The sequence below is a fragment of the Marmota flaviventris genome, chromosome 19, assembly GCF_047511675.1.
Source record: "Marmota flaviventris isolate mMarFla1 chromosome 19, mMarFla1.hap1, whole genome shotgun sequence".
Classification (NCBI taxonomy): Eukaryota; Metazoa; Chordata; class Mammalia; order Rodentia; family Sciuridae; genus Marmota; species Marmota flaviventris.
Window position 1 is genome coordinate 1,638,973 of NC_092516.1, and position 257,504 is coordinate 1,896,476.

At 50.6% G+C, this 257,504-nt stretch overlaps 2 protein-coding genes across 2 annotated transcripts; both read left to right on the top strand.

The window, feature by feature from the left end:
• The first annotated feature begins 31,653 nt into the window (after window positions 1-31,653).
• Hapstr1 (HUWE1 associated protein modifying stress responses) lies at window positions 31,654-57,036 on the top strand. Its single transcript, XM_071605335.1, has 4 exons — window positions 31,654-32,045; window positions 32,638-32,718; window positions 42,148-42,423; window positions 54,635-57,036. Exons 1-4 carry the CDS (start codon window positions 31,820-31,822, stop codon window positions 54,877-54,879), a joined length of 828 nt encoding a protein of 275 aa, XP_071461436.1. The 5' UTR covers window positions 31,654-31,819; the 3' UTR covers window positions 54,880-57,036.
• Window positions 57,037-88,222: 31,186 nt separating this feature from the next.
• On the top strand, window positions 88,223-232,401 carry LOC114096994 (uncharacterized). The gene is made up of 7 exons (XM_071605747.1): window positions 88,223-88,226; window positions 91,913-92,776; window positions 92,876-93,046; window positions 102,602-102,882; window positions 105,462-105,517; window positions 230,829-231,091; window positions 232,253-232,401. The coding sequence occupies exons 1-7, from the start codon at window positions 88,223-88,225 to the stop codon at window positions 232,399-232,401; spliced, it is 1,788 nt and encodes a 595-aa protein (XP_071461848.1).
• Window positions 232,402-257,504: the final 25,103 nt, after the last annotated feature.

A 257,504-nucleotide genomic window follows, 5' to 3' on the forward strand; every position in this document is an offset into this window, starting at 1 on the left:
CAGGCACTGTGGTGCACGCCTGTAGTCCCAGAAGCTTGGGAGGCTGAGGCAGGAGGATCTCAAATTCAAGATCTCAACTTATTGAGGCCCTAAGCAACTTAGCGACATCCTGTCTCAAAATAAAAAGGGGTGCTGGGGCTGTAGCTTAGTGGTGGAGCGCTTGCCTAGCACATGTGAGGCACTAAGATTCGATCCTCCCCATAAAAGTAGATAGATAAAATAAAGGTATTGTGTCCATCTACATCTAACAATATTTTTTAAGTAAAAATAAAAAAGTTTAAAAAGGGCTGGGGATATGGATCCGTGGTAAAGTCCCTCTGGGTTAAATCCCCAGTACCTCCCCCACCAAAAAAAGAAAAAAAAGTCTCCAAGGATCTGCGGGCTTGGCAATGTCTTCTCTGTACCTGACGAGTCCCCTCCAAAATAACAGAGCTCACTCCTTCCGCTTAGTTCAGCCTGTTTAAAAACCACCCTGGAGTTTCCGGGTGCAGCAGAGGCACAGCCATCTCTTCACCTTCAGGGCCAAGTTCAGCTGCGTGTGAACTTGTCTCCTCTCTTCTGGGCGAGTGGACCACTAGGTCTCATTGCACGGTGGAAGAGCAACAAGAAACAACACACACACACATACACACACACACACCACACACACAACACACATACACAAACACACACAGCACACACAAACACACACACAACACAACACACACACAAAACACACACATACACAAAAATACACACAACACACACACAAACACACATACACAAACACACATACACAAACACACACAAAACACACACAAACACACAAAACACACACAAACACACAACACACACAAACTCACAAAAACACACAAACACACACACAACACAACACACATACACAACAACACACACAAAAAACACACAACACACAAACACAAAAAAACCACACACAACACACACAAACACACACACAACACACAGACAAACACACATACACAACACACACACAAACACACACACAAACACACACAACACACAAAACACACACAAACAAAAAACACACAAACACACAACACACACAAACACACAAAAAAACCACACACAAACACACAACATACACAACACACAAACACAAGAAATGCATTCCTTTCCACACTGGGGCGACCAGAGGCATTTGGCTCCAGGGGCTCCCAGTGACAGATGTCCTTGAGACTCCCTGTGTCCCTCCACCTCGCCCTCTGTGAGGTCTCGGGCCAGCCCTCCTGGGGTTCCTCATGTCACCAAACAAGTACCAAAGAAGATGGAGCCTCTTTGTGTAAGAGCTCCAAGGGGAGCCCAGGAGCCAAGGCTCTCTCCCTGTGGGCCTCACGTGGTCCTGAGCTCTGCCTCAACCATGGCTGCGCCTCCTGTCGGGTCTGAGGCCACGCGCTCGGCTGCACAAGAAAATGGTGCAAAAGTGGGCAGTGGGGACCTGGTGCCACCCAGAAGGCGGGAGAACGTGGGCAGACGGAGCCGCCCCTGCAGGGTAGGACTGGGGGGCCCTGAGAGAGACTCGTCAATAGCCACAGCCCTGTGGGCTCTGACCGCAGGCACAGGAGAAGATGCACCGCGGTCACTGTGACCCCCTGAGGGCGCTGGAGATGGAGCTCCGCGTACAGCCCTTGCCTCGAATGCACAAGGACCTGGGCTGGATCCCTGCACTGGAAAAACAAATAAATAAAAATAAGCAGTTGCCAAGGTGCTGGAACTCAGTGGTCGTCAGGGAAACACAACTAATGCCCTTTCTACCTTCCCCCTCCGAGTGGCAATAAGTGACAGCCATATGTTGGCAGGAGGGTGGGGATCAGGGACAGACCCAGATGATAGAGCATATTTAAACTGCAGCACCCTTTTTGGAAAGATTATCTAACAGTGTGTCTCAAAGATTTAAAGCCTTACTACTAGAAGTCCCTAGAAATCCATGTGCGAGTGCCCAAGAACGTGGGTACAAGGGCTGATTGACAAAGCAGTGTTGGAAGAAGTGAAAAAGTAGATGCATGGTCCACTAGCCGTGGAGTGGAGAGATAAGTGACAGCATCTGTGTATTGTGAAATGTCACGAGGTGCTACGTCTCAGTGAAAAGCAAGAGAAATAGACCTGCACGAGCTGTCACAGAATGCTCATGTGTAAGGTGCAACTGGTGCTGAAGTAGATCCCACTAATGGGGAAAAGAAAATAGGAGAGAATTGGATGGTTATGGATATAGACTCTGGATCTAGGCTGCCTGCATTTGAATCCCAGCTCCTCTTTTCTTAAGCTGTGTGGATTTGGGGAAGTTACTTTACCTCTCTGGGCCTGAGTTTCCCCCTCTGTAAAACAGAGACAATAATAGAATTTGTTTTGTGGGGTTTTGGGGAGATGAAACAAATCAATCCTTGTAAAGGGCTTAGAATAGTATCTGACATGTAGTAAGCATGAAGTGTTGGCTGTAGGTCCCAGGTACACACATATGTAAATGCAAAGAAAAGAGACTGTAAGGGTGTGCTCCAGAGTGTGGAGAATAGAAGCCAATAAAGGGTGGGGGTGCTAACACTTTGCTCTATATAGATCTGGATTGTGCAAATATTTTGCAATGAGGAGAAATTGATGCTTGGCATGGTGGCCAATGCCTGTAATCCCAGCAACTTGGGAGTCTGAGGCAAGAGGATCACAAGTTGGAGTACAAATTCGTGTATGACGTGGGCGATATTTTTAATGTCTTCCACTACCGAATTCTCATGTCAATTAACATTTTTCCTGTTGCGGAATATTCTCAGTTTCGGGAGACATCATATTCTAATTCCGTGTGGAGGGTCTAGCATGACCTTGTACAGTGTGGAAAAGGGTAGGTGCCAAGGCCTAAGCCCTTTCTCCATTCTCAGCCTCTGACTCATGGTGGGCCAGCCTGGAGCCCCACGTTCAGGATCTTGTCTTCCTGCAACCACTGGCTGGTATGGTGTTCAGGCCGCAGCACTCCACTGCCATTAAGACCTTAGAGCATCTTTTCTTCTTTCTTTAGGCGACGCAAAGGGCTCTTACTCAAAAGGCCTTGTTCCTGCCGGGGCATGGTGGTGCACACTGGTAATCCCAGGGACTCAGGAGGGCCACAAGTCCAAGGCCAGCCTCAGCAAATTAGTGAGGCCCTATGCACCCCTGGGTTCAAACCCCAGTATCCCTCCCCTTAGAAGCCCCATTCCTTCCTCTTGTCAGCCCTCAGAAGCCAACAATACAATCATCTCATCTTCCAGAGGAGGATTCTGAGGCAGAGTGGTGAGCTGGTGGCCCAGGGGTCACACATTTAATAAGGGCAGAGTTAGGCTTCACCCACCTTTCTGATGTCAGGGCTTGTGTTCCTTCTTAAACTTCAAATTTAATCTGTGTTTTATTTTTTATTTTATTTTATTTTACTTATTTTTTAGTTTTCGGAGGACACAACATCTTTGTTTGTATGTGGTGCTGAGGATCGAACCCGGGCCGCACGCATGCCAGGCGAGCGCGCTACCGCTTGAGCCACATCCCCAGCCCTTCATCTGAGTTTTAAATAACTTGGGCGCTCACCGGTTCCTGCTGGCACCTGACGTCGGGGAACCAGCTCATTGCGGGAGGCCTTGGCAAGGACTGCCCTCTGCCCGGGCTCAGGCCTTGCAGCAGACTCCGATTCTTGCATCTCGGTTTGCAGGGCTCCCTGGGAACTGCTGGCCCGGACCCCACCCGTGGTTGCGTCTGGGTCAGACTGTCCCAGCCAACAGGGCAGCCTGAAGGGTCAGGAGAGGAAGGAGCCAGGGATATGTGGAGTCCCTGGCCTCAGTCCCGCACCAGGCTCGGGAAGCCAAGAACGGGAGAACAGGCCGAGTCAGCAGGGAGGCAAGAGGAAAGGGTGACTCAGCCCCGATGTGATTCGCCTCATCTTTGCTAAGAGGTGGGTCGCTGCCCTTTGGCCCTTGGAGACTTCTGTCGTGCCAGCAGGTCCAGGAGGGTGAGGAAGGGAAGCTCCTGTGGCTGGGCCTTAGCCCTCGGAAGGCCCCGGGTTCGAATTCAGCCTCTGTGCGGGCTGGGGGTGTAGCTCAGTGGTGCCTGGCATGTGCAGGGCCCTGGGTTCCACCCCCAAAGTAAATAAACAAATAAGTCAACCAGCCTCGTGGGACACAGGCTGCTCACTGAGCCACGTTCCCCAATCAGATCACTGAGCGCTGTCGGTGGCTCTGCAAGGTGCCCTCCCAAGGCGGGGGAGATGGCAGGTGACACATGCCAGATTCCTGCCCCCGGAAGCTCGTGTCCTACAGAGGGAAACTGTAACATAGACACACACACACGTTATGTGACGCAGCCGTAAGGAGCACAGTGGACAACAAGGAACTGCTCCCAGAACCAAAGGAAAGACAAGAAATGGGAGCCATAGAGACAAGAAAGGGTCGAGGTTGGTGAAGAGAGTCCGGGTCATGGTGTCCAGCCAGGTCCGACACATAGTAGGGCTGCAGTAAAGAAACACGAACGCCTTTCCCTGCAGTTTAGGAAGCTGGACTGCACAGACCTCGCTCCCTGTAGGAGATGCAGGTAGACGGCGCCCACCTGGGTTCAGGACTGGGCAGGGATTCCCAGCCTCCGGGCAGTGGAGAGGACGGCCACTTGGAGAGAGACACACACACATATTTTGCAGTGCTGGGGTTGGAACCCAGGACCTTGAGCAGGCTAGGCAGTCACTCAACCACTGAGCTACATCCCAACCCCAAATATACCTTTATCATATTGAGATAAAAGTCACCTATCATAAAATTAACCATTAACCATTAAATTTGATTGATCTATGTATTTTTTGTGGTACCGAGGATTGAACCCAGGGGAGCTTCACCACTGAACCACACCCCCAGTTCTTATGCTTTATTTTGGGACAGGGTTTCACTAAGTTGCTTGGGACCTCGCTAAATTGCTGAGAGTGGCTTTGAACTTGCGATCCTCCTGCCTCGGCTTCACGAGTGGCTGGGGTTACAGGCTTCCTAGCATCTAAATGTTACACTCTTGATGCTTTGTTAGCCTTGTCCTGGGCCCAGTGATCCTAGGAATCACTGCAAGGGAGTGGAGGGAGACAGGTGAGGTAGGTGAATGAGTACAGGGCTCCTTAGGAGCAGGTGGTTGTCATGGGCACCCGGGGCTCCTCTGAAAGAGGAGTACATGAGTTTGAGGACCCGGAGCCTGGGGCATTTATCCAAAAAACCTCGAACCTGTACCCGGTGGGTTGAGAACGGCCCCTGGGACCCTAATTCCACCTCCGCCCGCATTCCCGGGGTAAGCCTGCATGGGATTGGACCAGAGAGCACCCCCAGGCTGAGCTGAGGAGTGCTGCAGGCCACAGAGGAGGACAAGTCCAGAGACCTGCAACACTGGAGCCCAGGGGAGCCCAGGGGAGGGAGGGGTGCAGGCCACACCAGCAGCCTTGGGACACTTGCTGGATACTTGTGTGACTCCAACGTCAACTCTCTGATTTCTTGGGACAGTCCTACAAAGTAGGAGTCATTCTCAACCCCATTTTAAAGTTGGAGAAACTTATGCAAATAGTTTGTCCAAGATCACGAAGACTCGTCAGAGGCGGCCCAAGACTCAGGTCCCGGAAGCTGGGCTCCTCTTGCCCAGTGTTTTGCTGCCACGGCACCAGCTGTGTCTGGGCTTTCCTCCTGTACAGAGGCGGGTCCTGGCCCCCAGAAAGGGGGCGCAGATTGAGCCAAGAGAAATACAGGAAGCTCAACTAAGTTTGAATTTCAGATAAACAACACTTAAAAAAAACAAAGTATGAGTACGGTTTGTTTTTTTAAGAGGCAAACTATTGGGTGGGATAGACTTATACAGTATAAAATAATTACTGCTCATCTGAAATTCCAATGTGACTGGTGTCTGGAGTTTATCTGGCAACCACAGTCCCCTGCTCACTGTTTTCCTAGGATGGGTCTGAAGCTGGTGGGAGGGGGCGGGAGAAGCGTCTGCTCACCCTTTTCAGAGCTGGGTCTGTCAGGGTGGGTTACTTAGAGGAATACTAGTTTCTGTGACAAGAAACTGTCAAATCTCAGTGGATTAAGAGGATACTAATGTGTTTCTCTTTCGGGTAAAGTCCCAAATGAATATTCCCCACCAGCAGGTGGCGCTCCTCCAAGCGCTCACTCAGGGGCCCAGGCACCTGCCCTCTTGTGGCTCCGCCTTCCCGCTCAGGTTCTATCAGAGGAGCCGGGAGAAAAGTCCAGGAGGTTGTCATTGGCTGGGTCTGAAAGAGGCGGTCCTTGCATCTCCTTCCAGTCTATTGGTCAGAACTCCATCACGTGACCACCTTGCTAGCAAGAGGCCTTGGGAAATGTAGTCCAGCCCTGTGCCCAGGAATAGGTGCGGATAGCCTTGGGATAACTCTCAAACACCTGGGAGGCCCGCTGGGACCTGAGTCTGACCTGGGCGACGTCCTCACTCCCTGTGCTCCAGGTGCACTGGCCCCATAGCTCCTCAAAAGACAAGCTCTTCCCCTCTGACTACCCTATCTGCCTAAATGGCCCTTCCCCTCTGTCTCCTGGGCTGGCTCCTTCCCTTCCTTCAGACATTGGGTTCAGCCTTCCGCGACCCCCCAAGCAGGAGTAGACCCCTCCCGCCGGTAGCTATCTTAAGACTGTTTTCCTTAAGGCACTTGTCAGTTTGTTTTAAATGTTCTATCATTTTAACCCTTCTCCTCCACTAGGCCACAAACTGCATTAAGGCAAGGGCCCATCTGCCCTGTTCACTACTGAAGTCCAGTTCCCGTCTTGGGACCTGGCTCAAGGTAGGAGTTTAATAACCATGAAGTGCACCTCATGACGGGGCGGTGCATGCCTGATTCCCAGCTACCCAGGAGGCTCCGGCAGGAGGATCCCAAGCTGGAGGCCAGCCTCAGTACTTAGTAAGACTCTGATCCAAACTAAAAATAAAAACCGTGTGTGGTGGCACACACCTATAATCCCAGAATCTGGGGTAGGCTTAGGCAGGAGGATCCAGGGTTCAAAGCCAGCCTCAGCAACTTAGTGAGGCCCTAAGCAACTCAGTGAGATGCTGTCTCTCAAAATAAAATATAAGAAGTGCTTGGGTGTGGCTCAGTGGTTAAGTGCCCTGGGTTCAATCCCTGGTACAAAAAGAAGAAGAAGAAGGGAAGGAAGGATTGGGAGTGTAGCTCAGTGGTAGTTTCCCAAACAAACACACACACTAGTGCACCTGGAGTCTACTTGAATAATTAAATAAATGAACCCAAGTACAAAACATACCAACGCCCTGTCTCTCCAGGCCTGACATACACACATTCTACTGTTTTCCAAATATTAATTAATGAAGCCTTTGAAATTTCCCTGAGGGGTTGGCTGAGGGTGCTTTCATATGGAGGATCCGAGACACAAATAGAGCGAAATGATTTATTCTGGGTCACTGGTGACTCAAGAGTCTGGGAATAGAAACATACTCCAAAACTTTGCTCTAATTAGTCAAGGTAATTATTAAGCACAGTAATGAGGCACGGATGACCTCAGCCAGTCTGTTTTGTAACCTCTGGAATTTAAGACCTGGACTAATTTTGCTTTAATGGCTGTATTTGTTGTGGCTTGCCACCTCCCCCCCCCCAATCTCTTTTGCCTTTTCTGAATGATCAAACGTTTGTCTGAAAATACGATCTTTTCAATAAATGGAGGCGTTGACTCCTTCACCGTCCTCCTCTGGAGTTATCCCTCTCACTGTTTTGGTGGAGGTTTGGGGGGTTGTTTTCATAGGTCAACTCTCGCCCATTAGAAACCCCTCCATTGATGTGTTTCTTTGCGGTGCTGGGGATCAAAGCCAGGGCTCACACACACGTGCAGGCACTCTAGCTCTGAGCCGCACTGCCAGCCCTACTGTGTGTAGTTCTCCCTTTCTCTTCCTCTTACCCCTGCGCGCAGCCAGCCTCTCCTGACGTCTCAGTCGATATGAAGCACAGCATTCACGAGGTTACTCATTTAGCCCTCAAAGTAGACCTGTGAGTCATGAACTATTACTATCAGTACCAGGATCATCCCCATCCTGCAGATGAGCAAACTGGCACGCGGGTTTGACTAACTAGGGGATGGTGGCGGGATTGGAACTCAGGAGGCCCAGGCTCCCACCCCCATGCTACTCAGTACACTAGCTTATTGACTATCCAGAAAGGTCCCCAAGTTCTCCGACATGGCTCATCTTGTTGACATGCACTGGCTGGGGCCTTGCTTTCTGCCTACAGGGCCCCAGTGAGCCCTGAAGATGTACCAGAGGAAACCCTCCCTGAGTCAGAGCAGCAGTTTTGTCGGGGAAGAATTGGGATTTTTGTTGTTAATGCAGATGGAACCCAGGGTGCTTCACCACTGAGCCACATCCCCAGCCCTTCTTTTTTTTTTTTTTTAATTTTGAGACAGAGTCTCACTAAGTTGCTTAGGTCCTTGCTAAATTGCTGAGGCTGGCCTTGAACTTTCGATTCTTCTGTTTCAGCCTCCCAAGTGGCTGGGACTTCAGGAGTGAGCCACCACACCCAGCAAGACTAGGACTTTGGAGCAAGACCCTAGACTTGAATCCTGGCGTGGCCAGTCATGATTGCAGATTTAGCTAGTGAAAATACAGGTCACCAGGGCCAGCGTGTAGCTCATTGGTAGAGTATATGCTAAGCATGCTCGAGGCCCTGAGTTCGATCCCTAGTGCTGTAAACAAAGACAATCAAAAAATCCACATCAAACCACCCAGTTTCATTTGAATTTCAGACACAATGAGTAATTTTTTTTTAGTACAAGTACATTCCATGTCATATTTTATTACATTTTATCTGCAATCACCAATAATTACCTGCATGTAATTGCTGTGTGGCTTGGATACATCTCTTAACCTCGGTGATCTCAGTCTCCCTGTACTCAAAATGAGAATGATAATCCCCATTTCATGGGATTGCTCTGAGAAGGAAATAAGAATGCTGATGAAGTACTTGGAAAGCTGTAGACCCCCCTTCCCCCGGACTAAACTATTTTTTCCTAGGCAGCCCACTCTAACCTTGCTGGCTGGGCAAGAATTCACTTTTTAAATTTGTTCAGGGCTGGGAGTGTAGCTCAGAGGTAGAGCACTTGTTTAGCATGTGCAAGGCCCTGGGGTGGAGGTGGGGAATTAGTTCAGGTCACTACCTATTAAAAACCCTCGGAACTGGATGTGTTAAGGCACCTCTGTATTCCCAGTGACTCTGGAGGCTGAGGCAGGGGGCTTGTGAGTTCAAAGGCAGCCTCAGCAACTTAGCGAGGCCCTAAACAACTCAGTGAGTCCCTGTCTCTAAATAAAATATAAAGGAGGATTGGGGATGTGGCTCAGTGATTAAGTGCCCCTGGGTTTAATCCCCAGTACAAAAAAAAAAATTAAATTTAAACAAATTTATTAAAAAAAAAAAAACTTTATAAATATTTTAAGCTCAGGGCTAAAGTGACCCTGGGTTCAATCCCCAGTATCCAAGAATGAGGAAAAAAAAAAGGAAAGTGAAAGCTTGGAAGTCCTCGTGCTGCGGAGACACCTAGACTGAAGCCCAGCGCAGGTGCGGGACCCATCGGAAGTCGGGGAGGAGGGAAGAAGACGACGACCGAGACGGGAGGGTGAGACGCGAGGTGCCAGGTACCTGGGTCCCTTCCTCCCTCCCGGGACCCTCCCTCCCTCCCTCCCCGCAGCAGCCCGCTTCCACGGGAAAGAGAACAGTGACACTTGTCGCAGAAGAGAAGGACCCGCGCGATGACCCACAGTGGCCAGCGCTCAGCGCCCATCCCCCTTCACCCCCTCCCCCCGGCCTGGAATTTAAAAATTCCTCCTCGGGGATTTTTCTCTTTTATTCTTTTATTTTGAAAGAGAATTCGGTCTGGAGGACGGGGTAATGGGACTCCCCCCCCCTCCCCCCCGTTGTGGCTTCAACTCTGCTCCAAGATTCCTTCGGAGCTCGGCTTCCAATCCAGGATTCTGGTTCTCAAAACCGAGTTCAGAGGAGGATCACACACCCACCCACACACACACACACACACAGTCTCTCTTTTGCAAATCTTGCAAATCAAAAAAATCTTGGCTTTCAAAGGCATTATTTCTGCCATGAATTTCAAAAGCCTGCTTGGGAACTTGCAAAAGCCCAGAGTTTGGCTCTTGTTTTTTTTTTTTTTTTTTAATTGGTCTGGGTCCAGCCTTCAGCCCCAGCCTCAATGCACAGTTTTAGGGGGAGGGGGGGTGTCACAGGGCTCTTTGGGGGAAAGGAACAAACATGGCATTGCAACATGTACAAAAAATAGCACCCATTGTTATTTTTATTTATTTTTATTTTTGCAGTTCTGGGGAGGTAAGGCTGGGCCTAAGCCCATGCTAGGCAAGTCCTCCACCACCACTGAGCCACACCCTGTGTGCTTAGCACGTGTGAGGCCTTGAGTTTCATGTCAAGTACCCAATAAATAAATACATCTAAAATATATATATATCTTTTTAAAAATTAAAAAAAAAAATAGCCTGGTGCAGTGGCCCATGCCTGTAATCCATGCAGCTTGGGAGGCTGAGTCAGGAGGATTGCAAGTTCAAAGCCAGTCTCAGCAATTTAGCAAGGCCCTAAGCAAGTAGCAAGACCCCAACTCTTAGTAAAATACAAAAAAGAAAAAAGAAGGGGCTGGGAATGTGGCTCAATCGATAGCGCACTCGCCTGGCATGCGTGCGGCCCGGGTTCGATCCTCAGCACCACATACAAACAAAGATGTTGTGTCCGCCGAAAACTAAAAAATAAATATTAAAAAAAAATGTTCTCTGTCTCTCTCTCTTTAAAAAAAAAAAAAAAAAAGAAAATGGCTGGGGTTGTGGCTCAGTGGCAGAGCGCCTGCCTAGCATGTGTGAGGTACTGGCTTCTATTCTCAGCACCATATATCAATAAATAAAATAAAGGTCCATTTACAACTAAAAAAATATTTTTAAAAAATGCAAAAAAAATACTCACACATTAAAAAAGGCGGGGGGGGGGGGGGGCTGGGCATGTGGCTCAGTGGTTATGTGCCCCTGAGTTTAATCTTCAGTACTAATAAAAAAAATAATCTTAGCAAATTTAAATTATTTCTCAGAATTCTCAGTTTGTATTCTGTTTCCCCCTTGGGGCCTTCACCTCTTTAACTACAATTTCTCCTGACATAGTTTTTAAGACACTAAGTCTTAAGTTTGGAGTGATCATCTTCTTTGTCTTTTTTCTTTCTTTTCTTTTCTTTTTTTTTGGGGGGGGGGGTCACTGGGGATTGAGTCCAGGGGTGCTCTATCACTGAGTTACATCAATAGCCCTTTTTTTAAAAAAAAAAAATTGAAGCTGGATGCAGTTGTGCACACCTGTAACCCCAGCAGCTTGGGAGGCTAAAGGCAGGAGGATCACAAGTTCAAAGCCAGCCTCAGCAACTTCGTGATGCCCTAAGCAACTCAGCGAGACCCTGTCTCTAAACAAAATGCAAAAATAGGGCTGGGGATGTGGCTCAGTGGTTATGTGCCCCTGAGTTTAATCTTCAGTACTAATAAAAAAAATAATCTTAGCAAATTTAAATTATTTCTCAGAATTCTCAGTTTGTATTCTGTTTCCCCCTTGGGGCCTTCACCTCTTTAACTACAATTTCTCCTGACATAGTTTTTAAGACACTAAGTCTTAAGTTTGGAGTGATCATCTTCTTTGTCTTTTTTCTTTCTTTTCTTTTCTTTTTTTTTTGGGGGGGGTCACTGGGGATTGAGTCCAGGGGTGCTCTATCACTGAGTTACATCAATAGCCCTTTTTTTAAAAAAAAAAAATTGAAGCTGGATGCAGTTGTGCACACCTGTAACCCCAGCAGCTTGGGAGGCTAAAGGCAGGAGGATCACAAGTTCAAAGCCAGCCTCAGCAACTTCGTGATGCCCTAAGCAACTCAGCGAGACCCTGTCTCTAAACAAAATGCAAAAATAGGGCTGGGGATGTGGCTCAGTGGTTGAGTGCTCTTGAGTTCAATCCCCAGTGCCCAAAACAAAACAAAACAAAAGTAAGACAACTGTCTAAGCTGGCCTTGAACCTACGATCCTCCTGCCTTAGCCTCCTGAGTAGCTGGGATGGCAGGCATACACCCCTGAGCCAGGCTGGTTTTTTTTTTTTTTTTTTGGCATGGGCTTGGCCTCTTGCATGCTAGACCAAATTCTCCCTGACATGTCCATGTTCCAAGTGTTTGTGCCAGAGTACATCCTCAGGTTCTGCACTGCTGCATGCTTGCAAACCAGTGTCCTCGATGTCACCTGAAGTCCCATGTTGCTTGGCAGCCTGACGCTCCTGCTTAGCCTTGCATCATCTGATCCCCTTAGTCATAGGCACTGGCATTAAGGTGGAGGCTAGTCACCTGTTAAAACAGAGTCAGACACTTCCTTTTAAGCCAATCCACCAAAATCTGCCAGTACTTATCAAAACCAGAGGTCTCCTAGAATCAGCAGTCACACAGAAGGTCTGATTCAGGTCCAAACATGATCCCGACTAACTGAAGGGGAAGGAAGGCTGGTGGGTGGTTAGAGCCACTTGCTGAGAATAGAATTGTTGTGTTTATCTTCAGCCCAGCCAATGACTTCCCAACATGCCACAGCGGGGCTGGGTTTCCTCATGGGCAGTTTTCCTAGTGAGAAAATCAGAAGAGCCAGTGTCCTTACCGCCCGAGGCAAGAACTCTTGTGTTCCTTATTGTTATTTTATTTACTCATTATTACTTACTTGCTTCTGGCACCGGGGATCAAACTCAGGGTGCAAAATCTCCAGCAATTTCTGGTTTTTATTTTGAGGCAGGGTCTCCCTATATTGCCCAGGCTGGCCTCCAACCTGTGGTCCTCCTGTCTCAGCTTCCTGAGTTGCTGGGATCACAGGCCTGCGCCATCATGCCCAGCATTTCCTGAGCTTTGACCTAATGTGCTTTCCCTAGGCCGCAGCCCACACAGGGAATCCCCATCACATTCAGGGGTCGGATCTCCTTAGCCTTCTCTTGGCTGTGACTGTTTCTCGGACTTTATTTGTGTTCTTTTGTTTTGGGGGCGCTGGAGATTGAACCTGCTTTACGCCTGCTAAGCTCTCAGCACCCATTTTGTTTTAAGAGAGATAGAATTCACATGCTAAAGTATCAACGCCCCCCCCCCTTTTTTTTGGTAGTTGGATTGAACCCAGGGGTGCTTAACCACTGAGCCACATCCTCAGTTCTTTTTGAGACAGGGTCTTGCTAAATTGCTTAGGGCCTCCGTAAATTGCTGAGGCTGGCCTTGAACTTTTGATCCTCCTGCCTCAGCCTTCCAGCCGCTGGGATCACCTGGTGAATATCCACCCTTCTAAACTGTACAGTTCAGTGGTTTTTAGTATTATCACCAAATTGTACAGCCATCACTACTATCTAATCCAGAACATTCTCATCACCCCTGTAAGAAGAAAGTGGTTTTATCATGCCAGCTAAAACTAGCTTGTTTGGAGATTTAGCTAATCTCTCTCCCTCCAGATTACTGGGAAGATCAGATGAGCAACCAACTTTTGGTGTGGTAGGGTGGAACTTCAATATGGGAATTCCACTTGGTCTGATCTGCGGGGCCTGGTGAGGGCTCAGCCTGAACCACTGCGGTTCTATCAATTTTATTCAACTCCCATTAGCAGGCCCCCAACTCACAGCCCCTGCAACCACAATCTACTCCCCAGCATGGATCTGCCAATTCTGGATATTTCGTATAAATAGAAGCATGTAATTTGTGGCCTTTTGTGTCTGGCTTCTGTCAGTTACTGGAACGTTTTTGAGGCTCCTCCATCTCTCAGCACGGATCAGTGCTTCGTTCCTTTCTACGGCTGATAATACATGCATAGGCCATATTTGATTTACCCATTCACCAAAGTGGACGCGTGGCCACTTTTTGGCAATTTTGACTTTCTACTTTTTATTTTTTAGTTGTTGATGGAGCTTTATTTTATTTATTTGTCTGTGGGGCTGAGAATCGAACCCAGTGCCTCACGAAGGCTAGACCCCGCCCCAGCCCCTCCTTTCGACGACTTTTGATTAATATTGTTCTTGGGCATTTGGAGAATGTCCTGCAGTTAGAATGTCTCAGATCTTTTTCTCATGGTTAGACTGGACTTATATTTATTTTTCTTTGGGGAGACTCAGGGAGAGTTGCCGGGAGCTTGGTCCTTGTCCCCCCATGCCAATCCAATAACAGGGACATGGTTTTGAGAAAAAGGAAAAAGATGGCTTATTGCTTTGCTAGCCAAGGAGAAACTCAGGGGACCTGTCCCAAAGGCTGTGATTCTGCCCATCAGCAGGAACAGGTTTTTTTTTTTTTTTTTTAAGGGGTGATTCAGAGAAAAAGAATTTAGAGAGGAGAGATCAGGAAGGAGAAGATCAGGGAAAAGAAGATTAGAGAAAAGGAAAAAAAATTGAAGTTTCAAAATGACAAGGGATATAGTCAAAGCATCAAGGAACCCCTGAAACAGACTCGTCTTAGAGTTGTTTTCCTTTGGGGGGTCAAAGGGAGGAGTTGCTGGGGAGGAACCCAGGGCCTCACAGGTGCCAGGTGAGCACTCCAGCACTGAGCCACACCCCCAGACCTTTTTTGCAGTTTTATTTTGAGACAGGGTCTTGCAAACTGTCCAGGCTGACCTTGAACTTGTGATCCTGGTATCTCAGTTTCTAGCCTCTGGAGTCCCTGAGATTACTAGCGTGCCCCACCATGGTCAGCGGTTATGGGTTTTTGAGAGGGAAGCCACAGGGTAAAGTTCTGTTCTCCTCACTGTGTTTTTGGGGTGTCTACCAGCACTGTGACTTATCAATGTTGTTGTGAACCTTGACACCGGCAGTGTCTCTCAGTTTTCTCTACTGGAACTTTCCCTAATTTTAACAGTTTCATCAATTACCTCTTTACTCTGGCTGGCTGGTTATAATTTTAGTATTAATTTTTGCTGCATAGTTAGTTATTCAAAGGAAAGTTAATTTTAAGTTATTTGATTTGCATTTGTACTTTAAATAAAGACTTTTTTCAGACAATAGTTTTATATGTTTGTAATCCTGGTCCACTTTATGCTTTGAATATAACCCTTGCTGTCCTGCTACTGCAAATTAATTTTTTTTTTTTAATAGCCAGGGTTGCTGAAGATGTGGGGAAACATTCATTGTATAGGCTGTCTGGGGTCAGGGTGGGAATGAAGGGGAAATTTGGCTATTCACATCCAAAGCCTTAAAAAGTGTCACCAGAGAGGCTGGGTTTGTGGCTCAATGGTAGAGCACTCACCTAGTGCTTGTGAGGCCCTGGGTTCAATCTTCAGCACCACATAGAAATAAATAAATAAAACAAAGTTATAAAAAAAAGTGCCACCAGAATCCATCAATTCCTCATTTAGAAATTTCTCTGAAGAAAGTGAATATCTATTCAAAGATCAGGCCAAAATCATCTTTACATTATTATTTGTAGAAACCAAAAATTAAAAATGACTTAAGTGCCCTCAAATAGGAAATTAATTTTTATATTGATTATCGGTGATGCAAAAGCTCCATAATCTAATTCCACACGACAATTTGAAGAGATGTAAAGACGCAGAATGATGGTCACCACTTATTAAGTGGCAAGAAGAAGAGAGGAGGAAGATGATTAAGAACGGTGTGTATATAGCTTAGTCGTGGAGCATACATAGGCTTAGCACGATGAGGCCCTGGACTCAGTCCCCAGCACCAAAAACAAAACGAAAACAATAACAGTGTGTGTAGGAGAATACATATGTGCATAGAAAAAATAATAGGAGGATATATATGATATATATTTATGTAATATATATTATATTATACTATAATAATATAATATATATTATATAATAAATAAATAATATATTATTATATATAGTAACATAAATAATATATGTGATATCTGGTTTTCTTTGGAGGGACAATAATTTGATTATTTCTTCCCACTAATCTGTATTTTTATATTTTCCTACAAATAATATGGTTTGATTCTTCAATAGGACAAAACTGGTTTTAATTTTTTATACCCTTATTTTTATTTATTTATTTTTATATGGTGCTAAAGATCAAACCCAGGGCCTTGCATGTGCTAGGAGAGCACTCTACTACTGAACCACAACCCCAGCCCCAAAACTGGTTTTAATTTTTAAAATAGACCATGCGTGGTGACACATGCCTGTAATCTCAGTGGCTCAGGAGGCTAAAGCAGGAGGACTGCAAGTTCAAAGCCAGCCTCAGCAGCTAAGCAGGGCCCTAAGCAATTTAGTGAGACTCTGTCTTAAAATAAAAAATAAAAAAAGGGCTGGGGATGTAACAATCGTCCACTTTATGCTTTGAATATAGCCTTTGCTGCTCTGCTACTGCAAATTATTATTATTGTTATTATTATTATTTTGGGAGGTACCAGGAATTGAACTCAGGGGTACTCAACCACTGAGCCATATCCCCAGCCCTATTTTGTATCTTATTTGAGACACAGTCTCACTGAGCTGCTTAGCGCCTTGCTAAATCGCTGAGGCTGGCTTTGAACTCGAGATTGTCTTTCCGGAGCTGCTGGGATTACAGGCGTGCACCACTGCACCCGGCCACAAATTGTTTTTTAAATGGCCATGTATCTTTCTCTTCCTGTCTCCCTGCTCCTCCCTAATCTCTCCTCCTCCCCAATCTCAGGGGAAATGGGAACCACCTTTCTTCCCCATCCTAGGCAGAAAGTGCACCCACCACAGGAAGGAAGTAATCCAGACTTTGGGGTTGGTACCAGAAGATATCAGAAATGACTACCTCCCAAATTAACAAGGGAATTACACCTCCAACAGAGAACACTTGGAATGTAGCCTTTGAGTCACCTCTTTAAAAGCCCCCTGCTCCTGCTGATGGGCAGAATCACAGCCTCTGGGACAGGAGTCCACTGGGTATGGTAGCACATACCTGTAAACTCAGTGGCTCAGGAGGCTGAGGCAGGAGGATCAAAAGTTCAAGACCAGCCTGGGCAATTTAGCAAGGCCCTAAGCAACTCAGTGAGACCCTGACTTAAAGTAAAAATGGGCTGGGAATGTAGCTCAGTGGTAAAGTGCCCCTAGGTTCTATTTGAAAAAAAAAAGGAGGAGGAGAAGGAGGAGAAGAAGAAGTCTGTGGCACTGGGCCCTCAGCCTAGGGTCTGTTGTTAATCGGCTAGGCAAGGTCAGGACTGAATTGAATTAGGAGACCCAGTTGTTGTCCAGAGAATTGAAGAATTGACTGTTGGTGTGACCGCCCCAAGCCACATTTGTGGTCTGTGGGTAGAAACAGATCTTAGGCCTCTCTTCATATCCCATATTGTCATGTGTAAAAGGGGAAAGAAAATATGGACCTCACTGGACATTTGTGAGATTCAAATGGGACTTAGCGTGAATACAGCCACAGGGGGACTTGTGTAAGAGGCACTTTCTGTTGCTGATTTCCACGTTGTTTGCTGCGCCCTAGCTTTAACATGCCGATGGGATTTGTACCTATTGTACTGTTATTGGTACTGCTATTGGGGTCTGTCCTGAATCTCCTTCCTGCCATATGTCATTGATATTTACACTCTCTCCAATATCACCTTCCCCATTCCATTTAGGGTATCTGGAAATCCCTCACCCAGTTCGCTCGAGGTAGGCAGGGCTATATGACTCATTGTGGCCAATGGAAGAAGATCAGAACTGACGTGTCATTTCCTTTGCCACCTGCAAGAAGCCCTGCAAGACTCTCCCGCCTTTGTCCTCCCCACTGTGAAGGAAGCTGTGTGTTGGAAGGGTGGGGTCACAAGCTGGAAGCTGCCTGGATCCTTGAGTCACTCCATGTTATCACGCAGAGGAGGCGGATAACCTGGAGAGTCGCCTGGACCCAGAGGAGGCTTTGCCTGAGAAAGACATAAACTTCTGCAGCATTTAGCCAATTAAATCCCTGTTATCCTCTCTTGTTTGTTTCCTTACAGCAGCAGAATGTATCCTGAGTAGTGCAACACAGATGTTTCCAGAAAACAACCTGGAGCATTTGAAGGGTCCAGGGCATGTCCTCTCCCATCCACCACCCACCACATGTCTGTGACTCTCCTGTCCTCCTCACAGGCTCTCGCTTTAGTGGCAAGGGAGAGCACCCAGACACCCGGTGCCAACTCTGCTGGCATCCTCAGCTCTTGTGACCACTGGGGTAGGAGGAATGATGAACTTTTTTTTTTTTTTTTTAAAGAAGGAAAGGATGTCTTTGTGAGGTGGTTCTGACCCGCCAGGCCACAGGTACCGTGACCTCATTTGGCCAGGTCTGCAGAACATGCCTGTGTTGGCCTCTGCCACTTGCAGCAGGGAGCACCTAAGAGAACCCCAAAGATCCACCCTCTGTGGAATGGCTCCCTCGTAGGTTGCCTGTCCCTTGAGTGTGGGTTGGGTGTGACTTGCCTCAGATGCCTGGGACACAGTGGCAGTAATGGAGGTGGCTTTTTCCCCCTTGTGGTAAGGGGGATCCAAAACGTAAACCATTTGCATGCCAGACAGGTGCTCTACCACCGAGCTACAGCCCCAGCCCTTTCTATTTTATTTTGTAACAGGGTCTTGCTAAATTGCCCAGGCTGGCCTGGAACTTTCCATCCTCCTGCCTCAGCCTCCCGAGTCCCTGGGATTCACATCTGAGAGTAGGTCACCAAGAAAACCCCATGGCTTCCGTCTTGGGCCCCTTTCACTCTCTCCTCCTGAGCTGCCCTGGGGAGCACTGAGAACACCGCCCAACTGTTGGCTTTCCCAGAGGGGATTAGAATGTAATCTCCTTTGTAATCTCTCCCCCTCTTTTCTCCCAGCCCTTCCCCGCGTCTGTCAGCAAACGTCCATCTGCTTTCTGAGATGATCAGTTAGTTTCTATAATTTCTATAATTTTCTATAACTTCATGCGAAGAGCACAGATCATAAAGCATAGGATTCATGCTTCTTCTACCCAGCATCATTATTTATGTTGTATTGGGTCCCAATACTTCATTCCTTCCCACTGCCTCTGCGTTCCAGCCCCTTTATTTGCTCTTGTGTTGATGGTCATTTGGTTGCTTGCAGGTTTTGCGATTTCAGATGAGGCTGGTGTGAATTTTCATGTATGAGTCTGGCATAGGCTTCTCTTTTTCTTTCGTGAATCCTCTAATGGTGTGACCGCACTGTAGGAGAGGTGTACATTGAATATTTTTTTGGCGTGTGTGTGTGTGTGTGTGTGTGTGTGTGTGGTTCTGGGATGGAACCCAAGGTCACACTCATGCTAGGCCAGCGCTCTACCACTGAGCCACACCCCAACCCCTGTACCCACCCCATTTGGTGGGGTGGGTACTAAAGATTACATCTTTAATAAAGATTTTCACCACATCCCCAGCCCTCTTTATATTTTTTATGTGGAGACAGAGTCTGCCTAAGTCCCTCCCAGGCTGGCCTTGAACTTGCGATCCTCTTGCCTCCGCCTACTGAGTCCCTGGGATCACAGGTGTGAGCTATGGCACCCAGCTTGAAATTTTAAAGTCACTCTTGAATTATTTTTCAAAGGGATCATACCATTTGAGGTTCCCACCAGCACCTTCCGGGGTGTTTGACAGTGTTGGTGCTCTACACCAGAGGTCCTCAGAGATGGGGGTGACCCGCTGCCCTGCTCTGTCACAGTAAAGACCCACAGGCCCAGGGTTTCTTTTGCTCCTGCGGCAGGCGAGGACACCCCCCCCCCATTTGAGAACCACAGAAGAGATTGGGGAGGAGTGATCTTCTCTCACTCATCGCCAGGTCCACGGCTGAGGCCCCTGTAACGGAAACAGATCAACTCACTTAGGAGTGAAAGTTCTGTGGGACACGGAGACCTTGGAAATGCAGACCTGAAGATCTGGGTGTGTTTCTGCTCAGGTGGGAGGAGGGCGGACAGTCATGCAGAAGGACAGAGCGCGTCTGCCCTGGTGTGACCTGCCAGGGGACTCGCCAGCACCTCACAGAGACTCTTCCCTCCAGAGGTAAGGGCTTATCTTCCTCTGGCCGCGTGTAGTCACCCTTTTTCTGGCGTGTTTAGAGGACCGTCCAGGGACTCTTTCTGTGTCCATGTCTTGCTTTGCAGGACACGGCCAGGGGAAGGCAGGGTGACCTTCCTCCCCTGGCCTCTCAAATGCCAGGCTGCCACACTTGGGGGCTTTAAGTGGAGAACGCATTCGGAGCTGAATCCCTCGTGGCCCATTTCACAAGATGGTAACCGGAGCAAGGGGCAGCTGCCCGGGGTCCGCCCTGCCCTGGCCTCGCCTTGTAGTTCTTCCGTTTCTCAGACGACCAAAGGACCAGCGCACTCTTTATTTAAGGAACCACGGTTTACACTCCTTGCTGAATCACAGGGCCGTGGTTTGAGAGGAGTCAGATGACCCGAGAGCTTTCTATTCTTAACTTTCTCTCTGGCCCGGAGCCGCCCGCAGCCTCCCGGAGCCTCTCTGGGGTAAAAATAAGCAGTGTTTGGTAATCCTGAGCTGTAAGGTGCTACTTAAGTCAAAAGTACACCTGAACACAGCTAATTTGCCCTAATCACTGGCACCCACTGAGGATTAGCCAGTGGGGAAAACATTGTGTCGCAACCACAGCCGCGCACTGCAGGACTGCGGCAGACCCAGACGCAGTCTTGAATTCTGAAATCTTATTATTATGATTTTTTAATTTTGCAGTTGTAGATGGACAGAATGCCTTTATTTTATTTGATTATCTTTATGTGGTGCTGAGGTTCAAACCCAGTGGCTCACCATTGCTAGGCAAGCACTCTGTCACTGAGCTACAGCCCCAGCCCTTGAACTCTGAAATCTTCCTGGGCCCCTGATACTGTGGTTTTCTTTTTTTTTTTTTAATATTTATTTTTTAGTTCTCGGCGGACACAACATCTTTGCTTGTATGTGGTGCTGAGGATTGAACCCGGGCCGCACGCATGCCAGGCGAGCGCGCTACCGCTTGAGCCACATCCCCAGCCCCATACTGTGGTTTTCAAAGGAGAATCCTCTGAAGGGCTTGTTAAAACAGACTGCATCAGACATGGTGCAGCTGCACAACTGTAGTCCCGGTGGCTCGGGAGGCTGAGGCAGGAGGATCACAAATTTGAGGCCAGCCTCAGCAATTTAGCCAGACCCTGTCTCAAAATAAATAATAAAAAGGGCTGGGGATGTAGTTCAATGATAAAGCACCCCTGAGTTCAATCCCTAGTACACAAACAAACAAAAACTAAAAAACAAACAAACAAACAAAAAACCAAAATTCCGATTTCCTGGTCTGTCCCTGGAGATCCTGGTTCCATTACCTGGGGAAGTGCCTGAGACTGTTCATTTCTAACAAGTTCTCAGATGGTGCTGATGCTGATGGTCCAGGGGCTGCATTCAGAGACCGTCTTCCCTGTTGCAACCTTACACAGTTGTCCCTTGATATCTGCAGGGGAGGACTTTCAGGAACCCTGGAGGAAATCAAGATCTTAGAATGCTCAAATGCCTTCTATAAAATGGCATAGTGTTTGTATATGATCTACATACATCTTCTCCTCCCTATGGGTTACATATAATGCCATAGAACAATGAAAACGCTGTGTGAATAGTTGTTTTGCTGGATTGTTCAAAGCATAATGGTCAGGAAAGAAGATTGGGTTGGGTGTGGTGGTGCACACCCTTAATCCCAGAGACTCTACAGGCTGAGGCAGGAGGATGCAAATTTGAGGCCAGCCTCAGCAACTGAGTGAGGCCCTATCTCAAAATAAAAAATAGAAGGGGCTAGCATATAGCTCAGAGGTAGAGTGCCCCTGGATTCAATCCCTAGGACCACACACAAAGCCAAACAAACAAAGAAACAAAACACTTCACCCCCTCCAAAAAAAAAAAAAAAAAAACCACACCTCTACATGTTCAGTACAGATGTAATTGTTTTTTTTCAAACATTTCTCATTCTTACTTGAGGAACCTGTCACCGTGAAACTGTGGGTACGCAGGGCTGACTGTGTTTGCCAATTTAAAGTCATGTAAAGCAGGTGCGGTGGTGCACGCCTGTAATCCCTGTGTCTGGGGAGGCTGAGGCAGGAGGATCTCAGTTCAAAGCCAGCCTAGTGGTTAAGAGCCCTTGGGTTCAAGCTCCAGGACCAAAAAAATAAAGTAAAATAAAGTCATGTGTGTCCCACTATAGCAAAGACCCTTACTGGAGGTGATTTTGCCCCCCAGGGACATTTTTGGTCATCACAGGAGGAGAGGGTACTGGGGGAGGCAGTGCTACTGCCTCCAGTGGACAGAAGCCCGGGATACTATCCAGCAAACCCAGCATGCCGGGCCACGGCGGCCCCCACGGCCCCAATGTCAATAGTGCCGAACTTGAGAGGTCTTGAACCACAGGGAACTGCTTCCACAAGTTGGAATAATAAATATGTGTGTTCATGAAGAAGGCTGCCTTCTTCTCAGAGGAGAAGTCTATTTGGGCCTCATGGTTTCAGAGTCTCAGTCCATAGACGGCCGACTCCATTGCTCTGAGTCTGAGTGGAGGACATCATGGGGGAAGCGGGTGGTGGAGGAAGGCAGCCAAGGGTATGATGATCAGGAAGCAGAGACACCTGTGAAGAAATTCTTGAATCTGGAGCCATGTTCCTGCTATGGCCGGGAGGACAGAAATCACTGGGTGCACATCATTTCCTCTGTCCTCTCTCACTACCTGTGACGGCCGTGTTTGTGTGGGGGTTTACTGAGCTGTCAGCTGTCTCCCTTTCCCGGGGAAAGTTCCCGGGACACCCTAGGTCAGTGTTGAGTTGTCGGCAGACACAGGAATGGGTGAACCACTGTCTTGTAAGTTAGTCCATGCTGGGCTGGTAAATGTCTGACGACTGGTCTCAGATTTGTAGCACCCGCCAATTTCCTTGGTGTCAATACTCCTCTGATGGTGGCTGACTTCAAGCCACCTCAAGATGTCCATGGGGCAGAGATGTGCACAACTCACAGTCCACACCCATAGCAGCTGGTTCCTATCACCACAGGCAATAACTATGTAAATATAAAAGACTGGAAAGAACACCGCTGAAATGCTAATGGTAGAGCAGAGGACGGCACATAGATTAGGCAGCATCAAACTCTGGCTTAGTATGAAATGAAGCCAGGTGCAGGTCGAAATCCCAGTCACTGGGGAGGCTGAGGCAGGAGGATTACAAGTTTGAAGCCAGCCTCAGAAACTTAGTGAGGCCCTGTTTTAAAATTAGAAAGGGGGGTGGGGCTGGAGATGTGGCTCAGTGGTAGAGCACCTTGGGGTTCAGTCCCCAGTGCTGCAAAGAAAGAAAAAAAGAAGACAGAAAGGAATTGGGGGAGAAAGCCATTGGGCTAGTTTACGTTTTCCAAGGAAAGGTAGAATGACTTAGCCATAATACAACACTATTCCCAACTTCTGGTCTCACGCCAAATTCCTGACCAAGAGAATCAGCTCCAGGATTTCTGGTCCATTGAGGCGGGGAGAGGAATGATGCACACAAACAGTCTTGTGTAAACATCGTGATGGGGGGGCTGAGGGTGTGGGTGTTCAGGCTGTGGACCGCAGGCAGAGCCATGTGGAGTGTGCCCTGGACATCCTGCACATGTGTGACAGCGAATGAATGCACGTGGGCGGCACGAATTCTGGGCTCTTCCACCCTGAGTCCTCAGGCAGCGGGAGAGCACCTTCCGCTACAAACCCTGCAGCCACCCAGTCCTGTCCACACCTCCGAGGGCCCAGGACACAGGACCGCGGCACCTGCACCTGGTGGCTAGGCGTCTCCTGAGCCCCTGGCTTCTCAGAGCCTCCTCTCCCCCTCCCTCTTGCTGACCCCAGGGCTGGACTTGGCTTGGCTGCTTCACTTGGGGCAAAAACTGGTGACATATGGGAACCCTGGGCGGCCTCTGGAGGGTCAAAAGTAGCGGTGTGTCTGAGCCAGGGCTGCTGCCCGCCCCCCACCAGGATGGAGCCGCATGAAACCGAGGTAAGAGATCCCGTGAGACAGGCAAGGGATCGCAAACGCGTTGGCACAAAAACTTGCACATGAGGCTCATAGCTCAATGATAGAGCATTCACTATCACACTCAGGACCCTGGCCTTCATCCTAGCACCCTAACAAACAAGAAAAAAGTGTTAAAAACTTGCACAAAAATACTCATAGCACCCTCACAGATAATAGCCAGAGAGCGGACTGAACTCAAAAGTCCATTGACAGATGAATGGATGAACAAAGATGGTCTAACACACGATGCAGTGTTAGTCACAAAGGAACATGACTTGCCGGGTTGTGGGTGTGACCGAAGGGAATAGCACTCGTCTGGGAGGCCCCGGGGTTGATCCCCAGTACCTTGCTGATGTGTGTTTTTTTTTTTTTGGTGGTACTGGGATTGAACCCAGGGGCACTTAATCACTGAGCCACACCCTCAGTCCTTTCTATTTTTCATTTTGAGACAGGGACACGCTAAGTTGCTCAGGGCCTTGCTAAGTTGCTGAGTCCAGCCTCCAACTTGTGGTCCTCCTGCCTCAGCCTCCTGAGTCATGATGTGTGCTCCAAGGTGGTGGAAGCGCAAAACCATTACCATAAGGAAAAGAAGCCAGACTCAAAAGGCCACATATCGCATGCTTCCAACTATGGGAAATATCCAGAATAGGCAAATCCACAGAGAGGAAGTAGAATCCTGGTTGCCAGAGGGGCTGGGGGGCTGGGGAGTGACTGCTGCTGGGTGTGTGGTTTCTTGTAAGGGTCATCAAAATGTTCTGGAATTAGATAATGGTGATGGTTGTACGATGTAATGGATTTATTATTAAAATCACTGAGCTACACACTCCAAAATGGCGAATTATATGAAAGAAACTGAAATTGAGAAATGGAGAGAAATTGAGTTATATCTCAAAAAAATGATCTCAGCAGATTGCACTTTGTCCTCGTTGTACACAGGCTTGAAACTTATGGCCTGCTGTTTGTCCCCAAAACATGGTGTCCAGAGGTGACCCTGGGGATGGGGTGATGAACAGACAGGCTGTTGCTAGAAAAGGGGTAAGGCTTGGTCTTACATCTATTTTTTGTTTGTTTGTTTGTTTATTTTTGGTGGTGTAACTGTATACTGTAGACTGGGTAATTAATAATTTTAAAAAAAGTTTAGCTGGGCATGGTGGCACATGCCTGTATTCCCAGGGATTCAGGCAGCTGAGTCAGGAGGACTGTAAGTTTGGGGCCAACTTTAGGAATTTAGTGAGGCTCTAGATACCTTCGCAAGACCCTGTTTCAGCATGAAAAATAAAAAGGGACTGAGATGCAACTCAGCTGTAAAACTCTGGATTCCATCCCTGGTACCAAATAAATAGATAGACAAATAAATAAACAGATAAATAAGTAAAGTGAAGGTTTACTTGGCTTACAGTTCCAGAACCTGACAAGTCTAAGAACAAGGCCCCAGAGTATGCTCAGCTGCTGGAGAGGAGTCCTGTGGGCCAGGGCAGGTTGAGGCACCACATGGTGAGACAGTGCAAGCCCAATTTTATAAACAGCTACTCCTTCAACGACCCCTGAATCTATGAATTCATGGATGGATTAATCCTTTGGTGATGGCGAAGTCTTCAGGATGCAATCATCTCCCAGAACCATCACTTTCAAATAACACTAACATATGAATTTGGAGATTAAGTTTCCAATCTAAGAATGTGAGGGACACATGCAAGACCTAGCAGGTTCCGTCCTGGATGGACTCTTCCTGTGGCAGACCCCTACTCCTCAGGATTCACTCTGCCCTCCACCCCATGGCATCTCCCTTAGCACTTGAGATTGACAGCTGCAGCCTTGCTCTGGTCATAAGAAGAGCTCTACCTACTCAAGAGGTGGCCCAAAATGCTGGGAAATCACCATCACCCCTAACCTGGACCAGTAAGGGACAGGACCCCAGTTCCCTAGCTCCTTGTATGGGGTGACACTGAGGTCCTCACTGGGACTGAGCTCCAGAGGCCCAACTGTCACCTGCTCATCAACACGGCCTGTGTTGGGCCCTGTCCCTTCCTGCTGACGTTCCCACTGCAGGGTCACCTCCCAAACAAACTGCTTGCCTTCACATCCTTGTCCCAGGTCTTGCTTCAGGGGAACCCAACCTGGCAACTGTTCTGCTCTCCATATTATTTGAAATTACTTTTTCCTAGTAGATGAATTGTGCCTTCCTTATCAGAAATAGACACCTAAAGTCTTGAGAACAGCAACGAGTCTAATCCATCTCTGGAAGCACTTTGCACTGAGGGAGAAGTGGAAGATGTGTATCAAGTTCCTGCTGGTGGGGCGCTGTTAAGGGACATGTGACCAGAGCATGAAGCCACAGTGAAACAGAGGCTTGCAGGCACTTAAGCGAGTGATGATGTCTCATTCAGCCTGTGACAGTGCTGCAGAGAGAAATCAAGGTGAAGTAAGAGCATGTGACAAGAGCTGGGAGATGTTTTTGGATATCTTTGGGGGTATTTGAACCGAGACCTGAACAGTAAGAATGAGCCCTCGGACACTTGGACCCGTGTTGTTAGCTTGGCTGGGAAGTGCTGTCCTGCTCCAGCCTGGGCATCCCTGGGGCTGCTGAGAAATGCAGACCTGAGTGGAGCCTGCACTTGAACCCAAGGGCTCGCGTTACTGCTATTCCAGCAGGCAGGCCCTGGTCAGACAGTGTGGCTGTTGTGTGCATTCTGGTCTCCTTGCTAAGCTGATACTCCTGAGATGTCCGAGTTGACCAGAGGAATTGAGCCTTTACGTTTTGTTTTCAGAACTGGGCCACTTTTAGAACAAACTGCTTTCGGGAAAATCAAGAAATCATTTAAATGTTAGGAGTTGGGACCCTGGAGAGAAAAAAAAGTTAATTGTGAGGTTTTGGAGGAATACTCCGATCCACGCTCCAGGGAGTCACCCACACTGTGACTACAAGTCTTTCAGAAAATGCACTTAATTGCCTGCGATGCAGCCCCAGATAGCCCTCGGGGTGAGTGATCCCATTGTTATCTGGTCTCAGAACTGGCAGTAACTTGCAGGCACAGTTCAAGTAACTAGGACTGGCCAGGGACGGAACACACTGTTATCATGGATAGAAGTTGAGTAAGCATAGTGGGCAAAGCAAAAGCAAAACAAACAACCTCAAATCCCTCCAAATTACGAAACATCACATTCATTTAGCAATCTGTAAATCACCCTGAGCTTTATGTACTGGAAAGAACCATGGATCGTGTTGAGTTTGTACAGAGACCTGACCGCAGTTCCTTATGTAATGTAGAGGTTTATTTTTGCCTACTTAAAAAAAGAAGGAAAAAAAAAAAAGTCTAGAGGTAGGTAGCCCAGGGATGGCCACAGATTGGTTCATCAAGAACATCCTATTTCCCACTCCACTGGGTTAGCCCATGTTTCCTTCCTTAAGGTTACTTCATGGTCAAACATGGCTGCTGCAGCCTGGGATATCTTGTTTGTGTTCCAGGGAGCAGGAAGGAGGAAGTAGCAAGAGCAAGAGGGCAAGCTAAGTCAGTTCCTTTTCAATACCTTTCCTGGAAGCTCCACCCAATGACTTCCTCTTATTATTTCATCATCCTCTTTTAGCTGCAAGGGATGCTGGGAAATGTAGTCATTAGGCTGAGCACATGGCCCACTTAAAATCAGGTCCTGTTAGCAAAGAATAATGGTGGAATGGAAATTGAGAAGGCAGCTGGCAGACTCCATTCTGTGCATATTATCCCACAAAGTGCTCAGTTTTTAGACGCCTTTGTGAAAATCTACTATTTCTCACATAAGATCGGAGATTCTTTGACACTTTTGGGTCAAAGGTTTTCTGCTCAGGGGTCGAGGGTGTAACTCACTGGTAGAGAGTGTGCGTAGCTCAAGGTCCTATGTTCTCATAGTCTCTTATCAATGAAAAAGAAAAAAAAATTTTTTTCAGTGCTGGAACCCAGGGTTTTGTGCTTGCTAGGCTAGTACTCTACCCCGGAGCCACTCCACTCGTCCAAGAGTGTTCTAGAAGAAAACATCCTCTGTGCTCAGCTTCAGACTGACTAGCTCCGATTTTCCTCACTGTCCTGGCTCACTGAAAGATCAGACTTGACGGGAAATATGAGACTTCTCAGTGACCATTTTCATGCTTGCTCTTCTCCCCCAGGGCGCTGCACACAGCTGCCCCTTCCTGCTCTTTGCCTCTGGCCTTCCATCCCGGCCTCTACTCACTGCCTGGCCTTCCATCCTGGCTGTCCCACCTGTAAACTGTGTGGCTTCCTATGAGTTATTTAACCGATCAGTTTTCTCACTTGTGAAAGGAGGCAGTTGGTGGGAACTGTGTGTTTGTAAACTTTGTTTTCACTTTTTAAAAACATGTCGCTGCAACTTTCATAATTGAACAAATTGTGAAAGAAGAAAATACATAAAAAGGGGATGAAACAAATTTTTGTGGTTATTCTTGTGATCATATAGAAATCTGGTGTTTTAAGTGTGAATTGTCTTTTTGCACGTGCGTATGGTACTGGGGTATGGAACCCAGTGCTTCAAGTTTGCGAGACAAGCGCTGTGCCACTGAGCTATACCCCCAGCCTGAAATATGGATCATTCTAAGATCAATAGGGGCTGGAGAGATCAGTTGATTCAGAATCTCATGAAGTTAGATCTTTAAGTTGAAGAGTAGGCAGCGTTTGATTGGAGCCAGTAGATTGAAATTGCCTTCTCTTTGTTGACTGCTGGCCATGCACTATTATTTTTTTTAAATATTTTTTTAGTTGTCAATGGACCCTTATTTATATGCAGTGCTGAGAATCAAACCTGGCAAGGGTTCTACCACTGAGCTACAAACCGGGCCCATGCATTGTCATTTTAACATTCCAAGTGCCATTGATAATAAGCTATTGTGCAATAGCTTATGGACTCTCTAAGACCATCAAACCAGAATTAAATGGTCTGAGAGGTCAAAATAGAGACCTGCAGAGCTTAGGGGCGTGGCAAGCAAGTGGACAGGTGCTTTTTTTCAATTTTTATTAGAGACCCTCTCAGGTTTTTTGCAATTCAATTTCACTGGTTCCTGGGTTGACCTAGGGCTGAAAATAGATGTCTTTACAAGGAAAGGTCAGGGTCAGAAGCTTCTCACATTGTGTCTGAATTAGATGAAGAAGAAGAGCAGCCTTCATTCCTTAGAAAGTACAAACTTAGGGGGCTGGCGTTGCGGCTCAGTGGTAGAGTGCTGGTCTAGCAAGCTCTGGGTTCGATTCTCAGCACACATAAAAACAAATAAAGGTATTGTGTCCAACTACAACTAAAAAATAAATATCAAAAAAAATTTAATAAAAAGAAAGTAAAAAATTAAGCAGGGCTGTCAAAGATGAAGTTGTGTGTGACTTGGTTTTCTACAGGACATCAAATCTGGAGTATGATTAGTTCTGAATTTCTTGTTGTTGGTACTGGGGATTGAACCCAGGACAGGAGCACCACTGAGCTACATCACTAGTTTTCTATATTTTATAAATTTTGACCCAAGTTCTTGCTAATTTTCCTGGGCTGGCCTGCAGCTTGCTATCCTCCTTCCTCACCTTCCTGAGTGATGGAATCACAGATGTGCACTACTGAGACCTGTTAAACTTATTCTGTAAAAATAACTGAAGATTAGCCTGGCACGGTGGTCCACACCTGTAATTCCAGAGGCTCAGGGGGCTGAGGCAGGAGGATCTCAAGTTCAAAGCCAGCCTCAGCACAAGGGAGGCGCTGAGCAACTCAGTGAAACCCTGTCTCTAAATAAAATACAAAATAGGGCTGGGGATGTGGCTCTGCCGTTGAGTGCCCCTGAATTTAATCCCCGCCCCCTCGCACCTCCCCGCTACAAAAGAATCGAAAATTAATTGTTTTTGTATTGTAATCGTTATTGAAAAGTATTATTATTATTATTTTTTAATATTATAAACACAACACAACTCGTGTTTTCGCAGGGCCCACAAAAAATAGGCTGGTAACTAATGCTGAATGAAGCAACCTGCCTGCCTCCTGTCTCCCACTCTTTTCGGCCTAAAGGACTTGACCTTCCCCTGGTAATCCCTCTTCCTTGTCTTTGCTTTCTTGAAGCTTTTGCTTGGCTTGTCCTTCATACCATGGCCGGTCCTCCTCCCCTTTTTTCTAAACCTTGTCTTTTAGGGTCCAGCTAGGAACAAGCCTGACACAGACACCTGCGTTTTGGAACCTGTGTTTTGGTGAGATGACATACAGTATCAATCAGCAGCGGATCATTTCACATAGTGCAGACGCGGGGAGGGAGCAGGCCGCCTTAGGCTGGTCTCACGGGGGGGGGGGGGTCCTCGCACACGAGCCCCTGGGGCCAAGCCTGGACCCAGGAGTAAGAGCTCCCAGACAGGGACCGAGACAGAAGGGAGCCGAGGTTCTGGAGAGTGGGCAGGGCAGTGGGGCGTGCGCACGGGCTACGAGGCGGACTGCGCGACGTGGAATCAGGGCCACGGGGGCGGCGAGGTTCGGGGCTCGGTACGGGCGCACTCCCGCAGGAGGCGCCCCGGCGGCCAGCGCGGAACGAGGGGGTCTGCGATCTCTGTGCGGTGACTGCCGGCGCGGGCCGCCCCCTGGCCAGGGAGCCCCGAGGCCGCCCCGGCGCCGCGCCCGGGCTCCGGCCCGCAGAGGCGCGCGTGGCCCGCGGCCGCACATGGCCCGGGGGCGTGCTTCCCCGGACGGGTGCGGGCGCCGGCTCCCGGAGCGCAGGCGCGGCCCGCTCCCTCGCGCCTCGGCGGCCGCTGGGGCCGTGCGTCCCGAGGGCGCCCCCGACGCGCTGCAGGCCGAAGGCCCGCCCGGCCCGGCGCTCGGGTTTTTCTTGGGACGCTCGGTTTGCCCGAGTAAGAAATGAGACGGTGGAAAAAGATGGGGAATCCTTCGGCAAACTTGGGCACAAACTGCGCGTTTAATTCCCTTTCTCCCTCTGGGAGCCCGAGGGCTGGAGCAGGCACTCTGCCACCCGTCACGCCCCTTCGTGCGAGCGGTGTGCTACACTGGACTTGGCGTCCTCAGCGGCCTGGCCGCGCCGGAAAAGCCCCCGCCGGGTGCGGTCGCAGGGCTGGATCACGTGGCTCGCGCTCTGCGCCCCGCCGCTCAGGGGCAGCAAGCCTTGCGCATGCGCTTCTACGAATCCTCCCCCCCCCCCGCATTTGGCTGGCTCGGACGCAACCACTGACAACTCCTCCCCCTCCTTTCCGTCTTCATCCTTCCTGACATTTCCTCCTTTTCCCCCGCCCATTGATGACGTCAGGGAGACAGGCTGATGAGCCAATCCCGACGCTGTGTTCAGGGGCCGGCACGCGGAACCGGTCGGCTCGGACCAATGGGGGCCCTCGCAGCGGGCGCGCCCCAACCGCTCGGGGGAGCCGTGCCGAGGGGGCGGTGCTTCCCAGTCAGCATGTGGGCGGGGGAGGGCGGGGACCAGCAGCCGCAGAGGCGTAGACGGCGGCGGCGGCGACGACGTTGCTCAGTCTTTGGGGTGGGCTCGGCGGCGCAGTCCGGGTTACGCGGAGGGCTCGGAGGGCAGTAGCGGCTTCCTTAAGGAGGCCGCGGCGCCATGGGGGGGCGGTAGGCGAGTGCGGCAGGCGAAGCGGGGGCCGTCAGCGGGCCCGGGGGCGGGGAGGCCCGGGGCGGGGGTCGTCCGGGCTGCGCGGGGCCGCGGGGCGGGGTCGCCGGCCGTCGGGTTGCAGGAGGCCTGGGCCGCCGCGAGGAGCCGCCGCCGGCCGCCGGGCCCCGCCGCCGGGCCGCTCGACGACGACGCTCCCGCGGGGGCCCCCCCTGAGGAGGACGCGGCGGCCGCGGCGAGGCCGCGGGAGGCCGCGGAGGATGGAGGAGCGGAAGGAGGAGGGCGAGGCGGAGATCCAGGAGCACGGGCCCGAGCACTGGTTCTCCAAGTGGGAGCGGCAGTGCCTGGCCGAGGCCGAGCAAGACGAGCAGCTGTCCCCTGAGCTGCAGGAGGAGGCGGCGGCCGCCGCGCAGCCCGAGCACAAGCAGCAGAAGCTGTGGCACCTCTTCCAGAACTCGGCCACCGCCGTGGCCCAGCTCTACAAAGGTGAGGCCGCGCCGCCATCTTGGCGCCGCCCGCCCGCCCGCCGCCCGGCCCGGTCCCGCCCGGTCCCGCCCGGCCCGCACCTCCCGCGCCCTGGGAGGCGGCGGGGCCGGGCGGGGCGGCCGCGGGGCTGGGGGTCGCGCTGCGGCCCTCCCTCCCGAGACGGCGTCGCGGGGGGCGGCCGGCGCCGGGGGACCTCCCCGCCCGCCCCCGGGCCCGCCGCGGCCCGGAGCCCCGGGTTTGGCCCGGCCCGGCCCGGCCCGACCCGGCCGGCGGGCAGGGAGGAGCCCCGCCACAAGATGGCGAAGGCGGCGACGGGGCCATTGTGCCCGCGTCCCGGGCTGCGGGCCGCCTCCCTGCGCCGGCGCCCGGGCTGCGCCGCCGTCCCCCGCCCGCCGCGACCCCCGGTCCCCCGCGCCGCCCGGGATCCCGAAACCCCGGACAAAATGGCGAAGCCTAATATGGCCGTTCGGAGTGATTGACGCCCAAATAACATTCTCTCTCCCTGTCTCTGTCTGTCTCTGTGTCCTTGTGCGTGCGTTTCTTTTCGTTTTCTTTCGTCCTTTTTGTTTTTGTTTTGGTTTATCGTTTCCAGACCGAGTGTGTCAGCAGCCAGGACTTTCTCTCTGGGTCCCCTTCCAAAACGCAGCCACCGCCGTCACCAACCTCTACAAAGGTAAAGATAACCTTGCTGCATTGCCGGTTGAGGGGAAGGGCGGCCCGCAGCGGGCGTGTGTCCCGCGTTCCCAGGGAGGTTCCGCAGCCGCGAGCACCTTGCAACTTGAGAATCTCGGTGGTGTCCTAGAGCGACTGCCGGCGGTTTTGATACCCCCCCCCCGACGCCTTCCCCGTCCCCTGGGGACATATGGCAACACCTGGGGACGTTTTTGATTGTGAGAGGGTGCTGCAGGGTTTCCGCGCAGTGCCCAAGGCAACCCCTCGCCGTGCAGCTAGGACTGTCTAGCTCCCAGACTCAGTCGTGAGTCTGTGAAGCCCTGAGCTGGAACACAGATTAAGACAAAATTCAACAAGGGAAGAAAAGATTTTTTTTTTTGTTTGTTTTTTAAACAGAGAAGTGGGACCACCCCGGGAAAGATTCTTGAGCAATTTAGAACAAGGTAGTTTGGCATTTAAGTGCTATGAAAACGTGCTAATTGGACTCTGCCTGTGCTTATTTACATGCTAGCAATTTATCAGGTATTTTTCTTTAAAACTACCTTGTGTCTGTGAATTGTTGGCAGGAAATCTGTGATCAGTTTTTAATAGCTTTGTGTTTTATGGTGCTGCTTTTCTGAAGTACATTTTCCCCCTTTGAAGAAATGAAGGTATGTAAGTGAATGTTTCTGCCCATTGTGCTCTCCTGACAACAATGGCTTTAGATGTTGTGCATTAAAGATACAGAAGATTTGGAAATTCGGGTTTGATTTTTGGCATATTTTCTGTGGAAAAAGGATTTGGCATTAACAGTTAATCTTAATGAAAATGTAATGAAATTGCATGTTTTCAAACAGTAATGGAATTTAGTGCATTTAAAAAGATAATAGGCTGAAACAAGCTGTGGACTACCTCCTTATTCTCAGATTCTTATTTTTGTGTTAGAAGGCTCAAGTGGCAGCATTTTGTAGGATGAAATCCCTTATTGTGAGATTTCTTTAGTAGACATTGCAGTTCTGGGGGACAGTAATTTTGAGAGCTCTTAACTGAAACTGGTCAGTAAGAATGTTAATTTTAGGGAATGAGGAACTAATAGTCTAGCCTTATACAGAAAAAGGAAACAGTTTAAATGGTGCCTTGGTAGTCAACTTTGGTTTTTAGGTAGCTGAGTTTCATCAATTTTGATTACTGAATAAATTGCTTTTTAACATCCATCAATGCTTCAGGATCTTTGGTGTTCTTTTTGAAATGGCTGTTGGTTTGATTTGGAAAGGGAATTTGAAAAATATACACTAAAACTCAATTTTTTAAAAACTTGAGTTTCTTGGAGTACAGTTTACATATAGTAAAATCATTTGTTTAGGTGTATAGTTTCACTTGGGCAAATATGGATTACTAACAAATAGAAAGAATTTTCCCCACCCCAGATCCAGGCACCCACTGATGTGATTGCTGTGTAGATTTGTGTAGTTTCCCCTTAACAGCCGTATAATTTATTATTTTGTGTCTGGTTTCTTCCACTTAACCTAATGTTTTTGAGCTGTATCAAATGAGTGCACATTGCAAGTACTTTTTAATGGCTGAATAGTGTGTTGTATTGGGGGTACCTTACATGGTCTAGCTTTTTGTTTCAGTTAACATTTTGCTTGAAGAGGAAGGCAAGGCTCTTAGATAAGACCTATAAATACAAATATTCTCTGGTTTTGGTGGTGTTGTATACTGATAGGATGTATACCTCTAGGACTATAGCAGTTTTCTTTAAAGCTTATTATTCACTTTTTTTTTTTTTTAATTTGTTGGTACTTATTTTGGTTTAGTCTGAGAAAGGATTTCACTAAGCTGCCCAGACTAATTTTGAGTTTTGAATCCTCCTGCCTCAGCCTCTGGAGTTGCTGGGATTATAGGATGTGCCACCATGCTCCCTGCTAGTGCTAACTATAAAGAAGAGGGGCTCAGAGGTTGGACTCTGAAATAATTCTTAATTTGATTACTTCATTTGAAAGAGCTTCTAATTTACTAGTTTTTTGTTCAGAAATTTTAAGGGACATTAATTTTATTTTAAATAACCCACGTGGTTCCTGGATTGTATCCTGTTCCATAAAACGAAACATCCCTTTTTTACCTAACAGGAATAGATATATTGTATTTAGTGGAATTTGGAAGTGTAGCAGCATCTTTTTTCCTGTTTGTTGCCAGAAGAGTGGATGAGACTCTGCAGATGCTTACACCTTTTCTTCTACAGGGTGTGGTCTTAGAGAACAGGCATACAGCTTTGGGGATAATCAGGTACCTTATATAGAACCAATAAAATTAGCAGGGTAGTGTTACAAGTGCATGCAGCATTAAATAGTGGTAATTTAAATGAAATATTTAACTTGGGGATTTTAGGAAATCCTTTAAGTGGGCAGGACTCCTAAATTTTGTATAATTAAATATTTATCTGGCAAACTAAAACTGGCTCATTTTGCAGTGTGAGGAGTTTGACACTTGGACCAGCTTCTTCCAGTTTCTTGATAACTCCTACAATGAGCATGTAGGAGTGTCATAATTGAGGTTAAAAACCTAGCAGAGGGTCTCTTTTAATTGCCAGTAGGATTTTGAAAAGTTAAACTTTTGTTGCTTGATTTGATTGGAATGTGGCTGCAAGGATTTGGAAAAAGAAGTTGGTGGTGTCCCCTCATTGAGGACAGAATTCAGTAAATGAGTGCATTGTCCTCCAGATGGTAGGGGCAAACTTTGGTTTCATTTGTTAAGGAAGGGAAGGAAAATTCTGACTTTTGGTTCTTGGCTTTAAAAATCCAGAGGATCAAGTTTCTTCAATATCATTGAGTCCCTGACTTAGTATGTTTTTTAATGTCTGCTAATAAAGAGGGAAGTAGAAGTAACTGAGTTGGTTTTAATCTAGCCAGTGTTTATGCTTATCTTGGCCAAGCCTATGTTTGCTTTTTTTTTTTTTTTTTTTTTTTTTTTGCCCCTGAACTGAAGAGGGAACCCAGGGCTTTGAGCATGACAGCCAAGTGCTTTAACGCTGAGCTACACTCCAGCCCTGTGTTTGCTTCTCAGTCTACCTCTTTATTTCTTCTGTCTCTGATTCTTTGTTAGGAAAGTGTTCTCTTTATCTAGTTGTGAATTCATTTAGTTTGGAGCTGCTTGTTTTGTTCCCTAGATATGGACTGATGGTTGTCCTTCAGGCAAGGCCCTGCTAAGTAGCCTCCCAGAGCAGCCTGACTTGGGAGCCAATGTTTGATCACATTCCATAGAGTTGCTTCCCTCATTGTTCTTTCTCAGCTTTTTATTGTTTTTTTCTTGATTATTGTTTTCTTGGTCTTTACATTTTGAAAGTGTGTTTGAAGCATTGGTTGACTAGAGCCCTGTGACATCCATTGAGAGCTTTCTCTCGATCCTGTACTTACTAAAAGATGTTCCTAGGAAAGGAAAAGAAAAGGTGTTTCTGGGTATCTTCTTTATTGTCATTTACCCCCAGGTGTCTTGTGCTCTGGCAGTAAGGGTTAGCTTTATTGTCAGAATCTTGGAGTCTACACCAGATTATATGAGTTCATGTCTTGGCCCTGTGCTTAGCTGTGTGTAGTCCTGGAGACAGATAATTGAGCCAGGTGTTTCACCATTGTGTCTATCAGTCATCTTAATATAAGTGGGGGTAGGTACCCATAAATTATAGCTCTTAGTTCTGTCCTTGGTATATAGTGAGGGCCCAAATGTTGATTGTATTGGTAGTAAAGTTTTAACTATTTCTCAGATGTTTCTCATGTTGAGCAGTGATTAACATGAAGGGAGGTTTATTTTGTCTTCAGATTTTTTTTTTCTCATGTTGGAATAAGGTTTATAGTATGTTTGTTCCTCCTTTATCGTCTTTTCCTAAAAGGGACAAACATAAATAGAACTAACAGGTGAGAAAAAGAGTGTGATGTACATCCAAGTCCTCTAATAGGGTGTTCTAATTCAAATGTGGCCCTTTTGAACTAAAAGGTCTATGGTGAACAGAAATGTAAATTTGTGGGCCAGCTGGTGGGTGACTGTAAACGGTCAGGGAGATAGATGGCACTGGTTTGTGACATTTCTTGGCAAAAACTTATTATTGAGCTTTGAGACTGTTCATAATATTTCAGTGTAGACTATGGTTAGAAATTTAATCTCTGCCAGAAGGGTGGTGCATGCATGGCTGTGATCCCCAGCTACTTGTGGGGCTGAGTTAGGGGGATCGAAAGGGGGAGAACAGGGATTGGAGGCCAGGCAGGCAACAATCCATGGCTGCTCTGATTCTCCCCTGTTTTTGTCCTTTGTTCTGCATGCCAGGTGAAGATGAAGTAAATGTAAAAGAATGGAGAAGGTAGTGTGTAATTTTGCATTACAGTTGGAAAAAGTTTTATTTTGGTTTTGACTCAGACCTTCAGGTTCCTAATGAAGCATTACATTCCCCTCACACTCCCTAGACTGGATTGATAGTATAAGTTTAATTAAAGGGAAATATTTTGTAGTCGGTAGTTTTCCTTAGACGTATACCAGCAGTATGCTGTTGTTTGTAGATTCTCTAAGGAAAATGAGAGATAGCTTTTTATTTTGCTGGGGAGAAGAACAGGTTGAAGGAACTCTGCCATTTGCCCAACTTTGGAAAAGGCCTTTTGAGCCTCGTTTATTGTTTATGATATTGGATTACCTTCTTGGATTGTCTTAGGTGAAGTTCTTTTTTTTTTTTTTTTTAAGTTCTCAATGGACCTTTGTTTTGTTTATGTGCGGTGCTAAGAATCGAACCCAGTGCCTCTCACATGCTAGGCATGTGTTCTACTACTGAGCCACAACCCCAGTCCCACATAGTTATGTATCAAAAAACATTAAAGCTTTGTAAAATGCATGCTTAGCATGCTCCATGCCCTGGGTTTGATCCCCTGCTCCAACTGAATTTGTCTATATATCAATGTAAGAAAGTGCTGCAGTTGATATTCACCTGAGAATAATGAGATTGTATGCACTCTGCCCCTACTCCATCCTCCTGCAGTTGTGGGAAGAGTTCTGAAATCCCTTGTTCCTATTCAACTTCTTATATGAAACATTAATAAAAAGTTGGACATATCCTGTGACTGTTGTATAAATCAGTTTCTTGTTTGTTTTAAGGAGATCGATGTGGTGTTAAAGGTTAGATTGACATTTTGATACCCTTGGATATTCACCTAAAGTTTGAGTTTATGGCTCTTTTCCACAGTGGCTTTGGATTTGGTAAAATAGGTTGGATACAAGACTGATGTATGGTTTCTGTCCTTTGCTTTTTTGGGCCAGGGTCCTGAAGTGTCTGCACATAGAATTTGGGTGTCCAGTGCCAGTGCTTTCTGAGTCTTCAGGAAGCTACCTAAACACAACTTTTTTTTTGGGGGGGGGTGCTACCAGGTATTGAACTCGGGGACATGTGACCATTGAACCACATCCCCAGTTCTATTTTGTATTTTATTTAGAGACAGGGTCTCACTGAATTGCTTAGCCTCTTGCTTTTGCTGAGGCTGGCTTTGAACATCCTCCTGCCTCAGCTTCCCGAGCCAATGGGATTACAGGTGTGCACCACGACGCCTGGCTTAAAAACAACTATTTTAAATGCTCTAGCACCAACAGGAGACATTCTATTTAGGGGAAATAACCAGGTTTGATTAATTTAGGTGGTAAAGTGATTGGGCTTGGCTTTCAGAATATGCTGTTAGTGCTGCCAAACCAAGTTAAGCCTAAATAGAGCAAAAGCATGTACCTAGAACCTTAAATATTGGCTGGTCATGTAATCCCAGTGGTTCGAGAGGCTGAGGCAGGAGGATTGCAAGTTCAGAGTCAGCCTTAGCAACAGTGAGGCGCTAAGCAACTCAGACCCTGTTTCTAAATAAAATACAAAATAGGGCTGGGGATTTGGCTCAGTGGTAGAGTGCTCCTGGGTTCAATCCCTGGTACCCACACACACACAAAAAAGACTAAATATTGTCTGATTTTTCTCTTCCTTCTAGTCTATGAATGACTGATTTTTATTAAATTCTTTTTCAAACAGTTCAAATGTTGAGACTTGGTCAAAAATTTTGGTGCAGTGATTGGTTAACTGCATGATTTATTTATTCTACTTTATTATTATTTAGATTTTTGGTACCAGGGATTGAAATCAGGGGGCCATTTGGCACTGAGCCACATACCCAGTCTTTTTTATTTTTCATTTTGAGGCAGGGCCTTGTTAAGATGCTTAGGCTGGTTTTGAACTTGCAATTCTTACATTATAGGTGTGCCTCACTGCACCTAGTCATCTGCATAATTTCTTAAAGAAGTTCAAAACTTGTTGATTTCTAAACCAGGCTGCTAGTGATAGTGTGTTTTCCAGTGTTGTTCAAAACCTATGATGAGAGCATCAGCCCTGCATCTGTCAGTTGGGACTTTATATTTTGGGGTGTGTGTGTGTGTGTTTGTTTGTATTGCTGGCAAAAAGCTCTATCACTGAGCTGCATCCCCTAGCCCTGCTGGGACTTGTGTCCTTAATCAGAAGAGTCCAAAAACTTGGTCAAGCCCTTTGTTCCTAGGACTGGTCTTTAAAACCATCTCATGTGACCCCCTCCCTTTGATCAAGCTTTGTATCAAGCTTAGGCTCTCTTCCTCTGTCTTTTTCATGCATCAGTTCTTCCATTTTTTTCCAATTCTGGGCCTATCTCCTTTTTTTTTTTTTTTTTAAATGGAGTTTGAACCCAGGGGTGCTCTACTCCTCTGAGCTATGTGTCCTCAGCCTTATTTATTTTTTTGTACGAGGGATTTAATCCAGGAACACTAAAAACTGAGCTACAACCCCAGCCTTTTTATTTTATTTTGATACAGTCTCACTAAGTTTCTTTAGGGCTTTGCTAAGTTGCTGAGGCTGGCCTCGAACCTGCAATCTTTCTGCCTTCACCTCCCAAATTGCTGAATTAACAGGCGTCTGCCATCATGGTGGTGCCTGTTCACTAAATGCCAGGCTGACCTTGAACTTTTGGATTCTTCTGCTTAAGCTTTCTGAGTATTGGGGATTACAGGTGTGTGCTACCATACTTAGCTTTTGTTTAGTTCTTGAAAGATAGTTTTCTCACTATTGGGAGGCAGAAATGAAAAGTTATAAGATTGATTGAAAACAGTTTTGGGTAGAGCAGGTTTGTAAAAACCTGACTATTTCTGTTTGCCTATTTTTTTTTTTTTATATATATCTTTCTGTGGGTGCCTGGGATAGGCTTAGCTTGCTCAATGATTTGATTTCCTTTAAATGACTCCAGCTCTTTGAAAATTTTTCGAGGACTAGATACAGCTTTCCAAGGTCATGATAGGTTCATCCATCCATCTTAAGGTTGGCTTTCCTGTAAGTCGTTTCTCCAAGAGATGAGAAGGTGGTGTTTTGCCCTCGTAGCTGTTTCCCTTTGAAATGGAGTTCAGTCTGCTTTGTGAGTGGTGAAATGAGCAATTATTACTGTGTCAAGCCATTATTCTAGCAGAGACACTGTAGAAATGACTTAACTCTAGGGCTACTTATATATGCAGAATTGGGCTAATTGCCTTCTCAGCGATGGAGGGGTAAGTGAGATGTGAAAATAGTGTTGTATACCACAAGTTCTCAGTGGATGTTGAATTCTAGTCCTGGTCCTTTTCATTTTGAAGTATAAAGAAGAATCCTCCCATGGACAGCCTCTTCATTTTCTTGTTGATCTTCAGAATTAAAGGTTGGTCATCTCCTAAGGGCTAGGCCTTGTTAACAAACAGTTCTGCTTGTTTTGCCACACTCTTGTCATCTTACCTTTTTTTTTTTTCTTTTTTGAGGGTGTGGTGGTACTGAGGATGGAACCCAGGGCTTTGTACTTGTTGAGCACACACTGTACCACTGAACTGTACTCCTAGTCCTTTCTTTTTTAATAGCTCATGTTCGTTGAGCTTGGGAGCCTATCCTCTGTGATGGCTTGATTATTGTCCATTTTTCTGGGACATGGCTGTTCATTGTGTGTTGCTTTTCCTTTCAGACTCTACCCTAGATGTAGCAGATATAGAATTAAAATAATTGAAGCTAGGAATGGTAGTAGAGAATGTGTCTTGTTGCTTTTACAGAAGGTTCAGGGATAAAGGAGCCAATCTTGTTCAGTGTTATTTAAAGACATGCAAGTGATTTTGTGCTAGCTCAGCAGCCAACTAAAAGTAAATTGCATGACTTGAATTTTCAAACATTTTTGTCAACTAGATAAAACCACTAAAGGGCAGGGAGTTTTTCATTAGATTCAGGTTCCTCTTATGAGGAGTTAAGATTGGGAATTTTAAGGCAAGGTAATGATTGTGAATTAAGCTACTGGGAATTGGAAGAAGGATGAAAATATACCACAGCAATTAATGAAGCTTCTTATTTCCAACCGCTCTTGTTTTATTTTTTAATTTTTTATTATCCTTATTTTTATGTGGTGCTGAGGATTGAACTTAGTGCCTCACGCATGCTAGGTGAGCGCTCTACCTCTGAGCCACAACCCCAGCCCTCCTGTTTGGTGTAGAATAAAACTACAGAATTAATTTTCCCTTCATCTTTCTAAACCGTTTGCTGCAGCCTTGTGCTGACCCTTCCAGTTGGGGTACATCTCAAGTTACATGTGATATTTAGGCATCTGATGCCACCAACATTTCATGAAAATCCACGTGTGTGTGTGTGTGTGTGTGTGTGCGCGCGCGCACGCCCTGAGGATTGATCCCAGAGGTGCTTTACCCAGGGAGTTACACCCCTAATCCCTCTTATTTTGAGAATAGGGGCTTGCTGAGTTGTGGACTGGCCTTGAATTTGTGATCCTCCTGCCCCTCAGTCTTCGAGGTTGCTGGGTTATGTGTCACAGCTCCTGGCTGAGGATTTGCTCTTCTGAAGGAGAGCAATTTAACTTAGTGGTAATGGTCTCATAGACTTTGGAGCAAAATTCTAGCTCTTCTGTGTGTACTGTGACCTTGAAGGAGTTACCTTGAATACTTCAATTTCCTCTTGGAGTAAGGGGATAGTAGTACCTGTCTCAAAGTAGATTTATTACCTTTCTCATGTGAAACTAAGTACTAATAAACATCTGATAATTTAGCTATTGTTGGTACTATTAAACTAAACTAGGCTAAGTAAGTTATTTTAGGTAGTTTGACTAAATATTTCTAAAATTTTTTTTAAAGGAAAAGAAACTATGATTATGTATGAATTCTGAATTTTGAACACTTAGACTACATTTAGGGCTGGGATGTACCTCCAGAGCACTTGCCTAGAATGTGTGAGAAAACATGTATAACATTCTAGAGTGACTGACAAAACATTTCTGATTATTAGATTATTTATGGGTTAAGAGGGCTCATAGTTCATAATTCATTTGGTTAACTTATTAAAAGTTTCCTTTAGATGGGAATATAGTATGGCTCTAACGATTATCATGTGTCTTTTTTCTTTTTTCCCTAATAGAAAGTGTGGATACCCATCAGCGAAGTTTTGATATTGGAATTCAGATTGGCTATCAGCGACGCAATAAGGATGTGCTGGCTTGGGTTAAAAAACGCAGAAGAACTATTCGTAGAGAAGATTTGATCAGCTTCCTGTGTGGAAAGGTTCCTCCACCACGAAACTCTAGAGCTCCCCCAAGACTGACTGTAGTGTCCCCTAACCGAGCTACTTCAACGGAAACTAGCTCATCTGTAGAGACTGATTTGCAACCCTTCCGGGAAGCCATAGCTCTGCATGGTAAAGCCGTTTAAACATATTTCTTTGGAAAAATGGTTAAGAGTGTGCCTGTGGACCCATTTTCACATTTAGGTTTAGGTCCAGATACATTGTGTTTTTTTTGTCTATTATAGTAAACACTTGCTCTAGAAATGTTGAAATAGTATGTAAGCTAAGAACTTAACAGGCAACTTTGACTGTCAGCTAGCCTGTCCTAAAAATGTTTTTAGAAAGTTAGTTTGAGCTTATTGGTGTTACAATAACAATCTTTTTTCAACATTGACTAGAATTTGTTGCTTGATGCTTTCATGTTGTACATGTTTTCTTACTCTTTTGAGTCAGGGGAAGTTCTTATGTCTTAAGAATTCTGTTATGTTTATAGTTGCTTGGAGAGCCGGTCCATGACAAGCAAGTAAAGCAGGTAATTGTTGGGTTAGTTCTCATGGGAACTGGGAACTGCCTTTGAACACCTTTCATTATCAAGTGTGCTGTAGAGGATGGGAGTTGATGACCTAAGTGAGAGGGGACGGTTGGAAGAGTCATTGATATATTTTTTTTTCTTTCTTTCTTTCTTTTTTTTCCTTTGCCTGTTTTCCCTCAGGTCCTCCTTGCTTTGATAGTCGGGATCCCTAGAGGGGTAGCTAGTGGACAGGTCCATCACCACCTCCCCAGCCAGATCTGTCATCCCAAAGGCATTCTCAGTTAGAGGCTTGAGCACTTGCCTAGAATGTGTGAGAAAACTGGAGAAACCTGGGGAGTGGAGTCAGTGATAAATCTGCTTGCTGCTCTTTAATGCAGACTTCCATGTAGAAATGAAGACTTAATCACTTGTACCATAGCATGTAAAAACTGCTACCAAAAAACCAGTAAAAATAATAAGACTTGGTTGAAATCAAGATGAAAACCTTGATCATAAACAGATGACTAGGCAGGTAGGGGTAACTAGTGAGTTAGGTCATGAGTCCTGTTAAAAGTTAACATTTCTAGGCCATAGAGTAAGTCTTCTGAAACAAAGTTAACCTGCTAATAAAAAGAATGGGATGTATATAAAGGGCTTCTATAACATTGAAACTCTATTTCTTGCAGAGATCCTCTTTTGACAAACCTTGATTCTTTCCTGAACCCTTAATCAGAACATAGAGTTGGAAAAAGTTTTTAGTTTTTGACTTTCCTGATTGCAAGTTTGTTTATGGTAAGCTAAAATCAAAACCACTTACTACAGGAAAGCCCATGTTGTATGAATGCAGTCTTAAGACTGTACATTGTTTCTTATGTATCAGAATAAGGCTGTTCAGAACATTTGCAAAAATGAGATCGATCTGTTCCTACTGAATTAGTTTCATATCTTTTCCCTTAAGTTTGGAAAACCAGCAATGAGATGTACATAGTTTTCAGATTAATTTTATTGCATGATAATATGTGATGTAGTTGTGTCTCCTAGGCATTCTGATTTTCATCAAGTGGATTTATGACTCATTCCATACTTAAAGTATGCTTTTCCGTATTATACTACTATCCCGTAGAAGATAGTTTTAAGAAAAATAAGTCACTCTTGCTTTAGAATCTTAATGCAGCGTGTGCATGGCAAAAAGGATGAGCTTGGTCGTCCTTGAAAAGCTGCTCTGCTCCTGCTCCCATTACAACTTCCTCACATCCTGTGGTTTACTATTTTTTGAACTTTGGGACTTTTTAGTGATAAGATTGTAGAAGGAACTGTTTATAATTTTGACCTATGTTGAAGTTATTAGGGTTTTAGAAAGCTGAAACAAAACTATGTAGAAAATGATTTTTCCCTATAATAAGTTTGTAATGTAGTACTAATACATTAGATATAGAACATATTCTTGAGATTCATACCTCTGATTCATGTAGTTAAAATCTTAACTGGTGGTGGTGAAGTAATTTCCCCTTGAAAGAAGCTACAGAATCAGATTATACTGATTTTTTTTGCTCTACTAGTGGTTTGCAGGAACATCAGTGTATTTAGGAGAATGCTAACTTGAGTATTCAAAGAAAGTAGTTTGTATAATAAGAGGGCATTGTTAACTATAAATAGTAATGTAGATTAATGACTGACTTTACTCTTACCTTATCTGATATATGTAATTTATAAATTGAAGTGAAATCTAGGTTGAGGTGATATTTTTATTTTTTGTGGTACTGGGGCTTAAACTCGGTTCCCATGCTAGGCAAGCATTCTGCCATCGAGTTAAGTCCCTAGCCCTTTTTTTTTTTTTTTTTTTTTTTGAGATGGGGTCTCCCTAAGTTGGTGAGCCTGGCCTTGCACATGTCATCTTCCTGTTTCAGCTTCCCAAGTTCCTGGGATTACAGGTGTGTGCTGCCATACTTGGCCCAAGGTGATTTTTAATCATATATTTGGGAACATTTTAATTTGGATAAATGATGAGGCAGACTTGAGTTTATGATCCAAGTAAATATTCCATTCCTCCTCATGTTCTGTCTCTTTACAAAGAGGACAGTTTGTCCCAAAAGTTTTTTTCATCAGCTCACACCCACCCTACCAATATCTTCATCACATTTACTCATAAATATATCTAAAATCCCTTTGATAGAAAAGTGGCAAAGACTTGAAATATTTGCAGAGCATTTCATGTAGACAGGATGTGATGTCGAATACCTTCATCAGCCTTGGGCTTAGTAAGAGACTTATGTAAATAGTTTTAATAAAAGTATATCAGTTTTCTGGCCTGGTGGCACACATGTATAATCCCAGCAATTTAGAGGCTGAGACAGGAGGATCAAAAGGCCAACCTCAGCAACTTAGTGAGGCTCTAAGCAACTTAGTAAGACCCTGTCTCAAAATTTAAAAAAAGAAGAGGGGTTGGGGATGTGGTGCAGTGTGGGTCAAGCTCCCCTGGGTTAAATCTCCAGTACCCCCCCAAAAAGCAATATCAATTAATAGGTTATCAAACCGTTCCAGTCCAGTCAAAGCTACTTTAGTTAATGGTTAGCAAGGTTTAAGACTACAATCCAGTGCTTTATTTTGATACTCTCTGCATCATGTGGCTTCTTCCCTGTGTACTAAGGAACCCAGTCAGTCATTGGATGTTAGACTCAGAAATTAAATGGGTGCATGCTGAATTGATATTTGTCCTTTTCTTGTTAATCAGTAACTTTTGTTTTTGTGTACATAGTATTTCAGGTAGACCAAAACTCACCTGGACCATTTTGTGTTCTGCTTGTCTGTCAGCTCCTTAGTCACCTTTCTTCTAGAACTGCTTTTATCTTTAACGCTGCTTCGGCTTCCCTGAGGATCTTTCACTGACCTGAATTAGTGTCAAATAGCACTAGAATCCTAGGAAATCTATCTGCAGGCCCTGGAGGGGCCACCTCACTCTTAACTTCCAGATCTGTACCTCTTGTTTAGACCTCCAGACCACCAAACGTGTGTCCCATTGTTCTTTGGAATACATCTCTTAGTGTGTACGATAGGCATTTTTCTCATCTGACAGTTCAGGCTGACTTAGCTGTTCAGTAGATTTTGTGCAGTCTTTAGGAATATGTAAGTGAAAGTGCTTCTTCTGTTGAGGCAAATATTGATGACTTATTTTAATGTCATGAATGTTGGATAAGATATTCTCAGGGCAGAAAGGGATGTTTCACGATGTGGCTTTGCTGTGGGTTCAGGGAGGCCCTCTGGAGGAGGTGAGCTGGGGCATAGGTACTTTGTTCTTGCTCTCCCCTGAGTCTGAGTTGATCCAGTCACTAGTCCATCTTTCATGATAGCACTGAGTGATCTTTTCACTGCTTATGGTTTCTCTGTGGCCTACAAGGATAAGTTCAGGCTCAGCATGGCATTATAAGGCCCTAGTGGTCTGGTCTTGACCTGGGTCAGCTATCCCAGCCATACTATGAAGTCTCTTTAATACTCCTGTCTCCTTTTTTATAACTAGTAGGACTGATCAGATGTCACTTCTGTGACTCGGCTTTCCTCCAGTTCCCCCATTCTCTAAAGCTTTACCTGAGCAGAGCTTCAGTTTGTTTCCATCACTGTTCCTTCCTATGGCTGGGGCAGTATTAAACAGGGGCCTTGTCCTGTTCCTTCTGGCTTTGACAGAACCTAGCAAGGAATCTGGTGTAGTTGTAATCTGAATTTACCACAGGGAGAACACAGAGGTCTGAAAAGTGAATGCATACAGCATGGTGGGAACCAAGAACCTTTGGAAAGAGTTGAGGATTATAGTCCCCAGATGACTGCAATCAGAAGAGAATCTAACCTGTGTATCTAGGGGTGTTAGAAAGGAATCTCACATTAGAAAACTTGGTGGTTTGCTGTGGCCTGAGGATAGTAACATTAGAGCTGCTATTTTGTGAGTCCTTTGTTTCAGTATCAGTATAAGGAGATGCTCCTGCAATCCTCATACACTCTGGGTTATTACCATTTTACTGATGAAGATGGGTTAAGATGGAGCAGGTTAACAAATGGCTCTTAAAATACATCCTCTTAACCACCATACCTCTGTATTTGTTAGATTCAAAGTGTCTTGCTTCCTACTCCTTCCTTTGTAGGGTTTGGGGGTAGTGTGGGAAAGGTCTTAAGGCTTCTGTGTTGGGGAATACATCGATTTTGTGTGTCTGGGGCTTTCCACCATAAGTGAATCTGGATAAGTAGGCTTGAAGGTGGTTTGTGACTACCACGGTTGGAAGAGCACACAGGCTTGTATAGAGGCCATCATCCCCACATAATCTTGGCCTTAATCTCTCAAAACCAGTCTCATTTGTGATGGCGATACACTATAAGGTGTGGTGTAGGAGGAGAACTAGTCAAGTCACCTAATCTATCACGATGCTGTTTTGCCTTTAGGAAAGAGGCTTGCTGATTAGCTCTAGTTGTGTCCTGGCATGAGTGTTCACTGCCCTTTATAGTGAACCTCAGGCATAGACCTGGGGCCATGATCTCTTTTCTTAGTGGCCTTTGAGAGAATAAGATCCTTAGCCTGTTAGTTAGTACTCTAGAAAGAAAAGTTAGATCTTTGTATTGTTAGTTCTTGAACATGACATGCTAAGATCTTGAGCTTGTTCCACATAGATGAGCTGGTGAGTTGGTTATATTCTCTTTCTGATGGAGAGGCTCTGAGTTGACTTGCCCTAGCCAGTGCTTGGTGGAAAGGCTTAGGCTGGAGTCTGATTTCCTAAGGTTTCCACTTGTCACAGGGACCTGTGCAAGGGTCAGAGTGAGAAGGTGTGCACTCTGGGAGGTGGAGCCAGAGAGGTTGAGTCGTCTCACTTGGTAACTGTTTAAAGCCTACGTCATCTCATAGGTGGTCTTTGAGGTGTCTGACCCTAGTTCACACTGCCACATGGGAGTTGAGACATTTGGTTTCAGTCCCAGAAGTGGGTTTGATGACATTCTTGATTTCAGTATTTGGAATTGACTCCACTAGGCCTGGGCTGTCCCTCTAAAATTCCGCATCATTTCAAACTTACAGGCCTCTAAAGTGCAGGGTCTGAGATTACCATAGATACAGGTGGAGACCATTGCTGTCATTGGCACTTGACTTTAAGATACCATCTTCTCAATTTTAAATTCCCCTCATGTTGAAAGCAAATTTACAGTATAGTGGGCTACTGTGTTTGCTAGCATGGTGCTTAGAGAATTAAAAAAAAGTCAAAGCAAGAAAAGCAAAGGTATCTTATTTTTTCTTTACTATGTAATTTTGAAAAACTGAGTCTTGCTGTGTTGCGTAGCTTGGGCTCAAATGATCCTCCTGCCCCTCGGCCTCGAAGTGCTGGGACTCTTGGCATGGCATGTTTTCTTTTTTTAAATTTTTTATTTTGGCCATGCTGGGGATTGGACTCAGGCCCTTGTGATGCGCCAAGCAAGCATGTGCTCTACCATTGAGCCACACCAAGTTCAGGAAATATATCTTTTGAGAAAGAAAGTACTTTGTGAGTTAGAATCAAAGGCTGCAGCTTTTAATGAAGTGCTTAAAAACCCTTTGTTTTGTTTGTGAATTTGGTATAATAACTTCTGATTTTTCCAGTTAAATCCTTGTGCAGAAAGTGTGGCTTTTCTCAGATAAAAGAATATCAGTCATTGTGTAGTTCTTTCTATAGCCCAGCATTGGCTGAGCACAGCGAACTCTAAGCACTCTTGTTTATTGGAGCTGGGGTAGCAAAGGGGATAAACTCATCTCCGGAAGTTTCTGGCCTAATAGAATTGTATCAGTCTGAATTATTATGCACTCAGTCAGGTTGAGGCACAGTGTCATTGCCTTGGGAAGTCTTAGGCTCTGTTTCCGGGTTATGGTTTTTTATTTTCCTAACAAAGTCAAGGCTACATGAGAATTAAGTTGCTTGACAGTTCCTTGGTCTGAAAAACAGTGGGACATAGAGTCCTATAGGAAATATAATCATTTGAAATTGGATTCAGGGGTATAAGGTCAGATAGGAATTTTTACCCAGGAAAAAAAAATGTAAGGCACATTCCCAGTTTGTCAAACTTAAGAGCATAAAATGGCTGCTTGCTTTATCCTGGAGTTTATGGAAAGCTGCATTTAGGCAGCCTGAACCTTTTCTTTCTCCTTTGAGGACAGGTTTTTGTACCTTTTTGTTTTTGTTAAAACATTCTTTGACCCATGTGTGCCAGTGAGATTTTGAAGGGAAGTTACCAGATTTGTGAGAGCAAATCTTTCCTGATAAAATTGCCTAGGCAATTTATACTCATTACATGTTAAGAAATTTAATCAATTGTTTTGTGTCCCCTCTATCCCCTACATTCCTGTCACTTCCATTGATGTAGCTAAATGTTGAAAAATTTATCTTGACAGCTAACACAGATGTTTAGGTTCAGGATTCTGAAACTGACATCCCATTATAGAAGAGACTACAACAGTGTTGCGTGGCTGAGGACTGTTAGAAGCGACCAGTGAGGGTTTCTGTCCATCCGTCTTTCAGTCCTGCTCTCTGAGGAAGCGCGCACTCTAGCAGTGTGTGGAGCACGGCGGGTTCTCATTGAATGCTTATTGAATGTTACAGTCTGCATCTTTGAAATAACAGAACTGTTGACAGCTATTTAATAGTAAAATGTGTCTAAAAAACTGATTTGTAAATTAAGACATAAGAGATTAGTGCATCAAAGCAGTCTCTTAATTGCTTAAAATCAGTTATAGTATCTCAAGGAGTCTTTAGTTAAATTTTGTCTGAAGGTTGAGATTTCTAAATTGTCTTTTCCTCACACCAGCCTCTAAGAACAAGAAAAATTAAGATAGCATTAAAATTTCTTATGAAAAAGGTTAGCTATTAAATACTGAAGTTTCTGGAGGTAAGACCTAACAGCTTCCAACATCAGTGGAGTAGGGTTGTTTTGAACCGGCAATAAAATTTTGTTGGCCTTTTTTTTTTTTTTTAATTGCAGTGAAAAAGGATTCTGGGTGGCATTGCGTAAGCCAGTTCATGTAGCTAGTACTTATTTAATAGTCATCTATTGGTAGTTACGAAGCAGTTTAATATCTGAGTTCAATTTTCTCATTTTCTGACTTATTTTAATATCTTACGATATTTGAAAATTTCCAAAAAGTAAAAAAATTCAGTACCTTGTGGTCCCACATGCAGTTAAATGTTTGCATTTTCTTTCAGTCCTTTTTTCAATGTATAAATATGAAAATTACTTCATAGTTGAGATCATACTGCATATATGCTACTGTATCTTGCTTTTTTCATTTTAACGTCGTGAGCATTTTTTTCCATGGCATTAAAAACTGTCTGAAAAATGGAAAGCATTTGGGCTGTCAGCATAACTGAAAATGTTTTCTTGGTGTGATACATGTATCTTTGTAACTGGTTTGATTTAGTGTGCTTTACTTCAATAAAAATTCAGTATTACAATTTACAGATTGGGGTGGGGAGTGGTATCTACTTCAAATTACCAGAATCTTCCTAGTAGAATTCTTTTTTAAATGATTCAACTTCCTGATACATCTAAAACACTGCATTGACACTACAAGTGCTACAAGTGCTTGCCTGGCATTTCAGAACACAGCTTTGGGCACAGGGCGTGCTGCACATCTCAGTGCAGTTCTTTTCCAAGGCAAGAATGCCAGTTTCTTAGGGCTTCCAGGTAGAATGTTACTCATTTTGTTCCAGTTTGGGGGATTTCAGATCCTCCTTTCTCCAGGAGATATCACTGGTGGAGCAGATCTGCTGAGGGCCCTGAACCTGTGCCTGTGGATCAACAGTGTGCCTTCTCACCTCCAGGGCTAGCCTTCTTCACAGGGGACTGAGGCTCTGGGATCCCCGTAGAGAGTGTAGACGGAGCCTCAGCCCCTGGCTGGCGGACCAAGGCAGTGAGATTGACTGGGTCAGCAATTGCTCTTTCTCTGCCTGTGTGTGACAATGTGCTGGGAAACTGGAATTAAATGTAATCAATTCTGCAAACAGCATTTTCTTATTACCCTAAGCATGAACTTGGTATGACAATAATAGCTCTGTGCTACTTTTTAATAATTTGCCATGTAACTTGGATTCCTATAACCTGGACTGTAAATTTGTTTTAGTTCCAAATGGGAGTTTTCAAAGTTTGATTAAATCATCCTAATCATTTTTATCCCATTCCTGCATTAAATATTTTAAATGGATGCAGAACCTTTAAAACTGAGTTATTTATCTTGTATTAAGCAATTGAGACTTTTCTGTCTAATCATGCTACTTGTTCTACTGCTTTTGTCAATTGATATTCCCATAGCCTTTTTGAAAAAGTGTGTTTTTTGGTAGAAATTAAGTTGTATGCCCTCAGGACATACAACTTAGTTTTAGTTTTGAAGCATGTTTAGATTTTCTGTACTTGTATAGGCCTAATTGTTTATGTGGCTTAGCTAAGGTTTCCTAAGCATCTTCCAGTAGCTGTCATTGGTTTGTAAAATAAAATTTGGGCTGTTTAAAATGCATATATTTTTTGGTTGTTAATCTTAATTTTTTTTTGACACTGTGTTAAAATCTTTTTGGGGAAGATTAGTGAGTCAAACTTAAAAAGATTTTCACTGCTGAGAGTAGCTATTAGGTAATGTTGCACATGTGATTTTACTTGAGCTTTTAAACTCTAGGTCATATATCCAATAATGCTTATGATTTCCCAGACAATACTGGGGAATTTTCAAATTAGCCAAGTTGATGTTTAATGTATCCTCTTTTTCATGGGGAAGTTGTAACAAGATAAATTTGCTTAAAGTGACTAGCCAAGTCTACTTCTGATGGGAGTGTTTTATTAGCCTTTTCTATTGTCATTATTTCACAGGACCATAACTAAAAGGGTATTGGAGTGGAGTTTGTGAATTCTTTCTTTAGTTTCAAATGGTATAGGCTATCCTGGATTTAATTATTGAAGTTGACTGATTATTACCAAATCTCCAAATTCCCCAATTATGGAACAAGTATGAGAAGGTTATCACAGGAGTACTGGGCACCTTCTAGTAGTGAGTTATGGGCTGTGGGATTAGGAAAAAGGAAGGCACAGCTTCTTTGTAGGAAGCTAACAGGCTGTGTTAACTTTTTAAAAATGCCAACAACTTGGATAATTGAGTTTTAAATGTGGTGGCATTGATTTAAATGAAATGATCAGCTAGCAGTCTGGGTTTATTCCCTGAGGTCAAAAGCTGAGCTTCAGATATCAGTAGATTACAGAATGCAGGGTTGAACTTTGGGGTGTTTATTATTTTTCAGAATTCAGTGTTCTGTGCCCATGCCTAGTCCTGTGTCAAGTCCTTTAGATGGAGATGAAAAGATTGTCTATAGGCAGAGATGATTGAATGTACTATATAAGAAGAGCCCAGGATGTTCCTTTTCTTTGTCTTCCAAGTAAGCCTGTGGGTTGGGAAGAGAGAGTGCAGTTTCTCTTGAAGTGTAAAATGTCCTAAAGGTAGTTAGGAATATAGTGGGCCCTGAGGCAGGAGAGGGGTCTCCTCCTGTGGTCCAGCTTTGGAAAACACTGGTTGGTACCTATGGGTAGGTTAAGGGGTGGAGGAACTCCCCTGGGTGACACCTGCCTATCTGCCTGTTGGGCAGAAGAGAACCCAGCAGAGCCAGCTGAGGAAGGAGCAGAGTTGGAAGCAGGAGGGAAGAGGAGCCAGCCAGTGACTGAAAAGGAGAGGTAGGAGAACCAGCCTGCAGGAAACCGGAGGAGCTTCTGGGCCTCAGGCAGCAGGTCTAAATGTTGATAAGCAACACAGGCCTAATTTGAGGAAGAGCTGCTAATCAAGGAGACTGGCAGTGTGTAAATCATCTAGTTTTGGGGTGGGTAAAGGGGGCAGAGAGGGAGAAAACTGACCAGAGAGATGAGTCTACTAAGGTAGGCTGGCCCTTGACCCTGAAGCCACTTTCTTGGTGAAACAATTTAGGCTTTAAGAAGGGCCAGAATAAAAGCCAATAGGAGTATAGATTTCACTTGAGTTGGGAGGGGGTCTCAGCTCTTGCTTATTGTTGATAACTTAACCTTTTATAAATAAAGCTTTCCCCAAACCAGGAATCAAACCCAGGGGTGCTTAACTACAGAGTCATACTCCCAGCCCTTTTTATTTTTTATTTTGAGGTGGGGGTCTCACTAAGTTGCTGAGGCTGACCTTATACGTGATATTCTCCTGCCTCAGCCTCCTAGTCTCTGAGATTACAGGTGTGGGCCACTGCACCTGGCTTTTTTCAGCTTGGTTTTTCATTTGCATGTTATAGAGTTACTTTGTAGATTAAATTTCAAAGTACTTAATATAGTGCCTGACCATGGAAGGTACTTGGGTATTAGTGCTCCTCTTCTTCTTCTTTTTTTTTTTTTTTTTGGTAATCAGGTGCTGGCCTTTGAAAGGTTGAGAGGGTAGAGGGACACTTAGATTTCCTCAGACCTCCACCAGTGTCTGTAGAGGTGTATGTTCTGGGCGAGACCTTGAAGGGGACTGGTTGGAGTAGTGCAGAAAGAAGAGCAAAGGCCCCTGGAGCAGGAAGTTGGAAGCTACCCTTATCAGGGAGGCGTGGACCATTGAATGGTGGTAGAGATGGGAGGTGGTTGAGGCCATGGGGTGGAAAGCACTGTCCACAGAGGATTCAGAGAGAGCGAACAACATCAAGGGGAATTCAAGCACATTTGATGTGGTAGGAGGCAGAGGATTCTTCTTTCAACACAACTTTCAAGTTTAAGCCACATTTTTACAGAGTTCAAAATTAAAATGGACTCCTACCAAATCAAAACAATAAGCTTATTTTAAAATCTAAGAAATCTTATTCTTCAGGAACATCAGCTACACTCGATCATGTTATAAATTCAATCAGGCAATGACAGAATCCCTAGGTGAGGCTAGGAGAGTGGAAGGGGAAATTCTTAAGGTGGAAAATCCACTGTCAGTGCTAGGTTTCTGAGTTCAGTACCATGGTTATAAAGTGTCCTGGCATGACTTGTGCCTTTCACAGGTTTCTCCTGGACATTTAGGTGTGGAATATAGTTTTGGCTCCTTAAATTGAAGATTCTGAGGAATGAGTTCCAAAGACCAGTGCTAGGTATATTCCGATTTAATGATGTGAAAGCAAAGCCAGAACGGTTCCTACCACTGTCTTCCCTTTGAAGGACTAGAGACAGCATTGATTGGGCTTTCCTGAGGAACCTACCAAGTACAACCCAGGCCTTGGGTGTTTGTGTAGACCCATTTGTCCTGAGCACACCCACTTTGTATGTGATGCCCTAGCATAATTTTTAACAAGGATACCTTTTCAGGCTTGACAATGTGTTTATTTTGGATGATACTCATCTTTTCTGGAGGGGATGTTGTTGACCAAGCCCTCTCAGGCCTGGAAATGACTTCTTGCTTTCCCTATGCACACCACACACACGTGCTTTGCACAGATCTATTGGGGTGGTGGCTTTAGAAAACCTAAATGTCCTGTTTAAATAAGCACCTCCTGTCCTACCTCTGCAAATTGCACAGTTTCTACCTAATAAAGGAGATGGAGAATCTCAAGGTGTATTTGTACACCTAGCACAGTGCTTGACAAACGGTAAGCTTTCCGTAATTGCTACCAATATTGTGTAACTACCGTAAATATTGGTAGTATTACTTGTAAGCCCCACATCAAAGCCAATAAAAAAATAATAAAACTTAACCATTCATTGGTGACCCCTTACAGAGAAAATTGGCAAGATACCCCTTGACACTGTGACAACGTGGAAAATAAAGTGGGTTGCTTTCAAGAGGGCTAAATAATGGAGCAACTCTAAAACCTCTTTTCTTCTTCCTAGGTCTTAGTGGTGCAATGGCTAGTATAAGCGTGCGTTCGAGTACCCCAGGCTCTCCTACACATGTAAGCAGTGGATCGAATGCTAGTCGAAGGAGAAATGGACTCCATGATGTCGATTTGAACACTTTCATATCAGAAGAAATGGCACTCCACTTGGACAATGGTGGAACTAGAAAGCGTACCTCAGCCCAGTGTGGCGATGTCATTACAGACTCACCAACCCATAAACGCAACAGAATGATCTAAACTGCAAACATTTTTCACACCCACCATGCTGCTTGAAAGCCACTCGATCCTCAACATATACTATTATTGCAAAGGCAACATCAGGCCATCTTCCCTTGTTCACTGTTTTAAGACAAGTGAATTCGATAGTGGTTGCCATAAAAGGAAGTTATAGGTATTTACAGTAGATGCCTCTTGTAATATGGCTTTCTCAAAAACTATAATCCTAGCAGAGGACATCAGATATCGTGTAGTCATTAGCAAGATCATCATAGGCAAACATATCCGTTCCAAGGCTAAAAGTGACCTTAACTATATTTATTCTCAAAGGGAAAGGAAATATCAGATGTTTATTTGGTTATAGAATTTTTTTTCCTCCCCTCCCCCAGTCCATTTCCTGCTGTGTTGAGTATTTTGCTTCAACAGTATTGCCAGGTTCCTAAAATTGTCTAAAAACACGATTTGGCTTCCTCGTCAGATCTGCAGGCTTCCATTTTTATAGCCGCACTGTACCATGCACCTGGTTTCTATATAGTAACAGTGTGCAACTTCTAATTATTGGACTGTGCCCTGTTTTTAGTTTTCAACACAGTTTCTAATTCTGGTGATTGTGTGATGTAAAGAGGTGCTATGATGGTCATGCAATTAATACTTAATATTGAATCAATACACAAAACTTTATTGGATTCACTTTGTGTGTGTTAGTGCTCTAAAAATAGCAATATTATTAAACTGCCCCAGATTAACCCTGTAGGCTTCAAATACTCAGTTTTAAGACAAGTACTACTTCTATGCGGGATACTCCTTACGGTAAATGTAAACTTGTAGTCTGCATTCAAGGTGACCTGAAATAGAGAGGTCATGAACTTTGAGAGTGGGCTTCCTTTTTGTTCAGTATTAGTGAGAGGGAGATGGATGGGTGGGATAGGTATTTATTCTAGTCTTTCATATCTGCTTTTCATTTTTCACGGATACCCTACTTTGTGCAGTTTCCATTATAGTGGGTGGAAGGTGACAAAGCTGTTTTATCTACTAATAATGTGATCACAACTTAAGTAGCAAAACCCAACTCTCCCTGTCCCTCCATTCCCCCTCCTCTAAGAAGTGCAGTTTGGAATCTCATTCTGGAAAAGGTGGAATCGCATGGAGGTTCTCTAGATGTTAGGTAGACCTAAATAAAAGTTCTCAATAGAGTCCTCTTGGAGTAAATATAAGACCTCTTGTAGCTACAATGTTTTAGAGCATGTTTCATCTTCATTTTTAATATCTTGAACTGAATGATAGTCTTTTTTAGATGAAGAACTGATGTCAGCCTGCCAGGTACTGTAATTTATTCTATCCTATTATTATATATCAAGTAGGACAGTGAAAAATGTTTCCTTGCAAACTTGTAGTCCAGTATCAGTTACTTCCTATTTTTATCCTTAAATGACCATTGCAAATCAGTGTAAGGGTTTTTCCAGTAATTACAGCACTTTGTTAAAGTTTGCAATTTCTTCAGCCATTTAATATCTTTCTGTGAAGAAACTTTGCTAAGTTAACCATTATTGACTGGGTGGGATGTGAATGGAATGTTAGAAATGTTGTGTGAATTGAAGTTCTGTATTCGTTATAGATATAACCCTTATTTAAAACAGTGAAATCCATACTCAAAAGTAGGAATGAAAGGTATTCTAAATTTTTGCAAAAGTGGATCATTTTTTGTTAAGAGTATGATAGCAGGAAGAATTATAGCAATCTATCATTTTACCTGAAACGGACATGCCTATGTATTATGAATACTTTAAAGCTTCCCTTTGGAATATACCAAGAAATGCATTTGGAATTATCTTTGCTTTTCTGTCATTGTAAATTTAGGTTCTGGAATTGGGGTTTGGTGATGTGATGCATTGCTCACGAGAGGCCAGAACTCCTATTCCTGCAGGATTTTGCGATAGAGGAACACATATTTAATCTCCCCTTTATGCCTTGGTTCTTGTTCCTCTTTCTAAGTTGAATAACAATATTTTTGGTTGTTTTGTTTTAAGTTGGTGCTCTGAAGCTTAATCTTAGTACCCTTTATTCTCAATTGTCAAATTTTGATAAAACATGTGCCATTTTCTTTGGTAAGAGAAAGCAGGTCTGCCAGAACACAATTTATATGCCTTATTGGCTCCATTAAACTTTTAAAAAACTTTAGCATTTGTTACTTTTTTCCATTGCATTTAATCTGAAGTGCTCCTTGTCACCTGTGGTAACCTTCCCTCCACTTCTATGTCCCATTGCGCTCTTCCTGTGCCCCGAGCTCTCAGAATGACCCTGAAACCCCTAGTACGAAGGGAGATGATTGCTAATTTTAGGAGAATTTAATTTTGACAGTTTAGTTCAAAATACTTGGAAACTTCTTTGTGTCAGTTTAGATGCAAAACAAATCATGGAAGATTGCATACTGTGTGGTACTGAAAAGTAATGTTGATTCCCCCCCCCCCCCCCCCCAAGTCTCTTGAAGAACATAGACTGAAATTTAAAACTTGGAAGTTTAGATTGGGTGAACAGACCTTCTTCATCTTCAGCTGGAGTCTGATTCTTTAGACGTTGCAGCTCATTAATTCTGCTCCTGTTGCTCTAACTTTGCACGAGCAGGTTGAGTTTATCCTACACTGCAGCGTTCTGAGCATGGCTGGAATATTCAAACTTTAAATGTGTAGTATTTTATAGAACAAAATTAATGGAAAGCATTTGGCTATATCTAAAGAACTGCAGTCAGATTCTTCAATGTGGTTTACCCAACTGGAGTAGATACACATCTTAAATCATAAAGTGAATAAATCGTTTTAAAAACCCAAAACACCATGGGGCTTGTCTGCAGTTTTGTTTTGATCATCATATCCGAATAACTTTTTGTTGTAAATAGAGGAAGTTTAGGTTTTTGAAAAACAGTCTTTTAGATTTTTTCTAAGTTGGGCTATGTAGCTCACTAAACTTTATGTGGCTTTGGGCCTAATGGTTTCATTCATCTGTGAAAGCTGGGGTGGCTCCCTGTATCGGAAGAGGAGGGGTGGTTGACCAAGGTGCAGGGGACCAGGGGATGATTTTGAAATGGGACCTTTAGTCACAGACACCTGCAGCACCATTAATTCTAGAAAAATGATGAGCAGACTCTCATGCTCCCTGCATGTAGTGACTGTTAGCAGATGCATCCCGTTGGGTTTATTTCATATAGCCCGTCACCTGGCAGTTCACCCATTAGATAGGTCGCTGAGGTATCTGTTGTGGTGAGGTTGGGATTTTTCATCAAGGTCTTCTGTGGATAGAGGAGGCTCTGATCAGATGTTAATGGCTCCTGCTGCCTGCTTTCTTGAGAGCCACCCTGGCTCCAGTGGTTCAGACAACTTTTACCCTTCAGGGTAGCTGTCGTACTGCACTCTGGAGTACTTGGCAGGTCTCTGTGGGCACATTATTTGAGAAAGGAGCAGGCCTGGACACTGAGGTGTGTGTCCCACTGTCCCACTGCACGAGGAGAGGTGTGAGATCTGCCTGCTGTGCTGCTTCCTGCGCCCTTCTTGTGAAATTTAGTAGTGGCAGTTTGTGTGTGACATGAGGTAGGTTCCAGCACAGGTTTTGAGGCCTTCACAGAAGGATTTGGTGCTGCTCTTCCAAAATGAGTAGAAGGGTAGCAGTGGCTATTTTGTCTTCTTTAAGTCTCCATAGGATAAATTCATGCAGGTGAAATTGCTGACTTAAAGGAATTTATATTTAAATAGGATAGGTTCTGCCAAAGCTCTGCAGGTATCAGTTGATACTTGGAATGGCATGGTCATTGGTGCCAGGAGCTTGCATCTTAGCCAGTGCTGGGCAGCTGTGATTCTTGCAGGCAGAGTGATCTGGTGACTTTAAATGGCTTTTTGCCCTCTTATATGAAGGAAAGTTTTTTGTGGGTTTCGAATGCTAGAATCATGCCAGGGAATGCCAGGTAAGCTTGCTTTTTTGGACTCAGTTCGAAAACTATGTAAAGGTAAAATAGAAAATGTGACTCTTGGTGGCTGGATCCCTTGGAAGTCGAGTACATTTACAGGCACATTTTGGCATCTGCTTGTCACGTAGTTTATGTCAACAAGACATCGATTTCAGTGTACCACTGAAAAATCAATAATGCATTTTTGTGAAGATAATTTAAATGTCAGATATTAGCGTAAAGGCCCTGTTTGACATGTCCTCTCCCTTCACCAAAGGTGAGGCTCAGTAATCGTGGAAGGTGACTTTCCAGACAGTTTTCTAAATGTTTACAAGTCTCTTGTGTGGACATTCAAATACGCTGGTCAGTAGGTGATTACGGGTGAGTTGGAGTTGAAGAGCCACTGTAGGAGGCTCCTCAGTGGGTTTTGAACATTAGTTTTGAAGATTGGTTTCAGCTGGCTTGGGGGACAACTGAGGTGGAGGTAACAAGCATGATTAAGCTGGTGTGTGCTGTGAAATAGGAGTTTTCTAGGCAAGGACTTAACCACACGAGTGAGGTCCTGTGCCCACTAAGGAACTGCCCCAGGTGGGTGGGTCCCGGCAGCCTCACAGCCAGTAGCACTTGATCACTGATTGGGGGACTATGCCCCTCTGACCAAGTTGAGGGGTGTCAGTATTGGTGAGTGCTGTGCACTGTGCGGGCGTGGAGAGTGGTTGTTGGCAAGGGCTGTGGCTCTCCTTTGCTTTAGGTCAGTGGGGATTGCAATCGTTCAGGAGCTCTAGTCATTCCTGGAACTGCCTTGGAGAGCCTCAGGGTCCTGGGCCTTCCTCTGGCCTCAGCAGTGAAGAGGACTGTGCACGTTGAGTGGAGCATTGCAGCTTGACCGGTAAGAACAGCTTGAGGTGCAGGCTTTTCCGCACATGGGGGCCAAGGCATGTGCCCCGCTGGAACCGAACCCTTCTGCCTTTGACAGTGGGGATTGAACTCAGGTGCTGTACCACTGAGCTCTATCCACAGCCCTTCCTATTTTTAATTTTGAGATAGGGCCAAGTTGCTGAGGCTGGCCTTAAACTTGTGATCCTCCTGCCTCAGCCTCTCTACTAGCTAGGATTACAGGCATGCCAGCACCATTCCTGACTTGTAACTGAGCTTTGAGAGAAGATTATCTTACTGTTGCTTACTGTTCTTCAGGGATTCAGGGATGGTGGTGCCAGCACTGAATCCCCTGTAACACTGTCCTTGAGTGGTGAAAGGAGGTTGTTTCACACTTACCAAATTCCTCCCCATGGCCAATGTCAAAATCATGATGGCTGTGTTCATTTCAAGGTTTATTTTCAAATTTGTAACTACTCAGGGGCATGGGGCTTTGGGGGGGAGGGGGCATCACTGGGGATGGAACCCAGAGCCTTGCACAAGATAGGCAAGCATACTGCCTCTGAGCCACTCCTCAGTCCTCAGGGGTTTTGACCGCTGTTGGGGCCTCCTAGCTTAGCACGAGTGTTGTGTAGAGCTGTGTGTTCACACAGTCCCATTGGGTTTGTGGAGGCTTGCCTCTGGCCATTCTGTTTCTCAGACATGCTGGGCTATGATCTACAGTAAGAAGTACTTCTCCCCGAGGGCCTGCCGTGAGCATGCACATACACACACGCAACATGCTGTGACCGTGGAGGCTGTGTGGTGCACTCTGCTCCTCTCCGTGGTTCCTTGGTATTAAGCTGCTGTATGTGACCGTGTTAGTTTTCAACCAGCTTGGATGCCCTGGCGCTCTGGATGTCCACACCTGGCACAGGGTAGGTATAGATTTTTCTTGAATAAGTGAGTAGATAAAAGTGGTGTGAGAACATTTTGTAAAAATCCTTATTTTCTCTCCGGGGACAATCATCAGTCAAGGACAAATGCGAGTGGTGGTGAGGAGCAGGACTCCGCCCGGTGCCTGCCTCCCCAGCCCTGCCGTCCATCTGGTGGATGATGCCTGGCACCTGGTCTGCATCCAGATATGGGCTATTGATCGTGGTCATCCTGTGGATCAAGTCCCCTTCTCAGGTCCCTCAGCAAGGCTCTCCTGGGTTCTCCCACTGTCTTCAGCCTTCATTTCCCTCTATCCCTTCTCTCCTGATTTCATGGTTTTCAGCCTCTCTGCATATTGGAATCAGCCAGAATGTACCCCAGAAAAGCTTGATGGGACTCGGGTGGGGCCCAGGCACTAGGAGTTTTCAAGCTCTGACAGTACAAGATCACTAATGATCACTGTCCTGGGCTGGGCCCCTCTTCCTATTAGCTGGACAGTGAGGTTGGATCCTGGGGCCGGCCCTGAGGCTGAGGGCAGCCTGTTCTGTCAGAGGACATATCCGGGCCCTGGCTGCCTGCCCACCCCCGCCTTCAGGCCTCCAGGCTTGGAGGAAGTCTTAGCATGACCAGCATTCCTCTGGGGCAGGGTGTCTTCTGGGCTTGGCAGTGGGAAGTTGGCACCCACAAGGCCCCGGGCATGATGAGTCATGGCTCACCAGGAGTGACCCTGCCTGGCTGACTGTGTCACCTTGGGTTAGTTTAAAACAGATTCCTGGACTCCCCACCTACATAGAAACACTGAATCCAAAGGTCTAGGGTGGGTCACACTGATTTTTTTTTTTAAGTAAATTAAAGTCAAATGTAAGTGAATCTTACTACCTGTTTACCTCTGTTTATATTTTAGGGTAACATTGATAACGTTATTTTGAGGGGTTGTACAGGAAGATATGGGTGATTGTGTTCTGAGTAGTCTGCTGTTCCTGTGTGTCACATCATGAAGGGGTGCCTGGAGCCACTGCCGCCTCTCAACCTCGAGGGGAGCTGGGCCAGGTCAAGCTGATGGATACAGCAGAAAACCAAGACCCTTGGCCCTGGAGCATGTCCGCCACGGCGTCAACTCGGCTGGAGCCTTGTTCACACGGAGCAGTTGCCCGCCCACTCCCCAGGCCCCACGGGGCCCCCAGTCACAAGTCACTGGCAGTACTTGAAGCAGCATGCAGATGCTCCTACGGCACTTCCTGCACTTGGCCCTGGCCTCTGCCTCAGTTTCCCTAATGCTAGGGTGGGGTGACGGGTCTAGTGCTGTGGAAGTTGTCCCCTGGCAACCTGCCTACAGGATGGCATTCTCCCCTGTCTCCAGGGTGAATTGAAGTGTTTAATTGTGAATTGGCCAGTTGAAGGTGGAGGCTGTCCCTTTTGTCCGTAGGTGAGAGGAATGGGGTGTTGCTAGGGGTGGTGTACCTACTGTGAGGGAACTCTGTCCCCAGTGATTCACTGCCTTACCCTAGGTGCCAGGGGCGCGCCAGCCCGTGTGCTCTGGCAGAGCTGCCTGTGAGCCCGCACCAGTCACTTCACCTGCCCAGATGGAAGCCTGCAGCCTCCAGTGGGCTGCCTTCCCGCTGTGCCAGCCTGCAGCCAGGTCCTGCCAGGGCTGCCTTCCTGGCACAGGCTGGTAGGGGACAGACAGGCTCCAGTGGAGGCCACTTGAAGCGGGAGGCATGGGTCATTCCCAGGCTCTGGGGTCTGAGCTGGCCTTTCTGAACCGCCTCCAGAGGCCTCCCTTTGTCACCATCAACCCTAGCTGCAGATGGGACCTGGACTGTAATGTCTGCCTCTGGGGTGCCCTTGTGTCCCTTGTCTCTCATCTGGTCTTGGGGTTTTAGTTACTGCTTTTCTGGAGGGCAGGGTCTGCATGTGTCGTCACTGTTCTGTGACCAGGTGGATGTCCAGTGAGGGAAGGAGGGCATTCCTACTCTACAGCTAGGAGGAGTGCCAAGCCAGGATCCGAGCCCAGGTTTGTCTGGATTCTGTGCTTTCTGGAAGGTACTTTGAGCCTTTCTTGTGGTGCTCAAGGTTGGGTTCAAATTCAGGGGGGATTTGGAAGCGTGGACCTTTAGGAACCTAGGTTAAGTGGAGGTCACATAACCAGAGCCTGAGTTTCCACATCTGTAAAGTGGGCGTGATAAAGGAAACTACGTCACAGGAACTCTGAGCATATAAAGCATGTAGCTGGCTTTTCGCAGGCCTTTAATACCTTTGGGGCCTAGCCTGTCAAGAGACCTGTGCGACCTGCTGATCCTGGTCAACTCGGATGCATCGAGACTGCATCTGAGACCTTTCCAGCAGTCACCCCATTCAGTGACGCAAGAAAACATGGAGCTTCTTCCCACCCACCCACCTCTGTGTACCCCAAAAGGCCTAACCTCCTCAGGCCATCTAGGTTGGCCTTGAGCCCCCTAAGTCCGGGCACCCAGCATTCTCTGGCAGTGACTCACTTCCTGTTTGGGCTGAAGAATGTGGAGACAAACTACTGAGCCAGCTCCATGGAAACACTGGGCCTGCCCACCAGAGCCTTAAAGCTACAGTCGACAGACCAGCTTATCCTGGGGTGCTGACAGGGGTCTGGAAACTGGGGGTGGGGCTTGAGTGCAAGGGGTCCTGCTGCCACAACCCACCACTCAGACTTTGATTTTTGGTTCCCTGAAGGAACACCCTGCTGCCTTCACCCTTCTCCAGGACCCAGGGAAGGTCTGCATGCCCGACCTTGTCTGCCAACCATTAACTTGCCCGTCTAGACCTCCGTTATATTTTGTCTCAAACTGGTAACAACACTCCAGGCTTCTAAAAGATCTTGTTTGTCAGTGTATGGGGACAGACAGGTAGTGAGCAGAGCTGGCAGCCACCAGAAGGTGACTTGCAGAGCGCACATCTGTTTAAACAGATGTGTTTGCAAGCAGACCCTGGTGAGCACTTCCGTTTGTAGACCGGGGTTGTCTTTGGCCTCCCTTGGGCCGGGATACCTGGAGCATGGGCTGGTGACCCTTCAGAAACAGGCTTAGCTTTCTCGGCCTCACCTTCCCCACCTGCTGACCTGGGATTTGGGCTTGTGGGTTGGGAGCTCAGGAGCCGGTAAATCGTACTCGAAGGTGCTTGTTTGGGTTTAGGGCCTGCTTCCTCATCCCCAAATTTCTCATTTTTAGATTTGCAGATGGGCCTCTGGTAGCACTCTGAGCCTCCCTTCAGGGCTTTGCCTGCAAAATTCCTAGGTCCCAATTGTGGCTATGACCCATCTGCCAGCCTTGGGCTGAAGACCAACGGGAGGGTGGGGCTGAAACAGGAAGCCGGCCAATCCCGCAGGAATTCTTGTAAAGCTGAGACCTTAATGAAGGGCCATCACTCTGATAAGTAGCCCACCTCTGTCTCCAGGGTGCTTTGTGGGCATTTCCCACTTCATAGTTTCCCCAGCTCCAGAAGCAGTGTAGGGGCCTGCCTTGCTGACCATCAGAAAGGGGATGCCCAGCTGGAGCTCCAACTTGAGATTTTTATCTCTAAAGTCTGAACTCTGCCCATGTGACATTTCTTTGATCTGTATCAGTGGAGCTTGAAATTCAGTGGGAAAGTATCACATTTGGAACTGTTTTATGTGTTTAACTTTGCTTTTTACGAACCCCTGGTTAATGGTAGTGTTTCATGGTCTAAGGGTGGAGAGAGGTTTCTCAATTATGCCTTTTCCCACTGAACTATACTTCCAGTTTATGATAAAAATGGAGCTCCTTTATTAAAAGGCTGGCTTAGAATACTAACGCTTCAAAGAAGAACACCACACATCAGGACTACAAGTAATACTGAGGTTCCGTTTCTGGAGCCAGTCCTGGCTCTAGCACTTAACCAGTCATGTGATCTTAAGCAAATCCAGTGAACTTCGTCTGTAAAACATGGATAATGATAGTTTCTTTTCAAGTTGTTAGGGGGCTTACATGGATTTAATGACTTTATAAAGTCTCTAGTACTTGCCATACTGTCAGTATTGTACTATCTAAGTATTTATTAAACAGACTAGATAGATACAATATAGAGTGGTCCTTAGACATCACAGATGGAGCTAATATCCCCTCTGTCCCCAAAGCCCCAAATTTCATGCTTTCCCCAGAGGTAATTTCTGATCTGGCCTGGGGGTTAGCAAACTACAGGCTGCGAGCCAAATCCAACTCACCGTCTCTGTAAAGTTTTATTGCAATACAGACACTTGATTGTCTGTAGTCTACCTACCTTCTTGCTACAACTGACCCCAGAGCTGAGTAGTTGTGACACAGACAAACATTTGCTCTTTCACCTTTTGAAGAAAGAAAGAAAGAAGGAATGCTAGAGGTGCATACCTGTGATCCCAGCAACTTGGGAGGCTGAGGCAGGAGGATCCCAAATTCAAGGCCAGCCTGGGCAACTTAGCCAAGACCTTGTCTCAAAATAAAAAGGACTTAGGATGTAGCTCAATGGTGAAGCATCCTGGGTTCAGTCCCCGGTACTGGAAAATAAAGAATGCATAGCTGAGAAAAGGAAATTTTGAAATAAGAGAAATTGCAACTTAATAATAGCAATAATTAACGTTAGGTGCAGGCACAGTGAAGTAGGGTAGCTTCTCCATAGAATACCTGATTTATGTGAGAATTTGGTGTTCTGTCAAGTAACAACGAGAGGGAGGGTTTCATGAACTAATTGTGTTGGGAAAATAGATTATTGCGGGGAGAATAGATGAAGTTAGAGCGTAAATTCATGTATACATTAAGGCAGATTAAAGGCCTAAATGTATAACATTTAAAACTGGAGGAATATATAATGAACCTTATAAATGTAAAGACAATGGACAATAGTTTCTAAAACATTGATTACGAACATAAATGTAAATTTTTGTTTATCAACAATATAATCAAAATCAGAAGGAGAATGGAACTACGACAAGAATGGACGATTTAAATTCCCTGATACACATACAGACAGACACATTTTTATATATGAATAAGAAGTAATGTCAGTTGGGTGCTGTGGTGCATGCCTGTAATCCCAGGGGCTCATGCTGAAGGCAGGAGGATCACAAGTTCAAAGCCAGCCTCAGCAACTTAGCAAGGCCCTAAGCAACTCCGTGAGACCCTGTCTCTAAATAAAATTTTTAAAGGGCTGAGGACGTGGCTCAGTGGCTAAACACCCCAGGTTCCATTTCCAGTACCACCCCCCCCCCAAAAAAAAACCCAACAAAATGATATGTCAAAAAGGAAAAATAAAAAAAAAAAAAATGTGAACAGGGAGTTTTAAGAGGCAGAAATCCAAACGACCAATCAATATATGAAAAAAGTTTTGACATTTCCTTGCTGGTGGTTCTGATTTTAAAAACAGACACTATTTTGAATAGGTTTTAAAGATGGTGGTCAGTACTCAGTGCTGGGGAGCCAGAGCTGACGTGCTCTCTCTCAGGCTGCTCCTGGGACATGCTAAAACATTTCCAGAAAATAAATTGGCCAAATCTATTGAGATCTTTAAAAGTGATCCTAGTTTTGCATCCTGTGGTCTTATCTCTACACCTATTTTCATGAGAGTTGAGCTGTGGTCACCTCAAGACCTCCTGCAGAGGACTGGGTAAACCATCTTGTCATAGTTTCATTAGATGTGACCCATGCTCTTCAAGACCTGGGAAGTGCTCCTAGGGATGGGAATCCGCCTGGCCTAGGGGAGCAGCAGAGTAGGCGGTAAATGCTGCTGTCGTTGTGGACATTAACCCTCCAGCGACCTCCTCCCTTCTCTTCTCCCATCCGTCCCTCCTTTGGCTCCCTCCTTGCTCAGCTAAGTGTCCTGGCTGCACGCATCACCGTGAGCCAGCTGGGGAAGGCTGTGGGCTGCTGGTTCCTGGTCACCGGAAGTCTCACCCTCCAGGAAGCAGCCCTGGCTCAGGAAAGTGCCGCCTTCCCTTTGGGGTGTTCCCTGACCTTCAACGGGCTCTGTTTCTGGCTGGGCACTGCCACCTAGAGGCTCCTGGACCGCAGGGCATCTGACCCTTGCAGCCCCTGGGACACTGGGAGAGGGCAGAGAGGGGCCCTCTCTTTACTGGGTCGGGTGACCCCTTGGACAGCTGCTCTTTTCCTGAAAGTCAGCACTAAAAGACCCTCCCAGCTGCCTACGTCAAGATCCCTAAGGGGGCAAAGAAGCCTTTGGAAGAGAGTTTCTGAGACGGTGGCCCTTGGACCCATACCAAGGTCACCTGGTGGGAGACTATTAGTAATAACTCGCAGAGATTTCTGGGCCTGTCTCCAAGCCCCTGACTCAGACCTGGCTGGCAGAGAAGGGGTGCTAAATATCTAAATTATAGCCTGTCCCCCGCCCCTGGGCAATTCTGAAGTAATTCTGAAATTTGAGAACCAATGACACAGACCAGGGACACTTTGTGATTTGGCGATGGTGACTTGGCATAGACCCCATGAAAATCTGATGAAACCACAGATTCCCTCCCTGGAGAAATGCACACAGATACTTCTTAGGTTTCTTGAGGCTCTGAGGCTCACTCTTGTGCTGTGGACCCAGGACAAGGAATAGTGTGTGTTTACTGACCTCTTTTTTTTTTTTTTTGGTTGTTCAAAACATTACAAAGCTCTTGACATATCATATTTCATACATGAGATTCAAGTGGGTTATGAACTCCCATTTTTACCCCAAATACAGATTGCAGAATCACATCGGTTACACATCAACATTTTTACATATTGCCATACTAGTAACTGTTGTATTCTGCTGCCTTTCCTATCCTCTACTATCCCCCCTCCCCTCCCCTCCCATCTTCTCTCTCTACCCCATCTACTGTAATTCATTTCTCTCCTTGTTTTTTTTTTTTTTCCCATTCCCCTCACAACCTCTTATATGTTTACTGACCTCTTGTTTGGTGCCAGACACTGTGCCTGGGGACACAGTGGTGGACAGGACCCAGTTGCTGCCCATGTGGAGTTTATAGGGTAATGAGGCTAGGCAGGCAGTTCCAGGCAGTGGGAACAGCCGCTGGTGGGTTTACAATGAAGGATATTTATTTTTTTTAAAAAATTTTGTGGTACTGGGGATTGACTCCAGGGGTGCTCTACCACTGAACTACATCCTCAGCCCTTTTTACTTTTTATTTTGAGACAGGGTCTCACTAAGTTGCTCAGCCCAGCCTGGAACTGGTGATCCTCCTGCCTCCGCCTTCCCCGTTGCTGGGATTACAGGTGTGCACCACCATACCTGTCAGTGCAAGAGAGCACTTTGAGTCTGAGACTCGAACACCCTGTTTGTTATTCGGGGAGTGCGTTTGTTCATGTATTTCTGCTTGGCCCTCCTAGTGGCGCTGGCTGGTTGTGGTGGAGTTTCCAGCTGTGCCTCTGGAACGTGGGCAGCCCCTGACTGCTTTGTCTTTGAACTCTTCATTGAAGATTTTTTTTTTTTTTTTTTTTTTGGTACTGGAGATTGAACCCCAGGAGCACTTAACCACTGAGCCACATCTGCAGCCTGTTTTTTATTTTATTTGTTTATTTTGAGACAGAGTCCCACTAATTTGCTCCGGGCCTTGCCAAATTGCTGAGGCTGGTTTTAAGCTTGCCATCCTCCTGCCTCAACCTCCTGAGTCGAGTTGCTGGGATTACAGGCCTGTGCCACCATGCCTGGCCTCACCGCAGATTTTTTTTTTTTTTTCCTGGTACCAGGGATTGAACCCAAGGGCACTTAACCAGGCACTTAACTTATGTTGTCAGGACAAAATGCCTTCAATCCAGAGCATGATGTACCTGGCATATCTCAAGTTAATATCCAAGAGTCAGGCAGAGTGCCCCGTGCCAGGGTCCAGTTGTAAGGCGCCACGTAGCATGCTAATGTTTTTTTTTTTTTTCTTTTATGCTGGAGATTGAACCCAGGGGTGCTGTACTACTGAGCTATACCTCCAGCCCTCTTTAGTTTTTAATAGGGTCTGGCTAAGTTGTGCAGGTCGGCCTTGTGCTCCTCCTGCCTCAGCCTCCTGAGTTTCTGGGATGACAGGTGTGGATCCCTGTGCCTGGCTGGTTTTGTCTATTTATAGTATGCTGGGAAAGGATTTTGGGAAACTGACCAGGGTTACCCCAGGGCAATCATGGAGGTCAGACTGGAGATGGCCATGGTCAGGTGTGCAGAATCCACATACCTTCTCACAAGTCATCTTCTCCTGCCCACTCCCAGTCTGAGCCCTGCCCAAATGCCGTGTGCATCCGGATTTAAATCTTCGAAGTGGAACTGGCTGGGCACTCCCTGCCCAAGACTTGACCCTAGACTGTCCTGCCCACACCGCACCCACCACCCTGGACCCCTCTCCCATTTGGAACAGGCCCAGCCCTTTCTCACCTGGGAACCTCTATACCTGCTGGTCCCTCGGGTTGGGGCTCCCTGCCCTGCTGGGTCCCCAACTTCCTTTAGCCCTTGGTCCACCCTGGGCCCTTCCCAGCTGCCCCTACGGGTTCTGCCCCTTTCCCGTCTTTGCCCTCCTCACTCTTGTCCCAGTTCACCATTATTGGTTTATTTCTGTTACTTCTGTTTCTCACCCACTTTCCTTTTTGGGGGCGGGGACTACCTCTCTTTTTTCTTCACTCCGCACCTGGCATGGTGCATGAGAGCACCTGCCTGGCATTGGTCAATCAGTGGGCCCACGGGGTCTGGCGGCAGGGGACTGTGAGAGGCAAGGCCTAGTGGCATGTGGGGGAAGGGAGACCCCCGAGTCCTGAGACTCCCCAAAGCCCCACTGCTCCTTCCTGACCTCTCCCTTGCTCCTGTGCTTTCTTGTCTCATGCTCTTCCCTTGTCCAGCTTGCCCTTCCACTGGACTGTCCCTTGTTGGGAAGAGCAAGATGGCGGGCTTGGACATGGAGCTTTCCTACAGGGGGGCTGCAGAGGGCAGTGACACTGTCCTTATAGCCATAGGGAGCCCTGGATGGAGGCAGAAATTTCTGGATAACTCACAAGCCCTTCAGGACAGGAGCACAGCCGACCCCTCCTCCACCTTACCCCGAGGGGGAGGACACCACTGATCCTGGCCACAGGGGTGGCTGCACTTTACACAGTTCTGTTTGATAAAATAAACAGTAACTTGTCTAAAAGAGTAAATTTCTCTTTTTCTTTTGTATTACTTTTATTTTTTTTGTTTTAACAATTATAATTATTAGTATGTATTAATTGTGCTAATTAATGGACTCGAGTGCGTCATTTCCACACAAGCCCATATCCTGCTTTGATCACACCCGCCCTCCCTTCTCTCCCCCCTCCTAGGCTCCTTCCCCATCCCTAATCATCTCTCTTCTGCTTTCAGATCCTGAATTTTTAAAAACATTAATTTCCACATATGAGAACAAACACGCAATACTTTTCTTTCTGTGTCTGGCTTAATATGACGTCTTCCAGTTCATCCATTTTCCTGCAGATGACATAATTTCATTCTTCTTTATGGCAGAACAATACTCCATTGTGTGTACATCCCACAAATATATGTATGTATTTATCCATTCATCAGCTGACAGACACCTTGGCTGATTCCACATCTTGGCTCTTTCGAGTAGTGCAGCAATGCACAGGGTTGTGCCGGTCTCTCTCTTGTATGCTGACTTCATTTCCTTCAGGTATATACCCAGGGTGGTACAGCTGAAAAATGTGATGGTAGCTCTATTTATTTTTATTTTTGTCATTTTGGGTGTTAAGCCCAGGGGTGCTCTACCACTGAGCTATGTCCCTAGCCCTTTTAAAAAATTTAAATTTTGAGACAGGGTCTTGCTAAGTTGCTCAGGCTGGCCTTGAATTTATGATCCACCTTCTTTAGATCCCAGAGTGGCTGGAATTACAGGCATGCAGCATTGGAGGTGGTTTATTTTTTAGTTTTGAGGAACCCTCATACTGTTTTCTATGGTAGCTGTGCTAATTTATATTCCCGCCAACAGTGTATGAGGGTTCTTTTTACTCTTCATTCTTGCCAGCAATTTTTTTTAAATAAAAGAACAAAATTCTGAGTTCATGACTTTTGTATAATTTCTCTCTGCTGCTGAGCAATGTAGAGAGGTTTATAACTCATACTTTACTAGTGCAAGGTACATGAGAACAAGCGCCACAAAATATTTTGCAAATCTTAGCTCATTACTTTTTAACTCTGTGACCTCAGTCACGCTGCTGTCATCTAAATCTAAATCTCATCTGTTAAAAGAAATTAAAATTTAAAAGAAATTAACAATAGCCTCTACCTTTGGGAAAGACTGCCAATTTTCCCCCAAGATCCACTCTCCCCTGACATTGGGAGGGAAATGTAACCGTATACACAGAACAGGGACTACATTTCCCAGAGGCCCTTGCAGCTATGTGTAGCCATGTGATCAAGGAATGACCAATGGGCATAAGATAAGTGGTATAGAAAACTTCCAGGGGTGTTGCCCTACCACTCCCCTTCTTCCTTCTACAGAGTTGGGTTGTAGGCATAAGGGTTGGAGACAGAGCCACCATCTGCAAAGTGAGGTCACTTTATGAATGAAGAATGGGAGGTATCCTCAGTGGACCAAGGAAACAGGAGAAAGTCCTTTCCCTGATACTCTGGAGCCACCACACCAGCCCTAGACCGCTTAGTACCAGGTTTTTATGTCACAGAAAAGTAAACTTCTACCTTATTTAGGCCATTGCCATTTTGTATTCTGTTACTTATACCTGAGCTTGATTCTTTATTAGGATCAAGCTTGTCCAGCATGTGCAAGGCCCTGGATTCAATCACTTATTAGGATGTGCTAGCTCCTAGATTTCTTGGGCGGATGAGATGAAATCTCATGTAAGTTGCCTATCGAGGTTATAGCACATTGTAAGCCCTTAGTAAATGGCTTTTATTATTAGCTTCTCTAGCGTCTAATCATAATGATTGTCCCCAGTGAGAACTCTAGAGATGAGTTCTTCTGGGGAAGAAAAATAGATTAGGTTGTTAAGTTTTTTGTTTTGTTCCTAACAATTATAAAAAAGGAAACAGTGTGATCATAAAGAACTAATTCAACTAGAAATGATATCATTTGAATTCTGTTTACAAATTTTAGCTGACAAGACAGCCTCACAAATTTGCACAGTGTTTTAATTGCAAGGAAAGCTGAACATGCTTTTAAATAGCGGTGTTTACAAACACATAGCTCCATTGCTCCACATTTGACACTCAGCCTTTCAAAACAATTCAGTCACATTCTTCTCCTGGTTTTTTTCTGTTTCCAAAAATGTGGCTGAACACTTTTTAGGGGCCAGTGGCCTGAGTTCACCTTTGTGCTTTTAACTTATGATAGTGCATTTATCAAATACTCAATAATACGTACTGTTGATGTGTGCTGTATGATGATATGATGATATGTTTGTTGGGTTTCTTTTCTTTCTTTCTTTCTTTTTTTTTTTTTTTTGCTGCTGGGGATCGAACCCAGTGTGCTCTACCACTGAGCTCTGCCCTCAGCCCTTTTTATTTTTTATTTTGAGACAGAGTTTCTCTATGTTGCTGAGGTTGGCCTTGAATTCGTCATCCTCCTGCCTCAGCCTCCCAAGTTGCTGGGATCGCAGGCAGGCACCACCACATCTAGTGTCTAAGACCCTATTTAGCTCTCAAGTTCTGGATTCTGCAAAATATTGTTCAATTTCAGAACACAAACTTGATTATGAAGGAATCTTGAGGGAAAAAGCACAAGGGCATCAAAACTGAAGAAAGAGAATTGTTACAAAGTTTATTGTTAGGGATGAAAAGGAGGGAAGATGAGAATCAAGATGGTTACTCTTTAACATTTGAAAGGCAACCACAGAAACTTACCAACACTAAATATGACATGGAAGGAGAAGATGTTTTCTATTATCATTTTACATAGAGGTTTCTTCTGAAAGTACATACTGGTATTTTGGTTATGAGGCAAGGTATTTCACATATTAACTCTGTTATACACTAATAGAATGTATTCTGTACAATTATAGAGAAATTGCTATATAGACAACTCCATTTAAAAAATGGGGTGCATTTTGTTTTATTTGCTTATTTCTTTACGGTAGTGGGGATTGAATCCAGGGCCTTGCACCTGCTGGACAAGTCCTCTACTTCTGAGCTCTCTCCCCAGTCCTTTTTATTTTATTTTGAGACAGGGTCTCTCTAGTTGCCCTGGCTGACTTTGAACTTGTGATCCTCCTGAGTCGCTGTGACCCAGGCCTGTGCCACTGTACTGGGCATTGTTTATTTAACTTTTATGGTGCGGGGATCGGACCCAGGGCATTGTGCATGCTAGGCATGTTCTCTACCACTGGGAGGTAGGAAGTGTAGCTCAGTCCTTGAACTTGAGGTCCTCTTGTCCCAGCCTGGGATCACAGGCGTGCACCCTGCACCAGTGTGCCTGGATCTTTCCTCTTTTTCTTGAGTTACGGCTGATTATTTTTATTTAGGCTAATCCACGTCTAGGTTTTAGCAGTTCTTGGCTCAAGGACAGGGGAGAGAGGAGGAGGTGAGGACAGAGAAGAGGAGGTGAGGACAGACAGGGGCAGAGGCTGCTAGAAGGACGCTGGCCTGGTGAGGAGGTCCAGTTTAGCCACTGAGAACATCACACATGTATTTGCTGAGTGCCACCACGGTGTCGGCATGGTGCTGCCTTTGACTCAAAGATGGGCTCTCGGGGAGTCCCTGGGGCCATGTTGGGCAGCTTAGAGCTTGTGATGAGAATCGGGTGCTGCGGCAGCCTCTGCAAGCAGGACAAATACAACCTGTCAGCATCTTGCTGCTGATTTATTAGAGATGACTTCTGACGTTTTTCCTGGGGGTGACTGAGGCCCGCTGTGCCTGTCCCTATTGGGGGCTGAGTCTGGTTCATTTGCTGTCTCCTGCAGTGCCTTGGGCAGCGGTGGGCTGGCTCTGGATAATATATTCTTTTGAAGCGCAGGCATTTTATTATTATTCAAATCTTTAACATGTTAGTCTATTGAATTTGGAAGTTGAATCAGATGGGGCCGTGGGACTGTGTTCTTTTCCTCTTCCCCCACCCCCTTTCTCTCCCCTGCTTCTGTGGGCTGTGGATGATGGTGTCCCTGTGTGTGTGTGAGAGAGAGAGAGAGAAAGAGAGAGAGGGGGGGGGGAGGGAGGGGGATGGGGCGACGGTTTCTGATCTCTGTCTCTGTTTCCATCTCGACCCCAACAGTGCCGACCCTTGGGCCTGGATCGTTGGCAGTGGTGTTCGGGAGGTGGCAGGGTGTTTAGCAGCGTCGCTGGACTCTCATCATAGGTGCCAGGAGCGTTTCTCCTGCAGCTTACGATAACCAAGAGAGCGTGTCCAGCAGCACCCAGTGTGTCCCCTGTGGAGCAAAACTGCTCCTTGGGAGACCCCTGGTCCGTTCCTCTCTGGATCTCTGGTGAATTCTGTCCCTCTTGGTGACCAGTGGCTGGACGGAGCCCAGGACAGGATCCCTGGGCTGCACTCATCACTCCGCGGCCAGGGCTGCTGCCTCCGTCCCTCTGGGCTTCCAAGGAACGTGACTCCCAGCTGATGAGAGGCCCAGAGGAGAGGCCCAAGCACAGCTAGCTCTGGGCGGCTCTCCTGGTGGGGGCCGCTGGGGGCCTGCGGAAGCTGGGGTTCCTCCAGCTTCTGGTGGGCCATGGGAGGAGACCCAGCGCTTTGGGTTTCAGAAAAATCCAAGTGATAGTGGCCCTTGGCCTGTGTCCAGGATTCCAAAAGGAGCCTCAGCTGTCAGCAGCTGGCCGCACTCCACAGGCTGCCTGCGTCTGTGAGCATTGGCTCCCGAGTGCCAGTGGCCTCTGGAGTCTTTGTGGCTGAGGTCCTGGCCTGTTCCCTACCCAGGGAGCCGATGTGCTGGGATCAGGTGCATCTGAATTTAGAGGTGTTGATCTAGATGGTGGGTTCTCTGCTGGGTCCTTGAAAATGAGACTCACAGAAGACAGGTTGGCATGCTTGGGTGCCGTGGTGCACCCCTGTGATCCCAGCACTCGGGAGGCCGAGGCAGGAGGATCGAAAGTTTGAGGTCAACCTTGGCAACTTAGGGAGACCTAAAAATAAAAAGGTCTGGGGGTGTAGCTCAGTGATAGAGCACTCCTGGGTTCAATACTCAGCGCAAAGGAAAAACAAAACAAAACAAAACCAGTTAGCAAGAGAAGACCAAACACATTTATTACCATGTCCATGGTGCTCACCTGGGGAGGCCTGGCCGGGACCTGGGCTTGTGAAGCACTTAACAAAAGAGGAGTTTGCAGATAGGTGACAAGACCAAGGTGAGGGACTTCGAGCTTTTGGGGTGGCAAATTAGAGGTAGGTGAATCTATAGGATGGTCATTCCACGAGGGCAGGCTGGTACGGCTTGCTGATAGGGTCTGGCCTGTCACCTTGGTTAGCTTTGTCCTTGCTAAGGGATGGGGGAGGGGTCACCTTCACACATTCATGTCCTGCTTTAGGGCAGCGAGCTCTTCCTGCACCTGCTTCTTCTCAATTGTCTCCCCCTTAGACCAAGGTGGCGTATTTTGGGGGTCCTGTTCGGTGGTCCTTGTGGGCAAGACATATGCCCCAGCAACCTCCCTCCTTCTGTCCCAAGTGTGGGCTGGTCCGATGTCACAGCAGACATGTCACAGCGAGGTCACCTCCCTCTCCCTGCATTGCCATGTTTGTCCCTGATATCCTAACCTCCGTGAAGATCTCGGCTGTTGGGTTCCCCCACTTGGGAGAGGGTCACTGTCCATATGGAGGTGGCCAAATGGCAGGGTAGAGGACAGTTTCGTGTTAGTGTGGACAGACAGGCCTGACTTTGAATCTAGATTCTTCCACTTAATATCTGTGTGACTTTGCTCAAGCCCCTCTCCCTCTCTGGGCCTGCTTCCTCTTCTATAACAAGGACACCACTACCCAGTGGCATATCTAGCATAGATGACACTCGGAGTGGATTCTTTTTTCTTCTTTTTTTCTGGGCTGGGACTGACCCAGGCTCAGCCTGTGCTGTCCCACTGAGCCACCCTCCCAGCCCCAGGGTGGATTCTCCTTAAACACTCCTTCTTTCTAGGCATAACGTACAATGCACTCACTTACGGAGACAGTTTAATTTTCTTGGGCCCATTACATCATTCACTTTAGAACCTGTCGTAAAATACACGTAAAATCCACCATTTTGTTCGTTTTTGGTGTACCTACTGGTGACATTAATCAACATCTTCTACATGACAGAAGTATCTCCCCTAACAGAATAGAAATCGTTTTCTTGTTCTTCAGTTTTAAAACAAATGATTAATAATAAAAAGAGAAGAACACATTTCAATTTTATTTTATTTTTATTGTTTTGCTAACATTTCATTGATTTTGAATCATTGACATATTATACACCAATGCTTCATTTGTGGTCAGGGATGGTCACAGAATTACATGGATTGAACTAAACCATATTGATCTAATTTTGTTGTCCACCATGTTAAGGATGAGAGTTATACATTAACTGATTCCTAAAGGTCAAAATTTGAGTGAGGGAAATCAGAAAACGCGATAATGTTGAGACCCCTGGAAGACAACTTGAACATCACAATGATTCATGGTCATAAGCTATGAACTTTGATTTAAGGTGCACATAGCTTGATCCCCGCCATAGGACAGTGTATTAAATATTATTTTTTAAAAAGTTGTGGAGTATTCATATAGTAAAATACCACATAACAATATAACAAAAAAAAAAAGGAAATTCTACCACATACAACCTGGGTAAACTTCACAGAATGACAGTGAGAGCAAGAAACCAGACATGAAGGTAAACAGTGTGTGGCTCGTTATATACAATGCATTGCAGTCAGGAACCCACTGTTGAGTACTAGATAGTGAGACGGTCCACAGACTGTTTCACTGGAGGGGAGCAATGGCCTGTGAGACAGGAGTCGTGACTAGAGAGGATGTGGTTGGGAATTTAAGTAGTATTCTCGTTCTTTCTATGGAAAGTGTTTGCACAGGTATGTTGACTTTGCCGTAGTTTTGTGGACTATACACTTTTTATTTGTGCCTTTTCATACTTCAGAACAAGGTTATTTTTATAAAGAAGATTTCTGATAAGTTTGGATCCAGCAATAGCCCCTGCTAGGTTCAAGGTGGTACTTGCTCTCTCCTTCCAGGATCACGAATTTTTGTCTCCATCTTTGCTCAGATGGAACAATACAAAAACAAAACAAAACAGAACAAACAAAAACTCCGCAAAAACAAAAAGCAAAAACAAACAAAAACCCCCCAAAAACAAAAAGCAAAAAGCAAAAAAACAACTCTGGCATCGCCACAAAATGACCTAAAAACAGTGTCATTTCTTAAAGGAACTATGCAGCTTATCCACATTACCACTGGTTTCCCACAAGCCAAACATTCCATTCAGAGTCTCCCAGGTTTAAACCAAAAAAGACCTCCCATTTCCACGAACTTATCTTCCTTCCTATTTCAGATTCGATGTTGAAATGCATTTGAGTAAGATTCTTGGAGAAAAGGTAGAAATTTCTGTGTCTTAATGTTCCAGAAAGAATTCCATTTCAGTCATCTGGTCATTCCTACATTTGGTGGTTCCATTTTCTCCCAAATATTTCATCATCAATTTAATAACCAGAACTCCCTTCGAAGGACCTCACCTTGATCATGGCTTGTAACTCCTAATCATCATATATTCATTATGTGGTTGCTTTTTTTTTGTTCGTTTGTTTTTGTTTTTAGTTTTTAATTTTTTAAATTAATTTTAAAATTTGTTTTAATTAGTTATATATGACAGTAGAATGCATTCATGCACTTTAATATATCATACATAGATGGGATATAATTTCTCATTTTTCTGAGTGTACATGTTGCACAATCACATTGGTCATGCAGTCACATCTATACACACAGTCATAATGTCTGCTTCATTCTACTATCTCTCCTATCCCCACATCCCCTCTCTTCCCCTCCCCTCCCATCACTTCCCTCTACCTAATCTAAGGTAATGCTATCCTTCCCTAGTGCCCCCCCCCCCCCACCTTATTGTGAATTAGCTTCCACATATCAGAGAAAACATTCAGCCTTTGATTTTCTGGAATTGGCTTATTTTGCTTGGTATTATTAAAAAAAATTTTTTTTTGAATTGGAGATTGAATCCAAGGGTGCTTAACCACTGAGCCACATCCCCAGCCTATTTTATTTTTAATTTGTTGGGGCCAGGGTCTCAGTGAGTTGCTTAGAGCCTTGTTAAATTGCCAAGGCCGGTCTTGGTCTTGCAGTCCTCCTGCCTCAGCCTCTGAGTTGCTGGGCTTACAGATGTGTGCACCACATTTCCATATTATTAAAGATGGTCTTTGACATCAGTAGAATATATGAGCTGAAGTCTAGGCTTAACAGACAAAACAGCACATCTCTGCCCCACTGTTTTGCTCTTATAAACACAAGTAAAATTCTAAGTTTTGATTTATATATATATATATTTTTTTCCCATCGTGCTGGGGATAGAACTGGGGACTCATGCGCATGAGGCGCCTGCTCTGCCCTGAGTGAGCCCCAGCCCTGGCCTCCAAGCTTCTGCTTGTAGGTGGAACGAGGGGCTGGGAGCAAGCCCGGCTCTGCTCTTCCTGCATGTGACGAACCCGTTTGGACCCAGCATGGGAAGGTGCAGGAGGAGCTGGAGGAGCAAACCCAAGCCCCCGGGCACTCCTGCCAGTTAGGGACCTGGCTTGAGGGCCTGTAGCTGGCTGTGCACCTGGAGCCCACGTTGACCTCTGAGTGCAGTGCGCGGCTCCTACGTCCCAGTGCCCGTGGTATGATCAACACGGGCCAACGCCTCTTCCCACAGATAGGGCCTCTACCGCTTGCTTAGGAATTTAGGCTCTTCTGTCCTGCTGTGGTGCTCCTCCAAGCCCCCATCATCTATCACTTTGCAAATTCCCTCTCCAGGAGGAGGGGAATGTGGAGTTTGCAGGAGCTGAGCTTTGTGCTATTTTCTGTGTAGCTTGCTGGGGAAGAGCGCGTTGCTCTGGGCCTTGTGCTCTGGGATATCAGTAGGAACTCATGTCAGATCCCCTTTTTATTAAAATCCGTAAAGTAAATTCCACTGATGAAGCGTCCACATTCTACCGACAGTATCAGAACAGCCAGGCATTTAAAGAAGGGCTGTGGGCAGCCCTGTGGGAGAATAAATTCAGAGTCTTAGCTCTGCTCTGGGGTAACAGTGGACGAAATGCTGAATCCTCCCATCCTGTCCCTCCCTCCCTCTTCTCTCCTGTCCCAGAGCTGTATCTCACACCACCTGTAGCAGTCTGTTTTCTGTTGCTACAATGAAGCATCCGAGTGTGGGTACTTTATAAAGAAAAAAGGGCTATTTAGCTCTTGGTTTTGGAGGCTGAAAGTCCAAGATAAGGTGGCCTCATCTGTTTGGCTTCTGGTGAGGGCTTCTTAGATGTGCCACAACATGGCAGATGGCATTGTGTGGGAGCTGGTCTGAAAGGGAGAGATGACCTGGTGAGACAGGAAGCCAGAGGCTGGGGAGGGGCCACTGTTGCTCTTTTTGTAAAAACTCAATTTCTTTGGAACTAATTGGTCCCGTAAAACGACATTTATCCCTTCCAAGGCCAGACCCCAGTGACCTCCTGGCCCGAGGCCCCACCTCTTCAAGGTTCCGACTAAGCCTCGGACACAGGAGCCTTTGGGGGACACTCATGCCACATGCCAGCTGCAGTTCCACCGGCTAAGTGCTGGCTTTCCGTGTCCATACCACATCCTGCGGGGTGGACGCCCCAGCCCACCTCAGGGCACACACCCTGGCCCACCAAGGGCAGGTGAGCAAGAGCTGAGGTCTCAGTGCCTCTCGCTCCTGACCTGGCATTTCACACTGGAAGTGTGTGGGTGTCCCTGAGACCCCTCATTTGGCCTCAGGCAGGTCGGCTTCCAGGTGTGTCCCCAACCCTCATCACAGGAGCCTGGGGCTGGCTCTGTCTGGGTCTCCCTGGGGGCTTCCTGCTGCCGGTGTGAGTCTCCCAGGGCTGCCAGGGCACAGGACCACAGACCAGGTGACCCACAGGTAATCACAGACCCACCGTCCTGGAGGCCAGAACTCCAAACCAAGGTGCTCACAACCTCGGTTCCTTCAGGGCTGCAGGGACAATCTGTCCCAGTCCCCTCCCACAGCTTCTGGAGGCTGCCCTCATGCTGGAGGGTCCTCTGCAGGTGGCAGTGTGCCTCTGTGGTCACATGGCTTCTTCCCTGTGTCTGCGGGTCCCTGGGCTTACGGCCCATCTGATCCTGTGCCACCTCAACTAAACCTAACTGGCGACACGCGTGAAGAGCCCATTTCCAAATGACGTCATACGCTGAGGCTCCAGGAGGACATGAATTTGGGGTGACACTCCTTGACCCAGTACAGTCCCTCGCATCCTGGCCCTCATCCCCAAACTTTTTAGGACCACCTGCCAGCAAGGGGCCCTGATGAGACTCCCTCCTGGGATGGCAAGGATGGTGTGATCCCACCCAGAGGTGCCTGGAGCCGGAGCCAGGGGCGCGGGGGCTGGCCCTTCTCCTCGTGGACCAGGGGTCAGCACGCTTTTCTGTAAGGGGCAGAGAATGAATACTCTCAGTCGTTGGGTGCTGAACCATCTCAGCTGAAACGTCTACCTCTGCCCTGTGTGAACGTCAGTGATTACCGGTGGCCGAGTCCCAATAAAATTTCAGATGTGGACATTGAAAGTTGAATTTCTTATAATGTTTACAAGTTACAAAATGTTATTCTTCTTTTGATGGTTTTAAAACAATTTTTTTTTGGGGGGGTACTTGGGATGGAGCCCTGGGGTTCTCTACCACTGAGCTACATCACCAGCTCTATTTTTTTATCTCGAGACAGGGTCTCACTAAGTTGCTGAGGCTGGTCTTAAACTTGTGATACTCCGGTCTCAGCCTCCCAAATTGCCAGGATTACTTTTGGGCACCAGGGTACCCTGCTTAAAACAAAAGTGTAAAAATCTACAGTGAGAGCTGTACAAACACTCAGCGGGCTGGATTCATTGCTGGGTTGTCACCTGCCAATCCCTGTGGAGACCATTTTCTTTGTATTTCTGGTGTTTCTTATGGGACTTCTTGTCGTGACCGAGATACTGAATGTCTACCTGTCAGAGACATGATTGTGGGAATTAGCTGAGAATCTATGAAATCTCAGTCGTTTTATTTAAAAATTTTTTTTTCAGTACTGGGGATGGAACCCAGGACCTCAACCAGGCTGGGCAAGGGCTCTACTCCTGAGCTGCTCCCCTAGGCCCGGGTAGTTTTGCAAAGGCTGACTCGTTTTCTGGGGGAATTTTGCACCTTGCAAGAGCAGGCAGAGCCAGAGTCCTTGAAGTTCCCGGGCTTCCCAGCCATTCCCCGCACACCCGGCAGGGGGCGCCGGGAGATCGCGTTTGCTGGGTGTCCCGGTACCCGGGAAGCCTTCTCAGCTGCGTCCTGCCAGGAGATGGGAGACGCTGGGAGATGGCCCAGATGACCTCTGAGTGTCTTTTCTGCCCTTCCAATCCCAGTTCCTTTTGAGATGAAGGTATGGGATGGGCTGCCCGGAGCTGGCTCGCAGCAGCTGGAAATTCAGCAGAATGGTCCCCTTTCTTGGGAAGAAAATGAAAATGCAGACACTGCTGCAGGTGGCTGGGTGCTGGGGTTTCAGAGCGCCCCGGTTCTCACTCCTTTTGCTCAGTACGTGTGTGTGTGTGTGTTTATACAAGAATTAAAGGAGGCGGGCCATCAGGGATTGCTTTAACTAAAGGCAGGACCATTAAGCACATGAGAAATAGCAGGCAGAAAGGACATGGTCACATGGGTGGGGCTTGGGCATCAAGGACCCACAAAGATACTCTGTTAGCTTTTAGGGCCCTAAAGCCATTAGGTGAGGCCACTTCCCCAGGGACTGCGTGGCTTTCTGGGCTGATGGTGAAGTGTTCTGCTTGGTTCTTAGTGTCCCCATCCGTCAAATGGGTATGGAGCAAAAGCACAGATAGGTTCACAGTGGAGGGCACTGTTTTCCAGGTGTGGTCTGCAGACCAGCATCACCTGGGAGCTGCTTAGGGATGCACGATCTTGGGCATCCAGAATCTGACGCTCTGGGGTCAAAGGTCAGCAATCAGCCCCTCTCAAGCCCCCAGGTTGGTCTGATGCAGTCTCAGGCTGGGGGGACCCTAGGGGTCCTGCTGTGGTCTTCATCCTTGGCTGCACGTTGGAATCATCTGGCTTAAAAAAACTCTGATGTGGGGGCCACACCCCAGGTCAATCACATCGATGTCCTGGGGTGGGACCAGAGTTTGTGTTTTTTTAAAGCTCCTGTGGTCATGATCATTTCAACCTGGCCAAGGTCAGGCTCCACTGGTGTCTTGGAAAGTGGTTTTGGAGTCAGCCGAAACCCAGGAGTGAAACCCAGGAGCAAAACTCTGCTTTATCACTTACTCATCGTGCTAGTTGGGCAAGGCACAAGACTTCTCTGACCTGCCGTTTCTCTTCTGTAGTATCAAGACAATCTTTCCTCGAGTCAAGAATTGTTTGAAGGTGGAATGAGTGGTGTAGGCAAGCATCTCACGAGTGGAAGCACCTAGAACGATGTCTGGCACCCAGTGGAGTCTAGCCCGTGACAGTGCCCTCCCTGTTCCCTTCTGTTGATCTAGGGGGCTTTCTAGGGCAGGCACCACATCATATTGCTTAGATCACGAGGATGGCACCAGTAGGGTCAGCTGCTGCCTTTCCTAGCTCAGGTGAGCTTTGACGTCTGTGTGAATTAACAACGCCTGAATGCCCTTGACCTTGAGGAACCTACTATGACACAGAGTTGCCAGCATAAAATACATGGGCAGAGATTTTTTTTCTGTTTGCCCTTGAAAAAAATTGGAAACACAGCTTTATTGCTAGGCAAATAGTAGAATAAATTACGGTGCATTCAGTGATATGGAACGCCACGGACCATTAAAAAGAATTAGGTAGATCTATATGTATTGACCTGGAAAAAGATGTGCTACATGCATATGGCTAAGTGAGACAGTGAATTGCTGAGTCATACCTGTGACACGATTCTTTCTTCCTTCTTTTTTTTTTTTTCCCTTAGAAGAAAAGAAGTTCCCGATTGTGTTTATCCTCAGCTGTGGGTTTTTGTGGTCATAAAGAATAGGTTAGCTAGTGTGCCCTGGGTTTTCTTCCCAGCACTGCCAAAATATGAAAAAAAAGAAAAATCTTGGAAAAAAAATTTCCAGCCTATTTAAATCAGTTACCTCGTGGGATGGGATGGAGAGGAGACTTAGTCATTCATTCTGTTTTCATTCAATATTAATATCATTTTAAATAGAAGAGATGGGGTTCTGTGTGTTGCATAGGCTGTCTTCAAACTCTGGGGCTCCGGCAGTCCTCCTGCCCCAGCCTCCCTGGGTAGCTGGACTACAGCTGGGTGTCACAATGCCTGGCTTCATTCGGGTAATATTTCTGAAGGTCCCCCATGTGCCAGACACGGTTTCAGCCCTGGGGATACACTCATGGGTGAATCAGACCCAGTCCTGCTGTGGAGCTCGAGGGACCAGCTTCCTGGCGTGACAGGTCCATCCTGGTGTCAGCCCTGCAGGTCCAGCACCTCCTGAGACCCTCAGTCCAGGACAAGCAGGAGTGATGTGTCGCCCTGTGGCGTTTGCACGTTAGCCGGGAGACATGGCAGATGTGTGCTGGTGAGGGCGCCCCTTACAGCTCTTCCTATTCCTCTAAGGCGAGGCCCGCCTCCTGCCAGGGCCGAGGTCTTCCTTAGCTTCTGATTGGAGGGTGGAGATGGAAGGCTGGGCCCAGTCCCAGGCCCCAGGGTCACTGGCCGGTTTCCATTTTGCTGACTTGGCAGTGGGGCCTAATTTGTTAATTAAGAGTAGATGGTGAGCTGCCTCGGATTTTGATTAACTAATGGCCTTCCCAGCACGACTTGGATTCAGCTGGAGACGTCACTGCAACTTTTAATGAAATGATTTGAAGGGCCATTAGGAGGCACTTCCTGATATGAGGCAGCTCCTGGGCACCCAGAACTGCTTGGCCCCAGAACCAGCCCCCGCTGGCCTGAGTGCACACTTGGCTTTGGTTTTAAGAGACGACTCTTCATCTTTTTGTCATGCTTGAGGGCTTACTGACCTTCTCGGCTTTAACCCAACTTGCTCTGCACTGGAAGCCCGGCCAGACGAGCCAACTGAGCTTAGAGGCTACAGCAGGTGGACGTTGGTGCCCATGCCCCGGGGTCTTCCACCTGCAAGGACCTGGAACACCTGCAGCTCTGCTCTGGGCTTTCCTTGTGCGGGGCTGGAGGTGCTGGGGAGGGGGTCCTACAGGGAGGGCTGTGTCCCCCAAGATACTGGAGTCCTCATCCCTGTGTTGTGTGTGTACAGGGATGCTGTCTTTGTAAATAGCACCTTGGCTGAGGTCACTAGGGTCAGTCCTAATTCAAAACGGCTGCGGTCCTCATTAAAGGGGGAGGGACTTGGACACAGAGGCAGACTTACTTGCACACGGGGAGAAGGCCATGGGAGATGACGGTGGAGACCTGGGTGAGGTGTCCACAAGCCAAGGAATGGTGGTGGCCAGTGAACCACCAAACCTGGGAGAGAGGCACAGAACAGAGGCACAGCCTTGACCTTGGACTTCCATTTCCAGAACAGGTTCAATTTCTGCTGTTTGACCCCCCAGTTTGTAGTCCTTGGTTGTGCCAGCCCCTGGAAACCAACAGCAGGGCTGACACAGCCCCTTCTCTTAGAGCACCCTCCCGCCAGCGACCGCGGGGAGTTAGTGGGTGTGATGGTTCCCTTGGTTGCCAACTTGATTGGATTAAGAGGCCAATGAGGGTTCTGTGGGAGTCAGTGGGGGCGTGTCCAGGAATGATTGGCACGTGGGGTGGCCAACTGGGATGGAGACCCGCCCTAAGCTGGGCAGCACCGTCCAATAGGGCGGTGGCTTGGATGGAAGAACAGGCGGCCGCAGGTGAAGCTCCCTTCTTCTCCAGCAGGTGCTTGGTGTCCACTGCGATGGTCTGAGGATGGCGGACTCTCCTTCTCATCTTCCGAAGCCCACTGCAGTGATTCCCCAGAGGCCTTTGGTGGGGACTAGGTAGCACCGCTGACCCCTCTTGTCCAGGGGCTTCAGCCTCTTGCTGCGCAGCTCCTGGTCCCTCCAGCTCTCCAGCCTGCAGACGGCCACTGTGGACTGTCCGGCTTCTGGTCAGTAAGCCAACCCCATAAGTCCCCTTTATAGTCGTACTTCCTGTTGACTCTGCTCCTCCAGAGACCCCTGACTACTACAGTGGCTAAGTCCCCAGCGTCCTGGCCTTTCAGGGGGGCCTCCCACTGTGACCTGTTGACCTTGCGTGCTGGCTGCCCTTCCCTGTCTGTCTGTCTTTCCATTCCCTGGGTTTCCTGGGGTCGTGACCCAGATAAGCAGCTTGCACTTGAATTTCCCCCCCAGGAGTGGCTCTGGGACGGACGCACTGAGCCTGGTGGCTGGTGTGCAGTGTGCACACGTGGGTGGTCGCCTGCCCTGTGCAGTGTGCAGAGCTCAGCTCACGCCCTCTGGGTGCAGGAAGGGAAGGTTCGAGCCTGTGCCTCTCGCCCGTGCTCTGCTGGTGGCTGCTTCTGTCTGCAGAGCCCCCTCGCTCCCCTCGGGATGGTGTCTGCATTCTAGCCGAGGCTCCTGCGCCCTGGGCCTGCTGTGGTCGGGGGACATGTCACCTCCTTTTCAGAACAGGATGCCCTTGTTTCTTCCCAGACTCTGGTTTTGGCTCACGCAGGGCAACATCGCTTCCTGGTCCAGCTCTGACTCTGCTGCTGCGTCCCCCTGGGCCATTCTGCCCCTGTACTCAGGGGCCCGAGGAACACAGTGAAGCTCTCTGACGCTGCTCACTGCTTCCCAGAGCCTTTCCGGAGCACACGTAACCTGCACCAGGACAGCCGTTTCCTCCAGAGGACGACTCAGAGCTCGGGGCAGTGTGCCGGGCAGACCCCTGCATGGGGGGAGCGCCTGGGTCTGTATCTCCTGTGCCACTGGCCGGAGGACTGTTGTGACCCCAGGAGAATGCTGTGTTTGAATGCATCCCCCAAAGCTTGTGTGTCGGGAACTTAATCCCCGATGCAGATGCTGATGGCATTTGGAGTGGAGACTTGAGAAGTGACTAGGGTTAGGGGAGGTCATGAGGGTGGGGCCCTGTGATGGCATTAGTGGCTTCATAAGCGGAGGAGAGAGCTGAGCTGGCTGACTTGCTGTCTCATCAGTACCCTGTGCCATGTTGCTACCCACAGGGAGGCCCTCACTGGACACCAGAGCCTTGATCTTGGACTCCCCAGCCTCTAGGACTGTGAGCAAGGAACTTCTTTTCTTTATACATCCCCCCACCTGTGGTATGCTGTTACAGTAACCGAAAATGGACGAAGACAGAGATCCTGGGGCAGGAAGAATGATCTCCTCTCCAAGAGGCATGCCGGGACTCAGGGTCATTTAAGTTTAACACAGAAACTTTTGGAATCCAAAGGGGGCGTTCCCCTTCACTTTGTGTTTGAGTGTCATTTTCTGAGACTGCTGTATAAATGTGCGTATAAATGTATCAGACGCAGGTCTGATATGGGTGGATGTAGATTCAGACAGTTGTAGCTACAGGTGTAGGTGAGGTATGGACGTGGGCATCCATGTATCTGAATATGGATTTAAAAGCACAGACCCGGCTGGGATGGTGGTGTGTGCATATAATAGGGAGGCTGAGGGAGAAGGATAAGTTCGAGGCCAGCCTCCGCAACTTAGCAAGACCTTGTCTCCAAACAAAAAATAAAAAGGTTTGGGGATGTAGCTCAGTGGTAGAGTGCTTGTCTGACATGTGGGAGGCCTTGGGTTTGATCTCTAGTATTGCAAAAAGCAATAAACAGAGACGAGACCCAGATTTGGAAGCAGCCGTGAATGTCATTGTGCAGGCTGTGTGGCTCGTTGACTTTCTGTTATCACGAGCCATTGTTTTCTGAAACCAGCGCATCTCTGCCCACTCACTCCTGGTAACCACCCCTGTTCTCTGCAGGCCCATCCTTCCCATTTCTTGTCCAGCTCTCCTGCCTGACGCAGGATAGGTTGGGGTGGCCCAGCTGGTCTGAGCCTCCCACTCTGAGCTCCATTGCGCCTTTCTCAGTGAGCAGGCGTGAAAGGGAGCTCAGCGCAGGTCCCTAACTCAGTGCAGATTTCAGAATTTTCCCAAGAGCCACAAGACTCCCTCCTTCCTGGCAGGTTTGGGCTGAGGGAGGTTTTTCTACATCCATGATCGGGGATCATCGTGGAACTGGTCAAATGTTTGCACGATGACAATTCGGGGACAAGAAATACGGGCTTTTGATTCCATTTGATCTGAGGATTTTGGAACTTGCCTGGAGTTGGCGGCAGGGTGGAACCACTCAGGGTTATCCCTCCTCATTTCCTTCTTCCCAGTTTTCCTAAGGAAAGGGGGACAGAGCTGTCAAGGGTCTCCTTGCTGTGGGTGGGGCTCTGGATGCTGAAGGTTGATCCTGAGCCGGTGGCGGAGGAAGACCCAGGGTGAGAGGGAGTGAGGGGGAAGCAATCCCCTTGTGTCTAGGTGGCTTCACAGAGGAGAGGGCATGAGGTTGGGCGTGGGGGGACAGAGGGTTGGGCATAGGGGATGTCGAGTTGGGCGTGGGGGGACATCGGGTTGGACAGAGAAGACGCACATTTTTGGTGCTCGGTGGGCAGGGGATTAAATGAAACACTGCTGTCGTGTCCTGATGGGTCCCAGGGCTCTGCCTGCATCTCGGCCACCGTCCTTAGCCCCTCCCATGACCACACAGCTTCTCAGAGGCCTCACTTGCCGGTCCACTGGAATGTCCTGCTCGCTGCCTAACTCTTCCTTAGACCTGCCCCAGCATGATCTCCTCCAGACGGTGCTTCTCGGATTCCAGAGTGCCTGTGACCCAGCTGGGGACTGGTGAAAATGCAGGTTCTCTCCAGCAGGTGAGGGTGGAGTGGAGCAGGCAGATGCCAAGGCCCCTGGGCGGCTCCCCAGCCTCCCCCGTGGGGCTGGCCCTGGGGCAGGGTCACTGCCTGCCTGTGCAGATTTGGACAGCTCCTCCCCAAGGGTCTATTCCCCTCCCCCTCTCATTGTGAGAGCAGTATGCTCCCCCACCCTGTCCATGTTGGGCTTGGCTATGGGGACTTGCACTGACCAATGTTTGTAGCATGACACGAGAGGGGACTTCAGTGTGAGTACTCTCTTGTGCCTCATCATGGCTGTGAAAACAGGCTCTGGGTAGCTGCTGGTCCCCAAGGATTGAAAGACAAGTGGAGCAGAGTCACCTCAGTCCGTACAGTCCTTCAGCCCAGCAGCTTGAAGCAGAGCTGCCTGAGTATGATAATGACCACTTGTTCTGTGCCTGTGAGTTGGGGATGGTTTGTTATGCAGCAATAGCTGACTGATACAGTATTTTCCTCTGGGATCTCATTACCCATCTGCATGTGCCCCACTATCACAGTTACTAAGGGACACTAAATAGCCTGTTTACCTCTCTAAAATCTTTCTAAATTATAGTTCAGAGTGGGCAGACGTTACAGTCCTCCCTTACTTAGCCTTGGGGACACCTTCTGAGAAATGCATGGGTAAGTGTCTTAATCATCGTGTGAACATCGTAGACTTCACGCACACAAACGTAGGATGGTGTAGGTCAGTCACTTGATGTGGACTCTTGATGGATCAGGAGCCCCTGAAAACCTGAGACTCATGAGGCTACCACAGGCATAACACTGCACTTGATGATTTACTAAACATGTTTGCTGACCTTTGGTTTATGTCACAATGACAAGAGTCTTGTGGCCAGGTGTGGTGGTGCATACCTGTCATTCCGGCAACCAGGGAGGCTGAAACAGGAGGATGGAAAGGGGGAGGCCAGCCTTGGCTAAGGTGAGACCCTGTCTCAAAATAAAAAATAGCAAAGGCCTGGACAGGTGCCCATCCACAGGTGAGTGGGTAAAGAAAATGTGTCTGTGTACACAGTGGAGCTTTAGTCAGCAATAAGGAGTGAGGTTGTGGCTTCGGCTGGTAAATGGATGGCACTCGAGAACAGGATGCTACGTGGAATAAGCCAGACTCAAGGTCAAGGGTCGAAGGTTTTCTCTCCTGTGCGGAAGCTAGACTCAAATAAGGAAGCAGGGTGGGGGCATAGTGTGAAAATAGAAGGGAGACGGGTGGAGTGGCGGAGGGGATCGGGGGTGAGGGAGGAGGGACGGGAAAGGGAAAATGGTAGATGAAGTTGGCCACTGTATGCAATGTCCACAGATGAATATACCACAGTGAATCTTACCTCTCTGTGTGTCTATGAAGCACTAGTTAAAAAACCATAAATAAATAGGATTAAACCAGTGGGGGGGGGGAGAAGGAAGGCCAATAGGGTCAAGAGAAAAGGGACGGGGGAGGGGGGAGGGAGGGGGAGAGGCAGCAGGCTGTGAACCCCAATATCGAGGATGACCATAATGTATTAATAAAACATTTTAAAAAGGGCTGGGGATGTAACTCAGTGGTAGGGCATCCCTGGGTTCAGTCCCCAGTACCAAAAAAAAAGGAGAAAAAATCTGAGGGTGCATCACTTCTTCCCATTGACAGGGAGGACTGAGGACCACATGGCCGGTGACGTCCTCCTGATGGGCCCTGCGTCTGCCTCTGGAGCCCCTGGCCCGGGGCCCTTGGACCTTCAGCTGCCCCTTTCCCATGGTCGCGCTCCTCCTCCTCCTGGGGAGGATCTTTGAGAGTGAACCTGGGTGTCGGGGTGGAGTCTAGCCCTCGGTCTCCTGGGTGCAGAGGAATGGAGTGTTGCATTTTTTATGGCCAGGGAAACATTAATGAAGAATGCACCATCAGTGACATTAATTTCAGAGCTTTATGCATTCCTGGAGGCTAACAAGCCGCATCTGCTTGTTAGACACCCTCCGGAGGCTCCCCTCGCGCCCCCTTTCCGCTCTTTTAAAATTCTCCTCCTTCCCTGAGGGCACCTGGTTGGTGCTTTGAGCAGTTAAATCGATGTACGGAGGGACAGAGTCGTGGTTGTTAATTAAAACGCTGCTCTGCCACTTCAAAGTTACCGAGGGTTGAGCCGCCCGCCCGGCGGAAGGACGCTGGTTGGGTTTTATGTGCTGCCCAAAAGGCACCCTTGAAATGGGACGAGAGGGACACTGGGTCCCCCTCCGCCTCCCCCATCCCTTCACTGTCACGGGCTCCAGAATTTTTCTGTCCAAGCCTCTGACCCTGAATCTCCCCCTTATTTCCTGTGCCAGTGGATGGATGGAATCTCCAGGTCACCTTCTGGGTGAACCCTCCCTGGGGGCTGCTGTGAGAGCTGGAAGCCCACCTGTGGGGACTTGTTAGGAAAAGGCCTCAGGGAATCTGGCATTCGATCAGGGACCACAGGGCGCTCTGTGGACCTGGCCGCTACTTGCCCCAGCTTCAGCCTGCGCACCAAGGGGAGGGTCTGTGGACTTAGGGTTCACTCTTCCTCTTTCTAGAATTTGCATGACTTTTTCTTTAATAATAATAATAATAAAGCTCTCTCTGTTTTTCTTTTGGGAGATGGAGTCTTGCTGGGTTGCACAGGCTGGTCTCCAACTTGTGGGCCCCAGGGATCCTTCTCCTCGGCCTCCCGAGAAGCTGGGACCGCAGGCGTGGGCCACTGCGCTTGGCCAAAAGCTCTTGGAAAAGTCGAGGCCCAACATGGACATGGTGAGGGTGCCTGCACCCACCTGAGTGCTGGATCTGTTCTGGGGGAAACCCAGAGGTGCGACTGTCACGTGATGGGGTGTGTTTAATTTTTTTTCCATTTTTTATTGGTGCATGGTAGTAACGGGATTCGTTGTCACATATTCGCACACGCACACACTATAGCAGTGGATTTGGCCATGCCACTCCCAGTTCCCTTCCCCCCCTCGTCCCTTCCCTCCCCCTCCCCCTGGGCCCTCCTCTGTTCTGTGACCTCTCTCTGGTTTTCACGAGATTCCCACCTTTATTTCCTTTTCCCTCCTGGCTTCCCCATATGGGGCAGACATATTACCTTTGATTTTCTGACTTTGGCGTATTTCACTTAACACAATGGTCTCAAGTGCCACCCATTTTGCTGTGAAGGACATAATTTCATTTTTCTTTGTGGCTGAATAAATCTCCTCTGTGGATACACGAAGCCAGATCTAGAGGCAGGCAGTTAGTGCAGCCAGGTAAATGTCCCATCTGGGCCCCTCAACCAGACCTACACCTGGGAGATTGGGACGTTCCTGTCCTTAAAGATGTTAGTGAAGCAGCTCCCAGCAAAGAGGGAGGTCAAATCAAATCTCCCGAGGCCCCTCCTGCCCTTTAAAAAGGTCTTATTAATCCATTATGGTCATCCACGATATTGGGGTTCAGAGCCTGCTCCACTCAGGCCCCAGTGCTGCCTCTCTCCCTCCCTCCCCCTCCCCCGTCCCTTTCCTCTTTACCCTATTGGCCTTCCTTCTTGCCCTACTGGTTTAATCCTATTTATTTATGGCTTTTTTAAACTAGTGTTTTACAGACACCAGAGAGGTAAGATCCACCTGCTGTATCCATCTGTGGACACCTATGCACTGAAGGGACAGACTTCAGCCCAGCGCCTCTTCCCTGGCCCCCCAGCCTGGGTGTCCCCCACACCCCCTTATGTGTGTCCACCCTAGTCCTGATGGTGCTGAAAGTCACCCGTCCACACGTCACGGTGGCGCCTAGAGGACTTGGAGCCTCGGTGGCAGGGCTGTTTTGTTCGTGGCCGTGGTACCTGGTGCCCGCGGCTACGCCGTGTTTGGAGAGTGGCCCCCTCTTCTCAATGCCCATCACCACCCGGTTCATTCAGTCCCTTCGCCACCTGTGGCCCTAAGGGCTGAAGTTCTTGAGTGGCAGCCTCGTCCCCAGCATGGGGCCCGTCCCTGTCCTCCCCCAGGCTGTTTGCGTGTGCGCTCAGTGCTGGGGTCAAAGAGGCTGCCCTTGAGGGCTTTGCTAAAAACCGTCTTTCTGTGAGCAGCGCTGTCCTGCTCACGTTGCCGGTCACCTCAGCCGCCACCAGGTTTCCAAGTTGAACACACACCTTGGCGTCCTAATGAACAGGACTGTGTCATAGGCTGGGAATTTGACAGGAGGGTGGATCCTAAGTGTCACACACACATATACACATGCGTGCGCGCACGCACACACACGCACATGAGATGCTCCGTGAGATGTCCACTTGCTCATCCAGGGTCGTTCATACTCCTGTTCCAGAGCAGCTAGTCACACCCCAGCCGTGGACACTGGCCTCTAGTTGTCTGTGAAGCTGAAACAGCAAGAAGAGCCCGGGGAGAGCCAGGCACGTCCCTTCCCCAGGGGTTTTGGAGCTCCCTGCTCCGGGGACCCACCCGGTCCCTGCTCTCTGTCCTCAGCTCCTCAGTCTGTCCCCGGGACTCCCCACTTGCTCTTCACCCTGCCCTCTGTTGTCCCCGTCACCCACGCTCTCTCTCCCTGGAGCCAGGCTGTGGTCAGGGACACGGCTCCCCACCCTGTAAGCGGGCGTTTTCGGCTGTGCCCGTGGCTGTCCTGGGAGGCACCCGGCTGCCCGCTCCTGGGCCGGGCTCTGCTCTGCTCTCCTCCTCCCGAGCGCAGCCCTGTGTCCACCTCTTGCCATTCGGGTTACCACCCCAGACTCTGCTGTCTGCGGACCTCCTGGCTGCTCCTCCTTCACTGGTGACTTTGCCTGGCTCCCTGTTGTCCTTGCTGCCATTCATAGTGACGTTGACATCCACCCACCCAGGACCCCACCTGACACCAGTTAAATTGCAGTCTGTGACACGGAACCCGGGCGCTGACGTGGAGCACCTGGGGAGATCCTCACGTGTTGGGAGGGAGCGGGATCTGCCCACGGCTCGGCCTCTGCCCACGGCTCGGCCTCTCAGTTCTCCGACCTCCCGAGCTCCAGTGTTTCTCTGGAGCCCATTTCAGGTGCCGGCCCCCTCGGCTGAGCCCAGAGTGTTGCCATCAACGGGGCCACCCCGTGGCTTCCTCCAGTTCATCCGCCTCCAGCCTCACGGAGCACCCGGCCCATCTCTGCCCTCTCCGTCACCAACCGCTCATCCTCACCTTCCTCCAGGGACCAGTGAACTCAAAACGAGCGCTGAGATCTGCTCACGGGGTACAGTGCCCGGCCGCGTGCTCCTGGGGATGCGCTGGCTTCGGGTGCCTGTTCTTTGCTCGGCTCCTGAATCTGCTCAGCTTCTTCCTCCCCCCGCAGGTCGCCACATACTCTATAGAGAAGCGAGATCAGGGCACACGCAAGAGCTGCCTCCTCTTCCACCGGCCGTGCCCGCCTGTGCCTGCCCCAGCACCCATCCCTGCTGTCCCCTCTACAGCAACAGAGAGGTGTCTGTGACCCGGCTGAGCCAGCCCCGATGCTGTGACACGTGTGCGTCGTGTAGCGTTCAGACAAGGCACACCTGCCCATCTCCTCAAGCAGCTTCATTTTTTTATGGTGAAACATTTAAAATCCTTTTTTCTCGATTAAAAAAACCACACACACTGTGTGACCGTCACCTGTAGTCGCCCTGCTGTGAAAGAACACACCGGAACTTCTTTCTCCCATCTAACTACCATCTAGTATCCATGTTAGTTGACATTTTTATTGTTGCTGTGACCAAAATACCTGACACAGGCAGCTTAAGAGGAGGCGAGGACGTTTTGGCTCCCAGCTTGGGTTTCCGTCTGTGGTCCGCGGGCTCCGTTCCTCTGGGCCTGAGGGAACACAGAGGAACATGGCGGACCCACTATTCCAGTTAGGTCCTATTTCCTTACCTTCTACCACTTCCCAATAATTCTGTGAAATTATTAATCTACTGAGGGTCCAGAGTTCTCATGGTCCAGTCCTATAAGCCTCCCTCTGAACACTGCTGCACTGGGGACCAAGCCTTCAACCCCTGAGTCTTTGGGGGCACTTCATGTCCAAACCATGCCAATACCCACTCATCAACCTCTTCCCATTTCTCCCTGCCCGCCCCTCTCCCCGGTCTCTGGTAGCCACCATTTGACTCTCAACTTCTTTAAGATCAACCCTTTGGAGTCCCCGTACGAGTGACATCATGAGGTGCTTGTCCTTCTGAGTCTGGATTATTCCATTTAACATGATGGCCTCTGGTTCCATCCGTGTGGCCGCATGTGACAGGACTTCATCTTTTGATGGCCGGAAAGTCCTCCCCTGAGCATACGTACCACGTTTTCTTTGTCCATCGGTCAGTTGGCGGACACCTGGACTCCAGAGCTCACGCTGGCTGGCCGTCTCCCGGGGTTTGTTTCCACAGCTGACCTTTCCACACCCAGTCTCTCCCCTCCTCTAGATGGTTCCCACGGGCCTCAGTGTGGCCATCTCAGAGAGCATAAGGGACACTAGGTCCAATGGGCTTCTCTTGACTTCACGTCCATTGTCAGCACGTGTCCCATTCGCGACTCTTTTTTCCCTCAGAAGGAGCGAGGGTCTCCGCCGTCTCCCCCCACGTCTCCCCCCGTCTTGCAGTAGAGCAGTTCTGCTGTCCTGGGAAGACGAGGACGAGGGATCGCCACCGTGTCTCACGAGGACGGACGTGCATTCGTGAAGGTCAATGGCCCCAGGGAGGTGTCAGGGTCCCCATGTCGACCTGCTCCTGACGCTGCCCGTGGAAGCCCACAGGCCCCAACCTGGACGTCACCTTTGATTTTCCTCTTTACCACCCCAAGTCCTTTTAGGTTTTCCCACCCAGAAGTCCATCTGCACGTCCTCACGTCTCACCACCTCTGTGGCTGCCACCGTGGCGTGAGCCACATTCTCGCGGGACTGTTGAAGTAGTCTGAAGTGTCCTGGCACGGAGTGAACAGTGGCTCTTGTCATCGTCGGCAGCCGCGTGACACTCAGGCTGCAGCAGACTTACAAGGGGAACAAAGAGGAGGGTTTCAAGACTGAACATGAACTCTGCGTCTTTCAATGGCTGTGTGGGGGGCGGGAGGGGCCGCTCCAGGGCTTGGCAGGGGCTGGGGTCGTGGGGGTGCTGGTCCGTGGATCCGAGAAGTCTCCAACGGTTTTTGTTGTGGTCGGTCAGAGGCCACTGTCGGGGAGGGGGCTTTCCTAGTGCGCCCTGGTTTCTGTCGTGGTGGAGACCCCCTCTCTAGCCGTCACTACCTCCTGTGGGACCTGCAGGTAACCTGGGAAGACGGAGCCAGTTGGAAGTAATTTTGGAAATGTCGTTATCTTTGTGAAGTCGAGTCAGTTTTAGCAAACTGAACTTCCTGTGTATTTAACTAAAGGAGAACCTACATAAACCAGAGAACTCCACAAATTATATATAAACTACATGAACCAGAGAACCCCGTTGGATAGGAAAAGCAGATTTTTTTCTCTGTGCTTGCCTCGAATCAGAACCTCGCTGTGACCAGAATTGGAGTCCCCACCCCCAACAGGATTCTCTAGTTCTCTGCAGACACTACCTGGGCGTCCCGGGGTGTGAGTAACTCCTGGCACCGTCCACCTGGAGCCAGCAACCGATGCCACAGGAGGGGGCTCCGTCCAGAGGTGTGTGCCCTAAAGCAGGGGAGGGGCAGTGACCAAGTATTTTTGATTTCTTACTACGTCACACTCCTTATTTACTTATTTACTCTAATCAGTGATACACGACAGCAGAGTGCTCTTCAACTCTCTGTACACAGACAGAGCACAATTTTCCACTTTGTGTCGCCCTCCTTTTCTCAGACTCGGGGAGCCTGAAGTCCGTGCTCTCAGGAGTCAAGCCTGAGACGTCTGCGCTCCCTCCTCCTCCTGGTGATCTCTCTCTCAAATGTTCAAACGTCGGCCGTTTCTTTGAGGACCTCAGGATGTCTAATCTTTGACATGCCACAGGGGATTCTAAGTCTTCATCTTGGCCACTGGAGGCACATGCAAGACGGGCCGAGGGGCTAGCAGGGAGGTGGTGAGATCCTTCTCTACGCTAGTGAAGACACGGAACAAAGCGTGTGGGCTGAAGCCCAGGGCGCGGATCCCATCGCTTAACACCCTGGCAGTGACTGGAACGTCACATGCTGGCCTGGAGTTGTGGGGGTCATTTCACAGTCTTGAAGTAGTAGCTGTTCTAATTTCCACTCAGGTGCCAACCTTCAAACATGGCGGGGAGGGACACGGGCCTAGTCCCCATCACAGGATTATGGGAAGAAGAAGGGATGGAGGAGGCAGGAGACTGGGGAAGGTCCAAGGACAGCCCCCTGGTGTCCGCCGTGGCCCCGGAGTGGTTCCTGCGGGGAGCACAGGCAGTGGGGTACCTGGTTGCTGTTCTTGGATGGTCCCTCTACAAGGTTCGTCTTGTGTCTTAGACCCATGGGCTGCTGCAGCAAATGGCACCAACTGGGTGCTTAGAAACAACGGGAATTTGTTGCTCACGGTTCTGGAGGCCAGAGTCTGAGATCGGGCACCTGCAGATGGGGGGTGGTGGGGCCCCGCTGTCTGGCTCAGAGATGGCATCTGCTACTGAGTCTGCACCTGGTGGAAGAGTCATGAGGGCACAGACCCTGTTCCTGGGGCTCCCCTCTCATGGCCCGATCACCTCCTAACACCAACTCTCAGGGCTGGGATTTGAACATATGGGTTTTGGAGAGACGCAGATATTCACATCGGTGTCCCTGCATCCGGTCACTGCCACCACACCCCTCAATGTAGAGGGTCTGGAGGCAGAGCCATGGGTAGGGGGACCTCTGGAGACCCCGAGGGGTGAAACAGTATCATCTCTAGTGTTGGAGGCCCTTCCTGGAAGAGGGTCAGCCTGCTCTCTGAGGTGGGAAGGACCCCAGGGAGAAGGAGCGCGGCTGTGTGGCCGGGAACAGGCTCCGGAAACAGTCTGCACGAGTTCGAATCCCAGCATCACATGGACTAGCTGTGTCCTTGGGGCCTGTCCAAACTCTCTGGGCCTTACCTTCTTTGGCTGTAAAACGTGAAGATGACAAGAAGATCTAGGTCACGGCGCTGGTGTGAACCTGGAATGAGCTGGTCTAGAAGCAGCACATGATAAGCACCACGTAAACATGTCCTTCTGCTATTAAACCCTGAAAGAGGACAGACTCGCTTTCACCTCCAGGTCAAAACTTATCAGATGGATAACCCTGGGAAAGTCCTTGAGCCTCAGTTTCCTCTTGCAAAAAGAGGAAACCATTATATGGTGTGCTGAGCTTGAAGTCACAAGGCAAATGAGAAAAACCAATCAGAGAGTGCATCGAGGGTCCTCAAGAAAGATCACCGAACACATGGAGGGACGGGTTCCAGAAATGTGTGCGAAGCGCGCGTTTCGGAATGGAAATGTCTTTCCAGGAGGATCTGTGCTCCCGAGGCTGGTGGTGTCCCCAGGCAGCCCCTCACATTCTGTTGTCTAAGGTTAGAACGTTTTCATCATGAAATATTTCAAACCTTTGGAAAAGTATGGGAAATAATATGACACCTCTGTATCCCCCCGTGGAGTTAGCAGATGTTAACATTTTGTCATATTTGCTTCGGATTCTCCTTACAGGAGGGAGGCGGGTTTCAGACGCCCCACGACAGAGCGGTGACTATTAAGGATGTAGCTGAATTCAGGTTCTGACAAGTCGCCCAGGACCAGGGGCATTGAGGGGCTGGGGATACTGAGATGGCGATTCTCTGGCTTTTGTGAGCTCCTAGTCCAAGGGGGAGGCTGACTCCAGAGCAGACGATTATCCTGCATCGGAACATGCCGGGAGCTGCTCTGGACAGGAGCTGTGTCAGCCCAGTTCTCCGGGAGTGACCCTGACGGGTTTAGTCATGTGTCACGTGGGGGAAAAAGGGCCACAGCTGTGAAATACGCAGGAACAGGGAGCATGATGGGAAGGGAGGTCAGAGAAGGCTTCCTGGGGGAGGTGACATCTGAGTTTACCTTGAAAAAAACAAAGTCGAGTTTTCACGGGGGTGGGGGGGGCAAGGGAGAAGTGAAGGCCGGGAGGCCCGAGCCGGCGTGTGAACCCGGAGGGTGACGTGCAGGTGGCTGTTATGGTGTGGATGTCAGTGTCCCCCAAAGCTCCGGTGTGAGACCGGGCAGGAAGGTTCAGAGGAGAAATGATGGTGTTGTGAGAGTCTTCACCCAATCAGTGGTTTAGTCCCCTGAGAGGGATCGACTGAGGGGTGACTGGAGGGGTGGGCGTGGCTGGAGGGGTGGGCACTGGCCGTGGCTGTGGGTGCATATCTGTGTCTGGCCAGCGGAGTCTCCCGGCTCTCTGATCAGCAGTGAGCCATTTCCCTCTGCCACACTCTTCCTCCATGAGGAATTTCCTCTGCCACACTCTTCCTCTGCCATTTCCCTCTGCCACACTCTTCCTCCCTTGAGCCCTGAGGAATGGCGCCTGCTGTCTGTGGGTCGAGTCTCTGAAACCGTGAGCCCCCAAATAAACCTTTCCTCCTCTTCAGCTGTTCTGGTCAGGTCCTTTGTCACAGTGGCACAAGAGCTGGCAGAGACAGTGGCCCAGCGTCCGCCTGACTTTCTGAGCAGGGAGAGGTTGTCTGTTCCCTGTGGCTGCCACACGGATGGCCACCAAGCGCGACTTGAAGCCGCTGAAGTTCATCACCTCACGGTTCTGGAGGCTGGGAATCTGAACAAGCTGTCGGCAGGCCACCCGCCGTCTGATGACACAGGGAAGGTCCTTCTCAGCTCCGACCCGGCTGCCTGTGGTGTCAGGGACCTTGGAGTTGCTGGGCTCTGTCGACGCGTCCCTTGGGTCCCTGCCTCCATGGTCACGGGGCTTCTTCCCCGAGTGTCTCTGTGTCTCTCTCCTCCTCTCAGAAGGACAGCAGTCGTATCAGATGGAGGCCCACCCTCCTCTAGTGTGAACTCATCTTAATTTAATTATATCTGCGAACGCCCCGTTTCCAAACAGGGGCACGTTCTGAGGTGCAGCAGATGTTTGGCTTCACGTGTCCCTTGGGGGAGGCACAGTTCACCCCGTGAAGAGATGTTCTGTTTCCCCTCCGAGGACTGCCCTGCTCCACAGGCCGCACGGAAGACCTGGCCTTTCATTTCAGGTTTTCTTTCTTGGCAGAAAACTCTAGAAAGGAGCTGGGCTTTGGAGCAGATTTGAGAAGGGCACGGTTAGTTCCAATGACCTTTTCTGGGATCCCTGACGTTGGGTTCATCTGTGATAGGACAAGCGATGGGCGACGATGGCGGCTGTGATAGAAATATCAGAGGAAGAGGATGTCACCGTAGCCCCCTAAGGGGGAAGAGGTGGACTCATCCCCTCATGGGAAGGACATGCTTTGTGCACAAAGCCAGAAGAGGAAGGTCTATTGGGTCACCTTGGGAGGCTGGCTTTCTGACTGGGGCGGAGTCCAGGGGTTGAGGCTGCAGGTTTGAAGGGGGCGCTGGGGCCCACATGCTCTGGCCTTGGTCCTGAAACTGCATTCGGAGCCGGGACCCTGCAGGGGTCGCATGGTCTCCTGACTACTGGCTCCTGCTACCTCCCAGCCCACCGTCCAGACACTCAGGTCCAGGCGAAGAAGAGGCTGTCCCTGGAGGGCCCACTGGTGACAAAGCAATCCCAAAAGAGGGATAAATGACAAACACGCAGAAATCAGAGGAGAGGCATAGATGTCAGCTTTAAAATGATCACACTTTCAAGAAAAAAAATGAGCATTGATCACAGCCAAACTCTCAAGCAAAAGTGACAGAGTGAAAAATACACATTCTGAGTAATGAAAGTGGCACCAAGGCTTGGCACGGGCACGTCGGCTTAGGAGCCGGTGAGCCAGCCACGGCCAGAGTCTCCCTCGGCTGACGGGATCACAAGGTTCACGGCATCCCCTCAAAGTTATCTTTTCTTGTCTCTCTTGTTGAAGGAAAATGTGTCTTCTATAGTTTTTCATAACAAATAAAAATGTAACTTGTTTCATAAAAATGCCTAGAGCTGGTTTGTCATGTTTTTGATGGTTCTGTCACACTGTCCAGAGTTTCCGTGGAAAGGTGTGGTGCTATCATTTTCACAGGACTGAGTGGGCAGTCAGAGGGTCAGTTAAAAGCCACGCAACTGCCAGGCGCAGTGACACATGCCTGTAATCCCAGTGACTCAGGAGGCTGAGGCAGGAGGATCTTAAGTTTGAGGCCAGCCTAAGCAACTTTAGGGAGACCCTGTCTCAAAATAAAAAATAATAAGGGCTGGTGATGTGGCTCAGTATAAAGTGTCCCAGGTTCAATCCGCTCAAATAGTGCCTCGAGGAGCCAAGGAATTGTCCCTGAGATGTCCTCTCTGTGTGCTTGACATGTGTGTGCTTTTGCATGCGTGTACCTAGGTAAATGCGTATTTTGTTTTGCTTTTGCTCTGTCCTACGTTTTGCCATTAAGTTGTGGGCCCAGGCAGCATTTGCCATCCTGAAGTTCTTCATTTTATTTTTGGAGACGGATACTGGTCCTGAACGCTCTTCCGGCCTCAGCCCCGGCAGTAGCCAGGACTGTGGGCACGGGCCACGGCATTTAGTCCCCAGGTTCCAAGAGCACAGACTCCTGTTTTAGTTTTGAAATGATTTTTTAAAAAATGAAATCCTCTCTGCAGAGCTCGCCAGGCCAGGCCAAGCCAAGGAATGAAATGGATTTTTTTTTGGGGTTCCGTCCAGTTATCCTGCTGTTTCTAGGCGTCTGCCGGAGGCTCCGTGGCTGAGCTGTGGCTGATTCCTTGTGCCGCTTTTAGGTGGTACAAGCCCTTCCAGGTGCTGGAAGGGCTGATTCCTCAGAGCAGGCTCAGGATACGGCCTGACAGCAGAGGAGCAGGAGCGTGGGCAGATGGCTGCTGAAGCATTCATGGTCCTGAGACAATGCACATGAAAGACAGCTGAAGTTTGGGGTGTTGACAGAAGCTTCCAGAAGTGCTAAAAGCTGAGATTCACGGGGGAGAAGAGAGTGACCCGTGACAGGCACTGCCGTGGCCCTTCATTTGTACAGCACTTTGCAGTTGGCAGAGACATTGATTTTGCAAGTTCGCCCCTGAGCCCTGAAACACATCTGTGATGGAGGCAGTTACATATTTCACATTCCACTCAGCGGTGAGAAAACCAGGGCCCAGAGAGGTGACGCGGAGCATTAGGACTTCTGTTTTATGACAAGAGACCAGTGAGGGAAAGGGAAGGGGTTTTAATGAAGCCAGGTTTCCTGCTTCTGGGGCTGGTGCCCAGATCCCGACGGTGGGCGGGGGCTCCTTCTCCCAGTCCAGGAGGTGGTCTTGGGCCAGCAGGTGGGGTGGGGTGGGGTGGGGGACAGGGAGGAGCTCTCCAGTGGTGGCTTGGCATCTCAAAGGCCTGACTCAGCAGGCAGCAGCCTGTCCACCTTGATTAATCGTTCCTCCATATTCCCTGGTACCCCCACATCCTTAGCTGGGGCTGGGGATTACCCACTCCAAGCCCCACACTGGGTGCAAAGCACTTTGTACCCATTTCCAGACCTCACAAGGGCACCAGAGAGGAGGGGATGTTACTTCTACTTTGCAGGTGAGGAGACTGAGGCTTGCATAGGAGATGCTGGTCTGAGGTCACCTAATTAGTGCAAAGCCCCTTTCTTTTTCCATACCCATCCAGTATTGTCAGAGGCTGAGAGAGTCCCCTGAGATCTAGAACAAGAAGCACCATTTTTTTTGATCTATGAATAATTATTTGCTCTTTCCAGAGTGTGTGCATTCTTTCTCTCTCTTAAAAAAAACAGCTTTATTGAGGGTTAATTGATATACAAAAATTGCATCTATGTAATTATGGCATTTGATGAGCCTGGACACATGCACACACCACGAAATACCTCCTTCTCATTTTGCAGTCACCTCCTGTGTGATATTTAATGCGACAACTCTCTTTGCTGGGTTCAGCCTGAGTAACTGCAGGTTCCTGATTAAAAAGCATAATACGCCGGCCAAATGCGCCATGGCAGTAGTAATGAATGGACCGAGAATATTAAAACCCTGGAATTTTTTGTTGCATCTTTTTTTCCCTCTCCCCAAGGGCGAGAGCCAACCCTGGAAGTACTGCAGTATTAACTCTGTCAGGCAGCAGGATTCTGGAAATCTAACTGGGGCTTTTATTGGCAAATACACAGGAGTGAGCCCCAGAGAATCTGTCTGTCCTGCTGTGACTCCCTGGGGACCTTTCAGGCCAGCCTCAGTCGGCCGGCCGAGCAGCAGAGAAAGGCAGAGAGACGTGTCTGTGAAACGGGGCCGTTAGACCATCAGCACGCGTCCCCAGTGCCCCCTCCGCCTGGGAGCTGTGTGTCACCATGAGGCTAGTCCACACCCAGGGGCTCTTGCTCTGTGTCGGGATCTGTGCTGAATACTTTCCAGATATCACTTATTTAATTTCCATGTGATTCTTTGTGGTGGGTGTAACCATTGTTCCCCTGTTCAGGGGAGGAAACCAAGGTGCTGAGGGACAGAGATGCACAGTAGCCGGCAGTGAGTCTTGACTTCATCCCAGGCAGGCTGACCGCGGGGCTGGAGTTCTCAGTCGAAAACCAAGACTAAAAGTTCAAGTGATTGTTTTCTTACGGCTTTGGTTCTTAACCAAGGGTGAGGATGTTGCCCAGGGGACACTGTGGTTGTCACACGAGGGAGGGAGGAGCACCACTGGTGTGGAATGCGGAGGCCTGGGACACTGTTCAGCCTCCTGCAGTGCATGGGACAGCCCCCCACACAGAGGGACTCACCTTGAATGTCAGCAGTGCCCAGGTGGAGAGAGCCTGCCTCAAGGTCATGTGCTCAGAGCCGACAGGACCTGCATTCTGCATCCAGACTCCTAGCACAGTGCTCATCCGTCACGATGAGGTGGTCCTTTATCACCCTTGGTTTGTGCCAATGCAGGTCAATTGGCTCTCCACCCAAGGATGTTCCCTGTAACTTTCTCGGGGGACTTCTGCTCTGTCCCCTGATTTAACTCTCTGCTGGTCACAGTGCTCTTGACTCTGTGTCTGTTCTCTGTTTCTCCCAGTGTATCCTGCATTGGACAGTGAACCTTCAAAGGGAGAGGTCAGCACGGTGGTACAGATGATATGTGATGATGGTGATGGTGATGGTGGTGATGGTGGTGGTGATAGTGACTGTGGTAATGGTGATGATAATGGGGGAGATGATGATGGTGATGATGGTGATGGTGATAGTGGGAATGGCTATGGTGATGGTGATGATGGATGTGGTGATGATGGATGTGGTGATGATGGTGATAGTTATGGTGGTGATGATGGTGGTAGTGATGATGATGGTGTTGACATGGTAATGGGGATAATGATGGTGTTGATATGGTTGTGGGGATGATGGTGGTGGTGATATGGTGATGGTGATGATGGTGGTGTTGATATGGTGGTGGGAATGGTGTTGTTGATGATGATGGTGGTGGTGATGGTGGTGTTGATGTGGTGATGGGGATGATGATGGTGTTGATGTGGTGATGGGGTTGATGGTGGTGATGATGGTGGTGTTGATATGGTGGTGGGAATGGTGGTGTTGATGATGGTGGTGGTGGTGATGATGGTGGTGGTGATGGTGGTGGTGGTGATGGTGGTGTTGATGTGGTGATGGGGTTGATGGTGGTAATGATGGTGGTGGTGATGATGGTGGTGGTGATGATGGTGGTGGTGATATGGTGGTGGTGATGATGGTGATGGTGATATGGTGATGGTGATGATGGTGGTGGTGATGGTGATGGGGATGATGATGGTGTTGATGTGGTGATGGGGTTGATTGTGGTGATGATTGTGGTGTTGATATGGTGGTGGTGATGATGGTGGTGGTGATGGTGATGGTGATGATGATTGTGGTGTTGATATGGTGGTGGGAATGGTGGTGTTGATGATGGTGGTGGTGGTGATGATTGTGGTGTTGATATGGTGGTGATGATGGTGGTGATGATGGTGATGGTGATGGTGATGATGGTGGTGGTGGTGGTGATGGTGATGGTGATGGTGGTGGTGATGATGGTGGTGATGATGGTGGTGGTGATTGTGGTGTTGATGATGGTGGTGGTGGTGGTGGTGTTGATTTGGTGATGGGGATGATGATGGTGGTGGTGATGGTGATGGTGGTGGTGATGATGGTGGTGGTGGTGGTGATGGTGATGGTGATGATGGTGGTGGTGATGGTGATGGTGATGATATGATGTAATGGTGGCAATGATATGATGACTCTTGTGGACATTAGGAGGGGGTTCTTGGCATGAGAAGTGGATCAGGAGGGTTCTCAAGAGAGAGCACGGCCCGCTGTGCTGTGGCTCCTGAGCTTTCCTGGGGGTGCTCTGTACCTTCCATCCTGTGATCTTCCTTGCCCATCCTCAGATGGTCAGACGCCACCTTTGCCCCTGTCTTGGGACTCTGTAATAAGCCAGTGGCACCTGGTGGAAAGGGAGCCGTTTGCACAGCACAGAGGTTCTGGGCTGGAAGCGGCCTTGTGAGCCTGGCTTAATTTTCCACTGCATTAATATTAATAGGAGTCAGTCGGCTGCGGGTGCAGATGCGGGGGCGGCGCCCAGGAACAAAGGCGACTGGGAGTTCAGCAAGTTGGTGGGGGCGGGGATCTGCAGGAGGCTGCGCTTCCTCACACAGAGCTCAACTTACCCCTCCCTGCAACGGGGCTGGAGCCAGGGACTGGGAAGGTGCCCCCGGGTCTGCCTGTCCTGCTCGGGCATGTCTCAGCCTCAACCCCACCGTCCAGTGCACGGTCCCATGCACGGTTCCCAGGAGGAGTAACTGTCAGAACGCAGCTGGAGATCTTCTAGTGACAGGCGCTCACTCCCTCCTCGGACAGCCATCGTCGCACGGCTGTGAGCTTTGTCACTGGTGACAGGAACAGCAGCAGTGGCCTCATGGGCTGCCGAGCCCTCGGTGTGAGTGAGCACCTCCCGGTTGTGCACGGTGGGTGTGAGGAGGTGAGCGGAGCCTGTACTGATGACGGAGGTGAGGCCGGCCTAGTCTAGGAGCTGCCCGCTCAGAGGGAAGGCCAGCGGGACTCCACCTGGCTGGCTCCACCTCCGAGCCCCGGGGGTGTTCAAGCGCATAACTGGGGCACAGGTGTCCAGACTGTGGGGTGAGGTCAATCCAAGCATCTGTGGAGAAGGCTGTCCTCCCTGTGGGAGGCAGTGGGGGCTGGGGACAAGGCCTTGGCACAAGATGACTGAGGATGTGGCATGTCCTGTGTGGCCCAACGTCCCCGAGGCAGGCACTGGCATTGACGTCATTATCTTGGCTTCCCAGTCACCACGTGCAGAAGAGTTTGCAAATTTTTTATCTTGCAGTTCTGAAGGTCAAGGTCTGAAGGGCTCCTGGTGGGCTAGAGTCAAGGTGTGGGCAGGGCTGGATCCCTCTGGGGACTCTGGGGGACAGTCTGTTTGCTTCTTTTTTCCAGCATGTAGAGGCCACCTGCAACCTGGGCTGCAAACATCCATCTCCAAAGCCATCCGGGTAGCGTTTTCAAGCCCTTCTCCAGCTCCCACCTCCTGCTTCATCTCCCACCTCCTTCTCTTGACTCTCCGGCCTCCCCTTCCCCTTGTGAGGACCCATGACTTGATTGGGTCACTTGGATAATCCAGGATAATGCCCCAGTCGCAGATCCTCAATCTAATTCCATCTGCGAACTTCTCATTGCTGCGTACATGGACAGAGTCACAGGTTCTGGGGACGAGGACCTGGGCGTATTGGCAGGGGCATGATTTTGTCTACCCCATCGTTTTACAGGCAAGGAAACCCAGGTCCAGAGAATGCAAGAGAGTTGCTCAGAGACGCACAGCTCAGAGGTGGTGGGGGCTGGGATAGGAACCCAGGCCGATTCCTGCCTGGTGATTGCGGCACCCTTCATCCCAGGAACGCTGTGCTGCAGGAATGACCCCCTCTGGAGGCTGCCGGCGGGTGGGACCGAGGTGAGTGTTTCTGGATGGATGCTCTCCAACTTGGAGGTACGGTGGAATCGCAGTTTGTTGGGAGGACGTGTACGGAGGCGCGGGAGTGGGCATCACAGACACACACCTGGGTGTGCAAGCTGACAGAGCTCTGGCCCTGCGGAGTTCACCTTCTGGAATTCAGCCCCAGACCACAGACAAATAAATAAGCAAACGCTAGTGAGTAGAAGGGGATGGGTCCTGGGGGGCAGCCTGGGGAACCACCTGGCTCAGTTGGTCCCTTTAGAAGTGCCCTCCCTGCCTGGCAGGGACCCCGGGCCAGCTCAGCTCAGCTCTCCCAGGACGGATGGCTCCGCAGCAGCAGGGTCTCTGGCAGGGCTGGAAGCTGCCATGGGTCACAGCTGTCACCAGCTGGCGCCAGAGAACACCCGGCTTTGCGGAGGCCACTCTTTCTGGGAGAGAAAGGAGGACATTTCCAGAGCTGCTCCTGGCTCTCCACGGGCCAAGTGCCACGTCCCCAGAAGCTATCTCAGAGCCTGGCACGTCAGCACTTTTGACTTTGCAAATGTCAAGAGAGAGACCACGGGAAGTGGACACTTTCCCGGCTGAAGATGCCCTGGGTCTGACCGGAGGCCAGGGTCTGGTCCTTTCTCAGAAGACTCTCAGGGAAGGGCTTGGGCTTTAGGGTCAAAGAGGCCCGAGTTTGAACCCTGGCTCCACCGTGGGGCAGGGTATCCTCCTCAGCCTCTCTGAGCCTCATCTTGTAGCGCAGGAGGGGACTGTCCATCTCATGGGCTGTGGGGCAAGTGCTGCGGAGTACAGTGGCGAGTCACAGTAGCTATGGTCTAGTGCAGGAGACAGGCAAAAGCCAGGGAATGAGCACAGGAAAAACAAGGAGTGCTTTTTGGGACAAGGCATGCACTGTGCTAGAGTCAAGGGGAACGGGAAACTGCTCTGGAAAGGGTGGCCAGGGAGGTCCCTCTCATGAAGAAGCTTCGAGGTGACACCCGGAGGGTGAGAAGTAGTCAGTCATGAACAGCATGAAAGGAGGGCAGCATGTACCAAGGTCCTGGGGCTGGGAAGAGATGAGCTTGTTCTCGGGATGGATGAAAAGCCGTGAGTCAGGGACATGGGGTACAAGATGAAGGCAGAAGGAGGAAGCGGGGGGCAGTCACACTGTGACTCGTCCCTCAGTGTAATGATCTTAGATTTTATCCTAAGAGGGATGGGCACCACTGGAGAGTTCTAAGGTTTTAAGCATGATTCATGAATTTAAAGAGCACTCTGGCTGCTGGGCGATGTGTGGGTGGGAGGGGGCAGGGGCGAGTGGGGGGCAGGGGCGAGTGGGGAGCAGGTCCTCCAGTTCAGGGGAGGAGAGGAGGTGCCAGGGCCAAGTTGGAGGTGGTGGACCTAGACGGCAAGGTTCAAGCTCCAGATGGGACAGCCTAGACACAGCGTCCAGGGACCCGGCGGCTCTGTGCGCCCCTTTCTTTCAGGAGCAGGTTGCTGTGAACTTGATGAGACAGAAGGCAAGGCTGCCGGAGCCTAGACTCTAATAGGAGGGGGTTGGCACCAGGGAAAACAGCGTCGAAACCATTTTGCAAACAAACACAATGAGCAGGAGTCCTGGAAAGGAGACACAACGGGAGGTGGCCAGGGGGCTCTCTGGGGTGCTGGCTTTTGCACTGAGCCTGCAGGAGGACGAATGCATTTCACAGTGAAATTTTTTTTTTTTCCTGGCAAGAGCAACTTGGAGTGTTCTAGGAGAGGGACGGCAGCCGGGGAGCGCGGTGCTTGAGGCCAAGTGCAAGGAGGAGCCCTGGGCAGAGTTCTCAGCAGGGGAGGGTCGCTGTGTTAGGATCCAAAGCCCCTGTGGCTGTGCTGGGCGAGAGGCGCTTTCCCGTCGGGGCTCCTGGTGGACGCCCTGGTGCATGTTCAGGAAGGTGCGGCCAGAGCCGGGAGGAGTGCCAGGCCCACGGGGCTGCACGGGGGTGAGGGGGGTGGCCGACTCACCCCGACTCCAGGGCTGCTCAGGAGAGCACACCCTTGTCACCTACAGGCTGCCCGGGCAGTGGAGGTGTGTCCAGCAGGGTGGTCGCGCGGGCTCTTCTGCCCCCAGCCCCTGCCTGCTGGGACACTCCTTCCCATCTGTTTTTGCTCCCTGTGGCGGTTATTTGCAGTGACTAATGTTGCTAATTCTGATCAAACCATTTCAAATGCATCCTTGGCCATATCCGAGACCTGCTGGGGAACAGAAGAAGACATCGTTGGTGGCGATTTCTATGATGGTTTCCGGAAAACAAAAAAAGACATTCAAGTTGGTCTCCATTCAAACGGATGCTCATTGCACCGCCTCCTTTTAAAAATACCGCATCTTGATCTATTCAATAGCGCTCCGCTCAGAGAGGGGGCCCCCACAGGCTGGCTGCTGGTCCCAGGTGCTGGAAACTCGCGTGGAGGCTGGGAAGGCACATCCCAAGATGTCACCTCTCTCCCCGCCAGTTCAGTGGTCTTGGAGCCTTAACAGTTAACATTAAAAAGCCCATTTCCAAGAGTTTAAGCTCAGGAAGCCAAATATTGGCAAAAGAATCAAGCCTACCCAAACCATGTGATTTTTTTCCCCCTATTTATATTCATGTTCTACTTTTTTTAACTTAATACAAAGCCAACTCATTTAAAAAATTAAATTAATAAACTTTATACAGGAAGCATTATATCAGTCCTATAAATAGAAAGCAATATCACAAAGATGAATCAAATACTAAGTGTAAAAATAAATAGAATGTTTTAGAAAACATTGGAGAGCTTATTTTTCACTCCTTGGGTTTGTCCTACATACGTTTTCTTATTTTTCATATTACTGTGTGGCGAAATGTGCTTAAAAATGGGTAAGCGATTAAAACGCAATTAAATACAGATTTGCAAGTCTTTGACCATTATATAAATATTAAAAAGTGGAGAAGTGAATTGCTAATTGAAAAATAGAAGCTTACGTGTAACTACAACAAGAACAAAATAAATGCCAGGTATTAGCCACGGAATTAGGTTCTCAAGTGGACACATTTGCCGAGGGAAGCTCTGGGCCAGGCTCGGGCTTTCTAAGTTCAAAGAGCTCAGGAAGGGTTAGAGAGGACTCAGAGACACCCTCACCCCGTGGAGATGTCTCCTTGGCATCGACTGGAAGGGTTGACGGGATAGACAGGGGGCGATGGTTTCACCATGTGACGGGGTGTTCTGTAATACTGGAGGCATCTCAGTAATGTTGTGTACCACCCTTCCGTTTCCCAAGCTTTGGAAAACACTGGTGTGATCCAGGAAGACAAGGTTTTTAGAATTTTCTCCCCTTCTCCCATTTTTCCTCCAGGGATTGGACAAAGGTCTTAAAGCCTCACCGGTCTGCAGTTCCTGGGGTTCTTTCCCGATGGCCAGGCCCAGCATTGCAGGCAGGTAGCATGCGACAAGTCACCACCCTGGAGAGGAACCACGTTCAAACTTCCAAGGATGGTTTCTACTGACCGTTTCCTTTTCACCACTGAAAACTGGAGAAATCTTAAGTCGACCGTGATGTGTGGGGACCATATGGAGGAAGCTCTTCCTCGGGATGCGGTGCATTTCCCTTTTATTGGAAATTTTAATTCGTGAATAACACAGCGGTTGGTGAGCACAGGCTGGGACGGGGCCCTGGGGAGATGAGACCTTGTCTTCTCCCTGGTCCTCCTCCTCGGTGGCCTCCTCCCACGCACCTTCCTGGAGGATGCCACCTTCCCGCCAGGGTGACGCTAGCCCAGAGCAGGCTTTACACTCCTTGCCTCTGTCTCCCGCACAGTTCTACTCCTGTGCCCTCTGAGCCAGGAGGGGACACTGGCAGGGGACACTGGCAGCATCTCGTCTGCGGCACAACCTGGGGTAGAGGAGAACGTCTGCAGGGCCCAGTGCGGCTCTCGGCTCATGGTCTCACCCCCAGGACCTGGGAAGCACCGTAGGCGTCACACCCTCTGCAGGTGCCGCCAGCCCCCTGGATCAGCCGGTACTCCCAGCTCCAGGCCTCTGCGCATGTTGGAACCATGTCCAGGGAATTGTCCTGGGCTGCCAGGAGCCGCCTCCCCTGGGGGCTGCTCTGGGGGATAGCACATAGTCAGTGATGGACCCCACAGGTACAAATGTGGACCCTTGAGTCAAAGTCTGGGGAATCCCTGTGATTCAGGGAATGTTCCACAGTCAGGCCAAGGCCAGGTGGACCCGAGGACCCGAGGCCAAGCCCCTGCTCAGCTCCTCCCCGGCCCCCCCCAACCCCTTCTCTTAAGGGCCGTCCCTCAAAACACCCAGCTGAGTTCTGCAGCGGTCACTCGTCTCTGCTTCTGCAGAACTGGACCCGACTGCAGGCCCAGGGCTGGCGCTGGCCGGGGACATCCAGTTGGCTTTCAGGAAAGGGACAAGGACATGAGGGCTTCATGTGAGTTCCTGAAGGGAAGAGAGAGCTGCATTCTCTGCAGGCATGAGGGAGAAGGAAGGGGACCAGGCTCTCGGGCATCCATCTCAGGACCGTCTGAGTTTGAATCCTGGTTGGCAATCTTCTGGCTAGGTGTCCTTGGGCAAGGACAATTTCTGTCCCTCTGTTTCCCCACCTGTAAGTGGAGATACTATTCATGCTCTGTTTATAAGGTTAAGAGGATTAAATGAGATAAATCAAGAGCTTAGAGGGATGCAGGACAGTTTGGGGAGCACTATTTTATATTACTCTCTCACTGCCACATTAAAAATGCAGCTACAGAATGAAGATGACATCCTTTTTGGAAAAGGATCTTCTGTTTTGAGTCAAAGACCTTGAGTACGTTCATATTCTTTCATCCAGGAATTTCCAAACTTGGAATTTAGCCTTAGGGAATAATCTGAAATGTGGACAGGCTTTTATTCATCCACATCTCATGACAACATTATTTTACCATGGGGGGAAAAAGGGAAGAAGGTCCAACCTCAGGGCGGTGTTGAATCAGTATGTGCGTCATAGGGCTCCCTCCTGCCAGAGAGGGAGGCTCCAAAACAATTCTGCTAAAATGACAGATGCATTGCGGAGGAAAGTGGGGACGCTCAGCTTGGTTTCCGCAGCACAGACTGAGGACCTACTGTGTGGCCAGACCTCTGGCTGTGCGCTGGGGGTGGCAGTGGTGAAGCAACACCACAGAGTTCCCTTTCTTGGGTCCTTTCTCCATCCCTGGGGAGGCAGAACACCTCCTCACCTGGAGGACCCCTGAGACATCCCCGGGAGGCTGCTATTCCAGCGAAGCAAGAGTTAAAGGCAGGCCGGCAGTACAGACAGGCAGGCAGTACAGACAGGCCGTCAGGCCAGATGGGAGAATGGAGGCCAGTTTGGGTCCAGGAAGTTGGAGGCTGTCCTCGAGGGATTGAAATGTGAATGCCTTCAGAGCTCTTCCCCCACCTGCCCTGCGCCAACCTGTTGCTAAGGTAACCTGTCCCAGGAATTGTCCCTCCCCACAGGGAGCTATAACAGCTGTTACTTATGTCCCCTGGGCTGCTTGCTGCCTGGATCACCCCATTTGGCCCTTCCCCTGCCCCTCTGCTTCTCCCCCTTTGGCCGTCCCACCTGGGCCCTCTCTTGGGCCCAGTCACATAAGCAGGAAGGAGAGAGATGAGGGGGAAGAGGGCAGAAGAACAAAGAAAGTCCAGGATGTTTAAAAAGGGCAGGACACGCTCACTTCTTGGGATATAGGATACCAGCCATGGCCCCCTCTCCCTTCCCAGGAGAAGTCTGTGCTACGACTTTTAGATAAACCTGCCGTATATGCTTGCCTGGTGCACTTCTCTAATGTTCAAACTTCAACATGGGAGGAAGCAGGACTCCTCACCAACAACCGATAACTGGGGTATCACCAGCGGCTGTCTCCTTGGGTTCAAGGTCACCAAAAGAAATCAGAGGAATTCTGGCAAAAAGAACCTTGGGAAATTTTAATTATTTTTTTTGATCATCCACCCAGAGGGCCTGCACTCATGCAGTCCTACCTAGGCGGGTGTGTATGTGCGTGAACTTTTGACACAGATCATATAAGCTCTGATATTGTGATGATGTCTCCAGGTACCTCTGGTTCCACCTTCCTATCACCATGGTAACCCACAGACAGAAAGGGCAGGAGGGAAGGCTTTTGATCTCACCTTGCCTGGGGCTTTGCTGCATCCTTTGATATTCCCTGAGACCCATACCATCAGGAAGTCTGCCACTGTGGGTTGAATATCCCACATTACCTGGATTCTCCTCTTTTGTGGCTTGAGTGCCTACCACAGGGGGGTGATAAAAACAGGAGCAATTCTAAAGTAATTAGCTGAAGGTCACAAGGAGCCATTAGACCAATAGAGGCACAGAATATTTTCCAAAGATGGCTGCGGCATATCTGCTGCCCAGTTGCTGTGCTAGAACTTTACCACCCTCATCAGTGGGTGGAGTCTCTGCTCTCCCTGGGAATCTGGTGACCATCTTGACTGGCTGAGCTCAGTGGAAGGGTTGGTATGCGACTTTCAAGACTAGGTCATAAAAGTGCCACACACATCTGCCTTGTGCTAGGTCTTGGAATCCAGCCACCATGCTGTGAGGAAGCCCAAGCATGCTCTGGGAGGCCCATGTGAACAGGGGTTGGGGGCTGCAACTGGGAGTCCTGGCCCAGGTCCCAGATGACAGCAGGGACTTGCCAGGCTTGTGGTTACGGCCCAGTCCATAATCTAACTGCCTCAGTGAGGACTACATGGGATATAGCGAGCTGCTTCCACGGAGCCCTGCCCCAGTTACATAGCTGTGAGTTAAATAAATTATTGCTTTGAGCCATAGAGTCTCAGAAGGCTGTGTGACTTGGCACAAGATAAGCAAAACAAATGCCTGTCCCAACGAGGACATTTTGCCTTGTGGAGGGAGAATGTTCACCGATTTTTGAGCCCTCTGCATGCTCTTCTAGTTCTGTTTAAGATCAGATCTTATGATTCTGAGTAGCTCTCAAGGACGACATCTCAACAGATATCTAAACAGAACGAGTGCAGCTGAGAAGTGAGCAGAGGGCAGCACTGGGATCTCGGTGGCCGCAGAGGAAGCTGGGTGTTCGTGAAGAGTCAGAGGAAGGCCTAGAGAAGCAGGAGATGGGGACAAACAGGTCCGTCGGCCCTGTCCTGGACAACCCAGGGGGTGCCCACATCGGGGAGCCCACAGCTGGTCCCCAGTGGCACAGTAGACTCTAGTGGGACTGGTTCCTGATTCTGCTTTCCCTGACCACAGTGTGGAAGGCTGTGTGCGGTTTTCAGTTTCAGCATAAGCTGCTTTAGATGGCCACCTCCTCGCCTCCAGCCCTAAGGTGCTGAGTGAGAGAAGCCGTATTACCGCATCACCAGAGGGAATGGCTTTTCCTTGTTGCTCCACAGAAATTCCAGAGGCAGGTTGGCAAGGAAATAGGATCTTTTAAAGCCAGCCCTGAGGAAGTTAGAGACCTTTCCCTCTCTACTCTGTCTCAGGGGCACGGAAAGCTTTGGTAAGGGAGAGAAGGCCCAGCAGGACAGAAGGCAGGAAGCAGAGCCCTGCAGGTTTGGCCAGGCTGTGCTAATCAGAGATGCCAGCCTCCGCCCTCAGCACCCGCCTGGCCAGGGGCGGTCATCAACATTTACGGCCAGTACGAGGAGATGTGAGATGCAGAAGATCCAGGGATCAGAAGTTGCGCTTAATTTCAAAAGGCGCCTGTTTCAGGAGCTCTGGGTTCAGAGGCCAGCTTCCTCCTATGTGGAACAGAGGTCATTCGGCTTTTCCCGTCTCAGCACCCTCATGTGGGCATGGATCCCCAGGCTTAGGCTTAGGGGGAACCCTGTGGAATGAGAAACGACTCATTTCTGACCCCTCCACGAATGTGTCTTTTCAGATTTCTGGGACATTTAGAGTTGGGGGAGACGCAATCTCAGAGTCCATGAGAGAGGCCCCCTGAAGAGGCTCAGGGAGGAGCACTGTGCTGGGTTGTTCAGCAGAGGCCAGCCACTCCATGTGGGGCTAAGATGTCCCCAGGCTGTGGGGTCCCCAGGGCACCAGCCCCAGGGGAAATCTGTGTGTGAGGTCACTATCAGATACTTAGTGGACTTCCGTGGTCTTGGAAATGGAAAGCAATCCTTTCTGCACAGAAATGGGGGTGCCATGCCCAGCTCATGCCCCGTACCGGAGAGGACAGCCCCTCTCCTGAGAATAGAAAGCAGGACAGAAAAGCCTCCTTTAGCCTTCAAGGGGCTCTTTTGTCACTGAGGAATGGAGGGAGGGAGGACTGTGGGAGGGAGCGAATGAAGGAACGCACCCAGGGGGCTCCGGAGTGGACCTGCCCATCATGTGACCCCGTTGGGGACGCCCCGCGGTCCCTTCACTCCAGGGCTTCGGCAGCTGTCCTAAGAGGCCGTGTTGCAGGATCTGCTCTTAGTGCAACACAAACAGCCCAGGCCACCCAGTACACAAACCCGCGTCCCAGTCTGTCACTCCAGGGCTGGGTAATCCCAGGGGACCCTTGCTGAACCCCAGTTTCCTTGTTATAAGATGATGGCAGGACCTCTGCCCCAGGACCACACAGACACCAGGAGGTGATGCTGGCAGAGCACCTTGGTCTGTCTCCTGTCCTGACTATGGTGACCACGGGACCTTCCCTTCAGCCAGTTGCTCCCTCTTCTTGCCCCCAGAAGGAGAGCCGTGGCCTGGGGCAGGGGTGGGGGTGGGGGGGTGGGCTCGGTGGCCTCAGGGGCTGGGTTCCACCTGCTCTCTCCCCATTCTTCTTGGCCAGCTGCAATTTTTGCTTCTTAAAAAAGAATCGATACCCCATTAGCTAACACCCGTCAGAGCTGCCTCACGCAGGCCGCTGGCCGGGACTTGCGGTGACTGCAGGGCAGAAGCAGCCCCCCACTGAGGCCCAGGTTGCTGAGCGAGCTGGCGAGCCGGAGCTGGCAGGGATGCTTAGTCCCAGGGCTCCTCTGAGGGATCTCTTGCCCGCAACAAAGAAACAGCTGCAGAATGAAAACTTTGAAGGAATTCATTCATCCAACCGCCATCGATCGGGTTTCTCCTCTGAAGGAGAGTGGACTGGTGCAAACAGGCAGGGGTTGGGACCCTGGGCCGTCCCCGCCCTGCTGAGTAGCTGCTGCGTGCGTGTCTGGCATGCAGAGGGACCAGCTGCAGAGGGGCTGAGAATGGAAGTGCATTTTGATGACGGGCCAGGTGCGTCACCTCTCTGAACCTCCGTTATTCGTACCCTAAATGGGCATAGTGATGGTCCCTGCCCCCGAGACTCCTTGTCAGGAGATGCTGCGAGGGACGTGCAGGTTTGGCATCTCTATAAGCAGTGGCCTTGACGGTGCTGGGGCTCTGAGATCTGCCCTGATGGGCGGCAGGGAGCTATTCCCATCTGGAATTGTATCACGCCTTGCCTCACCGCTCCTGTGGCCAGTGATTCAATTGTTTCTTCTCTTCCCTAATTATATCCATTTGCTTTCTCTTTCTTTTGTTACATAAGCTGAGATATTAGATTCGTGGGCTGTGAAGGCTGAATTCTCTTCTAATTATAAGAAAAATAGCTTTCTCCTTCTTCCATTAGTCCAAGTGGAAATGAGTTGCATAAATCTCCCAGCTTTGGGGTGAATCTCTAGGCCCTCAGAGCCCTGGTGAACGCACGCTTGGCTGGGAAGCTGGTGTGTGTCCCCTGGCTGGGTGGAGGCTGGCGTGGGGACCTGGAGCTGGGAAGACCGGGCTTGAATCTGGTTATGACATGGACCTGGGGCAGGCCCCCAACTTCCTGGCGTCGGTTTGCTCGTCTGCAAAATGGGCCCAGGACCCTCACTGAGTGGCATCGATTGGAGCTGCTTGCTGTTCCTGGATATCAGCACCTGGATGTGGAGCCTCCTGATACGACGGCTGCTTCTCTTCTTGGCCCAGCTGTCACCGGGGAGTTCCTGTGATGCCCACCATGGGGGAGAAGGGCCCTACTCTCCTGGCCAGGTAGATGTGTCCGCAGAGTCTGCTGTAGGATGGCCAGGAGGAGGCCCAGCGGCTCTGCGTCACTGTTTCCTCCGCCTCCTCCCACGAGGGGTTTCCATGGATCCAAGGGGTGGTGATTTCCGGATTGGACTCTTGTCTGTGGACTTCCTCCCTGGACCGTGGGGTCACTCCATGAGCAAATTTCTCCACACCTTGCGGTCATCTCAGAAGAGAAGCCAGACCTTCAAGGACACGTCTGAGGCAGGCTCTGTGGAGGCTCCTGACCAGACACAGAGAGGAGAAGTGGCTTTGTTGCAGCGGCGATGGAGGAGGACCGGCGACAGTGCTGCAGATAAGGACAGTCCCCGTCCCACCTGTCACCTGCCAGCCCTCAGCCCTGCCACTTACCCTGTCCTCATGTGAAGTCTTCACCCGCAGTCCTGTGGAGAATCCAGGCCCCGTCCCCATTCTGTGGATCTGGAAACCGAGGTGGGGAGGGAGGGAGAGCCCAGGAGGCACCAGCAGAGCCCTGGGGGATACTGACGTGTTGGTTGGCAGCCCCGAATCTGCAACGTGGCATCTGTGTTCTCTGCAGCAGGAGCGTTTAGTGTCACAGGCCTCAGCCATCACTGGCTGGCTGGCTGACTCCTTCCTTCCTTCCTCCCTCCCTTCCTAGTTATCCCGCCATGGCTTTCTGACCATGGCCAGCAAGCCCTCCTCATCAGCCAGGGCTCTAGGCAGAGGGGGGCAGGAACGGGCAGTTGGATGTGGCAGGGGGCACCTAGCCCCAAGCCTCTCCTTTGGTGATTGTTATGGTTTAAAAGATGAGAGGTGACCCCGCAAAGTCCACGTGAGGCAAGGCGAGAAGGTTTTGGGGGGAGGTCATTGGGTCATAGCTTTAACCTGATCGTGAATCAATCCCTGCGGGGGCTCACGTTTCCCTTGCGTCAGGTCTTGCGAGGCGCCATCAGGCTCCATGGCCGTCAGCTGGGCTGGTTCCTCTCTGACTCAGGCTGAACCCACTTCCAAGCCCATAGCTTTACCCTGATCGTGAATTAATCCCTGCTGGGAGCGGCTGAGTGGTACCTGGAGGCAGCGGGGCTGTGGCTCAGTGGCTCCCTGGAGGCGTGGCTCATTGGAGGCGTGGCTCATCGGGGGCGTGGCTCATAGGAGGCGTGGCTCATCAGGGGCGTGGCTCATTGGAGGCCTGCCTCATCGGGGGCGTGGCTCCCTGGAGGCGTGGCTCCCTGGAGGCGTGGCTCATTGGAGGCCTGCCTCATCAGGGGCGTGGCTCACTGGGGGCGTGACTCACTGGGGGCGTGGCTCACTGGGGGCGTGGCTCATGGGGTCTATATATTTGTTCCTGGCGAGGGGAGTCTCTCTCTGCTTCCTGCTCCTCCCGTGAGCTGCTGCCCTCCGCTACGCTCTTCACCATGATGTCCTGCCTCCCCTCGAGCCCCGAGGAATGGAGCTGGCTGTGTGTGGACGGAGACCTCTGAAACCGTGAGCCCTCAAGCGTTTCCTCCTTTATCATTGTGCTGGTGGCTCTTTAGTCACAGCAGTGAAAAATCTGACTAAAACAGTGACCTCGGGGAAGGAGGGGGTGGTGCCTCTGGAACGCCACGGCCGCCCCTTCCTGGGCTCCAGCTCCAAGGAGCAGCCCACCCAAGCCTCAGGCCACCTGTGCTGCTGTGCTGGCTGGCATGGTGGCCTGCCCTCGGCTGTGTGTGTAGGTAAGGCCGAGTGGCGGGAGAGAGTAAGGGGAGAGGACGGGCAGAGGTGAGGGCAGAAGGATGATTAAGGGGAGCAGGGGGTGTGAGAGGGAGAAGCAGAGAGAGCGTCCCCGCTCCTGGTCGTTTTTACAGGGAGAAGGCCTGTCCCGCGGTGCCCAGCTGGGCAGGGCAGACCCTGGGCCGTGTCTCAGCTGCACACCTGGTCTGCTGGCTGGGCTACTGGCGAGGGCACCTGGTCATTGCTATTCTGTCAGGAGACCAGATGCTGCAGCTGCTCGTGGAAAGGAACCCTTCAGGTTTGACAAATTGGCTGCAGGCAGGGCTCAAAGTCACTGGCCAGGCCCCCTGCAGCCCTGGGCCTGGTGTTGGCTGCAGGACAGAAGCAACCTCCTGTGTGTGGTTCTTGGGTTGCAAAACTAGGACGGTGGTAGGCAGGGCCAAGCAGTGGGCACCATCATGAGCCACCCTGTCCAAGCCTGGCTGACCGTTCCCCGTGGGCCTCGTGGGGGGAAATGGGATCTGGATGATGCATGAGCCTGGGGTGGGGGTGTGCTCTGGCAGCACCTGTGCCCGGTGCCTTAAGGATACCGCTTCCTGGGTTAGAAGCTGGTTCAGTGCCACGGGAAGAGCAGGATGGAGTGTCAGGCAGACCCTGGGCGTGGGTCTCTGGTATAGGCCTGCTGCAGCTGGGGCTGGAGACAGCTGGGGGCTCAGTGGTGCCTCTTCCCTCTGTGTAGGGCCTCAGCCTGCAGGCCTGTGCTTCTCTTAGCTCAGAGGCGTATTTGCTTTGTGTTGCTGCTGTAACAAATTACCACACATTTAGCAAATCTTTTGTAAAGAGGTCTATTTTATTATGTCAGTTTTGGAGGCCAGAAGCGCAGGTTCAGTGGGGCTCACGGTTTCCCTCGAGTCAGGTCTTGTAAGGTGCCATCAGGCTTCATGGCTGTCAGCTGGGCACGTTCCTCTCTGACTCTGAGGCTGAATCCACTTCCAAGCCCATTAAGTTGCTGGCTGAAGCCAGTGTCCTGTGCAGGGCTGGTCTCTGCTCCTGGAGGCTGTCCACAGTCTTGTGTCCCATCCAGCAACTAGGGGCGGAGTCTCTCTGGTGCTTTGAATATCTGCCTGTCTCAGTGTCTCCAGAAAGGGGAGATGCTCTGAGCTCACGTGATAGACTGGGCTCACCCCGTGGTCCGGGATAATTGACAGACTTTAAGTCCCTAACCTTCATCCTGCCTGTGAATCCAAAGCAGTTTTCTTCCTGGGCTCCTTCGGTGTGTAGAATTTAGGGTCTTTCTAGGAAGAAAGATGACCCCCACCTGCCTTCTCCAGCCATAAAGAGGTTAAGAATCACTTGTCCCAGGATTATCTAATTTAACAGATGGTGTTTGAGCAGCCAAAGCAATGAATCTCTAAGGGTGGAATTGTTCCAGGGTCGGGAGCAGTATGGCGCCTCTTTGGTTGGCCCTGCACAGACCGTGTCTCCCTGACCGCTTTGTCATGCGGCTTCATGTGCAGCTACTGATTTTATTATTCCAAAGTGGGAAAACAAAGTCTGAGAGATTCATGTAGGAGCATAAAGAGTCTAGATTTACGACTCCCTAAAACTTTTCTAGAGTGAGGAAGAAAGAAAAATAGAAATAAAAAAACCAGCATGCTCAATTAAATGGACCTGAGGACAGATTTAAAGACTACCTTGTCACCAAGAGACTGGGCAGACTGGTGTTGGCTGGAGAATGCTACCGGGGACCAAAGATGGATACAGAAAAGGGGAAGGAATCTTCTTCTGCTTTTCTTGGGGGTAGTCCAATCTCCATCTTTAGGAACCCCAAAGGTCCTGGTTTCCTAGCCACACCAGGTGGCCCACCATCACAGGGGTTCCATGTTTGGGGAATGGGATTCTTCTGCCTTTTCTGAGTGCTTTTCTCCTCCTCCTCCCTTCTTTCTGTCTTTGGTTTGTTAAGCCCTGACTACTGCTTGGTGTGGTGGTTAGCAGTCTTACCCATGTGACCTCCAACTGGTGACGTGCCAGCAGTGTGGCTCCCTGAGAGATGACCGCCTCCCTGAGATTAAGTGCCTTCTGCTCAAGGCTCATGTGCAGAGACCGCATGAAACTGCACCTCTGAAGCCATCAGCCTGGTGCTGGGAGCTGCAATCCATTGAGATAAACCTTGGTTCTCTTCCTTTCTCCTTGTTTAAAAAAAAAAATAGCGGTTTGTGATGCTCTAATTAATAAAAGTGCATTTCAATGATGGTGACAGGATGAACAAAGAGTTCTGGCTCCTTTGTGCTTCAAGGTGGGCACCTGATATTGCAGCTTCCTGTTTTTAAGGGCTGAGATGGGATCTTGATCTTTGTTTTAAGGTGTGGAGTAGGCAGGGGTCGTTTTTGAAATGCAAATGCGCATTGTGTTTCCATGACAAAGATATCGCTAGGAAATAGGAAATCACAGAACTCGAGAGCCAGAACGCCTTTGCAAAGGAAATAACTCTATTTTCTAAGTGCAGATTGGGACCGAAGGTCAGAAAGGTACAAGTGTTTTCAGGGGGACAGCAGGACAAAGCTGTGTCACTAGAGTTTGAGATGCTTTCTTTTACTCTTAACTTGTCTGGAACTAGAATGCTTTCTGTAGGCATTTAGTGGAGTATCTCTGAAAGTCGGGAGGAAATGCTATTATACCCAAGGTGCGTCTCACAGGCCGGGTGTCCTGAAATCAAGTCAGTGTGGTTTTGAAATGAGAGCTGGGACTGCTGCCTCCAAATGGACCACGTCCCCTCTGCAGTGTGGAGAGGTCGAAGGTGACGTGACCCGTCTGCCTGTCCCTGGTGCGGCAGAGGATGTGGGTGTCCTTCTCTCCCCTCCCTGCACCTCCCCTCCATCCTGGTTTTTCTACCCCGAGGGCCTGGGGGGCTCACGATGGTCTGCCTGAGGCTCAGCAGCCTGGTCCTCAGCTCAGTGGGAAATGGGCATATCTTGCCTGGTGCTCCTGGGCTCCCCAGGGGTGCTGAGCGGTTTGCACACAGGTATCTTCTTTGCGCCCTTGATACCCCCCCTTCTCCTGGACATCTCTTCCTGCCCCCTCACTGATCCTCCTGGGACCCCTTCCCAAATAGTCCTCACCTCAGAGGCTGCTCCTGGGGTCCCATTCCCAGATAGCAGGCTGTCTGTGACCTCATGGTGGCATCTCCACTCTGGGGACGGGCACTATGGAGATTTTCTGCCCTAGGGTCTTGTCAAAATGGAACAGCGGGCAGTTCTGGGGCCATGGAAAGAAGACCACCTTTAAATCCGGGTTGCCTCTTAGCACGTGTGGGTTTGGGCCCTCTCCCAACCCTGCTGAGCCTCGGCTTCCTCATCTGCAGAACGGGAGGACTGACCTCCCCTCACAGGGCCAGAGCAGAAGGACCGCGTCCTGCAGGCGGAAGCACCGGGCAGGGCTGTTCTTGTGATGGGAGGCGGCGTGGCCCAGGAGAAGCCAGATGTTGGGGGCAAACAGCCTGTTCAGAGCCCCGAGCAGCTGCGGCTCAGCCGAGTGCCCTTGGTTAAGTCACTTACCCGCTGGGAACTGTTGGGTGCACACTAGTGAGCGCCTTGGAGGGCCTGCAGCGAGGTCAGCAGACTCTAAGGAATGTGAGAGTGGAGGAGACGGAGGGGGAGCTGGCCTCGTCCCTGCCTCCCATCAGGAGAGCATCTGAACAGAGTGACCTGGCTGTAAAGTACGTAAACACCTGAAGTCCACCTGTGCAGCAAGCCCATCCCACACGTGCCCCTGCTCGAAGGTGCAGGGAGGCTCCCTCTTACCGCGGCCTGTAGACAGTTTGCTTGGGGTGCTGGCAGCCCAGGGCCTGAGCAGAGGCTCAGTTCCTCATCTGCCAAATGGTGCATCGGCGGAGTCCCCAGGACGGATAAAAGCTGTAAAAGGAAGCCCCAGGTGTGATTCCAGTGAGCGGAGCCGGTGGTTTCTCATCGAGAGGCTGCAGGCCAAGTCCCCGGGGTGGGCATCTCTGCTCCACAGTCACCCGGGACCCAGGCTCTTCCGCTTTGTGCCGTCAGCTCAGCAGTAGTTTGCGCACAGAGTGGGGGCTTTCCTTCACCTCTGCGTGTCCCCTTGGTTGGATTTAGTCCTGGGGTCGCTCTCTGCTGCAAGGTGGAGTCGTGTTCTGGGGGCAGGCGAGGGCCCTGCTAAACTGTGGAGAGTGAAGGAGAGCAAGAGGCCCCGGCCTTCCGCAGCAGGGGTGGCTCTGCCTTTCTGGGTGATTGTGACGCTCACATGAGATCCTGTCGGCCTACAGCTGACTCATTCCGGGCCCTGAGTCATGTGGTTGTCATTTGTCATTATCGTCACTGCAGCAGGTGGGAGGCGCTGGGTCCTGAGGTCAGTTGCAGTGGGCACATGGGAACGGGCTGGGCTTGGGCCTCCTCACCACCTGGCCCCCGAGGCGGACTGACCTGCCCCAGCCCTGGTCCAGAGCCCACCTTAGCCAGCAAACCTATGTCAAGCCCGGGTTGGCAGGTAGGTGGGCTCCTGCTGGGGAACTCCAACTTGGCTGCGAGATGGCACACCTGAGGCCCAGGCTCAGCTCTTGGGACCCAGGGAGGCTCTCGGAGCTCACCTGCTTTGGCGCAACTCCACCTGGACGGGCATCTGTTCACAGGTGGCCGAGGGAGGGAGAAGGGGGCACCCAGGGGAAGAGGAAGAGGATACCGAGCAACGAATCCCCATCCTCCACTCCAAATTCTACTCCTTTCCTTGCCTCAGACCTGCTGTGTGACCCTGAGCACGTATCCACACCTCTCTGTCTTCTCCGCCAACACTGAACCAGTTTTCTAGGATTCCAAAGTGGCCAACCAGCCGGTGTCCATCCACTTCAACCAATCTGGCTTTTTTCCTAAGTTTATTTGGGAGAGAAAGTTCATATTTGAGCTTGATGTGGGACATATTTCAGATTCAGGAAAGAGGCCTGAGTTCTTATTCGTTCTAGCAGAGTTTATTGAGCATCTAGTATATATGAGGCCAGTGCCCTGGGTTCAAGGAACTCGTGGTTAGAGTGGCAGAGAACAGGCAGGCCGGTGTTGGCTGTGAAGGTCTGACATGGGATGTGGGGGGATGAGGATGTCGGGTCTGGTTGTTCCCCAGGCCTTTATAGAGTCTTACTGTGTGCCAGGTTCTGTGCCAAGGGATTTATCAGCAGTGTCTCATGAGTGTTCCCTGTAGCCCTGGGAGGTGGGCACTGCCATCTATGACACCTTGTAGGTGAGAAAGCCAAGGCTCAGAGAAGTTAAGTAATTTCCCCCAAAGTCACACAGCTAGTAAGAGGCACAGTTAGGATTGGCGTCGAGACCCACAGTCAGCAAAGTTAACTCCCTCGGACCATGGTTTATGGACTGATTTGGAAATAAAGTTTTATTGGAACATAGATCTACCCAATTGTTGGTGTGTCATCTGTAGCTGATTTTATGCTACAGAGTTGATTAGAGGTAAATGACTGTATGGCCCATAAAGTTGAAAATATTTTCCATCTTGTCCTTCACAGAGGTTTGCCGAGTCCTGCTTTGGTGAGATCTGCTTTATTGCATTGAGTCATTTAGTTCTCACAATGACCTGATTATCGTCCCTCTTATACCTGATGAGACACCAAGGCACAGAGAGGCAAAGCTGCCTTCTGGAGGTCACACAGCAGAGTTGGTTCTGCCCTCTGGCTTGGTCCTTGGGTCGTGCTCTGACCACCCTGCACCACTGGACCTCCGGCCCCCTTCCAGACCCCTCCTCAATGCCCACATTCTTTGTGGCTTGACCAGGGGAACCAGGCACTTGCTGAGTGATGTCAAAATATTTTCTGTGGCACCAGAAATGTGTGTGAGGAGGGAAAAAAATCACTGGGACCAGAACCTTCAATATTGTTCATGGCACATGACGGAGCTTTGGCAGCTGGCCCCAAACGGTCCCTGGCTGAGGCCGAGGAGCCGGCTGCAGACGTCCCGGCGCCGAGAGGGGCGGTGACGGTGTGATCTCAGCGTGGACCTCGCGCAGCCGAGAGGATCGGCAGGTGCTAAGTGCCCAACTGCCCGGCCAGGAGGGTCCACGTCGCCTCTGCATCTTGTGTCCTCGGGGTTGGGACAAGGAATGTCCCCTGCTCATCCCAGAATCTCCCACTCGCTGGCTGCTCCGGGCGCCAGGCCCGGGCGTGGGCTGGTCTTCCTCCCGGATCCCCTGGCCTGCGAGCCAAGACGGCGGCCTCTCCAGCTGTCGGTCAGGGGCTGAGGGGCGCTGCCTGCTTCTGGACCCTCCAGGCTGCAGCCTGTGGCCTCCACCAGAGGTCACGGCCGTCCCCGATCCTGAGGCTCCTGCCCTGCCGGTCAGCTCTGGGCTTCCCAGGGCGCTGGCTCTGGCTGTCCCCTCCATGCAGCGGCAGGTGAAGGCGGAATGGCTGTGGCCACTCTGAGCGTGGGAAGGACTCGCCGTGTGCTCCGGGGTGGCCTGGGAGGGCCGAGACGGGCCCAAGACGGGGCTGGGGGGACGCCTAAGGAAAGCGGGGGTCTGCGGCGTCCCCACTCCTGTGTGGGAGGCCTGCGCCCCACGCAGCAGGGTCAGGGTGGGGCCCTCGGGCAGTGACTGACCGTGAGGGGGCTGACCTCACCCTGGAGAGTCCCTGGTCACTGAGTGGGCTCCTGGGCGGCCGAGTCAGGCAGGTCACCAGAGGCGTTCGCTGGAGGGGTTTGCCTCCTCCCTCTCTGTCCCCTGCATCCGGGCTGCGGGGTCCCAGGGGCTTCCTGTGCCTCGCCCTCCACTGGACAGTCCTGCCTCAGTCAGCCCACCTCAGACGGAGTCCTCACTGAGCAGAAATAAGCCCGTCCCCCTCCTCTAAGTTGTTCTGTGGGGTGTTGTGGTCACAGTGACAGAAAGCTGACCTTGATTCCAGGGGCTAAGGGTGCCCCCCTCCCTCCTCCACAGCCAGCAAGGACACGGCAGCCTCCCACCACTGACAACCCGAGGGAGCTGGGCAGGACTTCCTGGAGCCTCGGAGGGGAACACGGCTCTGCAGGGGCCTTGACATCGGCCTGGCGAGACCCAGAACGGAGAAGCTGGCCTTGTCCCACTAGGTGGCCGGTCCACAGGGACGTCGAGGGACTGACCTTGTGTTGCTTGAAGCTGCTTAGTTTGTGATTTGTGACGGGGCAGCAGGAAGCGGCCAGCCCTGGGGACGTACCCGTACAGCCCCCTAGGTGAGCCATCTTGTCCCCATGATGGCTCTAGCTCAGAGTGCTGACCTGAGTTCCTGAGACACGGTGACTTCTGTGTCACGGCAGTTCTGTGGGTCAGGTGGTATCAGCATCCCCTTTTATATGCAAGGAACCTGAGGCACAGAGAGGTTAAGTGACTTGCCCAGAGCTGCACAGCTGGTGAGCGCCAGAGGCAGACCTTGGCCGTCTCGCCCAAAGCTGTTCAAGTCACAGGTACGTGCAGGGTCTCTCTGGCAAGGTCGTGCGTGTGACGTGCAGGGTACTTCTGTTGTAAGCACCGGGTCAGTCACATCATATGCACAGCAGCTGTGGGGCTGTGTCACCAGGGGTCTGACCCAGGCTCACGGCTGAGTAAACCGAGGTGCAGGGGCCGTGGGTGATTTGCTCAGGATACACGGCCCATTGGGGCAGGCGTGGGGGTGACCCTGGCTTACTGTCCTTAGCGGCACCGAGCTGCATGCTGCGTCCTGGCTCTGATCCCCACTCCTGCTCCTCGTCCCTGGCTCCGCGTGGGGGTCAGAGGCTGTCCAGCAGGCCCAGTGGAGCGGTGACGTCCACAGCTGGGTCTTGCTGAGCTGCCCGTTTCCTGCCTGTGGCCACAGAGGCCAGGCGATCCTTGGGTTCTCCTCCGGCTTCTGGGCCGTGCCCGCTGGTGGCTCCCCATCGTTTAACCCCAAGTCTGGGAGGAACAGCAGACCAGTCCTGCCATCCTCCTGGGTCCCAAGGATATTTAGGTCTCTTCCCACTAGCTGCCACCTCTCCCAGTTGGAACAACCAAAAGCCTTCTGCAGGCCTTGCCAAGCGCCCCCCAGCCCTGCCGGGGGCAATACCGTTCCCGGATCAGGAGCGCCAGCTAGCTCAGGCCGCAGAAGTGACTCCGCGTGTTTACAAAGCCCCTGCCTTACGACTGTGCGGGCCCCATTCCTTCCTTGACGCAGGTTCAGAAGTCACCCGCGGAACGGCAGAGTGGTTAAAAAACATTCCTGCCACCAAGTGACCCCTGGAAGTCATCGTGAAGTACCATGTCGTCGCCCAGGGACCTGTGCACTTATTATGTGTCAAACAACATAAAAAATGGCCATTATTTCTGCTGCTGTTATTACCTAATATCTTGCTGCTGCTTGGTTGAACAGCGCTGTTGAAGATCCTCAAGCCTGGAAAAGTTTTTGTTCTTTAACTTGTTTTGCCCCCTCGCCCCCCACCCCAGTGGCCAGCTCCACTCCCCACATCTTTAAATAACAAACCACAGCTGGCCTCTGAAACCCCGTCCGTCTGTCCGTCCGTCGGTCCGTCTGCAGGAGAGTCTTGCAGGAGATAAAAGGGCTGCCTCTTTTGAAGTGGGGCTGATACTTACATCCTTTAAAGTGATCAGATTATGAATCATCAAAGAATGGCCGGCCGTGAGGGAGGGGCCGTGAGGGAGGGGCTAGCGGGCCTGCTTCAGATGGGGCCATTTATTAATCCACCTGTCATTGTTCTCCAGGCACTTAGGCTGGGGACACGATGGCCACACTTCCAGACGCGGAGATGGAACAAGCTGGAGTGGGATGAATGAGCTGATGGGGGGAATGCTGTGCACAGGGGCTGCGCTTGCCAGGACCGCGTGGGCACTCGCTGTTCTGGGCCAGGTGGAATGGGGGGCGTCCCTGCCTGGGAGACTCTGGGTCACCCACGGGGTGTTGGATGTTCCCCCAGGACCAGTGAATGGGACCTTAGGTGGAAAAAGGGTCTTTGCAGGTGTAATTAAGGATATTTTTCCTCCAGTGCTGGGGATGGATCCCAGGGCTTGGCACGTGCTGGACAAGTGCCCAGCTTGCCACTGAGCGGCGTCCCCAGCCCTGCATCGAGGATCTTGAGATGACATCATCCTGGATCACGAGGGTGGCATCTAAATCCAATGAAGGTGTCATTAAAGGAGACAGACGAGAGGGATGGCATGTGACAATGGTGGCAGAGACCACAGTGACGTAGCCATAAGCAAGGGAACGCCAAGGATTCTCCCTGGAAGCTGGGCCGCCATGTGGAACAGTCTCCCTCAGAGCTCCCAGAGGGGACAGCCCTGCTGACGCCTTTACTTCAGACTTCAGGCCTCCAAACTGTGAGGTGATCAATCCGTGCTGTGATCCACCTGGTTTCTGGCGATTTGTTATAGCAGCTACAGGAAACTCATACAGTACCCCAATTGGATGGTGGTTTATTCCTTTCCTGTAAACCTACTTCCAGCTCTACCTGGGGTCAGGGTTTTTGACCTGTATAGGGGTAGGATGCCTGTTTATAAGAAACCAAAAGGCATGTCCATCCATCACCTTCACTTTGCAGACGGGAAACCTGAAGTACAGAGAGGTTTGGAAAAGTGCCTGGGGTCACACAGCTAGTAGGTGGCAAAGCCAGGATTTGAATCCAGGTGGTTCATGCTCATAACCACTTTAAAAATGGTGGTGGGAGATTTTACAAAGTTGCCCCAACTTCTCACAATTGTCTTTGCGCAGGCTTTTCCTATGGAGGATATAGGTTCTCTTCCTCACCCCACCCTATCCCCATTCCCAATGGGGTGGGAACTCGTCTCTGTCCCTTTTTCTGATCCCCTTTTCCCCCGGCGAGGGGTCTGCCCACATAGGAGAGGGGGAAGGAGTCTGTGGCCCACATCTGAGTGGTCACTGGGGCGGCTCAGCTGCACCTTCCTGTGTCCCTCCCTTCTCAGGAGGCTTCCTGTCCTGGGAAGGAGGAGACGAGCCCAGCCAACCCCCCTGGGGGCCACCTGTTTCAGGGGCTCGCCACCCCACCTGGAAGAGGAGCCCAGGGCCTCGTGCCTGCGCAGAGCTCTGCCCCAGCCCGGCTCAGGGGTCTTAAAGCCAAAATGAGAGGAATGGCATGTGCAGCTCTGTCTTGGGGACACCAAGGGCTCACGAGTGGTTTTCAGCAAAACTGGGATATTTAGGTTTTGGAGACTCCTCTGGCTGCAGCATGGGAAGGGGAGGTGAGGACCAGGAGTGTGTGGGGGCTTAGGAAAAGCTGACCCTCGGGAGGAGGGGATGGAGGAGCAGAGGGGCAGGACCTGGCTTGTTGGAGGTGGAAGGTGGGGTGTCGGGGACGACCTCAGTCCCTGCGTGGGTGGCCTAGAAGCTGTGATTCTGTTCAAAACAGGAGGAAGCGGAGAAAGGACCTGTCCCCGGAGGGAAGGGCTGGTGGCTACTTGGGCTCAGTTCTTCCCTTTAAAAACGGGCCTTTAGGAAGTTGGGTGAGCTGGACCGGGGACGGCAAGGTTTTTCTCTAAAGAACTGTAAAGACTCTAGGCATCGTGGGCCATGCAGTTAGCAGTGAGTCCTAGACTCTGCTGTCACAGACGCTGTGGGTGACAGGCGAATGCAGGGTGAACCTGTTCTGATGACAACCCGCAGTCCAGGTGGCAGGGGAAACCGCCCAGTGTCCTTTGACACATGGATACATAAAACAGGACGTGCCCCTCGTGTGGAAAGCTGCTCCTCTGTGGACGGACCTCGGGGACACTGTGCTTGGGGGTCAAAGCCAGGCTCAAAGGGCCACGGATGGTGGGTTCCACTTATGTGAAGTGTCCTGGAGGGGCAAATCCACAGCGGGGAGTAGACTGGGGGGGAGTGCTCTGGGGAGGGAGGCTGGCCAGGCTCCTCTGGGGGAGCGAAAGGGTGTGGAACGAGGCAGGGGCTGTGGCTGCAGGCACTGAGTGTCCTGGAGCCACCGAGCTGCATACTTTGAAACGGATAAATTCGTATTTCCTGAATCGCATCTCAGAGTCAGGATTGTCTGCCACGTGAGGCTGCTGAGCCCTCGCCGGCCGGGCAGGAGCGGGAGCCTGTTCTGCTGCAGAGACACCTCAAGGGTCGGGCCTTTTGGAAGAGCGGAACTTCTTCCAAGAAGATGGGGTTCTTCTGCGATCCAGGACATTCTCTGCAAGTCCACCACCCAGGACCCCCAAAACATCAATACGGTGGATGTTAGAAGGTGGTGGTGGCTGTTCTAGATGAGAGAGGCGGACAGCTAAGGACGGGCCACCCTGGACCGGATTCTGGACATAGAAGGCAGGTGGCTGGGGACGTTACGGGGACAGTCAGGAAGATGGGGACAGACTGCGTAAGGACAGTATGAGGACCTGTCAGATTTCTTGGGTGGATCATTCATTGATCATTGTGCAGCAGATCAAGTTGGAGAATGGATTTGTTCTTAGGAAATATCAGCTGAAGAATTTAGAGATGAAATGTCACAACGCTTGATTTTTAAATAATTCAATGAAAAAAACGGAGATAAGCAAATATGTCAAAGGGCTAACAATGGGAAAATAGACATGCTTTACTGTTGTATTTTAACTTTCAAGAGGATGAAAAAATTTCCCAGCTGGGGTAGGGATGCAGCCAGATCTGCTCCACGTAGTTCTCCCTGCTCCTATAGAAATGAGAAATTGGCAGTTTAAGTGTATTAATGAAGGTCCTGAGAGACCCTGGTTTTACTGAATGATTTCTTTGGAGCACATCATCGGTATGAACAAGGCTGTTAGGGAAAAAGATGTTCTCTGGGTTTCAGAGGCATTAAAAGACCACAGAAGCTCTTTGTACCATGGGTTTCCTTCTCTACTGGATGTTGGCCCAGTTGACCCTGCTTTCCCTGTCCTTCCTCCCAGGAGTCCCAGACCTGTGCTACCTCCCTCTTGTATCTGAGCAGTGATTCTAAGTGTCTAGATACTGTTGGCAAATAAATAGCACACATGCCGAGGTCGCTAGTCCTCTACCCAGGGAAGACATCACGAGTCGACTCACACAATGCTCCGTACAGCCATCACTAATCAATTGCAGAGAAAGTCAGTTGACATCCTGGAGGAGTTTTTTTTTTTTTTTTAATTAAAAAATATATATCTTTTTGCCCTTCCAGTTCTCAGGCAAAGCAAGTGTTAATCTGAATAGCTCTAAACCTGGAACAAGAGTGTCCGGTCCTGTGGCAACTCTTGCCTCCCAGTGCTTACCGACGCTCTGGCACAGGATTTCAACTTGCCTAAAACCCTTGTCAGGTGTCCCCCAGAGCTGCTGTGATAATGCAGGAATGTTCCAGAGGTGACACGATTGGACTGAGAGAGCTGAAACCTCCTCCGTCCATCATCGCTTAATTGATTGAATCTGCTTAGGTGCTATCCTACGAGAATGCGTTACAGGTGGGATGTGCTTGGAGGAGGGGGTCACTAGGACCTGCCCAGGGGCCCTTACCACACCCCCCTGCTCCCTGACCCCGCCTTGAGCTGAGCAGCTCTCTTCAGCTGGCCTCCCCCCCCAGACCCAGAGCAATGGAAGGCACTAGACTGCTGAAACTGTGACCCCGACTTCTCTTCCCCTCAGCTGCCCTTGTCAGGCATCTTGGTCTCAGAAGGATTAAAGCCTTTTTCATTGCTAAGCACTCAGCGGGACCCTCGGGTGCTCCCACATGCTGGTGGGAAGCCGGCATCTCCCAGGGGGCTGCTGCTGCTCCGTGGGCCCCGAGACCTCCCTGATGGGTGCTGCGTTCCGGGGGTGGCTCTGGTCTGTGCGGTGATCTCTTACAGCAGAGGGAGCCCTGGAAATGGCAAATACTCGTGCAGTGGGGCCACCACGAGGCCACGCATGAACACGGACTCCTCGTGGTCTGGAACCGGAATGGCAGAGAGCAGGTGCCAGTGTGGTCGGGTTCCTGGTGAGGGCTCTTGCTGGTTGTGGATGGCCACCTTCTTGTTTCACCCAGTTTTCTTTCGGATCTGTAGCTTCCATATTAGTGGGTTCAGCCAACTGCAGATGAAAAATATTTGGGAAAATAATTGCCCCTGAACTGAACGTGTACAGATTTTTTTCTTGTGATGACTCCCTAACCGATAGGCCAACTGTTTACATGGCGTCAAGTGGTACTGGGTATCACGGGTCACCTGCAGATGATTCAAAGTACATGGGGGATGTGCTCGGGTCCTATGCACAGACCACGCCATTTTCCATGGGGATTGAGCATCCTATTCTTGGTGTCCTGGAACCAATTCCCTTGGTACCAAGGGGTGACTCTACTCACCCTTGGTGGGAAGGGAAATTAGTGCTGACACTGTGGAGAACAGTGGGCAGGGTCCTTGAAAGCTAAAAATAGACCTATGATCTGGTCGAGCTGGTTCCCTCTGGGCATATATCCAAAGAGGGACCTGCCTGGTCCTGTGTATTGTAGACTATTCACAATAGCCAAGATACGGCATCCGCTTAGGAGCTATCCTACAGAGAATGCGTTACGCAATGGAGTATCATTCAGTCCTGAAAAAGAATAAAATCCTGGGATCTGAAACAAAATGAATGGAATCGGAGGACATTATGTTAAGTCTGGCACAGAGACAAATACCATGCGTTTTCATGTGTGGGAACTAAACCAAGTCGAGGTGCAAGGGGAGTAATGAGTACAAGAGATTGGCAAGGGCATACTCGTGAGTCGGGATGTTGTATTTCATCAGTGGGTGCTGTGTGGAAATAACTCACTGAACTATATATGTGTATAGGCGTACATATATGGATCTGTGCATACTTGTATGTATCTGCACATGCACGCACGTACATGTGTGCGTTCACGCACACACATCCACACACATATTTGATACATGCTAATCAAAAGAAAAAGATAAAATAGTTTCTGATTTCCCCCAAACATCATGGTTTCCCACCTATTTGAATGCCCCTGTGTCCATTTTCATGTCATATTCACAGAATTGAAATCTGGGACTTGGTTAGTGTGCCTTTTACACTATGTTATGAAATCACTTGAATAATTCATTTTTAGGAGTCAATTTCAAAGTTTTGTGAAAAAAGTTTAATGTAGAATGCATTATTTTAAAGTCAAGTTCGTACACACTGTGTCCAGCCACCGTTCCCTCGGCCCACGGTGGGCAGCCGTCATGTTTTGTTTCTTGTTTTTCCAGGACGCCCGAGTGTTTGCGTCCCCCCCTTTCTTGGGTAAATGTCAGCGCAGGACGCACGTTTTCCTCTGCCTCGGGATTTTCACTGGGCAGCGCTCCCTGAGGCCGCTTTCTGCAGCCTGAGCCGTGGCTCCCTGAGCCGTGGCTCCCTGGTGGCCGGGTGTGGGTGGCAAGGGTGCTCACTGTGAACTTGGCCGTGGCCTGTGGGTCTTCCCGGCTTCTGCTGCGAGCACCCTCCCACACACTCCTCCGGGTCTTTTTGCCAGTGTAGCTTGGGAATAGATTTTTCGGGGCTGGAATTATCAGATGGCCGACAGCCTTTGTAACCTGGCCGCGTCTCCCGCTCCCCCTTGGGAGGGTCCTGCAGTGGTGGCCAGAACCGGCAGCAGTTCCCGCAGAGGCGGCTCCCCACCACAGGGGTCAACTGAGAGCGTCCACCCTAAGACGGGAGCAGTGGCCTCTCGCTAGCCTTGCTCCCACCCAACGCGCAGCGCTGTCCACGGCTGCAGGACTCCTTATAATGTCAGTGAGATGGAGACCCTCCCTTGCCCCAAACCCTGCAGGGTCCCCACATCAGATTCCAGCCCCTCCCCTGGCCTTGGAACCCACGCGGTCTCCACCCTCCTCCTCCTCTGGCCTCAGCTTCTCTCCCTGGGCTCACTCCGGGCTGGCCGTGTTCTCTTGGATCCTTAATCGCTCAACTCACTCCTTCTGGGGGCCTTGGCATTAGCTGTTGCCTGGGTCCGTCTCCCCGTTGTCCACGCAGCGGACATGACCATGCACCGGCACCCGCTCTTCAGAGACGCCTTCTCCAACCGACATCTAGAGTCCTTCCCCACACCATCCTGTTCTCATGCTGATTTTTAAAGTTGATCATAAGCTCCTTGAAAGCAAAGTCATTTCTTGCCCTTTCATTGCAGAATTTGCAGTGCCTGGCACATGATAGGTGTTTAACACACATTGTTCACTGAATGAAAATGGATAAGCAGCAAATATTCCACCTACAAAGTGATCTGCATGCCCGTTCATCCTCTGTCTCCCTCGGGGAGGTGTGTTGGTGTTACTGTGACAAAATACCTGAGACGACTAACATGCAAGGAGAAAGGTTTGTTTTGGATCACCGTCTCAGAGGTTTCAGTGCATGGTGGTTTGGTTCCCGTTGCTTTGGGCCTGTGGGGAGCAGCTCATCATGGTGTGGCGGAGGGGGCTGTTCATCTCATGGCAGCCTCTGGGAAACAGACAGGAAGGGGCTGGGGTCCCAGCAACATACCCCAGTGAACTAACTTGCTCCCACAGGGTGCCACCTCCTAAAGCTCCAGCTCCTAGTGGTCCCAGATGCGGATGACCAAGCCTCTAACGTGGGCCTCTGGGGGCATTTCAAGGGCAGCTCCTCGAAGACGGGAACATTGTTTTAATCGGCACTCTTTTCTTTTTGGTACCGGGGATTGAACTCGGGGGCACTCGACCGCTGAGCCCCACCCCCAGCCCTGTTTTGAATTTTATTTAGAGACAGGGTCTCACTGAGGTGCTAGTGCCTTGCTTTTGTTGAGGCTGGCTTTGAACTTGTGATCCTCCTGCCTCAGCCTCCCGAGCCACTGGGATTACAGGCGGGGGCCACCGTGTCTGGCTTAGCATTTTTCTTTTTTCCTGACATACCAAAAAAAAAACCAAAAAAACCCCCCCAAAACCAAAACCCAATGTATGCAACTTGAATTTGAAGACCAGTGTGGAACCGAGAAACCGTGACTACAACCAATGCCATGAACACACCCACACAGCCCAGAGCATCCCTGTGCCTTTCTCACTGTTGATTTACTTATTGTCATTGTTTTGTGATGAGAATGTAGCCCAAGATCTACTCTTGGCACACGCTGAAATGCACGCTAGGTCTTGTTAGGTCCTGACCGGGCTCTGGGGCTCTCTGTCTTGCAGAATTGAAACTTGGCCAGACAGGACCACCTTGTAAGAGCTCTCCCTCCAGCGCCTCCCCTTCCTGCTCTTCATGGAGGCCCGTGGAGGCCAAGCCACGCTTTCCGAAGCCCTGGGCTTCTACAATCTGGGGCTGCCCTTAAATAAAAGAGAAAAGAATTACAGATATCAGATCGGCAGAGGTCTTGGAAGGGACCCATCTGACAGGGACCCTGAAGCTTAGCCTCATTACCTTCAGGGAGAATCCATCTCTAGGGCCCATTAAGCGTCTGAGTGAACGAGTGAGTCAAAAGTGGATTTCATCTGTCTTGTTTCATTTTTCCTGGGTGGAAATGCAATGAGAACTGCAGTCCTGGACACGATGATCCCCTTCATTGTATTCTTGCACATAATTAGGGTATTTTTTTTTTAAATCTTCCCAACTTAAGGCGGTTTCAAGCTTTGAGTTTGCACTTAATGGGAAGAGAAATAGCGGGTATTGTGGCCCTCACGGAGGCCATGCTAGTGGATAGTGCTGGCTTGCTGCTGTCTGCTGACAGGATGTCCATTTCCTGGCAGATGGTCATCCTCTGCATCTTTAATCTTTGTGGCTCAGGTGGGGGCACACATGCAGGCCTGCCCGCCCTGGCTCTGAGCACTGACCAGCAGTCACCGCTACGTCCTGTGTGCCGTGAGATGGTCACCAGCATCAGTGTCTTACAGAGGCCTGCCCCTCCTCCTCCCTCCCAGGGGAGTCCAATCGTGACCTCTGTTTTAGAGATGGGAAACTGGAAGCCCAGAGGGGCCAAGGATATTGTCCGGAGGCACCAGCTGTAGGTGGGCAGCAGGGATTCAACATGCCCTGCTCCTGCTGCTGGGTGGTGCTCTGGTTCCGATGTTCCCCCAAATCCACATGTTAATGATATTTGGGGGTGATGGGACCTCTGGGAGGTGATTGGGCAGTGAGGGCTCCGTCCTCATGAATGGATTAACCCAGCCACAGATGGATAGACTAACGGGTTAATAGGTTACCTTGAGAGTGTGCCTGTTATAAAACTTGGTTCTCTTAAAATAGTTTTTTTAGTGTATTGTCGTTATACCAGATATTGGGTTTCAGTTTGGTACAACCACACATGCATGGAATATCATTTGTCTTCTGTCCCCAGTGCTTCCTCCCCTGTCCCCCTCCTCTGCTCCGCTGATCTGCCCTCCATGGGCTCTGTCAGTCCCGTCGGCCCTTCGTGCCCTGAGATGTCCTCTGAACTCTAGAGTCCTCACCGGCAAGAAGACCCTCTGCAATTGTGGCCCCTTGACCTTGGAATTCCCAGTCTCTACAATCATAAGCTGAATACATACTTTTATTTCTTTTCTTTTCTTTCTTTTTTTTTTTGGGGGGGGGGCAGTGCTGAGGATGAAATCCAGGGTCTAACACATGCCAAGCAAGTGCTCTGTCACTGAGCTACATCCCCAACCCTAAATCTTTGACAAATAATCCAGTCTGTGGAACTCGGAGAGCAACAGAAAAAAAGACGAAGACGGGTTGCAACTTACTCGGTTCAGGCCAGAGAGGACGTCAAACCAGGCCTCTGAACTGCGGGGGAGGACTTCTCTTTCTGAAGGATCTGCTAGCAGTTCTGAAGCTCCTGGGGTTGCCGTGTGGAGCCCGAGAAGGCTGTCACCCAAGGCCGCGGAGGGGCCCGTGCTGTGGGTGCTCTGAGCTCAGCCCAGTCTCCCCGGGGCCTCCTGGACGAAGTGCCCTCCGTGACCGGAGCGAGGTCCACTTGGGTTTCCATCCTCTGCAACTAAAGCCGCGCATCCTGGTTTCTGGCCTTGGGAACGTGGCGAAGGATTCTCCTGGGGTTTAAGACGGGGGACGCGGCACCCCATGGTGGACGGGTCTTCTCGCTGGCCGCGTGAGTGGTGTGTGGGAGGTGCGTGGGTCGCCATCGGAGTGGCCCTGGGCGCGTCGCCCACGTGCTTGGAGCCCTGGCTTCTTGGGCGGTGGGTGCGGGTTAGCCGGGTGACCGCGCAGGGTCTGACCGTCCTGGGTGCTCGGCTCCCGAGTGCCCGGGTCCTCCCCACCCCTCGGGTTCTGCCTTTCCTTCCTCCGCCCACCAGGGCTCTGCAGAGGAGCAGAGGGACTGGAGCAGTGACCATGACCGCGGGACTGCGAGCCTGGACTCGGCGGGGCAGGCTGGGCGCTGTGGTCCTGTAGGCGCGGCCACTTTCTCGGGGAAGCGCCGCTCTCGCCCTTGGTCTGATGAGTCCCCCCTGCGGAGGGCAGTCTCCTTGGCTTAAAGTCAGCTGATGGTGGATGAGTTCATCACGTCCACAAAATGCCCTCGAGGTGACGTCTAGACCCACGTTGACCAAACCACTGGGCTCCGCAGCGTGGCCGGCTGAGGCGCGGAATCACCACCCCCTGGCAGATGCCCTCTGCGGACCAGGTTCTCCCTCCAGTAAAGGGACTATTCTTGCCTTGACCCTTCGGGCTCCTCTCTAAAAAGAGCGAGCAGGAGAGAGCTGGAGGGGAGGGAGAAGAGCCCCGCGGATCAGAACAGCACCCGGCTGACGGCCCAGGCAGCCTCACAGGTGAGCTCTGGGACCTCCCCGGGAGAAGGCTGCCTGAAGTGGCTGTGGCTCTTCTCCCAAAGGAGCCCAGGAGGAGAACTCGGCTCGGGACAGGAACACAGATGAGGGTCCTTTGCAATCCTACAGAGGTGCCCCTTCCTTGCCTTGGTTGCCCAGATTGGAGAAGAGGAGAGGGAGGAGGAGGGCAAGGCCCACAATTACCTGTTTTGTGGACAAGGAAATGTACACAGAAACATGCATTTGCAAAATGGAGAAAAGGATTTTTTATTTTTTTGGACCATCAGGGCTACATGTCCAAGGGAGGTAAAGAAAACCTTCCTTTGAAAGTTGTGGGCTTCTTGTTACACAGCGGGGTTTGCAACTTGGGTTCTGACATTTTTTTTGCTGTGTGACTTGAACAAGTCAGAGAAACTCTGACCTCTGGTATCTTTGGGAAAGGGGAGACATGGTGGTAACTCCTGGTTTGCAGGGATGGGGTGAGGGTGATCTCAGATAAAACACTTGCAGGCCTTTCCCCCTGCCTCCATGTGTCCTGTGGGCAAGGGGTCCCAGATCAGCAGATTCGGTCATTCTCATTACATGGTGGCCTTCAGTATCCACCTGCTACTGCTGCTGGCCTCTCCATGGTCAAGTTCAACTCCTCGTCACCCTGGGTCATGGTGTTTATGATTATTTTTAGCAGGGGACTATTATGGCAAACGAAGAGAGCTATTAATGAACATTATTATTCAATAATGGGAGATAATAAGCAGCTGCTTTAATTGCATTAGGAGCTGTCATTTGAAGTTCATACTGTGATTCAAGCTCGGTGTTGGAAGCGGTTTTAAGTGGGAGCCTAGGTTTCAAGTAGAAGGGGCAGGGGGAGAAGAACAATTACCTAAAAGTGGTAAAGTAACATCCCCTCGATCCGGGTCATCTTCAGAGTTTTCTGATGATGTCTCTCTGGGGTCCCAGGGGAATGGGATGGTTTTCACACCTTTGGGAAGGTGGATGGTGAGCAGGGGCCTCGCCTGATGGCTGTGGAAGCTAGAGGTGTGTGTGCCCGATGCCCTCGGAGCCCTCGGCAACTCTGCCAGGCAGGGTTTACTCCACCCACTTTGTGGATGGCAGTCACTGAGGCCCAGTGAAGTGACCTGCCCTATGGGGCAGAGCCAGTGCAGGATGCTGCCTGATCCTGCCACCAACCCCAGTCCTAACCCTCACCTGCCTGCTGAGGACCAGGTCGGGTGAGGGGAGATCTGAGACGCCTGCTTTGGGAAGGGCCAGATGAGCTCTGCCACTGGCCCTCACAGCCTGGACGCACCAGGAGATGCGTTTAGACCTGGACTGCAGCCCACGGAACAGGGCTCTGAGCCCTGACTCTGTCTGTGCAGGTCCCTCTGCGTTTCTGAACCTGTTTGGATCTACCCAGCTGCTCCATACAAGAGCAGTGACTCCAAAGGGTACAGCCTCCCTTGGGGGGCATGAGCTGTTCCGGGTGATGAATAGGCATGCGCTATGTGTGCTGTCACCTTCTAGTTATTGCTAGTGGGACTGGCTTTCCAGTGATCTAATTTTATAATAAATACGCTGAAACCCTGTAAGAGTGCAGATCTAGAAAGAGATTCAAACACCTACCAGTGGTTGTGGCAGAACCCCAGCCACAACTGCGAAGGTTTGTGGAATGCTAGTGCTTTCTATTCTTTAGCTCAGTGGGGTTGGTTTTGTTATGAGTCCCACATTACAACTGAGTTAACTTCAGTATCTTGCCCAGGCTGCAGGACTAGTAAGTGGAATAGTCACAATTTGAACCCAGACCCCTGAATCCAGAGTCTGCATTGCTAAGTTCTTAGGCTTGTGTCATTGCGTTGCCCTGCAGGGAACTAACCAATTCTGATTCACCTGAGATGTTCTTGGCTGAAAGTCCTGTGTGAAGGACACTCCCAGGCCCCAGGCAGACTGGGACAGTGATGACTCTGGTTGTATCTTAAGTCTTTTCCAATAGCTTTGGAGTCTGCATTACTGTAAATGCCGGGGAACACGAGCCAAGTGTATGTAACCAACCCAAACACGCCAGATCTGCAGGGATTGTGAGTAAATACACACATCTCCCAACCACACACATAACATCCAGAAACTCTTGCTTAAAAATAACAGAGTGAGTGCCCGATTGCTGTCTATGTAACCAACAGTGACACTTGCCACTCCACATAAATAACAGAGGGAAAATGTCCCACATCTCTATCTATAGCAGAATAAACTATCATGTGCAGAAATTCTACATCCTGGCACATTGGCTGATGTCATGTAGAAAAAAAGAGACCCTGTCACCACATGTGAACTAACAGTGATGCCAATAATAATAATAACAGCGGTATTGGGGGCTGTCCTGTTTGTACCCACGTGGTGCTCAGCACTGTGTGTGCATTATCTTAACCTATTCCCGTGTGATCCTTGATGGCTAATGTTATATTACCATCCCATTTTACAGATGAGGAAACAGGTGCAGGAAAGTTTTAGAAATTGCCAGAGTTGCACTGCTCGGAAGCTTGGAAGTGAGATTTCTAATTCAAGCAGGACATGCTCTTAAAGACATGGGGAAAGACACGTGCCATTGGAGAGTGTGCGAGCATAGGAGGAGTTGAGGTCAGAGAGGGGCTTCCAGCACAAGTCCATCACTCTCCCTCAACTGCGAGGGAACGCCTCTCACCTTTGCACCTGGCCAATACCCGCGAGGCTCCGACTCGGCTGCGTTGCTGATTGGACAGCTGAATAACGGTGTCTCCGCCTTCTAATTTGCATTCCTCGCCTCCCCGGTCCTCATTGGCTATCTGCCCTCCCTCCCCTTGCCCAGGCCCGCCCCCTGGCACCGTGTGTCTGGCCCACGCGGGGAGCGAGGTGCTCCTCCTGTAGGTGGCCCACAGGGCACGGGTGCAGAGAGGGGGCCCCGCTTCCCCTTGTGTCACCTGCAGAGGCCCCCAGGCCTGCCCTAGCTGTCCTTCCCTGCTCTCTCTCCCGCCGGAGAGGCCTCATCAGGATGCGGGGAGTGAAAGCGGTATTTCACGGGATAACCTTGAGTGCGTACCTTTGCAGCGTTCGGCACTTTATTATTAGCAGCAGATTACTTGGTTATACACCTCCCAGTTGCTCGCAGCTCAGTACCTTGGCTGAGAACTGCTGGCAGAACGTGGGCAGCGGAAGCGGGTGTGTGTTGGAGAGCCAGAGCGCGCTCGGAGCCGAATTCCACCGCGCTCCTCCCTCACGGCCAAGGGGCTTCTTGGGGACCAGCTGGTCCGGCCTGCCCATCGGCCTGCCTCTGGCCATTCTACGGCATTGAAGGCCAAACCCAGAGGGCCCTGGTTTTGGGGCTCACAGGACTTTCTCTTTGCTGCCCGTTGGGCCCCCTTCCTGAGCGGTCTCCCCAGAAAGTGCTCTGGAACTCTGGCTCCAAGGAGGCCTTGGCCAGCTGCCAGGAACCTTGGGACCTAGGTCACAGCCAGGGACAGTGACAGCGAGCAGCACAGCACCTTTGAGCTCTGCTGGTCCGAGTACTTCTCATTAAAATCTCTTTAGCAAGGTGGTGCCACTGCTCCCTCCCACACAAGAGGGAATGCAGGGTCACAGCCGAGGTGACCTGCCATGGAGGGTTGCTTTGGGGAACACAAACACTTATGTTCAAGTCCCAACCCCTCTGCCTGTGAATATGATCTTATGTGGAAATAGGGTCTTGGCAGACGGTGATCAAGTTAAGATGGAGTCACATGGGATTAGGGTGGCACAGATCCTAAGAGAAAGGAGAGGAATTGGAAACAGACACTACACAGAAGGCAGCTGTGTGGGGGGAGACTGGAGGTAGGTGGCCACCAGGCAGGGACAGCCAGGCTTCTTGGTCAGGAGGAGCCGGGAGAGAGGGTCCGAGCAGACTCTCCCCCAGAGCCTCCCAAGGGAGCCCTCCCTGAGGGCTTGGGCCCTCGGAAAAAATGTCTGTTTCCAGCCACCCATTTTATGTGCTTTGTTAGAGAAATACATTCACCCCCCAAGGTCACAGGACTTTGGGTGTCACCTTGGGATCTACCCAGGTCTCCTGACCTTGTCCACACTGTCCCCCTGACCCTGTGTTGGAGCACACGCGTGCGTCCCTAGAGTCTGGTTTAGCAGGGAGCTTGCAAGAGTGCTGGGACCTTGCACGCTGTCTGCGAGGGGCCTCACAGCCCAGTCGTTCTCCGTGAGTGAGCGTTCCGTGAGCCAGCGTGGGCAGACGGGTGCAGTCTGGCCTGTTAATCTGAGTCCCCAGGCCCCTTTATTGATTCAATCAAGAAGTGGAGATTTATCACACCTGTGCCTGATCCCGGGTAGAGAGGAGTCACACAGCCTCGGGATTGGGAGGGGCCGTATCTGGTCTGGCAGATGGTAACAGGGGCCACGCAAAGTCGAGCCCTCAGCACTGAGGGCTTGCCCGTGTGCGACCCTGGGCGAGGCTTTTAGGAGCCAGAAATAAGGGACACAGCGGCAAGGCTCTTAAAGAGATACAGCCCCCAGCCTGGAGCTGGGGGAGCATGCACAAAAACCATCTTATTAAATCTGATGACACACACAATGGTCACTACACATTAAGTACTACTCTAATTTCTGAATTTTGTCACTCATTGAAACCTTGAAATGACCTCTTGCATAGACATTCTTGTTACTCATGGGTCTCAGATGGGGAAACTGAGGCGCAGAGAGGGTTAAGTCCAGCCAGGTGGGTGCAGGCCAGGTGACCAGAGTCTCTGCTTCCCATGGTGCCCTGCTGCAGAAGAGGTGGTGCCATTGCTCCCTCCCGCGCTGGGAGGCTGGAGTGGGGGGAGGGGAGGATGGGAGGGGACGGGTGGCCTGTGTGGAGGTGGGGCTCGTTGCTCAGAGGGTTGTGGTTGAACTGCCCCCTCCCCGTTGACAAGTGAGATCCTCACCCTCTGTCCCTGGATTGTGGCTGACTTGAGGTGGGGTCGGGGCCTCTGAGCTGAGGTCACAGGGAGGCAGGCCGGGCCCCTCATCCAGCTGACTGCTGACCTTACAGAGGCGGAGTTGGATACAGAGGAGGGCATCAGGTGAAGGCCCAGGACAGGTGATGCATAGATAGGTCCAGGGAGACCAAGGGTTGCCAGAAATCCTCCAGGAGCCAGGAGAGAGGTGGGGAGCAGACCCCTCCTCGAAGCCCCTGGGAGGAGCCCTCCCTGCCCGTGTCTGGATCTTGGACTTCTGTCCTCCAGAACTGTGAGAGTGATCTTCTGGTGTTGAGGGGCCCCGTTTGTGGTGATTTGTTGTGAAAACCCTGGGAGAGGAATGCAGAATGAAACGAGTGAGCAGTTTGGAAGAGGAGAGGGTAGAATTTCGGGTGGGGCATCTCAAGGACATGGAGAGTTAAGGTTCCTGCCTGAGATCTGAAATCTCAGCTACTCAGTCACAGGAAGGGGGAGTTATGCAGTGGGGGCATTTGCAGTTGGAAGTCCAGGGCCTTGGGGTCAGACTTGGTCAAATCCTAGCTCTGCTGTGTGACTTTTGGATGGGTACTTAACATGGGAGGCTCTGACATTCAGAGAAGTTTTCAAAAAGCATGAAATGCTCAGGCTGAGCAGGAACATGCAGAAAGCAGAGCGTTGTTTTACAGGCAGGGACGCAAGGTGAGGTGCTCACTATGGAGACGGCAAGGGACCCTTCCTTCTTGCACAAGCAGGACTGGCTGAGGCAATTAGAAGCAGGGGTCTGAGGACCAGGCTGACAGCAGTGCCCCCTCCCCCGTGACTCGCGAGACCGCAAATTCACTCTGCACCCTGTGCTTGGGAAGTTCTTCCAGCTGCGTTCAGAACCGGGGTCACCTTTCTGGAAAACACCGCCGTCATTTGACATTCTTGAATGCCACACTAGTTTTTGAATGGCAAGTGCTGGGTTGGCGGGGTCTCCATGGAGACGGAGAAGCCAGTGGCACGCGGCGGTGGGCAGCCGAGCTGGCTGTTCTAAGTTGGGGCTCTGAAGTGCAGGTGGACGGCCCGCAGGTGCGTGGGTGGGCAGGTCCACATTCCAGGTGACAGGCTGGGGGCTTTGTCCTCGGCAGCTCGTGGGTGAGCACGGGTGATGTGCATGTGTGTCCCCGTGTTCTGTGTGTGTACGGGACTGCGTGTCTGCACAGGTGTGGTACGTTCTGTGTGCGTGTGCCTCTGTGCACATGTGCAAACTGTGCATGTGTACAGCAGGTGGGTCTCCTGTGTTCATGGATGTGTGTCTGCATGCACAGGTCTGCATGTTGGTGTATCTGTGTACACACGTCTGATCTGCACATCTGTGTACATGTATGTGACCTGGGCCCCTGTGCATATGCATGTGTATAAACACATGTCCCTGCGTGTCTGTCTCTGCATATGTGCTCTGGGCACGTGTGTGTCAGTTGTGACTCTAGGGCTGCAGGGAGGGGGCACTTCCAAAGGAACAGTGAGTCAGGCTGGGTGTGCAAGCTGGAGGGGAGGAGGGCCCTGACTCTGTCTCTGGCCTGGATTAGGGTCCAGGCACCTGAGCTGTGCCGGGGCTGGAGCCACACCCAAGGGAGACCTTGAGGTGGGGAATGGCAGACGGGCCGACCAGTGGCTGGAGCTCCCCTCTCCCCAGCCGGCTCCCACTCCGCCTCTTCTGTCCCCTCCTCCCAGCCTTCTGGCCACGTCCCTTTTCCTCCTATTAAGAGGTGGGCACATCGCCAGGACTGGCCACATCACCCAGGCCTGGCTGCAGGGCTCCCAACTCCTCAGGGTTCTGAGAGCCTGTTACCACCCTGGACAGCTGGGACCCTTCCCATCAGGGAAGAGCCCACCTGCTGTGACTTGGTGTCATGAGCTGTAAAGGCCATAGGTGAGCCTTCGGCTGCCAGGGTCACGTCTTCTGTGTGGGAAGAGCCTGCCTGTGACACAGCCAGGATCAGGGCTGAGGGGAGATGGTGTCCTGGTGATTCCTCTCACTCTCAATGTCCCCTAGATCCAGCCTTGCCTGAATCCAGTCCACAGTGAGCAACATGAGAATGAACTCAGGTGCTTGTCTAAGTCAAGAGGAATGTGCGTGTGCATGTGTGTGTGCGTGTATGTGTGTGTGTGTGTGTGTGATGTAACTGGGACTCACATGCAAGGCCTGTAGGCACATTTTGATTCCTTCTCAGATTTCTGACAAAGCGCCTGCAAGCAGAAGGGTCACATCAGGTCAGGGTGTCCGCCGTCAGGGAGCACTGAGTGCAGGGGAGAGTGTCGGGGCTGCTGTCCTGTCAGAGCTCTTCTGGAAACTGAAGTAAGCTCCATTAAGGTCATCAAGGTTGGAACCAGAGGGCTCAGGCAGTAAGAGGAGCTGCAGGAACCACTGATCTTGGGACTGGGGCGTCAACTCTCTCTGCCTGGATCCATTTTCTACCTCATCCCCATGGTGGGGAGAAGGCTGCCATCACTCCTGACGACACATGATCCCATGTGACAGCCCCGACTGAAGGACCCAGAGGAGGACTCTGGGAGGCTCTGCTTGGGCCGCCTACCCGTTGCAAGCACTCTGTGAGATTGGCCAGGTCTGCTCTGGGGCCTGAGCCCCCTTCCATGGTTGGGAATAGAAATTACTAGAAGAAATCAGAAGTGAAATGAGGGAAAAAGTGGGGGCTTCTGAAAACATTTGGTTGATCCACAGCAGGTGGCGTGGGAAGGGCCCAGTGCGCGGCAGGAAGAGCTGCCCATCACTGGTGGGTGCTGGGCACGGGGCAGGGACCCGGGAACCACGTGCTGAAGCACGCTGTCAGGATCTTTCCCACTCAGGCCTGTGCTCCCGCCTCACGGTTGACCGGGCCCCCCGGGGTTTTCCTCTGGCCAGCAGAGGAGTCCTTGGGCCAGCCTGCCGGGCTAGTGACTCTAGTGGCTCTGCTCCTTTCTACCTCCCCGGGAAAGCTGTCCTCAGAGAAGACATTTCCCCGCTGCAAAACCGTGGGTAGGCATCTAGACGCACATAGGTGGTTACTAAATCATTCCTGCTTATTCTAGTTATTCCTGAGCTCGTCTCCCGTCCCTGCCTCCCCCAAATGTTCTACTGAATCCAGGTTATGAGAGAAGAAAGTTATAATGAGAAATATTCGGGGAGAAAAAGGGCTTGATTGAGCTCTTCGAAACCCTTGAACGAGGTTATTAGAGTTGAAACTGCCTCCCAGGGATGGAGGTAACTGTAAAGGTATTTTACTAGTCTGGCTGGGCTGGTTTCCTCTTGCAGGTTCTGTACTTTGAAGAAAGTATAGCCTCCTGCAGAACCCAGCTTCCCTCTGGTCTCCACCCTGCACTCGGTAGCCTGAGCTGCCCTAGTGGGGCGCCCTGCTATAGTTTGGTGTCTGCTCCAAACTCGTGCTGATTTTTTTTGCAATAGTAGTAAGAGGTGTGACCCTTAAGAGGTGATCAGGACCTCTAATCGATTAAAGCTGTTCTCACGGGAGGGTCTCTTATCGTGGGAATGGGATCTGATCAAAAGATGAGTCCAGCCCCATTTTTTTCTCTGTTGTCATTGCTGCCTTCCACCATGGGATGATGCAGCACAGAGGTTCTCGCCAGACGCCAGTGTCACGCTCCTGGACCAAATACACTTCTATTGTTTATAAATGACTCACTTTGTGGTATTCTGTTACAGCAGCAGAAAGCAACTCAGACTCATGACGGTTCCCTGTGGCTTGCAGCAGGGATGCGAGTCTAGGCTAAGCGTGCCCCTGTTCTCCCCTACTGCACTCAAGACAGACATCACTAACCAATTTCAGTAAGCCTCCAACTCCTCCTCCACAGTGCTTCTCCCTATAGCTGACTGTTAATTGGGGCTGACCCCAAGAGGAAGCCAACATGCCTTTCTGGTCCTAAGGTGGCAAGGGTCAAGCTGCCCAGCCTGGCATTTGGTGTTTTTCCTTCCAAGAAGCTTTCTGCCTCTGCCAGTTCCCTGAACTGCCTGTTCTTCCCTGAGTTTGTGAACACATTTCTTCTCAGCCTAACAGGGGAGTTTTTAAGCATCCGGTTTCTGGAACCAGATTCCATGGGGTCAGTTCCTGCTTTGCCACCTCTGCGTAGGGCAACTTGGAGTAAATCACTTGACAGCAGAGCCTCACCCTCCTCATCTGCATTCGCAGTTGGTAGTATCAGGCATTTTGCAGGGATGGTGTAGGCAGCAAGATGAGCACAGGTTCAGTGATCCCTGAGTGAACCCCACGTGCTAACGAGCAGCTCCAACGCCTGGCACGGTGGTTGGCATCTGACGCTCTTGCTGCCGTTTCTCTCTCCTGGTCATCTGTCCATTGATTCCGTGATGTGTCCATATCTCTTGCTAAGCCTGGCTCTCCCATTCCCTTTTTGGCACAGCTAAGGCTCCATCCACCTCCCGATGACCTTCTCTTTCCCAACTCTAGCGTTTCAAGGCTGCCATGTTGGCCAACCCCGTCCAGCCACACCCTCCTGCTTCTCTGGAGCTGTCCTCCAGGGGGCGCCATTCTCTGGCAGCAAGGTGAGGCGTTTGCCACCTGAGGTCCTGTTTCCAGCCACACAAGGGGGCCAGACCTTGCTGAGCTAGTCTTTTTTTTTTTTTTTTTGGTCACCAAAATATCCAACGAGAACAACTTAGAAGAAGAAAAGTTCACTTTGGCTCACAGGTTCAGAGGCTTGGTCCATGGTGGGCAGACCTCGTTGCTCTGGGCCCAGGATGACTGCAGAACGTGGTGGTGGAGGGCATGACAGGACAGCTCACAGCGGCCTGGAAGCAGAAAGGAGGAGCCAGGGACAAGACATAATCCCCGAGGGCATGCCCAGTGACCTGTCTTCTCCAGCCAAGTGCCACCTACTTGCAGTTACCACCCGGTACCATAGTCCTTAAATCATTAAGCCATCAGATGGATTAATCCATTAAATTAATCCATTAAATGGATTGATTTGCTGATTAGGTAAAGCTCCTCATGATCTAGTCATTTCACCTCCTGAATTTACACAGGAGTTTTTGGGGGACACCTCATATCTAACCCATAACACTTCCTTCTCCAGGAGAATTAATAGTCCTGAGGGCGGAGACTGATTTACTTCCTACTGTGTGCATAGCATCTAGTACACACTAGGTGCTTAATCAGTGTGGGGTGGAGTGGAGAATAGGGAAGGGCTGAGATGCCACTGATCTTCCCCTCTCAGGGGTCGGAGGCCAGTGATGGGTAAGTATTCAAAGACCCCGTGAAAGACAAAGGCAACAGAGTAGAAATAGTCATAATCTGGCCACTCAGGAGGCTGAGGCAGGAGGATGCCACATTTGAGACCAACTGTAGCGACCTAGTGAGACCCTATCTCAAAATAAAAAAATAAAAGAATTGGGGATGCAGCTCCGTGCTATAGTGACCCTGGCTTCAATACCTACTACTGCACCCCCCAAAAGTAGAAATGAAGCCAGAATGCTTCCCCCTCCCTATTTCCTCCAGCCTCTGCCCAAGAGGGCTCTGAATAGCCCAACCGCTGCCCAGTGACCTCTGTTCCTGCTCTTCATGGACAGCTGACCAGCTCACAACAGGGCTTTCAACCTTGGCACTATTGTTGCTCAGGGCCAGGCAATTCTCGGGGGTGGGGGGGGGACTGTCCTGTGCATTGTAGGATGCTGCGTAGCACCCAGGTCCCCATCCACAAGGTGCCAGAGGCAACCCCACCCCTCCTTTTGTGACACCCCGAAGAGCCTTCAGACATTGCCAGATATTCCCTGGAGGACAACACTGAGCCGCCAGGTCACAGACTTTACTGTCCCACTGTACCCACAGGTCCCAGCAGGTGAACACGGGCAGGAGAGTCTGCCAGCTTAGGTGTCGTCACCTGAGTCACTTGGCATCTTAAGGCTTGGCCTGGGGGCAGCAGGGACCCTTCCACTGACCCATCCAAAATCTTAAGGCATGACGTTGGACCTTGGGGGTAAGGACAAGGCTAACCTCCCTTTACCAGGTGGGCGGTGGCTGGGTGGCACGGGGAAAGAGGAGGGGGATCTTGAAGGTTTCTGGGCGTTTGGAGACTGCAACCTGGCAAGGCTCTGTCTGTGGCACTGGGTGACGCCCAGGCCACCGGGCTTTGCATGTGTCTAGCACAACCTTCCAGGGGCCCTCTGTGCTCCCCCTCCCGTCTGATCAGCCCCACTTTGGGGCAGCAGTTGACCCAGGTCTTCTGCGAAGTCCTCCCCGATGCATCCCTCTTAAGCTGGGTTGGGGTCCTTCTGTGATCCCAGTTTCCTCCTTCCTGCCCCCACCACCCCGTCACAGTTGCATTGGGCTCTGCGCGGCCACTTGTCCATCTCTGCCCCACCGCCCTGAGCTCTGTGTCTTGTTCATTTTATACTCCCAAAGCCTGGCCCAGGATACGTGGTTATTTCCTCATTCAGTGCAGTTGGCTGAGTGCCTGTTAGGAGTTTAGTCTTGGGCCAGGCATGGTGCTGATCAAATATCACTCGAGCTCCTTGTTTGGGGGACAAGAACCCGTCAAGCTCTTGTGTGTGTGTGTGTGTGTGAGGGGAGGTTGTCCTGGAGTCTTTACTGCCCATTATCTGGGGGTCTAGGTGGCAATCTGGGAATGTGACCACTGGGTCCATGGAGATCCCTATGCAACCTTGTCGAGCAGAATCTCTGGTTCATATACCTATTTTGTCACAGAGGAAACTGAGATCCAGAGAGGTTGAGAGACATGCTCAAGGTCACAGAGAGATGGCAGCAGAGCATGCATGAGCCAGGGACTTTCAACTCTTGGTGCTGGCTTTGGGTCCTGGGTTCAGAGCAGAGACTCCAGAGTTGAAGTCATGGCTCTGTTAGTTACCAGCTCTATGATGCTGGCCAAGTCACATCAACCTTTTCCAAGTTTTGCTGGGTGCTGTGGCACATGCCTGTAATCCCAGTGGCTTGAGAGCCTGAGGCAGGAGGAGCAAAAATTCAAGGCCAGCCTCAGTAATTTAGTGAGGCCCTAAGCAACTTATCAAGACTCTGTCTCAAAAAAATGAAAAAGGGCTGTGGATGTGGCTTAGTGGTTAAGCACCCCGGGGCTCAATCTCTGGTACCAAAAACCGACCTTCTCAAAGTCTTGATTTCCTCATCTGCAAAATGAGAATAACCCTAAGCTTTCCTGTCGTTATTTAGAAGGGTCAGTATGAGGACCCAGGTAAAGGGAGCTCGTAACAGTAAGACGTGGTGAATCTCCCAGGCCACAGTAGCTGCTGCCTCTAAAACCCCCAAGTCCCATTCCTCTGCAGGGTGCTGTGCAGAGGCTGAACCCCAAAGGGACGGATGATCCTCCGCCTTCCTGGCCAGAACAGCCTGCAGGAAGATGCCCAACTTCCTGGGAACGCACATCCCTCCTTCCTCCTGGGAGCCCAAATTCCAAGAAATGCAGCTAAAATTGGCCCTCAAACAGCTTTTGCAGAGCACGTCGCAGCTTTTTTTGGGTCTAGAGAGCCAGTTTCCATGATGAAAGTGGCACAGAAGGAGACCCAGCTAAAAACAGCCACCGCCCCGACTGGTGTGAACAGGATGCCGCCTCCCCTGCGGTCTTGGGGTTTAGACACTTGGGCTTCCGCAGCAGTTTCCCCCGTCACCACTAGGTGGCAGCCTCGCAACGCGAGACCCAGGACCCCGACAAAGGCAAGGGGAGGGGGGCTTCTGGAAATCACGCTACGACCTTCTCCACTAAACTGTATCCCTTTTATTTGAGGGCATCTGTTTGCATTATAGTAGCTAAGGGCTGTCGTGGCACCTCGGGAGCAACGCTGAAGAGTCAGAGGGCGGAATCCTGGTCACAGGGCTGCAGGGTGACCCTGCTGCAGAGACGCACAGTCCTCCACCCACCTACCTTAGGAGCGCAGCAGCCTGAGTCCAAAGTCGAGTTGAAGAACTTGCCTTTGTTTTCAGAGAGGCGACCTGGGTGGGGGCAGAGCTCCCCATTTGGGATGCAGGGTCTGGCCTGGGGAGACTGAGCTTTGGCTCTGGGGTGTGCCTGCCTTGTGCTCAGGTCACCGGATCCTATAGTAGTGAACCTGCCTCCCGGGTCTTTGTCAGGGAGAGCTGCAGGTGGAATTTCTTAGAGCCGTGTTGGCACATACAGAGGACTCGAATGGAAGTTACTCTTTCTCACTCCACAAGTACGTGTTGAATATTCCTTATCTCAAGGGCTTGGATTTTGGAATATTTGCATGGTCGTAATGTGATATCTTGGGGATGGGACTCGAGTCTGAACACAAAATTCACTTACGTTGAGTGTGTGCACGATACCTTTAGGGGTCATCTTACGCGTTATTTGTAGTGTGAGCCATGACCTGTTGGAGGAAGTCAGGAATTTTCCGCTTGTGGTAATTATCCCATTGGCACTTAAATTTCAGGTTGCATTTTGAATTTGGGAGTTTTGGATTAGTGGCGCTCAACTGTAGGACCTTAATGGGCCTCACTGTCCTGGTCTGGGGGACCCCCAGGGACATGGCTCTGAGGGAAGCAGTATTGCCACCCCAGGGCTCCTTAGCGACACAGGCCATGAGCCCTCCTAGCCCTCAGGCGGATTCTTCCTTGATGGTATCTCCGGGGTTCCTGGACGTCCTTGTTTGGGAAGGTGTGCGCTGAGGTGGCCCTGCAGGCTCAGGTTCCTGTTCATGGGGACAGCAGCCTCAGGCCAGCCCTGCATTTTAACCTGTTCTCTTGCTGTTCTCGAGCTGCTTCTCTAGCCGGCTGGCTCTGGTGGGTCAGGGCTGACATCTTGCCATGAGACCCGCTTCCTGGGCACCCATCCTTCCCCGGGCTCGCCCTGCAGGTCCCGCCAGAGCCCCGACCTGGCGGCTGCAGCTCCCCTCACCAGTGATCACGAAGCTCAGCATGGCTCCTCTCTCCATGTCCAGCTCTTCAGGAAGCGTCACCGTATCACCCAGTGGACCCCCTTCCAGCCCCGTCTCCCCAGCTCTGCTGCTTCACGGCCATCTCCAGCTGACCTCCGATGGCTCACTCTGCCCTCCAAAACCCAGCTGGGCACTGCTGATGGGAGGTCTTCTCCGGGTGGTCAGCCGGGCCTCCCTGCCCATCTCATAGCCTCCGCTTTCCCTTGGCAGCCCCAGTCCTTTCCTACCCCTCCTAGATTGGGTGCTTAAGGGCCCAGTGTGGGGCGCGGCCCCTTTTGTGGACAGAGTTGGATGGGAGCCCATTTGTCACTGATGGCCTGGGTCGGCTCTCACACTGCGAGGCAGCACTGAGTTGTCACCATAGAGAACGCGTGGCCCTCGGAGCCTGGGGTACTCACTCTCTGGCCCTTGACGGGAATTGTGTGCTGACGGGTGTCACAGCCCCAACTAAATGGCACTTGGGTGGGGGCTGCCTCAGCCACATCTCGGCTTGTCCGCAGCCTGACTTGGTGCTGGGGTCCTTTCACCTGAGATCCTTGCTCACTTGTGCCCGTGGCGATCCTCCCCGCCTGGGAGGCCCAGCTCCAAGGCCCTGTGTCCGCGTGCCTTCAGCAGACGTGGATGGAGAGTGGCAGGTGCACGGGCTGTCATCTGGCATGCCCTGTGCTGGGAGATGTCCTTGCGCTCAGGGAGCGTGCGCTGGAGTTGCTGACCCAGCTGCCACTGAGAGGCACCCGGAGCCTCGGGGCCAGGGCTCCAGGCCTCACTTCGTCCCCGCCAAGTCCTAGAGGCCATGTGACCTGGTGTGGCCCCGAGTTTCTGTAGCACGTGGCACACCGTGCAGGGGGCCATGGCACTGGAGTGAAGGCTGGGTGCTCTTCCTCCCCAGGGCCTGGACTCCACCTTCCCAGCTGCTCAGGAATCTCAGTTCAGCCCAGGAATGATTTCTGTTTGTGCTTCTCAAACGTCCACCTGCAAAGGCACCCGGGAGCAGGTTAGAAGCCTGGTGCGGAGTCCCCAGGTCTGGGGTGGAGCCCTGTGCGTCTAGCCAGTTGCTCAGCGTTGCTGATGCTGCTGGTCCACGGGCCTCACTGTCCACCCCGGTCCCTCCAGTCCCCCCAGTCCCCCCGAGATCACCTGGGGATGCTGAAGTGCTCGTGTCTGGATCTTGCTGCAGGTAGGTCCAGTCACTGAGGGGAACTGGTGGGGCCTCGTCTGCTTCAACCCCCAGGCGCCCCACCCCTCAAGCCCTGCAGTGCTCCAGGCAGAGCCTCCCCAGGTCCCCTCTGTGCACGGCTCCCAATGCTCCGAAGGCTTTTCCTCTTCCCCCTCCTCGTGTGCCGAGTCTTGGAGACAAATTAGAGGCAGGGGGCAAACACGGGAGTCGGGGGCTCTCCACCAGCTGCTCTTTTCAGCTGGCCAGGGCTGGAATCAGGCCTCCGTATGTTCTGAAAAGAATCCTCGACCTTGTCTGTGCCAGTTGTAGGAGGCCGGTTCTCCAGAGGTGCTTATGATCTTGTTAATTGAAGGATCTTAGGGGATCCGGCCACGGAGGGAAGAAAACCGAACCAAACACTCTGGTCTCGTTACCTCCTCTTGGCAGGCTGAGGGCAGACGTTTTGGGGGCCATGAGTGGAGAGAGAACCCGCCTGTGGGTTTGTACCCTCCAGTCCCTGCTTCCCGACACCCTGTTAGCTGCCTGGTTCTTGGAATTACTTAGTTGGGAGCTTTTAAAAATGATTTTATTTTTTTTAAATCGTGATGACCAAACACATGACATTTGAACTTTTCCCCCTCAAAAGTCTGAAACATGATTTGGGCCCCAGTCCCCGGTGACCTCTTTGTCTCCCAATTGTCTACTCTAGGCACCTGGAGAGGAATCACGGGGGTCCATCTTTCTGGGACCGACTCATTTCACGTAGGTTAATGTCCTCAAAGTTCATGAGTGCTGTAGGGGGTGACGGGATCTCCTTCTTATAAAGTGGTGGATAACACACCGCATTTTATTTATCCGTACATCCCTGGAGGGGGATTTCGGTTGCTTTGGCCTTTTGGCGACTGTGAATAATCCCGCGGTGAGTGGAGGTGGATGACTATCTCTCCGAGACCCGGATTTCAGTTCTCTGGAGTGTGTCTCAGATCTGGGTTTGCTAGAATGTACTGTGATTTTTTTTTTTTTATGATTTATTTTGTTTATGTTTATGTGGTGCTGAGGATCGAACCCAGTGCCTCACCTGAGCGAGGCAAGCGCTCTACCGCTGAGCCCCAGCCCCAGCCTGTAATTTGGTTCTTAATTTTTCTTTTTCCTGAGGAACGTCCATTGTTTTCCGCAGGGTCTGTATCATCTGTGAACGATAAGCCCAGTGTCTCCTCGTTTTTGCCAACACTGGTGTTTTTTAGTGCCAGCTCTCCTTCGTGTGGGTTTTGATGGGAATTCCCTAAGGCCTGGATGTTGTACTTCTTGTCATTTTCTTGGTCATTTGTACGTCACCGTTGGAGAAAGTTCTATCTAAGTCCTTTGCCCATGTTTCAGAGTTATTTGATGCTAGTGTTGCCGTCCCCCGGGAACTTAAAAAAATCCTGCACCAGGGTCCCCTGCCTGTGTGAACTGGCTTTGTACAGCACCCAGTGTCCACAAGCCCCTCCCACCTGGAGGACTGCAGGGACAGCCGAGAATTTCTGGATGAAGCCAGAAATCTGCTCCTTAGGCCCAGAAAGCCTATGTGATAGGAGGCAGAGCGAGGGGTTTCTTCTGCCTGAGGGGCTGGCTGTCTCCTCCATCACTTGGCAGAAGTTCAGTCCCTGATGGAGGCCGACCCACCGGAGCCCACTGCTGGGCTAGTCAGACCCAAGGCTGAGGACCCAGGTCCTGGGGATTTCATGACAGCCACACAGAGGGGTGTGGGTTGGAGCCAGCAGTAGCCATTGCACCGCCACGCCCCCCCCCCCCCCCCCCAGTCATTCCCTTTTAATTTTTTTTTTTTTTTTTTGGTGACACTGGGGATTGAACCCAGGAGTGCTCTACCACTGAGCCACATCTCCAGCCCTTTTATTTTTATTTTTATTTTGAGACAGGGTCTTGCTAAGTTGTGAGACTGGCCTCAAATGTGCAATCCTCCTACCTTGGCCTCCTGAGTTGTTGGAATGACAGGTGAGCTCCACCGCGTCCCTCTTCCTTCTTTGAATTCAGGCTTCCTGCCAGAGAGGCATTAAGATCTTGCTATCACACACCAGTAAACCGAGGGCTGGAGAGCTTTACACAGCTCCTTTTCCTCATGACTCTCACCTCCGCTCAGTGCTCCCCGTCCCTTCTCTTATTAGCTATTGCAGGAACTAGAAGTATTCCAAGAAATGAAGAAATGGGGACGTGAACATCATAGGGTCATGGAGATGATTGATTTGAGATTCTTGATTCCTTTTAAAAAATAACCCCGACTCCCAACAAAATCTCCCAGTATTCCTCTCCAATGTTAAGCAAAGAGTAAGGAAAACAGCTTAGCATGGTTTTACCTGAATGCAGATTTCCCCTTATTAACATTGCGATCACGGGAGAGAGGACTCGGCCAAAGTTATGTTAGTAAAAATTACTTTATGTAATGAACCCTTAGATCAATTCTTATTGAAATGAGCTGGAATTAGGTTTTTGCTCTTCTCTTCTGTAATGCTTTCAGCTCCGTGGTGAATTACCAGAGTCGGCCCCCTGACGTTTCAGTGCTGGCCACAGCATGGACAGTGTTGTTGGCCTATGCAGAGGGAAAGTGGACCTATCGGAATGCATTTTTTAATTTAGTGGGATTGTTTGATAGAGGTCTTTTTCTTTATTCAGAGAGAATTTGCCATTTTAACATTTAAATTCATTTGTTTTTCAAATCTCTCTTGGGTCACTGTGTGAATAGTAATGACTATACCCACATGCAAATAAATTATTTATGTGACTACAGGAAAACTCATCTCTGTGTTTTCTGTTTCCTCGTCTTTGAAAGGACAGGATCAGGTCTCTCAAAAATCTGCAGATCTTACTGGGTATTAAGAAAAAAATTAGAGAAATATTAGCTTCAACCAAGATAGGACGCCTGCCTTCTCAGTACAAGTTGTTCCTTTATTTTTTGCCTTGTGTTCCTGCCCAGCTACACAGTAAGGGCCTTTTCTAATTCTTTTGCTGCATCCAGGGAGTCTGGGAATCAGCTTCAGACCTGTTCTCCTGCCTCCTCTTGGGGAGTTGGGGAAAGGGGCCACTCCTTGGATGGTCCTCACTGGGCTGGGGATCCTGCATCCACAGGCTGAGCAGAACGCTTACCTGGCCTCTTGTTAAGATGAGGGGCCAGCTGGGATGCTCGGTCAGCATCTGGGGAAGTATCTGCAATGTATATGGTAAACTTCCTTGATTCGATGCACTTATATTCAGAATTACATTTCTCTGGAGAAGTAAATGTTTTATCATTTTGTGTTAATTCTCTTTCTTTTTTTGTACTGGGAATTGAACCCAGAGTTGCTTACCCACTGAGCCATATCCCCAGTCCTTTTTATTTTTAATTTTGAGACTGGGTCTCTGTAAATTACTTAGGGCCTTGCTAAATTGCTGAGGCTGGCCTTGAACTTGTGATCCTCTTGCCTCAGCCTCTTGAATCACTGGGATTATAGGCATGCACCACCGTGCCCTGCTTGTGTTGATTCTCTCTATCTGTAATTTTTTAAATTAAAGGCTGTTTTCTCTGGCACTGTAGGACCATGTCACTTTTATTTGGTTGATATTTTCCTGATGTATGCTTGGCCTTTCTTTTGTTTTCAATCTTTCTATGTTTTTATGCTTTAACTTAAAAAAAAAAAAAGCATAGAACTGGGTTTTCCCTACCCTCAATTCCAGTTTGATAATCTATCTTAACTGAGATGTTTATTCCATTTATATTTATTGTGATTATGGATATATTTGGACTTGTTTCTCCCATTTTGGCTTTTTTGAGTTTCATTAGTCCAGCTTTCTCTATAAGTCTAGTTTCCCACCCCCACCCCACCCCCCACCCCCCCCCCCCCCCCGGTCTGTAAAAGTTAAGGTCTTCATTTCTTATTACTTTGCTTTCTCTCTCGGGATGGAAGTTATAGCTTTGCCTTTACTCTTAAAATGATATTTAAATTTTATCGTGCAATGAAACTCAAGCACTTTTAATGTTGGCATCGACGCCTGCGTAGGGAGGGCATCTGAGAAGATTTAAGATCCTGGAACACTAAACCCTTGTCCTCCCTCTCCCAATTGACAGGGTTGCCTGGGATTTTATTTCTGTCTTTTTATGGAGCCTTCTCATTAGACATCTGTTTACATCTTCTGAATACAGTGGCAGGTTTTCCCTCCCCTCCCCCCTTGGTCATTTCTTCTTCAATCTCCGTCTTGTCTGGGACCCTTCATTCTCCTCTGGCGGTTCTGTTATTGGGGAATGGGTGGTAAGGACTTGTATTGTTATTCTGCAAACACCCTTAGCTGTTCCTCCTGGAGTTTCTCGTTTCTTAGATCTGCCATTCTAGCGAGATGGTTATTTTTTCTCGGCACTGGGAAGCGCTTCCCTTGCTGCGGTGGGAAGTCTAATTGTGGCTGGTCTGATTGTCATACCCATGCAGGTGGCTGTTTTGATCCGCTCCATCTGCGGCTGCTTTGAAGACTCAGTGTTTGTCTTTGATGTCTGTGGTTCTACCACAGAGGATGTGGGAGCCGGCTTCCTTTTGCTTATTCTGTTCTGGGTAAATTATGCCTCTCATATCTGTGGATTCATATCTTTATCAGTTCTGGAAAATTCTGTCTTTGCCTCTTCAAATATAGCCTCATCTTTATTCTTCCTACATTTCTACCAGGGATTCAAATTAGAATCTATGTTAGAATGTCTTGCTCTGCGCTTCGTTTCTCTTACCTCTCATTTTCTCCCTGCCGTGGTGTCTCCTCCTCTCTGTTGGTTTCTATCCTCGGTCGGTTCTCATTTTTAGCCGTGTTGGATCTGTTTTATCTTGACACTCACGCTGAGTTTTAATTTCAACAATTGCAGTTTCACTTCATAGATCTTCTTTGGTTTCGAGTCTCTCTGGCCGTTTTGGTCTGGCCTTGTGGTTTCAAGCCCGTCTTTGGCCACGTTTCATCTGTGAGCATCCTGAGGGTGAGAATGTTCTCTCCACGGATGATCTGCAGTTTCCTCTTCTAGGGCCACAGGTCTCTCAACCTGGGACTGTTCTCGTCCCTTCCCAGGGAGCCTGGTGGCATAGAGGAGGGTCAGGCACAGCCCCCCACCTTGCTGTTGGCCACTGATAGTCCCTGCTGGTCCCCACTGCAGCCTCAGCTCATTCTGTGGCCCTCTGGGTATTTCTCTTTCTTCTTCTGGTCCTACGGATGCGGCTGTCTTTCCTTCAGAATCAAGCTATCCTGTGTGGGAAGGTCCGCACAGTACCTGGTCTGCATACTGCCCCAGGCGGGAGTTGGCGTGTGGATTCTGGACACCCTCATAAGGCCTCACAAGGGCTCCTTGACCACAGGACTCCCCAACGTGGCGGAAGTTCTGCCCTCTGGGAGGGTAAAGCTGAGCTGCATTTCCTTCTCCCTCTGGCCTGTGGGTGGCTCAGAACCCAGACAAAGATGTGCGGTCAGCTGTCACCGCTGTCTGCTGCACTGGCTCTCACTGTGCACCCCGGGAGAGTGTAGGACTCGCGCTGGCCGTGCGCAGACCGCGGCCTCTGTGTACAGACGGTGCCTGGGGAGGAGGGTTCTGCAGCACACCCTGTGAGATGGGAAGGGCTGGACAAGATGATTCTAACGATCCTTCTGGAGATTTCTGAGGCTATTGTCTCATATTTTTAAAAATTTTTTTTAAAAAAGTGACCTTGTGGAAGTCACTTCCTTCTCTGGCCTCAACCTCCTCCTCTATGAAATACTATTCTTTAGCCAGAGCAAAGGCTTTCAGTTTGAAAGTTTCTAAGAAGATAAAGTATAATTTAAACTACTTAAAAATGTTATTTATTTTTGGTCTCAGTGCATTGCAGTCATACATGTAGTGGGTTTCACATTGACGTGTTTAGAAATGTGTATGACGTCACTTCTCCATTTCAGTTCCCAGGGCCACCTCTTCCCTCCCTGTCATTTCATGTTAATGTGCAATTCCTTGATTGTATTATTTGATGATCAGGTAAACACATATAACATTCCTCTTCCCCATAGTAGATTATCCCAGTTTTATATATAAAGGCGATTTGGAGATAAGGGTGAACACTGTTTATATTTCTAGGATGACTTCTTACTGGACATTTTCCAAAAAAAATCCCTGCTGGCTCTTGTGAGGCAGTCACACTTAAATACTGACTGTAGTCATGCCTCTTATCTGTTCCAAGACCCTCCGTGGGTGCCTGAAATCAGATAGGACTGAGCTTGATGTTTACTATGATTTTTCCTATTCCTGTATACCTATGATAGACTGTAATTCATTAATTAAGCATAATAAGAAATGAACAATAACTAGTAATAAAAAAATTAAAAATAATATACTGTGATAAAATTGCCAGCATCATTGCTCTTGTGATTTGAGGCCTTTCTTAAGTAAAATAAAAGTTATTTGAACGCAAGCACTGAGATACCACAATAGCCAATCTGGTAACTGAGATGGCTACTAAATGGCTAGCAGGAGGGTAGCGTATACAATGTGGATACACTGGACAAAGGATGAGACATACCTCTGACAGGATGGTGTGAGGTTTTATCCCACTACTTGGGATAATGCTCAATATAAAAATGTATGAATTATTTCTGGAATTTTTCCATTTGATATTTTCTGATTGCAGTTGAGCATGAGTAACTGAACTGTGAAAAGCAAAAGCATAGGTAGGGAGGGACTCCTGTAAACCAGGGGGAATGAGTGAGGGAAGGAAATGATGCAGTTGAGGCTCTGGATGACCAGATGACTCATCGTGTGGGAGAGAAGGAGGTGTGGGAAGATCAAAGTACCATCCGGGGCACTTTCTGGATGTCCCTGGAAGGCTCACTGGTGTGAGTGCACAGATATTCTTAGGTTTCTGTTTCATGTAATAAATGCTAACACAATATACATGACCACATAAGGCAGGATCGAGACCCAGGAGGTTCTCTGGGGCACATTCTGGAGTATGGAATTTATTCTAAGTTAAATGGGAAGATGGCGAAGGCTTGTAATCAGATTCCTGAATTGATTTATGTTTGGGGAAATCTGGTTATTTAACAAAGAATGAACTGAGTTGGGGTGTGTGTGTGCGAGATTGGAAGTGAGGGCTCAGAGAAGGTAAGTCACCTGAGGTGACACAGCCAGAGGAGACAGAGATGGGATTTAAATGTGTGTCTGTCTCTCCAACAGCACTGGCCTGGGCCATTCTCTGACGGGCACGGAGGCCTCTGTCTGCCAGTTGTTGCTCTGCAAGCTGCCCCTGTCCTTTGGCTCCATTTACCTCTAAAAATCACTAGTGATTTTTTACAATCATAAAAGAGAAATTAATTATGGGTCTGGAAACTTTTTCATATCAATCTGGGTCAACCTAATTAAAGCCAAGAAAATAAAGGGGTGTGTGTGTGTGTGTGTGTGTGTGTGTGTGTGTGTAGGGTAGGTCACTCCTTTCTGGGATGACTTGCTTACCATTGCTTTTTAGTTCCTATTGACTATTGGCTAATGCCCTTCATACCAAATTGCTAATGATTGGAAATAAAAATGATCCCAGCGTCATAAGCAGAGCTCTCCAATCAGTCCTGAATGGTGAATGCGCTTGGAACAGGGTGCCCCTCTTGGAGGACACGATGGGAGTTTTGCCATGCACATGGGATATGTCAAGGTGGTGTCGCGCCAGGGTGGCTCGGCTCTGAAGGGGAAGCTCTGGGCTCCAGCTCCTGGGGCCCTACTGGTTTGCTGGGTGACCTTGTGGAAGTCACTTCCTTCTCTGGCCTCAACCTCCTCCTCTATGAAATAGTATTCTTTAGCCAGAGCAAAGGCTTTCAGTTGGGCCCTGGGGTTCTGGAAGTTTCCAAGAAGAAAAGAAGCTTGGATTCGTGGACTCTGCAATGAGAGGGTGCGTAGAGGACATGGAAGGAGCTCCAGAGGCAGACATCTGCAACCTTGTCCCCGAAAGAGCTCACCTTCTACCCTGGCGCTGCCGTTGTGCACCATATTGTTTGGGGGGGGGGAACCAGGCTCTGTAAGTCACTGAGAAAAACATCTGCTCTAATGAGACCCATCATGAGCAGGAAGGCAGCCTCCCGCCCAGCCTCCTGGGGACTGGAAGCTGGCCATCTGCTTGCTTCCCATGAACAAAGTTCCCTGTGTCCTCTTGGCTCCTCGGGCAAAGCCGATGTGGCGAGTCTGGGAGAGAAGGGCAACCTCTAGAGAAGGGGATGAGGAAGTGGGGGGCTGGGAGGAAGCACGAGAACCAGGAGCCGACAATCCTGGGGGAGAGAAGCCTGAGGGTCGGGTTCGGTAGATGTGGGGGAGAGTAGGGTGTCAGCTGGTGAGAGTGTGAGGCTATGATTCTCTTCCCAACTTCAGTCTCATCATTTCTACCTAATCCAGTCCATCGCCCATGTATACATCCCACCTTGCTCCATCCCTCATCCATCCACCCACACGTATCCATCTATCATCCTTCTGTCCCTTCACCCACCCACACAGCTGTCCATCCATCCATCTTTCCACTCACTCATCCATCCCTTCATCCATCCACCCACCCACCCATCCATCTATCCACCCACCCATTCATCCATCCCTTCATCCATCTACCCACACATCCATCTATCATCCTTCCATCCCTTCACCCACCCACCTATCCATCCATCCCTTCATCCATCCATCCCTTCATCCATCCATCCCTTCATCCATCCATCCCTTCATCCATCCATCCCTTCATCCATCCACACACCCACATGTATCCATCTATCATCCTTCCATGCCTTTACTCACCCACCCACCCACCCATCCATCTTTCCACTCACTCATCCATCCACCCACACGTATCCATCTATCATCCTTCCATCCCTTCACCCACCCACACAGCCATCCATCCATCCATCCATCCATCCATCCATTTTTCCACTAACTCATCCATCCCTTCATCCACCCACCCACCCATCCATCCATCCCTTCATCCACCCACCCACCCACCCACCCATTCATCTATCCCTTCATCCATCCACCCACTCACTCATGCATTCATCTACCCATCCATCTACTCCTTCATTCATCTATCCATACATCTTTGCTTCATTCCTTATCCATCTGTCTATTCATGTGTCTACTGAACCCTTGATGCATCTATCCATCCTTTATCCATCCACCCATCATCCATCCATCCACACACTCATCCATTCACCCACTCATTCATGTATCCAAACGTCTTTGCTCCTTCATCCATCCAACCATCCCTTCATCCACCCATCCACCCACTCTTCAATCCATGCGTCCTCCTGTCCTCCCATCCCTCACCCGCCTCCCTCCATCCCTCACCCTCCATCCCTCCCTCCGTCCCTCCTACCCCTCCCCCCTCCTTCCCCCCTCATCAGCCCACCCACTCTTCTGTCCATGCGTCCTCCTGTCCTCCCGTCCCTCCATCCATCCTTCCTCCTCTCAGGCCTTCACCCGCCCACGCCTCTTGTCTTCTGCTCATTTGGATCAGCCACTCTCTTTTGTCCTCTCTCCCTTGTTCGCCGATTCCTGCAGCCACTCCTCTGTCATTTGCTGAGCACCTACATGCATCTGCGCATACAGAGGAAGACTCTGTAGGATGTCCCAGTGCCGCTGGCAGGTGGCCAGCAGTGTGAGCCGTGTCCTGGTGCTCCTGATGTCCAGAAGCAGGGCCCCAGAGTTTGGAAGGGGGAAGCTGATGGAAGGAGTCCTCGAGGAGGCGGCAAGTGAGCTGGCTGGCTTCTGAGAGAGGAGCCCGAGTTTGCTGGCCGGACAAGTGGGGCCAGGGTTTTTTTGGGGGTGCTCCCAATTTGAGGAGCCAAAGCCATTTATCCTTTAAAGAACTGGTATCAACTGCACTTGCCTTACCACCTCCTTTCAAGCTTAAAAAAAAAGTCTAGACTATTCATCTCAAATTTCTCAGCTGATGAGATTCAGGTTTGATTCAACAACTGATGGTTCTTGTTTAAAACACTGGATGAAAAAAAAAAGAAACCGCATTCAAGGAAGCTCATAGCAGGAAGTCGCCTTCATCAGTCCCTCTGTGTGGCTCCTTTGCCAGTGAGACCCCAACCGCCTTCCACAGCTCTGGGTCTTGCTGAGGCTGGTGTGTGTGGTGGCTTCTGAGGTGACGTGGCTTCATGCCATCAGGCTGTTTCTTTTGATCTGGAATTATCTTGCCAAAGGTGTCTTTATGTGCTTGCACTGCCACATTGTCACAGAGCTTGACACCTATGCGCTCAACATTCATCAAATATTCCATTCATCAAATAGGCACTAAGCTGCCGCTGCGCTCCAGGCCTGCACAGGTGCTGATTCAACACTGGACGAGGGAGGCAGGGTCCCCGCCCTCAGCCAGCCCACAGTCCAGGGCTCGGTGGGCTTTGCAGGCCCGAGGGTCTGGTTGCAGCTGCTCAGCGCCGTCCTTGTGCGGAGTGGCCTGGGCTGATCCGTGAAGGCGTGGGCATGGTGGGCTCTAATAGTACTGCATTCACCGCAGCAGACTCGGCCCCTGCTGTGGTTTTGATTCTTTGTCTAGTTGTGAAATAACTAGACAATTACAAATGAGCATTTTGTAGGAGCTCCGAGTGAGTCCCAACCAAGGCTTGGGCGGGAGGAAGACTGTCGGACCAGGTGGCAGGAGATGGAGTGGGCGGGGCGAAGAGGCTGGGGAGGGGCGGGCGGTGGGCGGAGCCTGGAGGCGCAGTGCGCCCCCTGCGGAGAGGCCTGGAGGGTCTGGCTGCGCTAGGCTTGGAAGGAAGGGGTGCTGTTAGCAGCCCAGGGTGGGCAGGGAGAACCCACAGTGTTAAGGCTCCGCCGTGTCAGCCTGTGTTCTTTGTCTTGTTTTAAAAGACCCAACACTGCCATCCTAGTGGGCTCTGAGCTGGCATCAGCATCACGGCGCAGTGCCACCCAGGGCAGTGCAGCTCTTCTCTGGGTGGCTTGCAGCCCCGCCCCCAGGCAGTCTGCAGGTTGGCCCAAGAGGCAGGTCGCTCAGGAAGAGGCTGCAGAGTAGAAGCCACAGTTAAAGAAGAAAAGTAGCAAACCCCAAATATGCACCGACCCGAAGCAGGGTAAAGCAGGATGCTCGCTGCGGAGGAAGCTGCACGCATACAGGCACCCGGAGAAGACCGGATTCCACCAGGCGTTTGCATTCCAGCTCCTCAGCTGAAGTTCAGCGAATGGAAGGAAGCTCCACGTTTTAATGTTTCTCACTCCCTGGCTGCGTAGCGCCTTGCACCTTTTTCTTCTTTACCCTGACCATACTGAGCATGGCTGGCTGTTGGCCTCCAGTGGGTAGAGATCAGGGGTGCTGCTAAACCCCTCCGGTGTCCAGGCCAGCGCCCCAGAGACTCCAGTCCCATCCCGCGCTCTCCTTCCGTTCGGGACACACCTCCTCATCTCTGCCTCCCTTTGTCTGGATCTCTGTTGTCTTTCTCTGACACCCTCATATCCATCCTCAGGACCCATTTCATGGGCCTCTATTCGCAGGAAAAGTTATAGGGCTCTTCCAGGTTGCAATTAATTGCTTCCTTCTTCTGGGGCCCACGGGACTTCATATCTGTCACAGCCCAGCCTTGTGGTCTTGGAAGTATTGTGATTCCAGCGCATGTGCTATGCCGCACCCTCCTTGGTTTCTGAGCTTTAGTACCCACACTGGGGCTGTTGCACAAGGGAGTAAAATATTCAACCTCATAACAGAAGAGCGCAGAATCTCGGAAGGAACGGCTAGCAACTGTTATGAACAAGAACCCGCCTGTATCTGTGCTCCTTACCCACCTTACCCCATCTTCCATGTAAATTTTATGCAGAAAAACCTTTAAACTTTTCTGAAACTTGGAAATGATTTGTGTTCGTGATTCCATTTCGATTTTGCTTCTCTAGCAGTTTCCCATTTAGGAGAGGTTTCCATTTTGCAGTAAATCTACCCATGCAGCTTGAACACGATTTTCTTCTACTGCTCCCTGTGATAAAATTACTGCCGCCAATCAAGGGCTCTTTTATATGGGAATAGAAGGGCACCTGCCAATGTCTCATTTGTCTCATTCAAGTTTGAGCCATGATTACTTACAGAAACTGTATTGTCCCATGAAGGGAGTGTAGAGGTCCTGTGACCCTAGGATCTCAGTCTGTCGCTATCAGTGCTGAATCTCTAGAGTCTCCTGTGGTCCCTGGCACTAAATAGGCGCTAAGTGACTACCTGTGTAATAAGCTACACACACAGAGCTTTGGTTTGACAAACCAAGACCATTGGAGACTTGGAGATGTAGTGGAAAGAACACAGATTTTGGGTCATACAAACTTGAGGTGCTCTTGGGCATGTGAGCCTTAGTTTCCCCCATTTTCCTGATGGACCTAATTTATACCCATGTGGCAGGTTGTCATAGCAAGGAAGATAATCAGCATATGGCGGGGTATCCCATGAGTGGCTATATTGATAGTAACAGCACATCCAGCCCGGGTGGATTGTTCTATGCAACTGACCAGCTATCACGGTTATTAGCCAACTGCGGTTGCCGCAGGAGTCCAGGATTTTCTATATTCTCCTGCAGAGTACTGTTCTTGGTTCCTTCCCCTTTGGGTCCCAGTTGCACGGGTCTGAACTTCAACATGTAGAGGGAAGTGCAGACCAGTTCGTGATGCATATCTCATTTAGTTTGTGTGCACAGGGACCCTCTATGTTGGAGGAAGAAGAAAACTTAGGGAAACCCTGATTCATCACACTCAATACACCTTTGAACCTGAGGCCCAGAGGGGTAAAGTAACTTGCTCCAGGTCACACACTCAGCCAGTAGCAAGGCCCCACCTTAACCTAAGAACCCCAAGTTCAAAGCTTTTATTTTTCTTTTGCTGCATGGAGAGGCCAGCGGTTTGCATTTTGTGCTTTAGTAGCCAAAGCACAAATGCCGTTTGTTGAGCCCATGGAGACTCACGTAGCACCACTTTCTGCAGCATTAAATCAAGTTCCTGATTCAGCTCTGGGAGGCCCCACAGCCCCTCCTGAGAACCGAGCGAGCAGAAGCGTTTCCAGAAAGGGTTTCCTGGTGCAGTGCTGCTTAGAGAAACAGCTCCGGCCCTGGCTGAGATGTCCTTGTGCTCCAAGGTCGGCTTCTGAAACAAGCCTTTGAGGGTGAGCTGCTGCCCTGCAGGAAAACCCCAGCTCTGTAGTCAGCCCCGCCCCTGCCCTGTCCTCACTCCTGCCCCTGAGAGGGGCGCTCTTCTGCGTACGCTCTATTCTGAGGCTGTGACTGGCTGGTGCACCTGGCAGGCTCTTAGGAGAAAGGCTTGGGAGCCAGCTCTCCGGGTTCGAAGCCCAGTGGCACCGCATCTAGCTGAACGACCATGGGCAAGTCCTTCAGTCTCTCTGCATCTCGGTTTCCTCATCTGCACAATGGGAGCACTCCTCAAGGGGCCGTAGTGGGGACTGAGTGAAAGTCATACAGCACTTAGAGTGTTTAGCACGTCGTAGCTGTTAAACAAATGTCATCTGTGGTTATGGAACAATCGTGGGTGCTCAATTCCACCCTGATGCCTGTCCCAGCTCTCCTTTCCATGTGGCTTTGGGTGAGTTGCTTGACTGCTCTGTGCCACGACATCCCATTGGACAAACGAATATCACGTCTGTACCTGCAGGTTCTGTTTTCCACGTATCCATCTTCGCGACAAACCACTTCTGGGGCTTTTACGTGATGCCCCTGAACTGCTTCTCATCTGTGAGCTTGGGGTTTTGAGCATCAGGCTATGTGAAGTCAAAGTCAATCACCATGTGACGATGTCCCTGGCAGACAGCTGCTCTCCGGGAGGGTCCCTACCTTTGCCTGTGCAGCAGCGTTTGTGCCAAGGACTTTAATATTTTATTGCATTTTTGTGATTACTGCATAAAACCAAGCAGGAAGAAGAAGTGCTGATCCTACTGGTAAAGATGCTGGAGCCTCATAAACTAACACAACTGAGCCAAAGAAGGGGGAGAAAAAGATAAAAAGATAAAAGCCACCCAGCACAGCGGATCTGTAAGTGTAGCTGGGAGATCTTCGGGCTTAACTTCCTGCCTGTCACTCAGTTATGAAAGAAAAGAATCAAAATTAAAGCACGTGTAGGAAAACGGAAACGAGTGGTCAAAGAGTGCACCGGGTACTGAGGTCTAATTGAAGACGGCATACAGACGTGGCCTTTCCCTCCCCTACACAGGATGGATTGTCCAGTGCCCTCCACGCTTCCCAGGAGGGCTGGCGGCTGCTCTGGAGGTGGAGGCGCAGGAGTGGTGACCGTGGCTGCATCATTCCTAAAATTGCCTTAGAGGATTCAAGACCCTTCCGTGCAGACTGCGGACATTAGAACATCAGTGGTCATCTTAGGAATCCAGAAGGGACACGACCTCCTGAGCGTCCCCTCACTTCTGCTTGGATGATCCAGCCTTGGGGAGCTCTTTGCTTCCCAAGGCAGCCCACTTCTTTTTAGATCTTGACACCTACTGTGCGTCAGCCTTTGTCCCTGGGTGGCTCATTCTTTTAGTGGTCTTTATGTCCCACGTGGAGCCACCCAATCAGTGACCTCCCTTTCACATGGACGGGCACCCAGGTAGTTGCTTATCCCTCAAGAACTCATTCATTCATTCTTTAATTCCCTGTTTGCTTATTCACAAGCATTTCCTGAACACCTACTATGTGCTGGGCTCTAGGCTGGACTTGGGAGGAATTCCAGGGCTCATGAAAGAGAGAAACTTATAATCCGTAATCGTAACTGTAGAAAATTAAAACCGGGATGGGAGTCCCAAAGACACACCCATGGCGGCTGGGAGTGGTCACAGAAGGCTTCCTGGAGGAGGTCACACCTGAGTGTGAGATGGGAGGGGTGGGGGAGGGGAAAGCACTTGATAGCATAGAGTCCGTGTGGACGGACGTGGCGTTCAAAACCTGGGGCTGTGTGTGCACATGCACGTCCTGTGTGCGCATGTGCGAGGGCGTGCGGTACCTGGTGACAGAGCTAGGAAAGGTGGGGCTCCGGAGGACCTGTCGAGGGGCGTGGATTCTCAGGGAGGGAGGAAGCTCTCCGGCAGCCCTTCACTCCCCCTGAACCTGTCCTGTGGTTCCCTCCTCTGGGCCAGGGCCCTCCCAGGAGGTTCGGGCAGCGTGTTAGGGTCTGCTCTTGGCTTTTTGCACAAGAACCATTCCCTCACCAGTTCCCAAGACCCAGCCTGGCAGATTGGGTGGCACCCTCCCTCTCTGCCCGCTCAGGGTCAGGGGTAACAGCTTGGCTTGGGGGCTGGGGGTGCAGCTCGGTGGTAGAGCGCTTGCCTCGTAGGTGCGAGGCCCTGGCTTCCGTTCTCAGCACTGCCACAAACAAACAAACAAACAAACAAAAAATACTTGGCTCTGGTTCCCTAGACTCCAAAGCTAAGTCTTGGCTCTGTTGCTGGCAACTTCGGAGCCTCTGCCGGCCTCCTTGGACAGCCTCCTCGCCTCCACAGACCTCGGCTCCTTGCTGGTAGAAGAGGGTAACGCTAAGAGCAGCCCCGTGGACAGTGGCTGTGTACCAGGCACGATTCCAAGCACTCTGGAAGTGTTCACTGGTGCTTCACGATTCTACGAGGCCGGTACTATTATGGTCTCCGTTGTACAGACGAGAAGACAGAGGCACGGACAGGCTTCTAATTGGCAGGTGACGGGCGGAAAGCCAGTGCAGGCACTCTTCTAGAGTCGACGCGAAGATCACGGAGCGAGGACATCTGGAGCTGCAGCTGCACTGCTGGCACATAGTAGATCCTCAGTAAACTGTGACTCTTAGCGCTCAGAGGAGCATGGAGCAGCAGCATCCAGGAGAGGACAGTCCCTAGAGCCAAGCAGGCTGCCTCCGTCTACGGGAGCCGCGGCAGGGAGGGCTGATTCAAATTGACTCACTCCAGACAATGGAAGATGACAGATGGAGGCTTGGATCAGAGAGGCTGGAGCAGCCATTGATTAGACGCCAGTCTCCGTCTTTCTTCTCCAGCTGATTGGCCGGCTTCCGAGCGCTCGCTCTTCTTTATGTGTAATTAAAGAGCTAAGTGAACGGTCAGGCTTCCTTCATCAGTCACCACCAAGAGGTGGGGAGTGGACGGCCAAGAAGTCATTGATTTTTCTCCTGCCCAGTCCCGTGGCCAAAATTCCACCAAAACCTTGGGGTCTTTAATCTGTCTGTCATTCTGCCCAGTTTTGAATCTTTGAGGCTCCATGTCACCCTCTTTTGCCGTCAGGTTTTGGCATTTGGAACCAGCGATTGTGTAAGAAAAGAGGATACTTGAAAAATTGCTAGAGGTGGAAGTTGGTTGGAGAAGGAACTGGGAATGGGGTGGGTATGGGGGGCGGGAGGGGGTACGGGGGGCAGAAGGTGCTGGGGTTGCAGGCCCAGCAAGGACCTAAGCCGCTGTGCTTTGGAGCCAGCAGACCTGGGCTTGGGTCCCAGCCTGGAGACTTCCTGTGTGACTGTGGGGTCTCTGGAGTCTCGGCCTCCTCTCCAGTGGCATGTGTAAGGATTAAATGAGGTGATACCTGCAGGTGCTTGACCATGGCAGGTGCTCAAGGAGTCCCACCTTAGTGAACTAGCAAGTGCTCTGTTTGCGGGCACGGCTCTCCCCTGAGCCGTCTCTGTATCTTGTTACAGCCCCCGCTGTGGGCATGAAGGGAGGAATCTATTCCCTGGAATTAGACCCTGCGCTTCCCTTACAACCATTGTTACGGCAGAAATCCTGGATAACCCAACAAAGAGCGGGCCTGGCCGAGGCTGCAGGAGTGAACCATTGTTCTGCCCAAGTTCCAGGCCAGGATCTGGCATGAGCATGGATGAATGACGCTCCTCCAAACACCTGCTGCACGGTGGGCGGGAAGAGGGCTTGGCCTGCGGTTGACCCCCACCCGCATCACCCGGCCTCACACACTGACGTGGGGTGACGCGGGGTGACGGTGGGGCCTGGCTGCCCCCTCAGAGCTGCGCTTCTGGCTGGAGGTCGGGGCGAGGCAGGACGGAGGAGGGGGTGGGGGGCTCAGGCCGGTGGACGCCCACCCTTGCTCTGTGGCTCCGGTTCTCACCTGGGGGCAGCTGGCTGTGTGTGGGGACAGTCTTGGTGGTCCTAACTTGGGGGACCTGCCCCTTGCACGGAGGCGGTAGAGACCAGGATGAGCTGCGGATCCGCGGCACCACCAAGAGCTTCCTGGCACTGAGCACGGGAGGGGGTGCCGTTAAGAGGCCCCCAGGGGTCTGCCTGCCGCCCTGGGGCGGGCACTGCCGTCCCCCCAGAAACGCCCACTAGGAGCTTTTGGGGGCCGAGAGTCAGTGGTGCACAGGAGCTGCTTGGAGGCTGTCAGTGCACACGTCACGGCAGGGGTACAAGGGGACAGTGGTGGCTCGGCTCCACAGGACCTCGCGTGCTGTGGTCTTCTCCCAGCCCGCCGTTCCTGGGGACCGTAGCCTCGGGCTGTTCAAAGCCACGGTCAAGATTAGAGGAGCAACAAACTGGGCCCTGGAGATGCTGGCGGTGGGTCTGGGGTCCACTGCGGCAGAGGACGGAGCCAGCACCTCTCCCGGGCGCTCTCAGGAGTGTTTGCTGAACACTGTCACCAACAGGAGCAGTTCTGTGACTGGGACTCAGACTTCTGTTCCTGGAGACGGGGGCTCTTTTTCCTCCTCTCCCATATTCTATGTTACTTACAGTAACATTTTACCAAAAAAAATTTTTTTTTGTCTTCTACAGGGAAGACTGGGTGAGGGGTTTCTCCTCCTCCTCCCCCCTCCCCCTCCTCCTCCCCCTCCCCCTCCTCCTCCCCCTCCCCCTCCCCCTCCCCCTCCTCCTCCCCCCTCCCCCTCCTCCTCCCCCTCCCCTCCTCCTCCCCCCTCCCCTCCTCCTCCCCCCTCCCCTCCTCCTCCCCCCTCCCCTCCCCTCCTCCTCCCCCCTCCCCTCCCCTCCTCCTCCCCCCTCCCCTCCCCTCCCCTCCCCCCTCCTCTCCCCTCCCCCCCTCCCCCTCATTTGAGGCAGGAGGATTACAAGTTCAAGGACAGCCTCAGCAACTTAGTGAGACTCTGTCTTAAAATAAAAGATGGGGCTGTAACTCAGTGCCCCAGGGTCCAATCCCTAGTACCAAGTGCAAATGTGTATAGTGCCTTTAACAGAAGCACAGGTAAAAACAAGATTATGATTTGATTTATTGACCTAATGTGACCAGACCCTCATGGGAGCCCAGCCCTTGTTCTCCCTAGGAATGCCCAGGACCTGGTAGATCAGCACCAACTGCATCTGACTTCTACTCCCTCAGAGTGGGCATCATCTCCTGGTTGGACTCTCCGGAGAGGAGGGGCATTTGGTATCCCCGAGTCCTTCGCTGTTGGACTTTCTTCTCACTATGCCACAGGTGGATGCTGTCCCCTCTGGCTTTGGCCACGAGGTTGCCCCAGGAAGACATACGGGCTCTCCCAGTGAGGTGGAATCCTTACTGTCAGAGCAGCTGTCCTCTAGAAAGTGGGAGGAGCCTGTCAGAGCAGGAGGTAGAGGGGGAAGGTTCCAGACTCGTCACCACCCCACCCCCACCCCAGTCACTCATCCCCTGTCAATCACAGACAAGTCACTTCCCTCTGTGACTTTTCTTCTTTTGGAGGAAAACAACTTCCACATCCTAGCACTGGGAAAAGAAAAATAATAAAAAGGTCACTGTCACCCAATCATAATATTGGTCCCTAAACTGGTCAGTTTTGATGGCCTCCCCCAGGATCAGAACGTCAGAAAACTTAAGCTTCTCTGGAAAGATAGTGAAAGCAAAGAGCAAGATGCCTACAAGCCCGCTTCCATGAATTTACCAACCACTCCTTCTGGACTTTGGACACTGGAGCTGCTTGGAAAGTGCTGACCACTGCGTGCACTAGGTCCACCTAAGCTTCCAGATTTTTGGTAGGTCAATGGCAGGGATGGAATGGGATGTCCTTCTCTCTTGCTCTGTGCCATGGTGTCTCAAGTCTGGAGACGTCTCCTTTATTGAGAGATGAATTTCTGTGAACTGACCCTGATGGTTACTTTGATGTTGAGGGCCACAGCCGAGTCGGGATGACGCATGGCATTTTTGCGAGAAGTAGTGGTTGAGAGGTGACGCCAGCGAGCCATTAAGATGATGACTTTTGAGTTCTCGCAGAGTTCCCCCGTTGAGTTCCGGTTGAGCTCTGGTGGGGATTCCTGAAGAGTTCGTATTGGTTGGGAAGTGCCGGAGGAGGGATTTCCGGTTGTTGGTTCCTGGAGGAGCCACGTGGCGTTTGTTCAGGAGAGTTCCTGGGAGCGTGTGTGGAGTGTGCTGGTGGAGTTCAGAAATAAAGTTTGTTCCTGCTGGAGTGGCTCGTGATTTGTGCCCAGCCAGACTGCGGCAACTTTGTGTGTCCATCTGCTTGGGCCGTGATTCCCACTTACATAACAAAACACTGATCCAGATGTTACTGGAAGGCATTTTATAGATATGCTTTCGACTGATCATCAGTTGACTTTAAGGAGAAGCGATCACCCTCCCTGGTGTGGCTGGCTTCACCCAATTGACTGAAGGCCTAAAGAGCAGAACTGAGAAGAAATTTGCCTCAGGACTGTGGTGTAAAGATCCCACCTGAGTTTCCAACCTGCCAATCTGCCCAGTGGATTTTGGATTTGCCAGTTCCTCTAATCTCATAAGCCAATTCCCTAAAACCTCTATCTCCCTCCCCACCGACTGTCCGACCTGCCTACCTGTGGACTTCCTATTAGCTCTTGTTAGTCCTGTTTCTTTGGAGAATTCTAATGGAGGCACTGACTGGTAGTCGGTGTTCTCATCCACCATCTCTATTCATTCATGGCAGCCCTTCTGAGGCAGAGATCCATTCAAGGGAATGATGAAGACTTGAATCTTCTCTCTGGAAAAATGCAGATGCCAACGTAGTATCACATGGGAACGTGGGAATCTGGAGACCCTGGTCCAGAGACTGGTGGGTGCTGAACTCCGCCCGCCCGCCGTCCCGAGATCCACACCCACTCCCACCTCCTCACCTCTGCGTCACAGGGTCTCAAATTCAACAGGTCCACACTACAGTCTTTGTTTTCCTGCCTGGTCCATTTCTTCTCTCATGTGCCATGTGCCAGTGAGTGGCACCTTCGCCCACCTAAGAGAAATTTCGGGTCCTCCTTCATTTCCTCTCCCGCCCCCCATCCTATCCTTTTCATCACCGGGGCACATCGGGCCCTCTCCACCGCCAGGGGCTCCTTCTGTCACCATTATCCTCCTCTCCTGGATCCTGACTCTGTCCCCTAATCGGGATCCCGGCTTCCAGAGCTGCTCATGTCCAGTCTGTCCTGCATTTGGAAGCTAGAGTGGAATTTAAAAGCAAATATTAAAAAAAAAATTCATTTTAGGATAACGTTTCTCTCTGCTTAATGAATCTTCAGCGGTGGGACCTGGTGTGGGTCCCGCGGGCACTCTCTCTGGCTGTGCCTTGGTCACTTGGTTGCTCATTCTTTCCAAAAGCATCTCTCGGGTGCCCTGTGTGCTGAGCTCTGTGCTGAGAACAGGAGGACAGTGGTCCCTGTTGTCAAGGGACAAAGTGCTGAGCCTCGTATTTTCCGGCCATGCTGAGTGGATTTCACTATCCAGAGGTGCTCCCTGTGGGCAGGTGCCTTCACAGCTGGACACCAGTCTCCGCCTTCCTCCCCCTCAGCCATCTGGTGAGCTCCTTTTCTTCCTTCACAACCCAAGCAAACCTCTCCCTCTGCAGAGAGCTCAGCGTCTTCGACAGTCCTTCAAGTCTGTGGAACGGGAGGGGCGGAAAGGTTTACTGAAAGAGTGTGTGTGATGGCTTGGATGTGAGGTGTCCCTCGAAAGCTCATGTGTGAGACCACGTGAGAGGGTTCAGAGGGGAGAAGGTTGGGTTGTGAGAGCCTTAAACTAATCGGTGAATTAATCCCTGGTGGGGTTGGCTGAGTGGTACCTGGAGGCAGGGGGATGTGGCTGGGGGAGCTGGGGCCTCGAGGTCATGGCTGTGGGGAATATATTTGTATGTGGCAAGTGGAGACCTTTCCCTGCTTCCTGATCATCGTGTGAGCTGCTTCCCTCTGCCGCACTCTTCTGCCAAGATGTTCTGCCTCACCTTGAGCCCCAAGGAATGGAGCCTGCTCTCCCTGGACTGAGATCTCTGAATCCACGAGTCCTAAATAAACTCTTCATTTGTTCTGGTTGGTCCTTTAGTCACAGCAGCAGACAAGCTGATTAAACAGTATGGGGCGGGAAATATGGAAAGGTGGAAGCCGGGGACATTCTACGGAATCAAGGAAAGGATTGAGAGATGAGTGCCTTCCTCACCAGCAGTTATCACAGATGACTGTTGACAGACTGTCTTCCTGATTTGCTCAGGCTGACCTCAAACTCCTGATCCTCCTGCCTCAGCCTCCACCGTACCTGGAGTTATTGTCATGTGCCACCAGGTTTGGCCCCAGCTGCCTACTCCTGATTGATCTGTGCCACTTTGATGAAGTTCTTGGTTTCATTCCTCCAGGTGCGAGAGGCTGATGAGCTGGAGCTCGGCCGTGTGCCCGCTCCTGGGTAATGCCCCTTGGTGGACTGTTAGTCTATAAACAAGTCAGGATGGCGCCTGGCATTTTCCCAGAGGGAGTGGTTTGTGAAGGTGCCAGCGAGCATTAAGTGTGGAGATTTCTTATTGGTTGACTGTATCTAGTTTATGTTAATTAAGGTAAGCTGTGTGTAATGTATATATACCTCTGTTGTCCTACAATAAAGGGCTCCCACTCCTGCTGTATCAACCTACACAAGTTGCTCGTCACCCCCCCCCCCCCCCCGCCGCCCCCCGGTTAGTTTGCTCCAGTTGGACTGCGGCAGTGGACAGCCCCCAAAGATCACCTAGGACAGGAGGGAGAATTCTGCACAGGAAACTGGAATTCTGTTAAAAATGAAGAGAGGAAGGGATGTTGGGAAAGCAGAAAGAACACATTGCTACACTCCCTTGACCTCTGTGCTGCAGAACTAGGTATTCCTCCTCTGTGTGGTCTTGTACCCTCAAAAAATTAACATTAAAATAATATCTATGGTGATGGGTATGCCAGTTACCCTCACCCGCTCGTTTTTATATGTTGAATACCTCTGTAGAATCATCATCCTGCACTCCATATGTAAGGGACCGGCGAACGACGGAGGAAGAGACCACCAAGAGACCGACTCATGCAACCGCAAAAGGGGGTTTATCGAGGATCCAGCGCGCTGGGGCTCCGTGCTCACTCAAGAAGGGAGAGTGGCCAAGAGCCCTGAGAACAACTTGAGCAGGGTTTATATACATTTTTTAGGGAGGGCAGGGACTTTACATACATCACAGTCCCCTTCAACAAATCACCATACACCGCGGGAAAATCAAACAACTCTCGAACATGATTAGTACATTCATTGTCGGGAACAGGTCGGGCGGGGGTGATAGGTTAGTCCCAAGGCGGGGTATACATTCAAACTGATTGGTTTAGGCCCCGGAGTGCGTAAGTGCTGAGCTGCTCGGGGTCCGGGTTGTTAAGCAACTAGGTAGTCAAGGGGGGGAATTCCGACACACACCTAATGGGCGGTTGCGGGAATTGTCTTAACTGCCACAGGAATGTCAGGCTTTGAGTGTAGCTTAGAAACTTTACAATACCTGGTCCTTTACATTCTAACTCAGGCTTTGCAGCTTAGAAGCTTTATAATGCCTGGTCTTTTACATTTTAACTTCAGTTTTTTTGTATCCTTTCACATAGATAGGAACAGTCATCATGTGTCAAAGACAAAAATAAGTACCCTGTCCTTGGCCCCCACATTGGATTATGATTATTTGAGTAAATTGCTTTTGCACTGGACTCTCTCTGCGGCTGGGTGCCCGGCCCTGTGTTGGGCACAGAGCTGTGATCAGGAGGGTTTGTGGTGTGCAATGAATGAACGTTAGAGTGAAAGTTCAAAACTACTCCTTCAGGGTAGACTTTGAAATCTGGGCTCCTGAAGGGCAAGGTTTTGTTCCGACTCTGGGCTTTGAGTTTTTAATCCCCCTTTCTCAGGAGGCTTGGAGTCTTGAAACGGTGCAATAAAGAGAATTTAAGTTTATTAAAATCGATGTGCTGAATGGTTTTAAAGATCATAACCAGATATATGGTGTCCCAGAAACGATGGTGCCAAGGACAGAAGAAACTAACCCTTGTCATCCCAGAGGCATTCATATAGGGGATGGAAAAGAAAGTGATCATTTTGGATGAAATATGATGTGTATCAAGTTATGGAAGGTCAATGCAAAGGAGCCTGTGTTTATGTTATGGGGGCGTGGGGGGAAGGAAGAAGAAAAAGGAAGAAAAAAATAAAAAGGACATCTCAAGATGTAAGTGGAGGAAGCACGTGACCTTGGAACCCACTTCTCTCCTGCCAGCAACTGCTCACTAAGTTGCAGGTACTGCACCTGCTCTCACACAGGGCCGCCCGGGATCCTTCCAGAATCCTGTTCTGTAGGAACCACTCCTGCTTCCTTCCCCGTATTCCCATGCTTGGCCTGGGTTCGCATGGCTAGGGAGCAGCAGAGGCAGGATGTGGACCCTGGTCTCTGTGACGTCTAAGCGAACATTCTTGCTCCCACTTCTGCCCAAGGAGCGGGCACAGGTACGGTTTCTCAAAAGGAGCACCCGTGGTGATTTCATGAGCCAGTGCTGAGAGCCAGGGAGGGCTGGTGCTTTCCTGCTGGGGTCCAAAGGATCAAGTGGAACCCTGAAGGTGTCGGTATGGAGTTCCAACTCTGAGGACAAGTCCTGGGGGGTGAGACTCGCCCAGTAAGTGGAGGCCCACCCCCGTGCCTCTGGATGGATGAAGGTTAGTGTGCGAGCCCCCACAGCAAACGTGTCTGCCTGTGTTGTGAGCCCCTGAGCTCTGCAAGGAGAGTTTGGCTGTCTCTTGGCATATATTTATATGTCTCTGCATTTTTGTGTGACTGGGTGTTGAACACTTTGCAGCCGTTTATGCCTCAGTAGGTGTGTGTGCACACATGTGTGTACGTATGGGTGCATGCATGTGCTGTCTGTGTAGTGTATGTAGGTGGGTCTCTCTGTGTCATATCTGGGGGGGGTGTGTGTGTGTAATGACTTGCAACAATGAGGCAGTGTGTATGCACACACCTCTGACTTCCTGCCAAGGTGTGGAACAGGTTTCGGAGAGCGTCTATTTACCGCTCCTGGAACTGCTCTGCAATTTCATTTCCCATTTGATCAAATGGGTTTTGTTTATCTCCCATAAATCTCGCCTTGGCACCTCCAGCTCTGTGCATTCCCACATCTCTCATTGTTCTCGCACCGGAGTGTCTTTTATGAGGTTTAATATTCTGGCCCAGCCCTCCTGTGTTGCTCATTTCCTATTGGACTGCCATCCTGTTTTGTTGGCCCGGACATGGAGGCGTCTGGCTTCAGTATGGTGTCCAGACCTGTCCCATTAGCTCTCCTGCAATACAGAGACGACCTTGGATGTGGGTGAATTTGGCACCGTCTTACCCATCATGACATGTGGCACATAGAAAGATGGGTTTTGGATTAAAGGGAGCTATTTACAAATTGGGCTCTGGGACTCATCAGACAAGTGACCTTGGGCAGGTCCTTAGGCTTCCTTTATGTCACTATCAATTCTCTGTTACAGAATAAAAACAATTCGTGGAGAGCACTGATTACTTAGTGTATCAGGTAGATATTGCTGCATAATGAAATTAAAATGTAGTTGCTTAAAATCTACAAGCATTTATTTTTGCTCAGAATTTTGTGTGTTCTGCTCCTGCAGGGCTCTTTGGGTGTCTGTGGTCGGCTGAAGGTCAGGAGGGACAGGTGGTGGCTTTGTTTCTGGGGATTGGCTTGCTGTCCGCCGAGGTCACTTGGTTTTCTTCTCCATGGTCTCTCGGTCCCAGAAGGCTGGCCCAGTCTTGTTCTGATGGTGGAGGCAAAAGGGCCCCAGGGATTAGTGGAAGTCTGCTGAGCCCCGAAGGCTCAGCTTGGAACTGGAACCCTCGGTTCCACCGAATTCTGGTCCCGAGTCGGGTTATAAGGTCATTCCAGGAACAAATGGTGGGAAGCAGAGTCCTCCTCTTGGAGGAACTGTAGATTTGTTCCAGAAAGGAGGTGGAAGCCGGAAGACCACAGTGGGGAATCGGGGAAGGTGCCCTGCTCAGTAGGCTTCCCGGGCGTGGGGCTGCCTGGACCCAGGAGGCTAACCTGGGTGTCCACGATTAATTAAAAGAAATTCCATGCTGGAAGGAATTCAATGGGGAAAAATGAGAACCTTGGCCACGTCTCTCAGTCGCCTTGAAAATCTCCGTTAGCTCATCCTTGTCACCCTGAATCCCTGCCTGAACCTCTGCTGGTTTCTGGGAAAGGGCAGCTCCTCCTCCTCCTCCTCTCACTTTCTCCAACCCTGGCACTCAGCCCAAACAAATCTCCCATCTCCTTCCTACTTCTTTACTCTTTTTTTCAGTTTAAAATTTGTATTGTGTATTTTTTTTTTACACTTGGTGCGACTCCTACCTTGTTTCTTTGTTATGTAGATCAACGTAGCTTTTCTGTCTTCAGATTTCTTTTTATTTTCTTCTCTCAGCACAGGCAACGGGGACCAACGAACTGGTGCAGGAAGGAAGAATCCATTCTCTTTAAAAGGTCAAAAGGGACTGAGAAGGAGAGAGGAAGGAGACTGCACAGCCTTATACCTCAATAGTGTTTGCTTCTGTCCCACTAGGGTCCCCTGTGTCCCCGGCTCCCAGCTCTTTCTCAGGCTCTTCCTCTTTCCAGATGGATTTTGTCTTCTGTTGGCCAAAGACCCTGTTGGTTCCTTGGGAGTCTTGATCAGGCCCTGGGGGACGTCCCCAGAGAGGTCAAAGGGTGGGGTGGGAAGGGCCAGGGTACTGGGCGGCCTCACCAGGGTGCAAGCCCGTTCCACCCAGGCTCCCAGTTTTCTTCCTCCTTCATTCAAGAGGGGCCCCCACTGTGCTGAACCCCCGAGGACCTCACACAGAGCATGGCGGAGCACGACGGTTTCCTCTAGAACCTTCCCCCGACCCATCCGCAGCCCCTCCCCTCTCAGGCTCACTTCCTGACCTTCCCATTGGTCCCGGTCAGAGGTTCCTGGCTTTGGGTTCCTCCCTCCCTTTCCTTTACCCCCCCCCCCCCCTTGGCTGAGCTGGTATTGAACCCAGGAGCACTCTGCCCCTGAGCTGCATCCCCATCCCTTTTTGTTTGTATTTGAGGCAGGGTCTTGCCCAGGATGGCCTTGAACTTGGGATCCTCCAGTCTGAGCCTCCCCAGTCACCCAGCCACAGTGTCGGGCTGGTCTCTTGGTTTCTCCATCTCTCATTTTCCCGCTGCAGCCCCAGCCAGCCTTGTCCTTCCTTCCTGTCTTGGGGACCATTGGGGACACAACCTGGTAATACCTTTTTTTCCAGACAGGGGAGCCTCTGGCCATACGGAGTGCCCCCCATGCCAGGCACCTAGCTGCACACTTTGCTTGCGTGATTAAATGCCTGTAAAGTTGGCACTGTGGTTGTTCCCGTGTCACAGATGGGGGGGGGGTGGCAGAGACAGCCCAAGGTCATTTTGCTTGCGCAGGGAGATCCAAACCCAGGTCTGGCTGGCTTTGAAGTGTGTGCTGCCCCAGGGAGGGGGAGCAACTCATCCCATTTTTAAAAGGAGAGTCTTTCCTTATTTTAAATCAGAAACCCCTGCAGCCTAAGATGTCATTCTGCCCAGGCAAAGAGGGTGGCTGGTCACTCTACCCGAACCTTCTCGTTGGACAGGAGCAGTCAGAGTGTCATTGGACAGTGCTGGCTCAGCATCCCAGATCCTCTCATCTTCAGTCCTGGTCAGAAAAGGAGCTACCCAGGCCTCTGCGGCTCCCGCTCCCACACCTGGCTCACCGCTGGCTTCCTGCTGGCACAGCTGTGTACCTTCAACATCTGCTCTCCTCCACTTTGGAAACGCACACAGGCCTGCAGGCTGCTGCTGGCACTGGGAGTCCACGGTCCCACCACAGTGGTCGAGGCCTCCTTGGGGTCCCTGGGTGATGTAACAAAGCAGGAATCACATCTGGCTTGCAGAATCTTAGGGCCCAAACGGGCCTCTTACTTCCTCCCAGCACATCAGGGGGATAGACGATGCCTCCTGGCGATGGGGGCAGCTTTCCTAAATCTCTCCCAGCACCTGGCAGCTCAGCTGTCACCATAGGCAGAGGGAGAAGCACGTAGTCGAACGTTTTCCACTCCCAATCAGTCACGCTCGTCCTTGAGAATTCTTTCCTTTTTATGGGTTTTTGGATTCTTGAAACAAAGTGCTCCTGATGATGGTCTTTCAAAAGCTCCCTTTCAGATCCAGGAACTTCAAATCTCTGGGCACTAGAGATCCTATCCTGAACACTATGTGTCCACCTGAACGTGCGGCCTAGATGCTGGCCTGGTGAATATGTGGAATGCTGAGAAAGAGAAAGGGAGGCTAGATGTGGGCTTGACCGTGCAAAAACACAGAAGCACAGATATGCAGGAAACAGACCTAGGCAGGCCTGCTCCTGGCCAGAGCGATGGATGACTTCCTGAATTCCAAATGACCAACCCCCTCTTTCAGCAGGTCCCAGCTTGGCCTCTATGGGACTTTTAAACCACCCTACAGAGCACAAGGAGGTGGCCCTGCATGGTTTAACAGCCACAGAAATTACTTGTATGTATGCAGTATTCTTAAACACCTGGGAGAACAACAGGTGCAGGAAAAAAATGTGTGAATATTCAAGTTGCTGAAAGTTGAATATTAAACAAACTCCTCAGTGCCCACGTTGCCGGAGATTGGTGTGCGTTTATGATATACAACAGGAGTCAAATCAATATCCACCCAGTGAAACAAATTAGGCATGAGCAGCTCCTTACTAAGCCAAGCATGCCGCGCTCTCCAAGGATGTAGAAATGAAAGATTTCCTCGGTCCTTCTGTACATGCCCCAAAGAACATCTAAAAGCTCCCCAGTGTTAGCTCCAGAATAAAAAAGACCTTTGGCAAATGTGATATTGTGAGAATTTCCATTAGATAAAGTTAATGGGATTTTTAAAGTACTTCTTGGTCACTATTAGGTCCATGCTGGGAAAATAATGGAAAAAGTCCAGTAAAAATGTTTTTCAAAATTAGTGGGAAATAATATCAAGGAGGAAAAAATAATCCTGCATGGATGTGGAGCAATCTGCTTTCTGGAAATGACCGTGGAGTTGGGAAGACTTTCTGTAATTCCGGGCACTAGCATGGCTAGTATTGATAGTACCAGGGATGGGCAATGGGGGTCAGAGCTGTTGGTCCCAGGGCCAGGGAGCAGGAGGTTGTTGGTAAACAGTTTTATGCTTCCTTCAGTCTGCTCGTCTCCTGGCTCAGTTGGCAGATTCTGTAAGGTGAGGGAAAGGGGGGAGAAGTCACGTGGCTCCTGTCCTAGGCACCGTCCAGGTGTCTGAGTGGTCACCTGTGCGGGTGTGACTCCAGACATGGTGAAGTCTTGTGGGGGCTCTGGATGGACCAATGAGAGCAACTGTCAGGCAGTTTGGAAGATGGCCCTGGGCACTGAGATGCTGGGTTCACCCGGGAAGCTGGAACAGAGGACCACATTCTACATTCAGTCCCCGTAACTAGAGATCTCTGCAGGATTTGAAATCCCGTGTTGGGGAGCGGTTACAGTTACTCCTCCAAGCCACCAGGTGTCGCTGGTGTGCCAAGGGAGCCAAGAAGCTACCAAATTTTCCAGTTGGATGGGGCCACTAAAAATCGGCAATCCTGTTTGTCCCCCAGCCTGGCTGGCTGGCTGTCAGAATTCCTGGGGAATTTAAAAAAGTAGATACTTAGAAAAACCTTCACACCCACTGAATCTGTGCCACGTCTTTGGAGTTGAAGCCCAGAAAAAAAATCAGTATATTAAAAAAAAATCTCTCTATAAATACAGTCATTACCTGGGGGAAGTGGGTGTGCGGGGAGCGACACTGTCATCGCGTCTCAATTTTAACAAATGCCACAGGTGGTTCTAGAGCAGCAGCAGGGCTCTGGGAAATAGATGAGTGTCCTTTATGGGTCAGAAGATTGAGTCCCGGAGAGAACTCAATGTCACCCAACGCAGAGCCATGACTAGGAGCCAGGTACCTCGATTCATTGTGTAGGGCTTCCCCTTAGGTCAGATCACAACTCAAATTCTGGCAACCTTCGGAAGGTTTTGTGCCTCTCCCCACAAAGCCTGAAAGACACATCCAGTAAGGAATTGGTTTGTGAGGCAGGATGTCACCTTGTCACCCATGCCGACAGGCCTCTGCCAGCTCACTTGCAGAACTTCCAAAGGCAGAGGAGTGACCCCCTTCACCAGCGCAGTGGTCTCCATGAGCGGGTGACAAAGCACAGCTCTGCTCACGGTCTAACCTGTATCACAGAGTGCCTGACGTGGGTCTGGCACCGTCTCCACCATCGTCCGAGGTCTGGGATTATCAGCTCCTCCGTGTAGCAACTGAGGATCAAAGAGGCAAAGAGACTCCGGGTCTCAGAGCTCAGCAGTGCAGAGATTGAGGCCCCAGACTTTTGGCTTCAAGACTGCCATTGTCTCTGCTCACCTGGGGCCCTAAACACTCCCCTTGAACCTGAAGGATTTCGGTGACTCTCACCCACTTTTGAAATCAGCCCATTCTCTGGGTTAAAAAAAAAAATCCTGTATCTTTTTTTGAGTCAAAGTAAACCTAATTATATTATTTAATACTTTATAAGACTTTCCCAAATACCAAGGTTTGAAGGGAATGAATAAATTCTGTAGCAAACTTAGAGCATGAATCACCACTTCTCCTGTGGATCTCAAAGAACCTTTAAACAGAAAATTCCTTTTTTTTTAAATCAGAAAACTCTTGCCTACGAGTAGGTCTTGGTGAGGACGGCCTCAGTGTTAATGAAGTCTTTCATGTTCCTGATGTTGGCGACCTTTCCCCGAGTATGGAGGTCAAGTTTGGGCATTTGTAATCAGTTGATAAAAGACGTGTGTGTACAGCCACGTGGGAAATCTGTGAATATTATCAAATAACGATGTAGAGTATAATTAAGGTTGCACTATTAAGTACTAATTAATTAAGCTGTCAGATTTTAATCAAGGGATTGATCGTTTCTCTGTAGAGCTCGGATGGTTTCCCATTGTTGCAAAGCTCTGGAACCCTGATCCGCAAAGATTAACAAATTAAAGGGCCACGCTCCAGCTATTGTGGCCTCTCAAGAGGCGTGAGCTGGGCTGCTTCCTGAAAGACCGTGGACCCAACAGGTCACCGATTCTTATACAGAGTCAAAAAAGGAGATGGGGTGCCCGGGTAGGACCCAACCAAAGGCCGGTCATTATTCAGAGTGAAAGCAAAATTTGTTGAGTACCTGCTCTGCTGGAAAATGTTGGTCACTTTATCTTGAAGCCATGTCCTTTACAGAGGAGGAAACAGGCTTGGAGAGGTGGTGGGACCTCCTTAAGGTCCTACGAGTGCCCCTACTCCCTCTGGTCCCTGAGACGGAGTGGAGCACTCTCTTGGTTCTGATGACACCCTGGTGGCTTTCCTTGGGCGTGGCACCGCTCTGGCCCCTTCACCAGCCTCCATTGGCCTTGCAGGGGACGAGGCCCTGTGGGAAACGCACCCCATTTTTGGAGATATACAGATGGCGGGGGTCTGTTCTAGTTCCTGGCGATGAGAGTTTGAACAGTTATTTCTGCTCTTGGAGTGGGCTTCCTCATCTGCTAGAGGCGGGCAGGCTGCCCATCTTGCAGAGGGTGAGGCCATAGGGCAGCTGCGCTGCAGGGAGCACCTCCTGTCCCCCAGGGGGCGGTGCTGAGCACACGCACATCAGTCCATTCCAGTCCTCACCAGAGCCCTCCGCCCTTGCTGCCCGACAGAACGTGCAATGATGAGGGTGCTCCACACACAGCCACGGGGCCCTTGCAGTGGGACTTAGGGACAGGACTTACTTCACTCAAATCCAAAAAGAAAATTTTAACCCCTATTAGCCACTCTCAGCGGGCTTCTGTGAGGGCACAGCTCCAGCATGCACTGGTCTTTGCAGACCAGGGCTCAGAGACGCCAGGTGACCTGCCTGTGGCCCTACAGCGTGCGGGGAGCAGAGCTGGAGCTCGGGTACAGGTGAGGAGGCCTTAGCCAGGATCGCCCGGATGGGACTGTAAACAGGCGGGGCTCTCGGGAGACAGTCCTGGCGCCATGACTTTGGGAGCCCTGCTCATGCTGGACTGTCTGCCCCGGGTCTCTAGAAAGGCCAGTGGGTGCTGCAGGGCCCGGCCACCTTGCCCAACCCTGGTGTTACTCCTGCCACTAACCACAGGGTGGGTTGTGCCCACCTCGGGGTGAGTCATCTGGGTGGGAGGCAGAGGTGCTTGGATGGGGGCGGGTCAGGGTGCCCTGCAGGGTGGGGGCTGATCCCAGCGGTCAGCCTCTTGTCATTGGGAGCCCATACCTTGGCGGTGGTTGAGTTGGGGAAGGGAACTGTGTTGAGAGAAGGTTGGTTGGATGCTGGGTGCCACGTGCAGACCTGGCAGAGCCATCTCATCCCACCCTGAGAAGGTGCTGCCCCTTGCCCTCCCGGAGATGGGCAGACTGAAGCCCCAGGGGCAACAGGACTCGGCCAAGGTCACACAACATCTGTCTCATGAACTGGCTCCTGCAGGATGGGCCTGTGGACTCCTTCCCTGTAGGCAGGAGAGTGGGTTGAGGAGCCAAGTGAGCAGGGTGGGGAAGGAGGTGGGGGTGTCACAGAAGAAAGTTACAGCCCTCTCGCTGGGGCCACCTGGGACGACAGCGTCTTGCTCAGAGCCATCACTGGAACAGCTGTCATATCGGGAGCCCATGGGACCAGACCATCAACATTTAAGGCAACGGGCCTGCAATTAAATGTTCTGTTGATTTTATGGAGCAAAAAGAAGGCCCAGATTTATGCGTCTCGGGATTCCTGACTGAATCCTGTAGGTGCTAGAATGTGGGCTCTGGGAACCTTGGCGGAGCAGGGGAGGTTTGTCAATACCCTGCCTGCCTGCCTGCCTGCCTCCTTGGACAGCTTGGTGGCCCAGCTGGCTGGACCGTGCGCTTCACTGGGGCGCGTCTGTGCCGGCTCATTTTCTTCAGGGCTGCGCTGTTTTCCTGCAGGGAAACTCTTAAGAAACACAGGAAAACAAAAACGAGCCCCTGGGTGCTGGAAGCTGTGCTTCTGAGCCATCCGTCCCGGGCGCCTCTGACTCCAGGAGGGGGTTCATAGACTTTTGCAGGGTGGGTGAGGGGTCCAGGTCTTGGGCCTTTCATGTTGGTTGCTGTGTTCTAGCTGTGTGCCTCGCACAAGTTACTAAACCTCTCCGAGACTCAATGCCTGATTCTGTCAAAATGAATTAGATAAAGGGTTGTTACAGGTCGGCTTCATCCCTCCCTCAAAGGTATGTTGAGGCCTGACCCTTGGTTCCTGTGAGTGTGGCTGTATTTGGGAATAGGATCTTAGGAGATGTAAGTCGGTCAAGATGAAGGCAGAGTGGGCCAGGGTGGGCCCTCATTCAACATGACTCGCCCTGGATTCCTCCACAGTCCAGGGGCGCCTGGGGCTACCAGGAGGATTCTGTTCTACCATGTCCCCAGCACCATGGGAGCACCTGGAGGGCACGTCAGTTTACATTCATGATTTAGGGCAGGGACTGTTGAGCCACGGTGCCTGGTCTGTCTGGCTGTTTGTGCAAATAAAGTTTTATCGGAACGCACCCTACTCATTCTCTTACATATTGTCTAGGTTTGCTTTAGTGCTACAACCACAGAGTCCAGCAACTGGGACAGAGACGCTTGAATCTTCGCCATGTGGTCCTGGACAGGAAGAGCTCATCCACAGGACACTGCTGGGCTTCTGTCAGGCTGTGTGGGGGCTCTTTGGGGTGAAAATGTCTGCAGTTCTGATTCAGCCAGGACCTTCAGGTGTGGGGCCCGCAATACAGGCTCGAGGCTGGGTGTGTTGGTGCACATCTGGAATCCCAGCGGCTCTGGAGGCTGAGGCAGGAGGATCCCAAGTTCAAAGCCAGCCTCAGCAAGGGCAAGGTGCTAAGCCACTCGGTGAGACCCTCTCTCTAAATAAAATACAGAATAGGGCTGGGACTGGCTCAGTGGTCGATGCCCCTGAGTTCAATCCTGATACCCCCCCAAAACAGGCTGGAATGCGTGGACTAATGAAGTGCAGAGGGCAGGCCGCGGCCCTTGCTGCCCAGGAGGAGTGGGGGTCAGCCACGGCGCTGCGGGGGGAGGTGGGCTTAGATTTGGGCAGAGGCTGCCCACGCTCTTGTGGCCAGAAACCTGGGGGAGACTCGGCTCGTTTCTCTGAGCTTCTGTTTACTCCTGGGAAGAATGTGGTCAGCAGAAGTAGCTTGTCATTCCTGCCTGTGACACCTCCCACCCGAGGACTCTCATCAGGACACGGGGGGCTTCTCAAGTGGGCCCCGTAGAGCAGGGCACAGTGGAACTGAGACCAGGTGAAAGGTTTCCCGCCGAGGTGATCTGGTCCCCAGGGAACATTGGCGGTGTTTAGAGACAATTTTGGGGTCAAGACCGGACAGGGGAAGAATTTGCTACTGACCAGGGATACTGCCAAAACCATCCTGCGACGCTCAGGACCATCCCCGCAACAGAGGACGGTCCGATTCTAAATGTGCAGAACGTGAGGTTGAACCGCTGAGGTTGGGTCCCTGGTCAAGGGGAAAGAGGCTGCATCTTCCTGTGTTTCAGTTTTGCTCGGTGGTTGAGATTAAAAGCGTCGTATTTAGATGGCTGCAAAGCAAATAAATTATGGAGGAGAAGCGACACGACACGGCTTTTCAACAGACAACCTGCCAGCCCACTGCAAGTGGGGCTGCTCGTGCTCTGCCTGCTTGTCTGTCCCCGCTGTGACTCAGGGTGCTGTGAAAGCTGCCGTCCGAGGGATGGAGTTTAAGTCCCCAACCGGCAGAGGAGCCTTGCACACCCTCTGCCCTGCTGCCAGCCTCGGGGCTCATCGGGAATATTCCCTGACATCAAACAACAGTGGCAAGGAATGAGCTCCCCATGGGCTGGCATCGCCTTTACCACAGTCCATCCCTCTGTCCAGACTACCAGAAGGAGCCCCAAGCAGACAGGCACTTTTCTGCCTCTGAGCTCAGAAGTTCCTCTGTGTTCCCTTTCTCAGTCCGACAAACTCTTACTCATCCCTCCAAACCCAGTCCAGGCAGATCCTCCTCAGTCGAGCAGTTACAGGGTGGACCCTGAATCCAGGTGCCTAGATTTGTGTCATCTTCTGCCTCTTACATGCTGTGTGTTCTGGAGAAGGCTGCCTGCCTTCTCTGTGTAGCAAAGTAAAATGATCACGATGGTATTTCTCTCACGGTGTTCTTGTGAGGATTAAATGAGATAATAGTGAGTGCAAGTGCTTGCTCTACATCCTGTGTCTTTCGCTGTGGTTATTATTTTTAGGCTCTTTGCGCCCTTCCCTATTGCCACTCTGTCACACACACCTGCTCGATTCGGAGTCTCAGAGTGCATTTCATCATCTGTTACTAGATGTTCTTAAGTATTTGTGGACACAGAGATGGTACAGAAGGGATGCTTAGTAGCCACCTTTTGTAGGATTGGCTGCTAAACTTTGAGCAAAAAATTCCAACTCTAAACCACCTTCTGAACCCTGGGTGAAAAGGTTCCAAGGCCCCCAGGAGGGTGAGCTCCAAGGTCAGTGCCAAGCTGCCAGCGTCACAACTCTGGACACAGACTCGGGAAGACGCACGTGGGCGCCTGCGTGAGCAGTTGTGAGTGGGCTCTTGTGCATCCCCTAAAGCCTCTCCCTCTAACTCGCTCTGTCCGTCTGTGGCTTCCCATAGTGTGGTGTTGAGAGAGATCCCGAATCTGGGAACAGAGGGAACGTGACTCAATTCGGGTCCGCAGCACAGGAGAGGGGGTACCTGTGTAGGGGTTTGCTATCCCTGGGTTTATGCAAAGGTTCTTTAGAGTCTGGGGCTCAGGGATGCTCAGTGTCCACAGTGCAGCTGGGCCAGGGGTAAAGGCTGGCTCTTTTTGCTCTGATCCGAGCAGAGCACACACGTAACAATGCATTGTGCCAAAAATCGGTAAGTGACCAAAGCGCCCTGGGGGTGTGGTGTGGCTTGGGCCCTGGCTGGGAATCCCGGCCCACCGCATGACCTTGGGAAAAGTTGCCTTCCCCTCAGTTTCCTCATCTGAGAGAAGGGCTCGCTGCTGAGAGGATCGAAGAGCTCATGCGTGGAAGCCAAGCAGGGCTCATGGCTGGCGGGCTCCCTGAGAGGCCGGTTCCTTTCCTTAATTTGGTTTAAGCTGCGCCATGGAGTACGCGACCCCCGCCCCGTCAGCCTCATGCACCCTGAAAACCCAGGGCCCGATTTCCAAACATCAGTGAAATGCAAAATTCCTCAGATGACTTCTCGCTCCACTTAACATTTCCCCGACGACTTCTTTTCCTTTTGCAAACGGAGAATGAAAGGAGGGAAAAAGCAGCCTAACCCAACTCAGTGGAGAACCACTTACACGCGGCTCAGCATGGAAACGGTCCCAGGTGAAGTGCGGGGTGGTGGCTGTTTCTGGAGAGGTGCTGATGTGGCGTCTCCATGGTGCCCTGGTAGCACAAATGCGTAACAGACAGTTAGACCCTGAGATGTGGGAGCTGGGTTTAATTACCAAGCCCCGGCCTGCCTCGCGGGAGAGTTTGGGCCACGGTGAGCTGCTGAGGGCCACCTTCTGTTTTATTTCCTTTGTGGATCGTGGGACGAGTCGTTCCCCACCATTTACCTGCTCCCCACTTGGACGAAGTGAGCAGGGGCTGGGGCCCAAGCTGGGAGCTAGCTCCTCAATGCAGTGGACCCTGGAGGCAGCCGGGGCTCCGCGCCCAGACCTGGGGCCACGCCCACTCTTTCTCTGTGTGTCTTTAGACAAGCCGCTTAATAGCTCTGGTTCCATCAGAGCATCTGAGGTCGTGTGTCTGCAGCTCTAATGTGCACATGAATCATGGGGGGCGCGTGTCTTGTTGAGGTGCAGATTCTGGAGGAGGAGGTCTGGAGTGGGGCCTGAGACGCACACTTTGTCCAGCGAATACCTGGGGGACACTCCGCTGCTGGGTCCTGCTCTGGCCCCTCTTCCGAGTAGCTTGGTTCTATTAAGCCTGAGTGCAGTTTGGAAAGGGACAGATGGTGTGCTGTTGAGCGGTTGTATAAGGGAGACACAAACGAGGACATTCATGATCTGTGCAGTTGACCATGAGCCCTGGAAGTACCCAGAGGTCCCTCAAATTGGACGACCTGAATTCTAGCTCACGAACACCTCTGGGGTAGCGGGGAGAGGAGGGTAAGGCGGGCCCCAGGCAGGCTGGACTGGAATCTGGGCCCTGCTCTTTCACAGATGTGTGATCATAAACAAATCAACTCAGTTTGCCAGACTGTCAGACGGGTGAATGTCACCGTCACAGGGTGGGCCAGGAGGGGTGGCAAGGTGAAGAGTGTAAAGTGGCTGGCTCAGCTCTGGCACAATCAGATGCTCCTTCCACCCGGTCCCTGGTGTGCCCCTGCACGACTGTCCCAACCCTGTATGAGCCTGGCCCAGGGCGGCGGCCTGTCTCTCCAGGGACCTTGGAGGCCATCCACCCATGCCAGCAGGGATGACAGCAGTGAGTGGAAGGCCAAGTCCTCGCAGAACCTCTTTAGCTGCACCCACACTTCTGCAGCCGTCGACAGCGTCTGCGCCCCTGAGGACCAGTGGTGCCTCCACTACCATCTGAGGTTCTGAGTCAGACCCGGGTGCCAAGCCTCATCCAGGGAGCCTCGGTCTCATCTACAGTATGTGCTCCTCTGCCTCCTTGCAGGATTCTGGGAGAGCCAGAGAGGAGGGTGATACGATTCAGAGCACCCTTCTGTAGGATGTGCTAGCCCTGGGCTCAGAGGTTGCGTGAAGTGTCCGAATCCTCGCAGTCCCTCGGCACATTTCACCAGGATGGCCGATTTGCAGGTGAGGAGATTGAGGCTCAGAGAGGTTGGGTAACATGCCTGGGGGCTCACAGCTGCTACAGGACTGAGCCAGGGTCCGAGCCACAGGACCCCAACTCCGGGAGGTAGAAAACCCAGCTACTAGGGGGCAGGGGGCAAGGTGGCTGGGTGGGGCCCAAACCACTGCTTGATGGAGGAACAAATGACTTCAGAGTTTTCCTCCTTTGACAACTTCCTGTCCGATCCTCCGGGTGTGCTGTCACCGGCACCTTTTAATCAAAATCAAGGTTGCAGGATGTTACCACCAAGGTCAACTCCACTGTCCTGGCTCAGTTTCCCCCTGTGTTACAAGGATGACATCACTGTCCCAGGATGGGCTGAGAGGGTGCAGAAACACAGGGATGTGAGGCGCTGACCCACCATGTCAAGGTGTCACCCACCTGTCACCCACCTGCTGAGGAAGATGCCCATGGATGGCAGTGCTCCCTGGATCTCCCTTCCCGGGACCCCAGTGCTCTAAACCACACTTCCTTGACCTCCCGGGTCTCAGACAGTCTGGGGCTCAGTCGGAGTCTCCACTGAAGATGGCATCCACCCACAGCGAGGCTGCACCCGGGGTGTCTCCGGTGCTGATTGGCTGCTGCGTTGTCAGGGGAACCGATCCTAGGGTCCTGTCAATCTCTCTAGCAGGCAGGAGAAAAAGCCCTGAGCACCCAGGGTGCGGGAGGGCAGGCAGGACCATGGGCAGTCATAGACACCGTTGACTCTGCGGCCAGCCTGCGAGGCCCAGGTGGCCACTTCCCAAGGCTAAGGAGGCCCCGCTTCCTGGAGGGCACCAAGTCGCCACTAATCGAGGGGCTGGGGGCTGGGCTCCCCCAGCACGGGCATCTCACCCCTCCACGGTGACCACGGAGGGCACCAGGCCTCAGAATCACACTGAGGAGCCCCCAGGGAGGATACGCAGTGCCCAGGCCTCTGGGGGTGGGGGAGGGGTACACTAGGCCAGTAGGTGGAGTGGCTGGGGGCAGGGAAGAAGGCTGGACTTGGAGACTGACGCCGAGTGACTTGAAGCTCTCTGGCCTCAGCTTTCTCACCTGCAGAATGGGACCGTCCACCTTGAGGGCCCAGGCGGTGTGTCGGAGCGCAGGAGCTGGGAAGCCTGGATTTGGATCTTGGCTCAGCCACTTGGAAGCTGTGCTTTTCTGAGAGGGTGAATTCACCTCTCTGAACCCTGGGGATAACGATGGTGCTTGGGTTTCCTAGAGTTGCCGTGCAGATTCGGGTGAGGTGAGGTAGGCCTGGTGTTAGGCTGCTGCATGGCGGGCACTGGGTGGTTGCTCTTATGTGGGGAGCTGTTCCGGGCTCCGGGAAGGGGTGGGGATGCGAAAGCAGAAACTGAGGGTTGAACAGGGACTTCAGGAGTAGGGGCAGTGGCACCTGGTTCATGCATGTTCTCAGCCACCTCGGTGGCAGCCAAGGTGACGAGTACCACCCCTTCCCACCTGCTGACAGGCACGGCTCGTCCTCAGCGCCTTCTGATGTTCGTTCACTTAATTTCTTGGTGTTCGAGATGTGCATCACTATCATCTCATCTGTAGGTGACCGTGAGCCTCAGGGACGTAGGGTGTCCTGCCCCGGGTCACGCAGTGGTGGGCAGGTGCTGACGTCCTTGCTTTCCTCCTTCACCCGCAGCCCTCAGGGGGCAGGAGGGGCTCGAGGCCTTGCCTTCCACAGCCGCCTTCTCTCCACGGGCTACAAGTCCAAGGTGCTCTAGGAGAGGCCCCAGGGGGCAGGCCCCAAGTGGCCTTTTCTCCATTCAGCCCAGCCCAGCCCAGCGTACCTGCCCCACTCGAGCAGAGCATGTACCCAGGAGATGCAGATGGCTCCAGTGAAGGATGCCAAGGCTGCGGACCTTGGGGCCGCGTGACGGCTCGCTCCACCCTGTTGGTCCCACGGAATCCGCTCTCCTGCGTCACGTGGGATAACACGGAGACAGTATGTGTTGCCCGGTTGACAGGCCCTTTGGCCTGGGTTCTAAGACGAGCCGGCTTAGGAATAAAGACAAAGGGGGTCACTATGAACAGCTGGGCAGCTACTCTGCACCAGGCGCAGTGCTAGGTGTTTCAAAACCATGATCCCAATTTAACCTGCCCCTGGAGAGAGATCCTGGACGTTTTCCAGATGAGGACGCTGAGCTGTGCGAGGCTGGGTGGCTTTTCAAGTCCCAAAGCTGAGGAGGCAGCGAGGTCTGCTTCCAAAGCTCATGTTGCTGCACAACTCAGCCATTTCCCACGGCCCACCACCAACTAGGGGGACGCGAATCCATGTCTCTTCAATACGCCAGGGCTCAGAGGGACGAAGCATGGCCGTCCGGATCTCCTTTCATTACCAGGAAGCCCAGAACTCGAAGTCTACAGTCCGGCCTGTGGGAGGCAGCCTTCTGCCCAGGAAGCCCCCGCAGTGAGCAGGACAGAGCTTGTGTCTTGTGGACTGAATCCACTCCTTGCCTGGACGTATGAACCTCACTGACCAGCTGCCCGCCACCTTCTGGCCTCGATGGTGGGTGCCTTAAGGTCTGGGCTGGAAGGAGCATCGCGGACCATCCACCCCACACTCAATTTCCAACCAGTAGACAATGGTCACAGGAAGCAGATCCTCAGAGCCCCGCAGAGGAGCGACTGAGCTCCCGTCTCCACGAGTATCCGCTGGGGGTTAATTAAGTCAAAACTTTACAAGAAAGGAGGATTGAGACTTGGCTTTTAAAAGTGAACATGAATCCCTTATTGATCCTTTCTTCTTTTTCTCCTCTTTGTGTCTGGGATCCCTGGACTACGTGCGCCGCGGGCTTCTCCCTCAATAGAAATCACGTTAATTAAAATGCTACTTAAGTCGAAAAAGAGGCCTCTCTGCGGAAAGATGGAACGCACCGAGCGGGCTGGGGGCTGGCTGGGGGCTGGTTTGGGGCTCCACCAACCTAAGGAAGAAGCTTCTGCTGAGAACAGACACTCGGCCCCTTTCTAGGCATCCAGTCCTCACAGCCTCTTGCTCCCAGCGTTGGCTCTGGTGGGGTGGCATGGCTCAGGGGACGCGCTGGCTGCTTCCACACCAGGTTGCTCACCCTGTGACCTTGCCACGGTGACCTTGCACCTCACCAGGCCTTGTTTTCCTCCTCTGTTAACTGGGGATCGTAATGCCCTGCAGGAGTAGCTAAAGGATCCTTGTCGTTTAACAGTTGGTGACTTATTTTTAACATTGTTATAATTTTGGGGGAGGGGATCTTGGTCCTCTTGGGATGCTGTCACAGAATGCCAGAGACCGCGTGGCCTTTCAATAACAGAACCTCGCCTCTCGCTGCCCGGAGGCCGGCCGGGAAGTCTAAGATCAAGGCAGATTCGGTGCTTCCTGGCTCACAGGTGGCACCTCCTTGCTGTGTCTTCACTTGGCGGAAGGGGCCAGCGATCTGAGGGCGCCAATGTCATCCGCGAGGGCTCCACCCTCCTGACCACATCACTCCCCAGACCACACCAGCACACGCCCTCAGGTTGGGGGTTAGGTTTCGACGTGTGATTTTGGGTGGACACAGGCGTCATCCCATCCCCAGGAGCCCACAGACTGGGGACACTTGGTAGCTCTGGGACGGGCCTTTCTGTTGGAGAACGTTATCGGCTCCTTACCTGTCATCTCCCGGATGGCGATGCGTCCCTTCCCTCCTGGGCCACCAAACAGCCTGGGGGAGTCCAGGACCCATGGGGGGGGGAGCAGCAGTCACTATCAGCGGGAGGGTCCGAGGCGCTGCCACGTGCCTGTGGTGGAGGCTGGACAGCCCCCTTCCTGGGCGCAGCTGGACGTGGGACTCTGTGTCTTACTGTTTCCAGGAGCTTGGGCTCCTGTGGCTCTTGGCTCCTGGTGACGAGAAGTCCTCTCTGCGGCCACCCCCCCAGGCTCTCCTCATCTTGCTGGGCTCGCCTGATCACGCACACAAGCAGACATCTGCATGTGGCTCCAGGAATCTGCTTCAGAACCGAGTGCGGCTCCTACTCTGGGGCTCCACTGGGTCTTAGTGATGACACGGTGACAGACCAGTCCTGGCTCTGTACAGCGCGGTCACAGGGAGGAGAGGAAATGCATATTCGCCAAGCCTGCAGCTCGGGGCTCACGTTGGCTATAGTCTGTCTATTTTGTTTTAATTAAACCCTGTTTCTAACCTATTCTGATATAATCCTCAGAGATGGAGATGAAGGGCTCACAGTTTTTTTTAAGTAAGGTGCGTCACTCTCCATTGATCTTGGGGACAACGGGCAAACAGGAGCTCCTGATGTCTTCCTTGTTCAATCAGGATTCAGGTGGGCACAGGTATGACTAGGGTGAAAACCCAGCAATGACTAGTGTCAGCCTCCCTGGGTGGTGTCTGCGACCTTCCACCATCTGTTCCTCACCTGCCGTTTGGTCTCCTTCTCCTCTGCTCCCACTCATAGGCACGCAGGTGACTTCACACCTTGCCACCGCGTTTATTTGCGTGTGCCCCACCCCTCAGGAAAGCCGTTCCCCACTTCTGCACTTATAAATGCCGACAGATGGTCCTTTCCTTCTCGGGTCCTTCCTGCCTCCTGACTGCACGTTTCTCATGCTGCCTTTTAGAAACAAGCCCCCTCTTCTCTCCATGCCGCAGTCTGGCTGGGCACAAAATAACCGGGCCGCCACACACCTTGTAGATTCAAACAGCAGCTCTTTATTCTCGACGTCTCACCGGCACTCTACACGCACGTTCTGGGAAAATCCACACCCTCCACCGGGCTCTGCATCCCAAATACTCTCTGAATCCCGCGAGAACCTAAACCTGGAACCGCCCTAAACCCGGATCCACCCTGGTCCTTGAGCAGGGTCACCTTTCTCACACATTCATGCAGTGTCACTGCAGATGACCTGGGTCCAAGGCAAGCCCATCTCCACAATGGAGAGCCTCCCTCGAAGCAGCATGGGGTCGGCTGACAAGGAAACTGCCCTGCCTCATTCCTACTTGGCTGTGGCTCTCACATTTCCACAGCACCCTCTCCCACAGGGTGAAAGTTGGGTTGCCCCCCCCCCCCCCCAGCGCCAAGGGTGGGCAGAATCAGATCCTTCTAGTCCTCTGGCAGCAGGAAAAGAGAAGAGGGGACACTTCTCAGTGGAGTCAGCTCTTGGGAGAGCCTTCCTGGAAGTCCTTCTCCCCTCTCCTACATCTCATGGGTCAAAATGTGGTCACATGGCCTCACCTGGGCCAGGGAGTCTGGACAACGTAGTCTTTCAGCCGAGCGCTGAATGTAGGTGCCCCTACTAACAAATACAGGCACTTGGCCACCTTCCCCATGAGCTTACGCACCACGCATACCCAGGGTGGTGGTGAGGGTTGGGAGACAGCCGAGAGCAATCTGGGAGCAGAGCGTCGAACTCGAGTGCCAATGTGCAAGTGTGTTAGTCAGCTGTCTGTGACTATGACAAAATACCCGAGATAAATCAACTTAAAGGAGGAACGATGTATTCTGGCTCATGATTTTGGAGGTTTCAGTCCAGGATTGGCTGGCTCCGTTGTTTCTGGGCCCATGAGGCAGAACATCATGGCGGGGAGTATGTGCTGGGGCAGAGCTGCTCACTTCATGGTGACCAGGAAGAAGACGGGGCAGGGGCCTGGGACAAGGTCCACTCTTGCGGGGTGTGCTCCTTCTGCTCTACTTCCTGCCACTTGGCCTCACGTCCTCCAGTTTCCCCCACCTCCCAAGAATCCATTGGTCACGAGCCATCGATGGGTGAGCCATTGGAGCCCTTGTGAGCCGTTCACTTCCCCAGAGACCCGCTTCTGAACACTGCTTCCCTGGGGACCAAAGCTCCAGCACACGAGCCTTGGGGCAGCCTCCCTGACCCAAACCAGGCCACCCACATCCTTCCCACAGTCGTCTTTGGAGACTGGACTCAGCCTGCCCTGGGGAAGGCCCCGTGGAGCCGGTGCTTTGACCTGGAGTCTCGTGACCTTGGGCACCTGTAGGAGCGGGAGGCTACCGGGGTCCTTCAGGCCCCCGTGATCCGTGTGGGATTCTCACAGAATCACCCTTTCCTAGATGGGTCCCAAGCTATGCATGTTTCTGTTGTCACTAAGCTTCTTACCACTGTCTTTGGCTCCACTTATAAATGTTTAAAAATATTCGCTTGACGCACAGTGGGATTATAGACTCTCTCATTTCCGAAATGAAAAGCAGCTCATGCATTATTCACGAAAAATATTGTATTATTGAACAAAGGATGGGTACGTTCATCCCTTATCATGAATTCCGGTCTTTGCTGCCTTATTAGAAACTGTGTTCCATGAGGATTTTACTGATGGGGCTTGTAAACAAAGGTCTCCACCTTTGTCCATCAAACTCTCATGGGTTTAGATGGTGAGATTAAGAGATTGTCATAAAATCACCCAATTGCAGGCCTGGGAGGTCATCTAGTCTACCCAAGACTTGAGTTGCTTCTACCTGTTCCTGCCAGATGCGAATTCAGTCTTGGCTTGGACTCTTCCAGGGCCGGGGGACTCAGCACCCTGCATTTCACCTCTGTGGAGTTGGGGGTGTGAAGTTTTGACTCACGTCAGGCTAGAATCTCCTGAGCCGTGGCCTTGACCCACTGGTCTCAGTTACCGTGTGGAATAATCTTCCCTTTGCTCCGTGACAGTCCTTTGGTTATGTGAAGATGGCAACTGTCAAAAGTCACCTGGGACGTTTCTTTAAGGGCTGACTATCTCCTGATTCTTCAGCCACTGTCCAAAGCAGAGGAGGAGTCCATTGGGCTTCACAAGCCTTGACCCCAGACCCTACTCTTTCCGTTCTGGGCACTGTGACAGGTGTGTTTGTGACTTGTGACACTGTGCTTGCATTCAGCCAGCAGGGTGCAGGGTTCCTGGCCCCCTACCCTCTCCAGCCCGGCTCTGGCCGCCCCCTCCTCCTCTGTGTTCATCCTCTTGGATCTGCTGTCCTGCTGGTCACCTTCCTGCCTGAAGGCCTCGCTGCCCAGGAGGCTCTCCCTGGGTCACCACCCCTGAGGCCACTGAGCTGCATGGCCAGCTCTCCTGCCACCTACCCAGAGAGGCCTCCGTACGCTCTCTAGAGTACGACCCCAGCCCCACTTCTACCCGTTGCCCCGTGTTGGTCCGTCAGGACTTCTGTGACAGGGTCCCCTACCTGGGTGGCTCATAACCAACAGAAGTTAGCGCGCACAGTCTGGAAGCGGGGAAGCCCGGGTCAAAGTGCCGGCAGGTTCAGTTCTGGGGAGGCCTGCCTTCTGGCTCCCGGATGGCTCAGGAGCTGCGGGTGGCGCGCTCTGGGTCTCTTTCAGAAGGCACTCATCCTTCATGATCTGATGTCCCCAGTGGCCCCCGGCTCCCTCAGATCATTGCACTGGGAATTCAGTGGTCGTCGGGCCCATGGGCTTGGTGGGGGTGGCACTCTGCATTCTATTCCCTGCCTTTTCTTTCTGCACTTGCCACTGTTTTAATCTTCTATTAAATCAACAACTCAACAAAGATCGACTGCATCTGCTCTGTGCCAGCTGCTGTTGTGGGCACTCGGGCTGCGCTGGTGAACAAGACGGTGATTCTTGCCTTTATGAAGCTTTTACTCTCGCAGGAAAGATGGGAAATACACAATACATACATGAGTAAATAATCGGGTAGGTTCCGTGGAGTTTGCGAGTTGTAGAGAAGTAGAGCAGGAAGAGGGGATGGGGGATGGCGGGGGGTGGCGGTGCGCTGCTGCCAGGCCGCCTGAGATGTGGGGTTCGACGCTTGCGGTCTGTGGAATGACCTGTCTCACTTGTGTTTATACTGGTTGCTTGTCCCCCCTCCTCTCTGGAGCGTAAGCTCTGGGAGGGCAGGGACCTCGCGTGGCCAGTCTTCCATCTCCACCTAGGGCCTGGCATTCTGGGGGTGCCGGTGGGGTGTCCACTGCATGACCAGGGCGTGGTCATGAGCACCCAGAGGCCCTGGCCAAGTCGGGGCTGCTGTGGAGTCCACGCTGATGACACCTGCGGGCTGCGGGGCCGGCTGGCTTTCTGGGGCTGCCCCTGCTCCTCTCTTACAGAAAGGTGACAAGAGCGGATCTCCGCCTCCAGCCGAGGCCTCCCACGACTGTGGGGTTGTGGAGCACGCGCTGGCCTCCCCTTCTGCAGACCAAGAGGTTCCAGGTCCTGCAGCTCTGGTGACAGTGCATGGCCGTGGCCCCGGCCCCTTGCCACCAACAGGCGTCAGCAGGCCTCATCTCCTGCTGGCTCTCCTGCACCATCCTCAGACCAGAGCTTCCCGAGCAGCACAGGTGGTGGGCCCTGCCCGGGGACGTTCCTCCACCCTCCTCCCCTGAGTGCCGAGTGCCGGGACGGAGCTCCCCTGCGCAGCTGTCTTCCCAGCCTCTCTGAGCCCGTCCAGTTAGGGCCAGTCTGGCTCGGTGATGGGTCCTCCTAGACGGGGCTGAGTAAATGGGCAGGAAGCGCTGCATAATTGGCTTTTGCTCCTCAAAGCCAACGGTCACCAAAAAGAACACTTCATTCTGCTTCCTTCACTGCATTTCACGAAAATGTCTTCTGGGGCTTGAGAGGAAGATTAACTCTTTGACTCCCAGATGTTTGGGGGGCCACCCATACTTCTCAGCCTTCCTAGACCAGTTGTGCGTTTACAAAGTGCTTTCATACAGATCAGTCCCGACATGGAGACCATGCCGTGTGGCATTGCAGGCCCCTCTGAAGCCAGCAGCCGCGGAGCCATCCACTTTCAAGTCATAGAAAACTCAACTGCAGAGGCATAAAAACAAAGGGAGCCGCCTGGCTTCTCTGAGGCCACGTCCAGGGGAAGAGCCTGTCCAGGAGCAGGGTGACAGTCCCTCTGGCTTCAGTTCTCTGGAATATTTTTTTTTTTTCCAGTTCTTCTTTATTTTGCAAGTCAGCTTCGTTCTCAGGCTGGCTGCTTTCAGGATTGCACTGGGGTCAGAGCCAAAGCCACACCTTGTCCCTCGTGCCCAGGGGCCGAGAGAGCACTTTTCTTTCCAGGATTCTAGCCTGCGACTTGAGACCGGCCTGGGTTGTACCTCTCACCCCTCCTGCCCTGCTGACCGGGCCTGGGTTGTACCTCTCACCCCTCCTGCCCTGCTGACCGTGGACTGAGAGATGCTCCCTCCTGTGCCTCCGCCCGCCTTGGAGGCAATTTCCCCTGAAGGAGAATGTGCTCTGAGGGAGCGGTGCGGGGGAGGCGGCAGCTCATTCTTGGTACAGACTCACTTTAGGGTAGGAACAGCCAAGGTCTGAGCGATTTATAGAGGCCATTTGGCCATTTGGTAATGGAGCAGAGACCAGACTCGGACATCTTTGTATTCAGACCTCTTTCCAAACATCCAATTCTCTGTGCCCTTTGCTGATGCTGTTTGTGACCTTCCTTTTGTCAGAGGCTGGGACAGCAGAGTTAGATATTAGGAGTGAGAGAAGGTCCTCCTCTTGTCTCGCTGATACCAACAATTCTACGTAATGATCTTCTTTTGGGTTACAGTATTGTTCACTCATTCAAAAACACATGTTCATTGAGCTGGGAACATTGGCTGGCTCGGCCCATCTGGAAACCTGTCCGTTAATCAAGAGTCTTTTAGTTGCCTGTCATAGAAATTTCTTCAAGTTCGCTTTGGCAAAAGAGGGAGGGGGATTTATCCTAGGGATACAGGATTCTGCATCCTGTTCCCTATTCTCCTACAAATTACAGCATCATCCTGTATGACAGTGTGTTTAATATCGGTACGCACCTTGCTTATTTGAACATACTGATTGACACGCGCGGTCTTGCAGGCTCTTTGGTAGATCACGCGTGTCTTCCTGGGTGAATGCTCTTTTACTGTCATTATATTTGGGTTTGGGGAACTTCAAATAAAATCTAACCCCATTTGCATGCGCTTCCAGCTAGCTCATTTAGGCTTAATTAGATGGATGTATTCAAGAACAGTGAAGGGACTGAAAAATTCTCAGGGAAAAAAAAAAAGACCCAGGATGAATTGGAAAGCTGGAGAGCAGACTCTGCTCATTATGGGCTTAGGCATTCCGTGGCTGTGACCTCGATCGCGTGCCCGAGTTGTCCTGAGCTTGCAGTTCCAGCCCAACCACAGGTGCCAGCTCAGCCCTTCGCAGGCTCCAAGGAGACCCGCTGGTTTCACAAATCCTCCTCTACTCGGCTCCACAGAGGAGCGGGGACCATGCGAAAGTCCCTTGGCACTCGAGTGTCCGGGCACCGTTGAGACAGGGCAGGGCGATGTCTCCACAGAGACCCTCGTTCCCTGTGGGGCACGGTGAGAGTCGCCTTCTCGTCCTCCGGATCAGATCATCTTGAAGGATCCCTTCCAGCCACGCTCTTCCTACGTTCCTCCTCCTTCCAGAAGGAGGGAGACCAACGTCTGGGTGACTGGACTCAGTTCCTCTCTAGCTTCCCTAGTGATTCCGGGAGCTCTTCCGCTCCAGCCTGGCAGCACAGGAGCCCGCAGGGAGCTGGCTGGGGCTGTGGACTCGGCCCCCAGCAGATCCTGTGTGGCAGCCTGCAGCTCAGGAATGATTCTCCGGGTCATTCCCGTGCACACCAAAGGCGGAGGAGCTCTGCTGGGGAAACTGCTTCGGTTTCTCTGCAGGACTTGGCCGCAATCACTGGATGGTCCCTGTGTCTGGGAGGAAGGCCAAGGTCTTGGCTGCTCATGTTCTCCATCTTCTGTGGAAGGGCTGGAGTCGGGGGGTATTCAGTAGCCGATGGATGGATGGATGGATGGAGAAATCAAGTGTACGTGCTTGTCGGGGTGGGGGTTCCAGTCCTAGTGGGAAAATTTTAGGACAGAAAGGAGAGAAACGCCTTTGAGCAGTCTTGTGGCATCTGGTGTTTCTCGACTGTCCAGCTTGGGGGAGGTAGTTGACGTCCATCATTTGCCCACTGACCTCACTAGGTGAATATGGACACTAGCACATTGCAGGTGTACAGTTCTCTCTCTCTCCTGCCCTAGTGCCACTTGGTACTGGCATGAGCTTGGGCTTTCCAAAGAACCCTACCATGCTTGCTCTCTGAATCTGTGGGTGCCGTCCCTCCCCTGTCCTTCTGTCTCGAAGGTTAGATAGGGTTCGCTGTTTGTGTTGCACCCACAAGGCCACCTGGGAGTGCTGGGGACTGGCCACGCCCAGGAGCAGCTCTCAACCAGCAGTGAGCCCGACCTGGTGAGCCCATGCCCCTTGGTGGGGTCACTGGGTGGCATGCTCCGGCCAACTCCCAGAGTCCCTTTTGGGATGGAGCCCAGGGCCACCCAGTGGTGACCTGCAATCCACACTGCATGGGTCGCCTCCTGGCCCTGCCCCTCCCCGTGGCTCCCCTTCTGCTGTTTTCTGAGATCTCCCCAGAAATATGTCGTCTGCATTCAAATCCTTCTCTCCAGTCTCCTTCTAGGAAACCAAATGGGGGACAGAATGTGCTAGACAGCAGCAGCCGCAGGCAGGCGTTCTGGGGCCTGGGGCTGGGATAAGCAGCTCCGGCTTTTCTCTCTTACTCTTGACCATGACCCTAGGAAGCAGGTGCCCACCCCATGTCCTGGGGAGGGAAAAGAGGCCAAGTGAGGCCAAGTCTCCCCAGCCTGCAGGGATACAGCAAGGCTCAGGCTTGCTTCTGTGTGACATCGAATCTCAGTTATTAAACACTTGCTCCTTAAGATTATTTGGAAGATCACCTCGGATGGTGCCTCAGAAGATTTTTGGAAAAAAAACTAGAAGTTGGTCAGCACGGCATTTCTAGAATGAGCCAGTGTTGTTTCCAAGCGGGCTGGGACACGTCCAGCGGGGCTCGGGCTTCCAGGGCTCTGCTGGGAGAGGTGGCCCTTCCTCCTGTGAGGGCTCAAAGGGAGCAGAGGAGGTGGAGATGCCAGGTCCAGGGAGGCTGGACAATGCCCAGAGAAAGCAGGATGATCTGGGTTTCTCTGTGGACAGTCCAGGCGTGCAGGGGACTTGGGCACTGGGGCACAGGAAAGGCCACGGCAGACAGATGGGGAGAGGGAAGGGGAACTACCTGCCAACCACCGCAGCTGCAGGGCCACTTCCACATGGAGCGTCCAGGTCCACTCTGGATGGCAGTGTGGCAGGCAGGCTTCTCCTCACGTGTCTCTCTTACTGACTGGTCGTGGTTTTCTGGAGCCCTGTGCAGGGGGCGCATCTGAGGCTGCTTCCCACCTCAGAGCCAATGAGACCCACAGTCGGTTAGTGACGTCTGCCTGGGGCACTGGAGGAACAGACCGAATTTAGAAAGAGCCAGAAGAATCCTCTGGGGACCAAAGGCACATTTACAGTTGGAGGAGGCATTCACTTTCCAAAAGCATAGTCCCCCCCAGCCCCCGGCCCACCCAAATAGAGTGTTTATCTTTAATTTGGACCTACGTGGCAAACCTAGGCAAAGTGCAGAATCACAGCTCCACTCTAACTTCCTGGGGCAAGGACGAGGGCAATCCAGAGGTGCCAGGGGCCGGGTTGAGTGACACTGACCTTCTGCTGCGTGCCCTCTGCGTGGGGTGGGCTGTGAAGCTGCACGGTCATAGGGCAGCCCTTTCTGAGCCTGTGAGCTCCTCTTTCAGGAGCAACTTGGTCTCATCAAAGTGGCCGTGGGACAAGTTCTGACACGGAAGTTTTGTTTTCTTGGCTTTGTGCAGATGGAGAGGGAGGCAGGGAGTCCCCGGATCTGGGTGAAGGGCGCACCCACCTACGAGGAAGGCTGGACTCTCTCTAGATAATGCCGTGGCTCCTGCCGGCCTTGGGAGCTCGGGCAGAACCTGCAGCCTCTCAGTTTCCCCAGGCTCTGCACAGTCCCGGGTGGCGGGAGGATTCAGACTCACGCGTCTAGTCCAGCCCATCCTCCTCATATCACGGTACGTGGTGAGGTTCTCCAGATTCCAAAGGAAACACAGTTCCAATTTCCTTTAAGTAAGGACGTGCCCAGGACATTTGGGTGGGGTCAGGTGGAAAGGACTCACCGTGAAATCACACTGGGACACGTTCTCTTTGTGCGTAAGTAATAGTTGCCAGGTCAGGTGGTCCACGTGTGATCCGCACCGAGGTTCTATGGCAAGAAACGGCTTTCCTGAAATGAGCCATGTTTCCAGGAAGCTAAGGGGTGGGTATCTTTCTCTTAGTGCCAAAGGACGGCCTGCAAGCTCAGTCAGACGCGGTCCTGCTTTAGGAAGAGGGTGGAGCGTGGATTTCTTTGGGTTGCGAGTAGATGCCTGGAAATAGAGAAGGCTGAGGCTGAGCAGGGAAGGTGGGAAAGAATGCCAGGATCGATTAGCCATGTCTGCCGTGGGCAGAGGAGGGGAGGAACAAGTCTGCACACACGTGCCATCTGTTCTCCAGGAGAAAGTGTTCTAAGGAAAAAAAAAAAAACAACAAAAACCAGGCAGGTAGAAGAGACACCATCTGTCCCTCAAGTGGGAAAGAGCTGGACGAAGTCCATCCTGACTGGCCATCCCGGGAGGAAAACTTTTGATTTAGACCTGGCAGACTCCAGAGAAAGCTAGTCTCTCCTTCCCCCAGAGGTCCTCAGAGGATGAGCCAAAGCACCGTTTAAAAGCTCATGCAGATGAGGTTTTCGGGAGAGGAGGGACAGGGGAGGAGCAGGCCTTGTCTTGGGGCGCTGGCGATGACCGGCAGGCCTGGAAAGGAGACGGCTCTGTGGAGCCGCGTCAAGAGCGGGGCTGTGATTCCCCTGGGGTTCCGGCTTCCTCCAGAGCAGTGCACGGAGGAGTCGACGCCACCTTGGATATGGGTTCAGATGCTGACCCCACCATGGAGCTGGTGACCTTGGATGGGACAATTGAACCCTTGAAGATTTGTTTTCTTCCTGTGTAAATTTAAATCTAAAAAACCCACAAAGGCCACTTAACTCAGAAGAATCGGCCAGAGTGGAACAGTGAGGCGCCCATGCAAACCAGCATGGGTATACCAGCAGCCTTAGGCACATAGTAGGTGTCCAATACTGTGAACAGAGAAAGGGAAGATCGATTAAGCCAGAGTGCCCTGGGTTTTGCCACCTCTTTTGCTCCCGTCTGGAAGGTCCTGGACCCTTCTTCTCAGAGGTCATGCCTTGCAGAATGTCTCTAGAGCACAGAGAGCCTAGTGCAGATTTGGGTGGCTCCAGTCACTCGAGCACCTCTATGAATTCGAGAGACTGCTGAAGAAGTGGGGGAAATCTGGGTGGTCCAAGTGCACGTCCAAGGACTTGACTTAGCCCAGCCGTCTAGGTTACCGAATCCCCTGCTTCACGAATGTTCTGATGCTGGAGTTTTAGTCTGTGGATTTCCTGCAGATGGAAGAGGGAGACGAGGATCCCCACCCTGGCCAGGTCTCTGTGAAGTGCCTGGGTGGGGATCATGGCAGATGCCTTCTGACTAGCTTGTTCTTTCAGGAGCCAAGTTCTGGATGTCATTTTTGGAGTTCCCGAGTCATATGCCTTTATAGATCAGGGGACATGAGGTTTCTATCAGAGCCACGGAAGGCACCAGTTAGAGGTCTGGGCTTGGCCGGGCAGCCCTCACCCAAGAGCTGCATCAACAGCCGGAAAGTCTGCGCAGAGCCTGGGTCCACAGCCTGTCACCTTCATGGTAGGCAGATTGCTGGCAGCGAGGGGTGGAGAACTGGGTCCTCCTCCTTGGGTTCCCACATCTTCCACTCTGGCTGCAGGTGACTGTGCTTCTGTGACAATAATCCATCTAAGTGGATTTTCTGCTGTCCTGCACCAAGATCCACCCACCATCGTCCGTCTTTGGCCCTGACCGTGAGGAGGTCAGCTCCCTATGGTCCTTCCTCACTTTGGAGTTTGAACCTCGTTGCTGTTTCTTTCTTTCTTCTTCCCCTGCCTGGCTGAGAAGAGAGGGTCAAGCCTGGGCCCTGGGGCTGCCTGGTGCCGTCTGTCTCCTTGCCAACCCAGAAGGCCCGGAGGTCCCGGTCTGGAGTGGGGGTCCAGGAGGCCTCGGTGCTGGGTGCATTTGAATCTTTTGCCCGTGCAGGAGGAGGCCCTGTCCTGGGGGCCTCTCTGAGCGGGATGTGGCCCTGGAGGCCTTCCCCACGGGCGGTCAAGGGAGAAGCCAACGCTGCGTTTTCTGTTTCCTGGCGGCAGCCTTGCTTTCCTGCCCTCTCTGGGGAAATTAGCTGCTGGCGTGGACAGAGGGAAAATAAACAGGACTAACCTGAAATATGCATTAGAGTTCAGCTATTTTTGGAGGTTTTCAAGATCGAAATGGCTGAAGTCTCACCAGTTCCCACCTGCCCTGAATTAACCTTGAGGTTTTGTGGGGGGAAGCGAGGGGCCGGGCACGTTGGAACACTCGGCTGAGACTCACGTGATTTGTGGATCTGGGAGAAAGAATTGTGGCCGGGAAGGGGCCATCCCTCTTGTGGGTAGCTCTGAGAGGAGATGGAGAAGGCGGCGGTGTAGGGAGGTACCTGGGCTTGGAACCCAAAGGGGGAGACTGGGGCGTCCCCGCTATGGCGCTGATGGGGTTTCTCCTGGGGACAAAGTTGGAACTTCCATCCTGCAGAAAGGGGAAGGGCAGGGTCTACCCAACTGACACAGAGTTCTCTCCTTTTGGAGTGAGGAAAACGTTTTAGAACTGAACAGTAAAACACGAAATGCCACTGAATTGTTTGCCTTAAATTGGCCGGTGGTGGTTTTGTGTTGGGTGGTTGGTTTTGTGTTGGGTGGTTGGTTTGTGTTGGGTGGTTGGTTTTGTGTTGGGTGGTTGGTTTGTGTTGGGTGGTTGGTTTTGTGTTGGGTGGTTGGTTTGTGTTGGGTGGTTGGTTTTGTGTTGGGTGGTTGGTTTGTGTTGGGTGGTTGGTTTGTGTTGGGTGGTTGGTTTTGTGTTGGGTGGTTGGTTTTGTTGTGTTGGGTGGTTGGTTTTGTGTTGGGTGGTTGGTTTTGTGTTGGGTGGTTGGGTTTGTGTTGGGTGGTTGGTTTTGTGTTGGGTGGTTGGTTTTGTGTTGGGTGGTTGGTTTTGTGTTGGGTGGTTGGTTTGTGTTGGGTGGTTGGTTTTGTGTTGGGTGGTTGGTTTGTGTTGGGTGGTTGGTTTTGTGTTGGGTGGTTGGTTTTGTTGTGTTGGGTGGTTGGTTTTGTTGTGTTGGGTGGTTGGTTTGTGTTGGGTGGTTGGTTTGTGTTGGGTGGTTGGTTTTGTGTTGGGTGGTTGGTTTTGTGTTGGGTGGTTGGTTTTGTTGTGTTGGGTGGTTGGTTTTGTGTTGGGTGGTTGGTTTTGTGTTGGGTGGTTGGTTTGTGTTAGGTGGTTGGTTTTGTGTTGGGTGGTTGGTTTGTGTTGGGTGGTTGGTTTTGTGTTGGGTGGTTGGTTTTGTGTTGGGTGGTTGGTTTTGTGTTGGGTGGTTGGTTTTGTGTTGGGTGGTTGGTTTGTGTTGGGTGGTTGGTTTTGTTGTGTTGGGTGGTTGGTTTTGTGTTGGGTGGTTGGTTTTGTGTTGGGTGGTTGGTTTGTGTTGGGTGGTTGGTTTTGTGTTGGGTGGTTGGTTTGTGTTAGGTGGTTGGTTTTGTGTTGGGTGGTTGGTTTGTGTTAGGTGGTTGGTTTTGTGTTGGGTGGTTGGTTTTGTTGTGTTGGGTGGTTGGTTTTGTGTTAGGTGGTTGGTTTTGTGTTGGGTGGTTGGTTTGTGTTAGGTGGTTGGTTTGTGTTAGGTGGTTGGTTTTGTGTTGGGTGGTTGGTTTGTGTTGGGTGGTTGGTTTTGTTGTGTTGGGTGGTTGGTTTTGTGTTGGGTGGTTGGTTTTGTGTTGGGTGGTTGGTTTTGTTGTGTTGGGTGGTTGGTTTTGTTGTGTTGGGTGGTTGGTTTGTGTTAGGTGGTTGGTTTTGTTGTGTTGGGTGGTTGGTGTGTGTTGGGTGGTTGGTTTGTGTTGGGTGGTTGGTTTTGTTGTGTTGGGTGGTTGGTTTGTGTTAGGTGGTTGGTTTTGTGTTAGGTGGTTGGTTTTGTTGTGTTGGGTGGTTGGTTTGTGTTAGGTGGTTGGTTTGTGTTAGGTGGTTGGTTTTGTTGTGTTAGGTGGCTGGTTTTGTTGTGTTGGGTGGTTGGTTTTGTTGTGTTAGGTGGTTGGTTTTGTGTTGGGTGGTGGTTTTGTGTTGGGTGGTTGGTTTTGCGTTGGGTGGTTGGTTTTGCGTTGGGTGGTTGGTTTTGCGTTAGGTGGTTGGTTTTGTGTTAGGCACATAATCCAAAAGCAAAAGCGACAGAAAAGGGGGTCATGGCACAATGCAGTGGTCCCCCGGATCCTGGCTGCACCCTGGGGTCACGGGGAGCTTGAGCCTGACTCCTGGTCAAGCCCTCGGCAGATTCTAGCCTCGGCCGGGGAAGGGTGCCTCCGGAGCCTCTGGGCTCCGCCAACGTGCTCCCCGATTCGAGCCTGAGTCGAGTCCCCCTTCTTCCCCTTGTCTTTTAGGTGGTCTTTGCTGATCGCACAGGAAGAGCCCTGCAGTTGTCGTGGGAGGCGAGGGCAGGAGGGACGGGGAACTTGTGGCCTGAGCAGCCCCGCCCAGCCCCGGGCGAGCTGGCCCCTCCAGCTGCAGGAAAACGCTCCTCAGGGCTGCGGCGCTTCGCCTCAGCATATTTAGTACTTAAAATCGCACTAAGCACCGAGCACTTGAAGGCATCAGACTTAAACGGATTCCACTCGACTCGCACGCTCCCCGGGGCCCCAGCTGTTTGGCTGGATGCTGATAACCAGGAGGGAATCCCGGGCCCAGTGCTGGAGCTCACCGCTGCATGCTGTTGTGAAAGAGGCAGTGGTGCCCAGGCCCTCGGTGCCAGGGTGGACAAGCCACTGCGTGCCAGGCCCCTCCTGTTCCAAGATGGGAGTCGTTTTATTCCATCGCAGTGGAGGCTGCTGAGCCTCGGCCGGCGGAGTCAGTCACCCGCTCTGGGTCACACCTTGGAGAAGCGACTGGGCCAGGGCCTCGGCCCTGACCACCTCCTTTCACTGCTTGTTTCTGGGGCCAGCTCTGACCTCAGTTCACAGGGGACCTGAGCAGGTGGGAGATGGCAACTCAAAGAGAAAGACCTTGGCCTGCGGGTCAGGAGCTCTCCTGCCCAGCAGGCAGCAAGGGCCACCTGTGTGGCTCCATGCCTTGAAATTAATTAAAATGGCATAAAATTAAAACCATTAATTTCTCAGCCACATTTCAAGTGCGCAGCAGCCATCTGTGGTTGGTGGCCACCCACGGGACAGTTCAGAATGTTCCCACCTTTCCAGGGAGTTCAAAGCTAGACCTTTGGACCAACCTCATGTTCCCAGTGGGTCCCAGCTCAACTTTCTGTCCATTCTATTTTTTTTTTTTGGGGGGGGGGAGTTGGTGGTGCTGGGGATTGAACCCAGGGGCACTAGACCACTGAGCCCCATCCCAGCCCTATTTTGTATTTTATTTAGAGTCAGGGCCTCACTGAGTGCTCAGTGCCTCGCTGTTGCTGAGGCTGGCTTTGAACTATTGATCCTCCTGCCTCAGCCTCCTGAGCTGCTGGGGTCACAGGCACGGGCCACTGCACCTGTCTAACTTTCTGTCCTTTTTTTATGGAGATGGTGACAGTTGTGTGGTTGTGTCTCTTATTTTACAGAGTTGACCATTGTCACCCTGCTCTTTCCAAAGCTCACCATGTTTCTCTCTCTTTTTTTCTTTGGACACTGAGGATTGAACCCAGGCGGACGCTTTAACACTGAGCTGCATTCCCAGTCCTTTTTATTTTTATTTCGAATCAGGCTCTTACTGTGTTGCTGAGGCTGGCCTTGAACTTGCGATCCTCCTGCCTCAGCCTCCAGGGTCTAGCTGGCTTGTTTTTCTCTATGGCACTTGTGTGTGAGTGTTTTCTTTGCTGGAGTGACACGCTAACACACAATGGCGTAAAACACACACTCAGTACTTAGAGTTCTGGGGTTCAGGCTCTGAAAGGGGCTCACAGGACTATGCCCGGGGCAGGCCATGCTGTGTTCCTTCCTAAACGCTCTGGGGAGGGTCTGTTTCCTGCCTTTCCCAGCCTCGAGAGGCCTCCACATCCCTCAGCTCAGGGCCCTTCCTGCATCTTTGAAGTCAGCCATGAGCATCCAGGTCTTTCCTGCATCTCACCAGCCTGACCTTCTCTCTGTGTCTCTCTCCCACACTTAAGGACCCTGGTGAGGACATGGAGCCACTTTGGGACTCAGGATCCTCTGTTTTTCAAGGCTGGCTCATCTGCAACCTGAACTCCGTCATTAGTTCCCTTTGCTGTGTGACTTAAGGTAGCCACAGGCTTTGGGAAGTAAGAGGCAGATATCTCTGGGAGGCCATCTTGGGGTGTATGTCTATGAGGGTGGAGGAGGCCCGGTGGCTGAGAGGCCAAGCTTGTGGCTTGAGAACCAGTGGAGGTGGGAGGGTCAGCGGAGGGACTTTCTGGAACCAGACTACCTGGCTTTGGGGCTTGCTCTGGGACTTTGCCCAAACATCTCTGAGCCTCGGTTTTCTCACCCATAAGTAAGTGGAGACGGTGCAGGATGCTCCCCTTGCAGAGGCGGGGCGAGGATTAGAAAAGATAATGCGTGTGAAGTCTTGGCAGATAGTAAACCTCAAATGTCAGTTACCATTTGGAAGCTAAAAATGCCTTCACATTACCGCGTGAGTGCGTTCTAAATCTGAGATGGCTCCAAATTCCATTTATGTCGAGAACCGTTCTGTTCCCCACCCCTGTGTGTGTGATGGCCTCTCCGAGTCGGATGGTCACTGAGCTCTGTGTGGAAGGGGCTCCTGCCTCTTCAGAAGTGGCCCAGAGCCTCACCTCTGCTGTGTGCCTAGATGAGGGGACCCGCCGGCCGGAGGCAGGCTGTGCTTCTAGGAGCCTAATAGAAACACTTTGTTATCTTGACTGCAGCGAAATCAGCTCGTGCTGACGTCTTTCAGGAAATTCCCAGAATTCCTGGGTTACAGGGGAATCTCTTTGGACCATTCTAATGATGCTTGTGTCCTCTCTGTAATGGTCTGCTAAAATATTCATCCCAGTTTAAATGACCCAGAGACAGCAGTTCCACTATATTTTAAATAAAAACACTTTTGAATAAGTCATGCTGCACGCAGTGCCGTATTTGATGGGGTGTGCTACCTCCGCTGGCGTTTCACCCTCTGGAGCTCACTGTGGCCCTGGGTGCCTCCCAGGTGCTTGGCCTCGGTTCTTCTCCTGCCCCATCTCTGCACCAGAGGCTCACCTTGCTCACTGTTCTGCACTGGCTTTGCCCTCTCCTCTCCCTCCTCCCAAGTTTATCATATTTTTGACACCGTCCTGTATTGCTAGAGAGAGGAGTATTTCGTTGCATGGATAAACCGTCCTGTGTCTTACCAATCACACACGTACAGTTTCTGCGTCACCCCCGCTGATTCACGCTGTTCCTGATGCTGCGAGTGACCTTCACGCGTGCCACCGGAGGATCACAGCGGAGTTGCTGGGTCACACCGTGTGCATTTTTAACGTGAAAAGATTGTGCCAACCTGCTCTTGAAAGATGTTTATGCATTTCTCATCTCACAAGCAATTAGGAAAGGGACTGTTTCCCCACAATCTCAACGCCACAATTTGTTATCAAACATGTTGATTTTTGCCAATTAGAAGTTAAAAATATGTTGCTATAGTTTTCATTTGCGTTTATCTTGTAATTAGTGTGGGGGAGCATATTTTCCTACGTTTGAGAACCACTTACGTTTTCTCTTCTCTTTTTTTTTTATTTGCAGTTCCGGAGCCTTGTGCATGCTAGCCACACCCCTAGCCCCTATATTTTCTTATTTGAAGGAAATGTGTCCATTTTTTAATCGAGTGGTTGGTCTTTTTTATACTGGTTTATAGGCTTTCTTTATTTTTAGGAAATGACTGTTTCTTCTGGTTCACAAAAATATTCCCCCTGAGTTTTTTTATGTCTTTTTTTTTAAAATAATGACTTTATTTTATTTATTTTTCAATGTGGTGCTGAGCATCGAACCCAGTGCCTCGCACATGCTAGGCTCCACCACTGAGCCACCACCCAGCCCTTTTTATATCTTTTAATATTATTGCTTTGCAAGGCAGAAATTGCTTATTTTATTTGTTTAAATGTGCCTCTCATATATGGATTGGGAATTTTAAGTAGTCCTTAATCTTTCTTTTCATCAAGAGTTTATAAAAGGAAATCTACCCTTTCTTTTAGTGTTTTAACAGTTCTATTATCTTATGTTTTGATCCTTTACCCATCTGGAATTCGTTTTTCTGCAAGGATGAAATAAGGATTTGACTTTATATCTCTCCAGATGGCACCCAGTTGTTACCATCAGGGAGCACCCGTCTCTCCCGACAGCACCCAGGACGTTGTGCACTAACACCGCGTTCTCTGTTCCGAGGTTCTCTACCCTTTGAGGCACTTCATTTGGTCTTGGGAGACCTCCAGTTCGTTCATCCCAAGTGCTCCAAAGCACAGGGAAGCAGATTCTGCTCAGCTGGCCGACATAGACTTTGCCGGTGGCTTCTATCTGGGAATAAACTCAGGCTCGGGATGGGGACTAATTGGAAAGAAGGGCACAGGGGTTAAAGAATTCCTCCCTCCTGTTAGGCACAATCACCTCCCTCAGGACTCAGAGGTTTCAAATGGCCACACTGGAGAGTCGGAGTGAAGAATGAGTTGACCTCACTGTCTTGCAGAGACAGATGATGATCATAATGACAATATCGATGCTTAGAAACCACCAGCCTGGTGTGCTGGGCAGTTTAAGTAGGTAGTTTCCCTGATCTTTACAGCACCTGGTAAATCAGCGTTTTCATTCTCTCATCACTTTAAGAGGGTAGTGGAGATGCTATGAGGTAGAGAAGGGGTTTGGACTCGGATGCGACTGACTTGACTTCAAATCTGGACTCTTATCCACTCCGTTGCAGGGTCTTGGGGACAACCTAGCCAGTGAAGTCACACGTCTTCATTAATTCATTCCGTATTCCCTTGGTCATTACTAATAGGAGCCAGAAAATCTTTAGGGACAGGCAGGAAACATGAGTGGAAGTTGCCCAGATGGAATGTCACAAGAGGTGACGAGAAAGGTGGCGAGTGAGTGTGCATTTTGTATCCCCGTCCAGCCCACTGTGGCCGTGGGACAAGACAAGCCCAGGATTGCCCAATCTGAAGGCTTACCAGGGGAACCCGGCGTCTAGATTTTTATATGAAACCTCCCAGTTTTTCTGTGTCAACAAATCCTATGTGAGGCATGTTCTTTGGAAACGTGTACTTAATTCTGAAAGCTTCCTTAGAGACGGTGCATTAAAAGCGCAGCTTATCCACTGGGTATGACTCAGCAGTGGGAAGGAGTGGATTCCTGACGTGCCCAGAGCATGAGTGAATCCCGGGAGCAGTGGCTGGGCACAAGACGCCGGACGCAACGGGGGACATGTGACAAGCATCCATTATTGGAAATTCTAGAACAGACAGAATCAACCTAGGATGAGGGCGGAGCAACCGTGCAGGGAACCAGGCCGCTTCATGGGGACAGTCATATTCACAGCTGGACAGGACTTTGGATTCTGTTGATACATGCAGTTTTCAGAACCCCAATCAAATGTCCACTTGAAACGTGTGTGCTTACATTTCTGTGCAAATCAGATACAAAAGATCCGTAGGCAAACCGTTGAAGCCTAGTTGGGAAACTCTAGATGTGATGTGTTTACGAGGAAGTACACCCACACCTGCAATTTACTTTGAAATGAACCAAGAAGAAGATAAATTGATGGATGGGTAGAGGGAGGAAAAGATGGGTGGATTGGTAAAACAAGTTTAGTAAAATGTTAATGGATCAAGGTGGCCATGTGTTTAAAAATGTTCATAGCAACGTGTTGGGAAAAATTAGAAAAATAAAGCGCAAAAAAAGAAAAAAACCCAAACCTGTGTCTGAGCACATGTGCACACACACCTATGGGCTAGGTCTGGCTCGGGGACACCGGCTTTTGGGTTTTGCTCTGTGCCGTCCCACTCCTGCCCCCGTCACATGCTGTGAGCTGAGCGCGTTGGTGGTTCGGGCACTGCTGCTGCGGCTCCCAGCTCTTTGTTCTTCATCTGCCGCCGCCGAGCGCGGGCTTGATGGAGCTGGCATGGTTCAGTGAGTGCAGGTGGGAGAGAATCCATCAGCGGATGACATCATTAACATTTCTGCAGCGCGATCTGTCTGAGATGGGAGCGCAGCCTGGCCTCTTTCTCATTAATCAAGGGCAGAGAAGAAAACCATTTTGGCAACACAGCACTTTAGCCCCTTCTGCTAATCCATCTTCCTGCATTGACACTCTTCCCACGCCACATTTAAATTCAGGGGAGAAGGAGATTAGCCCAGAGCCGTCCCCTCATTAGGGAGCCGGGTTTATGAAGAGCGTTTGCAGGTGGCAATGCTGTTCCCTGCTCTGGCCGAGCACACATAACCTTGACCCGCAGCGGCACTTCCACGCCAGTGGCTGGCTGTTCTCAGTGCCCACCCAGGGCCCTTGTCTGTGTTTGGGATGGTGGAGAATATGGGCAAGCTGTGTCCACCCTGGAGGGACCAGGAGAGAGCAGCTTCCCCTCTAAACACAACTTCTAAAAGTGGCACCTTTTCAATAATTTAAAGAGGCAATTTATTGTCATAACAACTGTTAAGACCAGGAGGAATACAAATGAGAGGAAGCCAGGGCCAGTCTTGTAAATACGTGATTGACTCATCAGAGGTCAAACCTGGAGACGTTTCAAGACTGCAGACAAAGGTAGCCTCTTTTTATACCCCTGTGCCAAGCTTGTTGAATTATTCACTGAATTATATACTCCCCCTCCTTGAAGGAGAATATCACCAATGATGTCATGCTTTTGACTTGCTTTGGCTAGTAAAATGTGAGCAGAAGTGACATGAGTCACTTCCAAGCAGAAGATTTAAGAACCATGTTCTCTTTTCCCTTTGCCAAAGTGCTGTCCCAGATCTCAACTGCTCCAGCAGCCCAGGTCCCAGAGAAGAGATGTGGAGCAGAGTCGCAGCGACCTGGATGGATAGGCTCAAGAAACAATGATTTGTGATTGTTAAGTCACTGAGCGATGGAGGGCCTTTTGTTACTGCAGCATCGTCTGGCCTCTCCTAACTGATACTCTCCCAAGACATCAGAGGTGCTCTCCTGGTCCCGTGCCTCGGATACCATCCTCTTACCATAAAACCTTCTCCATAAAACTCTGCTTGTCTGAAATCATGAGAAGTACACAGTGTAAGATTCCCTGGATAAAGAGAAGACGATGTGATTCGGGCGTTGAAAGGGTGCATACTATGGGAAGAAGGGGGTGGGCTGGTGGAGCCGGGATGGCCATTAGTCACAGGGACCATGGGGCAATACAGGGACTGGTCCAGGCCTGAACAGGCTGAGCACTCACCCTGGCCTGTTCTTCACTAGCTGCGTGGCACCGAGTCGCCCTGTGGCCTCTGTGATCCCCTTCACACCTGCTGGAAGGACAAAGTCAGTTGTGGGACCAACCATCAGGGTGGTGGTTGCTCATGTCCTCCTCCTCCTCCTCCTCCTCCTCCTCCTCCTCCTCCTGCTCCTCCTGCTCCTCCTCCTCCTCCTCCTGCTCCTCCTCCTCCTGCTCCTCCTCCTGTTCCTCCTCCTCCTGCTTCTCCTCCTCCTCCCTCCTCCCTCCTCCTGCTGCTCCTCCTCCCTCCTCCTCCTGCTTCTCCTCCTCCCTCCTCCCTCCTCCTCCTGCTGCTCCTCCTCCCTCCTCCTCCTCCTCCTCCTGCCCCTCCCCTCCTCCTCCTCCTCCTGCTCCTCCTCCTCCTCCTGCTCCTCCTCCTCCTCCTGCTCCTCTTCCTCCTCCTCCTGCTCCTCCTCCTCCTCCTGCTCCTCCTCCTCCTCCTCCTGCTCCTCCCCTCCTCCTCCTGCTCCTCCTCCTCCTCCATCTCCTCCTCCTCCATCTCCTCCTCCTCCTCCTCCTCCTGCTCCTCCTCCTCCTGCTCCTGCTCCTCCTCCTCCTGCTCCTCCTCCTCCTCCTCCTCCTGCTCCTCCTCCTCCTCCTCCTCCTCCTCCTGCTCCTCCTCCTCCTCCTCCTGTTCCTCCTCCTGTTCCTCCTGCTGCTCCTCCTCCTCCTCCTCCTCCTCCTGCTCCTCCTCCTCCTCCTCCTCCTCCTCCTCCTGCTCCTCCTCCTCCTGCTCCTCCTGCTCCTGCTCCTCCTCCTCCTCATTGGCTTGAGCAACAGCAGGGAGCGGGTGGGAGACTGAGTATGGCTGCAGCTGCTCTGGGTCTCAGTGTGGAGTTTCCTGGGAGACACGGCTGGGCGGCAGTGCTGCCACTGACTGGCCATCTCCACCTTGTTTGGACCATGAACCAAAGAGAAGTCGGGTGAAAACATAGAACTAGCCTCAAAAAAAAAAAAAATATATATATATATATATATATATATAAACTTGTAAAGTAAAAAAATTAAAATCATAGCAGGAACTGATTTTACTCTCTACAAAATGTGAATTAAGATTTGTGATGAATAATGCACATTGTTTTTGAATAGGGCATTGTTTTCCTGGCAATCTGTAACCATCCGTCAATTGCATTGAGCATGAGTGGTGTTTTGTGATGTCTGTGCCAATTGTGAGGTGAGGGAAAACCAGCTGTGGTTTCTCTTGGTGACGAAGTCGTCATCAGGTGACTGTGTTGGGGTGTCCACCTTCAAAGGAGGAAGACTTTCAGTTAGTGGTTCACTCACTTTTCCCCCTTGAGCTTCGTGGACTCCCTAGCTTGTGCCCAGGACTTTGGAGGATCCTGTGGGATTAAGAACCTCTGAACCAGCTGAATTTTCTTGAGGAAGGCTCATTCCTTCTCTGAGCCTCAATGTCCTCAACTGGAAAATGGGCCCATTGCCCTGGATGTTGTTCCTCAGTGTGGGATCAGGGTCTCTTAAGGTGAGCAGCCCTGCAGGGTCTGCATGGTGGACAATGGACTTCAAGGATTAGGACCAGGTAGGAAAGAGCACAACTTCCTGTTTTACTCCAAATCCTGTGAAATAACAAGAGGGGGTGAAGGGAGCAGAGGGTGGGAGAACATATAAAGCAACAGAACGGAAAACAAGAACCAGCGTCGTTCACCAGCCCATCCTCTTCAGGTGTTCTCTGCAGGTTGAAACCAGATTATGAATTTGTAGAAAGAAACTTTGGAAACCACGAAACAAACAAATCAATGTTTTTTTTTTTTTTTTTTTTTTTGGTGCCAGGGATTAAATCTAGGGGTGCTTAACCATGGAGCCACATCCTTAGTTCTTTTTAATATTTTATTTAGAGACAGGTCTCACTACGTTGCTTAGGGCCTTGCTGAGTTGCTGAGGCTGGCTCTGAATTTGCAATCTTCCTGTCCCAGCCTCCTGAGCTGCTGGGGTGACAGGCCTGTGCCACTCTGTGAAACAGATACAGAAGTGCATGTAACTTTAGAGAGCCCTTACCTGGTGGTAAGATCTGCCCTTGCTTTTTCACAGTAGCCCTGTGAGGTAGGTTTTGCCATTATCTCTGTTTTATGGTCAGGTACGTGAGGTCCAGTGACTGGATCTACCTTGCCCACGATCACACAGTCAGAGACAGTTGAGGTGTCTGCCTGCCTGGCTTCGAAGCCCAGGACCTGGGTCTCCTGCACAGTCATGAACTGATGAGTTTAATTCACGTGCAGGAAGAAGCCGGATTTCTTGCTTTCTCTTGTCCCACTAGAATCTGCAAGCTTAAGGAACAAACACGAAACCCGTTCTGACACGGCTTCTGCATCTGGAAACCTTTGGGCTGTATCCTGGGGTCGGGATAATGAGGTCCTCACTAACCCTCAGGTTATCAGTGCAGGTGGGGGCTCTCTGGCTCTGAGGCTGTTGGGCGGGGGAAAACCCTCCCCAACCCGTTAGGGAACATCTGCATCTGAGTACGATTACCTCACCGTTTCTCTCCAGCTCTTCTCTGAACACCATTTGCCCTAAAAATACACTTTGACATTATGCACAAACATCGAAGAGACATTTACTTGGCCCTGACCTTTGTATGGTTCCTGCTTAAAAGGGATTCAGTGACACACAAATGGGACTGAATTATTTATAGGTCCAAGGGGGAATCAAAGTTGCTTTTATTCCTATTGAAAGTGTATCCGAAGGTAAAGGAGAGCCAAGCAGCCCCGGCTCCTCACACAGGGACTCCAGTTAGACTCAAGGGTGCTAATTAAAGTTGGGGGTGCCCTCTCTGCCCGGATCTTTGGAAATCTCCATAAACCAGGACCGTTGTTCCTTTCTAACACCTTGTCGGGGACAAGGGTCTGCCCCCTTCTTGACAGGAAGTTTCCGGTGTGAGCATAGACAATAAAGAGTATCTATGGGCTGGGGACACTTGAGAGGTGGTTCATTCATACATTTTTTTTTAAAAAAAATTTGTGTCAACTGAGGCCGAGTGGACACTGGAAAGGAAGAGACAAATGTATTAACTAACTTTCCCCCAAATTCAGCAAATATTTGCTTACTGCCTTCTCTTGGCAGGTTTGGTTTCAGTCATTGGGGTGTAGGTGACAATCCCGAAGAGGTCTTGTTTTCATGAATGAGACACTGTCCCTGTCCCGGGGGCTCAGCCTAGCGAGGTCCTAAGAATGGCCTTCATCATCGTCGTCGTCTGCATCTTCCGTATTTGTTTAGGTTTCTCCTTGGCCAGGCCCCATCTCAAGGCTTTGCAGGTATGACCTCAACCAGGCCCTGCTCTTGAGATGGTCCCCTCTTCAGTGACAGATCATACATACCTACCTGGCGCCTAGGTGAGGGATTCAGTTGGGACCACACACGGGCTGGAGGGCACCTGCTGGATTGTTTGCAGAATAGGAGAGATCTGAGAGCATGCTGACCGCCTTCCCTTCTTGGGGAGCCTCTGGGTGGCTTCTGCAGGGGGTCCTTCTCTGTAGGGCCTTGCACACCGGTATTACCGTCTTTGACTAATTTCTCACTGATGTTTTCTGGCACGTACACCCTTAATTCTAGGCAAATGGGTTTTGTGAGGGTTCGAGCAGGAGACACTGATCGTGGGCCCTAGAGATCTTTTTAGACACATGGAAGGGCTTTTGGATCTGAACCATCCCTGTAAGGTGGTACCCACCGACAAAGGGCAACACGGAGCCCACTTCTAGTAATACGAACCCTTTCCATGTGAAGAAAAAATGGAGCCGAACCTCACAATTTGAAAAGGAAGTGCCACAGTGGAGCTTTATTCAGCCATTAAGAAAAATGAAATCTTGTCATTTGCAGGAAAATGGATGGAACTAGAGACCATTCATTATGTTAAGTGAAATAAGTCCAACTCAGAAGGTCAAGGGTGGAATGTTTTCTCTCATGCGGAAAATAGAGAGGAAAAAGGAAAAAAAAAAAGTTGGGGGAGGGTCTTATAAAATCAAAAGGAGATGAGTAGAGGAGGTGACCTGGGGAGGGATGGCGGGAGGGAGTCAGGGAGCACTGGGCGGGATATTGGCCAAATTATATTGTTAACTGTGTATTGTGTGCATGTACGACGATGTAACAACAAATCCCGTCCCTATGTACAACTACAGTGCACCAATAAAACTGTGGGAAGGAAAACTAAAATAAAACCCTCAAAAAATTGTGAATTATTAAGTATCTTAAAAAAAAGAAGAGAGTGGTAGGACATTATGTAGTCTGAGAGAGAATTCCGTGGCTTTAAGAAGATAATTCTTGCTTGGCAAGAGATAAGAGATCCTAGAAAACTCATGCAAAATTCTGCAAAGCTCCGAAAACTCTTTAAAAAAAAAAATCACCCATTTTATTAACATCAACCATCAGCCTCTGACTGCCATCCCCGGCCTTCCTTCTCCCCGGATAGTGAATTGATTTTTCTTTTTCTTGGTTTCTTCGGGACAAACCTATCTACAACTTTATAATAAAATCCATAACCAAGTAGGATTTACTCTTCAGATCACTTTTCTGAAATACACCTGCTTGCGACGAGGTGCTTCCTTGGAGATGGATAAAAATCACCTACTCCAAAGTCACAATTATTGAAATTGTTACAAGGCTGTCTCCTGAGTGTCCTTTCTTCGAGCTGTTCTGGAGACCACGTGCAGGTACCAGGGCAGACTTCAGGGAGACAGCCCATTGCGAACATCGAGGAAACATCTGGCTGTGGTTGGAGGTCAGCGGCTGAAAGTACCTCCATATGCCGAGGCCAGTCGCCCACGTTGGGGACCTGTCAGACTTGTCTTCAGTATCACCCCAGCTTGAAGTGACAATGACACGTCCTGAGATTCTACTAAAGATCCAAAATAGGAACTCGTAGGAAATGGAGCTTGTCATCTCTAGCGCCCCCAAGTGGAGGGATGCAGTGAGAGGAGCATATGGTTCAGGTCCAAGTACTTTCTCTAGGGGCCTCTCCTTCCCCTGGGGGGAGCATCAAATGTGAGTTGCCTCCGCTGCACACACGTGATATTGTTTAAATCAGCCCAGACCCACAGGAGTGGGGACCTCCGCTACCTGCACTTGACGCTCCCCTGTTCACGCCGAGAGCCAGCGGTGAAGCTGCGATGGACGTGCCTTTCAGTTGGCCTTCAGAGCGTGCACCGTGTTTATTTTAATAACTATTCTTTTTGCAAAAGCGATGCATACCTATTATAAAAAATTCAGGCCGATGAGAGAGGATGCAGAACAATTCACCTCACTTCACATTCTACAGAAAAACATAATTAATATTTAGCGACTATCATTGAGGAGACACATCGCGGTGCACAGACACAGACGGAGCGCAGAGGTCAGGACCCAGGGGGGTGGGGATTAGAGAGCTCCCTGCAAAATGCTCCTCGTGTTATTCCTAATGAAATAGTTTAGAGTTTACTGGGAGAAAATGAGATGGAAATGAAGTGTGAAGAAATCGCCAAAGTTCCTATAACAGCTTCTTCCCCAGAAATGATTCTCAGTCCAAAGTTGCTCCTTCAAGTCAAGGAAAACGGGACAGAGTCCCCGAACCGGCTGGAATCCTTGCCTTTTAGCAGCTTGTCTCAGGTTTCACCTTGGGGAATGCTCCTGTCAGTGTGGGGGACTCCAGGCTCACGTTCCTGTCACTCCCAGGCTTTGACCCTGTAAACGGTGTTGATCTTTCCAAGGTTCCTACGTGTTACCTGAGCTCTGTGGCCACGCTTCCCGTGTGGTTGTTTGGGTCTTGGCTTAAATGATTCAGAGCTCAATCCGGGCTCTTCGCTCCTTGAGCCCTTCTGAGTCGTTTTGTTTGAATACAATTTATTCTCCAGCATTTTCGTCAAGACGCATTCAGGTGTGAGCCTTCAGGTGCTCTGTCTTCCAAGTCCTTGCCCGATGAAGATTTTATCCATGACTTTTTAAAACAGTGTCTTATTGAGATGTGACTTTAGTGCAGAGAATGCACAAATTCTAAGCTTGTTTTTTGTTCTTTTTTTTTTTTTAGAGGACTTTTGTTGAACTGTTTTCTCGAGGTGTGATTGACATACAGTAAACGTCATATATGTAAAGTGTGCAATGCGATATGTTGTGACGTATGTGCATGTCATGCGATTATAGCTGCCTCCAGAGAGTGAGCACATCAACCTCACAGTCTTCCTTGTGCCCCAGGAAGCTCCTCTCTCTGTTCTTTCTCCTTTCTTGGTAACTACTCATCTGTTCTCTGTCACTATAGCTCAATTCAAATTTTCTTGAGTTTTATATCGATGGAGTCCTAGGGCAGGCCCTTTATTTTGCCTGGTCCTTGCTCAGCATGATTATTTTGAGATCTACCCACGCTGTGGTTGCATCTGTATTTCAATCATTTTTACTGCTGAGTAGTATTCCACGGTGTGGGTGTACCACGATCTATCAGTTTGCTTGCTGACTGCTGTCTAGGTTGATCATAGCTTTTGGCGATTAAAAAATGCAACTGTGGACTTGAACAGGGAGGAGCAGATCTGGGCAGTGACTCTGACACCTTCACAGCCCAGAAAGGAAGCCACGAAAGAACAGCTGACCAGAGAGGGGGGTGGCTGAGTGAACTCTCCAAAACTCTGTTAGACAGTTTGAGACTTGGAGTGACTTGGAGTCCTGTTCCTGGAGCAGAAAATAAGGACAGAATTCCCTGACCAGGAACCCTGACCAGGGTGGGGCCAGAGAGGAGGGATAACTAAGGGAGAAAGTGGAAGAGGAAAAACTCTTAAGCTCATGTACTTAACTCCAGAAAAGCAGACCCAGTTAAAACAGGACGGGGGCAGCAGAGACAGTGGGGATCAAGCAGTTTAACCCACCCGGGGACTGAAAGCCGGGCCGGCAGGGCAGCCATTTTGTAGAGTCCACCGCTGGCCAGCCTCTCAGGAAGAAATTCAATCCACACGGTTTCTCTAGCTTCAGGTGGCAACAGGTAAACCAGAGGGAATGGCTCTGAGATGGGTCATCCCAATTGTCCACCTAAAGGAACTGTGGAGGGAAGCTGCTGGGGAAACCCACTGAAATCTCCCCTCCCCAGGGAGGACAGGGAATGGGTGGAGCTGACCTGGAGCTAATCACTGACCCCAGCCCAGCATTCCACACAGCCTCTGCAGGGCTCTGGGAAAAATGGTCCAGCTGACACCCTCCCCCCTCAGGGTGATGGGTACAACCCAGCGATCGGCACCATCCAGGGAGGAGTCTTCTGTGCACAGCTGGCCCACAGAGAGCACCTCTAGGAGGTGTGACTCCCAGAGTGGCCAGTTAACCCAGTTCTCACTCAGATGCACTGACCCATAGAAGGCAATTCCTGAGGACAAGCCCAAGCCTCCAGCAGCGACCCTGGTACATACACAAAGACACTGTCGCTCACAGAGGGGCTTACAGAGGAGCACCCCACAGGACACCAGCCACCACCCAGTGTGCAAGATATAAGTGCACTGTGCACTCCAGAGGGGGCAGGATCCCTGTCCCCCACCCCCAGCATGGGCCACCCAGTGCCACATCAAACATATTACAATACCTGGACCCTAGACCGCCACACCCTGCACACCCTGAAATACACCCAGAACAGCTCACCCAGGATTCCACAGCACCAGATGCACAGAGCTTTCCTTCAGGAGGCACACAAGACTACACCCCAACAGGGAAGATAAAGGCTGCTACGTCACAGACAGTGAGGGACCATCTCCTCTGACCTGAAAGAAAGCTGCTAGAGTTCACTCAGTCACCCACCTCAGAGATCAGAGGGGGCCTCTTGGAGGTGAGCTGGTATGATCACCACCTGCATACCTGGGAAACATCAAGATAAAGCTGAAGGGTGGTGAGCATCTGCTGAAGGTCCCTAGTCCTGAAGAAATCCAAACCAGGAAGACTCGATATGAAATTTGTCCACCTTGACATGGATTATTATAAGTAGCTATGACATCAATTCTGATCTTATGTATATTACTTTTCATTTTGAATTCTGCAGTTATTCAATATGGCACCCTCAACCCATTTAATTGCATTTCTTCTGATGTTTTAAAGCATCAACTTCAATCATCCTATTGCTGTTCTCCTAGCTCAGGTTTAAAGCTTGCTCCTTTTGGTCTCTCTTTTCCTGCCCTAAGTTCCCACCTCCCAAACACCTTTTTCTTCTTTTCACCTTGGTTTGTATTGTTCTTTTCTCTATTTTTTTTTCTTTTGCCATTTTTTTCTTTCCTTCCATTTCCAGTGCCTATATAAAGTAATAGTAAATTTAATATCTTTAATAACTAATTTCTAAACCTATTTCAGAACTTTACTACAATTTTATGTCCATTTTAGAAGAATTGTGGAGAATATTATTATTTAGTATCTTCTCTCAAAATGGTGCTGATTTGGGAGTATCAGTACCTGGATAGTCACCCATCCTGTAGCACTTAAGAAAAAGAAACTCACTAAATAGCTACTTGTGTAAAAGTAGAAGCAATAATTATCACAACAGATGGATTGACATACAAACAATATGAAAAAGCAAGGCAACAAACTATCCCAAACAGCCCACAACACTTCAACAACCGACCCCACTGACAACCACAGCAGAGGAAATGTCAGAGAAAGAATTTAGAAAGCTCATAGTTAAAATGTTAAATGAGCTAAAAGAAGATATAAGGAATGAACTTAGAAAATACAGAAATTGAAGTGAAAGATAATCTCAATGAAGAGAGTTTCTGAAAAAGAACCAAACAGAAATCCTATTAAAGAACAATTCAGTAAATCAAATTAAAAATTCAGTTGAAAGTATCACCAATAGATTGGACCACTTCCAAGATAGATTCTTAAGCCTTGAAGATAAAATATATAATCTTGAAAATGAAGTTGACAATAAATAAAAGATGTTAAGAGAACTTGACCTTCAGAATATTCAAGAAATCTGGGATAACACTAAGAGACCAAATCAAAAAAATCATTGGTATAGATGAAGGTACCAAAATACAAGCTGAAGGAATGCACAACCTTTATAATGAAATGGTATTGGAAAAATTTCCAAAACTCAGTAAGAATATGGAAATCAAAACATATGAGGCATTTAGAATTCCAAATAGGCAACATCAAAAAAGATCCTCTCCAAGACACAGTATAATTAAAATGCCTAATATGAAGAATAAGGATAGAATTTTTAAATGCTGCAATAGAAAAATGGCAGGTTACATTTAGAGTTAAGCTAATTAGGATTTCAACTGATTTCTCAGTTCAGAGCCTAGAAGTCAGGAGAGATGGGAATAATATGTACCAAACCCTGGGAGAAAATGGTTGCCAAAAAAGAGTATTATACTCAGCAAAATTATCTTTCAGAATTGAAGATGAAAAAAAAATCTTTCATGATAAGCAGTAATCAAAAGAATTCAAGCTACTAAGCCTGCACTATGAGGCATATTCAATGAAATACTTAATGCAGAAGAAATAAAAAAAAAAAAAGCAGCCAGTGTAAGAAGGAATTTCACTAGAAAAATAGTCAATTAAAGGAGAATTAAGTCAGAATTAAGAATAAAATCTAAATCAAAATGGCAGGAAATAAAAAAATCGTCTCTCTATCATGACACTGAATGTGAATGGTCTTAACTCTCCAGTCGAAAGACATATATTGGCAGAATGGATTAAAAAACAATACCTGTCCATATGTTGTTTATAAGAGACTCACCTCATAGGCAAAAATGAAAGACTGGAAATGGAAGGATGGAAAAAAGATATATAGAAATAGATATATAGAAATGGAGACTGAAAGCAAGCAGGGGTAGCTGTTCATATCAAAGTAGAGTTTAAGACAAAATTAATAAGAGACAAAGAAGGTTACTTCATATTGGTTAAGAGAATCATCCAACAACAAGACATAATGATCATAAATATTAATGCCCCAGATGTCAGTGTACCTACGTACATAAACTTAATAGAAAGAATTAAGTAAACTACAATATAATAATACTGGATGATTTCAATTCACCTCTCTCAACCTTAGGTCATCCAGATTTTATGTCTAAGTAAAGGCTCTATATAACTAGATAAAATATTCTTAATCAAATAAACCTAACAGACATCTACAGAATATTTCATCCATCAAAAAATGAATTCACTTTCTTCTCAGTTTTCCATGGAACTTTCTCTAAAATAGATCATATTTTATGACTCAAGGACTGTCTTGGCAAATGTACAAAAAATAGAATTCCTTGTATTATATCAGATCTTAATGGAATGAAATTAGAAATCAGTAATATAAAAAAACGAAACCATTTAACACCTAGATATTAAATAGTACACTTTGGAATAAGGAGTACTCATAGGCAAAGTCAAGGGATAAATAAAGCAATTCTTAGAAACAAATGAGAATAGAGAAACAATATATCAAAATCTCTGGTATGAAGGCAGTTCTAAGAGGAAATAGCATTGAGTTCCATATTAAAAAGAAATAGGAAGATCTTAAATAATCTAATATTACATCACAAGACCCTAGGAAAAGAAGAATAAATCAACTCCAAAATCAGTAGATGTTAGAAAATAATTAAGATCAGAGCCAAAATTAGTGAAATTGAGAATTAATAAACAAGGGATCACTGCAACAGAGTTAGTTCTTTGAAAAATAAGCAAGATTGATAAACCATTAGCCAAACTAACCAAAAGAAAGAGAAGACCCAAATCAACAAAATTAAAGATGAAGAAGGAGATATCACCACAGACATTTCTGAAATCCAGAAGATCATTAGAAACTATTTTGAAAATTTATATTCACTCCAATAAGTCGGAAAATGTTGAAGACATTGACAAATTTCTGGACACTTATGACCTACCTCAATTGAACCATGAGGATGCAGAAATAAACAGACCAATATCTAGCATGAGATTGAAGCAGCAATTAAAAGCCTTCCAACAGAGAAAAGCCCAGGACCAGTTATGTTCTCAGCTGAGCTCTAGAAGACCTTTAAAGAAGAATTAACACCAATCCTTCTCAAATTATTTTATAAAATTAAAAGGAGGGAACACTGCCAATTCATTCTATGAAGCCAGTAGTATCCTGACACCAAAATCAGACAGAGGCACATCAAGGAAAGGAAACTTCACATCAATTTCCCTGATGAACATATATGCAAAAATCCTTATTAAAATGTTAGCAAATCACCTTCAAAAACACATTAGGAAGATAGTGTACTACAATCAAGTGTGTTTCATCTCAGGGATGCAAGATTGGTTCAATATGTGCAAATTGATAAATGTAATTTACCACATAAATTGAATTAAGGCCAAGAATCCCACAATCATCTCGATACAGAAAAAGATTTTGACAAAAGCCAGCACCCATTCATGTTAAAAGCACTGCAGAAACTAGGATAGAGGAAATTTAACCTCAGCTTTGTAAAGCTATATTTGTTTATAGCTATATGCCATAAACCCAAGTCCAACATCATACTGAGTGGAAAAAAACTGAAAGCATTTACTTTAAAATCAAGAAAAAAAATAAGGATGCCCACTCTCAACCCTCCTATTCAACATAGTTCTTAAAACTTTAGCCAGAGCAATAAGGCAAGAAAAGAAAATTAAAGGGATACAAAGAAGAAAAGATGAAGTCATGAAGTCATGATCCCATATCTAGAAGGCCATTCTCCTCCCCCAAAGCGACTCCACCAGTGGACTTCTAGAGCTGAAAACCAAACACAGCAAAGTATCAGAATACAAGATGAACATATAAAAATCAAATTGCTTTCCTGTACTCTAATAATAAATGGGCTGAGAATGAAATCAAGGAGACTATCCCATTCATGATAACTTCAGGTGCCCATTAACTGATGGATGGATAAAGAAAATGTGGTATATACACACAATAAACTTTTACTCATAAAGAGGAATAAAGTTGTGGCATTTTCTGGTAAATGCATGAGGCTGGAAAACGTCATGCTAAGTGAGATAAGCCAGACTCAGAAAGTCAAGGGTCAAATATTTTCTCTCTAATGTGGAAGCTAGACTCAACTAAGGGGGGGAAGGGAGGGGGTAGAAAAATCCCCTGAAAATAGAAGGGAGATCCGGGTAGCATCAGAAGAGGGTTGATGGGAAGAGAGAGAGAGAGTAGAATGAAATTAACAAAACTGTGCTGTGTCCAGGTCTGAATATTCCACAGTGAATTTCACCTGTATGTAAAGCACTAATTGAAAATGATAAATAAACAGAAGGAAGACAAGAAGAGCAGAGGAGAGGGAACCGGGGGAGGGAGGAAGGGTGGGAATTGGGAAATAATAGGAATAGAAGTGGAGCCAACTGTATTCCATGCAGGTATGATTATGTCAGACGAACCCCAATATTAGGCATAATTATAACGCTCTAATAAAAATGAAATGAAAACAGAACTGTAATCAACATCTGGGTACAAGTCTTTGACGGACAGGTGGTTTCACATTTCTTGGATTAGTGAGCAGGAGTGGAATGACTGAGTCACGGGTGCATGCCCGCGTTCTAACCAGCTGGCCATTTCTTCAAGTTGTAGAGTCATTGGCTCCTACCAGCCGTGTATGAGAGTTCCTGTTCCTCTGCGTCCTTTCCAACCCTTGGCGTGGTCAGGCCTTTTAACTTTAGTTCTCCTCACAGAAGGGTGGTAATAGCTAATGGTTTTAATTTGCATTTCCCTAATGACCAATAATATTGAGCATCTTTTCATGTACTTATGCACATCTGTGGGGTTTTTTAAATTGAAGTATCTTTTCATTTTTTTGCTTATTTTAAAAATACATTGTTTTCCTATTTTTGAATCTGAGTTCTTTCTGTAATGTGGACATAAGCCTTTGATACTATTTTCTCCCAGTCTGCTATCTTTGTTCATATTTCCTTAATAGTATCTTTTGAGGGGCAACATTATAGAATTTGCAGAAGCACAATTTATCATCCCTCCACCACAGGATACTGCATTTGTCCAGCTGAAAGTTGAGCAGATTTTGCTCTATGTTTTCTTCAAGAAATTCTGTAGTATAAGATTTTACTTTGAGGTCTGTGATCCATTTAGAATTGGTTTTTGTGTGTGATGTGAGGCAGGGATCAAAGCTCACTTTTGCATGTGAATGCCCATTTTGTCCTGTAAAGGTCAGTTGGGTCAAGTTGGTCGGTGGCATTGTTCAAGTCTTCCATATGCTTATTTCTTGTCTCCTTGTCATCAGTGATTGAGGTCATCTGATTATAACTGCTGATTTGTCCATTTCTCCTGGCAGTTCTGTCAGTTTTTCTTTCATATATCTTGAAACTTAATAAAGCTGTTTAGTGTTGTGTCTTGATGAATTTACCCCTTTATATTTATGAGATGAACCTCTTTATCCCTGATAAGGTGCTTCGCCCTGCAATCCACATTGTATGACATTAGTAGTCACTCTAGCTATTTTTTGACCAATGTTAGCATGGTATATATCTTTGCAATTTTTTACTTTCTATTATTTTTTCCTCATATTTAGCAAATAGTTGGTATGACAGACACTGTGAATTTCACTTTGTTGGGTGCAACATATTCTTGGTCCTGTGTGATCTTCACTATGGTCATCTCTGATATTTTTAGATGTTTCTTTTTCTGGTCTTGAGTGATTTCTTTCCAATAATTCACTGAATACTATTTTGCAGAATACTTAAGGAGTACTCTGTGTTTCCCTGAATGTGTGATATTGTCTCTTCACCTGCTTTAAAATACTTTCTCTTTGGTTTTCAGCAAGATGACCATAAAGCACCTTCGTGTGATTTTCCGTGTGCTTTCCCTGCTTTGGGTTTGCTGAGCTTCTTAGTTCTGTAAATGTGTGCTTTCTGTTGATTAAAAACGTTTCAGACATTTTTCCTTCAAGTATAGATTTTTTTCCGATCCCTTTTCTCTTTGTGGTTTGGGTCTTAAATGTCACCAGGTGTTGATGGCTTGATTACAAACCTGCGGTGCTCTGGGAGGTGGTGGGACCTTCAGGGGGTGGGGCCCAGTGGAAGGAAGTTAGGCCATGGGATGTACCCCAAAGGGGATATTGGGACCCAGCCCCTTCCTGTCTCTTTGTTTTCTGGCCACCATGAGGTGACCAGTTTCTTCTACCATGCACTCCTCACCCCAGGCCCAAAGGCAGCAGGGCCAAGTGACCATGGAGTGAAAACAGTGAAACCATGAATCAAAATGAACCTTTCCTTCTTCTAAGTTGACCTTCTTAGATATTGTGTCATAGTGATGGGAAACTGACGCACACTCCTTCTCTTCTGAGACTCTAATCAAAATATCCTAGAGCATTTGATGCTCCCCCACAGTGTTCTTTAACCTTCCATTTAAAAAATTTCCTCCTTTCTCTTGGCTTCAGTTTGGATAATTTCTACTGACCTGTCTTCAACTTCACTAATCTTCTCCTTCAGTGTGTCCAATCTGCTGTTGAAACCACTCAATTAATTTTCCACTTCAGATCCTGTGATTTTCAGTTCCAGAATTTCCATTTGATTCTTCTTTTAGAGTTTACATTACTCTGCTAAAATTTTCCCCAGATTGTTAATATTTTCCTCTGAATTCGTTCACACAGTTTTTTATAGTTATTTCAAAGTCCTTGTCCTCTGATCGTCTGTGTTTCTTATGGTCTGTACCTGGACACTGTTTTTACCTCTTGATTTTCTTTCACTTTTTCCTTTTAAGCATATCCTCCTATCTTTATGCTATGCCAGAATTTGGAGGTAAGAACTAGAGACTGGAGTTGATGCTATTTCACCTACAAATGGCTCAAGATTTTCTTTCAGGAAGTTACCATTGGGATCAGTCCCTTCAGTGTGATCAGGAGCTGAGTGGCCGGGGCTGCTTTGCTATTTGGTCTCCGTGTCTTGAAGGTGGGGCTGAGCATCTCTCTCTAGCAGTATCTGCCCTCTGAGAGCTCAGGACTGGGAGGTCCACTTGGGATCGCAGCCAACCCCTGAGCGTGTCCTGGGGCAGGAGAACTGGAGTGGAGGAGGCTGACTCTGAGTTTCTCCAGTGGACCCAGTGCCCGTGCCTGCCGGTGTCCAGCTTTGAGTCGGACAGCTTCCTCTGCGTCCCTAGCCAAGTCCCCCCGTGGGGGCTTCGTGTGTGGTCACGTTGCTTTCCTGTCATGGTGGGGGTGGTTCTCTCTTCTGAAGTGGCCTTGGTGACTGTGCTGTTTTAGCCTCATGTCCTCCTGGTCCCATTTGTCCCTTTCCCTGCTGCATAGACTTCTCTTTGCCCTTTGGTCCTTGTGATGTTGATTTTCAGGGCCGGGGCACCTCCATTTCTTGGCGGTGATGAGAACTCGCCTCTGGCCCTTGATTCTTCTCATGGTGGACGTTTAAAACCTGGACCTTCTCCTCGTGCCCGTGTTTCAGAGGATGGCTCTCAGGCTCCCATTTACTCTCTGGTTACGATCTTGACTTTCTGGAGAGCCGAGCTGGTCGTTAGCTTTGCTTTGTTTTCTTGTTTCCAAGGCTCTTGGGCAAAAATCTGTTCCATTTTCTTCTGTTCTGATTATCGCTGTGCCTTGTGGGTGCAGGCCCCCCCCCATCATGATTTGAGCTCACAGTGACTGGCAGCAGAGACGTCGGGTTCCCAGCCTCTTTGGGTGGCCACCTGGCAGTGTCCAGCTCCTCCTGTCCACCAGTTCCCCTTCCCTGGCCAGGTCAGAGGTCGGTGGCACATCACTGAAAGGTCACCATCAGCTCCACCCTTGACCGTTCCAGTGGGTCAAGCCGGGTCACCTGAGGCCCCTCCTGTGGCCAGACGTCCCCTGGCTTGTATCCTGATTAGAGGTTATTTATTTATTTTTGGATAAGCCTTTCATATCCGTGACATTTATTTTCAAGGAAATTGGTTTCCTGCTTGATGTCTGAGGAGGTATTTGCCGAGATTCCTCTTCACCAAAAATAATAATGATGATGATAATGGCCGCCGCTCACCGCCAGGTGCTTTGCCTACATTATCTCTAATCCCCCCGCAGTACCGCGTGGTAAATATTATCTCTATTTTGCAGATAGGTTTTATTTATGCCCGCCATGTTCCGGGACAGTTTGTAAAAGGCTTTGTAAGATTCAGAAAATGCAGAGTAGGAGCAAAAGTAAAGGCAGAGGAAGCGTCGTTCAGAAAGCAGTGTGGAAACGGGCTTTGGGGGAGGGAGAGCTTTCCTGCACCACGGACAGGCCCCGGGAGCCGAATGGGGACTTGAACCTGGGTCTCCCGGCTGCTCAGAGCCCTGACCTGTGCCCTAAGCCAGACGCACTCAGGCTGAGACCACACAGGCAGATGCAGGAGGGCGATCCCCTGGGGGGCTGTGTGTGCCCACCTGTGTCCTGTGTCCCTCCAGCAGGCCCTGGGTGCTGTCCCTGCACTGGGCTCAGGACGTGTGACTGCTGCCCCCAGCACGGTGACTCACTGGACCTCGTAAGCGTGGAAGCCCTTTAAGCAGTACCTGCAGGGAAGGCACCCACCCCTGGGCGGGCGTCCAGAGGTGGAGAAGCCAGGAGCCGTGTGCCCACAGGCTCCTTGTCCAGTGGGGAAGGCAGGCGTGGAGGACGCACAAAATACACAAATAAACAAGTTTCAGTGCTGAGGGGGGAAGGGGCTGGGTTCCCTGGGAGACTGTCCTGGGACTGTACGGCTGTCGGGAAGGATCTCCTGCCAGAGCCTTCCGCGGCAGCTGACAGCCCCTCCTGGATTTTGGACCTCTGCCTTCCAGAACCCCGAGTGAGTAGCTGAGATTTGATGTACCCTGTTCATGGCACCTCGTCACAGCACCCGAGGACAGGAGCATGGCGGGCAATCGCCCCAGCTCCCCTGTCCCCTGATGGGACGGCTCTGAGGCACGTTCCCAGGTCACCGGGATGGTCTCGGTGCCCAGAGGATAACCTGCCCATTCCCGGGGGCTCTTCTCAGTTCTCCCCGCTCTGCCCCACCCTGCTTCCTGCAGTCACCTTAGGGAGACGCATCCGTGTCCCCATCTTTGTCTTAGGATCTGCTTTAGGGGACCCAAACCAAGACAGATCCTCGTCAGCCAGCAGTGGCCTGATGGAGCGGGCTGGGGACGCCGTCGTGGGGCGGGGAGCGGTGGCCGGGCCTGTTGGACAGGAGAAGGGTTGGAGAGTGACCCGCAGCGACTTGGGAAACACAGGATCTGAGCTTGGAAGCTCCTGGGAAATGGCTCGCGGGCAGCACAACAGTGGGCCGCAAGGCCAAGCATGGTGGTCCTCCTCTTTAGAATCAGGAGCCGAGGCCAGGACTCCCGCCGGGGACCGAGCTGGGGACGGATCAGGATGCGCGCGGCCCGGGCAGGAGGTGATCTTCCCTTTGTGAAGCCGCGGCCCTTAGTTAGCTCCATTGCTGGGTGATTCTCCTGGGCTCTCCTGGGCGATGGGCAGCGGTCAGCGTGTCTACGGAGCACGACAGTTTCCTGGGTTTACGGAGCTCAGGGCCGAGAGCCTGGAGGAGCAGCTGGCTCCTGGCGGCCTCTCTGCAGGGCCTCCTCGGCCTGCGTGAGCTGCGAGGTCCCGCTGCGGTGGGCAGAGCCAGCAAGGCGGAGGTGGCCCTGTGGGCGCAGTGCCGTGGGGCTGCTGTGCGACCCGTGACCTGAGCTCCTGGGTCAGCTGCAGTCAGCAGGGACGGTGTGGCCTGGTGTCCAAATGGTGGAAGGGGCATGCAGGTGGCCCAGCTGCAGACAGGGGCCTCTCCTCTCCGGCGCTGCCCTTCCTCCCTGCTTCCCTTCCCTCCTCTTCTGCACCTTCTTCTTGAGTCTGAGTCCCCTCTCTACCCGCCCTGGCATCCAGCCTGTCTGAGGGACACCAGGGAGAGGAACCTCGTCCACACTCACTCCAGTTCTTCCAACAAGGAGGAAATCGACTTTAAAAACAAGTTGAAATTTGTTCTGGCGAGTCCCACGACAGTAGAACGCACTGGGACCCATCGTACACAAGTGGAGGGTCATCGACTTTCTAAATGCTGGGAGGAGCCTCACCTCCCTCGACTCATCATGTTCCCCTGTGGCCCCCCAAAGCCTCCCTTCCACACAAGTGCCCCCCAGTCATCTGAAGAGAGCTCAGATTCCTAACAGTCTCTCTTTCTCTCTGAATGAAAAGAAAAGGAACGTTCCTCGCTCTTTCTGCCTACTTCTATTCCAGTGGTCTTGGCCGAGTGAAGGGGGTGATCCCACCCGTGGGGACCAGGCTTGGTATACCGCCTCCTTTCTCCTGAATCATGTACCTTTGTTGATGCCACCCAAGGTAACCCAGTCTTTTAACGTTTTTGATTTTCAGTTTTTTTATAGCTTTATAGCGCCAGCTCAACTTTAGCTTAGCGTTGACTAAACTGATGAATCGGGGGCTGACAAGCGAAACACTTGTCAGAAGCCAGACAGGAAAGGCAGATGAGCGGAGTGGGCTGGGTGAGGCTTGTTGTCACATGAAGAGTTCACGCTCTCTGCAGTGGGCAGCTCTCGGCTCCAGCAGCTGCCGCCACGCAGGGTGCAGGCTCGGCATTCCGTGTTCGACGTCTCCACCTGAAGATCAGGATTCACGACGTCTTGGAGAAAGTCGGCCAGAGAGCCGCCAAGCTTGCGCTCTGTGGCAGCGCGGCCGAGGCCGAGCTGTGGCTGCCGCGTCCCCGGTGCAGAAGCAGCCGAGTGGACACTGGGCCTCCTTCCTGTGACAACGCTGACCTAATCTGTGGGCAGATGGGGAGGATGCATCGTAAGCCCTGGACCCTGGGTCCGTGGCCTGATGGACGTGAGGCGGAGGGGCTCAGCCTCCTGCGTCCTGTAACGGGGACTTTGCAAACTTGTGACTGTGTAGACATAAGTGCATCAGGTACAGAGTGGAAGAGAATCAGGATCAAGTGAGGTTAAACTGGGGCTGTTGGGTTAGGGAGGTCAGGGCCTGGACGGAGGGTCAGTCAGGGGAGGGGGAGGGGGAGGGTGGAAGGGGGAGGGGGGAGGGGGAGGGGGGAGGGGGTAGGGAGAGGGGCACTGTTAGGTGCAAAGTTAGGGAAGGTGGTTGAGGGCACGGAGAGGCCGCAGGCTGTGGAGGAAGACAGCATTTAGGCGGCAAAGGCCCTGCGGTCAGGGGCTCTTGGTGCGTTTGAGGAGCAGCGAGGGGCCGGTGACTGGAGCCAGGTGAGGCCCAGGGCAGTGCCGGGATGTGAGGTTGGGGACAGGGCAGGTGTGGCTGACGGGGCGTGGTGCGCAGTGGGGCTCAGTGTGATGGGAAGAGTGCGAGGTGAAGCCCCAAACTCGCTGCCCAGGTCTCTCTCCGTTTCCGCTCCACCCCAGCCGCCTCCTCCCGCCACGGTGTTTTGAAGTAAATCACAGGGTGGCACCATCCAGAAGTTTAAAGGTGTCCGGGCGAGTCTCTAAAGGTTTAGGAAATTCAGAACGGCCATTCGTGACCACAGGAAGAAATGGGTGACTCTTGAGCATCACCCAACACCCTGCCCGGGCTGGGAACTAGAATCGCCTCCTCTTCCCTCCCGTCCTCTCACATCCCTTCCGTCGGGGTCCTGCCAGCCCGGGGTCCTGCCCGACTCCATCCCCTCTTCAGCCCACGCTGGCCGCAGGGCAGTCCTGGGCACCCTCTGCCTCGGGCGGCTGCTTCAGGGTCCACCCAGGCACATGGTGGGCCCATCCCCCACGACACGGGGCCTCCTCTCACTGCAGATGGCCGGTCCTGACGGCACCCTCTGCTCTGGGACCTCCCCTTGGCTGTTCTCCAGAGCCACAGTCTCTTCTATCAGGGAGCCACATGCTCCTGTCCCTCAGCCATCCGGGTCTCTGGTGTCCGTCACCTTCTTGGAGAGGGGCTCCTGACCAGCTCATCTCAGCCCTCCTTTCATGACTCTCCATCCCTGACCTCCAGCCCCCTTCCCCTCGGAGACCAGCCATGTGCTAAGTGGGGGTATGGCCGGGGGTCCCCCTAGGGTCCACTATGATGGGGGGCTGTTGGGAGTTGGTGGAACGTTTAAGGAGCAGGACCTCGTGGAAGTCCCTAAGGCCATCACCGTGTAGATGATCAGGAGGAAGCCAGCTAGGGGTGTGCCCTCAGAGTGTGGTTCTTGTGTGGTTCCTTGAGTTCTCCCGAGGGGATGGTTGTAGAAGGACAAGCCTGGACCCTCCCACTGCGTCTGCACCGTGGCTGTGAAGTGACAGCATCTCGACACGTTCCCATCAGTGCTGTCCCTCATCCGATGCAGGCACCAGGCACTTGAATTTCCAAAACTGTGAGCTAAGTGAACCCCTCTCTCTCTATTTTTTTTTTTTTTTAAAGTAGGTGGTGTCAGGAATCTCGTTATAGCTGTGAAAGGCTGGCTAGTGCGCCATGTTGGACCACACCTTTGACTTGTGTGTTTTCTACCAAAGCAAAGGTACCTCATCCCGGGCTTGGCTGCTCATTCACTCCTAGATCTACAGCACCCCTGCCCATATCCCACCCTCACTGAACATTTGCCGGGTGGATGAGTTATTGTCCGAGTTCTGCAGCCCCAGAGAGACACTGTGCTGACTTGAGAGCCAAGACAGGACCAGAAGCTGCGGAAGCTGATCCACAATTCTCCAGGTCGGGGACGCAGTCTAGTTAGGGGGCTGTGAGGACAGGGAAAGGTGGTCTTGTGGGGTCAGAGACCTCTCAGAGGCTGGGAAGAAGCGAGCGGCCCGCTGCCCTCTGGCTGCCATGCCCTGCCCCGTCTCATCCTGAACACATCCCTGTGCTCCAGTGGACACGGGCTGGTAACCCAGAGGCACCTCAGAGCCAGCCCAGCCCACGGTCCACCCCAGGACCCTTGTGGGGTGGAATTCTCTTTTCTGCAGGGCGTTAGCGGGGATGGAGCCCAGCCTCAGACCTGAGAAGCCTGTGGGTTTGGAGCTTTCTCAGGTAGCAGCGCCCGGGAAGCCTGTGGGCAGTGAGTTATGCCAACCCCCTCGACCACGCTTCGGGGGTCCGCACGGGGGGGGGCCTCTGGTTTTATCTGGCTCCCCACATGCTGTCCTTGGCCCTGTGGGGAGGATCACAGACTGCAGTGACGTTGGGGGCTGGCGTCCTCTTCTGTGTTTAACGCTGGGTTCCAGTGACCCAGGAGGCACGTCATGCCGTTCCGTGGAGACCTTTGAGAAGGGCCCAGCACCTTGTTAGTTGGAGATTGGAGGTTGGAATACAGGTTGCTTTGAGCAGGTTAAAAGGTACAGTAGCTTTGGTGTTGGGAATTTTAGTTTCAAGGTTTGGGGGAAGATTGGGGGCAGGGCTCAGAGAACCGAATACCCATGTCCTGTACCTGTGGTCATCAGAGCAGACGCAGGGTTCCACATGCAGATCTCACTTCCAGATAACCCCAGCGCCCTGCCTCGGTTCCCGGGCCGCCCTGTAGGTGCTCAGGAGGAAGCCAGCAGAAAGCTGCCCTGCGGCTCTGGAAACTGGAGTCCAAAGTCAAGGGTCAGCAGTCACGCTGGCTCCCAAGGCCTCAGGGAGAAGAGGGTCCATGTCTCCTAGCATCTTGTCATTGCTCGTCTTGTAGATGCACTACCCCAATCTCCACCTCTGTCATGCCGTGGCATTGCTGTGTGTTGTCTGTGACCGAATCCCCCCCTTTTAAAGGGACGCCAGTTGTGTTGGATCAGGGCCCACCCCCATGAGCTCATCCTGACTTGGTCACAGTTGCGGAGAACCTATTGCCAGGTAAGGTCACCCACACAGGTACTGGGGGTGAGGGCTTCAACGAGTGGTTTTGGGGGACACAGTTCAACAATTGCACATGCATTCCACGTGTACCCTACTATGGGCACCTACTATGTGCAAGGCCCTGGGGCAGTTGGGGAGGGTGGACAGGGAGCCTCATTGACTTCACAGCCGATGGCGGGTCAAGTGTGTCAATCAGACATGGGCTGTGTCTGCTACGGCTCCGCCCGTCGAAAGATGGGGAAATCCCCTGTGCTGCCCACCCAGGGTGTGTCTCTTGTCCCCAGCTGCAGGGTCTCAAAAATGAAGCCAGGCGGTGTTACCAGTAGAATCGAGAGGCTGCTGTCACCCAGGGATCCGTGTTCCAGGCTGAGCCACGGGAGGGAGCCTGTGCCTGATCCCCATTGTAAGCCACAGTCACTCCTCCCACGGGCTCCCACCACCCATGCCCCTCCCCAGCGTCCTCACCCCGAGGTGAGGGAAGGAGCGTGTGGAGGTGAGTTCCAGACTCCCCGCGGTGTGGTCCGCGTGACCTGGCCTTGTGTGATTCTGTTAGTCCTGCTGCTTGGTGAACAGATTCAACACCATTAGCCCAGAAAACACTGGGGCTTCTGCTCTAAGCCACCTGCTGGGTAGCCGAGGAGGGTGGGGACACACAGTGGACAGAGCAGACCTGGCCTGTGTTGGGTGGGGCCGACATTCGATGGAGGGACAAGGGGGGAACCCGGGTCTTTGTCCTCTGAAACGTCTGCCACCTCAGGCAGGTCGTGACGTCTGCCTCCCCCATCTGTATCTGTCTGTCTGAGGTCAGCCTTTTCTGTCTCGGTGACCAAAAGCCTGACAAAGACAACTTAGAGGGGGGAAAGGTCATTTTGGCCCGTGGTTTCAGAGGTTCAGTCTATGGTTGGTGACTCCATTGCTCGGGGACAACACCATGTGGAAGGACGTGGTGGAGGGAAGTGGCTCAGGCCACGGCCGCCAGGAAGCAGAGAGGTCGCTGCTCACCAGGGACAAAATACAAACCCAAAGACGCTTCCCCAGTGACACACCCTGCCTGCCTACAGTTCTACCCAGTTAACCCACATTGGTGATTGGGTCACGACCCTGCCAACCCAGTCACCTCGCCTCTGGACATGGTGGCCTGGTCTGACACAGGGGCCTTGGGGGACACTCAAGCTAAACCACACAGTGGCTCAGCCTCCGGGCGACTCACGCAGCACCAGTGGGTCGCTCACGGTTCTGGAGGCCCAACAGTCCAACGTGCCAGCAGCTTCCTGGCCGGCGAGGCCCCCTTTCTGATCACGGTGGTGCCTTCCCAGGGAGCGCTCGGGGGCCTCCTGGGATCGACTGGTGACAGCCTGTAGGGAGAACCCTTCCCACAGGCCCCACCTTCAGCCCTCTCGCTCTCGGGAACTTGGCTTCCAAGCCTCACTTTTGGGGAGACGTACTCAGTCCCTGGCCACTGAGGGGGAGAGACGCAGGTGTGCTCTGGCCACCTCCCTCAGCACAGGCGGGGCCGCCTGCCGGAGCAGGGATGGCCCCTGTAGCCCTCGCTCCCGGAGACACCTGCTCCTTGAGGCGCCTACGACCCTGGAGCAGGGAACCGAGGACGAGGCTCTCCGCCTCCTCTAACGTCGTGCGATTCTGTTTTCCTACCGGAACGCGGTGTGACCATTAAACCACTCGACACCCAACACCGGGTCGAGTGACCTGCGGCCCTGCTCTTCCCCTGTGCGGTCAGCTGCGCAGAGACCCCAGCAGGACCCGCGGGCGTGGACTGAAGCCTCGGAGTCGCCCTCCACTCTGCCTGAGTCCCCAGACCTGGGTGGCCACGAGTCCTGCCCGGCCGCCTCCGGGTCTTTCCACAGGGTCCTTTCTTCCTGTTCTTTTTGCTGCCACCTGGTCCAAGCCACCTGGGTCAGCTGGGGCCTTTTCCATCTTCCTCTGCCATCGGCCAATAATTCTGTCCCACTGACTGGACCTGGGGGTAGGTGATTGGAGTCCCAGCCTCTGTGCTGAAGGACAGATCTGCCTCCTTAGAAGGAAGAGGAGGCCCAGGGGCACTGTTCTCGGAGAAACCAGGGGAGGTGACTTTGGAGGCAGATGACTGTAGGAGAGGGCAGCACGGGGGTGCAGTGCACCTCAGCGTAGACCCACGTTATTGTGCACCTACAAGTATGTTGAGGGGGATCCCCCAAATTCAGCAACCAAGGTGAATACTATTTCAATGCACCTTTGGAACAAATCAAAATGAATGCCAAAAAATAATCCACCACGAGAAACCCCATCTAGCTTTGAAGTGGGATCATGTCGGCGGAGCTCCTAGCTCGGCATGTAGTAGGTGTTCAAGAGAAACCCAGGAACGGGAAAGTAGGAATAATGCCACACACAGCCAGCACCCTTTTAAGGCTGCTGCAGACACCACTCATTTAGTCTTCACAGCAACCCCACACGGTGGACTTTCTTGTGTCCACTTTATAGAGGAGAAAACCAGAAGCATACAGTTAAGCAAAGTGTGGGGCCAGAACGGAAGCCCACATAAAGCCAGCCCAGGGACACCACCAATGCCTGGACCTTCTCCGTGGAATAAGAGGAATCGGAAGGCGTTCATCCTTTCTCTGAGTCTTCATTTGGGTAAATCAGAACAGAGCAAGGCTAACGCGAGACGTTTCTCAGTGCTACTAAATAATAAAATCGAGTAACAGAAGGAGCTTGTCTGGGACCCAGTGGCCACAGAATACCTGTTCAGAGAGGAGGAGATAAAGCCATCTCCTCAGGACTGACTCCCGCCTGCTGGGGGACACTGTTGATTTGATTCTCTGCTGGCCCTCGACAGCGCCCATCAGGAGGAGGACGGTATCCGGCAGCGGGAAGGCCTATCAGTCGATCCTTCCTGGGCCGCCATGTCCTGTGCAGAAGGCACCGTCACTTTTCCAAGAGAACAACCTGCAGGTAGCAGGTCCTCGGTGACAGGCGCTCCCCGCTGCTGGGGACGGCCCACGCAGAGCCATGTCAGCTCTCATGAGTCTCTTTGATAGATACCAGGGCTTAAGTGGGACCAAAAATCCTCTTTGAAAAGTAGAGCGTCGTACGGAGAGTCCTGAGCTTGAGAGCGACTTCCCGGTCACTTCCTTCCTGGACCCGCTGGCTGCTATTCAGTGTGATCAGTGTTTCCTTACCTGTTTGCTTGTGTATGGGCCAAAAAGCCAGTGGAGTGCTGGACCCAGCCTCTCCCCCCAGCTCCGTTCTGGCGACGGGTGACTTGAAGAGGTCGTTCGCACGGGAAGTCAGGTTCTTCTCCTTGAGGGTGGACTCATCGTTTTTCATCGATTATCGAGGGCTACGACCAACGCTGTGTCAGTGCACCTCTGTCTTAAGGCTCTGGTGCTGAGCAGATGTGCCACAACCTGAGCTCTGCAAGACCAACCTGAATCTGCGTCCTTGCCCACTTGTTACTGAAGACCTGCGGTTGTTGTGCACCCACAAGTACCGAGGCGGGGCCCTGGGCACCTTCCCTCTCTGAGTCCCAGTTTGCTCATGTGGTGAGACTGATATAATAGAGAACTTACCACCCCATGGGTGGTGGTTAGGAGGATAAGCTAAATAATAAATGTAGATTGAATAGATGCTCAATAAACTACTTATTGAGTCCAGTTAAAATGTGATCATCCACCGTTTTGGAAGAAGCAGTTTCCTTTTCCTGATACAGTGTTCCAGTGTCGGTGCGTCTTCTCCACTCCATGGGGCCTGGTGGCACACATCTGTGATCTCAGTGGCTCAGGAGGCTGAGGCAGGAGGATTGCAAGCTCGAGGCCAGCCTCAGTAACTTAGGGCCTAAGCAACTCAGTGAGACCCAGTTTCTAAATAAGAAATACTTTTACTTTATGAAAATATGAAATATTGGTTCAGTATTCTAGTGTTCCTGGTTTCCATCCTGGTACCCAAACAAAAACAAACAAACAAAACAGTCAAAGTTTTGGGACACAGAAAGAAGTCAGAATCCCTGCCCGTGACCTTACCTCCTGTCGGCAGGCCACGGCACGTTATCTGCCTCACTGACCGATTGTCTAATTTCCTGAGGGGACATTAATATAGCTCATTCCTGCTGGCCGATCACAGCGCTGTGTAGGGATCTGCAAGGATTCAGAGCTGCTTGATTTTTCTGTCTGGCACATGCTTCTTTGTCCCTTGTCAAGAGGAGGGGACCACAGAACCGTCACACTATTTCATGTCAGAGGCTGAGTATCTGCCAGAGACGGTTCGCTCTTTCCTGAAGACATGGGGGTACACCCCTGATTCTTACGTTCCCATAAAACAGTTCATCATGCCAGAGGCCTTCCGCGCCGTTTCCAGTGGGAAGAGAACTGAGGTCCATCCATGACCCACCACGTCACGGGGCCACGACAGCCCCGTGAGGAGGTCGGGATTCTGTGTCTGGTTTACAGATGGGATTCACAGAAGTCACTCTCCCAGGGAAGTTGGGATGAATTGTCATTTGTCCCTGTCCCCAGTTTAAGAAGGACAAATCAATCTGTTCTGACCAGCGTTTAGCTGTTCTCTGTTAGTTGATTCCTTGACCCAGTTAAAAGAAAAGTTAATTCCAGACTTTTAGGTATTTTGATATCTGACATGTGTGGCTGCGTCTGAAGGCTCCAGGCTCATTCCAAGCTGCTTGGCACATTCGGGCATTTCTTATGGTACGTGAACTGTGGCCCTCCGGACATCTCTGAACTTTTCCTTCTAATTACACCATGCAGATGTGAACCCTGCTGCTATTCAGGGAACCAGTCTAGACTTTCTTGTTTGTCATTTAAAAAAAAAAAAGATTTAGGAAGAAACGTAACTTGCTTTTCTGGAGACGTAGGCTGTAGGACTAATTGGCCGTGTTCTATGGCTCATGGTGAGGCCAGCCTCTGCCCACATTAAATTTGGTTAGTTAAGACTCTTACTTTGTTTCCTAGGTTTTTGTTTTAAATTATCTTGTTTAAGAGATCATTTTTTTTTTTGAGAGAGAGAGAGAGAGAGAGAGAGAGAATTTTAATATTTATTTTTTAGTTTTAGGCGGACACAACATCTTTGTTTGTATGTGGTGCTGAGGATTGAACCCGGGCCGCACACATGCCAGGCGAGCGCGCTACTGCTTGAGCCACATCCCCAGCCCAAGAGATCATTTTTGATTCATATTCAGTTTTAAGCACTAATACAGGCAGACATGTCTTCTCTCTGACATCCTCTAAGGGCAATTCTGGCAAAACTAAGGACAACATCCCAATCAGGACGCTGACGTGGTCAAGAGACAGAACCCACAGGGACCCCTCCTGTTTTGCTCTTGGAGCTGTCTCCAGTTAAAGTGTTTTTATGAGAAGTCAACCTAAAGGGAGCTCAAGCAAGAAGAGAAAAGAATGTCTTAGAAGATGCAGTAAATGCCTGCTCTTGTCTGCCTGCCATGTCTCATTCCTCTGGTGAGGATGTCAATCACCAGCCTTGGGCCCATTGCCATGGAGATTGGTCAGGTGACCCCAGCCAACCAATGGCAGTAGCCAGCACGCTCTCCATCAGTCTTTATACTCGTTCATCCCACACGTCTGGGACTTTGGATTCTTTGACCCACATCTCCCCTTCTCCTCCTGAGCCCCTGGTAACCATGTCTTATGGTCTGTCTCTGTGTATTTGAACTCTTAAAAAAAATCCTGCCTGGCATGGTGGCGTACCCTATAATCCCAGCAAAACTCAGGAGACTGAGGCAGGAGGATTGTATATTTGAGGCCAGCGTCAGCAATTTGGCAAGGCCCTCAGCAAATTAGTGAGACCCTGTCTCAAAAAATGGAAAGGGCTGTGGATGGAGCTCAGTGGTAAAGTGCCCCTGGGTTGAATCCTCAGCCTGCACGTGCGCACGCGCACACATACACACACAGATTCCACATGTGAGATCATGTAATATTTTTTTATTTCTATAGCAGGTTAGTTTCACTTGACTTAAAGTCATCCAGGTCCATCCATGTTGTGACAAATGGCAGAATATGCTTCTTTTTAATGGCTAAATAATATTTCATTCTGTTTATATTTCCGTATATCTACATGTATATACATATATACCATATTTTCTTAATCCATCCATCTATCAGTGGACATTTAGATTGCTCTGTGTTTTGGCCTATGATAAGCTCTTCCATCCCAGGTATCTTTTTACCACATGGGAAAAGCCTGTCTCTGGGAAGAGGGACAAATGCCCCACAGAGAGAGGGGAGCTGGACAGGTGGCTGATGAGGCAGATTGTGAGACTGTGACCTGTTTTCTCCCTGGGCCAGGCTGCACGCTTCCTCTACTGTTTGGTTCCTGTATTGATGACTCCTGATTTTCACTTTACTTGGTTTCAGTACTAGTTCTCTCCCCCTGAAGAATGCCATCGATCCTTAAGATCCTAGGAACTCTCTTGGGCCCAAGCACGGCAGGGCCCCCCTGGGGTCTGGAGCAGGACCCTCTTCCTTCTCCCCAAGGAGTACAGAATCGGTTACAGATGGGAGTCAGGCCCACATGCAATGACCAGGACGGTCAGAGGCAGGAAGGCCGTCCTCTGAGAAAAGCAGTCGGTGTGAGATTTGCTGACACCCCAGAGAGGTGACCATCCCCCAAACTTCTGGTGAGGACAGTCTCAGTTTTGGCTGCACTTTATACCCGACCTGGGCCTCGCCCCTGTGTCGGTCAGGATTTCATGACGTGACCAGAGGTCCTGACGAGGATGACTGAGAGCAAGAGAAGTTTATTTTGGCTGGTGTTTCAGAGATTCAGTTCATAGTAAGTCGAGTCCATGGCTCTGGGCCCAAGGTGGGGCAGAAATCATGGTGGAAGGGCGTGGTGGAGGGGAGCAGCTAGGACCAGAGGTCTGGAAGGCCGGTAGCAGAGAGAGCGCCACTCATCAGGGACAAAATACATACCTGAAGCCGGGCGTGGTGGTGCCCACTTGTCATCAGAGACTTGAGAGGCTGAGGCAGGAGGATCGCAAGATCTATGCCAGTTTCTGCAACTTAGTGAGATCCTGTTTCAAAATAAAAAATAAAAAAGGGCTGGGGATATGGCTCAGTGGCAAAGCACCCCGGGGTTAAATCCTCAGAAGGATTTATATGCGCGCGCACGCGCCAAAGGCACACCCCAAATGACTACCTCCTCCAGCCATACCCTACCTGCCTATGGTTTCAGTTAATCCATGTAAGTGGATTAATCCATTATTAGTTTACAGCTGTCACAATCTAGTCATTCCACCTCTGAACATTCTTGCATTGTCTCACACGTGAGCTTTTGGGGGGTCGCCCATCTAAAGCACACGACCCTCTGATATCCTAATTTCATTGATCTGGGGTGGGGCCAGGGCTCATTTCCTTAAAACCTTCTAAACTGTGGTCAACATGCAGGTGGGGTGAGTTCCTGGTGTGCAGAACGTGGACAGAGGATCCAGCAATGATTTGGGGACTAACCCAGGTCACCTAACAAGAGTGAGGAGCCACAGTAAACTCTCATTTGTTTACGTTTCCTTCTTTGGTTTGGCAGGACTAGCACCGGTGTCCCTGCTGTCTAGAAGACTCTTCCTTCACACCGATCTTGGCCGACGTGGGGACTTGAGGGTGGGGTCTTGGTGTTCTGTTGGCTGATGGCTGCTGGAGTCAGAATCGTGAGAAGATCGCGTCCATCTGGAACTTTCTAGGGTTTGTAGACAGCAAGTGCGAGGATTCTTACAGCTCATAAACAGAAGGAAAAAAATCTCTAGATGAGACTTCTAGGGACAGTCCTCCGGACACCAAGCCAAGAGGTCTCTTTGTCAGCTGTCATAATGCCCCTCTGGTCACTGTGGGATGTTGGTGGTTATAGCAATGGAGGGCGCACAGAGGGATTATGGCAGGAGGTTTTCAGAAACTCACACATGCCCTGTCCAGATTCCTGTCCCTGGGGCCAGCTCTGCTCAGCCACAGTTTGTGTCTTTATTGGAGGTCTTCTACGTGGACACCAAGGGTGGGGGGTGGTGTCACTGTTGTTCCAAGAACCTGTTGTTGCCCAAGAGTCCTTCGAGCTTTGTGGTGTGCTCAGAGACGGGGGGGGGGGTGGTGGTGGTGCAGAAATGCAGGCAGGGGGCAGTGGGGTGCTGGTCCAGGCCCTCAGCTGCGGGGTCTCGATGGCTATATGATCTGTCTGAGGCCACGTGTCTGGCACAATGTGTCTGAGGCTGCATGCAGTGTTGTCTGGGACTGGTTCTCTACTTCCTGACCTTCCTTTAAAAGGTCACCTTGCTAAAGGGTCGACCTTTAATGGTATGGGGTACAAGGACTGTCAGGTGCACGCTGCACGCCTATTTCCCTCTTTTCAAATGCAGCGATCCGTCCCACAGGGTTGAATAGTACTGGCGTATTAGTTATCTGTCCATGTGTGTGACAAGTGGCCCCCGACTTAGGAGTCTAGAGTGTTAAGCGTGCATTGTTCCATCCATCCGTAGGGAGGAGATTGGAGAGCCCCCCACCTGGGTGGCTCTGACTCGGGGTCCTCTCTGAGGTGGCAGTCATGATGTCCATCGAAAATGTTTAAAGATTAAGACGTTCTCCAAGGGGCCCAGTCATCTGAGGGCTAACCTGAGGCGGGAGGCTGCACTTCCAAGGTGACTCTCATGCTTCATGTTAGTCCTGGTCCTCAGGGGACCCCTTTCTTACCACGGGGACCCCTTCCTTACCACGTGCTCCTGACCACAGGGCTTCCCGAGCGCACAGCGTGGTGGCTGGACTCCCACACAGTGACTGACTCCAGAGGAGGCAAGGCTTCCTCCGAGTCCCCAGAGGCCACACGCTGTCATTTCTGCAATATCCTATTGGTTGCACAGGCCAGCCTGGTCCACTTGGTGGTCAGCTACAAAACGACACGAATACCAGGAAGCAGGGTCCCTGGGGCCATCTTGAAGGGTGGCCAACCTGACCCATCCAGGAGGCCGGGCCCCGGGCAGACCTTCTGTTCTTCCTTCACCTCTTTACGTCAGTAGCCACCTCTGCTTTGAAATCGGAGACCCAGTCAGAGGACGTCCAGGTCCCTGCTGTCCTCTGCGGCTCAGGGGTGCGGGGACGTGCTCTCTGTACTGGGTTCTGTTCTCTCTCTCACTGTGAGGATCTTGGTTCCAAGACCCAGTTTCCCATCACCCTTTATCCTGTCCCTGAAGGGAAGGTCATCTGTCCCTCACCAGGGCCTGCAGCTGCAGCGGGGGCTTCATTCCTAAAAGGAGCAACACAGAGACGGGTGGCAGTTAGGAGCCCGCGTAGGCTCCGGGCTGATTAGAAAAATGTTGTAAAATAACTGCAGAGATTGAGGCGCCTCCAAGGGCGTGGCTGAAATCAGCCTGACAGAGGATTTCACACCAGGAACGGCGCGGGCGGCGTGTGAGAAGTCAAGGCCCCGGCCTCCCAGGTGACTGGGAACCCAGGATACGGAGGTGCGTCCTTATGGATGGTCCAGTTTCACAGTGAAGGGTGGGTTGAGGTTGACGGCAATGACAGAAAGAGGCAGAAAGGACCGTAAAATAAAACACTGAGAGGAGAGGAGCTGTGTGTGTGGGACGGGAGCACAGACCAAAGTGCTCTATGGTACCGGGGATTGAACTCGGGGGCACTCCACCACTGAGCCACTCCCCAGCCCTGTTTTGTATTGCATTTAGAGACGGGGTCTCACTGAGGTGCTTTGTACCTCGCTGTTGCTGAGGCTGGCTTTGACCTCACGATCCTCCTGCCTCGGCCTCCTGAGCTGCTGGGACGACTGCGTGACCACTGTGCTGAGCAGGAAGCTGCTCCCTGCAGGCTGAAGAGCAGAGTGGGTTCCCTGTGGGTTCAAGGCAGCCACCAGGCCCAGCTGGATCTGTCGTTCAGCGGTAAAGGCTGGGGCTAAGCTGGTACCATGAACCGTGAGTCCAACCATCCACCCATAACCCGAGTGGAGCCAGATTGGAGCCTCCCTTCCAAGGTGCCGTAGGATGAGGGAGAGAAAGCGGAGCAGCATCATATATTTCCAAGCTCAAGTTCAGGCTCAAGTGACCTCAGCTTGAATCACCTCTCCCTCTTTCTAACTGTGGGATCTCAGGGAAGTTGCTTGACCTCTCTGAGTTGTAGAGTTTCCTCAAGTCAAGGTGACAAAGTGGACCTCACTGGCCTTCCGTGGGCGTGAAGGGAGATGCACTTGTGGCAGGAAGTCGTCAAGGCCACAGGCTGACCGCGCATCTCTGTTTCCACTTTACCTCTGTGGCATACCTCCTGCACTGAGGGCAGAGCCCCTCCACGTTTCTGCGTCTGACTGACACGTTAATGCAGATCGCATCCCAAAGAAGCAGCTCTGGACGGTCCAGAGGCAAGCCAGGGTGGGGGGGGGCTGGGAGGCCACTGGCCACCTTCCATGCTGTTTCCTTGACCTGCTGCTGCGTGAACCAGGGCCTCACGTCAGCCGTAGGAAACCACCACGCGTTATCTCCTGGGGTCTGTGGGTCAGAGGTCGGCGGGCACCCCGCTGGGCGCCTCCCGCTCAGAACCTCCCCAGGAGAAGCTGCAGTGAGGGTCTCGGCTCCACCCACGTTCACATGGCCACTCAGGTGAGGCCTGGGGCCTCGGGTCCTTGCCCCGTTGACCTCTCCACAGGGCAGCTCCCAACACGGAGAGCTGGAGGGAGGGGAGGGACGGAGAGAGAGGGAGGGAGGGGAAGGAGGGAAGAGAGAGAGGGAGGGAGGGGGGAGCAGTGGTCTCATTGTCAACTGGACTTGGACACACAGCCCCATGGCTTCAGTAGGAACATGTCCTATTCCAACCCGTACTTAAAGGAGGGGTTATGACTGGAGGAGGTAAGAATCACCAGAGTTGTGTCCCCCCAACCTTCGCCTGGGGAACTAGGTGCAGGTCTCTGCTCTCAGTTTCCCAAATCTGTCCCCTCCCCTCTGGGCATATTCCTCTGGGACTCGCCCTGAGCAAGTGATGGGCAGGGCCCAGGACCCCTTCTCAGGGACACGGCACTAGAGAACATCCTGTTCTTCTCCAAACTCAATCCTGGCAATCCTTGACTCCTTAAAAGCAAAAAAAACAAAACAAAACCCCCCAAACCCTCACTCTGATTGATTATGAATTCTCCCAAATCTATTATTAATGGAACCTTTCTATACCTAGACTCTTTTAAGGCTTTGACTTCTGATGCTCCAGATCTAGGATTTTGAAACTCAGAAAACAATTCCTTCAAACTCTTGTGTTGGGAGAGCCCCACCCGCCATGGAACTAGATCAACGATCCCCTCTTCTGTCTTTGGGGCAGGGATTCTGATGAGCATCATGCACTGAGCTCTGAAAACCCTGGTGTTACTGAGCTCCGTCTGTGGCCGACCTAAGGACAGGACTTTGGTGGATTTCTCTCCTTGGCCGTCTCCCTGGGCCTGTACACCATTCTTGTTCCCTGAGGTTTCTTCTTGAGCCAAGCCTCCTGCCCAGAGCGTTTGTCTCAAGGCTTGATTTCTGGAATGGAGTAGGAATCCTGGCCAAGGCAATTCCCTGGTCTGGATTAGATTCTAGACTAAAGATTTGATTTATAATAACTCATTTAACCCTCATCACATCCTACAAGGTAGCTGCGATTGTCCCCATTTTATGTGGAAGTAAAGGTTCAGAGAGGTAAAATGACTTGGTCAGGGTCTCAGGGCCAGGAAGTGGTGGGGTTGGGTTGGAACCTGGGTCTGTTAAGTTCCAAGGCAGAGATCAGAGTTAGCTCTCCTGCCTGGAATCACAGTCCCCTTCAGACTGCCATTGGTGCCACTGGGGTCCTTCTGGGGGCCTTGGAGGACCCCTCCACCACAAGCAAGCCCTGTCTTTGTTCCGCATCTTTGGCCTGCACCAGGCCCCTGGGAACCAAGGTTCTAAAATTGCCAATTCAGGACCTTGGCCAGGGTCTCAGATGCTCCCACCCTTCTGAATTCTGAATACTTCTAAACTCATTTGAGAGTCCTTGGCAGTGGAGAAAGGAAGGGGAAAAAAAAAGTGCTGACTTGTTCTTTTCTTTTTCTTTCTTTCTTAAAGAGATGGGAAGGTCATTTTGGTAGCATGCCCAAGGCCCCTGGACCAGATAGTTGCAGTCTGGACACAGGAGCTGCCTTCTGACGTCTGCAGGCTGGTAGAGGTTCATCCTTGCATTTTAAACAGCGTTTCCGTGCCTCAGTCTTCTGCAGGGTCAACCTTTGGTCTCTAACCTCATCCCAACTAGACCAGTGATTCAGCCGCGGGCGTCGGATTATGCAGGCAGGTTACAGGGTGCCAGGAGACCTCCAGACTCCCAAATAGACGGGCGCAGCGTGCTGCAGGACTGAACTCTGTCCTTACTGCAGACGAAACTAGGGACGCCCTGAGCATCACACATGCTAGATGCCGGGGGTTTTAGATGGAATTTCTCATCCCACCCTTATAATTCCACTATGAAGACAGGAACAGGAGGCCCAAAGGGATCCTTGGCTTCCCTGAGACCCGGGGGTGGAGTTTGGCGTTGAGTTGAGGACTCCACGCTCCTCACGTCTAGACACGTCCCACCTCACGGACTGTTCTGCTGTCTCCCGGGGGTTCAAAAAGAGGACTTGACCAATGGGTCCCTGAAAGTACTCTGGTCGGGGTTCTCCAACAGGCAGATGACTGGATTGACATCCAAGGGTCAGTCAGGCCTGTCGGGGCCCAGGACAGGTGACCAAGTACGTGACAGAGTTTTACAAATGTGTAACACCACGTCACGCACCTTTCCAGGGAGGGGCCAAGCAGACAGTTGATCTGAGCGCGGGACGGGGTGAGGAGTGCGCTGGGGCCCCTGAAGCTGCTGTGTCATCACAGAGCGTCGGCAGACCTCGCTGTTCAAAGTGTTCTCTGCAACTAGCAGCATCCACAGGCGGGAGGGAGCTTGCAGGGAATGCAGGATCTCCAGGGGCCCCGGGCCTGCTGCCCCGGAATCTGCATTTAGCAAGGTGCCCGGGTGGCTGCAGCGACACTAATGACGGAGAAGCTCGGCAGCCTCTGGCTTCACTCCAAGCTGCTGTTGCTGGGCCTCCCCGGAGCCCTCTTGCCTCGGTGACTAGCCTGGGGCTGTGTCTGTCCGAGAGCCACGCATTGCAGATGAAGAATCTGCTGGCCCACCTCCATCGTTACCCTTCTCTCACCTCGTGTACATTTTTAACGCAGGCATCGATGTGAGAATTCTTGCGACATTAATTTTCTGCCACAAAGTGTTTTGTGGAGCAAATTCCATTAAGCCATTTTAATCCAGGGTTTAATTTTCTATTCAGCTCATCTAAGCCATTTCCATTTTTTTCCATTAAAATGTTCATTTGTAACAAAATTGTTTTTGTGAGATCAATTATTTTCTGTTTAAATTTTACAATCGACGTTTGACTCATCCGTCTGTCTCTCTCCTCCTGACGTCTGCTGGTGGCGGCTTCAGCTCTTTGGAGCATTTTCTCTGTTTGCTTGTTTCTTTCCCGGCCATTCTTTCTATCAAGTCCAAATCTCCTGGGTCAGGTTTGGCAGATCTAAATATTGTCAGCAACACTTACTTTTTCCTTTCCTGTTAATTTTCAGCCCCTTACAAATTCTAGCCATTTTATGTGTTTTAGTTTTAGATATTGCTGATTGTTTTTGCCCATAATGTATGATGCAAGTTCTATGAGAGCAAGATCTCTGTCTGGATCTGTTTATTTTTTGTTGTCTTATCCTGGGGCCTAGAATGGTGCCTGGCATTTACAAGGTTCCCTGGATATGTTTATAGGCTGAAAGGACGACATTCACCTGTTACGGTGGATGTGAGGTGTCCCCCAAAAGCTCATGTGTGAGACAATGCAAGAAGGTTTCGAGGAGAAATGATGGGGTTGTGAGAGCTTTAACCTAATCAGTGGGTTAATCCCCTGATAGGAATTAACTGGGTGGTAACTGGAGGTAGGTGGGGTGTGGCTGGAGGAGGCGGGGCTTTGGGGTATAGATTTTGTGTCTGGAAAGTGGAGATTTCTCTCTCTCTCTCTCTCTCTCTCTGCTTCCTGAAGGTCATGTGAGCCATTTCCCTCTGCCATACTCTACCTCCATAATGCTCTGCCTCAGCTTGAGCCCTGAGGAATGGAGCCAGCTGCCTACGGACTGAGACAGAGATGGGTGGAGTTGGGGGAAGAGGAGAGAGGAGATGGAGAGAGTACACACACATATTCACACATGTGTGTACACACATGCACAAACACACAATGCACAGCCATGCATGCTCAAACAAATGCACATACACATTCACACACAGAGAAAGACATATATGCATATGCACAAAAACAGCCACATGTGTAAGTGCAAGCACAAGCACGTACAAATAGACATGCACATGGACATACATGCATTGGGACACATGCATGCATAGCCACACACCTAAAAATGCACACAAGCACAAATATATGCAAACAGAGGCATGCATATTAAATACAAAATGCACACGTGCATACATGTACACACCATGCAATGTACACACAACCACACATGCATGCACATGGAGACAATCACACGCACAGACACATGTTATACGTGCACATGGTCACACATATACACACATGCCAACACATGCAATATATACAGATATGTATCATGTGTTTGTACATGAACACATGCTTACAATCATAGAAGTATACCTGTGGTATGCATGCATAGAGACATATATGCACATAGAGACATAGCCATAAATTTACATGCACAAATGGAATGCATACATACTTATGCACACACATACACATATACACACAAATAAGCACGGCCACTCATACAAATGTACCCACACACACAGAGTTTACTGCTTATTGGTGGCTAAACCCTGGATTGCAGGGTAGACCAATGGAATAAAACCTGCATTGTCACGATTAACACATTCCTCTTTGGGGATGTTGGTGTCTCCACTTTAACCACTGGTGCTTGATTAAATGCACATGGAGTCGCATTGAATATTAAGAAAGCCAGTTGCTATTTTGATTGAATTTAGTAAAAAATCGTCCTTGGGCCTGTGTCTTGGTCAGATCCTGTGAGCGGCACAGAATAATGGAGAGGAAGAGAGGATGTGTGGGGAAGTGTCCAGGCTGGCAGGAGATGAAGTGCGGCTTGCTACGGGCTGTGCTGAGAGCCCTGGTGCAGAGGCACCCAGCTGGGGAGCCTTGGGTTTAGATCCTGAGCCATCAGACAGTTCTGCTAGATTCCTTCTGGTGCATTTGTTAACGGATTATAAAACTATGCTAAGGAACACTTTGTGGAGGGTGGGGGTTGAAAGGCAGAAGAGGGCTGGAGTCCAGGTTGGGAGGCCTCAGCCGGCGTCCTGGGCTATCTATTCACCCTGCACCAGAGGAGCAGTGGCTGGGCTCCTGGGCCCTCGGCGTCCTCATCTCTGTGGGGATGAAGCTTTGACAGCATAGGCCTGCAGTGAGGGTTAGGGAGAAATGGATCCAGCAGCATCGGAAACCACCACTTCACCACTACCTGGTTGTTGATGACGATTCAAAAGAGGCTGGGAAGATCCGGGGCTTATTCTTGGTCAGCGTCTGCTGTGAATAGTGGCTGTCCCAGTCAGTCCCCATCTTGGCATCTTACTCCCCAAAACGCGACTGTCTCACGCCTGAGTTTGTAGGTTGGTTGCAGTTTGGCTGATCTAGGCTGGTTCAGCCGGGTCTGCTTCCAGACGAGAGCTGAGATCCAAGCTTTCTGTCTCCTTGTTCTCTTGGGGCCCCTGGCCACCTGGAGTTATTTTTGTTATCAGTTCTGGCAAAAGCGGAAGAGGGGAAATCAACCGCATGTAAGCTTTTCCAGCCTAACGTCAGCCAGGGCCAGTTGCGGGGCCAAACCCAACTTCAACAGGTGGGAAGACACCAGGCAGCACCCTCAGGAAGGGGGTTATAACCCAATCAGGGAGGAGGGGGAACTGGCAACAGGAGCCCGATCTCCTGCACCCCTCTAGGCAGGAAGGGCCCGAGATGACAGACTGGGCATCATAATGGTACCCACCGCAGGATGTCAGTAGAACTGCCTGTTTATCACACCAGTCTTGTAACGGGTTTCTTTTTAAATATTTTTATTAGTGCATCATAGTTACTCATAGTAGTTGGGCTCATTTTGACATCATCATATAAACGGAATTTAATTTGCTCCTTTTTAGTCCCTGGTTCCTCTATTTCCCTCCCCTCCCCCCTCTCAATTTGAGCGCGTGCTAAGTGGTCCACTCTGTATCATCCTTCCTCTTACTCTACGGATCTCCATTTTATTGGTTTATTTACTTATTAATTTAGTGCTTTATAGAGGTACCTAGAGGTGGAATTCGCCGTGACCTATTTACACAGGCACACAACGTGACTTTGTCGAATTCATCCTGCGTTTGCTCCCCTTTCCTGTCCCTCCTCTCCCCACCCATCTCCTTCCACTTCACCATCTTCCCTCTGCCGTATGGTGGGCGACCTCCCCTCTCCCCTCCATACTTTGTTTTGGTTCTGCGTATGGGAGAACGAGGAGTGACAGCTGATAGGTAGGAAGTTTCCTACTGAGGCCGTGAAATGTTGTAAAATTGCTGGGGTGATGGTCGTGCATCAACCTTGACTTTCTGAGTCTGGCTGACTTCACTTAGCACGATGTTCTCCAGTTCCACCCATTTACCAGCAGATGCGGTGATTCCTTTCTTCTTTGTGACTGAGTATGAATGGGCTGAGAAAATGTGGCTTTCATACACCGTGGGGTCCCTTTGTTCTCACCTCGAGTGCTCTGTAATCTCTTCTCCCCACACCAGCCAGACTCATCCACAAAGTCGGAAAACAGGTCAGTGGCTGACGGCGCAGGGGAGCCATGGGGTGGGAATGAGGAGTGACAGCTGATAGGTAGGAAGTTTCCTATTGAGGCCGTGAAATGTTGTAAAATTGCTGGGGTGATGGTTGTGCAGCTATGAATATTTGATCCCTGCCTGGAAACTTCTTCCACCAATATTTGCCCCCCACTTCCGGTCCTCACTGCCCTTCCCTCTCCCTGGATATTTCTTCAAGTATTTTTACCCACCTGGCGTGTTTTGCATTTGTATTTTATTGATTATCTGCTCCCTCCATTCCTTCTCCTCCTCCCTGAAGTGCACCAGAGGACTGGAACCCTCATGCAGGCAAGGATATTTTTCTGTTGGTTGCAGCCATACCTGCAGACAGGGCCCAGCCCCCAGCAAGCCCTGGAGAAAGAGTTGCTGAAAGGATGATGCGTAGAGTGGGCCACTTAGCACACACTCAAAGCCTCGCATGCAGGAGGAGCATAACCAGTGCTAGTTTCCTTACATTATTTATTTCAAATAAGCTACTTAATTACCAGATTTCTGTCTGAAGAGGCTCTGAGTTGGAGTCCCATGCTGTCCCCCGGGTGTCCTTGCTGGACACACGCGGTGTCTGCAGACTCAGCGCTTCAGGCCCAGGGTCTTTCCTGCCAGGCAGAGCCGGCTGTGACATTTATGAATCTCTGGGTTCTTAGTCCCCTGCTGATCCTCCAAGAGGAGTATCAGTTTGTTGCTAACCACATTGCCCAACTTTGAACAAAGGAACAAAGAAATAGCCAGGGATCGATCCCCAGGAGGCTCTTTGCCCCTCCATCCTTAGAAGGGGACTGGGATTCAGGTGAAGCCAGGCACGGAGTGAAATGTGTGCAACACAATTGTGGGGCCCTGATTCTTGCATTGCATCCCTGAATTCTGGAAAGATCTGTCTGTTTAAAGGTGATTCCCTTACACTGAATTCGAGCTTGTAAAATCTTTGTATAAATCCTGCCTGCTCCTCGGTACCCATCTGTTCTCCTCTGCACCAACCTTTAAAAGCAAGTCTCTGACACCCTCAGAATGATTCCTGCAGATTTAGACCCAGAAATTCCCATCAGCATGCAAATGTGCTACTCTGCAGGATGGTCTGGTTGCAATTCATGGTGCGCAGTGTAGAGAAGTAAGCCAGGCTCCTCATCAGTCACCATTCAGTGGAAACTTCACGGCTGTTGATGGTCTTGTTAGGGTCATTAAGAATGTCTGGGATGCCCCGCATGGTAAGGAGGAGCTTGTATGCTCCCCAAAGGCAAGCCTGCACTTCAAAAGCCTTGCAAATCTCATTGCAGTTACAGGAGTCATGAAGAATAAGTATGGGGACATCAAATAGAGGCCACAGGAATCTGTGTCTGCAACCCACCATTTATGGAGAGACCTGACGGGAAGAGCCTTCCTACATTAGGCAATTGCATTTGGCAGGACATAAAATAGCCCTGTGAGCTGCAAAGGCCAGAGCAAAGCGAGTCATAGGAAATGCATCTGCTTGCTCGGGGCTGGCTTTTTAGAAAAGAGCCAACGTTTGCAATGAGATCAGAGGGCCACGGTTGGCCACGCCATGTGCAATTGGACCTGCTGTGCTGCGAGGCCACGGCCTCTCCTTGGCTTGCTGGAAGATGCCCTCAGAGCGCTCAAGAGGAGGGGAGCTGGGTCATCTTCAGATCGGTTTACACTGCCTGAGTTCCAGCACCGGGCTTCAGAGTTGGAGAAGCCTGATTCTCACCTTCCAGGGGTTGGCAGCCAAGACCATGTGATCACTTTCCTACGCAACCTTCAAATACCAACCAAATGTGGGCGATCAAACAGTGGACTTTCACGTCATTAGATTATGTGTGTGTGTCTAAGTGTGCGGTTGTATGTGCAGAGGCTCCTAAAGAGTTACACCCTGGTGCAGGTGTGCACAGCTGTGATCCCAGACCCAGAAGACTGAGGCCAGAGGATTGCAAGTTGGAGGTCAGTCTGAGCAACTTAGTGAGGCCCTGTCTCAAATAAAAAAATCAAAAGTGTTGGGGATGCAGCTCAGGGGTAGAGCCCCCCCTGGGTTCAATCCCCAATACCCAAAAAAGAATTAGACATATGAAAATATATTTAGTTACTCCTTGCTTTAATTTTCTCCCTAAGCTTTATGGAGGTCTGACAAACATACCAAAGAACGCATCCACTTGAAGGGTATGCAGCAGGCTCTCTGCACATGGGTTCGACCCACCACTGATCGAACATGTTTAAAACATGTCGCTCCTGTACTGAGGCAGTGAGAACGTCTTTCTTGTCAATGTTCTGTAAACAATTCAGCAAAGCAAATATTTACGCTGCATTTACACTTATTTACAGTGATAAAGAACCTAGAGAAGATTTCGGGTGTACACAGGGATGTTCACGGGTCCTATGCCAACACCACGCCATTCTGTGGAAGGTTCTCGGGCAGCATGGGCTTTGGGATCCGCGGGAGGTCCTGGAGCCCACCCCTCGGGTCGTGACTGTGATTCTGTGGCTGTTCATTACAGAGTGGCGCCAGCATGGCCACAGCTGTATGGTACATAACTGCCCAGCTCCCAGAAAGACAGTCTGTGCCCATCGCACCCTGTTCCCACCTCCAGCCTGAAGCAGCCGTTGGTCATTCTGACTCTACATTTTCTATTTCTGAACACTTTATGTAACGAAGTCCTAGGACCCTGGTCGATGGTGTCAGTTCCCTTCCCTTAGCATCGTACATCTGTGGTTCAGTCATTGGAGCAATATTTCCAACACCAATGTTTAATTTTGTCTTTTATTTATTTATTTTATTGGTGTCAGGGATTTAACCCAGGTTTGCCTAACCACTGAGCCATACCCCCAGCCTTTTTTTTTTTTTAAATTCTGTTGATTTTGAGACAGGGTCTTGCAAAGTTGCTCAATGCCTTGCTAAGTTGCTGAGGCTGGCCTTGAACTTGAGATCCTCCTGCTTAAGCCTCTGGCCACTGCTCCCAGTTTCTCTCTTTTCTTTCACCATTGAAAGCACAATGGCGTCAAGCTGATGATGCTAAAGGTGTGCCGTCTGTGACCTACTTGCTCATTTCAGTATTGATGGAGATTTCAGATTGAGTGCATTTCACTTTGCTGTTTTTAATCACCTTTTATAAAACAGTAAGAGTGAACTGTAATGAGATGAGGCTGAGTAAATCATACCAACAAAGACGGTGATGGGCTGGAGCTGCCCTTGGCACAGGACGACTCCAGAACGGAGCTTGTTGAGTACGTGCAGAAGTGACAGCTTGGCACAGGCGTTTTGTTCAGGGACACTCATGCTCAGTGCGTGAAAGTGCCTTTGGCTCACAACTTGAGAGTGTGGATGTCAGCGGCTACCTGCAAACGTGGTCATCCCCTTCCTCCTCCTTGTTTTCAAAACGACAAAAGCAACCACCTTTCCTGAGTACGTGTACACGTCGGGCGCGGTGCTGTTTGGTTCTCATGCATTTCCTTACCTAGTCCCACGCCGCCAGGAGCGCAGGTGTCATCATGATTATCTCCATCTGACAGGTGGACAATCGAGGACTGGCTGGTTTGAGGACACATGCCTGAGACCAAATGGGAGCCGGGGCAGAGCAGGCTTTGGAGGCGCGGGCTCTCCCGACTCCTCAGCCTGTTCTGACAACTACCGCGGGTTCAGATGCTAACAGCAGAGAAGCGGGAAGTGGGCTGGGGGACTCGGCGCCTCGGGCGTGGAATAGGTAGGGCAGACCGAGAAAGGAGGGGGCTGGTAAGAGCTGCCAAATAGTCCTTCTGGATTCTCAGATCCCCGCGGAGGCAGGAGTCCACAGGTTCTAAGCCTTGCCCGACGGAGCCGCTGTGGGGATGGGTTCTTGTTTCCTAGGTGGCAAAACCTCCTTGGTGTGAAAGAGCGTTCAGGTTCCTTCAGTTTGAAGAGCCCCTGAGCTGAGACGGCCGCTGTCCTGAGAGTGACCCCCCTTTCTTGTAAACACTGGGGGGCCCCTTCCCAGTCACTTCACAGCTGGTTTACAGATGAAGACGGTGAAAGCAGTAAAAAATTGTGGCCTTGTAGGATTCCTGTCCTTTGTCACCCAGGGCATAAGGTCTGTGTCTCAGGACGTGGGGGTCCCAACAGGAGCCTTTAGCGCAGTGTGTCGCTGGATGTGAACCAGAGCGTTTCCTGTGTGCCCTGCGGCCCTGGGGAAACCCCTGGACGTCTGCAAGCGTCACTTTCTCCATCTGTGAAATGGGACAACATCAGCACCTTCTCGGTGGTCAGTGCTCGGGGGGTGACATTTGTGGGCACCCAGAGCTGAGGCAGGCGTACAGTCAGCCTGAACCCGAGTGCACTTTGAGTCACAGCTGGGTTGCGTCACGGATAGTGGGTGAGCACCCAGGACAGGGACCTTGGACCAATAGCTCATTCCTTCTGAGAGTCCCGGCGTCCTCACCTGTGACACGAGGAGGCCTCTGTAACCCTCTCAGCTCATCCCTTTCTCCGTTGTCCAGTGAAAGCGAAGCGTCGTCTGTGGTCATGGAGCCGGGGAGGAAGGACACACAGAGGATTGTGTGGTCCGTCAGAGCCGGGTCCCAGCCAGCCCTCCACAAGCAGGGTTCAGTCTGTTTTTGTCCATGAGGAACATCTGGAAGCTTCAAAAACACCAAAGCCCTGTCGTATCCCAGAACAGCGACAGACCCAGACTCTCTGGGTGTGGGCTTTGGCGCCAGAACTTGAAAAAGCCTCCCGATGGGGCTGCCAGGGCTGCGTGTCCTCAGGCTGGGCTGGGAGGCGGACATGGGCTTGTGAGGGCGTGATGCTGGCCGTGATGGCTTCCTGGCTGCAGTGGCTCAGGAGCTGAGGTTTCCTCTGGGTGACAGCGGCTGGCTGGATGCCACCCGTCACATGGCATGTCATGCCCACTTCTTCTCTTGTCCTGTGAGCAGCAGGTGCTCCTCTACAGAGGGGGCTCTGAGAAGGCGTCCGTCCCCAGGTCCCAGGGCTGGCAGGTGGTGGGGCCAGGTCCATCTGGCCCTGAGGTTGGGCAGCTTTGCTCGCCTGTCACCAGCACAGCAGAGGAGGCAGAGCCATCGGGACTCAGCACTGCTTGGTGCCCCTGGATTTGTGCTGCTTCTGCACCTGCTGACCAAGCAGGGGGTGCGGAGTGGGCTGCTCCTACTTTGTGTAAATGTGGTCACCAGGCCAGCACAGAGGAACCCAGGGGTTCTCAAAGTGTGGTCCCTGGGCCATCAGGATCAAAACCTGGGTCTCCTCTCCCGGGAATAACAACTCCTGCCCAAATTTGAAGACCGCTGCCTTAGGCCGAGACTGTGCTTCACGTCTCTGGCTTCAAGTTATAGTCACTTAGGAACCTTCCAAACATACTTGTAGCCAGACCAATTAAGATCCCTGAGAAGGGGCGGGGATGGAGCATTGGTGTTAAAAGAAATACACTTCTTCAGGTGATTTTAACGTGCGGTAGGGTTGCTCATTTTAGCAAAACAGCAGCAGCAGCAGCAACAAATTAAATCTGAATTTCAGGTAAGCAGTGAGTAATTTTTTACTGTGTCTCATGCCATGCTGGAATCTATTAGTACTGAAATTTTCTATAGAACCTGTGATGTTTGTTCTGCAACCTCCTTACAAATAAGAAAATGCACGGAACTTGTGTGCATAGGTCAAAGCATTTTTTTTTACTTATGTAAATGCTTGTGTCATCACTATCCACATATTTGCTCCTCAAAGTGTGGTCCCTGGACCAGCAGTATCCACCTCACCTGGGAGCTGCTGAGAGAAGCAGAACCTCAGGCTCCACCGGAGACCTGCTGGATTAGAATTTGCATTTTAACAAGATCCCTGCTTGGTGCACATCAACGGGAGGTTCAAGGAGCTCCGACCTAGTCCCTTTTTACAGCTCAGCTGTCCTCTGTAGCAGCTTCCTGCCTCATGTGGCTACTGAAGATAATATTAATGAAAATAAAATAAAAATGTGAAATTAGTTTTTCAGGCACATTGGCCACATTTCCGGGACTCCCTTGTGTAACCACTTGTGGCTGCCGTCTTGCTCGGCCCAGCTACGGAATGCCCCAATTCTCCACCATTGCCTGAAGTTCTCTTGAACGCCACTGATTTAGAAGGACGAACCAAAGGCCCATTCTCTGTGGACCAACCGGTGGCTGTGGGGACCTTGTTCAAAGGCAAAAATCTCGTTACCCATTAGAGAGGCCAGAGAAGTGGCTGCTCAGCAGAAACGCTTGAGTCATCTGAGCAGGGCGGAGGGGGTGGGGAGAAGACCTTTGGGAGTTGGCAAGGTTCCTGGGGGAGCACGGCTTGTGGCAGGAACGCTGCGGCAATGCGGAGCGTGAGCAATAGGACATCCGCGTTGTTACCAGATAAACTCATCAGGACCAATTGGATTGCAGCGAAAGCCAAACAAAGCAGCGGTGGCAGGAGAGTAGATTACACCCACAGCACTCACCCTGAAGGGATGCCTCCCTCCGGCCTCCTTCCCCTGTCGGCTGGTGGCGTGGAGGCAGGGAGTCTGTCCACGGGGTGACCATTAAGATGACAGGGCTCCTTGTCATAGGACACTCAAGCAGGTCCTGTGGTGAGGAACCTCCAG

Bases quoted from the DNA above. Each gene is read 5' to 3' on its own strand.
- Hapstr1 (XM_071605335.1), top strand. From the start codon at position 31,820: ATGGAGGAGCGGAAGGAGGAGGGCGAGGCGGAGATCCAGGAGCACGGG. The intron at 32,719-42,147 runs GTAAAGATAACC...TTTCCCTAATAG, and splicing joins CGTCACCAACCTCTACAAAG to AAAGTGTGGATACCCATCAG. The intron at 42,424-54,634 runs GTAAAGCCGTTT...TCTTCTTCCTAG, and splicing joins GGAAGCCATAGCTCTGCATG to GTCTTAGTGGTGCAATGGCT.
- LOC114096994 (XM_071605747.1), top strand. The intron at 92,777-92,875 runs GTACAGTGCCCG...CTCCCCCCGCAG, and splicing joins CGCTGAGATCTGCTCACGGG to GTCGCCACATACTCTATAGA. The intron at 102,883-105,461 runs GTAATGGGGATA...CCTTCATCCCAG, and splicing joins ATGATGATGGTGTTGACATG to GAACGCTGTGCTGCAGGAAT.